At 38.0% G+C, this 248,461-nt stretch overlaps 1 protein-coding gene and 1 long non-coding RNA gene across 5 annotated transcripts; both read right to left on the bottom strand.

Annotated features, from left to right (window-relative positions):
* Nucleotides 1-40,340: 40,340 nt before the first annotated feature.
* On the bottom strand, nucleotides 40,341-207,292 carry ARL15 (ARF like GTPase 15). Of its 4 annotated transcripts, none has more exons than XM_083355549.1 (5): nucleotides 184,545-184,608; nucleotides 144,341-144,485; nucleotides 143,778-143,837; nucleotides 140,684-140,892; nucleotides 40,341-41,331 (listed from the first exon to the last, which is right to left on the bottom strand). In XM_083355549.1, the coding sequence occupies exons 1-5, from the start codon at nucleotides 184,596-184,598 to the stop codon at nucleotides 41,179-41,181; spliced, it is 621 nt and encodes a 206-aa protein (XP_083211675.1). In that variant the 5' UTR covers nucleotides 184,599-184,608; the 3' UTR covers nucleotides 40,341-41,178. The 4 variants fall into 4 exon arrangements, with proteins under 4 accessions (XP_083211675.1, XP_083211676.1, XP_083211674.1 ...); XM_083355550.1 differs by lacking the exons at nucleotides 40,341-41,331; nucleotides 184,545-184,608 and adding exons at nucleotides 115,994-116,513; nucleotides 206,889-207,292; XM_083355548.1 differs by lacking the exon at nucleotides 40,341-41,331 and adding an exon at nucleotides 115,994-116,513.
* LOC310634331 lies at nucleotides 155,393-158,504 on the bottom strand. The gene is made up of 3 exons (XR_014491204.1): nucleotides 158,460-158,504; nucleotides 158,044-158,111; nucleotides 155,393-155,430 (listed from the first exon to the last, which is right to left on the bottom strand). It is a non-coding gene; the product is annotated as an uncharacterized lncRNA (long non-coding RNA).
* Nucleotides 207,293-248,461: the final 41,169 nt, after the last annotated feature.

Genomic DNA, 248,461 nt, shown 5'->3' with positions numbered 1-248,461 from the left:
AAATTTGCTGTTGGCTAAAAATTATCAGACAACCTATTTGAAATATAAAACAAAGCACTTCTCCAAACTAAGCAGAGTAGCTTAGTTTGAAGAAACCAAGGATGATAAAGGTCTTGATTCTCATAGAGGTGTCATTAAAATTATTAACTACTAATCTTGGGATTTTTGAAATTATTTCCTTTTGAATCTCGTTTTGGAATACAATAAATGTGTGGCTCCATCTGTTGTTCCACTTCCATGTTTCAAATGTTTCTAAACTTTTGAGTCATTTAATAAATTATTTAGACTTCTTGTCACTGAAATCTAATGAAGCCAAAATCTGACATGCCTTACAGAGAACTGTCTACATTAATCTAAAGCAGTATGTTATCGCATTGTTTATTAAAATAAACTGAATTAATAGATTTACACATCCCTTCCTAATTAAAATACAGAAAAGCACTTTTAATCTAAACATCTTTAGAAATTACAACCAAATATCGATGTAAGCTTGTTAGTTTTTCAGGGAAGCCTAATGTTAGAGAAAAGGGGGGGGGATAAAATATAATGTATATTTATTTAGGTAGATTAAAATTTATGTGTGGATTGCAATGTGCGAGGTTTAAGAAACTAGAGTGCTATAGATTTAATAGTTTATTGTTGTTAGTATTGGGTTGTTTATGATTGTTTTGACCTTTATACCTTGTATTTAGCTCTGGGAAGTCGGGGAGGGGGGAGGAGGGAAGGGGTGGGGGGAGGGTTAGGGAGGGTTAGGGAGGGTTGGGTGGGGGGAGGGGGGGAGGGATTGTTAAAGATAAAATGTATTGAAAAACTTTTCAATTAAAAAAAAGAAATGCTGGAAATCAGCTAGAAGACAAGTATGAAGTGCAGTTATTAAAAACATCTCTTGTTCTCTTGCCTGCATGAATGAATGCTACAGAAAATCTAATGCACAATGTATAAATTGTATAGATTAGAAGTACAATGTTACCTTTGATAAACAGCAGAGGCAATGGTGCAACAAGTGAAGAGAAAAGCACCTTCCCTCGATAATCTTTCTTCCACCAATCATGTTATTTAACTACCACCTTCCCATCAGCTGGCAGGGATGCCAGTGAAGAAACATGGTTCACAAACTGATGTTATCCTTCAAATAACTTTGTAAAGTTCCCAAGCTAGAAAAACACTCTTCTACAGCATATTGCAAGTACAGGAGGGATTTGGATCCTAGTACTGATCCAAAACCCATCCAAAGTATTTCTGGCTTGTAAATGTTGGAGAAGTATTAACTGGGGATGAGGAAGCTCAAGAGGATAGATCCAAAAATACTTTATGCCCTTGTGATATATCCATAAGGTTGTAAGATTGTAGCCTTAGAGAAGAAAGAAAGGAATGTTGTGGATATAGGACATTCATCTATAGGTGACACTGACAAATTTGCAAAAAATTAATTTCTAGGTATTTCCTAGAAGAAGTAAAAGATTTCTATCATTTTAAGAAGAAAACAAATGTTGGATGTGGTGCTTCTAAATTTACAAATACAATATTTTAGTAATCCAAAGTTGTGTAAAGTTGTATGGTTGTTGATACCCTTAAGGCTGCACATTCCTCATTTCCTGTTACAATATTTATATGTGTAAGGCCAAATACATCTCACTGAAATTAAATACCTTCATATAAGTGAATCATAGCTACTTCTTTCAATTATTTCATTATGAAGTAAAAGAACAAGCGATAAATCCAATGTTTCGCTACAAGAATTTATAAATTATTGCAACCGGGCCTCTATTTCAGAAATTCCCAGACTGGTCAATTGTTCACTTTAAAAATAGATATAAAGAGAATATCTGAGCATTTGGTAATAGTCTAAAAGAAAAGTCAGTGTCACAAAGTCTTTTACACATACTGCACAATAAGAAACAGGATTGTTTAGATACTTTTGTACAAACTGCACAGCATCATACAAGCTTAAATTTTAGAGAATTTCTGAGTTTTAGATCCAGTTCCTAAGGAAATAATACATCTTAAGGCCAAGTCAACAAGAGGTTTCATGCCAGAAAGGTAAGAAATTCTACTTGCAGAGTAGAGGAGGCACTGCAATTCCCATGGCTTAGGTTGCTTTGGGCCATCATGCAATCTGTTCAAGCCCATCTGGAAGCAGTCACAAAAGCCTTCTTTGGCTACTGGAATTGTCAGATGAGGCTGGAAGCAAAACAACACAACCACTTCAATACTGAGAGAGTGGAGAAGGTTTTCTTCCCTTGTGAGGGGGTAACTAAATCATTTTGCGGTCAGGCTGTAACATTAAATTTCACCATTTGCATTCAGAAGATGTGGTAATGGCTAGCAGTTTTGATAGATTTAGAGGGATTAATCAAGTTTATTAAGGATAAATCCATCAGCAAAGGCTAGCCATAATAAAGATATGCAACCTCCAGGTTCACAGTTACCATTCTTTTGCAGAATATCTGCTAAGGAGCAATAGGGAGAGAAACACACAAACACCATAGATGATTCCTGATGAACGCCTCTCAGGGGCTTCTGATTTATTTATTTTGTTTATTTATTTGTTTCGATTTATATACCGCCCTTTTCCCGAGGGACTCAGGGTGGTTTACAGGACAAATTAAAACAGTGCAATGTACAAATTAAAATAAAATAAAATAAATAGCCCCAAAAGAGTTTAAAATTTAAAACCTCAAAACCCCTCAATCCAGGCCGGCTAACTCAAATAGCCAGGTTTTTAGGTCCCGGCGAAACGAGCGAAGGTCGGGGGCGATCCGGAGTTCCACAAGCAGTTGATTCCATAGGGCAGGCGCGCCCACCGAGAATGCTCTCCCCCTGGGGATCGCCCGCTGGCACTCCCTGACCGGCGGGACCCTGAGGAGGCCCTCCCTGTGAGAGCGCACAGGATGACGGGAAGTTGATGCTGGCAGCAGGTGCTCCCTAAGATAATCCGGACCCCTGCCATTTAGGGCTTTATAGGTCATCACCAGCACCTTGAATCTGGCCATTACCTTGGCCATTACTGAGAATCTGATGCAGGCTTATTACTCGGATTCAGCAGAGCTCTTATGATCAGCTATTATTTTGAATACTAAAAAAGGGTAAAAGGTGCAGGTAACTGGTTAATATATAAGAAATTTAAAGGATAACTCATTTGGGACACTGGCCACACTATGATAATAGTGATGAAGTAACAAACACACTTGTAATTTCTCTTAAGTATCTTTTGCTCTGAAAAATTAATTTAATATTCTTAAAATTGCCTCAGTTAATCTACAGGCTTCCTCCTGGTGCTTTCTGGCTGTTAAAAGTTCAGTCAATGTGAGCAATCAACCAATCTAGGAATTGAAGTCTTTCAAATATTTTCTAGATGCAAAAATAAGAGAAGAGAAGAGAAGAAAAGAGAAGAGAAGAGTTGGAAGGGACTTTGGAGTCTTCTAGTCCAACCCCCTGCTCAGGCAGGAAACCCTGGCCAATACCATTTCAGAGAAATGGTTGTCCAGTCTCTTCTTTAAAACTTCCAGTGTTGGAGCATTCACAATTTCTGGAGTCAAGTTATTCCACTGATTAATTCTTCTGTCAGGAAATTTCTTCATAATTCTTGGTTGCTTCTCTCCTTGATTAGTTTCCACCCATTTGTTTTCAAAACAGTTCCTACAACCTCTGATCAAGAGACAAAGCTCTGGTGATGGAAAATTTGAGTTATTCATGAAACCCCATCAAGTTCCCATGGAATGCTAGAGTTCCACAGAGCAGAGTTTGAAAAACCTTGGTCAAGTTCACCTGGAATGTGCCTGTTTCCTAAGGATCCAACGTTCAGGCCATTGCCATAGATGGCCATCCGGTGCCATGGAGCTGTCATCAAAGGCACATATTTGGATTATTATTATTTTTGGGGTTCTGAATGAAAAAAAATTAAGCATGGGAATGGGAATAGGATACTTCTCAGGGTACCATCTATCAGGAAAGTATGATTAATAGTACAAATGCAGAAGTAACTGCTGAATTATCTTTTACTGTTATTTTGCAATTGCAGAGCTGAAATTTCATTGTATTTATTTTTCTTAAATATTGTGCGGAATATAAGATAAGCAAATGGGTATCTGATCAAATCCACTTAGATGACCTTAGTTGATATCCAACAGCTGAGCAGATTCAGACATGGTTAGTATTAAAATGGAAAAACAAATATTGATATAGACATGTGCCCAGATTAGATTTGTTTTAGTGTTGGTACTCTTTTAAATAAATAATATGATACCATTTTGGAACTCTTCTATCAATAATATTTAGTTGTGATGAGCAAGAAACTGTAATGAAAGAACCTCTACAGGTAATTCTCAATTTATAACCACAATTGGGACTGGAATTTCCATCTAAAATTATTACCATCATAAATTGAGTTAGACCCAATTTTTCAACAATTTTTACCGCGGCCATTAAGCAATCACTTCAATGGTTAAGCAAATCATATGGTCATTAAATGAATCATGTGGTCATTAAGTGAATCCAGCTTTCCTAATGGGCATTTTTGCCAGAAATTGGCAAAAAAAGGTTTCAAATTATGATCATGTGTGATCACAGGAAGCTGCAACCAATCATAAGTGCAAAGCAATTGCCACGCACCAAATTGCGATCACATCACTGTGGGAGTGATGCAATAGTTATAAGTGCAAATACAGGTCGTAAGCAGTTGCGAACCACTTCCAAATTGTTTCAAATAAATGTTATATTCATAAAATTACAGAGAATGAAACACACACACATATATATAGGGTTTATATACCCAATGTGGAAATGTGATGGGCAGCTATCTGAACAGTCAAACTCTATTTCCACCAGGCATGCTGGGGTACTATGACTGCTATGATAGCAATTCAACATTTTTCCTGAGATCACATTTTGTCCATTCTTGCTATAGAAGGAGTAACCGTTTACCCACTTTAATTACTTCACACAACGAAGTATGGCTATCACTTGATGAAAAGCAATACAATCATGTGGGAATAGAAACAGTAAGTACAAAGGTGCTATACATTTAAATAGCAGAAAATGCAAGAATGGAGGTCATGGTAGCACTTTCACCTTTCCTGTTAAGGCAGTGTTTAATTTTGATCATAAATCTAGTTTAAATTTTCATTCTATGTTATTTGGGGTTGAGATGTGGCTTACCTATATCAGATATTTTATTGGAATAAATAAATGGACTTAAGTTGACATTTACATTTATTTATTTATTTATTATTGGGACTTATATGCCGCCCTATCTCCCGAAGGACTCAGGGCGGCTAACAACAATAAAGTACAATAATACAAAAGTTAAAAAGAAATTAAATTAATGGCCCCAGTAGAATAAATTAAATTAAAATTAAATTAAAAATTAAAAACATAATTAAAATCCGTCAGTCCAGGTCAGCCTGATGGAAAAGGAGTGTTTTCAGGCCACGCCGAAAGTACCGGAGATCCAGGGCCATCTGAAGCTCAAGGGGGAGTTGGTCCCACAGAGAAGGCCCTCCCCCCTGGGGGTCGCCAGCCGACATTGTCTAGCCAACGGCACCCTGAGGAGGCCCTCTCTGTGTGAGCGCACTGGGCGACGGGAAGTCGTTCCCGGCAGCAGATGGTCCTGCAAGTATCCCGGGCCTAAGCCATGTAGGGCTTTAAAGGTAAGTACCAGCACCTTAAATCTCACCCGGAGGACAACCAGTAACCAATGCAGCTCACGCAGGAGGGATGTAATATGGGAGTATCGGGATGCTCCCATCACTACCCATGCGGCCGCATTCTGCACCAGTTGAAGCCTCCGGGTGGTCTTCAAGGGCAGCCCCATGTAGAGAGCATTGCAATAATCTATACGGGAGGTAACAAGTGCGTGAGTGACTGTATGTAGGGCATCTCGGCCCAGATAGGGGCGCAACTGGCGCACCAGGCAAACCTGGGCAAATGCCCCCCTGGCCACGACTCCAATATGATCTTCAAAACTGAGTCGTGAATCCAGGAGGATGCCTAAATTGCATGCCCTATCAACAGGAGGTAACACCTCTCCTCCTATAACCAAAGATGGAACCTCTTGGACTAAACGAGATGCCGGTACGTAAAGCCACTCAGTCTTGGCCGGGTTGAGCCAGAGCCTGTTCTTCCCCATCCAAATCTGTACCGCTTCCAGGCAACGGGACATCACATCAAGGGCATCACTGGGTTGGTTCGAGGTGGAGATGAAAAGCTGGGTATCATCAGCATATTGATGATACCTCACCCCAAAACCACGGATGATCTCACCCAGCGGCTTCATATAGATGTTGAACAGGAGGGGCGAGAGTACTGACCCCTGAGGCTGACCTCTGCCCCCCTGCCAACACCATCTGGAAACAGCCTGAGAGGTAGGAGGAGAACCACCGTAAAACGGTGCCTCCCACTCCCAACCCCTCAAGATGTCGCAGAAAGATACCATGGTCGATGGTATCAAAAGCTGCTGAGAGATCTAATAGGACCAGGACAGAGGAATAACCCCTATCTCGGGCCCACCAGAGATCATCCACCAGCGTGACCAATGCCGTCTCCGTGCTGTACCCGGGCCTGAAACCCGATTGGTACGGATCCAGATACTCAGTTTCCTCCAGGACCAAAGGGAACTGCCGTGCCACCACACTCTCAACAACCTTCACAAGAAAGCGAAGGTTGGAGACAGGATGAAAGTTATTTAAAATAGCTGGATCCAAGGCAGGTTTCTTGAGGAGGGGCCTTACCACCGCCTCTTTCAAGGCAGCAGGGAAGCACCCCTCACTCAAGGAAGCATTGATAACTGCTAGGAGCCAGCCTCGTGTAACCTCCCAAGCTGCATAAACGAGCCAGGAGGGACACGGGTCCAACAGGCAAGTGGCGACACTTAATTTCCCCATGATCCTGTCCACTTCATCTGGAGTCACAGGGTCAAACTCTTCCCAAATGTTCTCGGCCAAACCCATCGCTTCCCCCTCGTCAGATACTGCCCAGTCAGAGTCCAGACCATCCCGAATCTGAGCGATTTTGTCCACCAGATACTCACTAAATTCCTTGGCCCGTCCCTGCAAGGGTTCCTCTCCCGTCTCTTGATTTAAAAGGGAGCGGGTCACCCTAAACAGGGCAGCCGGGCGGTTATCTGCAGACGCAATGAGGGTGGCGAAGTAAGCACGCTTCGCCAACTCCATTGCCACAAGATAAGATCTAGAAAAGGATCTTAACTGTGTTCAGTCAGACTTGGACCAACTGGATCTCCAAATGCTCTCTAGGCCCCTTCTCCGGCGCTTCATCTCCTGCAGGTCCACAGAAAACCAAGGAGCGAGCCGGGATCTGCGCCAGGTCAGAGGCCGCAAAGGCACAACGCGGTCGAGAGCCTCCGAAGCAGCCCGTTGCCAGGCATCAACTAAGGTCTCGATCGGGCTGTGGGAAAGGGAGGTAGGAATCAATCCAAGAGCCATCTGGAACCTATCTGGGTCCATCAGGTGCCTGGAGTGGAACCACGTGGTCGGTTCTGCCTCCCAGCAGCGGGGGGTGGCATGACGGAGGCTCAACCGCAGGAGGTAATGGTCTGTCCATGAAAGGGGTTGAGATGTTGGAGTAACCCCCCCCAGACCATTAAGCCACTGCCCAGAGATAAAAATAAGGTTGGGCGTGTTTCCCCCCTCATGAGTCGGACCCTGAATAATCTGGGTCATGTCCATGGCCATCATGAAAGCCATGAACTCTCGGGCCACCCCCGACGCACCTCCCAGGGAAGGCAGATTAAAATCTCCCAGAACCGTAAGTCTGGGAAACACAACCGCCAACCCCGAGAGGGCGTTGAGTAGCCTGAGCAGAGCCGTTGCTACGCAGATGGGAGAGAGGTACATAAGCAACAGGACCAACTGACCACCAGGGCCCCACCTTAAGAGGAGGGACTCACATCCGCCTATCTGAGGGGCAGTGGCCTCTCGCGGACGGAGGGCCTCCTTAATAATGACTGCCACCCCACCGCCCCTACCCTGAGCCCAAGGCTGATGCAGCACATGGAAACCTGGAGGGCATAAATCAATCAGAGGGACCCCTCCCTCCGAGCCCAACCAAGTTTCCGTAATGCATGCCAGGTCTGCATCCTCCTCCTCGATCAAATCACGGATGAGGGGAGCTTTATTCACATCCCACTAGTATTAACTATTTCTTGGGAAATGGTGAATGAAGTGAGATGTGGCATGAAAAAAGTACACAAGTTTTTCTTTCTCTCTCTCAAAACATTTGGGTTGAGGCCACCCAGTGAAGTTGATTGGAAGAAAATTTAAAACAGATGGAAAGTGGCAGGTTGTCCTAGCACATGGCATGTTAACCAGTGAAATTCATTACCAGAAGTCATGATGATGACCATTAACTTTGATGGCTTTAAAAAGAGAGGATAGGCTCATGGAGAAGAGAACTCCTCCTCTTGAAAAGTCAGTTTTACCTTAAGATTTTGTGCAACATGCTTTCAATTATCATATGCCAGAGAAAATTGTGCTTATTTACTGTATATTCTGCTGGCGGCTCTGGTGAGAATGATCTCTGATGGGCCTTATCCCAATCCAGAAGGGTTTCAATCTTTGTGTTCTAATCTTAACCACTTTTGCTAGGTGGCATCCTTTTACATTTCAGTCTTCCAACCTTAGTGATATATTTGCTATATCACACAAAATACATGTATATTTGTGCTCTTGAGCCAAGCAGCCTTACTAACCAAGGAAAAGCCTTGAAGATATTTCTTTGAATCCTCGTAAGTTTCTTTAGAAACACAGATTGGAGCAAATGGTCAAGGTAACTGCAGATCCTGCTTCTTCCCCAGTCTCCGCCCCATCTTCTGAGAATGAGAAGTACTCCTGGTGAGACCTAGGCCAGCACTGTTTACATTCCATCCAGCTGAAAGATGGTGCCAAGCATTTCAATACAGCTTGCTAATCTGACCATTATTTGTGTGTAATTACCAACCCAATGGATGAAAGAGAAAGGGAAGCAATCTGTCAGAAGCACAGGCCATAGGTGGCAGGAATATCTATCATTTGCAACTGTACAAACAAAGGAAACACAAACGGATTGTCCCTGCCTTGCCAGTTTGAAGAAGCTTGCGAATGCAAATAGGGTCTCACTCAGCAAGAGGGGGCTCCATTGAACTCCTATCGTTTTAACAGCTGACCACAAGGAAGAATAGCGGCTTCTTACCCTTCATTTGCTAGCAATACTTTCTTTAAAAAACTTATTGAAAAGTTACTCTCACCATTCAGCACATACAAGGACTTTCTAGGAAGAAATTACTTCAGATTTTGCACTTGTTGTTTCCTGTAATAGAGATGTTGAAACAAAAGCCCTATTTTTTTCTGCTATCAACAGAAAAACTGACTCTTTTTTCAGAGCCCCTTAACAATGACTGCCAAGCCTCTAAGAATTACCTAATATGTTCAGGAAATCAAGGATAAACTAAAGTACCAGTCAATACAAAGGGACAGGAGGATACACTTAATACATTATAAAAAAAGGTAAAGGTTCCCCCGCACATGCGTGCTAGTCGTTTCCAACTCTAGGGGGCGGTGCTCATCTCCGTTTCAAAGCCGAAGAGCCAGCGCTTGTCCGAGGACGTCTCCGTGGTCATGTGGCCGGCATAACTAGACGCCAAAGGCGCATGGAACTCTGTTACCTTCCCACCATAGTGGTCCCTATTTTTCTACTTGCATTTTTACGTGCTTTCGAACTGCTAGGTTGGCAGAAGCTGGGATGAGTAATAGGCGCTCACTCTGTTATGCGGCACTCGGGATTCGACCCGCTAAACTGCCGACCTTCTGATCGACAATATAATATAATACATTATATGGGCTACCAAAACAGCTGAAAATATGCTATCACCCATCATCTGGTACCAAAAAGGATTTCGATATTTTGGAATCATTTACCTCCCAGAAGCTGTTTGTTCATCCTGTTTAACCATCTTTAAATTTGTAGAACAGAGAGGAAATTTAAAAAAAAAATAATCTCAAAAGTTGACAAAGGCCTGTCACTTCTTTTCAAACTCATTGATTCTTGCAAAGACAATTTACACCTCTTCAGCAAGATCTATGGAGGAGAAAGGAATGGAGTTACAAAATTCCAACTACTAAACTATTGGCTGTTTAGGAACAACATATTATATCCTTAAATACATTACAGTGAAGACTTCTTTCTTTTCTTTCTCATGATCATCCTGTGGTCTGCTTAGCGGGTGACAATGGTAAAGCTGTCAGCTAGTTGCCTACAAAAAACTCTCTTGAAGCTTTATAGATCATGTACAATATATTTTGAACAGTTGCAAAAAACAGGTGGAGCTTTGATCATGTGGTCATGGCTGCCATTTTGATTTTGTTTTAATTCTTCCCACCATCAACAGCTGCCCTCAATGCAGACATTCCTGTATTGGGATTGTTCCTGTTTTTTTATAATGTTTGAAAGTGTCATCAAAGAAAGTGCAGTTACAACTGAGAATCATATATAAAACAAGCTACACTCTCTTTCCAGAAAAAAGAAGTACTACTTCAGAATTTTCTAAAGTTTATTCTGATTGTGGATTGAGCAATCACTTAAATGCACTTGGCAGCATCATGACTTATTTGAATGAAACAAAATACATTAAAATTAATGAAGGTGGGGCATTCTTGCAGAACTGTTTTATTTGTTAATGTAGTCTCCCACCATTGTTAAACCTTCCCTTCAAGATGAATAAACTTGCTGTTCTGCTCCACATATGTACTCTTGAAAGCCCTGTAGGCAGTTTGAATCTTCACATCTGAAACAGACCATAGTAAAATGAGGAGGGTATAAAAGCTACCAAACTCCCTTGGTTGAGCCTTGTTCTGTTGAGTTAAAAACAGCAACTAAAGGAGCTCAGGGGACAAAATGTTGTTTTTGAAGTTAACCCTTAGTATGAATGGAACGTGAAATATCAAGTGATTTGAAAGAACGTACACATTCAAATGTCTGATGTGCTATCAGAAAACATCAACTAGGGCAGGGATCGGCAACCTCGGCTCTTTTATGACTCGTGGACTTCAACTCCCAGAATTCCTGAGCCAGCTATGCTGGCTCAGGAATTCTAGGAGTTGAAGTCCACGAGTCATAAAAGAGCCGAGGTTGCAGACCCCTGAACTAGGGTATTAACATGTCAAGCTATTCCAATTTCCAATTCCAAATTACAATTCACTATCAGAAACTAACATTACCTTCTGTCACCCAACCCATTAGGTCATGGGCTTGAGAGTAGTATTTACTCACCAACTTTGTGGGTTGTCTGTTCTGCAGTCCCTATCACTTCCAATTTTTCTAAATTACAGAACCATGAAATTCGCCAATTGCCAGACACCTGGTACTAAAAATGCAACAGTTACCCATAAAATGCAATCATGTACTCTAGTAGTTCTCTTTCAGACAGAGGAGACGTCACATAGACATTTTGTTTTGGAACTGTTTTGTGAATGCTTGTTAAAAATGGATGCAAAGCAACCTTTCTTTGCCAACCATTTCAATGCTCTGAAGAAAGCACCCCATTCATTCTAGGTTTGCTTTACAGGTAGTCGTTGGGTTGCAATAGCAATTGGGACTGAAATTTCTGTTCTTATGTGATGTGGTCATAAAGCATGATATCATGTGACCACATCACTTAACCAGAACAATCCAGGCAGTCCTGATTGCTGTTGTAAGTCTAAAATGGCACAGATAACTAACCAAGGACCTCACATGAGCGCAACATGGGAAGAAGCAGGAATTTGAGGCAAGCAGGCCACTGGGTAAGAACTGTGGGTAAGAGCTGCAGAGTGAGTAGGTACCATGGGCAGGCATTATGGAGTGTAAAAAGGTGGGTGGGTGACATGGGCAGGTGCTATGGAGCATGGGCAGATGAATACCATGAGCAGGCACTACGGAATGTGGGTGCCTGAGCAGGCTTTATGGAGCATGGGCAGGCTTGAATCTCTGTATCCTATTCACCTTGTAAGAGGTTCAAACAAGACAATTCTTGTGACATTAATGAAAGTTTAGTTCTTGCAATGATATCAAGATTGGCATTGAGTAACTTCAGGTAAGTGTTGACATAAAATTTCAGCTGTGGTATTTGGAGTTCTATTTAGCAGACAGTGCTTCAGGACTGTCTAGATAACTTGAGTTCCTCTGAGTACAGAAAGCCTTGGCAACAAGCCATAGCCCACAAGTGGTAGCATATTTCCCAGTACAATCTATATTTGGTTTCAGTTTTTGTATCTAGAGAACTGTCAATATTTGTTTGTTTATATCCTGCCTTTATTATTTTTACAAATAACAAGATGGTGAACATATCCAACACACCTTTTCCCTCCTATTTTCCCCACAACAACAATCCTGTGAGGTGAATTGGACTGAGACAGTTTGACTGGCCGAAGGACAACCAGCTGTTTTTCATGACTAAGAGATGATTAGAACTCATGGTGTCTGGCTTTCCAGACTGGCATCTTAACTACTACACCAAACTGCTTCTCACTATAGAGAGAGCTTTCGATATAGAGATTTCAAACAAAGTTCAAAATCTAGGAAATTAATTGGTATTAAACATCAGTATGCAAAATGCCTTTTGAAACTCTTGATGTTATCAGGACCAATTCTACCCAGGTTCTTACAGCACTTCCTATTATGACTGAGATGTATGTATGAGAGTAAGGGTCACTATCAGATTGTCACCTAACCCTGTCATCTTTTTACCTTCATATGACCCTGTCAATTTAAGTTGGGCTGGTGGCTCTTTCAAAAGAACAGTGCTCTATTTCCTAGCTCAGAGTTTCTCAACCTTGGCAACTCTAAGATGCGTGGAGTTCAATTCCCCAGGAATTCTGGGAGGAATTCTGGGAGTCAAAGTCCACATATCTTAAAGTTACCAAGGTTGAGAAACATTGCTCTAGCTTTTCAAGCATCTGCCATATTTCCAGTTCAGAAAGTTGCCATGACTCTATATATTGCATATACTGTATACTATGAGCCTCTATATATTCCCTATATACAGGAACACAGAACTCCCAGGGCAATTATCTTTGCAATCATGCATTTTCTTTTCCTGTATCTCTAAAATTCTGTCTGGATTTGAATTTTTTTATGTTTGATGTTCATTTTCTTATATGCAATAGTAGCAGTCAGAAATGGTCCTTGACAGAAAGGCATTAATCCCATCGCTTGAGTGTGATGACCAGTCGTCTTTCTTAGAAACTAATCTTATTGCTTTCCATATGAGCTTCTTTGCCTAATGAAAGCATTGAGAGGTAGTCTATGAGAACGTGTTTAACTTGGAATTTTTCAGGAGTTCTGTACTAGGTTAGGTGACTCTTTGATCTGATCTATTAACCTGATGTTTTGTTCTTTATTGCTGGGTAAAATAACCACAGTGACAGGCTTCCTTCCATGCATGTCGAAGACACAGCAGTCCTTTCCCTTTCTGTGTCACACAATGTCAGGCTCCTCAGTCACACATCATTCATTGCCTGTGGAACATAAAATCTAATGAGAGCCAATTAGGGACAGTTTGTACTTGTAATGGGATCATGAATGGAGGTGTTTATCTTACTGGAATCTCAGTTTCCAGAAACAACATCTACAATTACTATTGCCATATATCTATAATATTCCCTTAACTATCATTAGTTTGCAATATAAATGACCTTCTTTCAAAAGACTAAAATATTTGTGCAAATGAAGCATTTCCTTCTTTTTTAAAAAAGGGAAGCTAGTATTTAAACCATTCTTTAAATGAACATCAATCTTTACTTTCTCTTTCATGCTGGTAAACCAACCATGGAACTGAGTTTTTAATCATGATAAGCCTTGGGAAAAAGAGTGGAATAGGATTATACAATTAGAAATGAAATCTAAACAATCTGAAAAACTTGGTGTAGAGACTCACATTTTGTTTCACATCTAGATATGTATGTAGCAAAGAAACAACCCCATGGAATCTCTTCTGAGGTGACTTTCTAACGCCTTAATGTTCACATTGATTATGTTCTGTCCTTCATTAATAAAGGTAATTTGGAGGCCTGGGAGCTCTAACAACAGAGGCCAGCATAAAAGGGGTTACTGGAAGAGTATGATAGGAAAAGAGAGCAAGCAGAAAGAAAACACCCCGACACTTTTTCTAGCCTGTTTGACGGAGATGAGACCCGGCAGCACTGAAAAGCTTCAAGATTAATGGAGAAAAGGGGGAATCTGACAGCTTTTCCGCTGGTTCCTCTTCTCCTGGGTGGGCTGGTTGGTCCTGAATGTCACTTGCTACTTAATCTTGTGTATTTGAGGCAGACTGATGTGTTTGGGGAGCCTCACTTGCTCTGTATAGACATCAATTGGTAAGGCAGATAAAAGGAAACAGCTCTGAATTGCCCTTGCATGCCTTTTATAGAGTAATTTCTAACAACAAAATAATTAGTAGCTCATACCAAAGAAACTATCACATCTAGAATGTGCCCCTTTGAGTAGTAGGAGGCAATGCATGTTTTCCATCCCCTTCCCAGTTTTCCAAAAAGCCTGAATCCAGAAAGTTCTAACACTTTCTTGCATAGCATAAGTATTATTTCATATCTCGGCAGCTTGGGAATATCTGTAAAACTCTGATGAATAAACTTTATAAGGATTAGCAAATAACAGTAACTCAGGTTGTCTTATAATTGATTAATTTAATTAATTTAATTAGTCCCTACTTATAAAAATAGTCCCTACTTATAAAAATGGTCTTTTTGGCAGATACTGTGAAGTTTTTTGTTTTTTGGTGGGATGTTATTAAAAAAAGACATATCAGATGACAACATCTGGGTGAATATTACATTTCCCTAATCTTTTCTTAAAAGCATCTCTCAAACATACAACCCCATTTCACTGATTATTTACTCATATATGATCTGTTTTTCCCAAACTAAAGCTGACAGATGAACTCTAAAAGTTTATGATGAAACAGGGCAAAAGACAATGAGCTAGAGAGAGAATGTTTTGTTCCCACAGTCAAAAACTACCCAAGCAAAATTCCCCATTGGCAGTCAGGGATGCAAAATCTATTTTCTCTTTCTTTCCTTTTTCTAATTCTCCCTCCCTCCGCAGTCCTTAGGTCTCCCACTCCCACTCCTACAATTGGTTTTTCAGTCACTGGAAAATTGAAAACTGCAAACTTGGCCTTTCCCCTTATTTAACCAGCAAAAAACATTTTTGGATCAAAAGTCTTCCTAGGCTAAGGGGAAAAAACTCTTTCTGTAGGAAACATATGCAAGATATAACAAAGTTAAACTTTATAATTTGTGTTATTGTGAGCCAGAATTTGCTTAGAAACTTTACAAGACAAGGGACTCTAAATCTAATGTTGTTATTTCATTTGTGCAATAACTTGCACAATTTCTTTTCTACAAGCAGAAGTCCATGAACTTTACCTAACTGACACACTGTGAACTTTTGCACAAACATGACTGAACCAGCATTAACAGCTACTTTTCTTTCTCTTTCAATTATTTGGATACAATCAGAAGATTTAACCTATAAATTACTGAATTTTGTCTCTAAAGCTCTTGGCCCATATCAGGCAGAAATGGCTTGTGCCTTTCACCAGAGAAACATCTACCAAGGTCACCCAGTGTTACTACACAGAGGATTCAGCAGTCCATCTTTGTTCCTTTCTTTTTCTAAAGAAATAGAATTTCTAAATCTATGAACACAGTATTATCTAAATAAAAAACATTAAAATTTGGATGAAACAAATGTTCTCTCTCTCACACACATACATATGTTGAACAAATTATGTCAACTTTTCTATGCAATAGTTATAGCTTCTCAGACTGTTCTCTAATACAGGGGTACCCAATCTCTGGGCCACGGCCCACTACCGGGCTGTTGCCTATTCACAACTGGGCCAGATGTACAGCGGGCTGGCACGTACTCCTATGAGCACCCAGTTCAACTTGGGCAAGTTGAACTGTGCACATACAGTATGTGCACCAGCGTGCTGCTCACACAAGTCAAGTTGCATGCATGTGCACATGTGTACCAGCTCACTGCTCATGCAGCCCAGTTCCCCTGTCACCCCCCTCCCCAGCCCAACTGCCTATATGCTATTGCTAATTGTGGATTTGAACCTGTACTTCTTCATTCCAAATCCAATATTTTAGTTATCCATGTCACCAGCAAAAAACAATGTTAATTTTTGCAGGAAAAAATAAGATAAAAAGTCAGAAAGAAACCTAAAATGAAGGCACAGAAGTGAAGCAGCTTTAATTCAATACTAAGGTTTAGGTGGTCAAACATCTCAATCAAAAAGGATCCACTAAGGAGATTTCAGCTTAGTGTACACTTTTTCTAGAAGCAAAGATTTATATATATACCTACCATTTCCATTCTTACAGTAAATACAGTATATCTTGGGTAGAAAGAGAACAGCTGTCAATTGAATGATAGATCACCTCAATGTTAGCATCACAAACCTGTTTCTTTCTTCTCTGTCTTCTGCAAGAAGTATTTCTAGACATCTTCCTAATTTTGACCAACCAGCTGTTTTTCAGCAAAGCTGCAGTCAACCCCTGATGTTTTGGGCAACTTCAAAGACTTTGGAATTTGGGGCACCTCTTTTGTTTAAAAGTATAATCCCTGAAAACAAACATTTCTGAATTTATATGCTAAGTAGGCGTTTGTAAATTGATGCAACATTGCAGACACCACATAATTACAATTTTCATTTAATTAATTAAGATGGTTATAAACAATTACATAGCTAAGCTGTAGCCTTGTCATGAAGTATATACCTCCATGTAATAAGATGGCTATCTGTAGAATTTTGCTAATGAGGCAGAGCAATAAATAAATATTACCTGGACTGTTTGGTAGAATAGGATAGTAAAGTTGTTATCTGCATAACACAGTATTTTTTTTCCTTTGAAAACTGGTTATTTTAATCCCTCCTTCTTTGGAGTTAGAAGACAACAGAAGAAAAAAGTAGCCATCTTGTTCTTGGTGCTGCAAGTGGCAGAGAACATAGTTTCAGCCAATGGTAAGCAGGATCTTGTCAATGAACAGAAAATGGCCACCACTCTGCTGTTGTTTGCAAGAGCTGTGAAGAGCTGTAGCTCTTCATTGAGGCCATCAGCAAGAGATCTATCAATTCACTGTGGTTGTGGAGAGTACACTGGACTGTTATCTTCTGTGTACGATTCTTCCAGGGCCCAAAATTTCAACAAGTTACAAGATAAAAGTTGTAAGTTGAAGACAAACAGAACAAAAAATTCAAGCCAGAAAAAACTGAAAGCAAAAAAAAAATGTTCCCAAATTCCAAACCAAGGTATCCAATTAGAAATAAAATATTGTCAGTATAAGAATAAACTGAAACAACCGAAATATGTTCTTTACAGTGACAAAAATGTCAGAGGTCAATAATAGAATTTTTCTTTTATGAGGAAATGGATTCCGTAGCAAATAATTCATGAAATGGATACCCTTTCAGCCAATTGTTTTGTAGTTGTGAATTATTATCAGTTTAACACCGGGAAAAAACAAATTAAAATAACCTATGGGAATGTTTTGCTTTCTTTTCCCCCGCTTTTTTAAAATAAACTGAAGTGGCTGACAGACCACTCAGAGACAGCAGGCTAACATTAACTGGTTTATTAGGGAATCGGACAACAGGTGTTCGGGGTTCGTACTTTTATAGCCAGCTGCCGGCCGGCTAGTCCAATCAGCGGCCGTTCTTCTCCCGCCGGGATTCCGGAGCCAATCCGCTGTCAGCTGTGTTTAACAGCTCCTTCGTCTGCGTGGCTGGGCGCTTGTGTGGTTCCGCGTTGTGTTGACAGCCAAGAGCTGTCAACTGGCTGCACCTGCGCCTTCGCTGGGGAGGTTTTGACAGCTGTCAAAACTCCTGCGTGCTCGGCTGTCATGGTGTTTACCTAACGACTAATATAACTGTTTAACTCGTAACGATAACGATCTTACATATAATACATAAACCTTCCATTGATAATGCTATTTTATTTCAATTCAGCTGAGGGGAGAGGGAAAATAATCTTGACTTAGGCTTTGTTTGCATATTATAGGTTTGGTCAGAAGAAAATATTTGTAGCTCAGGGTTGAACTGTGGGGTCCTTGGTGCTCTCTGAGCTTGGTGGTTTTCTTGCAGATGCTTCATTACCAAATTAGGTAACATCATCATTATGCAAACATGCAAGTCCTATATTATTTGAGATTTTTAGGCATGGAAAATACATGGACATATTTTTTTTAAAATCCCTCTTGACTCTTTTAAAGGGGAATGTCTGAATGCTGTAGGCAGGATTCTCCATCTAGATATCTGGAATTCCTACGGAGGTTCTCAAACATCCAGGTCAGGGTTGTCCCAAAGTGCTTTTTCTAATGGCAACTGGACTTTTCTTTGAAAATGTTTCACTTCTCACCCAAGAAGCTTCTTTAGTTGGGGAATGGAAGGATTTATGCTCTTTGCAGTCATCTGGTCATTAGCACTTTGAGGGTTGGTTTTTAGCTCTCTGAGAGTTGTTGAGACCACTTGGGCATTTATCTGTATCAAAACAAAAGACAACACGCCCAGACACAAACAGAGCAATAGGGTATATGTAGTGTAATGCAGTGAGACATGTGCAGCCCTGTTCATTGGGGAAACAAAACAACCACTTCACAAGTGCATGGCACAACACAGGAGAACATTTCATAAGGACAGGATTCAGCAGTCCATCTGCATCTGAAAGACAAAGGTCACTCTCTTGAAAGTTCACATTCTGGAAAAGGGAAGACATTCTGGTTTGAAAGAGGAGTCAAAAAAGCCATCTATGCTAAAACTGAGCAGCCCTCCCTCAACAGAGGGGGAAGGACACGATACCATCTATCTTCTGTTTATGACACAGTCCTTTCAGCAGTCCCAAGAAGGTTCCACACCCATTTATACTCTGAATCAGGCGACTCTGAAGATACAGATAAACCCCCAAGTGACCTTAGTGGTTCTCAGAGTGCTAACAATCAGAAAACTGCAAAGAATATAAATCGTTCCATTCTCCACCAGTCAGTTAAAACTGAAGAAACTTCTTGGACAAGAACTGCAATGTTTTTAACAACAAAAAAAAACCACACACACACAAGACAGTACAGTTGGAAAAAGCACCTTTAGGGCAAAAATTAATAGTACTCCTATTTATTTATTTTTTAAAAAAAATATATTTTAAAAAATATATAATGAAATCAACTGAAGCTTTCTGAGCACCAAAGATGTTATCAGAGGACACAATGGCATTCACAGAAGCCCAGTTGTAGAAATACAAGTTATAAAAAAAACATTAGTTATTCTTGATTCCAATACATAAATACAAACATACTGGATGAAATCCTGTTAAGTTACCCCATGTCTTTGGAGCTTTCCTTTTTCCACAAAATACTTACTAGCCAAGGCCTTGTCCATGGTGAATATTAATTTTATTCTGTGCAGAGACTCTATTCCAGTGACCCCCAAGACTTGTGCTTTTGTGGAGATTGTACCATTTTGTCAAATGCATAGTCGTCTGCTCCTGTACAAAGAGAGGCAGGAAAGATACTTCACATCTTTTCAATGCCTTTTTAAATACAAAAAGTAGAATAGCAGGAGTGTACACATCAGGGGAGGTTGTAAAAAAGCCCAACCACTTTATAACATCCATGGTAAACAAGCCTGCCTACTATCACTAACAACTAAGTATACTAGCTAGCTAGTATACATGTGCCCATTGAACATATTACAAAACCAGTAATGTGAATCTGACAATAGGTTACTAATATCAACACAGGATCCAGTCTGGGTCGATCAGGACCAGGAGTTTTGTCTTCCAAGCTTTCAGACTCATGTTGGAACCCATCCTCAGGGAATTTCTCTGTGTGTTCTGGGCTGTTCTATGTGTGGTACAGAACACTGTGTGGTATCACACACAGAGCAACCCAGAGCACAGAAAAGTTCCCTGAGGATGGGCTCCAACATGGATCTGAAAACTCGGAAGACAAAACCTCCGATCCCAGTAACCAACCCAGAATGGATCCTGCAACATTATCCTTCATCCTAGATTCACCTTCATTCGTGCATATTAATACAGCTTGGAAGAAAATTACCATTTTAGGGCAAACTAACCTCTTGCACCATAACAAAACTAAGAGGTTGCAAGTGGTATAAATTACTCTGTGTTATATAAACAATCTGTTTTGTTTGTCATTGGTACATTTATAAAACAATGTCAAGGAATATTGCAATATGCAATAAACAAACATTAAATGTTTTACAACTCTGCTTATGAATAGTCTCAGAATGAATGCTGTCGTTAAGATTTTAGTCTCAGATCTTAATCCTTAGATCTTCTTTTCATGGATTCAACTCCCCAAACACTTTAATTCTTATGCTTATTACAGAACTGGTGCGAAACTTCCATATTTTTTTATTTGTAAGACTTCTTATCAAAGTAGTTTTAATTCAAGACCATGAGTTTTAGCTGATCAAATGTGCATCTCAATAAGAACAATAACAGCAAAATAAGGAACATACATTATTTATTTTTACATGATATACAAATACATTTTCCTGGTTGCAAAAGAGGGGAAAATATTATAATGCTTGCTGTATGAGCATTATATGGAGCATTTTATTTGTTTTCTAAAACAAATTGGTTCAATTAATAAGTCAAGTAAAGGTTTCAGTCATGTTTAGCTATAATATTTTATTTTTCTTCCAAATTTTTCCTCTGGACCCCATTTTCAAATGCTTTTCTCTATCTACAGCCAGGTTGAGGCTTTTTCCTGTTCTAACCATCCTCCCACCCACACCCACCCCCATTAATATTATCTCCTGTTTCCTGTTTTAGATGCAAATGTTTGGCTTTCCATGCAGAAAAACAAGCAGTTAGGGCATCATAATAACCCTAGGCCAAACCTTTCTCCTTAAACTTGTGTTGAAGGAAATGTTTATTTGAAAAGTTTGATTTTAGCTCCTGACATTAGGCCTTGACATAATAGACTATATATGGTTTAAGGGACATTTAGTAAATCTGGAAATTTATCCTGGTCCTACTAACTGCAGATGCCAAAACACAGAGACACACATGTAGGTTTTTCACTGGCAGTTCAGTAGTTCTTCATAAAGTTCTTCCAAAATGATAAATGGTCAGTTTTCTTCTTATAATCAAGAGATAGCTGAAGCTCTGCAGAAGCTCTCCTAATTTATTATGTTTATTTTACAGTTTAAGATTTTTCCAAACTCCTCAAATTACATAGATTCCCTTCCCTCCCTCCCTCCTTCCCTCTTTCTTTTTTGTTGGCCTACATAATCTCTGTCTTGTCTAGCTCTGCTCCTTTGGACCACATCAGGGTGTTTTTTTTAACAGCCAGAAGTTTGAAAAATTAGCTTCAGCGAGCTTCAGTTATATCAAAAATTATACCTCTTCTACAACCATTTCACATTAGAATGAAGTTATTCCAAGTATATCATTTTTCTGCACTGTTACAAAATAAACCAATTCCTAAGGCAAACCTTTACTATGTTTAATGAAGTTTACTCCTAAGTACATTTATCTGAGTTTGAAACATATAGGAACATATATGATGCTTATTTACAGCAAGAGATTGGCTTGTTACAAGGCAGGTGGACAGATTATAGTCCAAATATACCATCAACTCATGTATACACCAAACAAACATATTTATGTTATAGTATTTCCCAATATTAAAAATAACATTTGTTGTGTGGCTGTGTGGACTTCCGCTCTCAAAATTATTCAGCTATTGCTGAGAATTGCAGAAGTTGAAGTCTACATATCTAGAACTTGCCAAGATAAAGAAACACTGGTCTACAGTATCCATGAGTAATTCAGAAGGCAAATTACATGGTAAAGGGTTTGCCTGTTATCCAACAGCAGCGAAAATTCTGTTGATCATCCCTATCTCTGCTTTAATCTCTTTTTCACACCTCTTCCATCACTTCCTTCCATGAAAATTATACTGAGGAAAAGATAATTGTATTTACTTATCCTCTGCCCTGCCACCATCTTAGTCAGGATCATTGGGGTATAAGATGGATGAAAGGTTTTTTAAAAAAAATAAAGAAAGAAAGAATTTAGCAAGTTTTATAGAAGGAAATAGAAAAATAGAAAAGAAATAGAAAAGAAATGAAAACTGAAATTAAACATCAAACAGGTAGACGGATGGATGGATAAAAGAATTTCTCCTCTTTTATAGCCATTATATTCAGACTGTTGCCCTGTAGCAACTACAAGTGGGAAAAGTGAAAGCTTAATGACAGTTTTGGAAGATAAAGAAATTTTAAACTTGCTTAATCTTCTTTCCTTTGGGATTGCTCGGGAACATGGGGGAGCTAAAGCCTCCCATCCATTGGATGTGATTGCTGAAATAAATACAATTGAAACTCATTTTATATGTGTATGTGCAGAAGGTATAAAATTACTCCCACCATCAGCTCTATCCACTTGTGCAACTTCTAAGGATTCTGCAGAGGAGCAAATGAGAAACTCAACAAAAAGTTTCCTTTTTTCCTCCATCTTGTGAATTGAAGTCTTTCCCCTACAACTGGAGACAATGGTGAATTAAACTTGAGGTGATTAAAAAAGCCATGTTCTAGACTTGAAGTATTGCTTCTACCAAGTGATGATTTTCAACAGTTTTAAAATCATAACTCACTTTTCTACAATATGTAGCTCTAAAATTTCCATCATTCAATGAGTTAAATGCATACTTAAACCACTTGAAAGATCTAGTGAGCAATGAGGTGAATTACATTTGATCAGTCTCAGCAAAATCCATTTGATTGTATAGTAGCTTGACTTTGTGGTATAAATATGTATTATGTGTCCAGACATTATTTTGATAAATTGAAGTTTATTACTTAAAATACATTTTTCTCCAGAATGAAACATCAGTCTCCAATGATACAAAATAAGACCTATTTACAGTACAGCGAAGTCATTTGTTGAATCAATGAAGGATAGTCCCAGTTTAAAATTTACACTCCATCTTGGAGCACCATACTTTAGATTAACCTGCCTTATGGTATTTTTTGTAACTAAACCATTGACTGGGAAACAGATGAATAACATTAGCAAAACATTGTTATAAATAAAGAATAGGGATATGATAACACATAGAACTATCGTGCCTCAAGAACGAATAGGCTATAACTCACAAAAGTATCCATGCTCAGATTTCAAGAAACTGAGAAAACATTTATGGGATTTCTATTTCTTGTCTATAACCAGCTACAGTGTGAAGAATTTCATTGAAATCTTCTCCAGCAGGTATAGACTTCTGATCCAAGAAACTGCCTACAGTACACTGTACAGAACATAATATCTCTTAAAGAGCCTCTTCCATAAACTCTGATGGAATATACCTCACCAGGCAAAGCAATGATCTGACTGTGATCCAGAGGAATAGTGTATTTATTTATTTATTTATTTATTTATTTATTTATTTATTTATTTATTTATTTATTTATTTATTTATTTATTTATTTATTTATTTCTTTATTTAATTTGTATACCGCCCTTCTCCCAAAGGACTCAGGGCGGTGAACAGGGCAATAAATAACAAAATACCGAAATACAAAAATTAAGAACAGATTAAACCATGGTGCCCGATACAATAAATAAATTACATTAAAACAATAATTTAAAACCCAAACCCATCAGACCAGGCCGGCTTGTTCAAACAAGTAGGTTTTTAGATCACGCCGGAAAGAGCGAAGGTCGGGAGCCATCCAGAGCTCAACCGGCAAACGGTTCCACAAGTCAGGCGCACCCACAGAGAACGCCCTTCCCCTGGGGGCCACCAGTCGACATTCTCTGACCGGTGGCAGCCTGAGGAGGCCCACTCTGTGGGAGCGCACTGGGCAGAGGGAAGTTGATGCCAGCCGCAGGTGCTCCCTAAAGTATTCCGGACCCATGCCATGTAGGGCTTTGTAGGTCATTACCAGCACTTTGAATAATTCAACATGTAGGGACCTGTATTAAGTGGTCTTTGAAGGGCTCAATGTAGCGGCCTGATGGCTTTGTCAGGTGGTCTCTATGCAAGTCTGCATGAAGAATAATTTTGTTTCACTCTGTTTATTGTTGTTTATGCAAGGATATGCTAGCATATCAAGGGAGCCATGTATAACCCTCCAAAAGACTTGGTCTCAGTCCTTTGAAGAGGGTTGCTTTCTGAAGTTTGCTTTGAGGGTTGCCTCGAATGTTTTGCAAAGTGAATCATAAATTATTTTCTCCTGTTGGTGGAGGGAGAAGGCTCTTGCCTCATCACATCCTAGGCCAAATAAATCATTGTTTCAAGGCAGCCACTAAAGACCAAAACAGCCAAGCAGCTTGGCAGTGCATGGAAATCCTTACCCAGAAGAAGAAAACATGAAAGCAATACACAAAAGCCTTTGGAATTTTGCCTTCTGGTCACTTTGCCTGAACTACCCTGTGCATAGAAAGAGTTACAAAATAACCCCAACCAACATTAGATGTTGACACTCTACTCAAAAGCTCCAAGTAATGTTTCCTAGAAATTTCACATGTATATCAAATAGAATGGGGGATAAGATAAATCTCTCAAGTATACCATAGGTCAGAGACCTAGTGTTGAGAAGAGCACTCTGTTATGCCCATAGCAGCTGCCAGTGAAGTAGATTCCCACAGAATAATCAGACTTATTGAAGAAGGAAATAAGGATTCAGTTAACATAATTTTTGACAAATGCATACATTGACTTACCAAACTATTTAACTTTAAGTTTATTGTCATGGGGATTCTTTGAGCGTCTGCTAACTGCATCAAAATGTTGATTCAATTATACATCTAACAAGAAGGACCAGAACTTCTGTAAAACAGTTCCCTTAAAGCCCAATTATTGTGAAGATGAGGCAGATAGTACATTCAAACATTTTTACATTGCTCTAGCCATAGAAATATAGCTACGCATGCTGAGCATTATCAGACTGAAGAATGTAGCTTCTGGTCAGTAAAGTGGAAATCCTATAGGATTCTGTCTAGGCTCATACATCTTGCCAAGCCATGGTCTGTTTAGCAAGCAATAATTAGCCAACTTCATACTGTGGATTAAAATGTAAATCAGGCTTTACAAACCACAATGGATAGCTCATACAAATGCTAACTAGAAATAAACAAATGTTATAATGCCTTCATTCAATGGTAAACAGCATTGTTAAATGACAAAACATTTATGACAATATTTTTATTGAAAAAAATCAGTTATGGGAGCAATTTGCTGCTGGATTCAGCAAATATAGATTATCTGATCTGATTAATTATATTATCTGAACTTTAAATAGTAATTTTAACTACAGCTAATATACAAGCCAACTCCCAAATATTATTTATAAAGCTGTTATTTCCATACATTATAGGAAAATTTAACTTGGGGTTTGAACAACACAGCATACTATATAAATTAATATAATAAAATAAGTAAATAAATAGTTTATACAAAGGAAAACCTGTTATTTCTGATACCCTTTGTGGCCATTTTGGCCTGTGTGAAGTTTGCTTCTTACTATTTTCACAAATTAATACCAATTTAAAATCAATTTTAGGTATGGTTAATTTTCAAATATATCTCCCCTTAATCTTCCAGATTATTTTATTAATAAAATCCTTCTGCCAGTCATCTGCATATACAAATTTACTTCTCAATTTGCACAACAATAATGCAATTCTCCATTGGATAAAAAAGTACATAAAACTATGGTTTTAGGTTGAAATAAAGTATGCAAAATTTGGTACATAAGCCAAAAAACCAACCACATATATTGGTGCCTAATTTATTCTGAATGCTGAAACTGAAATTTCTTGGCTCAGAACCTATGATTCCTTCAAGTTGAATTTTGGAATTTTTGGCATAAGATCTAGACTCTCTAGTTAATAACTAATGGCAAAACCAAGAAGTCTGTCTTCACATTTTCCCTTCATACACAATATTTGGGGTTGTTTAAAAGCCAGAATCAGAAACTCTTTACCATTTAGTGGTTTGCATAGCAATTTCCTAAATGGAAGTGTAGGGGGGGTGTCTATTTTTTTCCTTCAATTTGCCTTTCTAAATGTTGTTCAGCTTTCTCAAATGCATACTCACACACACAACATACCCACACATACAAGCATCTCCTGAAAAATTCCACAAGTAAATTCAATACTCTGGAAGGATTAGAATAAGAAGGGTATGTGATTGAAGAAGAAAACTGATGTGATGCTTATTATTTTACTAAGGACATTTTGAAAATCTGTCATCTGTGTCCAACAAGCATGATCTCTGTATAACTCACATATAGATGCATTGTAGGATTAGTCCCATTCTGTATTTCATGCCAAGAAAAGAAAACTCATGTTACCATCCCATCAAAGAGTTACTCTGTCAAAGGCTGGTAGGATGGGATATGGTGAGTCCAACCTTCCTTCGTGTTTCTCATTCCCTCCACAGAAAATCATTGTTATCCAATCGGTAAAACAGCCAGCAATTATGTGTGTTGTGACTCACTCACTCACTCAAAGTGAGCTGGATTCACTTAATGACCACATGCTTCACTTAACAACCATAGGAAAAACATAAAATTGAGTATGACTCATTCAACAACTACTTGCTTAGCAACAGAAGATCCTGTCCCAATTACAGTCATAAACTGAGGACTACCTCAACTAAATTTGTAGGGTTTGACTACACCATAGGTAAGCTGGCTTACAATATTTAAGCAAAGAACTAGATAGCACACATTGGGAAGTTAAACCAACAGAAGAGGCTGTAGGTCTATAAACTATTATAAAGGAATTTCTAGTTATTTTAACTAGTTCTGGGGATTCAATGTAATATTCAGTCTGTTGAAATTGCAATATTCAATCTGGAGAACGGAAGATTGAAGGAGACATATTCAAGTATGTGGAAGGATGCCATTGTGTAGATGGTGAAGAATTATTTTCCACTGCTGAAAAACTAAGAAAAACTTTTTGACAGTAAGATCCATACAACAGTGAACAAGTCTTTCTTACAAAGAATGTGGTTTCTCTGGGCACGTTTGAAGATAGTTTAATTGGTATTCTTGAGGTCCTTTAATTGATCTTGCAGAGGGTTGAACTAGAACAGGGGTCTTCAAACCTGGCCCTTTTATGACTTGTGGTCTTCAACTCCCAGAATTCCTCAGCTAGGCACACTGGTTGAGGAATTCTGAGAGTTGAAGTCCACAAGTGAAAAAAGGGCTAAGTTTGAAGACCCCCAGAACTAGAAGATTCATGTGGTGTCTTTCAAATTCACATTTCTATGATTTTATGAATCTGATGCTTGTCTATCTCTTTGTAGTCTAGATTTGGTTAGGTAGCCTTACTCCTATAATTTTTGCTAATTATTGGCACCCAGTTGAACTAAAGTAATGGAAAATAATTTTATTAAACTATTAAGGAAAAAATTAAGCAATGCAAAATATTTGTTTAACCAAATCTCATTACAGGTATTCATTTGTTTGTTTGGTATGGAATAAAATACTAAAATATCATTTATATGAATATTTAATATAATTTATATGAATCATTACCTATAAATATCATGAAATTCAGATTTGGTTCAATTTAAAGCAAAGATAAATCCTCCTTCAAGTCAAACTAAGCTCAGTTCCTAGTCATCAGCTTCATAATGACTTCATGACCATATAGGTTTTTTGGCAACACTAGGGACATTCTCTGCCATTGCAAATGTCTGAAATGTGTTTTCAACTTCTCAGTGTAGTTCAAAACCATCCTATTTAATTCTATTCTCCTATTCAACTACTAATTAGGCCTATGCTGCACAGCTTTTTGAGATCAGCCAAGACTGGTTCCATGCTGTTATTTAGCAGGTCTCTGTGAAATCCATTGCACTTCATTTTTAATGGCTTTCTTTTGGGCAGAATTATGTTTGATTCTCAAAAACAATTTGGAAGTTTTGTGTTATCTCTTTTAGAATAAAATGACAAACAAGTTCCAAAATTCAGTACTATATGGTATGGGCATGCATCTTATATTCATTCATTATATATACATCTTCTTACTCAAAGAAGAAGTAGTCCAGCACTCAAATGTTTGCTTGTTATATTTAGAATATATAAACTCTTTTTGAGTCCTTGCTAAGCACATTGGTTTGTGCTTAAATTGTAAGCCGCCCTGAGTCTTCGGAGAAGGGCGGGATATAAATGGGATTAAAAAAAAAGATTAAATCCGCAAAGCCATTATAGACTGAATACATTTCAACATCTTTTTTAAAAAAGCAGCTTAAGAAAACCTGTGAAAAAACCAATTCTATTCTTTTTAATGGAACAATTTCCAAAACATTCCTTTAAAACACTCCTTTATTTACACCTGAACTTTTTGAATATGTATGTATGCATATCTTCCATTCAAACATTATAAAATTTCTTTTGCATATACGTCAATGTGACAAATTGCATAGTTCTCACACATGCATGGACCTATTCATTATGGTATATTTTACTATTTCTTTGAGAAAAATAAAGTCTCATATGGTGTAATAGCCACTGTTGGTGATTCTCTAATAATAAATGCCATCATATCGAAATTGTTCACAGTACTCATTGCTTTATATTATGTTTTTCCTCTGGAATGAACTGGGTTTATTCATTAAGAAGAGACTGGACAGCCATTTGTCTGAAATGGTATAGGGTTTCCTGTCTGAGCAAGGGATTGGACTAGATCCAAGATCCAACTTTATTATTGTTGTTGTTTTTGTTGTTGTTGTTCTGGCCTGGTTTACTAAATAGAAATTTAGTCACCATAACAAGTACTACTAGGATTCTTAAAGTTAAGTTGCACAGCAAGGATTGTGATTCAATATAAAAGGCATAATTCAATATTCTTTGAACAGTAACATGAGTCACAGTCATCACAAACCAAACCGAAGAGAACATGATGTGGTTTTTTTTAACAGTGGTTATTTATCACCTTTCATGACAAGACAGGATGGACAAGAAAAGTCAAAGACAGCCTGGATATTTCTGTTCCTAGTGGAAGAATTACTGGGAAAATTAAACAGACTACTTGAAGGCAAAATGTTCATTTTTGTTTCAGAGTAGGACAACTCTTACCAAGCCTTACTATTTCATGTAGAAAATAGTAAGAAATAATCCTGGAAATATATACCAGAATAACTGCTTAAAATTTTTATATGTTGCTGTATTTTAGTTGCGTTGATATACAAGAAGTTGGGATGCTCCACAATTTTTCTTTAATAGACACCCTCATTGTTAGGTCTTGGTATCTCCAAAGTGGTTTCAACTGGCCATAGTTAGGTAGCAGAGGTGGTTGTACAAGCTGTTATAGCAAGATACCACTACTACGGTAAATCAGATGTGCATTTCAACTGCCCTCTGCTGGCTATGGAGGAAATGCCACAGCTCAAAGATGACACTTCTATGGATGATTTTGTGGTCATGGATTGTGGTGGGCTGCTGCTTTCCAAGAACAATTCACATTATTCACTAATATACATTCCTGTGACATGAAGCAATGGAATGAAATGGGAGATTTCCGAACCCTTCTTCATAATGTTGCTACTTTTTTAGTGAGAGAGATTGAGGCATTTCCCTGAATTGGGAGATATTGTGAGAAAGTACCCTAAGGTTCCTTCAGATGTAATAGAGGATAATTCATTCCTCATGCTAAAAGAGCCAGGTACACATTAAGTTACTTCTTAGTTAGGGCCTTTCATCTTCTGTTCTTTTCTTGAACCCAGCAAATTTCCCAAAAATTAGCTACTTCCATCCTCCCAGACTTGATATTTTGAGAATCCTATGAGCCAGTTGAATCAGGACTCCTTGTGTGTCTGATTAGCTGATTTAACAGGAGATGAAATATTCTAATTTGTTAAGTGAAAATTGTAAGTCAACTATAAATCGCGTTATATACAATAACTCAGAAAGTATTTGAGGGGCTGCCACAAAGAAGAGGGGCTCAAATTATCCTCCAAAGCACCACAGGGCAGGACAAGAAACAATGGTTGGAAACTAATAAAAGAGAAAATGCAACCTGGAATTAAGAAGAAACTTCCTAACAGTGAGGACAATTAATCAGCGGAACAGTTTGCCTTCAGAAATGATGGGCGCTCCATGTCTGGAGGTTTTTAAGAAGAGGCTAGACAGTCACTTATTTGAAATGGTATATGTTCTCCTGCTAGAGCAGGGGCTTGGACTAGACCTCCAAGGTCCCTTCCAGCTCTGCTTTATTCTACATGATAATACTATAGAGTTACTGTAATTATTCTTTCCTGGGAAAGAGAAAAAATCAAATCGAAATGCTGCTATACATGCTAGTTCCATTTGAAGATATATAGCATATCTTTTCCAATACTTAAATCCAAGTGGCATGATTCCCTAGAGAAAATGTTTGCACACAATATGGTGTGAAGGATCCCCGGGCTTCGATTTTCAATGTTCTTTACTAAAAGAATAGCATTAATCGATTTCCCCAAGAAATCTTCCCAACTTGTGGACCATAATAAACATCAACAGAGGTGTAGTTTCTAAGAAACAAAAATAGTTCTTCCACTTTATTCTGTATTTGCCATATACAAGAACTGAATCCTCAGAGAAACAGAACAGAGTCAAAGAAAGGCAGAAAGAATGATCAGAAGTCTCAAAGCTATGTTCTATATAGGGAAATTGAAAGAACTGATGTTTAACCTTGAGGGGAAAAAATAACACTGGTGGTGGGATGGGCAGGATAAAACAGCATTCTTCAGAAACGTGACCCTACACAGAAGGTCAAATTATAGGAAGGCAGATTTGATTAAAAGTTAGATGAAATGTTTTAATGCTAAAACTTTCCAGTTCAAGAGTAATTCAACCAATTATTTAGAGCAGGGCTTTTCAACCAGTGGTACGGGTACCACCTGTGGTACATTGGCACCTGGCAGGTGGTATGCGACCATCCTAGAAAAATGGTACTGGGGGAGGGGAATGAGCTGAACCGGTGGCAGCACCGCACAGGCCTGAGCAAGAGACAGCTGGAGCTGCAGGGCTGTCAGGGCTCAGCGGAAGCACCAGGATCAGCGCTTCTTTGGGGCTGTCAGGGGTCAGCAGAAGTGCCAGGATCAGTGCCAGGCTCCAGCTGGAGCTCGATGCTGGTCCTGGCACTTCTGAGCCCAGAAGAAGTGCTGATCAGCTGGAATGTTGCAGCATCTCCAGATCTTCAGATGCTTGGCAACTAATTAATATTTATGACAGTCACAGTGTCCCAGGGTAATGTGAAGTGACCAAAACCTGCTGCAACCACCCAGAGGGGATAGGAATAAAAACCAAACACCCCCCACCCCCGCTGCCAATCCTCAACAGAAATGCTGACAACAATGAAAACCTCGGACAGGAGGAAGAGCGCCGCCGGGTGGGCAGGCAGGCGTCTTGCTCGGCTGTGGCTTGGGGGGGCACTTTTTTCAGTGCCATTGTAACTTCAAACAGTAACTAAGTGAAATGTTGTAAGTGGAGGACTACCTGTACATCATCACTTTTTTCCTTTTTTTTGGTCATCAAATTTTTGACAGCTTGCTAGGCGACTGGTGGTACTCGGATGTTGCCATATCCTAAAACTGGTACAATGGGTGAAAAGGTTGAAAAGCCCTGATTTAGAGGAATGGCAACCTCACCTCCCTTCATATGTTCAGGCAAGATGATGCTTTGATTTTATTTTACAATAAATAAATGGGTGGGATAGGCCTATGGACCCTTTAAACTTTATAATTTTATGACATATACATGTATATATGTACATATATATAAGTGTGTGTATAGTGTGTGTGTATGTATATACATGTATATATGTATGTATATATAACTGTATATGTGTGTGTATATATATATGTGTGTATGTATATATAATGTATATACATATATGTATGTATGTACAGTATATGTATATATATATATATACACACACATATGTATGTATATATGTATATGTATGTATATACATGTATATATGTATGTATGTGTGTGTGTATGTATGTGTGTGTGTGTATGTATGTGTGTGTGCAATGTATGGCTGTGAAAGTTGGACCATAAGAAAGGCTGAGTGACAAAGAATTGAGGCCTTTGAACTATGGTGCTGGAGAAGACTCCTGCGAGTCCCTTGGACTGCAGGGTGATCAATCCGGTCAGCCCTAGAGGAGATCAACCCTGGCTGCTCTTTAGAAGGCCAGATCCTGAAGTTGAAACTCAAATACTTTGGCCACCTAATGAGAAGGAAGGATTCACTGGAGAAGAGCCTAATGCTGGGAAAGATTAAGGGCAAGAGAAGAAGGGGATGACAGAGAATGAGGTGGCTGGATGGAGTCACTGAAGCAGTAGGCGTGAGTTTAAATGGACTCCAGAAGATGGTAGAGGACAGGAAGGCCTGAAGGAACGTTGTCCATGGGGCCGTGATGGTAAATTTTTTTGGATTGTTAACAAAGAATTAAAGGGAAACTAATATGGCCATTTCAAACTCATTTGTTCTCATCAGTCAACCATACCCTTCTGAGAAGAACACACACTTCTCCCAGAAGAACGAAGCTGAAGTCACCAGCCTGAGGATGACGGATGAGATTTCATCGAAACGTTGCCCTGATACCTCCAATTCTACGTGGGGAAAAACCTGAATGACCAAAGATCTACATACAAACACCCGTGAAAACCTCAGAAAACATATATATATTCCTAATTATAGTCTGAGAATTTAAAAGCTAGATTGCACTGTGCAACTGTTCCATCACTATTCCACATATTATTTATTCTGATTTTATTATTCTTATAAATAACTCAAGGCAACAAACATACCTAAAGCTTCTTCTATTTTCCTCAGAGTGCCTGGCCCAAAGTCATCCAGCCAGCTTTCATGGTGAGTCTAGAACTCAGTCTCCTGGTTTCTAGGACAGCACCATAACCACTACACCAAACTGCCTATTAATCTTGATTTAATGACTTACCTGTGAAGAAAATAATAAGTTGATGCAAAGTAAAATATAAGTTTCACATTATTGCTGGCTTTTTGTGTTATTGTTTCATTACTTTTAATTGACAAGGCTAACAAATCCCATAACCATACAATTTTCCAGTTATGGATGTATTTAAAGCCCCCCCCCAATTTTGGTTTATAACATCCTCTATTTTTTCAGCATGAAGCAGAAAATAAGTGTAGAGTCCATTAATGTATTTTGCATTTGAGCTTCATAGGATATGCCCATTCATATGTGAATGAATGTCTCTGTCTCGTTTCCATTCAGGATTTTGAATATTGAGATGGCAGCTACAAAACATAACAACAGCTGTCCAGCTATATCCTAAGACAGTTCTTGCTGAAGTTTTTGTTTGATTTTAAGCTTTATAAAAAGAATTGTAAAAACAAGACGAGAAGGAAGTTTTGGTTTTCAAACCATATATTTTTAAATGTTAACAGCCAAAGTATGCATCAACATACAAAAAGAATCATGTAACATTCATTCTGAGATAAATTGTGTAGAAAGAAAATGGAAAAAGCCTATTCATCATCTATTACACCAAGTGCTCATAAATTGGTCACTTTTTACTGGAAACCACAGGGCTAGTCTTAATAGTGAGTGCAGATCCTAATCATGAAAAATTGGGAAAGTTGGAAAGGAAAAATATCAGCAAGGAGTTCATAATCCTGCTTTACAATCTATACTCCAAGAGGAAGGGGCAAATCTTATCATGGATCAAGAATGGGAATCTAGTGGGTCTGGGATTATACCCATCTCTGACTTATGCATATGAATATCTCCTAGGCATATCAGACATTTGGATAAGTTAGTGGCAAGTACCAGAAACACAAATAGGAGAGGGGGGAAAAAAGCAAACTTTTAGCAAGTCAACCTTACTGAATCTTCCAATTTTAATAACATGGGAATGAATTTGTTTTTGACTAAAAGAGCATAGATACCTTGTACTCATGGCACAACCCTACTCCTAAAATTAGCAAAACATGTCACTATGTCTTAGTACACATTTGTTTGTAGTAACTTCTATAAATATTGTTGCCACATCCATGGAGAGAAGTGTTGTCAATTTATCACTGTTGGCCAGAATTATTTTTGCAGCTGTGGAGCAGGTTAATTGTGGACACTAAAAGATAGGAATGCAGAGTAAACATTCTTTATACCATTAATGCATGTCATTAAGGTCATACTCATTACTTTTAAAGATAGGGAAGCAAGTCAGTGAAGCATTCCTAGTGAGCAAAACCATCAGGTTAAAATAGTGTGGAGGGGACCATCGACACCTTCAGCATTATATGAAATGAATTGTAAAAGAAACATCTATAAATTCTTAATATATTTATTTGCAGATGGAGTATGTTATTAGCTGATCAATGTAGATACATGTAGACTATGGCTGGGCATTTTATTGAGGAGAAAGCAATTTTCAGTGTGAGAAATATTTGCCAGATGAGGTATAAAATTCAGTCATTGGAAAGAGAACACAAAAATCTAGATACACAAAATTTTATCTCTAGAGTAAGACTCTGAAGTGCATCTATTTTGCATATAAGGATGCATTTAGAGTACTTGGGATCAGCACATATATATAGATTGTGATTTCATGTACAGAACACTTATCCCTTCTAAAACATTACTGGAATATTTAATATTAGAGAATACATTAAGATTCTGTTTTCAGGCCCCTCATTCAGAACAAAAAACCCCCTACAAAACTGAATCATAGTGAAATCTTTCTCACACCAGAACTGTATCATTTAGAATTACAATATAGACAGTATGACAAATGTCTCTTACTCCTCTCTTCTTTGGAAATATTAGTGAAATGTACTATCTTTCACTTTTGCTATATGCCCCCTTTTAAGTTCCTATATTTACTGTATATAAAACAAATATTAGCATATGGAAATAGTGAGTGATTTTGAATATATCATCGGCCAGTCTACATAGACTCCATAAGCTCATAGGTAATAACAATCTTTTCCTTATAGGGTATCTTCCTATGTTACATAGCAAATTGCTTTTTCTATGAAGGGAAATTTGAAAAAGCCTTCCTGAATGAACCTCTTTAAAATGCATCAAATATTCCAGTGGGGATATTTCAAAAGGGGAAAAAAGCTCTTTAGATTCTGGCCATTGATAACTTGTTGATGTTCCTCAGGTGGCTGTAATGCTGAAAGTTGCAATTTGGCATCTTTTGTATTTCAAAACAATTTTGAGAACACTTACTGTATATTTTGAGGAAAAAAGTCTACAAACTTTTAAGTCAGGCAACTTAAGCACTGAGACATATTTATTTTCCATGGGAGAAGAAACCATTTTATTTATTGGGGAAATACAAACAGCCAAACATGAACAGTGACAATCCATGTGGATTCTGCAAGATCAAATATAATTTCTGTTTGAGATTCTATCATTCTATAAGATTTATTGGCTGTAACAGTGTAAACAGTTTTTTATGGCTACAGATAATGGATGAGCTGGACAAATCACATAGTCCTTAATGGTACTACAACTACATGGAGGGAAGTAAGCAGTGGTGTACCACAAGGTTCTGTCTTAGGACCAGTACCCTTCAATATCTTCATAAATGACTTAGATGAGGGAACTGAAGGGGAACTCATCAAATTTGCAGATGACACTAAGCTGGAAGGAAAAGCCACACCCCAGAAGACAAGCTCAGGATCCAAAAAGATCTTGATGGACTTGAACAATGTCCTATCCAACAAAATGGTATTTAATGTGGAGAAAAGCAAGGTTTTAAACCAAAGGTACAAGTATAGATTAGGGAAAACCTGGCTCAAAACAGTAATTGTGAGAGGGACTTTGGAATCCTAGTGGACAATCACTTAAACATGAGCCAACAATGTGCGGCGGCAGCACACTCCTTGGTTGTATAAACAGAGGCATAGAATCAAAATCATTTGAGGTACCACTTTATAAAGCCTTAGTAAGGCCACACCTGGAATGCTGCATCCAGGTTTGGTCACCACAGTACAAAACAGATGTTTGAGACTTTAGAAAAAAGGGAAAAGAAGAGCGACTCAGACGATTAAAGGCCTGGAGGTTAAAACATATGAAGAAAGGTTGCAGGATTTGGGTATGGCCAGTCAAGAGAAAAGAAGGACAAGGAGGGACATGATAGCAGTATACCAGTATTTGAGAGGCTGCCACAAGGAAGAGGGGTCAATTTATTTTCCAAAGCACCTGAAGGTAAGACGAGAAACAATGGGTAGAAACTAATCAAGGAGAGAAGCAACTTGGAATTAAGGAGAAACTTCCTAACAGTGAGGACAATTAACCAGTGGAACAGCTTGCCTTCACACTAGAGATTTTTAAGAAGTTGGACAGCAACTTGTCTGAAATGTATACAGTCTCCTGCTTGAGCAGGGGGCTGGACTAGAAGACCTCCAAGGTCCTTCCAGCTCTATACTGATTCTGATCTAGAGACACTGGTTTGGGAAAGGCTAAGGTAGAGTATTTCCTTTTCTTGCTAGTGTTAAGCATTGCCTTTAATTTGATGCCTAGAGTATTCTAACTGGGTAATTATTGTATGATATCTACTTGCTTCTGTATTCTGCATTTCATGGAATGGCTGGGTGCTTTCAAAACATTTGTGGATATGGATAACGATCCCAAACACATTCTTGAGTATGAATCCCAATTTAAAACATAACATACTGTACTTAAATGTTCTACACAGCATTTATTGTCATTGTGGTTAGTGTAAACTATATAAATCACAAAACAGTTCTTTCTGCATGGCAGTTTTCTGCCTGAAATTTATTAACAATGCTGTATTTTAGTATAAAGTCAGGGATATATGGAGAGTTAGCTATCATTGTTTTTAAGTACAGTGAGATACAAATCTTTATAATATAAATTACTTGCTGTTAGAAAAAAAGGGCATCTGGGTTAACTAGATAAGTACAAAAATCTATTAGCCTCTATAAATAATGAAATGCAAGAAGCTCAGTAATACAACACATACATTGGGTTACAGTATTTGAATATGTAATTGCAGACATGTGGCAGAGGCACATTATACGGGACAGGCAAAAACACTGAACACATTAAAAGTTTAAAAATGTAAGCACTTTGGGGGAATATGAGCACATGATATAAACATCAAGCAACACTCTGAGCAGACAAAAGGAGCCACTGACCGTTGTAAAGCATTCGAACCTGGCAGAAACCTGTCCAAACAGCTGCAGTGGGATACTGATTGATCGTGTTTTCATTCTTACTGCTCAAGTGCTGCAGACAGTCATCAGTCTGAGAAAAAGCCCAACACGGGCACCGTCAACCTCACAAGCGCACCCAGAAAGTAATTTAACAGATGCCTGGAAGAGTGCAGCACCACAACTTCCTCAATTAAAGCAAAGCAGGAATATTCAGTACTGGTGAATTTTTCTCAGCAGTGTGAGCTAGAATATGGAAGGGAAAGATTATGACATTTATAATGGAGTCCCAGAAATGAAAGGGATGATCTGAAGTCACATAGCAGATTTTAAGTATCTTTTTTATCAAGTAGAACAGAAGTCAAACATTTTTGATGAAAATTCTTAAGAGAAATATTTTTTGTAAAATGTATTTTCATAAAAGCTCTGCATCTGGACTGTATATATGTTAATCATAAGAAAACTCCACAGAATACATTGCTCACTCCTAATTATAGTTAGGAATAGAATCCTAGTCTATAAATAATATTACAAAGGATCTAGATACTTTTTTTGCTCCTAAATAAGTTTCTTTTATCAGTTTTTAATTAGATCAGAGGTAAATTCATGACTAGAGGTGGCAAAGTTGTTTGACTCTCATCTCCTGGTCATGGCATTCTTTTAAAGACATAAATAGGCCCCAATTACTGTTACAGAGTTAGCCCCATTGTTTCCTCTTAAATTGTTTTAATCATATTATATAAACAGAATTTTTTTTGCCAATGTAAACGAAGAATGATTTGAGTCAATGAAAATTATCACATCCATATATACAGGTAAAACTCAAAAAATTAGAATATTGTGCAAAAGTTCATGTATTTCAGTAATGCAACTTAAAAGGGGAAACTAATATATGAGATAGACTCATTACATGCAAAACAAGATAGTTCAAGCCGTGATTTGTCATAATTGTGATGATTATGGCGTACAGCTCATGAAAACCCCAAATCTACAATCTCAGAAAATTAGAATATTACATGCAATTAATAAAACAAGGAGTGTACATAGAACAATATCGGACCTCTGAAAAGTATAAGCATGCATATGTACTGAGTACTTGGTTTGGGCCCCTTTTGCAGCAATTACTGCCTCAATGTGGCATGGCATGGAAGCTATCAGCCTGTGGCACTGCTGAGGTATTATGGAAGACCAGGATGCTTCAATAGCGGCCTTCAACTCTTCTGCATTGTTCAGTCTCATGTCTCTCATCTTTCTCTTGGCAATGCCCCATAGATTCTCAATGGGGTTCAGGTCAGGCGATTTTGCTGGCCAATCAAGCACAGTAATCCCACGGTCATTGAACCAGGTTTTGGTGCTTTTGGCAGTGTGGGCAGGTGCGAAGTCCTGCTGGAAAATGAAGTCAGCATCCCCATAAAGCTCATCTGCAGAAGGAAGCATGAAGTGCTCCAAAATCTCCTGGTAGACGGCTGCATTGACCCTGGACTTAATGAAGCACAGTGGACCAATACCAGCAGATGACATGGCTCCCTAAATCAACACAGACTGTGGAAACTTCACACTGGACTTCAAGCATCTTGCAGTATGTGCCTCTCCATTCTTCCTCCAGACTCTGGGTCCTTGGTTTCCAAATGAGATGCAAAAGTTGCTCTCATCAGAAAAGAGGACTTTGGACCACTGAGCAACAGACCAGGTCTGTTTTTCTTTAGCCCAGGTAAGACGCTTCTGACATTGTTTGTTGTTCAGGAGCAGCTTGACAAGGGGAATACGACATCTGAAGCCCATGTCCAGGATCTGTCTGTGTGTGGTGGCTCTTGATGCACTGACTCCAGCCTCAGTCCTCTCCTGTGAAAGTCCCCATCACTTTTGAATGGCCTTTTCCTGACAATCCTCTCCAGGCTGCGGTCATCTCTGCTGCTTGTGCACCTTTTTCTTCCACACTTTTCCCTTCCACATAACTTTCTCTTAATGTGCTTTGATACAGCACTTTGGGAACATCCAACTTCTTTTGCAATTACCTTTTGAGGCTTTCCCTCCTTATGGAGGGTGTCAGTGATGGTTTTCTGCACAACTGTCAGGTCAGCAGTCTTCCCCATGATTGTGATTCCTACTGAACCAGACTCAGAGACCATTTAAAGGCTCAGGAACCCTTTGTAGGTGTTATGGCCTAATTAGCTGATTAGAGTGGGACACTTTGAGCCTAGAATATTGCACCTTTTCACAATATTCTAATTTTCTGAGATTGTGGATTTGGGGTTTTCATGAGCTGTACGCCATAATCATCACAATTATGACAAATCACGGCTTGAACTATCTTGTTTTGCATGTAATGAGTCTATCTCATATATTAGTTTCCCCTTTTAAGTTGCATTACTGAAATAAATGAACTTTTGCACGATATTCTAATTTTTTGAGTTTCACCTGTCTCTGGTGATGGGTGTAAACAGTTATAAAATATGAACTGAAAGGACCTATTTATTTAATTTGTATACCGCCACATGCCTTCCAAACAAGCATTACTCTGTATAATTCAAAATGCCTATCACTATAGAAATGGCATTGCAGGATGGAAAAAGTGGTGATGTTAAAAATCAATTAGCATTACAATTCTTAGTTTTTGATCAACTTTAATTCCTACATAATCTCACCACTACTGGTATATACATATAATTATAAACATGTGGCATCAGGAATAATGAAAAGTAAAACTGGCTGTTTCCCCTATATCTAATGATTGTGTGGGGTGGGTATAAATGTTTTTAACAAGCAGATTTATAGAAGAAATCACATGCTAGAACTTTTACCTCTCAATCATGTACAGGTGTAAATTATGTAAATATGGCATTATTTGAAAGTGATTTCTTTGTTCAATTGTCTTTTCAAATTAAAGAAAAATCAAGCAAAAAATGAGGAAACAAAACCAAATCTTGCACTATCTCAAGACCTGTTCCACTCTAGTTTTGATCAAGGATTCTAATATCTAATATACAAATTCAACTTAAGAGCAATTCAGTGCTGTATTAGGAACAAGGCAGTTTTAAATTTTGAAGCATTCTTCCAAAATAAGCAAAACTGGAAGATTGATACATTCTTGGAGTGTTATCATGTATAAAAACAACAACAAAATTTTCTATTTTCAGGAAGAAAAGCTTTTTTCTACAATATTTAATCTGGAATGAAATTTAAAAGAAATCTAAGCCCCTGAAAATAGGGGTATTTAAAAAATATAGACAGTAGACTTTCGAATATAATTCAGAGACACTGAATTTTTTTAATAATTCCAAAGGCTAGGAACTCCAGCATAACACTAGTCATGAAGAATAATACATCCAGTGATTATTTAATCTTGCTTACTGTTTTTGTTTTTAACTACAAGGTAGCCGCCATTTCATCATTTTACACAATTATCAACTTAATTTTAATTTACAAAGGCAATTAGCACTTGAGGCTTCCAAATACTAACAAAATACTGATATTTTCATTGTTTGATGAATGATGTTTTTGCCATACCTCCTACTAAATTAATGGATATTTTTTTTTAAAAAAAATCAATTTGTAATTGTTAAAAAGTGGAGGTGGAATACATTTTTTGAAAAGTTTGGTGTTCTTTGCATCAAAATGAATTCCTTGGATTCAAAATGTAGTCTGGTTCTCAGTGACTACATTTTCAAAAAAAAAAACTTTGGGTTTCCATTTACAGCTGGATTTAAACTTTGCCCTTAAAACAAAATTCTCCATTATGGCTATTACAGTTCAGGAAACTCTCATACAGCGAACTGATTTGTTGGTAAATAAGAAGAATTCACGATTCAGTAGTACAGGTGCCATTAATGAAAATAATCATAAATCTGATTCACAGAATTTATAAACAGACTTTCTTGAATTAATGCAAAAATATATTTATTACAAGCTCTAACACATCCTTCTGTATACCAAACCACAGTTCACTGAAAGAGAGACAAATAGGTACAATGTTTTCTGAAAGCCATTCTTGTTTTCTTCACATCCTTGAAGGCTCAAGGTCTCTGTCTTCTAGTAAATTTATCAGGAAGCCAAAGCTGTCTTTTACTGACTCCATGTCATCCAAGGAACAGGGTTTAAGTATCCAACGTTTCCCTCGTGCAAGTGGTTCAAGTTCCAAATACTTTTTGATCTATTTAAGAAAGAGAAAAAGAAGCATTTTTTTAAAAAAAAAATAGTTCTATTTATTTGCTGGCTTACAATTTATTCTTTACAAAATAGAAATGGCTAGATGCTCATTTTGGAAGTTATTTCCTGCTGTTCTTGACACAAAATTGATGTTATGCACTGCATATGTTTATGTTATGGATAACTAGTTTGTCTAAATGCTACTTTTCTCTTATACAATACATTATACAATTCGTTTCTAAATTAGAGACACTAGAGATACTTTGGATGAATAAGTATGTTCAAATTCCCCAAGAGAAGATATATTCACAAAGCCAAAACTAATTTTAATGAAATAGACAAACATTAAATTCCACTTAAAGTTATATGACAGGAAATATTCAGAATGATTATTAGTAAATAAGACAATTTTGTAATTTATTCTTTGTAATTTGTTGCATGTCAATATCCCTCAGACAGCAGATTGGAAATTATTTAATTCACTGGATTCCACACAACCTAAAAGTTACAAATCAAGTATAAACAGCTATCAAAACCAATTCAATGTGCGTTTCTGAAAGCATATATACATTATGCAATGCCAAGGATTTCTCTGCATTTAAATGAATTGATTGGCGAGCATTTATGGGAATTGTGGGTGTGAATTTAACCTTGAGAGCACCAGACTAAGAAAGTCGTCATAAAATAAGAATCATTCAGATTTCAGTACAGGTGATGGTATGACGAAAGCTGACTTCTTTCCAAATTCTACACCCAAATATGAAATATGAAAAGTAAAGAAAGAGCCCAATACAAAGTATAAAATGGTCTTCTTCTTCCATTCCACTCACAAACTATAGAAGTTTTCTTCAACTTAAGGTTGAGTTCTGGTGACTTACTGCAGACCTTTAGGTGGTATTCTTGGCAATAATATAGAAGTGGATTGCCTTTGCCTGGGATGTTTTCCCAACTTTTTAGTAAAGTCTATAGACCTGGAATTTTGTGGAAGTCTTCCACTCACAGAGTAAACAGGTTTAAATTAGTTGAGTCTTACTACTAATAATAAAATCCAATAATAAAATAATATCCACCACATCTGAGGACAGCAAATGACTTAAGGGATTTTTATTAAGTTCCCTTCCCAGCATTTGCAGTCTAAGTTATCCCATTAACTTTGTTTAGTGGGGCAACTGATCCTGAGGCTTTATTTTCCCCTAAATGTTTAGATGAAGATAGCATATAGACTAAATTGTGAAGAAGGTGATTCAATGTATACTCTACCATCTAAAAAATACTGTACATTTTACTATATAATAGAGATATGCCCCTTTAATTCTTCTTCTTGTATACCAATAAATTGTAGAAATATATTAAGAAGAAACTTACTAATAGCTAATACTAAAGCATTAGTATTAATAGTATTTAATTGAATTCAATTAAAATACTTAATTTAATTAGTATTAAATAGTTAATACTATTAAAAAAACTAATACTAATGCAAATGTACTGAAGAAGTCAATGATGCTAGAAGTGGTTAGTGCAGGGGTGTCAAACTGATGGCCCACGGGCTGGATGTGTCACGCACAGACCACACCCACCCCGGCTCCGCAAAGGCAAAAAACATCATGACACATCACGATAAGGCATGTGACACAATAGAGTTTGACACCCATGGGTTAGTGGAACAAAAAGAAGGGACAAGCAAAGAATACACTGGCTTGATACCATCAAACGTTAGATGATAGATAACTTTTATTGTCTTTTTTTACTGTGGGCACACTGGCACACATTAAAAATGAAATTCTGTTGCCTGCTCTCAAAAGTGTACACATACACAACACACATATAAACATGCTATATACATACATATCTATACCTACACTATATAAATACATATACATAGTAATCACTGTCCATCTTGCCTGCCTTTTCTGATCTGATCTGATCCAAAGATGAAGATTAAACAACTGAAAGAAGCTGTGCTTGACAGGGAAACATGGATAGCATTTGCCTATAAAGTCACCAAGAATAGGACACAACTGAACAGTAAAACAACAATACTAGTAGCAACAACATCAGATACCATATCTTAACCAAAGTGCTATACAAACTACCACAACTGGAATCAGAATTTCCATTGCTAAGCAAAGTGATTGTTAGGTGAGTTGTACCCAAGTTCATAACCTTTTTTTGCCATGGTTGTTAAGAAAATAATTGCAGTTATTAAATGAATCATACGGCCATTAAGAACATCCAGCTTTCCACATTGACTTTGGCTGGAAAGGTCACAAATGGTGATCACCTGACGCTGGGACACTGAAACTGTTATATATAGATGCCAATTGCCAAGTGCCTGAATTTTGATCATCTGACTGAGGGGATGCTGTGATAGTTGAAAGTATGAGGACCATTTATATAAGTCACTTTTTCAGTGCCATTGTAACTTCTAATAGTCACTAAACAAATGGTTGTAAGTCAAGCATTACCTTTATTAAAAGCAGTTCATGAGATTTCTCAACAGAATGCACATATATGGTTAAGGTACCTGGAGAATTTATAGAGCAGTAAACAACACTTAAATAGAGTTCCTTAATTTTGATAATCAATGCCAACACTTTCCTTTTTATATCAGGCGCATGATGTTAAGAACAGGTCATTACATCAAACCTTTGTGATGCTACCACGTACTTCAGAAGATCCAAAGAGAACTTTATCCAAATGTAATTCCAAATGCAGGGGAGAATAAATTCATGTTTAATAGAGCTGTACAAATCCTTTGAAAGAGATGCTTTGCAACACATGGGAATGCACATGTTGCATCTCTTTCTAACTGCGGTACTTCTAAAGCTTGTACATCTGGTTTGGAAGCTATTTCCAGCTATTTTTGCATATTCAGCAAAATGGATGAACATGCACACAGATGCAAAGAAAGTCAGTAGCATCTTCTGAAATAACCGCACAAGTCTTGCCTATGATGCAGCTCTGTACATTTTCAGTTTCCATTCCAGTTGCAGAACGTTTTTTTCCCAAAGATTTACTCAGCCCTAATATCTACTCAAGATAAACTCTGTGTATGAAGTTTACCACTTGGTAAATTTAATAATATGTATTAATTGTGTTGGTTATGATTATGAATATCTGACATATATTTGAAATATCTGACAGATATTTGAAGTGAAATTCTTGCAAAATGATGAAATAAGCCATGTACTGTGATTCCCTGAGCTCGGTTCTCGGGTGCAGATGCCTTCTGGAGAAATGCAGGCCGGAGCTCCATTCTCAGCTGCAGAATGAAGCTCCTCCTTTGGCCACAGAAGAAGTGGGCCGACGAGGTAAGTCTCAATCCATGGGAGGCCTGGGTGCAATTGTAAGCTCCACCCCAACCCTAGCTTGATTTTTAGGCATGCACCTTGCCCCAAAAGTAAGGCTCATTTTCGGGGTAGGTCTTACTTTCAGGGAAACACGGTACTATACCTCATTTAATTACAGTCAGTGTGACTTACAGTAACCACAGGAGCAACACTGGGACTGGAATGTACCCCAGAAACAAAATAAAGAACCAATGGATCACTGAAAATAGTAACATTTCAGTAAGTAATGTTTAATTTGTCCCATCAAAGCTTGAGTCTGACTCCTTATTATAACTAAAATACAACCTAGTTAGGATAATGATTTCATAAAATTTGTTACCTATTCTACTTTAAGAATTTGAATTGCTCTATAATGCAATGTTCTTAATAGCATTGTGAAATATACGTCTGACATACCTGAAAATGAAGCTGGATGTGAATGTTAAAACTCTGACCATACTTTTCAGCAAAACTGATCACAGTGGCTCATTTTGGCAAATCAAACTGTGAACAATATTCAGGGTGAAAACAAAACAACAAAAAAACACCTTTAACTTAGTTGATAACAAAGCCAGTTAATACTTAGCCGACTAAAAGTAATGAACTGAGATTTTCATAACCCTAATTTTAACATTTTAACATTTTAAGTCTGACGAACATAACCTACAGCTAGAATGTTATTAACGAGATGAGATCCATATTTGCCAAATAGATAGATAGATAGATAGATAGATAGATAGATAGATAGATAGATAGATAGATAGATAGATAGATGTAGGTAGGTAGATAGATAGATAGATAGATAGATAGATAGATAGATAGATAGATAGATAGATAGATAGATAAAGGTAAAAGGTAAAGGTTCTCCCGCACATGTGTGCTAGTCGTTTCCGACTCTAGGGGCCGGTGCTCATCTCCATTTCAAAGCCGAAGAGCCAGCGCTTGTCCGAGGACATCTCCATGGTCATGTGGCCGGCATGACTAGACGCCAAAGGCGCACGGAACGCTGTTACCTTCCCACCGTAGTGGTCCCTATTTTTCTACTTGCATTTTTACGTGCTTTCGAACTGCTAGGTTGGCAGAAGCTGGGACGAGTAACAGGCGCTCACTCTGTTACGCGGCACTCGGGATTCAACCCGCCAAACTGCCGACCTTCCGATCGACAAGCTCAGCGTCTTAACCCACTGAGCCACCGCGTCCCTCAGAGATAGATAGATAGATAGATAGACAACTGTAATTGCCAGTTTTTACTGTGACTTGATATATAATTAGCTCCTTATTTCTTTTCTTGCATTCTAACTACTATATATTAAAATACTGTATAACTGCCATTAAAAATGGCACCAATACAGAACAAGTTTGCTAAGAAATATTCTGATCACTGAATGAAGTTAATGAGTTTTAATTCCCAAACTCACATATCAGAGACAACCAATTACCCTGTCTGAAACACAGACTTGTAAAACTATCAAGTAATTGTAAAATGGTCTGCTACACACGAGTAAGATGTTGTTTAAATGGCTTGTTTGACTAGATGCATTCACCATGAAATTGATTCTGTTAAAACAGTATTTTAAAACCATGTTTACGTTAACTGCATGGACAGAAAATGAGAAAAAAATCTGGCATTATAAAGGGTGGGTTAGGTATGAGTCCAATTTTATGAGGTCGAGGGTTACTTGAATGAGAAACTCATCAACTGTGGTCATGCCCCACACAGGAACTAAGGAGTCTGCATACAATTAAGTTATGCTGCTATTTCTATCTCAAGGACAATACTGTCCTTTCTAAACCATCACAAAAGCATGCATTTAAATTACATGGCAAGAGGAACTTGCACAAATCCCTTATCTTACCCCATATATATATATATATATATATATATATATATATATATGTATGTATGTATGTATGTATGTATGTATGTATGTATGTATGTAGAAGTAACTATGTAAAAATACTTATATTTCATTCTTCAAGTAAAAGCACTACTGGTAACTGTAGTTGTGTATGATTGGATAATAATAGTAACAGCAACAATAACAACAACAACAACAACAATAAGAAGGGACGTTTGAGGTCCTCTAGTCCAACCCCCTGCCCAGGCAGGAAACCCTATACCATTTCAGACAAATGGGTGACCAGTCTCTTCTTAAAAATTTCCAGTGTTGGAGCATTCACAACTTCTGGAGGCAGGTTGTTCCGCTGATTAATTGTTCTAACTATCAGGAAATTTCCCCTTAGTTCTAGGTTGCTTCTCTCCTTGACTAGTTTCCATCCATTGCTTCTTGTCCTGTCTTCAAATGCTTTGTAGAATAGCTTGACTCCCTTTTCATTGTGGCAACCCCTGAGATATTGGAACATTGTTATCATGTCACCCCTCGTCCTTCTCTTCATTAATCTAGATTCCAATTCCAGCAATTCCAATTCCTTATATGTTTTAGCCTCTAGTCCCCTAATAATCTTTTTTACTCTTCTGTGTACTCTTTCTAGAGACTCAATATCTTTTTACATCGTCGTTACCAAAACTGGATGCAGTATTCCAAGTGTGGCCTTACCAAGGCATTGTAAAGTGGTATTAACACTTCATGTGATCTTGATTCTAATCCTCTGTTAATGTAGCCTAGCACTGTGTTGGCTTTTTTGGTAGCTGCAGCACACTGCTAGCTTATATTTAAGTGATTGTCCACTAGGACTCCAAGATCCCTCTCACAGTCACTACTATTCAGCAAGGTACCACCTATACTATACCTGTTCATTTGGTTTTTCCTGCCTAAATGTAGAACCTTACTTTTTTCTCCATTGAATTTCATTTTGTTAGATAGCGCCCAATGTTCAAGTCTGTCAAGATCCTTCTGTATCTTAAGCCTATCTTCTAGAGCACGGGTGTCAAACTGCCAGCCCCTGGGCTGGATGCATCATAGCGAAACCACGCTCACCCCATTGCTGGCAATGGCAAAAAAGTCGCAATACGTCGTGACACATCATGTGGCATTGCGAGTTTGACACCCCTGTTCTAGAATGTTGGCTATTCCTGCCAGCTTGGTATCGTCTGCAAATTTGATGAGTTTCCCCATCTATCCCCTCATCCATATCATTGATAAATATGTTGAAGAGCATTGGGCCCAGAACAGAGCTCTAGGGCACCCCACTACACACTTCCCTCCATGTAGATGCAGTTCCATTGAGGACCACATGCTGAGTACAGCTGGTCAGCAAGTTACGAATCCATCTGGTGGTGATGCTGTCTAACCCACATTTTTCTATCTTATTAAGTAGGTTGTGGTCTACCTCAGGGCTTTTCAACCGCATGTAGTGTGGGGATGAGCTGAAGTGGCGACAACTCAGGACAGGCCTGTGGGAGAGCCAGCTGGAGCTGCAGTGTTGCCAGGGCTCTGCCGAGCACCCATCATCTGTGCCAGACTCCAGGTGACTGGTGCTTCTGGAAGCTGTGCACAGCCTGGGGAAAGGAGTCAGTTGCAGTTACACTGAAGACAACAGGAGGAGGAGGGGATAGACATGCCTGCAGGGTGTTTACATTTGGCCTGGCGCCACCCTGGAGACAGATGGAAAGTGGAGGGGCAACCCCATATTTTTAAGCCTAGCAGCACCTGCTGGAAAGCTTCCTGCTCCCCCCCCCCGCAGCTACCTCCTTCAGAGCCGTCCTGATTCCAATGCACCTGCTGGCATGGTAGCAGACAAGAGCACTGGGTGAGCTGCGTTTTGCAGAATGAAGCAAACAGATCTATGCCAGTAGGCCGTCAGTATTAGGAAAGCTCCAAAGGAGGTAGCTGTGGGGAGGGGGGGAGCAGGAGGCTTTCCAGCAGGTGCCGCTGGAGTAAACCTGGGCAGCATTTGAATGCCACTGACAAGCTGCAGATCTGAGGTAGCCTCGACTCCTGCCCACTTCCTTGGCAGGGCGAGCGTGGAGCGCATGGCCTTTAGTTGGGACTGCTGGCATGGCAGCAGGTGGGAGGGCTGGGGAGTGCCACTTTGCAGGATGGAGGTACTTGCAAGTTACACCCCAACTATGGTGAAGAGCAGCCACTGTGTCTATGCCCAGGGGGGGGAGGAGAAGGAAACGCAGGGCCCACTGTTATTCAGGAGTTTCCTTTGATTGGGAGAGTATGGCTTGACTCTAGCCAAAATGCAAATCCCTCTCTAAACAGGAATTTGAAGGCTCTATCTTTGTGACCATGCAGTTCTGAAATCAATGGGCTGCTGCTGGGCAGGAGAATCAAAATAGGGTGGAGTCTACCATGGTTTATTGATTGCAAAGTTTTCCTTGGGTTTTCCCATCCCTTCCGGGGCTATTAAAATCACATTGGCAAGCTCTGAACTGAACTGGCTGCAAACTACTCGACTGGATTTTAGCCTAGCCCCTTGTGCAATCCCAGGCCTCATTCTGGAGGTAAGAGGATGTAGTAACAGGATAGAGCTGCAAAATTGATTTGTGACTTATTCTTGCCTTTAGCAGCAAGTTGTTCTTTGAAGACTTTGCTAGCAATCTGCAGGCTGTGAACTTTCCTTTCCCCCTTGAGGAAAGAATTCAGGAGTGCTAGATTTATTTTTCCTGCTAATTACAGTATACTTGTGGGTTTTTTAAGGAGCTTATGAGAAAAAGATGTGAAAATTAAAGGATGTATGGATTGAGTTGTAAGACAGGGAAGGGAAGTATATGGACTTATGTACTTCCAGTTGCTGACAGGTGTGCCACTAATATTCTGACTGGACACCTGCATGCTCTCAGGGCCCAAAGATTATCTTCATTCTTCATAGGGCGGTATTGTGGATTAACTAAATTTTTCTGGGTTCTGATTTTAAGGTGAGTATCTTGAGTTATGGAGGCCTTTGATCTTCTTAAATACATAATAATAAAATAATGAGAACTAAAGGCTCAAAGGAAAGGCAGATTAGAAAGAACGAGACCTTTTGGGGTCTTCAATTCCCCTCCTGTTAAGAGTTCCTTAATAAGGTTTGCTCTTCCTTCCTAACATCAATAAAGGTGGTTTTTCCAGAAAACATGTGAAGAGCTATAATTAGTGATTTAACTATGTTTTCTTTTTGGCTGTGTTTTAATTTATATATAATGCATGTTTAATTGGGGAGGGCTTGGAGAGGAGAAGTGGCCAATATGGAGGCTGCACCTTGCCCTCCAGATCTCTGTCTCCCCTGCATATCTCTGGAGAGAAGGAGGGGGTGGCAGGGGAGCTGTGTGAACAAAGGCTGCACCAACAAGCTGGCATCCTTACCACGCATGATTGGAAATGGGAATTCCCTTTCAATAAGGACCAGTCTCCCTTGTGCAGGACCCAGGAGCGCTGCTCCCCTGCTGCCTCCTCTTGCTCTCCAGAGATCTGTCAAGACAGAAGTTGGACTTGGAGGAAACTGCTTCCTGCAAATGTCCTCCACCTCCTGCTTTGCTGGGAAGGGTCACTGGACAGGGAAACACCAATGATGCCTGGGATTGGGAAAAGAACATCTCTTTAGAGTGCTATATACACACACACACACACACACAAACACACACAAACATTCCAAGCTTGGAGACTTGTATCCACATCTGAGCTAGCAAATTGCCAATCATGCCTGGGCTTGGGGAGAAGGCCCTCTCCTTCCTTTGTGGATAAAAGTCTCCAAACCTAGAATGCTGTGTCTGTGCATGTGTGTGTGCATGCGCTTGGCTGCTAGCAGTCTGGGGAGGCGAGGAGTTTCTGGGGCACCAAGTTGTCCCTACATCAAGTTAGCCAGTGCAATGTGTTCCATTCTGACCCAGCTGTCTTGAGTCAGCTATGTCCAGCGAGTGGGGTTGAGCAGGCCACGCCCACCTGCTAGGCGACTGGTGCTACTCGAATATTGCCATATCCTAAAAGCGGTACAATCTCTGAAAAGGTTGAAAAGCCCTGGTCTACCTTATCAAATCCCTTACTGAAGTTCAAATAAATTATATCCACAGCATTCCTCTGGTCCACCAGTTTTGTCACCTGGTCAAAGAATGCAATAAAATTTGTCTGGCATGATCTGCTTTTAACAAACCCATGTTGGCGTTTGATTATGACTTTGTTTGCCTCTAGGTGTTTGCCGATTTGTTGCTTGATTATCTTTTCCAGAATTTTCCAAGGTATTGAGGTCAGACTGATAAGTCTATAGGTTCCTAGATCCACTTTCCCCCACTTTTTTGAAGATGGGGACTACATCAGCTCTTTTCCAGTCCTCTGGTAGTTCCCCAGTGCTCCAGGATCTTTGAAAGATATAGTTCAGTGATTCTGAGATCACATCTGCCAGTTCCTTCAGAACCTTGGGGTGTAATCCATCTGGTCCAGGTGATTTGAACTCATCTAGGGTGGACAGGTGCTCTCTTGCCATTTTATTGCCTATTTTAATTTGTGTTTCTAATCTGTTTTTACGGTACTGTTTTGATAGGTTGGACTGTTTTTTTCTCTTTTTGTAAAGATGGATGCAAAAACAGATTTTGTTCTTTAAACTCCTGATTGTAGCTAATGCAGCATTTGAGGGGAAAAAAACCTATATTGCAAGGAGAGTATATACCTTTAGTATATGCACTGAACATAAGAGCTCTTTCAAATTAAAATGTCTATTCTGCTACTCTATTCTTACAGTAGTTAATAAGATGCCAATGAGAACCCCAAAGAGGTTAAGAGATCACATCAGCATCACCCTGATCATGTATCCCAACAACTGGTATTACAAAACATAACTTACTGCCTTCATAACTAGACACTGATTGTCTTTGCATTAATGACAGTACTTGTTACATAGACAACCCAAGTTTACCACTCAACACATTCAGCATAAAATTGTTGCAAGTTTCACCATAGTATATTTACATGTTTTCACATGTACACCTGTATTCACATGTATCATTTTAGAAAGCAGCCCTCTACTTGTATCTACCATTCTTCCCACCCTTATCCTGGAGATGCCTCAATGGTATCTTTAAGTATTATTGCATCTAAAACATATTTTAAAATAAAAACATAAGAATGTTCACAAACAGAAGTTGTTCTTCTTCTCTGCTAATGCTACAGATATCATCGAATACTGAATGCTATGAAACAAACTTTGAACTACTTTATCACAATTGATGTCTTATTTGAACTTGGGGGGATTATACTTTCCTTCTAAAAAGTCTGAAAGAAAATAATAATCTACATAACTGGAAAACACTATGTACAACTGCTACCGATTTAGGGCACATCCATGTATAAAATACTTATGGTACTACAGTGACCTTATTATCTTAAAACGATTGCCATTCTAGAATTAGATTGGATCCAGACGTATAATGCACCCATTCAAATTGATGAGGCTTAACATAAATAATAAATAATTTGGCCAATTGACTGGATCAGGTACATATATTATATTCATCCCATTACATTTATTTATTTACTTGTGATTTAAATTTTTTTCCCCTAATCCAAACTGTAGCCTTTGGAAATTCAAGATGCTAAATTGAATAGAAAGCAATGAGGGTAACAATGAAGAATAAATATGTGTAACACAAAGATTTGTGGGACATAACGGAATAACACATTTGTTAGCTGATTTCAAAACAGAGAAGACTTGAATTCTGGATCTCCAAAAGCTTGACGTTGTGCCACATGATGTTTAGCGTCTATTCCATAAGTCTAAGCATACTCTTTTACTTTACAGCTGCAAAATTGCAGGAATGAATCTTGTCCTTTATACCATATACAGTGTGTCACCTAGGAAGACTAAAAAAAGATAGCTGTAAGAAACACAGCTTCAGAGTACGTAATGGAATAAAAAAATTCGTTGTTTGAGAAGGGTCACAGCAAAAATTGGCATTATATATAGTCCTTGCTTGCCAATTGCCTTTTTAGCGACCACTTGAAGTTAGAACAGTTGGGGAGGAAAACGGCTTTATTCCAACCTTTGTATTTATAGCTATTGCAGCATTATGCTGTCATGTGATCCTCATTTGCAAACTTCACAACCAGCTTCTGACAAGCAGAATTAATGAAAAATGTGGAGGTGAAATTGCAAGTTGTGGTTACATGATGTCTCATTTAACAATTGCAGTGTTTCACTTAACAATAGAAGAAGTGAGGATGTAAGTCCAGTGTAGTCATATGATGTTTTCCTTAGTGACCATGATGCTTAGCAATGGAGATGTCAATTGTGGCTGGTAAGCGAGGACTATCTGAATACATATGAAAAAAAATGTTGTATTCAATCAATTTTATATTCATATTCTAGCCTATAAAATTGTCACTATATTTGTAATAAAAGTATGTGGAAATTGATCAAATATGCTACTGTTAAACTGATAGTTGACAAAAAGTGTCATTCCAAGAACTGGCCATAAATTAAGGAGAACTATCAGCCTGAAAGAGAAGAACAATCACAGTTTCACAGACAGTATTACAAAAACTGAAACTATGTTGAGAGATAATAGCAATGCAGAATATTCTTTTGCATTCCACAGTACTTTATGTATGAATTTGCGCAGTTCTCTGATTGAAGAAATAAAGCTCTTGATGAAACAATAATTTCAAAAGGCAGGGGAAAAAGAATTCTAGCTGAAGGCCAAATGAATATCACCAACTGTCAATAATTCTTAAAGAATGTTCATGGCAGTTCATGTATTTCTGGAAGCTGGAGAAGAACCACGGCTATTCCAACAATTAATGATTTATAATTTAACCTAGTGTTTATGGATAAACATAGGTGACAAGAATTCTGCCTCCCATGTCGAACTAAAGATCTTAGGAAATGAAACAGTAGGAAACATCAGCCAAAAAGTCCATCAAGCACACTATCTACGGACTGTATCGAGGCAAGATAGACAAACAATTAGGCAACATTAAGAAATCCTTAAAAACTCGACTATCTGTATCATTTGAATCTTATGGAGATTCTCAAATCTGACTTACATCCTGAAGGTACTAACTTCAAAATATTATAATTTGGCTGCGACAGTTAACTTCATTGCATATACCCTGGAAAAACTACTGGGATAAAACACGAGTATGCATAGACTAATAGATAGGTACGAATCATTTATTTATGCCTAAAATTCCGATACTCAATGATATAAGGAAAAGATAAGGTGTATTAAATTTTAAAATCAACTACTGTACTTGTTGAACCTTGTTCTCCTATTTTCTATCATCTTAGGTTAGAGGAGTATAAGTCCTTATAAATCTTAACCATCAGTATTACATTTTTGAACAATGAAGATATAACCCCCTCCCAGTTTTGCAGGGTTGTTTTTTTTTTAGAAAAGTATGCAGTTCATATAAAAGCAACACAGAATTTGACTAAATCAGGCCTGGTAAAGCACAGAACTAACCTATTTTAGTGTTACAGCTGTAAACACTTGTTGAAGGAGAAAACAAATTCATTTTAATGTGTGTTAGTGCTGGGATGTATCTAAATTAAGTTGTCATAAGGTTAAAAGGAGGGGAAATGTATTCAATTACAAGGCAGAATATGACAGAGTCTGAAGCCAGGAAATACTTTTGCAATAAAGCTAAAGGATCTCAATCATAAGAACTATGTGAAGAGCACAGGGACCCTCTGAAAAGATATCTTTGATCTAAGACAAGCCAATCTGTTGCTCTCATGATGACATTCTGGCGGCTCCACCCTTGTTTCCAATATACCTCTGTGCCCTGGTTGCTGTTACCAGCAATCTGTATGTAACTGATATTGCTGTTTCCCTCCTATCAGTTACATGCAGATTGTTGGGGAAAAGGAAAACTAATCTACCAATAATTTTATGCATCTGAGGGTGATATTGAGGGAAAGCTCTAACTTCTATTCCTCAGTAATCTGGGGGTATCCCTTGGTTCATATATAAACCTTTATTGTCAAAGTACAACATGTGTACATTGAGATTAGCTAAGCCTCATCATGGTCAACCAGGAGACTGGAGAGAAAAGACCTCCCCCCAAATAAAACAAACAATAAAATATTTTTTTAATAGGGTGCCAAGGTTTTAGGATAAAGGAGAACTATCCTCTAGAAACAAAGAAACACACACAAACACACAGAGAGAGACAGACAGACAGACAGGAGATGTAGAATATTGTTGAAGTGAACAGATATGTAAGTAATTGAATTGTTAGGGATATTTTTCAGGATCTTCAAACAGTAGGAACTTTAAATATATTTGAAGAGGCGGAAATTTTCATTACTAAAATGAAGTAGAATCAAGAATTTTTAACGATGCATGATGTTGTCAGTCTTATAAACATATATAAATACATATACTTGCCTGCAAATTGCAAATACATTCAAAATCTGAACTCTGGTCCAATCAGAGTTTACAACTAAACAACAAAACTACTAAATTTTGTTGTTTTAGTTTATAATCTGCACTACACACTTGGTCTCAAACCTGATAGTAATAGTATATCAGTGTACTTTGTGAATGGACAATTACCTAAGAGAGAGAAAATGGTGATTAGTAAGCTTAGTCAGGAAAGGGTATATAGACTTACATATTTTCACAGTTACCGTATACCCTTTCTCCAAAAGCCACTCAAAGTTTTTTAAAAAACACAGAACGGTGGAAGAGCAATAAAGTAGTGGCCTTCCAAATCAGAATAGTCTAACAAATATTTCATTAAAAAACAGTACCACAACAATAATCTATTATCAGAATCAGAATAAAAGGAACATAAATACAACTCAAAAAATGATTAAAGATTAAAAAAAAGATACTGATCTTACATGGCGATTGGAACAGAATTAATAACAGGGCATCCCCTAGAAAAGAAATTACTTTGCTGCAATGAAATCATAGAGTGAATCTTCTTGCTTTCCTATATGTGCATAGATAATCTCAAACAGGTTTATGACAATAGGTAGATACTGTTGCTATTAAAACTGAAATGGATTTAGGACCAAGATGATAATTGAAGAGTTCAGGAAAATACAGATAACCAATGGATAACATGCAGAATCCATCTATGGACTGGACAGTTTCTTGTAAGGTCAGATTTGGGTAAAGTTTTTAACAGAGGAGGCTACATATAAAAGAACTCAAGTGTTTTCTCGATGAGAGCAACCTACTTAATATTAAGTACTAAAAACTATGAGGCAGGTTTGTACCATTGCTCCATATTCACAACTGTCTAAAAAATAGTTAATAGTAAATTAATAGTAAGGCTATTAATAGCCTGAACAGATGTTCAAAAAAGATAGCAGGGGACCCATGCTTGGCACAGAGCCAATGTGAGATGAAACTAAAACCTATTAACAATGGAGAAATTAAAGAATAATGTGGAACAATAAACTGTCTAGAGAGCAAATGAGAGAGATCATAAAATTTGATCACAAAGGTAATACGCTTTTATTACTGTCTCACAGCAGACTAGTAATAGAATATTCAAATTTGAACAATGATATACAAGTTCTTCCACGCAATAGGCAATTCTAGACAGATCAATATTTATAGCAAACACAAATGAGCCTGACTAGATTTTTCTATTACGTGCTGCATTTATTTATTATTTGAAATATTTTTCAACTGCCCTTCTTTTGTGCAGACATGAAAACAAAGCATGGATAAGAACATCAAAATAACAAAATTTTCATAATGAAGCAGCTGAAAAGAAAATAAGTAAACATTCTGATAAGCATAATTGTACCTGAAATGTTTGGACAAATAAAGATTAAAAAAAAAAGACTGATTTTATAAACAGTAAGCAGTCGCTGCTTTAGAATTAATATCATATACTTAATACGTAGATATAGTAATTATAAACCTGGCAGTTTCATTCTGCACTAACTTAATAACTTCTTTGTTATTGTGTAGTTCTAATCTTCCAGCAATTTCGGAAATTACCAGATTACTGGTCAGTGCCACCAGAGCATTCAGCAAGACACTTGTATGAAAGGCCACTAAGAAGTAGAAGGGTTGCAATTCTCACTTTTTTTTGTAAAAGATCATTCATTGTGGTAGTCAAGACCATTTCATGCTTCCATTCATTTAAATTTAAACCCAAATGAAGTGGTTTTTTGCTTTTTTTAAGAAAGTAGTTTAAGTCAAGTTACCACCACCTTTCCTTGCTCAAAAAGAGGATTTCTTTGGGTATACTTATTATTTGGGGTGGCAGGTAACACTACCTCAGATACGTAAATCTATTAAGAGACAATAGGAGGAAAGAAAACAGAATCCAGGAAAGAATACAGAAAATACAAAGAATCCTGAGAGCTCTATAGGAAGTTATGCATAGGTCTCGAAAAGGATGTCACAACACTGTGAAGGTCTTTAGTATCTAGAGGAAGTGGGGAGGGGCTGGATGGAAACAACACACTTCGGATCAACCCTGAATGGCTTTGGTTTTATGACCTACTAGTTCTGGAAACATTTCATCCGTTCTTTGAAAGCTTCAGCTCATGCAAAATGCAATGGTGTAAGCAATTATGGGTGCTGGTCATTCAACACATATGATGCTTCTGTTCTGTAAGCTGCATTGGCTATCAGGATGCTTCCAGGTGTCACAAAGGTCCTTCATAGCTTGGGGCCAGGTTACTTATGGAATTGTCTTTCTGCAGTGGGGTCTACTCATCCCTAGATCCAGCAAGAGAGGCATCACGTAGGTCCTGTTCACAAGAGATTGCCAACTGGCAGGGCTTAGGAAGAAAGCCTTTTCTGCTCTGGTGACCACCTTCCAGAAATTAGTGTTGCCCCAATCTTGCTGGCCTTTTGCAAGGCACTGAAAACCTTTGCCTTCACGCCTGGGGCCCTGATTATATGGGTGAGCCCACTTCTTTGTCTTCGTTGTCTTAACTGAGCATTCTCGGCTATTTTTGTTATTTTTTTATTTATTTATTTATTTATTTATTTATTATTTATTAATTTTATTTGTATACCGCCCTTCTCCTGAAGGACTCAGGGCGGTGAACAGGGCAGTACATGTTAAAAGACAAAATACAAAAATTAAAAAAAGATTAAACAAAATGCCCACAACTCTTACAATAAGTTAAAACATATAAAAAAAAGTAGGTTAAAACACATTAATAAAATTAATGTTATCTGTTATTTTTAAACTTGGTTGCTTTTTATTATTTTTTATTCTCTTTTTATATATTAGCCACCCAGAATCATGCATATGACACGAATAGCCATATACATTTATTATATAAATAAATGAAAAAGAACACGTTTCTCAAGGTTCCAATACATCTCCACTAATTTGGATTTTAATAATCTATCATGAGGATTAATTGGACAGCCTGGACCTGAAAGATACTAAATTCCAAACCAATGGATTACTTTATTTAGTAGTTTCACATACATGTTGTAAAGGAGTGGCAAGACAATGCAATCCTGCATCAGCCCACAAATATGGGGCTTAGGAGATAATCTTCCCTGCCAACCAACACTGTTTGGAACCAGACACAGAAAAATAAGAGAACCACCATAAAATGTTGCACACAACCAATAGAACCAGCTCAGAAGCATTCTGTGGTTGAGGAATCAAGGAGCACAGGAATGCATGCACTAAGGGCATCTCAACTCAGCCACAGACCATCAACAAGCATGACCAAAGCTGTCTCAGAACTAAATCCCAGCCTGAAACCTGACTGAAATGAGTCCAGAGAATCTGTTTTCTTCAGGGTTCTCAATAGCTGCAGACTGACTACCTTCTCAATAATCTTCCTCAAAAAAGGAAGGCGGGAGACTGTTGTTATCAAAGACTGTTGAGTCCAAGGATGTCCACTTGAGGAGGGGGGTGCACCACGTCACCTCTTTCAAAACTGGGAAAACTACCCCTCCATCAAAAAAAGTCAATATTATAGCATTGATCAAACTACAGTCAACTCCCTAGCCAGGACCCAGCAAACAGGTGGTCAAGCTGACAGCACAGAAAGCTCTGTCCACAACCTGAGGAGTGAGATGGGGGCTCAAATTAATCCCTTAAAAGCTTCAATTTATTGTGTTATCTATTATCATCTTACATTAACGTAAAAAAGCTATATTATAAACGATATATTTAAGGATGCTTCATTAATTGCAGTTTTTATTCAGGTTCAGATCTATGTCTACATTTAAAAATAAGAAGAAGAAAAATGCCCAAAACATACAGTTCTTTAAAACAAGTCTTACTATTTATTTTAGCTTCCTAAAATTGTTACATGGAGTTTAAATTTCTGCTAAATTCATTAGTACTACCGCATACATGTGACGCTGAAATTAAAAATAATTATTTTGGTATTTGCTAAATCATATCAGTAATACAGGTAGTCCTCAACTTACAACAGTTTATTTAGTGACCATTTGAAGTTACAACGGCACTGATAAAAGTGACTTGTGACCATTTTTCACACTTATGACCATTGCAGCATCCCCATGCTTACATGATTTACATTTGGATGTTTGACAACTGATTCATATTTATGACAGTCGCAGTGTCCCAAGGTCATGTGATCATCTTTTGCGACCTTCTTACAAGCAAACTCAATGGGGAAGCCAGATTCACTTAACCACTGTATTACTAATTTAACAACCGCAGTGATTCATTTAACAAATGTAGCAAAAAAAGTCAAAAAATGGGGCAAAACTCACTTAACAAATTTCTCAGCAACACAAATACTGGGCTCAATTGTGGTCATAAGTCAAGGACTGCCTGTAGTTTGCATATTTATTCCAACAGGGCTGCTAGCAATTTTTATTTCTTTGTGGGGGGCAGGGTTTGGGGGGGGGAAAGCCTACAATATCAAGGTCTCTATTTTCTTCCTTCTTCAGCTAATTTTTAAACAAATGATTTGGAAATTATCAGTTATGTGCAACTTGAACGATAAATAAAATGTATACCCTAGAAACTATTAAAATGTACCAGTCCTATTGACAAACCAACTGCAAAATAGACTGAAATTAGTAGTCCCTATCTGCAATAAGATTTATCTTATACTACTTTTGTATTTTAATGCCAATCTATGTCAGAATTTTTAAAAACATCAGAGTTCAGCAGCAGAACTAAATACAAAAGGTCAATGACTGTGAATGAACTCTTCCACTGTTCTTAATTGAAGATTTAAGAAACTAAGCCAAGCCAAGTAATGGGGAAGTTGTATTTGTCTGACCTTGTGACAGATCGGTTAAAGTATGAGCATCTTGACAGGTAACATCTGGGTTCACCTCTTTCTGGGAACTTGGAAGATTGCCATGCCCTTAACTCTTCTACTATAAACTAACTTGCTAATAGAGCCTTTTCCAAACTGGTGCTTCCAAATGTGTCAGGAGAGCCTATTCAATGTTGTTGGAATTTTGGGGATTACAATCCTCACACAAGGTGTCTGGATGTGTATAAGTATATATGTACACACAGGCAAACAGACACACGTTGCTGTAGTGGCTATAAAATTTATACAGTATATTTAAAAAATGGAGATTCAGACTTAAGCATCCTTATGAAAAAGGACACTTACTTTTGCTTTTGATATAGATGGAATGTTCTAGTAGATGAATGCAAAATGGCCTCTTTTGTAATCTAAAGAACTAAATAATACATTGTAAGCTCTGAATCATTTATTTACTGGAGTGCTTCTTACAGTGCTAAACTAGAAACAATGAATAAGGACTAATATCACACAAGGAAGTAGCATGAAGACCAATCTGGATTCTCTGAGAAATGAACAATTTATTCTCTTTGCAGTATAAACAATCCCTTAATACCTCTGATTTCTTACTCAAAAGATTCTTTGACACCTTTGAAATATGTACATAGGAATGTATTAAAGGTAAAGGTAAAGGGTCCCCCGCACATGCATGCTAGTTGTTGCCAACTCTAGGGGCCGCTGCTCATCTCTGTTTCAAAGCCGAAGAGCCAGCACTTGTCCTAGGACGTCTCTGTGGTCATGTGGCCAGCATGACTAGACGCCAAAGGCGCACGGAACACTGTTACCTTCCCACCGTAGTGGTCCCTATTTTTCTACTTGCATTTTTACATGCTTTTGAACTGCTAGGTTGGCAGAAGCTGGGACGAGTAACAGGTGCTCACTCTGTTACGCGGCACTCGGGATTCGACCTGCCAAACTGCTGACCTTCTGATCGACAAGTTCAGCGTCCTAACCCACTGAGCCACCGCGTCCCTTTTTTTTTTTTACCTTTCGCCTAGTCATGCAGCAGCAGCCCTGCCTGAGCTTCTCGATATCCTCTCTGGGTTGGTGATTGAGTTCCCCAAACTTATAGTTCTGGGTGACTTCAATCTACCATCCCTGGGAGGATCATCTGAGTTAGCTCGGGAGTTCATGGCTTCCATGACGGCCATGGACCTGACGCAAGTAATTTCTGGACCGACTCATGTGGGAGGCCACACCCTTGACCTGATTTTCTTATCTGGACGGTGGTTAGATGACCTTGGTGGGGGCTCCCCAACTGCTATGCCCCTGTCATGGACCGATCATCACCTCCTGCGGCTGGTCTTCCGTTTTGCCACTCCCCACCGTGGGTGTGTGGAACCAACTAGATGGTACCGCCCCAGGCGCTTAATGGACCCTGAGAGGTTCCAGGCGGCGCTGGGGTCCCCACCTGCCTCCTCTGCTCACAGCTCGGCAGATGCCTTAGTGGAAGCCTGGGGAAGGGCAGCCACGGAGGCTCTTGACCGAGTTGTACCCTTGCGGCCCCTGACCCGGTGCAGATCCCATTGAGCTCCATGGTTTTCTGCGGAGCTTCGGGAGATGAAGCGTAGGAGACAGGGCCTAGAGAGCTGTTGGAGGTCCAGCCGATCCGAATCCAACTGATTGCGACTAAGAACCTACATTAGGTCTTATCTCGCTGCGATAAGGGCGGCGAGGTCTAATCACTTCGCTACCCTTATCGCGTCCGCAGATAATCGCCCAGCCGCCCTGTTTAGGGTGACTCGCTCCCTGCTTAATCAGGAGGTGAGGGAGGAACCCTTGCAGGGTCGTGCCAAGGAGTTTAACCAACATCTGTCGAACAAAATCGCTTGGATTCGGACTGGATTGGACTCTGACTGGGCAGAGTCTGACGATCAGGACACGGGTGGTCTTGTCGATATTACCTGGGAGGAATTTGATTCTGTGACTCCGGAGGAAGTGGACAGGATTATGGGGAGGCTGAGCTCCACCACATGTTTATTGGACCCGTGCCCTTCCTGGCTGGTTTATGCGGCCCGGGAGGGGACACGAGGCTGGTTCCAGGCGGTTATATCTGCCTCTTTGAGTGAGGGTAGTTTCCCCGCCGCCTTCAAAGAGGCGGTGGTGAGACCTCTCCTCAAGAAACCTGCCTTGGACCCAGCTGTGTTGAATAATTTTTGTCCGGTCTCCAACCTTCGCTTTCTTGCGAAGGTTGTTGAGAGTGTGGTGGCGCATCAGCTCCCTCTGGTCCTGGATGAAGCGGATTATCTAGACCCGTACCAATCGGGTTTCAGGCCCGGGTACAGCACGGAGACGGCATTGGTCGCTCTGGTGAATGATCTCTGGAGGGCTCGGGACAGGGGATATTCCTCTGTCCTAGTCCTATTAGACCTCTCAGCGGCGTTCGATACCATCGACCATGGTATCCTGCTTCGGCGTCTCAGGGGATTGGGAGTGGGAGGCACGGTTTTGCAGTGGTTCTCCTCCTATCTCCTGGGACGTTCGCAGTCGGTGTTGGCAGGGGGGCAGAGGTCGACCTCGAGGTCTCTTGTTTGTGGAGTTCCTCAGGGGTCGGTCCTCTCGCCTCTCCTGTTCAACATTTATATGAAACCGCTGGGTGAGATCATTCGTGGTTTTGGAGTTGGGTATCATCAGTACGCTGATGATACCCAGCTTTTTATTTCGACCCCAAACCACCCCAGTGATGCCCTCGATGTGATGTCCCGTTGCCTGGAGGCGGATGGGGTCTGGATGGGGAGGAACAGACTTCAACTCAACCCCGACAAGACTGAGTGGCTGTATATACCGGCATCCCGGGATATTCAGAATATTCCACCTCTTTCTATGGGGGGTGAACTATTACCCCCCGCAGATAGGGCTCGCAACTTGGGAGTCCTCCTAGATTCACGGCTCACTCTGGAAGACCATATAGTAGCTGTGACTAGGGGGGCCTTCGCCCAGGTTCGCCTGGTGCGCCAGTTGCGGCACTATCTACACCGGGATGCCTTATGTACGGTCACTCATGCGCTCGTGACCTCTCGTCTGGACTACTACAACGCTCTCTATATGGGGCTGCCCTTGAGGACCACTCAGAGGCTCCAACTGGTACAGAATGCAGCCGCAAGAGTTGTGTTGGGAGTCTCCCGATACTCCCATGTTACACCTCTGCTCCGTGAGCTGCACTGGTTGCCAGTTGTCTTCCGGGTGAGATTCAAGGTACTGGTAATGGTGTTTAAGGCACTACATGGCATGGGTCCAGAGTACCTTAGGGAGCACCTGCTGCCAGCATCAACTTCCCCCCGCCCCGTGCGCTCCCACAGAGAGGGCCTCCTCAGGGTGCCACCGATCAGAGAATGTCGATTAGTGGCCCCCAGGGGGAGGTCCTTCTCTGTGGGCGCCCCGGAGCTATGGAATCGGTTGCCGGTTGAGCTCTGGATGGCGCCCAATCTTCGCTCCTTCCGTCGCGATCTGAAGACATTCTTATTTGAACAAGCCGGCCTGGCCTGATGGGGGATGGTTTGGGTTTTTTATTCTCCTTTTATTATATGTATTTATTGTTCTTAGCTGGGCACATGTTTAATTCTTTTTTAACTTTTGTATTTTTGTATTTTTATATATTTGCCCTGTTCACCGCCCTGAGTCCCTCGGGAGAAGGGCGGTATATAAATAAAATTATTATTATTATTATTATTATTATTATTATTATTATTATTATTATTATTATTATTATTATTATTATTATTATTATTATTATTTGACGAACGAACATAGTTTTTCTTTGAGGTAAAATGTGCATATACTGTAGAAGAACTATATGGATAATATTAAATTATGCAGTTTTCTCCTTAAAATGAATGTTTGACCTGATAGTAAGAATAAAGATGCACTTCACAAGGACAAAGTATTTTTGGTTTGCATCCCTTATCAACTATTCCAAGATGAATATTGTATTGATAGAAAATAAATAATTTAATGTCTGGGGAAGCATTGATGATGGGGATACAATATTGCATCACATCTAAAAATAGTGAAGTAGCTTAATGTTACAAATACAATTCATATTTCTCAAACATTTTCACTGCACTCCCCAACTTCCAGCATTCGCAGCCTAAAGCAGCCACTCCAATTTATTTAATGGCCAATCCTGAAAGAGCAATACCTTTAAGGATGAAATATATTTTACTCTGCCAGGATTGGAGTCATATCTTGTCACATAGAATGGACAGTTGGATAACACAATCACAAACCACACTAACATCCAGACCACTAAATAACTTTTAAGTTTACAAAGAATAAAAGGTAAAGGTAAAGGTTCCCCCACACATGTGTGCTAGTCGTTTCCAACTCTAGGGGCCGGTGCTCATCTCCGTTTCAAAGCCTAAGAGCCAGTGCTTGCCCGAGGACGTCTCCGTGGTCATGTGGCCAGCATGACTAGACGCCAAAGGTGCCCAGAACGCTGTTACCTTCCCACCATAGTGGTCCCTATTTTTCTACTTGCATTTTTTACGTGCTTTCGAACTGCTAGGTTGGCCGAAGCTGGGACGAGTAACAGGCGCTCACTCTGTTACGCAGCACTCAGGATTCGACCCGCCAAACTGCCGACCTTCTGATCGACAAGCTCAGCGTCCTAACCCACTGAGCCACCGCGTCCCTTTTTTTTTTTTACAAAGAATAGCATGCCCTTAATACTACTAATCTAAAGCAGAAGTTTGGAATGAACCACATGATTTAAAATGTTAGAAAATGAAGTCTCCAAATATCTGGAGGGTATCAGAATAAGAAAGCTGATTTCAATCCAAATTCATAGCATAGAAAAATGGCAAAAACATTTTCCTCATGAAGATTTCTGCTTCATTACACAAAGATCCAGATCGTGAAAGTTATCAGTTACTATATTTACAGCAGTAACAATAAAATACTGCCAACAGAACAATAAAGCAGGATAATATAGCCTTCTATAGCAGTGAGCCTCAAATACATTGTAAGAAACTAAAGCTTGAGTAAAGAATTGTATTTTATATGGGCCCTGAAAATGATTGATTGGCAATTACTGATTCATCTCTATTATATAAACATATTGTTTTGCTTTCAAATTTCTTAAGGTTCTCTTCCTCCTGCTTATAAGAGCTTCACAGCATCTCTATGTAGATTAAGCTGACAGCAAGTGACTGACCCAAAGTGTCCCATGAATATATGAATGAGAGGAAGGCATGAACTGAAGTCTCCCTGTTCTTAGATCAATATTCTAATATGTCTTCCTACGTTGGGCAACTCATTGTAAACACCACTGCTTTTATTATTTTCTTCATTTCAAATATTCTTTTACAGAATTATCAAACTGATTCACTTGGATTTCTGAATAGAAATAGAATCCAGAACTTTTTCTATTGCCATTCTTCCTTTTGAGTAAATCTCTCCATATTATTAATTAAATAATATTTCTTTTCTTTCTCATAAGCCATCTTGTTTTTTTTCCATACTTAAGAATTAGGGTATCACTAGTGAGAAGTATAAGTCAATTTGCTTTCTGATTTTCTAAAGGTTTATACACCCTATTGAATTAGTGACCCTACTTCCCTTTATATTATGTAAGTCTTTAAATTCATCTCATTTCTGCAAAACACAGACCATAATCATCAAAAACAGAAGACTTGATCAAGCAAGCAACATCCTTCATAATGAAAAACAAAACAAAACTAAATGGAAACTGTAGAAAGATTCATTCATACCATTCATTATATGAAAACTGTACCCTGGCATTCTGAAGAAAAAAAAATATATATTCAGAAGTTTAAACACAGCAGCAGAACAAATGAAAGCCAAAACTAATTTTGATCTAGGATTGTTTATGTCTTTCTTTTTTCCCTTCAAAATCAAGAGCACTTTGATGTCAGTATTAAAAGACTGTACACTCTTTTCTCCCTGCTCCTGTCTCCTATTATACAGAAAAGGATTATTTCCCCAATAATCCTGTTTCCAATAATAATAAAAATAATAATAAATCCCAGTTCTGCAACAACTCCTTTGAAGTGAGTATACATGCTAGTATTACTTACTTCCATTCTGAGATCTTGACCCAACTTTATTTCCCTATTGCTGTTTGGTTGATGATAATGCCACAGGCTCAATGCTGCCTTTGAATTTTTTTAAAAATCCACCTTGAGTCAGTTTACCACAAAGCTGAAATTTCAATATCTTCTTAATTAAACAGTTAACAACCCATCAATCATAAGGAAGCCATTTCAAAACAGGCATCAGAAAGGATATTATTCCTCCAAACGTTAGGTTTAAAAGTGGACTCAGGAACCTCACTCTAATGCCCTGGGATTACTACAGGGGGAAAAAATTCCTTCTTGTAACCACTGATTTTATCTACCTCAGCCAAGGGAAAACTGCATCACGAAAACACAGCAACAAAATATTTTATTTAGTGCAACTGCCCATTGCTTTTCATCAGAAAATGAAAGGAAGGCGGTGTGGTTAAGTGCTTCTTTAACAAGTTAAAAACACCTATTAATGACATAAATAATTACTCTCCTGCATATATATCCCTTTTATCAGGTTGGGAACATTTGTTTGAAGCTATCACTCCACTGGTGGCATAATTTCAGTACCTATAGCTCAGGGAAGATAGCTCAAAAAGAGGGGGCACTCTGGCATCCAGCACAAGTTCTGATGATGGTGCTTGTATCATGACTTCATCATGAAAGAGCCATGGCCTATGTGTCTGCTAAGACCACACAAATAATGTAATTTGCAATCAGTTGCCTGATGATATAACCTTGCAGGCACTTAAGGAGTGATACTCAATAAAGTTTGTTTTTAGAATTTCCTTGTATAGTTTTCTTGATTTTAAAAATGCAATGGGATATTAAATCTTTAATCATAGTTGCTCTTATTGAGGGTAATAATAAATAAGATGAATTTTAAGATGGGCAGCCATACAAAAGTTATAAACAAACAGACTTAGTTTACTTTGTTCATGAATCTGGACTTTGGGCATTTCTCTTTGGCATCCTACATCTCATAGTATTAAGTGCAGTTAGTTAACATATGCTAAATTCATAACACAATTACAGTTAAAGTAATTGCAATTTATACTGGTTCAGACAGAATATTTAAGCACAATTACTTTTAAAAAAATTGTCAGTTATTCATTAAAGTAAAAACTCATTACACAATGTATTATCCATTTTGCACTTCAATACAATTTCCTAGAAATAGCTCAGAACAGTAAACAACTGCAATACTAAATAACTGCAATGAAAGTGAGCTAAGCAAGCATTCTTTTTTATAGTTGTGATATTTCATTCTTTAAATGCTAAATGAAAATGAGAGGGCAAATAATAAAAAATTTCTCAAAAGCTGCAAGTTAGAATAGAAGTTAACTCTCAAAGTAAAAGCAATTCCTCAAATTCTTTACAATATGTGCAAAACACACCAAGAAAACTGGCTCTCTTTCTTTCCTTCACATTTTCAGTTATGAATATACCTGCCATTTGCACTCAGAATGTTTTTAAGGGTTTTTTGTAATAATGATGATGATGATGATGATGTTGGAAGGGACCTTGGAGGTCATCTAGTCCAACCCCCTGCTCAGGCAGGAAACCCTATACCATTTCAGACAAATGGCTGTCCAGTCTCTTCTTAAAAAATACCAGTGTTGGAGCATTCACAGATTCTGGAGGCAGGTTGTTCCACTGATTAATTGTTCTAACTATGTTTTGCTGGAAGGTCTTAGTCTCATAAGCTAGTATCAACTTACTTTTTTTTAATTTGCATTTTTAAGATTTCTTTCTTCAAATGTTTGTAGACTCTTTAACATATTTTCAACCCTTGTTGAGCATTTAAAAAGTGACACACAGTATATTCAATCAGTTTATGTGGGAGCATGATTCTATTCTTAATAAGTTGTGGGTGCTCCATCGCTGGAGGTTTTTAAGAAGAGACTGGATGGCCACTTGTCTGGAATGGTATAGGGCAGGGGTGTCAAACTCAATTTCATTGAGGGCTGCATCAGCATTGCGGTTGCCCTCAAGGGGCTGGGTGGGTGTGGCCAGGGTGGGTGTGGCCTACTGGGTGGGCATGGCCAGCTCTACATCGTTCGCATCAAGGGTGCCTATGGGGGCCTGGGCAGGAGTGGGACAGATCTGAGGGTCTCTGGCAGAAGGAAGGTCTCTGGGCCAGGGCCAAGGCAGTGGGAGCCATTCCCTCACTGTTTCCAGGATGGCTTCGCGGGCCACATGAAACCACTTTGTGGGCCAGATCTGGCCCCCGGGCCTTTTGTTTGACATGTCTGGTATAGGGTCTCCTGCTTGAGTAGGTGGTTGGACTAGATCACCAAGGTCCCTTCCAACTCTATTATTCTGCACAGAATATATTAATACCAATTACAAAATATTAGGAACAATGATGAGACAGGAAAGATCATTTCAAGACATAAATTCGTTCAAAACATTGATTTTACAATTTGAAATAAACATCTTGGTGTTAGCTTGACAACAGATGCTGCTATGTCAAATACTAAACAGTTTTTGAGGGCTTTTAAAATAACCTTTTAAACTTCATAAATAATATTCAGCCATCTTAACAGACAACTTGTAGAGTATAACAATGCTAATATTACTGAATACAATATGAATGAGGAAGGAAAAAGAGGACCAAGAGATCTTGGCTAAAGGAGTTCATGCCAGACATATTATGTGAACAGGTAAATTGCTGACATTCAGATTATAATTTTAATCCTATTATCTTTACAAAACCATATTCTAAATTGATGTACAGTGCATTCAGAAAGTATTCAGACTCTCTTCACTTTTGTCAATTTTGTTATGCTGATTCTACAGTTGTTGAAATTCATTTTTTTCTCTTTAATCTACACTCAATACCCCATAATGACAAAGTGAAAACAGAATTTTAGAAATGTCTGTAAATATATTAAAAAGAAAGAACTGAAATATTACATTGGCATCAGTATTCAGATTCAGATCCTTGGCAACCACACTTGAAATTTAGCTCCAGTGTCCCCCATTTCTCTTGATTGTTGCTGACACGTTTCTATATCTTGACTGGAGTCGATCTGCACTAAATTAAATTGGACATGATTTGGAAAGGCACATACCTCTCTATAGAAGGCCTAACAAATGACAATGCATACTGTGGCAGAGTAAAAACCATAAGGTCAAAAGAACTGTCTGCAGAGTTCAGAAACAGGATTATTGCAAGGAACAGATCTGGGGAAGGCTACATAAAAAAATTTCTGTCCTGAAGGTTCCTAAGAGCACAGTCGCCTCCATAATTCTCAAATGGAAGACGTTTAGCACAACCAGGAATCTTCCAAGAGCAGATCGCCCAATCAAACTGAGCAGTAAGGGCCTTAATAAGAGAGGTGACCAAGAACCCAATGGTCACTCTGACTGAGCTTCAGAGATCCTGTGTGGAGATGGGACAGAGTTCCAGGACAACCATCACTGCAGTCCTCCACCAATCTCAGCTTTACTACAGTCCTTATAACTGTTAGAGTTAGGATTTAATTCTTACTTATATACGTCTATGGAGATTATCAATCATCCAAGTCATGGTTGTCCCAAAGGTGCTTTTTCCAAAAGGTAACTGAAGAAGCTTCTTGAATGAGAAGTGAAATGTTTCAAAGATAAAAACCAAGAAAGTCCAGTTGCCTTTTGTAAAATCACTTTTGTGCCTTATTTATATATAATTTTTACTTGTGGTATAACAGATTTTATGTCCCTAACAAAGCAGCAGACAAATTTAATAGGCGTAAATTTGCTCAATTTTTATTATATTAATTTATTATATATAAACTTATAGAAATGCTATAGTCTCACTTTTGCAATATAAGTTAGCAAAAGAAGAGTTAACACCTTGGCAATCTCTTCAATTGTTAACACCTTGGCAAGTATTTCATAGAAGCAAATGTGGAATAGTAATAATACATAATATACTCAACAAAGGAGCCAGATCTTCAGGCAAAGATCTGAACACCTGTGAGAATGAGAGGAGAAAATAATAATAATCATTTCACCCCACATTAAAGAGGAAATTCCCTATGCAGAAAGGCAAGACAGCTGCAAATTATTCCCATCCAAACCTTGAGGAACATTTTTATGCTCTGCGTCCTGTAGACGATTCTTCTGCTCTACTTTGGGAGAGCACAATTATATTTTAATTTTGAAGAGGCATAGGAGCTCCTGGTAGTCAAAAACATTAAATGTTTTCTATCTCTGAAGCATTGGTTTCGAAGACCAGAATGGGGAAAAAATGAAACCCATCTCAATTAAACAACAAAGTAAGGAGCAAAAAAAAAAAGAGATGGATCTCAGGACTGAAGCTTATATAGACATACAGGCAACAATTCATCACTGGACAGAGATTCCTGGCTCAACTTCTAACTCTTAACACATTGTCACAAATAAAGAGGCCCACTGAAGTAAGTCAACTTATTTTAGTTCCAGCTCTACACATTATTCAGCTGCTAGGAAAAAAAAAACCTCAAGCTGGTAAACTGAGGTTTCTAATAACATTTCATTGGTTTATCTACAGTAAATCAAGATTCATAGTTAGCACAGATGTAAAAAATCTACAATTTCTTAAGTGTTTCTGTTCTGAGTTTCAAAATTTATCAACAATCAGGCTTACTTGGGGAGAAAATTAATGTAAAACCGCTGCTACTGCTGCTTTATAATCCTCTTCTTTATACCATGACAAGCTTCATTGCAAGTAACTGATGTTCCCCCAGCCCTTGTTGTAGGTAAAGTTGGAGGTCAAATCCCTTACAGCACAGGTGTCAAACTCACCATATCACATGATGTGTTGCAACGTATTACGACTTTTTTTGCATTGCCGGACCTGGGGTGGGTGCGGCCTCCATATGATGCAACCGGCCCACGGGCCAGCAGTTTGACACCCCTGCCTTAGAGGCTACTTGTATGGCAAGACAAGTCTTCAATTGGAGGGTCAAATCTCATAGTGACTACTTGTACAATTGTGCTTAAATTTACATTTACTGCCAGTCCTATTATAGTACTGCTCATTTCTGTTTGTTTACATTATATTCCAAAAACTTTCTCCCACTTGTGAAGGGAAACCTGAGGAGCTTCTGCCTTATTGAGAAAGAAAACAGCATCCAGCTCCAGACCTTAAAAATGAGTTCTTTCTTACTGCTACCAAGTTTCTTGTTTGTGAGGGAGAAATATGTGTATCATACATTTGTTGTGTATGTCTTCCAGAACAACTGTCAGTATATTATTCAACTATATAAGCACAATTAGTTGTAAAAGAGGAATTTTGTTTCATGTAAAGAGAACACTTCCCAAGCCTTACAGCCTTTACAGCATTCAATTTTTTTCCCCTCTGATGTACAAACTCAAAACAACATTAGATATTTTTCCAGGTACAATTGATGACTAGCTCCAAATTAATCTAATGACTGAAGATTGTTTCCACAGAGTCAATTAAGATTTAATAAAGAGTGTATACAAATGTTTCTAGGGAGCTTTAGATTACATGCTACACTGCTTGCCAATGTTTAAAGCTGTTACAACTAGGTATACAGGCAAGTGCCAGGGAAAATAGAAGTATTAATTGGAGTTATTGCAAATGCATTCTTCCTCATAAATTATAACCTCTTTGCTGGCCAAAACTAGATTCAAAATAGAAACTCAGGAGTTTTTAAAGAACCTTTTATGTTGTTTGGTAAAACTGATCAAAACAAGTTCAGATCTATTCACAACCATATTTCAAAGATGTTATTACATAAATAACATTCAAAATTGGCTTGGGATGAGTTTAAAAGATGTTTGTTCTAAAAAGACTGTTTAAAATGAAAACACAGATATAAGGTTTATTTGTTAATGGATATAAATCGTAAAATCTTTTTGCAGATAGATTTTATGTTCTATAAGAATGAGGAACTGTAAGGAAAAATAAAAATACATTAAGAAACACTCTGCAAATCCAAGTTTGAGCCCCAAAGAAAATTTAGAGAATAGATATGTTAAGGTTTTAGACAGACCATCCAAACAGCTGGAAAAAATGTTGTTCTCTGAGGGAAATTTATAATACATTTGACTCATGTTTTTTTGTAAGTGCCAAAAAATTACCAACTTATCTGGAAAGGGGAGTTATTTGAGTTTTCCCTAATTAAAACACAATTGAAGAAAGATTATATTTTAAAAACAAGGGGATGAACTATTGATTTAATTTTTTACATTAAGAGCTTGTTATATTATCATACTCAAGATTTCACAGATTTAGGATATCTTTTTAAAAATTAAATTCAACAGGTTCGAGCTACAAAGATATACTATTTCTAGATTACAGAAATGTATTCTATATTGGATTACTATTGCCCTTGGTCTGGAGATTTCTGAGTAGAATATTTGAACTATCACACATTACACCTCAGTTGAAGCAAACAAAAATAGGTGAATGAGATGCAATATTAATTTTTTATAATCAAGGCTCTCATAATTCAGAACCAAGATCATTGACAGACCTCCTTTCCTTACGAAACAGAGCCACAATTTTCTCTCACATTGCTATAAGCCAGTGACTAGAACAGGGGTAGGGAACCTTGGCTCTTTTATGACTTGTGGACTTCAACTCCCAGAATTCCTGAGTCAGCATGGCTGGTTCAGTAATTCTGGATATTGAAGTCCACAAGTCATAAAAGAGCCAAGGTTCCCTACCCTGGACTAGAAGATAGAACAGTAATATATATCTGTTGACTCAAGAAGCCCCATGTGACAGTGTATAGGAATGTTCAGTAATGCAACAAATAAATTGGAATCATTTTAGTCTTTAGGCTCAAAGATACAGCAAAGTTTCCTTGCATAGTGGGCCTCTGCTCATAGAAATATAAAGCAATTGTTCATTGACAGTGCAAATACATAGAAACTCAGAACAATACACTATCATACCCATCTCAGGGCCCTGATGCTGTAGACAAGGGGTCTTCAAACTTGGCCCTTTTATGACTTGTGGACTTCAACTCCCAGAATTCCTCAGCCATGGGAGTTGAAGTCCACAAGTCATAAAAGAGCCAAGTTTGAAGACCCCTCCTGTAGACCCAGTGGTAGGTACAGTCGACAATTATGGTTGAATCAACTGCCTATGATGACATGAAGCTTTACATAAATATTACAATAGCCTTAGACTTTACAAACATTACGCTAAATACTTATTTATTTATTTATTTATTTATTTTATTAGATTTCTATACCTCCCTATTCCCGAAGGACTCAGGGCAGTTTACAGGGCAGCATAAAATACAATATAAAAGATAATATAAAATTAAAATAAATTAAATTAATTAAGCCCAACAATTAAAACAATATTTAAAAAGCTAAAACCCCTTCAGTCCAGGCCTGATAAATCGAAAAGCCAGGTTTTCAGGTCCCAGCAAAATGAACGCAGATCGGGGGTGGTCCAGAGTTCCACAGGTAAATCATTCCAAAGGGCAGGCACGCCCACAGAGAATGCCCTCCCTCTGGGGATCACCCGCCGGCACTCCCTAAACGGCAGCACCCTAAGGAGGTCCTCTCTATGGGAGCGCACAGGAAAAATGTTTGGTATTTTGCATTTTTTCTACAGGTCACACCTGGCAGAACCAATTAATGACAACCACTGTAAAGGTTATATAGATTAACACAAAAATTAATTTATTATCTACTACTGATATATTTAGTTACTTTTTGTCATGTCATATGCCTAGCTACATTCAAAAATTGATGAAGACATCCCACTTCACATCTACCTCAAGAATATATGTTCATGTGAAGTCATATTCACATAAAATTACACTTTCAAACATTTTAGGAGCTGAGTTGTATTAGTTTATTTTATCCAAAACTCGAAAAGTTTTTCTCTTTTACTCAAATCATTGAAAAGGTGCTTCTTTATTTTTAGCATTCTGTTTTTGCATTTCCAGGAAAAAGTCTGCAAACTTTAGAAAAATAGTAAATATTTCAGAATAACTGCTCCATCTTGTCTGCACACTGTTCTCCAAGGCTTCATAAAAACAAGTATCAAAATTTTTATTTCAATTTTTAAAATGTGGTTTCTTACAACAATTTCATGGAACTTCTTGCTTTCTAGTGGGAAGGGAAAACAGCTTGAAACATTAAACCACCTTGAGAGAAATATGAAATTCTCCAAACGGCAATAGTAGATAGTTGTTTAATTCAGATACTTTACTGTTGACTTTGGAAAGTGATAGTATAATGCAAACAAAGTGTACACAATAATATTGGGCTGTCATGTAGGAATGTTGCTTTGTGGTGACCATACTGATCCAATATCCTCAGATAAACCTATTTTGAAAAACATTTTTAAATATTTGTGGAAAACTTAATATTTCGTAACAAAAAACTTTTTCATGGGAAGGCTACCAAGCAAAGAGTTGCACAATGGGCAAAGTAATAACAATGTTTTAAATTAATGTTTGTCCAAGTACTAAGACTTTCTTTTGAGCATTGAATTAATTCATATGTACATGCACTTGGTGTGTGTGTGTATTTTCTCCATTTAAATTGGAGGCACAACAGTACTGATCCATGAAGGCTATCACTATGTTAAAAGGTTGGACCTAGTGTATATTGCAAAAACAGGGGAAAAATCAGGAAGGATTTATGGAAATAAAATGAGATGCAGCGATCAATTATTTAACTATCTAATTATCATAATATATCACTTTTTCCAACTTATCCTCCAGATGTTTTGAGACTTCAACTCTCTAAATTGCCATGGTGGGTAAAAATGCTGAGAATTATTTTCCCCAAAATATCCAGGGGACACTGTGCCCTGCATAAAGCACAATTTTTATCAATAATTTCTTTGAAGCAAAGAGAAGATGGGTAAACTGTTAGGTATTGTTATCTCTTTTTATCAACCAAGTGGGAGCATGATGTCTTTATTTACAAAACTTTGTGTCAATGATTCAACCAATGATATTTCCTGTTGCAGCTATCATGAGATAGTTGTTTTTTCTGCTTACCTAGTCATTTTTTCTAACTTGTAACTCTATTAATTATTCATTCCAATCCGAAAATACTCCTTTTTTATAATGACTCCTTACTACAGTGATCAAACTAATAGTGCTGTAACATAGGTGATATGTTTAATTGACAATGGCTCCAAGACAGAAGTCTTAACTAGTTTGGCAACTGGCACTTACTGTGGCAATTCTTTTGAGGAATATATCATGTGCAAACCACTTGCAAACATTTCAACTATGCTTAAAGGCACAAACTGGATAGCATGTAAGTGATTCCTAGATGGAATTATCCATCTAGGAATGTTTTTATCCATCTAGGAATGTTTTTATCCTCTTCAGGGTGTTTTCAGATCTGAAATTATTATTATCTCAAGGGATCAAAGCTATTGTAGCACCTTAGGTTAATTAACTTTTTAACTGTGCAGAGTAGGCCAATCTGAATACAGCAAATTAGTGGAAATTATGGATTCACTTTAGAGCATTTCTTGAATCTGTATGGTTTATCGTGAAGCATATGAAACAACAGTATCTAAATCATGCAGCATTTATAAAGGCAGATAAATTGTGTCATGCTAAATATGGTTTGAAAGAAAATTATAAATGGAGAACAACTGACAAAGAATCTAGCCAATAGGAGAAAATCATAATTTCCTGCCCACCAACCTTTTATGAAGATCTGAATCTTCTTCAACGTTCAAGCAGGATTTGTAGATGGAAAATCTGTTTAAACAGGAAGAAAGGCTAAAAGAGAGAGAGAAAGAGAGAGAAAGAGAGATGGACTATACAGAGTTAATTTTCTACTACACCTTTAATGACATTTTCTGGTAGAGTTTACTTTGGAAGCAATTTCCGATGGCAGGAACATAGCAGCATTATAAGTACAGTTCAAACTAACTGAGAAGGAATAATATACCAGTATCAGTAGTATCAGGAGCAGATGCTTGATTAGTTCTTAAACATTTTGGACTCTTATTTATGTAGGAGTACCAGACTGTCAATACATCACTATCCAATGAGGGCTATTTTTGTGTGATGCCCAAACTATGGAAAACTCCGCAAAGGAAAGGTAACATCTCTGTAAAATTGTCTTTCACATCTGTAATATTTTAGCTGATTGAATGCTTTCAATATTACATATATTATTTCTTGAAATCGCATTATATTAAGAAGATACAATTTTGTATTTACCCAATGCCATGGAACATACTTCTAATTGTACAACATTTGAAAACAACTGAGCAATGCCTGGCAAAGTGACACAACTTAAGGAAGAATAAAATAAAAAATAGAGATATTGTGTCATTGAAATTAAGTACAAGCAGGTGCATTATGCAAAAACAATTTTGAATGTTTTTTATTAAGATATTCTGAAACTCAAGTAGGAACTAGATGTTTTCTGAAAAATCTGAGTGTCAGCTAATACAGCAGTTTTATGTAACGTTCAAAGCTCTTACTTTATGCCCTAAAACGTTCAGCCAGTCATTAACAGAGAATGGCAACCAAGAGGTAGGAGATTTAGAATGCAGAAAAGTGTCATGAAGAATTAATCTGTTTTAAGCATTTGTAGAAATACATAAAAGGATGACACACATGACTACATTGTTCTTATTGGTAGAATATTTTCCTTTATTTGTAGAATATTTCAAGTAATATGTATGGATAGTTTCAATAATATAGAAACACACCTTTAATTAAATATTTCAAAATATGTAAATTTTATAAATTATCATAAACAAACAAAAAACAATCAGGGGAACACACCCGGGATCACTATTCTCAAGACTCAGAACAGAGACTAAGACTAATGTAGCATCTAGAAACTACAGCACTCCCATCCATACAAAAATATGGATCCGGCAAATACCGATTTGGGGAATTCCTGGACACGCGATAGAGGGCGTATCTATGGGAGTGAGTATGGATATGGTTTCTTATAAGGAAATACTTAGATTGCAAGGGAATGATTGGCAACTTAAACCAGTAGAGGAGTTAAGACAAGAAAATGTAAGTTACTCTTGGTTTCAATATACCCAATTGAAAGCTAGGTGGAAGTCAGATCAAAAGGTTGGCATCACAACTACAGATCAAAATTTAGTAAAGCAAATTAGAGATTCAAATTGTGCACATATAAAGAGGATATATAATGCTTTAATTGAATTGGATTCAGAAACGGAACTGGTTAAAGACTGCATGATAAAATGGGCACAAAATATTCAGGAACCAATTTCGTTGGACACCTGGGAGATAATTTGGGTGAGAAATGTTAAATTTACCCAGGCTCAAAATCTAAGAGAAAATTTTTATAAAATGTTTTATAGATGGCATCTGGATCCCAAGAAGTTGTCCAACATGTATCCTAATTTACAATCTAAATGTTGGAGGTGTGGTAGTTTAGAAGCTACCTATTTTCACATGTGGTGGACTTGTAGAAATATAAAAGCTTTTTGGATTAAAATTTGGTGGAACATTCAAAAGATTTTTAAGAGAAAGATAAAGTTTTCCCCGCAATTGTTTTTATTGGGCATTGTTGTAGAATTTGATGTTAAAGAAACTAACTTGATGTTGAACATGATAACGGCAGCACGGTTACTGGTGGGACAATATTGGAAGAAGGATAGTTTGCCCACTGTAGAAGAATGGGTGTTTAAAGTTTCGAATCTTGCAGAAATGTCTAAGATTTCTGCTTATCTGAAGGATCATTCACAGGAAAGATATATTTCAGTTTGGAGGAGATGGATAAATTATATTCAAAACAAATATGGGACTAAAAAGTACCATTTAGCTTATGAGTAGATTTTAGTGGGATATTGTTATTGGTACGTTGTTGGTAGTTACGTTAAAAGAGAGTTAAAGCGCATTATGAATTTGGTTAACTGTATATTATGCATAATTTTTATTTAGAATATGATTATTGTAACTATAATCCTGTATTTAGCTCTGGGAAGTGGGGGGGGAAGTGGGTGGGTTTGGGGTGGGAGGGATTTGGGGATATATTGTAAAATTTTGTTTTTGTAAAACTCTTTAATAAAAAAAAAATATGGATCCGGAATGTAGATGTCATCCAGAATGTAAATGACATTTTTGTCATAATAAAGAAGGAACAACTTTAGAGAAGACACATGAAACAATCAACAACATCTTCAAAGGAATAAAATTTAAAAGGGAGGAAGAAAACAACAACACACTATCCTTCCTGGATATCCTTATCACCACAAAAGAAACAAGGGCAAATTGGAAATACAAGTCTATCAAAAAACAACCCACACTAACCAAGTGCTCTATTACCAGAGTAACAAACCAATCTTCCACAAAAGGAGGATTGTAAGAACATTATTCAGATGAGAAAAAATGTACTGCAGCAACCCAGTACACCAGAAAAGGAAAATAGATTGCCTACACATTTTTCAACAAAATGGATAGCTACACAATTTTATCAAAAGTTGCCTGACCACTCAAACCACTACAGCACAACCAACACAGTCTATTTCACAGTTGTAAGAAAGAATTTATTATCAAAAGTGTTTTAAGAAAGTAGATCAAATTATTAATTAAGTCTTAGGGATCCTGACAAATGTTATGCTTATTTTTCAGAAGTATTTATAATTGTGAGGTAGGGAATCCAAATAATAATGGTGATTAGAAAGCTAGAAAATCTCACGAGTAACACAAGTACAGAGTATTTTGCTAAACCTGCCTCAATGCTACCTATACATTTTCTAAATTAAATCAAATTATCAGATAAAAATCAAGACAAATTGTAAATATTCATCCCTCTAAAAAGTTTTGAAATGTTAAAGTTACCATCTTTTTTTAAAAAAATCTACTGTAAGATTTAGCAGACAAAAGCCTATTTTCATGGATGCATAAAGGTTAATTTCAGTTGGCACTCATGGTTATTCATTCTTAAATTTAAGAAGATTCTTTTTCATTTTGGCAAACCGTGGCAATCCTGTTAAGAGTTCATATTTCCTTATAAGTTGGATGTCACAAAAAGTAAATATAATTGTTGGACAGTTTCTCTGCTGTCTCAAAGATTCGTTACTGCATAGACAAAAATTGTGAAATATTCTTCAAGCAGCTTAGAATAAATCTGTATAATGCTTATCATTGTCAGCAGTTGTACATTTCATAATAACACAGGCAATATAAACAGTTTGCATATGTCATGAACTGCCTGGAACAATCCTCATCTAGGCATTTATCTAAGAGAAGCGGAGGGATGAGATTCTTGTTCAGTGAAATCCAATCACAGAACACCTGGCAGAACCAATTCCCACCTGTCCAACTCTGTTCTGGATTATCAGCCTGGTAAAGTTGCATGCCCTCAAGCTAATGAAAACAATGGCAGGTTGAAAGTCAAAGAATGGTGAGGCAGAGGAAGCCTTCAAGAAATGGTACCATGGGTATACTCATCTAATCAGGAGCCAGGAGATCTTCCAGAGTTGATTTGCATCCTGATTTTGACTAGGGTATGGACCATGATATTTTTTGTATGAAAAGTTATAACTCAAGTCCAAAATGTCACCCTTGTAATCAGCTGGTATAGCTTGAATACAGGACTGTTACTCAACCATGCATTTGCTTGCTGATTCTATTTCTAAAGTACAAGTGTGAATAATTCAACCCTAAATTATCTGGACCCGTACCAATCGGGTTTCAGGCCCGGGTACAGCACGGAGACGGCATTGGTCGCTCTGGTGAATGATCTCTGGAGGGCTCGGGATAGGGGATGTTCCTCTGTCCTAGTCCTATTAGACCTCTCAGCGGCTTTCGATACCATCGACCATGGTATCCTGCTGCGGCGTCTCAGGGGATTGGGAGTGGGAGGCACAGTTCTTCGGTGGTTCTCCTCCTATCTCCTGGGACGTTCGCAGTCGGTGTTGGCAGGGGGGCAGAGATCGGCCCCTAGGTCTCTCGTTTGTGGAGTTCCTCAGGGGTCGGTTCTCTCGCCTCTCCTGTTCAACATCTACATGAAACCGCTGGGTGAGATCATTCGTGGTTTTGGAGTTGGGTATCATCAATATGCTGATGATACCCAACTTTTTATTTCTACCCCAAACCACCCCAGTGATGCCCTCGCTGTGATGTCCCGTTGCCTGGAGGCGGTTCGGGTCTGGATGGGGAGGAACAGACTTCAACTCAACCCGGACAAGACTGAGTGGCTGTACATTCCGGCATCCCGGGACATTCAAAATGTTCCATCCCTTTCTATGGGGGGTGAGCTGTTGTCCCCCGTGGATAGGGCTCGCAACTTGGGAGTCCTCCTAGATTCACTACTTACCTTGGAAGATCATGTAGCAGCTGTGACTAGGGGGGCTTTCGCCCAGGTTCGCCTGGTGCGCCAGTTGCGGCCCTATCTGGACCGGGATGCCCTGTGTACGGTCACTCATGCGCTCGTGGCCTCTCGCCTTGACTACTGTAATGCTCTCTACATGGGGCTTCCCTTGAAGACCACTCGGAGGCCCCAACTGGTACAGAATGCGGCCGCGAGAGTTGTCTTGGGAGTTTCCCGGTACTCCCATGTTACACCTTTGCTCCGCGAGCTACATTGGTTACCAGTTGTCTTCCGGGTGAGGTTCAAGGTCTTAGTGATGGTTTTCAAGTCCCTACATGGCATGGGTCCGGAATACCTCGGGGACCACCTGCTGCCGGCGTCAACTCCCCTCCGCCCTGTGCGTTCCCACAGAGAGGGCCTCCTCAGGGTGCCTCCAGTCAGAGAATGCCGGCTGGTGGCCCCCAGGGGGAGGGCCTTCTCTGTGGGCGCCCCGGCTTTGTGGAATCAACTGCCGGTGGAGCTCCGGATGGCACCGGATCTCAGCTCCTTCCGGCGCGGGTTAAAGACCCACCTGTTTGAACAAGCTGGCCTGGCCTGATGGGGAGTTAATTTGGGTTTTAAATATTTGTATATTTTATTGTTTTATCTTGGGCATTAATTTAATTCTATTTTAACTTTTGTAGTTTTGTACTTTTATCATATGCCCTGTTCACCGCCCTGAGTCCCTTGGGAGAAGGGCGGTATAAAAATTTAATAAAAACTAAACTAAACTAAACTAAACTAAACTAAATTATTTTTTGCTTGAAATGTTGTTGCCAATACTTATTGCTAATTAAGACTCTATGAAGAACCGATTATCAATGAAGCTCCATTATTTGTTCTGTATTCTTTATTTTATGAATCCAGTTCAATACTATCAAACTAAGCTCATTCTTGAGCCACTTCTAGCCCATTAAAAAATCCCATTTTCTTTATGTTGAAAATGCTCCTATTCCTTGAGAAGAGCTTACATTCAACTGAATCCACTATGGATTTACAGGATGGAAAATGCATGGTAAAGATTATTTCATTATCAAATGGGGATAAGGATTTTGTGCATGTTTGAGAAACTGAAACTGTCTTCAATTTTTATTAGTATTGGTGAAAAATTAAAATACAAGTTACTTTCTCTGGAAGCTACAAAAGAATTTACTAAAGTTATCAGCCTGCCTCTGCTTTACAAAGTTGACTAGCCCAATTCTTAAAGAAGTTGCAGCTTATCTCCAAGCTTGTAGAAACCTGAAAAAAGGTAGCCTGCTTTGATTATAAGAGAGCTTTGTGCTAGCCTGAAAGTGCAATACATGCACGGCTACTGTGTAATGTGTTTAATGGCTCTTATTCAACCAAAGTAGTAGCCTCATTTTTTAAAATTCCCCTCATGAGAATCTCCTATCCCTGGAGATTCTCTAGAGTCCTGATTTGTGTCAAAGCTTTCATGCATTAATGGGGGACAGATAACATGCATAAAACTAGATTCAAAGCATTAAAACACTGTATAGATTCCTGTTCAGCATATTAATTTCTGGATGCTACAAAAACCTTCCTATTTGTTAAAAAATATTTCTTATCCATATTATAGTGAAAGTCATCAAACAATACTACATGGATTTATCCCTAAAATCATAGATCAGATACTGCAGCTGAAGCCACAAATAACAGAGTTGTCTGTTGCTGCTTCAAACCAAATGATTTATTTTGTTCTCTAATAGCAGTGAAATAAAATATTTTATCATCAATTATTTGGAAATTTTATTTGTAATATGACTCATGGTGAGATGTCAGAACAATAACATGAACATTTTATCTATACATCTCTTAATGACAAGTACTAAGGTTAATATTACTATTTAGAATCAATGCTAATTACTTCTTTTTCTATATTTTTCAGACACATTTAAGTTGCTGAAATCTATTTTTTCTAAAAAAAACTTGTACATTTTAACTGTGCTTTATAATTTGTCAGGTTTTGTATTCTTTGAGCAATGTGTCATTAAGTCTTTAATTTGGTGTATCTGCAGTAGGATATACTTTAAAATCTAAAGGATTCTAAACATAGATGGCGGGTAAAACCCATGAACCATAAGTAAAGTCTTATAAGAAGATACAAAAAGGAAAAAGAGAAAGAGACAGGGAGAGAAAGAGAGAGAGAGATTGTTCTTCAGTCAGACTTAAGCCATTACTTTCTTCAAAAGAAGAAAAGGCACAAGTTAAGAAAAAGGCACCGCCAAAGACTTTCTGCTCAAGTGTATCTCCATGAAGTTTCCTGCTGAGTGAATATGAATGCCCCAAGATCTGGGAAAAGGATCCAAATAGGATTTCAAACATCCAAAAATTTTAACTCAAACATTTAGGTATTTCACCACGCTGCTATTGATTTGATTTTTCTGTCTTAGTTTAAGGAGGTGCTAAACAAAAGCAGACAAGTCCTACATGTATTTACATTCCAAAGTTCCCTTTACTAAACCTCTCTCCAATTCCCCCAACCCTCTCATCCCTTCAGAGCTAAACAAACCGTAAAGTCTAACCTGATGTTTGTGGAGCAATGTGTAACTAACTTAAGCAAAATGTTCCTCAAAAAAGGTTAGGGGAAAAAAAAACCCTTTGGTTGTTATTACTTACACCACTGACCCAGTAGAACACATATACTAATTTAAGCCAAGGGAGACATTGCTGCCTCACCTCTTCAAAAACATTGATTTTCAGTTTATATTTGATCACATTCTCCAGAATGAGATTGAAAGATCGTCAAAATACAATGGGATTCTCTAGATAAAGTTCCAAAGGAAAGATATATGAATCCAAAATGTAAGGCAGGATTGTTACAGTGATGCACCAAAAGCTACTTAGAAGTAATATAAATAACTGGATCAACAACTTTATGGTGTATTTTTCAAGGCTCTTACTATAAAGGTAGGTAAAATATTAAAAAAATAATTTTGTATAGATTTTTCAAATGTAATTCTGTACAATTACCCGATCTTCTGCCTGCCTGAGGACATCTTTACACTTACTAATACAAAAATTCCAGCTCACAGGAATTTATACCTATGCAATAGATGTGATCTGAAAATTAGGAGTCTAGCAATTCCTTTTCTAACTATCATGCATAAACTTGGTTACCTGAAATGTAATAAATAAATAAAAGGGGACTTCCAGATTCCTCTTGATTTTTGCCATCATAGACTAAGACAGCTCTCATATCTGTCTATATATGATCTATTAAAATTAATGATTCTTTCTGTATTATGTCAAAACAGATTACTTTATTTTAGCCTGTTCCTACCATGCAATGAGAGATTCACATACAGTCCTAAAACTCAATACAAGTTTTCATAGGCTTCCTAGAAAACACAGTAGAAATCTATTATATATTGTAGAATAATGTATATCTCTCTCTACCAATTTCCTTTTAATACTTCAGTAGCACCCACATTTCCAAGCTTTTATTGATGTAGTGTATGAACAATCAACCTCTTCAATCACAAAGAGTGTGAGTTCTTTTGTAAATAACGTTCTTGATGCCTAGCAATATGTAGGCCAGTGATGGCACACCTATGATCTCCCCCCTCTGCTCCCCCCTCCGCCAATATATGCTTCAAATGATGTTTTGGGTGACATGCCAGCATTCAGCAACATTCAACACAAAACACAGGAGTTTGATTTACTCATATGTGTGTGTGTGTGTGTGTGTGTGTAGGTTTTCTGAGGTTTGAAGCTGAAGGTCTGAAGCTGAAGCCACCAGCCTGAGGATGACGGATGGGATTCCGTCGAAACGTTGCTCCTACACCTTCAATTGTACTCGGGGAAAAACCCGAATGACCAAAGATCCATATATATATATATATATATATATATATATATATATATATATATATATATATACACACACACACACACACACACACACACACACACACACATACATACATGGGACAAATCTTATTTCCTGTTTCAGCCTAACCCAAGGCCATCCACAGGCAGTAGTCACAGCAGTGACAGCTCATATTTGTGTAAAAAAATTTTTTTTGATTGCTAACAAAGAATTAATATCTGTCTCCCTTTAATTCTTTGTTAGCAATCCCCCAAAAAATTTACACACACACACACACATATAGAGACGCGGTGGCTCAGTGGGTTAGGACGCTGAGCTTGTTGATCAGAAGGTTGGCAGTTTGGCAGGTCGAATCCTGAGTGCCGCGTAACAGAGTAAGCGCCTGTTACTTGTCCCAGCTTCTGCCAACCTAGCAGTTCGAAAGCACATAAAAATGCAAGTAGAAAAGTAGGGACCGCCACGGTGGGAAGGTAACAGCGTTCCATGCACCTTTGGCGTCTAGTCATGCCAGCCACATGACCATGGAGACGTCCTCGGACAAACGCTGGCTCTTCAGCTTTGAAACGAAGATGAGCACTGGCCCCTAGAGTTGGAAATGACTAGCACACATGTGCAGGGGAACCTTTACCTTTATACACATATACACACATATACACACACACACACGTATGTATGTATGTTATTTGACATTTCTTTATATAATGCAAAGCACTACACGATTGGACATGATTTTTTAAAAAACAAATGAATATGTAAAGAATTGTTTCTCTTTTGTTTGGAGGAGGGAGTACAACACCAGCAGAGTCGAGTTAGACATTTTTCAAATATTTGACATACAGAGCCCAAAAGGTTCACCTCACTAGTGAGGCTTAGTTCTTCAGATAATCTAAGACATCTTTCTCCAATTCTTTTATTCCTACCTTAGTAACATCAGTGAGGAGTCACCTATCTTAACAGAGTTGCTAAGAAAGAGAAGAAAACAAGAATTTGTCTCCTTTATGGTGACGAGTGCAGCAATCTTGAAGACGGTTCTAGAAGAAGGAAGACGGTTTCTCTGTAACTACTCTGATGGAAAGAAAGAGGAAGTATCTATTTTCCATGACTAGCAGGGCAATGGAGAAAAGTGTTTAGAAACAGCCCACAATTTCAGTAGTAAAATCTGCATGATAAATATTTCCACTTAAAAATAATGATGCACCGAATTAAAAAAATGTGCTTTATATTTTTGCAATATGTCTTTGGAATTCTTTGCCATTTGATAAGAATAAAGCCAGTTATGCTGAATCCTATCGGATCCAGATGTATGAATAAACTTTGGAGCATATAACAATAGGAAGATAATAAAATAACTATGCCCTTGTAGATATAGCCCCTGAATTTTGTCTAACTCAGTGGTTCACAACCTTTTCTATACCCCGCACCCCTAGAACACTTGATATATTCTCGCACCGCTTACAAAAGTTTGAAATAACAGCAATGAATTATGCATATACACTATAATTTTGAAAACCCAAGTTTTCGCACCCTCTGGAATATCATCTCGCACCCCCAGGGGGTGCAAGCACCGCCAGTTAGGAACCCCTGGTCTAACTAAAACAGACTGCATTAAAAATCTGGTTGCACATTTTTAAGTTAAACTATTTGCAGCAGTGGTTTTCAGTTTGTTTATTTTATTTATTGAATTTATATAACCATCCATTTCATGTGCATCTTATTTTGTCCAGCATACACAATTAAAACACAAACTAACAATCACACAATTCAATCATTAAAACCAATTTAAAAAGTTAAAATTATAAAAATAAAAAGACGGAAGAGTAAAGTTGAAATTAGGATTTTTAAGATACAGAATATTGGGACATTTTTAGGGTACAGCAATTAGAACATTTAGGATATACAAGGTAGTTTGTCTACAAATAAAATACAATAAAATTACAAAAACTTAATAAAGAACTATAGACACCAACGCTATTTTAATATGATGACAATTAACTCTCAAAGGCCCTACTAAAAATTTCATTTTCCAAGCTTTCTAAATGATAAATATCAAAGGAGGATTTAAGGGAGAAATGGGCTGTCATATAAACACACACACACACACACACACACACACAAATGCAATAGATATATACTGTAGATATGGATAGATATCTACCCAGAATGAGTGTATAGAACTTGTTAGAAAGAAATACAATACAATCCATTACAGAACTGGATATGTATAGATACAGAATCCTATATGACAACGAAAACCATTCACTAATACTAAAATATTGAACAATTGACTTCTTCAGTTCTAATTGTTCCTTTTTGAATAAAATTTTCACCCATGTGGTTTATTAGAAGAAAAAAGTTTAGCACTTGTTTTCTTTTATTCCAAGTACTTATTACCACTGCTTAACACTACATAGAAGAAAAATAGTAATACAAAATGTCTTTATTAAAAAAAATGCATCTCACCATGTCTTAAAGCTATTCTAAAAACCAGATTCATTTAGTTATTACTTAAACTTCTCTCTTGAAATTCAGGTGTGTAATCCCTAAGGCTTTATAAACAAAATGCACTTAGCTCAACTATAGAACATCGTTATTTGTCAAGGAGTACTTAATTATATTTAGCTAAGATGATTATAAATACCATTCACTCCTCAATTGCTGTAGCACAATATGCTAGACAAAGAATTAAACCTTGAAAAGTTTTTGGCATGTACAACTAATTAATGAACTTCTATAAACCAATTACATTTTTTAGTATTTTCCTTTCATTAGCAACATTGTGTATATTATGGTAAAAAAGGTAAAAATGCTCTAAAATCACCCTGAACTCTAAATGATTACATGACAGCATCCATGAAATTAACTTGGTGACAATATAAAAGTAATTGCCATTATCTTCTCTTGGAGGCTTTGTAACATCCAATCTAACCCAAGATTGTTTTCCCCTTGAGAATTCTCATCCATAGAATTCTTTACAACTTCTCTTTATTGAAATCAGCTCCCTTAAAGTCCAAGACTCTAGTTTGAATTTGTTCTATTGTTTGTGCTTGCATAATATTGAATTCCAATACTGCATGATCACTCCCAAGGTTCCTGTAACTTCAACACCTTCTATCACTTCATCTCTGTGAAGTGAGAATTAAACCCTCTAGTTTCCTTTACCTTTTGGGAGACAAAGTTGTCTGCTAAATTTGTCAGGAATCTGTTTGATCTTCCACTAGGTGCAGAGTGATGTCAAGGTAGTTAAAATCCTCCATTATTGTGGTGTGCTTCCTATATATCTTAGTTAACTGACCAGCAAAAAGTTCATCTACTTCCACTGGTTGGGTAGCCTATAGTATACACCTATGGCAATGTCAATTCTTTTTTCCTTTCATATTGACCCAAATGCATTCAAGACAGTTTTTATCATTGTTCTGCTGTATTTCTCTAGAGATATAGTTATTTTTTATTTGGTCTGTTTCTTTTAAACAATTTAAATCCCTCTAATTATATATTCCATTCATGGGTTCCATCCCATCAAATTTCCATAATAGCAACAATATCATATCTGCCCTCATGTACTTGGATTTCTAGTTCACCCTGTTTATTCCTCATACTTTGTGCATTGGTGTACAGACATTTGAGTCCTTTTTGACTGACTCTATGTTATTTTTTCTACACAACCTGTTTTGTGTCTGAGTCCCCCTTCTTCTTTATCACCTGCTTGATTAGTGCACATAGTATGGCACACATTATCTAAAGCTTGATTTTTTTTAACAGCAACCTTAATATTCTTAACTACACATATTAATGAGATGAATATTTTTTTTCCTGATTCTCTATCAGGAAAAATTCCCAAATCTCCACATGCACTGAGTATGGATAAATATATTTTGATTGAAATAGTAAAAACTCATACAAAATAAATGCAAAGAAAATAGAGCAGAAAGAAAAAATAACTATTCAAGAAAAATAATAAAAAGAAATAAAGAAGTAACCGCCAATCTTAAATATAAGTATAGTCAAATTTAATAAATCCTAATCCCCTCTAAGGTTACAAACAGAGCTCTCTTTAACCCATAACCTATCCCTTATCTATAAGCAAATCCATAAAACATCAACTTTTCAATGCCGGGGTCAGCATAAAGTCTGTAATGGCTACCACAACTTTGCAAAAAAAAAAAGGCTTAACTTTGATCAAATAAACCAACTTTACATTTCTTTCTTATATTTTTAACAGTGTTAATATTTAGTCTATTCAAGTATTGTCATAGGATTTCATCACCCTGACTTCAGGTTTTAACAAGACATTTTTGTAGACCCAATAAGAAAACATTTTCTAGGTCAGAAGTCCCCAACTCCCAAGCTGTGGCCCACTACTAGGCCTTGAGTCATTCAGAACCAGGACACGGAAGTGGTTGGCAAGCGTGTGTGCAAATCTCCACTTATGTGAGCAGTGGGCAAGCACATGCGGGCACACTCCCTTTGCACAAGCAGTGGGCGCATGTGCCTGCTACTCCTGCAAATGGAGATGCATGCCCACCACTCATGAAGAACCATCCTGTCTCTCCCCTCCCACTAGTTCGCAAAATCAGTTGCCAAGCACCCAGATTGGAGAACTCTGTTCTAGGTTATCCTCTTGGTTAGTCACTTGAATTTCCCTTTTAATTTTAATTTCTTTTATATATCCAATAAAGCTTCCTATTTCAAATGATTGAATTGGCCTGTTATAGTTCCACTTTCTGTACTTTCTCTGTTTTGTCAAACAAAATTCAATCCACATCTGTCACTCCCTCAGTAACATTATTATCTATTAATATTTCCAATGTCATGAAGTTTTGTGTCATTTTTTAGGTCTCAGGATTAAGTCACCCCTAAAAGCAAACTTGGATTTTTTCCCCTTCTACTTGGAATCTTTATTCCCCCCTCTAGTGTGCAGTTTCTAAAATCTTAAGTCACTTGTTTTTGTTCTGATTTACAATAACCCAAGATAGCCAAAATAAATCTGGTTCCCATGAGAAGCTATTTATTTTTTATTGCTGAATCCAAATTTTTTTAGTATAAGAGTCAATATTTATTTTATTTATTCTAATAAACCAAATTTAACTGGATCCTTAATTCATTTATAAGTTTCTTATAACAAAATCTTATTTAGCTTTTTTTACTGTTTATTTCAAAATTCTAACCTTTTAAGCTTCTAAGCTTAATTTTTCTCTTGTTCATCACTGAAGTTAAAACTCACCCAGAAATTTTTTTAAACTGATGGCTAATCTCTTCATTTCCCAGCACTCAAATTGCAGAAGACTGCAATCTCCCACCTGTTTCTTGTCCGGAGAAGTTCCAAAGAACTGATCTACCCACTGGTTCATTGGTCTTTGCCACAATCATTAGCTCCACTTTTGCAGAGTGGAGGAAGTCCCCCAGAGTCTAAATACAGGTAGTTCTAAGAACTGGGACTTGAATTTCTGTTGCTGTTGAATTTCTGTTGTGTTCATAAAGTGTGGTGCAGGTGACCACATTATTTAGCAATGAAAATTCCTGCAGTCCCCATTGCTGTTGTTAAGCCAGGATTGTAGGTCATTACGTAAGCACCTCATTGTAACTTCCTGCTGACTTCCAGCAACCAAAGTCAGTGGGGAAGCCAGCAGGAAATTACAAGTTTCAGGTGGCTCACAAGGGATGCAATGTATGGTGGGGCTTGGGATAGCTGCTGTCAGGTAGGAGTACACAAGTAACTGGGGAGGCTCAATGGATGAAGATATGTTGGATTTCTGACACAGAGTGACCTCAGATGGGTTGGAGAAGGGTACACAGATGGGGACACTTACCTCAGCAACTTCCAACCTTTCTTCCTAGCTCTCCCAATGACTTTGCTTATGGGAAGCCACCAGGGAAGGTCATAAACCATGATGACTTGACACTGCAATTATCCTGAATGCAAGCCAGTTGCCAAGCACCCAGATTATGATAATGACTACCTCCATATTAAAGCTTTTATAAATTCATGCAAATGTATCATGAAATGTAACTAGGCATTCACTCCACTAAGGCAAATATTTGGTGTCTTTTTGAGGTAATACACACACAAACACACACACACATATATTCTATAATCTGTACAAACTGGCATTCTATAGACTCGCCCTATCATCTATGTAATGTAACAATTAATGTCACATCATTAATAGACACCTTTATAGTCTTTTTTTAAAAAAAATGTTTATTCTCTTGTTTCTATTGTGGTCAGTGGATTCAGAAATGCTGTGAACAAATAACAGAAATTATAATTATTGTTTTAACAACTGTCTGCTTTTGCAAGATCTCAAGATTAAGAACATTAAAAACATTTATTATATTAATGTATTAAAGTTCTATATTTAATGAAAGATCATCAAAGTACATCTGTAATTCTCCAGGCAGTCAATCACAAAATATAAGCAAAATCTTGTATTATATAATTTACAGGAGTAATTCTGTCTTTTACATATTATCCCAGCTTCTTCTGGCTGATTTTCATCAGTGATAATTGGCATGAATTCAGGTTATAACTGATTGGGAAAATTCACATTATTCCAACCACACCCATGATACCAGTGGGTTAGCTCAGGACAAGATAAAGTTTTTTACACAGTTTTGCTTTGGTCTCTTTCTACAATGACCCATATTCACGGCTCTGAACATGAAGCAGATTGCAAATCCATAGAAGGCGTATTATTTAGAAATGCCTTCTCAATTCCTGTAGGAAAAAACAAAGAAAGTATTTCTGGAATTATATCAAGTTTCAATAAATAACCAATCACCTACCAGAATGTATAATTTATTACCTATTTCGACTATTGCTAAATTTTTACTCTATTAAATTCTAATTATATTACTCAGGATTATGTTACTCAGAATATTTCGCTTCCCCAAAGCAATCCACTGAGGTTTTTAACTCTACATCGACTTATAACCCGAATAAAGACCAGAACTTCTGTTGCTAATTATTATGTTAGTTCCAACTGATTTTATGACTTTTTTGGCCACGGTCGTTAAACGAATGTGACTTCCATTGACCTTGCTTGTCAGAAACTCCTTGAGAAGGTCATAAATGGTAATAATTTGACCCTTGGGTGTTGCAACATCATAAGCACAAATTGGTTGCCATTCTGATCATATGACTGCAGAACTGTTATGGTCCTGTGAGGACTGGTTGTAAGTAGCTTTTTTCAGCACCATCATATTTTTGAATAGCCATTAAACAAATTATCATAATTGAGGACTACCTGTAGTGGAGCACCCAAAGCATCTTCCCAAAGAATGCAACAATATATATGTTTAAATATTGCAGTAATACAGAAATGAATTATGTGATTTAATTCCTCAGCCAAATACACACACAGACAAACAAACACACACAGACACACAAACACACACACAGAGAAGAGACAAAATCCAATTGAAAGCTCTAAATATAGGCATCCTCAACTGCTGAATGAATTTTCTTAGTTCAATTGATATTGACTATAACACTTTATGGACAGATATAGCCTACATTTTATCTCCTAAGGAATTATTTTATTTTGGTTGTATTAGTTTTTCATTTTTCCCAACATGTGCATTTCATCCAATTGGCACATTGTGTATTTCTGAGAAAAATCCTCAACAAACCAATTTTCAAGTAGTTTTCATTAACACAGTACATAAACGCAGTTTGTATATTTTACATTGATGTTTAGTGCATGCATTTGTATAGGGTAACTACATTGCCAAATTTGTAATAGGGTAAAGATGAAAGTCGATATGCATTTTGCATGTATGAGTGGTCTTTACATTAAAGTAATACAACTGAAGTTTAAAAGTATTCACTTGTTGTTGTTGTTAGTTGCGAAGTCGTGTCCGACCCATCGCGACCCTATGGACAATGTTCCTCCAGGCCTTCCTGTCCTCTACCATCTTCTTGGAGTCCATTTAAGCTCACGCCTACTGCTTCAGTGACTCCATCCAGCCACCTCATTCTCTGTCGTCCCCTTCTTCTATTGCCCTCAATCTTTCCCAGCATTAGGCTCTTCTCCAGTGAGTCCTTCTTTCTCATTAGATGGCCAAAGTATTTGAGTTTTAGCTTCAGGATCTGGCCTTCTAAAGAGCAGTCAGGGTTGATCTCCTCTAGGACTGACCGGTTTGATCGCCTTGCAGTCCAAGGGACTCGCAGGAGTCTTCTCCAGCACCATAGTTCAAAGGCTTCAATTCTTTGGCGCTCAGCCTTTCTTATGGTCCAGCTTTCACTGCCATACATTGCAACTGGGAAGACCATAGCCTTGACTATACGCACTTTTGTTGACAGGGTGATATCTCTGCTTTTTAGTGTGCTGTCTAGATTTGCCATGGCTTTCCTCCCCAGGAGCAAGCGTCTTTTAATTTCTTGACTACAGTCCCCATCTGCAGTGATCTTGGAGCCCAGGAAAATAAAATCTGTCACTACCTCCATTTCTTCCCCATCTATTTGCCAGAAATTGAGAGGGCCAGATGCCATGATCTTGGTTTTCTTAATGTTTAGTTTCAACCCAACATTTGCACTCTCCTTCTTCACTCGCAACAAGAGGCTCTTTAGTTCCTCTTCACTTTCTGCCATTAGAGTGGTATCATCTGCATATCTTAGGTTGTTGATGTTTCTTCCGGCAATCTTAATTCCAACTTTTGATTCATCTAGCCCTGCCTTTCTCATGATGTGCTCTGCATATAAGTTAAATAGGCAAGGCGACAGTATACAGCCTTGCCGGACTCCTTTCCCAATTTTGAACCAATCAGTGGTTCCGTGTCCAGTTCTCACTGTTGCTTCTTGGCCTGCATATAGGTTTCTCAAGAGACAAATAAGATGGTCTGGTATGCCCATCTCTTTAAGGACTTGCCAGAGTTTGTTATGATCCACACAATCAAAGGCTTTAGCATAGTCAATGAAGCAGAAGTAGATGTTTTTCTGGAACTCTCTAGCTTTCTCCATGATCCAGCGTATGTTAGCAATTTGATCTCTAGTTCCTCTGCCTCTTCGAAATCCTGCCTGTACTTCTGGTAGTTCTCGATCCACATACTGCTGGAGTCTAGCTTGTAGAATTTTAAGCATAACTTTACTAGCATGAGAAATGAGTGCAATGGTGTGATAGTTTGAACATTCTTTGGCACTGCCTTTCTTTGGAATTGGAATGTAAACTGATCTTTTCCAATCCTGTGGCCACTGTTGAGTTTTCCAAATTTGCTGGCAAATTGAGTGTAGCACTTTTACTGCATCGTCTTTTAAGATTTTGAATAGCTCAGGTGGAATACTTTTTTAGCCGAAAAGTATTCACTAGAAATTACATAAATAAATAAAATATTGATTTTGAGGGAGATGGGCCATCAAGAAATATAAAATATAATTAATAAATCAATAAGCAAGCTAGCAACAAGCATGCAAGCAAGCAATAGGGACAATGAATACTTTCCTGACTCATCCTTAATCTAGGTATGCTTTGGTTAAAGGTTAAAATACCCCAGCAAAGCTTTATGCTAGGAATTGATGATTTTCACAACTTCTGCATGGAAGTACTGGAATTGTGAATACCTTTTACTTTCTAGAGCAGACATGTCAAACACAAGGCCCGGGGGCCAGATCCGGTCCGTGAAGTGGTTTCATGTGGCCCGTGAAGCCATCCTGGAAACAGTGAGGGAACGGCCCCCACTGCCTTGGCCCTGGCCCAGAGACCCTCCTTCTGCCAGAGACCCTCAGATCTGTCCCACTCCTGCCCAGGCCCCCATAGGCACCCTTGATGCGAACGATGTAGAGCTGGCCACGCCCACCCAGTAGGCCATATGCACTATAGCCATGCCCACCCAGTAGGCCACGCCCACCCTGGCCATACCCACCCGGCCCCCTGAGGGCAACCGCAATGCTGATGTGGCCCTCAATGAAATTGAGTTTGACACCCCTGTTCTAGAGCCTATGGTAAAAGGTAAAGGTAAAGGTAAAGGTTCCCCCGCACATGCGTGCTAGTCGTTTCCGACTCTAGGGGCCGGTGCTCATCTCCGTTTCATAGCCGAAGAGCCAGCGCTTGTCCGAGGACGTCTCCGTGGTCATGTGGCCGGCATGACTAGACGCCAAAGGCGCACAGAACGCTGTTACCTTCCCACCGTAGTGGTCCCTATTTTTCTACTTGCATTTTTACGTGCTTTCGAACTGCTAGGTGGGCAGAAGCTGGGACGAGTAACAGGCGCTCACTCTGCTACGCGGCACTCGGGATTCGACCCGCCAAACTGCCGACCTTCCGATCGACAAGTTCAGCGTCCTAACCCACTGAGCCACCGCGTCCCTTTAGAGCCTATGGTACTACATTTCAAAGAATGTGATTTTTATTTTCAGCAGTGATAATGAGATTTTATTTATGGCAATTTTAATAAAAATAGCATAAATTGGTTTGTAAGTACAACATGACTATGACATGTCAGGTCAAGTCAGCCATCAAGCCCTTTTCCAAGGAAATCATGTTTACTAGTTGCACAATCACCATCTTATTCCCTATGACTGAAGCTCTACCTCCAACTTTTAATAAGTATTGCATAAAAAGGCATTATTCTGGAACCTGTTTATTCAGTTTTCATTTGCAATATAAAGGTTATTTCACTCTTATTATTTTTGAAATCTGTTCTGAGAAATACTTGCTTTTTAAATTATCTACTAAAGTTTTACCAACTATATTATACTAGAGTTCGCATAGTTGCTGCTGAAATGTATATGAAATTAAAGGTTTTACAGAGAAGAAGATGTAAGCTTTAGCCACTCAGCTTTCAATAAACAATTTCAGAGCTCTTGAGTTATATTTTGCAGGAAAAAGTCCCTAGTTACTTCTTTACAGGAGCAAAAAAAACCCTTGCATTTAAATACACATTCCAAAATACCCAGATCCTTCTTGCACACTTAATGTTCTACTAACCAGTATAATTCTTCTCACTCATGTCTTTGATTTTTTTTTCTATCCCTATGCATTCTTCCTACTCCACCAGCCTCCTGAATCTTTATACAATCCCCTAAAGAATTGTTATTCCCTCTATCTTGGGCATCTGCAAATCAAATAATCTTTTCAAAACCCAAATCCAAGTCATTGATAACTAGACATTGAACAGTACAGAACCTACAATGGAGTTCTGTGTGCTCCACTCTAAATTTCCTTCCAACTTGACACAAAACCACAGATGTACAAACATTGGGTATTGAGTTAATTCAGCTTGATTAAATATCTAATAATTCAGCCAACATATTTTTACCTTCTCTTTCTTTACTGATTTAAAGACAATGTGATAAAAAATGAAAGAAGAATATTAGAAAGGAAAAGTAAAGAAAATATGCAGTAGAGTTGAGATTATCTATGCAATCATGTAAGTGAAATGCTAAGTCTAAAACCTTCTAATGGCAAAAGCAATCGAGTAGAATTTTGCAATATTTCTGGAAAGCTTCTGTGAAAAATCTGAATCCAAGAAGTGAACAATTTCAACTTCTGGTCATCCAGTGCACATAGATCCTTGACTTACAACCATTTGTTTAACAACTGTTTGAAGTTACAATGGCAATGAAAACATTAATTTGAAATCTGGATGCTTGGCAATGTATTTACGATGGTTGCAGTGTCCCAGGAACATGTGACTGCCATTTTTGTCCTTTCCAGCTGGCTTCCAACAAACAAAGTCAATAGTGAAAGCTGGATTCACTTAACGACCATTAATTTAATGACTGCAACAAAAAGTCATAAAAGCAGATGCAACTCACTAAAGACTGCATTGCTAAGTGACAGTTCTGGTCCCAAATGTGGCTGTAAGTCAAAGACTACCTGTACATGCTAACTATCATAGAGGGGTTAATAATGTAAAATGTCAGCAATTGACTCAATTATGGACCTTGAGGAAATACAAAAATGCCTTGTCAGCATAGAGGACAAGGAATTAACCTTGCTAATTAGCCTTGCAATTGTAGTTTTCTACTAAAATATCATAAGAAAATCTTTGTAATGTTCTTTGCAGTATCTTTCCTAAGATATACCATGTTCCTTCACTATCCTTGTCAACTAAACTGGATGATATATCAAAAAAGGGAGATCAGATTAGATTGGTTTGGAATTATTTATTCTTGATAAACACAAGCAATGAATTTATGCTGCTAAGCAATTTATATTTTGAAATGTTCACAAGTCAGGCACTCTATCTGTATTCATATCACATATATATATAATGTGTTTAGAGTATGCATTTCAACTTCAGCAAATAATTCAGTACAAGCATTCTCTGACTTTAACTGTATTTATTGATTATACTTATACAAATCTTTTCAAGTAATATTTTTCAGCTGACAAACATAAAATATAGTTTAAAAATGACAGGTAGCATCATTTCTGGGCAAAATATGGCATAAAAATATACCAAACATGTATAAATGCATTACTACAGAATCAATAAAATAACTATTAATATATATTTTAATTCATTTTGAATACAATATTTAATTCATTTTATATATAGATTCTCTATTTAATCTCTAAATTAAGCACTGTAAGAAATCAGTATAATTTACTCTAAAGATCTGTACTGTTTCAGAATCTTGAAATTCCAAAGACAATAATTGACTGATTTCAAGTTACTCCACCCTTATTACTGAGGCCAAGTGAAAATAAATATATAAAAAGTTGAAAGAAGAATAATTTTCTTGTAAACTCTGATACGCCAAATTTGGTTATGCTTCCATAATATTTCACAGCATTTTAATAACATAACTTTAAAGCATACTAAAATTCTTCTGCCAACATATAAAAAATAGCTTCAGCACTATAAATATACATCAGAACAACAACTGAAATACTATCATATTGATTCTTGCGTGGCATCACAACACTTCAAAAGAGGCTAACTAGCTGGATGCAGCTAGAGCACCCTGGTTCTATGACATCAATCAAATACCTAGCCTATTTGTATCTTCTTCTACCTTTATAATTCAAAATAGCCTTAGCACTATTTTTTCCCATCTTAGGCTCCGAAACAGAGATATTCAAAGTGCAAGAGTCAAGTGTCTGCAATAACACAGAACAAAACTATATTAACAGTGGTCAATATTTAAGAAATATTTTGAGTTTAGGCACAAAGAGAGAAAGAGAAAGAGAAATGGAAAGTGTGTGCTTTGTCCTGTCCTTGCAGAGCTTCTCAAGGGCAAATTAATTTGGACATAATAAAACACACCATCCAGTAGTCACTAGATCTGTCATAGGTATTTTCATTTGCTTGTAAATAGCAAAGTCTGACACTGACAGACATATGGAGGAGGGTCATTGGGATTTTCCCTCTTTGCTCCTTGAAGCTGATGCAAGTGTGGGGAGGCCTACATACAACAGTTGCCCAGAATATTCAGAACCAATTGCCAAATAGGGTAAGCCCTTTATATATCTGCATTAGCAATGTCAATATTGCTCTGTTCAGTTATACAGTCTTCTTGCTTATACAGCAGTCCTCAACTTACCACAGTTCATTTAGTGACCATTCAAAGTTATAACATCACTGAAAAAAAGTTTTTCACACTTACAACTGTTGCAGCATCTCTGTGGTCACATGATCAAAATTCAGACATTTGGCAACTGCCCCATATTTATGCCGTTGCTGTGTCCTAGGGTCATGTGATCATGTTTTGTAACCTTCTGACAAGCTAAGTCAATAGGGAAGCTAGATTCACCAATGAAGGTGAATATACATCATCCAGTCATATATTTAGTAATGCCCCCACTACCGATACACTGAAAGTTTGCAGTTTGTTAACAATGTTTGGAGGTCATTAGGGGCCACACCAAAGGCTTTTGGGGCTCCCCTTTTATTTCCTGTTTAAATAATCATAGATATGAAAGGTAAATAATACATTATGTAAATGCAGGTGTCCTTATAAATAATGGATCAAATCCATGCATAAAGGTCAGCTTCATTGAAATCATAGGGTGTTATTAATATTTTCTCCCATCTTAGGAGCTGCTGCAGTAACCTTTCTTAAGTTTCTGTTCCCAAACTGTCACAAGCATGTATTATTGATTACAATAATAATTATAGATTATGCTTAACTCAGTGACAGATTTAAAAGCTTAGTAAAACCAGAACCCACGGTCAGAAAATCATAATCTAATAGTGATTTTACAATATATCTAGCATCAGATTTGTCAATCTTTGAATGATTTCTATATTACTGAGCAGGTTCTTCATTCTTTTCACCATCACACAGGAATATTTCAAATGAGATTTTAATTAGTGGGCTCCTGTTAATTCTGGATTATGCAAGCCAATTACAAGGGATCCAAAATTAACAAGGATGTGATCTTGGGCTTGATTCTATGATATAATACAAATATAATACTAAATTTCATTTTTAATGTGTGCCATTGTGCCCACAGTAGCAAATGACAATAAAGGTTATCTATCTATCATCTATCTATCTATCTATCTATCTATCTATCTATCTATCTATCTATCTATCTATCTATCTATCTATCTATCTATCTATCTATAGCAGGTCTTTTCAACCTTTTCACCCATTGTACCACTTATAGGTTATGGCAACATCCGAGTACCACCAGTCGCCTAGCAAGGTGTCAAAAACTTGATGACCAAAAAAAAAGGGGGGGGGGAAGTGATGAATTACAGGTAGTCCTCAACTTACAACAGTTTGCTGCTGGGTGGTTGCAGCAGGTTTTGGTCACTTCACATGACCCTGGGACACTGTGACCGTCACAAATAGGAATCAGTTGCCAAGCATCTGAATGTAAATCACAATGTTTTGTTCCAGCCTACGACTGGCCCTGTTTGTGTGTCAGGGGCAAACCCTTTTTCCTTTTTACAGTCAATATGCTGGAAAAACCCAACTCAAATTTATTACAGTTCAAACAAAAAAGCAACAGAATATTTCCTTCAATAAATGAATCAAAATATCAAACAAGAGTCAACAAACAAGAATTAAACAGAAGTAGCAAGAACAGACCAGGATTCTCTTAGAATGTCTCCAAATGGTTGCCTTCGGCAACCAGCCCTGCCCACACCTTCCCCTTTTATTATCAGTCCCAAGGCGTGGCTTCTCACTGCCTTCTCCTCCTCTCACTGAGTTGCCTCATTGATTTTCTCTGCTCTGCTCTGCTGGATTGCCTTCTGCTTCTAGCGTCTCTGAACAGATTCAGCTGTGACTCTTCTGAGTCCGACACCTCGTACTCACACAGCTGCCTGCAATTAGTGCAGGTTCGCATCCCACCAGGCTCAAGGTTGACTCAGCCTTCCATCCTTCCGAGGTAGGTAAAATGAGGACCCAGATTGTTGGGGGCAATAAGCTGACTGTTCTGTACCAGCCTGCTACCGGCCCTGCAGAAAAGGCAACCCCTTTACAAACGGCAGGAGGCTGGATTAACGTCTGCCAAATTTATTACTAAAACAAACAAGACACGAACCAAGATACAGGAGCTTTGAAACACTATCTGAGTGGTTGCTTTCAGCAAACCAGCCCTCCCCACACATTCCCTTTATAAAGAGTTCAGGGCATGGCTTCTCTCTGCCTCCTTCCGAGAAGCCCCACTGCCTTCCTCTGTTTACTCCTACTTGACTGCCTCCTGCGTCGGGCGTCCTTGAACAGGGCCAGCTGTGGGTCATCTTCATCCACACTGTCAGGCTCACACAGCTGGGTCTCCATGGTGACCAAGTGGGAGGGGCCTGCCTGAGGACTATCATCAGCAAGATCTTCAACCCCCTCAGCAAGGTCTTCAACACCCCCCTCCTCCTCTGAGTAGTCCGACCCAACTGCCGAACCCACAGGCTGACCCTGAATCACAACACTGACTTTGTAATAATGCCACTTGGGGGGGGGGCGAAAGCCCTAATAAGCAGGCATATACATAGAATTGCTAAGCACATTGATTTGTGCTTAGATTGTAAGCCGCCCTGAGTCTTCGGAGAAGGGCGGGATATAAATGGGATTAAAAAAAAATTGTGCTCCATCTTTCTTTTAAAGAAGCTAATGGATTCCCTTTTTGGGATTGCAACATTTGTGGCAAACATCTTTCTGGACATTTTCATATGCATAATGTCATTTCATCCAGTTCTACCTGTGTAGGGTGGGGGTGGGGTTGAGATTATTTTTCCCTCTTCTCTCCCTCTTTCTCTTTCTCTCTCTAAGAGAATGACTTCCTTTAATGTTTTCATTTTATTTCACTGACTACAATTACAGAGAACATGCTCAGAGATGCTTTTGGTTCACAGTTGACAGTTCATTTTGTGGGAGGGGTCCTTCGCATTTATAATGCCTATTCCATGGGGGCATTGTTATGCAAACCGGGAATGCAGGGTTACTTGTCCTGCACTGTGAATTGGCGGGGGACAAGTATCCTTTGGCAAATAGTCCAGGAGGTGGTTGCGATGGAAGAGCACCAGTGGACCATTGGCGGGGAAAGAGTTCTGGCAGAGGGCCAGCCAAGAATAAATGCCCATGATGGGGGGCCTGCGGTGGAGTAGGCATAGCCTTGTTCCCGTGGTTAATTGACTTTGGTAATGGTTTTCAAGGCCCTACATGGCATGGGTCCGGAGTACCTCGGGGATCACCTGCTGCCGGCGTCAACTTCCCTCCGCCCTGTGCGTTCCCACAGAGAGGGCCTCCTCAGGGTGCCACCGGTCAGAGAATGTTGGCTGGTGGCCCCCAGGGGGAGGGCCTTCTCTGTGGGCGCCCCGGCTTTATGGAATCAGTGCCGGTTGAGCTCCGGATGGCACCTGACCTTCGCTCCTTCCGACACGGCCTGAAGACCTACCTATTTGAGCAAGCCAGCCTGGCCTGATGGGGGATGTGCTGGGGTTTTTATTGGGGATTTTTATTACTCTACTATTTTTAGCTTGGGCTCTTATTTAATTCTTTTTTAATTTTTGTATTCTGTATTTTTTATGTGCCCTGTTCACCGCCCTGAGTCCTTCGGGAGAAGGGCGGTATACAAATATAATAAATGAAATGAAATGAAATGAATGACTTATACCTAGAATTTTGAATCCCTGAAATAGTCATATTTTTAGACCTGGCATTTGATTACCATGGCATAATTTTTTCTTCCTTTAGTAAAGTATAAAATCCTCTATAGAGCAATACATGACATACAGAAATCCAACATATACAATAAATTGTCAGAAATAATTAATTTTACCTATAAAGAAATTCTAAATAGCCAAATCATGTTATATTTATTTGTTCCTTGCTTTGGGTTACAATATTTCATGTATATTTCTTTATACATAAGAAGATTAAATATGCTTAACAAAGCCAGAATTAAACAACAGAAGATCTCTATAGTATGTGTTTTACAACAGAAGAATCCAGAATAAAAAACTTGCTTCAGAAAATCTTATGCTATTTGATTTGAATGTACTTTAAATGCTGGTAGCCTGGATTTTATAACTTTGCTTATTTCCTCAAGTGAAGCAGGAAAATATTATTTTATAGCAAATAGTGATCATTACCAATATAATAAATAAATGTTCATGGGTTATTCTGTATTTAGGAAACTCCTCCTTACAAATGTTCCTGTATTTCACATATTTTCTTTTACTTTTTCACCTGGCCTACTCTAGTGAGGAAAAGGCAAATAAATACACCCTAATAAAATGGGCATACACTATAATATGCAATGTATAATCAAAAGACAGATTCTTTTAAGCATTAAACTCAAAAGAATACACATATGGAAGGAGGCAGGGACTGAAAGTAACCACTCACATGTAGGTAATCATCTTTTGTTAGTTCTCTCTTCTTCCTCTTCTGGATCAGTTTCAACTATGTGACTACAAAGACATGAAGCACCAAAATAGCAGCAGCTACATATCCTCCTCCTGACAGTGTAATTTCTTTTGCCTTAAGGCACTGTCTAGCACTAAAATATTGTCTGTTTACTTCCAACTGATGCTGCCGTTGATATCAAAAAGATTTAACTCTTCCTGATATATGTTTGAAGAAAGACTCCTAAACTTGAACACTATGTGCAGTAACTCCTGCCAGTATATTTAAAATTTAGGTGAGAATAACAGATATTTTCAGTTCTTATAATCAATGAGGATGATCTAAAGTAGGATTTTAATTATGCCCCTCTCATCTTTCTGCTATAGCAAATTCTCCATCAATTTCATCTTTACAGAAGTATTACTTTTTGTCATTCTTATTCCTAGGCCAGTGATGGCAAACCTTTTAGAGACCGAGTGCCCAAACTGCAACCCAAAACCCACTTATGTATTGTAGGGTGCCGGTTGGGTGTGGCTGAGGTGGTAACGGCAGACTGGGTGGGACTAAAAAGTTCAATCAATCAATTCCAAGTTTGTGTGATTTTTTTTTCCCTGTGAGAAGTTGAAATTGATTGATTGATTGAACCTTTTTTTTTTGCACACAGCAGCGGAGGCCTAAAGCGAAAAGGTTTTATAAAACCCAGCTGAAGGCCTAGGACTGGGGCAATGGCGTGCGTGCCCACAGAGAGGGCTCTGTGTGCCACCTGTGGCACCTGTGCCATACGTTCGCCACCACTGTCCTAGGTCAAATGTTTGAAGAAGCTCATTGAAATATTCCTTTCGCCATTTTATATCTTTATTCCACATTCCATATTATCCCTGTTCCACTTTTAGGAACAGTAGATTCCACTTTCAGTAATAGATACAATAATTCTAGTCACCAGTCAACTTCCTAGTGCTGCCCAAATGCTTGATGACAATTCCCATCTTGCTCAGCCATGAAATGTTTTAGTACTGAACTTTAGCTTTTTCCTTCCTATAACTTATTATTGTTATCAACATCAGCAACTTTCAGTTGATACACCTTTTCTTTCTGCAGAATAAAATATGTTATCTGTAAGTTTTAACCTACACTTTATGATTTGACCAGTTTGTTCTGGGAAGCGATCCTGTAACTTTTTTTCAATGAAAGAAGAGCATATAAATTCTGTCAATAAATGAGAAAAAAGAAAAAAACTCCTTGTAAATGTAATGTGCATCAGATAATATGCCTGTCTTCTCTTTTATAAACTATTAGCAAATAATGGATAGCATGCACATTTGCTTTTACAAAGGCTCTTCATACTACTTATATATACTAAACTGATTCATAATATTACAGTTATACTAGGTAGCAAAGACATGCATGGAAACAAGAAACAGGTTTGAGCAGAAAATATGTTTATATGTCTTGATAAGTCAGCCTAGTTGCTTTTTGCCTTCTTATACATTTTCAGAAATGAACTGCTACAACTTCAAAAATAAATACATAGGTAAAACTATACAATACCCTAGTAATTACAAGACAAGGGCTAGTTTGGTGTAGTGGTGAAGGCACAGAACTAGAAACTGGGAGATCATTAATTCTAGTGCTCCCTTTTAGACAAGAAAATCAGCCAAATGACTTAGGGCCAATTACTCTCTCAGCCTAATCTATATCACAGGATTGCTATTGTGGGGGATGGTTTCTGGCATTAATTCCTAATGACCCCTTCTGAGTCTTCACTTTTACCCAGCAAAACTGTACCATATTCATATCTCAACTTGTTTATGTTTTGACCAAATTTAATTACAACTGTGATATTTTACAGTTCTGCCATTCTTATATTCACTATATATGGTAAACAAAGATAGGACAGTATTCATCCTTGTCTCATTCCTTTCCCGATTCTGACCAACACTATATTTCCAAGCTCACGGTTCCTGTAGCATTTTCTTGTTCACTGTGAGGTTCCTCAAAAATATCTTCTGATCTTCTTTTCAACTTTATTATGTTCCACATTCTGACATAATCTGCACTGTCTAGGGCTTTATTAGAATAAATGAAGCCAAAGTTAATCTGCTCATATTCTTCTACTTGCACCATGGTAGCTATCTTTGCTCATGTCTCCCTGATTTCTGGGAAACTTGCCTGTTTCTTTCATGTTTGTCTCTCCATGCCTGTATCTATTCTTCTGTATGAAAATTTAAGCTAACCTTTATTCAGTGAAGAATACAGTTATTTAGTTCTTCCCACATCCTCAGTTCTTCAATATAGATACGCAGAGTGATGTTTGACAATCTCTATGCCATACATGCCTTTCTCCTTATTTCCCCTGTTAATTTTAACTGCTGCTTCTCCTGCAGCTTTAAAGAGTTCATGAGTATTTCATCTGTACCTTCTTTCTTTTTTGTCAGCTCATCTTTTGACTGCTGTACCTCACTTTCTAGTGGAGTTGGTTTCTGGCAATTTATTCTTCTGTCATCTGTAATCCTATTTGTAAAGGCTTTCAGTACAGTCTTCCCATCTTCCTTTAGACTAATTTGCCTCTATCAGATATCTGAAGATAAACAGGCTCAGACCTGGTTAAGACATGGTTGGGAGACACAAGGGAATTCCAGGGCTGTATTTAGACTGCAAAATCAAAACATGCCCTGGAAGAAGGCAATTTTCTTACATATTATTGCAACCTCCCACCCCCACCCCACACACATGGTCACCAGGCATCTTAACCTACCAACAAATACGTCATTCTGTAGTCCCATTTGTAAGAATTTCAGAACAGAAATTCCTTATTTCTTTATCCTGGTTCACTCTGTCTGATTTGTCATTCCACTTGAATATTTCTACTTTAGCTGCAAATTTTCCTATGATTTCTCTGATCATTTTTATTTTCATTATACTCCTGTATTGGTTGATATTCTTGATTAAGGTATTTCTCTATCTTTGTCTGATGCTGGAAGTTGACCAATATTTCAACATTGTATGACTAGTATACTGCCTGGTTCTCATGGATCCTCTATTTTATTCCACTTCAGTTTTTACAATGTCTCTTATCTCTTTCTGCAGCTCCTCAAACTCCCCTGGAAATATGTTAGGCACACTGTATCTCTTCCTTATAACTGACCTTATACTCTGGTTGTTATCTTCTCTAGATCATATCTTAATATGCCTGCTCTCCTTCATTTTCTAAGTATAGTCCATGTTTTAAGGGTATGGCTCAAAGTCTTAATCATTAAGCTATTATCATGACTGAACCAAAGCCTACTGTTACAGAGAGCAGAAGAAATAAATTATCAGGCTACTAAATAGCATTTATCTCTCTATTTCTTTGATTTTTAAAGAAAAATCTGCCATGTTGCTAATCTGTGAAAAACAAAATTATAATTAATAAAAATAGTGTACAGGAGCTGGTAACAACTACTGCATTAGAATAAAGCTATTTTAATTAACGAAGTATGACTTTAACAGTATTTCAAACTTTTCAGATTGTATGTTTAAACCTGAAGGACTGCCTATACAAAGTGCTTCCAGGCTGGAAAATTCTTTCTTTACAGAATGTAACTGGAAAATAGATATAACTTACAGGTAGTTATCAACTTATAACCATTCGTTTAATAACTGTTCAAAGTTACAACTGCATTAAAAAAGTAACTTATGATCAGGTTTCATTCTGACAAGCAAAGTCAATGAAGAAGCTGGCAAGGAAGGTTTCAAGTTGCAGTTGCATGAAGTCTCACTTAATGACCAGGATGATTTAACAACCACAGCAAAAAATGTCATAAGATTGCATGTGGTCTTGTGATGCATCTCCTTCTGATTTCTTTTGTGATAGTAAGTTGAGGACTACTTGTATAGGAAGTTGTCTTAATTATGGAATGTCATTCATTTCTCCATTAAATTCTGAATTGATTTTTTTAAGGAAGCATAAATGTTTTTCCACTGATTTTACCATGATTTAATACTGTTATTACCAATGAATATACATAAAGAGAGATTGATTTTTAAAAATTTTTTTTTATTATAATTCTATTTTTTAACTCTCTACAAGATTTCAGTAAATATTAAGCAAATTATAAATATTTCTAAATAATTATATAAGAAAATAAAAATAAACAGTTTGAAAATCATGGTAAGTTAAAAATTTATATTTTTAATCAGCAAGAAGAAAGCCAATTTAAGCACAAATTTAAATAAAAAATTCTAATGTGTTCATCAAATATTACCTCAATAGTGGTGTAAATTTGATCATCAAATTATGTAAGTTCCCAGACTAACATGCCTGGAAACATGTTTAGATCTCATTTTTATTCTGCTTCATTTTTTTTCTGGGTTTCCATTCCAAATGAGTTTCAAAATATTCCCATTTAACAGCCATTGCCAAATGGATACTCTTCAGACCTAATATCATAATTCCCATCACCTTCAGTCGGCCTGGACAATGATCATTTCTTAAACGATACTGCCCCTATTAATTGGAGTTATAAATTATTTATTTGGTAGACAGAGTTTAAATAGAGACATTAAGAAATTTAAACACAGTTTATATGGTAGAGGTATTAATTTAGCTTAGAAATACATTTTAGGATTACTATGTCATTATTCAATCAGAATATAAGGTTAAACAAATGTGCTTGGAATATTTTAAAATATAAATTTAAAAATCCTATTTGAAAAAAATATCATCTCTGAGGCAGCTGTCTGAAATGCTCCTTCCTTATTCAACAAGACTTAATTAGTATCCATCTAATGGCTAAAAGATAAAAACTGTGGTTTTCAGTCTTAAAACTTTTGTTGCTGGCATGAGGATGAAACTAAGTGGACTTAAGCTAGGAAAAAACAACTTAATTAAAATGGGATTGTACATTTGTTCTGTCACTTTAACAGCTACCTATTGGTGTGAGTTTCTTCAAAACATGATTGCTCCAAAAGGGTATAGCTTGTTATGGTTACTAATGAGATAGATTTAAAGCATTTTAAAGACAGATGCTACACTGTGATTTATGGAATTTTGTTGTCACATAAGAATGACCTCTTGAACTCTGTCTTACAAATCTAACCTTGCTACTACCCATATCAAGCATTTAATGCACCTTTTAGCAGCAAATTGACAAAGCTTTATCCTGATCAAACAAAGTAGCAGAGCCTCATATATTTATACATGTAAATAAATATTGGAGCCTGAAATACTTGAGTAAGTATAATTCTAATTCTAAGCAAACGTGCAGAACAAATCATGTAACCCAGAAAAAGTTAAGCATATCTAAATCTCACAGCAATCAATGATCCTGTTTATATAATCTACACGTAAGTGTGTAGATTATGGCGACATCTCTATGTTAATGTGCCTGCAGATGGTTATCATTTAGATACAGGGAAAAAACAGTAATTAAAAAAATAATCAAAGCTCTACTGGGATTGCCTTGTTAAACTTTCCTGATTTGGGTTTATTGGTCTGTCAATACTTACAAGCCATACACCTTAACAAATTGTTCACTTTTGCCAGCATCAATTGAACACTTCAAAACTTTCTTGAGGACTGACCTCTACTGATTAACATTATTTAGATTAATATTTTTTAATGCACCAAATTTAAGGAAACTAAAATTGAGGAGCAATGTTATTCTTTTATCGGTACTCTTTTGGAATCAAGAAATTATGGATAAAAGAATGGTTAACCTTAGATATAAAAGATTACTGTATCTAGAAGGTCATGACCTACAACTTGGATGGCATGCCTTCCTATGGTATGAGAAGAATAAAATACAAAGATACTTTCAAAACCACTATATAAGAAATGCACTTCTAGAATAGGAAAAGGTAAAAGTGAAAATTTACATGAAAATACCTGGATGGCTTTCAACAATGGAAGCATTTGTTCACCCAAACCTAATTAACTATGAGCAAATTGTGATTTATAAAGACATTTTGAATATTGAAGGAAATCTAAAATCTAGACAAGAACTAGAAGAACAGGATATTGATCTATCATGGTGGCCACACCTGCAAATTCAAAAAATGAATTTGCATATTTGCATATGAAAAAGATGCTAGAACATAGGGATTCTATAATGAACAGACAGAATTTAACCAGAAAAGGATTGGTTAAGAAACTGTATAAGCACATGCTAAGTTTAAAGATGGAAGAGGAAGAGGAAGTTAAAGAAACAATGAAAACATGGGCAAAAAACTTTGGGCATTCATTACATATAGCTAGAAAACTGGCAAAGACTTTGGGAAAGAAACTCTAAAATAATAAAGATGGTGGCTTACAAAGAAAACCTACATAAAATGTTTTATAGATGACACTTACCACCTGTGAGGTTAACAAAAATGTTTAAAAATATGTCTAGCAATTATTGGAAATGTAAACAAAAACCAGGCACATATTATCATCTTTGGTGGACATGCCCTAAGGTTAAAAGATTTTGGTCAAGAATACATATATGGTTAGAGAAAATGATAAAAAACACATAGATTTTAAGCCAGAATTATTTCTGTTAGATATAATTGCAGGAAATTATGAGAAAGAATGTGTATATTTAATATTACATGTATTAATGGCAGCGAGAATTGTATTTGCTCAACATTGGAAAGATGAAGAATTATCAGCAGAAGAAGAGATAATCAGGAAAATTTTGGACTGTGCAGAAATGGACAGACTTACATTGAAAATGAAGGAGAAAGAAGATTCAGAATACTTTAGAACATGGGATACATTTTATCAATGGCTAGAAAAATGAGATAGAGAGAAAGGAGTTTAACATGTATTAGTAAGCTAAATATTGGAACCCAGACAACATGTTGCTGATAAAATATTAAGGATTGGTGATTATAAAAAATTAATAAAATATGGTTATATAAAAAAAGAAATTGTGGCCTAACTACAAAAGCAATATGAGATTTTTAAAAGTTGAATGCCTTTGACTACGTTGGCTCTTAATTCTGAGAGAAAATCTGTAGCGCATATGTAAGCAATATTAAATTTAGATTCAATCTAAAGATAATCCTTGACTTATGACCATTAGAAGTTCCAACGGACTTACCTGAATGTGAAGTCCCGATGGTTGGTCCCCCTCTGACAGTCACATGACTGCACTTCGGGCACTCAGCAACTGGACCGCATTTATGTCTGTTTTCACTGTCCCACAGGCACATGACCCTGTTTTATGACAGTTTTGAAAACTGGCATTTACTACTGCACTTCGGCAAAACTGCATCCATACCGAACCATTCCCTTTATTAACTATCCCACTAGGATTCTGACTAACCCAAAATAAAGCTTAGGGATAAATAAAAATTTTGTGCATCATTTTGATATTTATTGCCCATTCTCATCTCCCACCATAAGGATTTAGTAATTTAAACACTGTATTATGAGTTATGGGCTTCTAAAGAATAGATAAAATATACTTAGCCCATTTCATTCCAATTTTTGTTCATAACACTTTTAAGATACAATTCTTCCTAAAATAGACATATTTAGAGCCTTGCTGCTTCCTAAGATTTTATACCCAGGCTAGTTTCCTTAAAAAGAAGATTGTTAATGCTAACTTAAAACTACATTTGTGGAATCACGTCAACTAAAGCAATGTTACAATAACATGTTCTTATAGCTAAAGCCTTAATATAGGTCTTTCACGAAAAAAAATTTCTTGTCTGTTTTTCTGGGGAAGATAATTAATTCCATTAAACTCATTAACTTTCTGATAAAATCTGCTTGCAGAACATGGCATAAATGATGAAACTCTGATTTTCATCAGAAGTCATAAGACGACTGATACAAATTACACAGTCCTTTCATTTGCGTCATGATATCATGATGCCTATGACAAAGTGTTATTGGAGACACCAATCACACAGAAGCTCACTGATTTACTTTCAGAGACCATAAGCGCATTCTGCCCTCATCATTTCAGAAAGTCAGAATTGTCTAGTAAGTAATTAAAATGAAAATAAGCTACAAGGCAATAATAATATATTTTTTAAAGGGCACTGCATTTCACTAGACAATCTGAATTGTAATTTATCTCAGTTTGTTAAACTAAACTAGCAATACCCATATTAGAACCTCAACTTCTATAATACCCAAATCGCAATTAGCAAAATATCTCACTTTTTCATAACAATTACCTTTATTAATCCCCCACAACCCAATAATACTTCACAATATTTGTATATGCTACATTTACTGATTTAGATATCTGGAGCTGGTTGACAAGATTCTAATTTATTCCCAAAAGCGTTGTGCCAACATTAGATCATGGGAATAAATTCTTGAGTTTAAATATTTAATAAATGTGACACAATCAATGAAAACCAGATCGTAATTTGTTCAATACAGGTTGTCCTCAACTTACCACAATTGAGCCCAAAATTTCTGTTGTTAAGTGAGACATTTGTTAAGTGAGTTTTGCTCCATTTTATGACCTTTCTTGCCACAGTTGTTAAGTGAATCATTGCAGTTGGCAAGGTAGTAACCTGGTTGTTAAGTGAATCTGCCTTCCCCATTGACTTTACTGAAAAGAAGGTTGCAAAAGGTTAACACATGACCTTGGGACCAGTTGCCAAGCATCCAGAATTTTGATCACATGATCTTGGGGATGCTGCAAAGGTTGTAACTGTGAAAAATGGTCATGTCACGTTTTTCATCTGTTAGCCAATATTTTTATATATAGTGGAAATAAACACATTTATATTCACAGGATGTTCAAAACTAATTAGCACATATAAAACATGTGCCACATAGGAACACATAATTGCTTTGTAAGAGTTAAAACATAAAGTTCTGGCTTGCTTAGTAGTATTTAGTGTTTTTGCTTCCTGTAAATTGCTCACCAAGACATTTTTCTCCTGTTCAATTTAGAATGTCTGCCTTTTTTGCATGTTATTAAATAAAATACCTCTCCAAAGCATTTTAAAATAAACATTTAACTGTTTAACAATACTAAAACAGACACTTAATTATAAAAAAACATGTCAGTACACATATGGCAGCAAGATGAATTATGGACATCTGGATCACTTTTGGCAAGAAATAAAGTTAAGAGTCTACAGCCAAATTTAGCAATCTGTCACTAACAATATGTACGTTCATTTTTGAAGATGCTAAGGCCTCAAAGTGATTTTTAGAATATATTTATTCATCAGCTTTTCAGATCTCCTTAAAAGAACAAACAGGTGACAAAACATATTGCTCAAATTGCCCAGAGCTATATAAACAGGAAAAAATTTTGACTCTCTCTCGACAGACACAACAGCATTCATAATTTAAAAGCAGCTCTAATGCTTCACTGATGTATGCCGAAACCTAGGATCAAAATACATTTTTATGACTAACTGGTAATCCAAACAGAATCTGAGGGTTTGGTCAATTTAGAGTAGCAGCATTGCTAGTAAAATAATATAACAGTCAGCAAATATTACAATAAAAAGATTAACTTTAAGAAGACTTTATCTGATGATTTACAAGACAGCATCAGCAACTGTTCTGCTTACACTAAAAGGAAGCTGAAGACAAACAATTACACATGAACACACTAGTATCTGGGCATTCAGCTTCATGCTACTCCACACCAGCCTCCTCCCCCCCCACAAGAACATGATCCATAGTTGAAATGCACCCCAGTATGTCTCTTCCCTTGTTCAAAACAATGACTAAGATATATATTTTATATTTATATTTATTAAATTTTTATACTGCCCTTCTCCCGAAGGACTCAGGGCGGTGTACAGGGCAATAAATATCGAAATATACATACAAAAGTTAAAAAAAGATTAAATAATTATGCCCAATATAATACAATAATTAAAACAATGTTAAAATCAAATCCAAACCCCAAACCCAACAGACCAGGCCGGATTGTTCAAATAGATAGGTTTTTAGATCGCGTCGGAAGGAGCGAAGGTCGGGGGCCATCCGGAGCTCAACCGGCAAGCGGTTCCATAGGTCTGGCATGCCCACAGAGAACGCCCTCCCCCTGGGGGCCACCACTCGACATTCTCTGATCGGAGGCACCCTGAGGAGGCCCACTCTGTGGGAGCGCACTGGACGGAGGGAGGTTGACACCGGCAGCAGGTGCTGCCGTAGGTAATCCGGACCCATGCCATGTAGGGCTTTATAGGTCATTACCAGCACCTTGAATCTCACCCAGAGGGCAACTGGCAGCCAATGCAGCTCGCGGAGCAGAGGTGTAACATGGGAGTATCGGGAGACCCCCAACACTACTCGCGCGGCTGCATTCTGCACCAGCTGAAGCCTCCGAGTGGTCCTCAAGGGCAGCCCCATGTAGACAGTGTTGCAGTAGTCCAAACGAGAGGTCACGAGCCTCTCTGTTTTAAAGCATATATAGGTTAATATGCAAAGAAGCAACCCTTTAGGCAATTTGATCCTTGACGTTCAAATTACTGGAGTTAAGAAAGTATATAAATTATGATTTGGTGGACCTGGTGGTTCAGTAAGGATGCCTTCCTTTTGGAAATTTATGTATTTATTGAATCAATTTATAAAACTGCTGATCCAGCATAGTAATCAGAGAAGCAGAATGGTTATAATTTGTTAATAATATATTTACTTGTTTGGAGGCGTTTTGGACTCTATATTCCAATGAATGAAGGCCTTTTAGTTTCTCCTTCAAACCATAGAAAACTAGTTTAAACAGAAACAGAACTCATTAAGGATTGTATGATTAAATGGGCCCAAAATATCCAAGAAGTTATTACAATGGACACATGGGAAAAGATTTGGGTGAGGAACGTAAAATTCACACAAGCTCAAAATTTAAGAGAAAATTTTTATAAAATGTTTTACAGATGGCATTTAGATCCTAAAAAACTGGCAAGTATGTATCCGAACTATCAGCCTAAATGCTGGAGGTGTGGTGAAGAAGATGCAACATATTTTCATATATGGTGGACTTGTAAAAAGGTTAAGGCTTTTTGGATAAAAATTTGGTGGAATATGCAGAAGATTTTTAAGCAAAGGATAAAGTTTTGTCCGCTATTTTTTTTGTTGGGAATAATTACAGACGTTACGGTTGTGGACACTAAGCTGATGTTGAATTTAATTACGGCAGCAAGACTCTTAGTAGGTCAATATTGGAAGAAGGAGGAACTGCCGACTATAGAAGAATGGACTTTAAAGGTTTCTGACCTGGCAGAGATGGCAAAGATTTCGGCTTATTTGAAAGATCACTCGCAAGAACGTTATGTTATGGAGTGGAGAAAATGGATTGAGTATATCCAGAACAAATATGGGACTAAGAAGTTTCATGTAGCATTTGAATAAGTCTTCCTTTTTTTCTCCTCTTTTTTTCTTTTCCTTTTTTATATATTTTATATTAATAGTGTTTGTAGTTATCCTATATGAGCTAGAGAGAGATGGATCTCAGAGTTTATGGTTGTTAGCATATGAATGTTTATGATTGGTTTTTTTTTTTTGGTTTTTTATACCTTGTACTTAGCTCTGGGAAGTCGGGGGGGAGGGGGGGAGGGGTAGGGAGGGAGGGATAGGGGAGGGCTAGGGGGGATTGTTAAAGATAAAATGTATGATAAAACTTTTCAATTAAAAAAAACTAGTTTAAATTCTCAGGCTTCTTTTTTTAGTCTCTGGTAATCTGAATCCAATAATTCAGACCCTTAGCACAAGTCAAAAACTGCTCGGACAAGGAGGAACTATAATTCTGAAATTATCCTATAATGTAGCTTCCACTGTAGTATAAACTGGTATTATATAGATTTCCTGGACCATCAGGAACAGTTATACTCTTATTTAACAATCCTCTTTTATATAGCCTAAATTAGATATCAATGCCCCTAAATACTTACTTCCTTTCAAAAGTTCCCCAAAGAATTTGGAGCTAATTTTTTAAAGCAGCTGACTCAACAAAAGAGAGATAAAAGTGTACAATATAAACTAACATTTTGATGAGCTATAGTAATAACCTTTACTATGAGAATACAGCTATCAAATTGTAAAATAGCCATGGGTAACTTATGTCAGCTACAGCTTGCATCAATCTTGTTAACACCCCTTTTATTATTTCAAAAGAATGTAAAGCGATATTTCAAGTTTTGTTTGTATTACTGTGTTCCTTTGGGTAATCCCATCGTTGATCCAGCCCATGAAACAAACTCATTCTTTGCTTCAATAAAACATGTTTGCTGAAATCTGAAAGCAGTACAAAGATCTGAAAACCAATTGCTAGACAAATGTGCTTGCCAGGCACATGTACAAACCTATCTTAGCAGACAGCTACATTCTTCTAAGACCAATCATTCAAAAATAATATAAAATGGCTGATTAAAAATAAATCCTCCACAAAAATGAAGATTAAAAATAAGTAAAAACATAAATGCCATCATGTGAAATATCTTGAGAAAATGATCTTACAATTTTGGTTAAATAATTGAACTCTAATTTGTAAAATCATTATTGATAATGCATTTTATTTAGCTTTATTTAAAATTTAAAATTAAAATTCAATTGCATTTGTTGTAAGGTCAAGAAAAATTCAAGAATAAATACAAAAAACAAATCACATTTTAAAAAATTAATAATGTTCCTTCAAGATTTTAAAGCACTGAAAGCAAATTTAGATGTGTTTAAACATCTAAATCAGCAAGAATTATTTTCTCATTTTATCGAAATTTTAAGGTCTCCTGAATACAAAACAGTAGATTTGGATATGTGGGACGGGGATAGAAAATACTATATAATCAGGTGCAATCTAATGTACCATCAGTTAAGAAATTGTTTACTAATTATTATAAATGATAAACTGAGGTTATTTATTTACCCAAATACTTTTCATTATCTCAACATGTCTAATTGGAGGCTGGGGAGGGCTTTTTATTGTTGTTGACTTGGAATGAGAAAACGTTGTTGATTTAATGTAAATTATTCAGTAACTTTTCTTTCATTTGCATTCAACCCATCTCCCAAATGAAGATTCATTTAAATATGGTTTTGTACCACCTCCTATACAGAAGCATCTTATATTCAAAATACAAAACTACCAAAACACTATAAAAGCATATATAGTAAAATGGATGGAGGAAAAGAAACACAAGTAAAAATGGCTATTTATCTAATATTCATACCATAGAGAGGGATTCCACGGATATATTGATGGAATACATATAAGAGCTCTGGTGGCACAGTGGTTACAATGTGGTTACAAAACTCTGCCCACAGCCTGAAGTTCAATCCTGACAGAGCTCAAGGTTGACTCACTTTTCCATCCTTAGGTCAGTAAACGAGGACCCAGATTGTTGGGGGCAATATGCAAAGCATTGTAAACCACCCAAAGAGTCCTGTAAAGCACTATGGGGCAGTATATAAGCCTAAATGCTATTGCCAATGATTCTTGGTAACCACGCAGATTGATTTTCTCTATGATAACCATAGGTATATAAAAGATGAAATAATAGGTGCTGTGATAAATAACAGTGCCCTTGATACTTTGGGACTGAGAAAACCTGCGCTTGGAGGTGAACTATACATAGAAAACTAGGTTCCTTTGTAACTACTACCATTTTGTTATAACCAAGTTCTGCCTTCCCCACTAGCTCTCTGGAGAACTAGGAAAGGCCTGACGGGTCACCCTTTTCATAGTCTGGTTAAAAACAGAAAGAGAAATCAAGCAAAACATTGGGAATCTGTAGCTCAGCCAAGCTGACATACCTTGATTAGGGGAACCATGATGATGATGATGATGATGATGATGATGATAATGGTGATGGAAGGGACCTTGGAGGTCATCTTCCTGATCATGCAGGAAACCCTATACCATTTCAGACAAATGGCAGTCCAGTCTCTTCTCATCTTAAAAACTTCAAGTGTTGGAGCATTCACAACTTCTGGAGGCAAGTTGTTCCACTGATTAATTGTTCTAACTGTCAGTAAATCTCTCCTTAATTCTAGGTTGCTTCTCTCTTTGATTAGTTTCCATCCACTGCTTTTTGTTCTGCCTTCAGGTCCTTTGGAGAATAGCTTGACTCCCTCTTTTTTGTGGCAACCCCTGAGATATTGGAACACTGCTATCATGTCACCCCCTAGTCCTTTTCTTCATTAAACTAGACATACCCAAATCCAGCAACCATTCTTTATATGTTTTAGCCTCCAGTCCCCTAATCATCTTTGTTGCTCTTCTCTGTACTCTTTCTAGAGTCTCAACATCTTTTTACATTGTGGTGACTAAAACTGAATGCAGTATTCCAAGTGTGGCCTAACCAAGGCGTTATAAAGTGGTATTAATACTTCACGTGATCTTGATTCTATCCCACTGTTAATGCAGCCTAGCACTCTGTTGGCTTTTTTGACATCTGCAGCAACTGCTGGCTCATATTTAAGTGATTGTCCACTAGGACTCCGAGATCACAGTTTCTACTATTGAGCAAGGTACCACCTATACTATACCTGTGCATTTGTGTTCTGTTCCAGCCTACGACCAGCCCTTTTTGAATGTCAGGGACAACCCCTTTTTATAGTCAACAGGCTGGAAAAAACCCAACCAAATTTATTTACAAAGAGTTCAAACAAAAGTTAAACGAAAAGTTCCAGAGTTAAACCAAAAGTTCAAACAAGAGTTAAACAAGAATAACAGACCAGGACTCTAGCAGAAGATCTTCAAACGGTTGCCTTCAGCAACCAGCACCTCCCACACCTTCCCCTTTTATCAGCAGTCCCAAAGTGTGGCTTCTCATTGCCTTCTCCTCGAGTTGCCTCATTGCCTTCCTCTGTTCTGCTCTGCTAGATTGCCTCCTGCTCCTAGTATCCCTGAACAGAGCCAGCTGTGGATCGTCTTCTTCCAATCCCTCGTGCTCACATGGCTGAGTCTGATGAAGAACAAGACGGGAGGGGCCAGGCTGAGAGTCCTGCAGTGCATCAGAACCTTCCTCTGACACCAAAGGCTCTCCAAACCCCTCCTCCTCTTCAGAATCATCCAACTCAGCTGCCGGAACCACAGGCTGACGCTGAATCACAACAATTTGGTTTTTTTTGCCTAAATGTAGAATCTTACTTTTTTCACATAAAATACTCATACAAAACCCTCATTACAAATATGAGGCCTAGATATAGAGGATCCTAATAATAAATCTATCAGAAATGGAACAGGGTGATCCAGTGTAACTCTATTTTTTCAACAGACAGCAACAATCCAATATTATTCCATTTTAAATGTACATATATAGAGAGTAGGGGAAATAGTCATGTGGAGTATTTTTTGACATTGCCTACTGTTTAGGAGAGGCTAGAGAAACTGTGATCTTACCTATGTTGTTGAACTACAAATTTCATAATCCATGATTTCTGCCCTACTCAGAGTAAGAACTAAAAATCAGATATCAGTTTAGTAATCAGTTCTTCTACTGTAATTTCTTGATATCAGTTTTGCTACAATTTTTTTTATACTGCTTACTTTGTAGAGTATATAATGTGTATATATGAACTAAATTTGACATGTCCTTTACTTTTATTGCCAACATAACTTTGTTTAGTGGAAAAATAAATGTATTTTCTGCAGTCAGTATCCCAACAAAAGTTATTTCAGGAAAGCAGTCTTCTATAGTAAATAAAGCACATTGTAATTGCAAGGCTTCAGCATCTGAAGGACAACTCTGCTAACACTTTAAGCAATACTTAGCTTGCTTTTATTGCTTCTATGGTAGTCCTCACATTAAGTTTATATTGTTTTTTTTTATAACATGGTTGCTAATACATGCTGAACAAAAAACTGTTGCCATCTTTGTATCTTCATTTGTATGGTACTAGATTTCTGCATGCTATTAATTGTTTTCTAAAGCACTCTTTCATGGCACAATAAAACAGGTGAACCGCTAGTATTAATTGACTTTAAAACATTAAAAAAAACCATACAGTACATAGTACTGTATAAAACTTTCTACTTGGACTGCAGGTTTTATAGTTCTTACCTTTGTTTTCTTTTTTAGCAGTTCTTACTTAGCGCTGATATAAAAATATTTCTGAACAAATAAGGAAAAGTATGTAGGTCTCTAAAGTGTGCAAATACTCATAAATAATGCCTTTTTAGTTTAGTTTTAGTTTAGTTTTATTAAATTTTTATACCGCCCTTCTCCCAAGGGACTCAGGGCGGTGAACAGGGCATATGATAAAAGTACAAAACTACAAAAGTTAAAATAGAATTAAATTAATGCCCAAAATAAAACAATAAAATATACAAATATTTAAAACCCAAATTAACTCCCCATCAGGCCAGGCCAGCTTGTTCAAACAGGTGGGTCTTTAACCCGCGCCGGAAGGAGCTGAGATCCGGTGCCATCCGGAGCTCCACCGGCAGTTGATTCCACAAAGCCGGGGCGCCCACAGAGAAGGCCCTCCCCCTGGGGGCCACCAGCCGGCATTCTCTGACTGGGGGCACCCTGAGGAGGCCCTCTCTGTGGGAACGCACAGAGTAGCTTATTTTCTCAGACCAAAAGTTTTATTTTATGTTTAATTAATTTATAAATTAATAGATTAAGGCTATGAAGAATTACAAGCAGCCAAGGGCACTCCAAAAAGCAGGATCATACACCCCATATTACCATGAAGACTGAACAGAGTTACATTGACTTGACTAGCCTTATAAATTTGTGAAATAAAGTCAGTCGGTCAATCAGTCAGTCAGTTAGTTAGATAACTGGGCATTTAAACAGTTCTCCAAATGCATTTGACCAATACAGAGGTGTTAGGAAGGAGCAAATTTTCATCAAAAGAAAGTTCTCCAGAAGGCTGCTGTCCACTACTACAAGTTAAGGAATTCAGTATTGGCTCTTAGTTTCTCTACAACCAGTGAATTGATCTGGATCCAACCAACACAATGGATTAGGCTAAAACAGGACCAGATATTTTGTGGTGTAGCACAAAAACACAATTGCTCTTTTATCATGTTGTTTGAGACAGCAATGTTCAAGCATTGGACTCAGCCATCAAATCTCACTCAGTGATTTTGGGCTAATCTCGTTAACTAACCTTTCTCAGAAGGGAATGGGACAACTTGCCACAGCCAACTTATTGTGGCCACCTTGCCATGGCCAACTCACCACAACCAACTCACCATGGCCAACTTGCTGCGGGACAACTCGACACAGCCAACTAGCCATGGGACAATTTACTGTGGAACAATTTAACAGTTCTATTTAATTATTTAAAATAAATAAAGTTATTTTAATTTTTGTTGATCACATTTCATACTGTCCCTCCTTTTGCATCCTTTTTTAATGATTCTATTCCACCATTCTTTTGTTATTAGTGTAACTTTTGTCCAGCAACAACTTGTCCTATGGCGAGTTGGCTGTGGTGAGTTGTCCCACAGCAAGTTGGCCATAGTAAGTTGGCCGTGGTCAGTCGGCTATGGTGAGTTGACCATGGTGACTTGTCACAGACCTTCTCAGAGAACTTTTGTAGGGACAAAATTGGAGAGGGAAATGCTAGATATTCTATCACCTTGAGTTCTTGAGACAAAATATTGGATATAAACATCACAATAAAACTATTGTGAGACACCCAAAGTTAAAATAGGCATCCAAAATTAATCTTTCCAAATTCTGCAACAATTTTCAGTGAATGATTATAACCCCAACTCAGGAAATTTCTGTTATCCAGCTGTTCTCAAAATTTTGCTTGGATTGTCCATTTAAAGATTTAAGGTTTCCCCTGTCCAGTTGTGACCTACTCAAGGGGGCGGTGCTCATCTCCGATTCTCAGTGGAGGGATCCATGCTTCTGTCATCATGTGGCCAGCATGAAAGTACAGAACACAGTAACCTTCCTCATGAAGAGGTATATATTTACTCACTTGCATTTGCATGCTTTCAAACTGCTAGACTGGCAGAAACTAGGGTGAGTAATGGGAACTCATCCCATCACATGGCGCTCAGGTCTCAAACCCAAGCACAGCATTTTTAACCAATGAACCATTACGCTGCCCAAAATGGATTGTCTATTACTTGATCACAAAATTCATTCTCTGCTTTGGAATGCATTTAAAATACCAGTTAATGGCCACTTCTCAGGATGTGCAGTAGTTCAGTCTGCAAGCTGTCTTCTTCCATAGAAAAGACTAGAAGAGTTTGCCAAGAAGATGGGGTCTGGCAATCAAACTTAATCTAGATTTGTTCAGTGCTTAGCCTCAGCAGTGCTCAGCCTCAGGTGTGCTTCCCAAAGGACTGCTCAGAGAGAAGCAAGTGAGGGGCAGAAGGAAGCAAAGAAGCAGAACTACTTCAAGTTGGTGAAGTTTTAAAGCTCACAAAACTATAGGAAAGACAAAATAGGCAGTTAGTCAGATGTGGTACTTTACATAGACTGTCAACACAAAAGAGATCCATAGATGCTAGGCAGGGAAGACACATTCTTTGTCAAAAGACCTTAACATTTTCCCTCGAGTATTTCAGGGCTGCAGCTGCAACTAGCCTAGGAGAATTAGTGTAATCCTTATTAAAAGTCCCTTTTGGCAAACTTTTGTCTAAGCCAGCCAGCTGACAAAATTTACCATTAGCTGAAAAACTGAGTCAACAGCTGCTCCAAATAGGTTACTTGTAAAAGATTTCAAAGGATGAAGCAACCCAACCACAGAAACCCTATCACTTAACATTGAAATGACAATAGAAATAACAATAGCACTTAGACTTATATGCCACTTCATAGAGCTTTACAGCCCTCTCTAAGCAGTTTTACAGAGTCAGCATATTGTCCCCAACAATCTGGTTCTTCATTTTATCGATCTCGGAAGGATGGAAGGCTGAGTCAACCTTGTGCTGGTGAGACTCTAACTCTGGCAGTTAGCAGAATTGGACTATATTACTGCATTCTAACCACTGTGCTATCACACTGTAATATGGGACTTGTACCTGCTGGAAATGTCTTCTTTCTTGTTAAGTCCCTTCTAGAAATGCTGATTGGGAACTGACCAAAGTTTGACAAAGGTAGGTGGCTATATAAATATTTAACTAAATATATATATAAAGGCTTCCTTATTGGTAAGAATGGGATCTAGCTGGCTGCTATGAATATTTTAAATATATGCTTGGACATTCTTAGAATTAGATTCTGATTGGGCTGGTCTAAGTGCAAAGGCATGACCTTGTTTGGGTGGCTGGGAAGAATTTGATCCTGTTATTCTTCCAGAATTGGACAGGATCTTTTATTAGATTTTATCTCTCCTGCTATTGGGGGCTGCTTGGAAGTTGGTATGTGGTTGGGCCCAAGTGGGGTTGTCTATTTCCTTGAATGACGTATTTCTGCCATATCTGGAACCAAACATCCTAGACAATTTCCATCCAGTCTCCAACCTTCCTTTTTGGGGAAAGGTCCTTGAGAAGGTGGTCAGGTTGCAATTAGAGAAGATCCCATAAAAAAATAAAGAGTATCTGGAGCTTGTCAGTTGGGATTTAGGACAAATCCTGAGATGGCATGAACTTGTTGATTACCAATGGCAATGGCTAGTTGCACCCATTCCTGGACTGGACAGCCCTCCTTATAGTTACCCATGTCTTGGTTATCCTGCAAGTGTCTGTTCCATGAGCTGTTCTGCTACCAGTAAGGTACCAGGTGCAATTCAAGGTCCTAGTTATTGCTTTTAAAAGCCTACATGGCATAAGGACTACTATCTGTGGGACCCCTTGCCTATATGAAGCAATGAAGTTAGAGTTCTTCGCGATCTATTGATTAAGTGGTGTCATCCAGCAGGACTAAAGTAGCAAGCAAGATTCATATGGCCCCCACCTATGAGTCTTAAAAATAAGACTCTTATTGTGATTTGGGTCCCTTTAATTCAGGGGATGGGAAAAGTGATCTTTTTAATTTGCTTCTCTAGACAAGTGCTTTCCTTTTCTTTTAAGTTAGAGTTTCCCATTTGTTTTAACTGTTTAAAGCTGTAAAGTTGTTTTGAGATCAGAAGCCTAGACACTTGATCAATAAATCGTTCCTCCCATCAATAAATATTACATACTGGAACTTGGATTTAATAAAAGAGACAAAGTTAAAGCAGAATTAAGATCTCTGTATTATACAGAGCAGAACAGGGTGACTCTGACACAGTTTAAGTTAAGTTTAAGTTTATTGAATTTATATACCGCCCTTTTCCCGTAGGACTCAGGGCGGTTTACAAAGTATTTAAAAACATCAATACAATACAAGAGTTAAAAACAGTTAAAATAATTAAATTTGATCCCTGAGGGGAAAAAAAACTCTCAGCCTGGGCCGGAAAGCTCAAAGAGCCAGGTCCCGGTAGAATGACCGAAGGTCGGGGGCAGTCCTAAGCTCCATGGGCAGCTGGTTCCAAAGGGCAGGCGCACCCACTGAGAAGGCCCTCCCCCTGGGTGTTATCTGCCGGCAGTCTTTTACAGGCGGCACACTGAGAAGGCCCTCCAAGTGGGAGCACACAGCACGAAGGGAACTTGATGTCGGCAGTAGGTGTTCCCTCAAATATCCCGGACCCAAGCCATTTAGGGCTTTATAGGTCATCACCAGCACCTTGAATCTCACCCAGAGGGCAACTGGAAACCAATGTAGCTCACAGAGTAGAGGTGTTACATGGGAGTATTGGGAAACCCCCATCACAACTCGCGCAGCAGCATTCTGCACCAGCTGAAGCCTCCAAGTGGTCCTCAAGGGCAGCCCCATATAGAGAGTGTTGCAGTAGTCCAACCAGGAGGTCACGAGTGCATGGGTGACTGTGCATAGGGAATCTCGGTCCAGATAGGGTCGCAACTGGCGCACCAGGCGAACCTGGGCAAAAGCCCCTCTGGTCACGGATCCTATGTGATCTTCAAAATTGAGCCATGAATCCAGGAGGATGCCCAAGTACCAACTAACCAATTAAAATTAGATTTATTAATTGCTATTAACAATGTCAGTTGCCACTAAAATTAAGGCTGCAATGCTAAAAACAATTATTACAGGATTCTATAGTAACGTGGTAAATGTAATCAAAAGGGGCTGTTTCTGACATATACAGTAGTATCTAAAGAACCCTGTACAAATAGCTCTTTGTGTAATCTAAATAAATATTCCCATAAATTATTTGCAAACAAATAAAATTTATATATTCTACAGAGGGAAAATTAGCTTTGAAGGGCAGCACAAATATGTTTCTAATTAATAAAAAAGGTCTATAGTATCAAGAACCTAGAAGGAATACCTAAATAATATGAAAGGAGTTAATGTAAATTGGCATCTTTTAAAATATTTTAAATAGATTTTTAAGAAATGAAGGAACAAAACATAGAGAGTATTAAGTAGAAATTCTAATAGATATCAAATGTTGTCCTCCCTGGAAATTTAAAGAACATTCTGTACTATGGAAAACGAATTGAAGTTCTCTTAAACCTACAATACTTGGATATAAAAGCATAGACTATGAAAGGAATAAGAATGCATGGAATTTGACAACAAACTTCTTTCTCCCTCTAAAAACTACAATCAGCAAAGCTCCTTTTGCATCAGATCTGTAGCCTATTGTCTTCTCAGGGACCTTTGCAGACCTTTAGCCACCAGGGGTCAAAACCCAGATCTTTCACAATGAAAGCCCTTACTATCTCCTGGTACTTTTGTCACCTCCTGCTTTTCTTTCAACTCCTGCAAATTTCTCAAATCCTTTCCATCCCTCACCATTGCACACTTGTTCCTCACCAGTTTGAAACTCTAGCATTGCTCATTTTATCTTCTGCATCATGCACTGTACCTTTCCTCCTTCATTTCTGAAGGCTTCTCCATTAAGCAAAGTGCTCTTTTTTATACTGTTCCACACTAAGGGTAATTTCTTTAGCTCCCTTGTAGTTGTGTTGGACTACAGATAAAAATTAGGCAATTTAAAACTACCATACTTGTCAGATAAATCAGCACACCAATTCCACACACATTTATATGCGGTTCAGTTCAAACATGATGCGCTGGGTTTTAGTCTTTATTTTTAATTGATTTTATATGTTTTATTGGTTTTGTGGTTTGTTATGGTAAGCCACCCAAAACTGGGCTCTAAGATGGTCAGCCATATCAATTTTTAAACAAACCTTCATCAATATAGCAGTTAATACTTAAGACAGTAGGAGATATGGATTTGAGGTCTGTAGGAATTATCTCAACATATAGGACAGTAGAAAAACAAACTATACCTCATTTTTCAGGCACACCTATTTGTGTTGCTACCTATATCTCAACGAACTACAATAATATATCTGAAGGGACCGCATTTTAATTTCTATGTCAGTTCAGAAATAATGACCTCAGTATGTTACAAATCAAAGACTATCTGTGTAACATATTAAATTTATATTAAATATATATACATATTAGTGCATTATCTCTCCTGCCAAAGTTTTCAAGCCTACTTCCAATGTAGTCAGTAGGCAGCAATAAGGCAGCTACATTATGATAGCTCGCTATTGGTATTCTTTCTTTATATATGAAAATCAGTAACATGAGTACATGGTGATTGACCTCAAAGCAGAATAGCGTTTTAATCCTTGATTTTCCTTTTCATTCAAATGGACTTAAAATCAGTCAAGCATGAACCTAATATGCAAATGCTATTTTTGTAATTAAAATAAAACTTTCCATTAGACCCAATATTTTATAAAACTTTAAGGAACTGCAGACTCAGAACAGTTTTGGGTTTTTTTTCACAAGCAGAATTGCCAGGTTTATACTCTCAGAAATCAACATGCTTTGGACAACAGGATTTTAAACCTGGCAAACAAATTGTAGTTTGTTTCCGTCTTTCCTGACCCATTGTGAAATAAATCAGGCTATCATGATCTAACAAGTCTTTTTTCACACTGTTCAATCACTCTTCTCCTCCTCCTCCTCCTCCTCCTCCTCACAGACACATTTTCTCTCCCACTCTGTCTAGCCATCCTCCCATCAAAGCAAACAAAATGTTCACTGTAACTCCACATTATTGCTCATTAGATCACAGATTAGTGAAGTGGAACTGCCGAAGGTTCTCAAATGAGAGCTACACTTAAAAAAAAACAACACCCATGCCAAATGAAGGGGAAAAAAAGGCCTAAGCACGGGGTCATGCAGATCAATGATCAAAAGGAAGAAAGGGAAAAAGCTTTTTCTTTCAAAATTTTCTAAATCGTGAATCAAAATCAATTATAGTATATTTTTCTTATTTAATATGCAACTATACAGAACTGATGGACTTCTTCCAAATATGGAAAATGACATGTTAGCATTTTCAGACTTTTTTTTTTTTATGAAAACATATCTTGGTCTCTGGCACTGCCCTCTACTCACCAGGAATCTTAGAGGTGGTCTCACAGAAACCAAGGCCTTATAAAGTACTCCTGTTATGATTTCTTCTGTTTCAGTTGTAGAATCGCAGAGCTCAGTAATCAAACATTTCTTAAGCCCAAATTATAATGCATAATTATTAGTTACATGTGGTTTCTAGCAAGTCAAAGTTTTTCTTCAATAAAGAAATTCACCTTCTTGGAAGAATACATAACAAAATGTAAAACTTCAGCAAATGAAAGCACAGGCAATTGAGTAGCATTCTATAAAATCTGTGGAGTTTCTGAAACCTCAGACTAAGATACTGTACTTAGAGCTACTGCTACATTTAACATGGTTTCAAGAACATCAGATGGAACCTATTCCCAATATTGAACTAAATTATTTTATTTTAAATTAAGATTTGCAACTTGGTGCTTTCAGGTTTGATGATGATTCATATAATCACTAATCAGTACGACTACTGGCTAGATGGAGGGAAGGTAATGGAAATAATTGTCCAAAAACTCTAGACGTAAATTGGCTGAGTAAGAGCACGCAATGTAAAAACTTCATGGGCATCCCAGGTGAAACAAGTGACAGCAAGTATGTAATTGCCACCATTTGCAAGATGATGTTATGATCAGTGCTTTTTTTCTAAAAAAAAAAAAAAAAAAGGTGCCGGAACTCAGAGGTGCTGTCACTGGGAGCAATGCTGGTGTCTTGCGATGGCGTCGCCGCCCGTCCTTTGCACCCCTGCCCCTGCGGCTTGGAGCCATATGCCGCAGAGATTCCCCTCCTCACAGCCGTTGTGGGGATTCCCCTCCCCGCAGTTGCCACGCCACGGCCCATGCTGAGCCCCCACCCAGAGCTGCTCCGAACCCCGACCCAGACCTATGTTCCTCATGGCAGTGGTCTCCGGCGCCAAACAGCTGATGGCCTCCGGCACCGGCACTCACTCACTTACTGCCCCGTCGCTTTCAAATGCAATGAGTGAGTGAGCAAGTGGCTTATGGAAGCGTTTGGAAGCGACAGGGCAATAAGTGAGTGAGTGAACGAGGAAATGGCGTTTGGAAGCAACGGGGCAGTAAGTGAGCGAGTGAGCAAGAGGCCTTTGAAAGAGATGGAGTGAGTGGGGGAGAGACTGAACGAGGTGCCTTTGAAAGCGACTGGAGGCTTTTGTGAGCAAAGTGTGAGTGAGGGGGGGCTTTTGCTAGCAAAGGGTGAGAGAAAAAGGGAAAAGTGAGGGGGAGAAGGGAAAAAGAAAAGGCACTGACTTCTGACTTCTTCTGTTACAGGAGTAGAAGGAAGCATTAACATTGAACCTCAACTTTTTGCTTTTCTATAATATTATAAACTAGCCATTTCTATAACAATAAATGAATCTAACCAATGAAACCCAAAATACCCTCCCCTTTTTTTAGTCATCAAGTTTTTGACACCTTGTTAAGCACTGTTGGTGCTTGAATATTGTCATGTCCTAAAAATGGTACAATTTCTGAAAAGGTTGAAAAGCCCTGATGTAAATGCAGCCTAAATTCTTTATTGCCATCCTATTTGCAAATAACATCTTACTTACCTAGTTGAGATGGTGTAGTTGGGCAGCAGGGAGGGGTGCAAAGTTCCTGCCTTTGCTGCAGACAACTTGCCTGTGCAACATTGCACAGTGAAAGATTGTGACTAAACAAAATTTTAATGTACAGATAATACCACCAGAAATTATTTTAGCCTTTTTAATAAATTTTGTTACTGATGTTAAACTCACCATGGAAATCAACATATATTGTTATGTATATACTAGGTTAATTATTTAAAGACTAAAGTGCAACATAACTAGATTCTAAATAATCTATTTTTCAAAACACACAACAGTCCAAACAGTAAAAGTAAAGTCCAAATTAAGAATATTTCATCCTTAAGAATTAATTTAAAGTGGTTTAGTTGTAATAGAGTAGGTACAAAAGATACTATTTTTGCTAGCATCAGCTAAATTAGACATATTACATTGAGAAAAATGTTTCTCATTTCTTTCCTGTTACCTTTATTGATTTCATTGCAGAGATGTTAACATAGGAAATAGATTATTTTGTTATCTAATTTTACCTTCCAAAAGACAGAAGCAGATGAAAAATGTGAGGTTCCTTCCTGTTGGCTTTTTTGAATTAGCTGTTTTAGATTCTAAAAGTTTAGTTCCTAAAGAAGTAACCTTGTAAATAATTTTAATGTCCTCCTCTAGTGCAGGGTAGGCAATCTTGGCTCTTTTATGACTCAACTCCCAGAATTCCTGAGCCAGCATGGCTCAGCTTGGAAACCTCTCTCTTTCCCCTCAGCGTGGCTGGCTCAGGATTTCTGAGAGTTAAAGTCCATGAGTCATAAAAAAGAGCCAAGATTGCCTACTCCTAAAGCCAATAGAGAGAGCTCCTTTTTTTGCAAAAAAAAAAAAAGAGAAAAAAAGCCCAGGTTCATCAGGGATATCAGGCATCTGCATATTTAACAATAAAGCAAAACAAAGCTATATGCAAATTATTTCGTCTTATTGCCTTTCAACTGCAAAGCAGAAAACTATGCACAGTTACTGCTTTATTTCTGCTTTAGTATCTGTAAGTTTCCTACTGCTGAAGACACATGCCTGTATGAAAATAAAAGAGCAGATTGCTTTTATTTTGACAAAGAAATTTCTGAATCATATTTTTCAGTCAAAATGCTCAGTAAACATCTTATTCACTTCCATAAACATGCCCCAGGATTCTTTTAAAACAAATTATTATAAGAAAATTCCCACCTGCTGAAATTTAAAGATTTTCTGATATTACCACATTAACTCTTTATTTATTTCTGAATGAAAAAGGGATTCTGTACTTGTTTTATCCAGAAACAACAATCTTAAACTAAATCTTCCCACATCTAAGGAAAAAAAATAAGGAACAACCAGGCAAATGGGGAATGTTGACATTTGTGACTCAACATGTCTGAGGACCAGGATAGGAAAGGCTGCTGAAAATTAACAGTCCAAGAAATGCATTTGTTGACTGAAGAATAAGAAAAGGTTTTCCAGAAAAGCAAAATTTCAGATTATTTATTACATTCTCTCAACATGGCTAAAAATTGCAACTGAATAGAGTATTAAGGCAGTCCCACTAAATTCCTGTAAATTTCAGAGATATTGATTTAGCAGTGGGTATACATAGATGGGACGCGGTGGCTCAGTGGGTTAAGACGCTGAGCTTGTTGATCAGAAGGTCAGCAGTTTGGCGGGTCGAATCCCGAGTGCCGCGTAGCAGAGTGAGTGCCTGTTACTCGTCCCAGCTTCTGCCCACCTAGCAGTTCGAAAGCACGTAAAAATGCAAGTAGAAAAATAGGGACCACTACGGTGGGAAGGTAACAGTGTTCCGTGCGCCTTTGGCGTCTAGTCATGCCGGCCACATGACCACGGAGATGTCCTCGGACAAGCGCTGGCTCTTCGGCTTTGAAACGGAGATGAGCACCGGCCCCTAGAGTCGGAAACGACTAGCACGCATGTGCGGGGGAACCTTTACCTTTATACATAGAAAAGGGACGCGGTGGCTCAGTGGGTTAAGACGCTGAGCTTGTCGATCAGAAGGTTGGCAGTTTGGCGGGTCGAATCCCGAGTGCCGCGTAGCAGAGTGAGCGCCTGTTACTCGTCCCAGCTTCTGCCAACCTAGCAGTTTGAAAGCACGTAAAAATGCAAGTAGAAAAATTGGGACCACTACGGTGGGAAGGTAACAGTGTTCCATGCGCCTTTGGCGTCTAGTCATGCTGGCCACATGACAAGCGCTGGCTCTTCGGCTTTGAAACGGAGATGAGCACCAGCCCCTAGAGTTGGAAACGACTAGCACGCATATGCGGGGGAACCTTTACCTTTATACATAGAAAACAAACTGCAAAATTTCAAGGCATGGTAATAGATTTCTATTAGGTTCATCAATCCAACAGATTTGGGGTTCTCCAGAGTCTCATCAGTTCAAGCTCTCTGCAGCTTAGGTGCAAGTGGAAGTTTTTTCAAAGCCTAAGTGAATGAAGGGAACGATTTTGGAGAAGAAGTACAATCTTGGACTGGAGCATTAATCATGCTCACATAAAAATTCTGTCTCCCATTTATTGATTTGGCGTTGCAAAAGTTTCTGATAAAGCTTTATCACAGCATAGGATGACAAGGTGGAGTTACAACTGGAGACATAAGAGTTAACTGAATCTGCCAACCCTTACCACAAAACTAAATTTGTCATTCTCTGGGGGGGAAAAAAGATTCCTACACTTAAGAGAGAACAGAGGATTGAAAATATTGCTTGCACTGGCAAAGACCATTCAGATTATAGAGGCAAATGTACTGTTAAACAGATATGAAATCTTTTCCATATCTTTTAAATATTACATTGCTGATTTGCCTAGATTTCAAGTTTCTGATCCAATTTCTCTGCATAAAAAAATATTACCAGGAATAGATTTGTTTTCCCGGATGATGGTCCTCTTACAGAGTTAATCAATTAAAGGATTCATTACCTGTAGTCGGTAGGAAACCTTATTATCTTTTTCTAACTCTTTGGATTTTTTCCCTTTCTGACAGCATCTTCTCCTCCATTTTAGTAAGAAGCTAAACAAGGCCAAAAGATCAGTCCTGCCTCTCAGAAATCCCTTCCTCGGAGCTTTTGAAATTAGGCAAAGGGCCACATGTTGCCCAAGATTTTCTAAACATTTCAACTATGTAAAAAAAATATCTCCAACTTAATGCTGAAATAGCATTCAATACAGTATTAGCAAAACCATTTCAAGAATTTAATTATATGCATTACTACATTGTAGTATTGCAAAGATTGTTCCCAGATGGCAGATAGGAAGTACATCACATTTCTCAAAGGGTGTATGTTTGTCTGCCACTGAATCACTGAGAGAGAAGAGTGATTTGTTATTCCTCTAACAAAGTGCCATTATACACTAGACAGACTTCATTTCAGAATAATGGGACAGACATTGCCCCTAGCATTATGTTTAATTCAAAAATTCAATACTGCCCACTTGACAGTAGCACTTACCAATTAATAGAGTTTGAGAGGGGGGTTTTGCAGGTTAAAATATGGAAATAAACACATGCTCATCTTTTATGTTTTTTTAAGTAAACATAATATAGTAAATTATTTTTATACTGGGATCTAAATCAGGGCTTTTCAACCTTTTCACAAATTATACCACTTTTAACACATGACAATATTTGAATACCGCCAGTGCTTAGCGAGGTGTCAAAAAATTGATGACTAAAAAAAGGGGTGGGGGATTTTGGGTTTTACTGATTAGATTCATTTGTTGCTATAGAAATGGCTAGTTATGAAAAAGTAAATTTTGAGGTTCAATGTTAATGCTTCTTTCTACTGCTGGTTGAGGAATTCTGGGAGTTGAAGTCCACAGGTCTTAAAGTTGCTAAGTTTGTAGACCCCTGAGCTAGCTGGTCGGCCCTTCTTCCTCTCTCCCTCTCCTCTTCTTCCTCCCTGCCTTCTGAGCTCTCCTTCCACAGTGTAGTAAGAATGCACCCATCCCCCTCAGTCCCTTCACTGTACCCTTAAAGACATAGGAATCAAGCACAAAGCAAGAAAGGCTCACAAAAGCCTCCCAGAACAAAGAAACACTGACTATATTTTTTTTCTCTTTAAACTGCCTCAGGCGTGTCTCAGTTTAAACAATGTAGCAATTGCAAAAAGCGATAACTTTAAATTAAGCTTGTTTACTTACAAAGAAAACTTGCTAAAAGCCATAGACAGACTCAAGATACGGGGGTAAAACTAATTACATTTGTTTAAAGGGATTAAAAGGGATGCGGTGGCTCAGTGGGTTAGGATGCTGAGCTTGTCGATCAGAAGGTCGGCAGTTTGGCGGGTCGAATCCCAAGTGCCGCGTAACAGAGTGAGTGCCTGTTACTTGTCCCAGCTTCTGCCAACCTAGCAGTTTGAAAGCACGTAAAAATGCAAGTAGAAAAATAGGGACCACTATGGTGGGAAGGTAACAGCGTTCCAGGTGCCTTTGGCATCTAGTCACGACGGCCACATGACCACGGAGACGTCCTCGGACAAGCGCTGGCTCTTCGGCTTTGAAACGGAGATGAGCACCAGCCCCTAGAGTTGGAAATGACTAGCACGCATGTGCGGGGAAACCTTTACCTTTAGCTTTTAAAGGGATTAAACCTACAGAAGGCAACACTTCAGACTCATTGCTAGCCTTTGTGAAACAGACTAAAATATTCCAATAACCAAAGCACACAAACCGAGCCTCTAAATTACAAAACTGTATAAAAATCCTTATGGTTATCCATTCAAGCTGCCAGTTGATCAGGAACCCACTGGCTTCTGAAATAAACCCACTCCTTTCCGACATGCTCATCTCCCAGCTTTTCATCAGTGCTAATTGCATTCTCCTGGCTAGAGAAAACAAACCAGGGGACCTTTTCTTCCAGCAACAGCTGCTGCTTCTTCCCTGTCTCTTTTTCCTCCCTGCCTGCTGAGCTCTCTTTCCACAGCTTCTTCTCCGTCCCCTTCTTTCCCTGTTGTCTTTTTTCCCCTTTCCCACCAAAACCACCTCCTTTTATATACTCTCCTCTCCTCCCCCCACCTTTTTCTTCAACTCACCTCCAGCTCCGCGCTGCTTCTGGAAGTGCCAATCAGCTGGAGCCCTGCCAGAGCTCCTGGGGTTTCTGCTGAGCCCCGACAGTCCTGCAGCTCCAGCTGCCTCTCTCTCAGGCTTGGGTCGCTTTGGCTCATTTCCCTCCCCCGCTACACTTCTCTAGGACGGTCATGTACCACCTGCCATGTGCCAAAGTACCACAGGTGGTACACATACCACTGGTTGAAAAGCCCTGATCTAAATGTTTAATGTTTAAATAGGGACACAGTGGCTCAGTGGGTTAGGACGCTGAGCTTGTCGATCAGAAGGTTGGCAGTTTGGCGGGTCGAATCCCGAGTGCCGCGTAACAGAGTGAGCGCCTGTTACTCGTCCCAGCTTCTGCCAACCTAGCAGTTTGAAAGCACATAAAAATGCAAGTAGAAAAATAGGGACCACTACGGTGGGAAGGTAACAGCGTTCCGTGTGCCTTTGGCATCTAGTCATGCCAGCCACATGACCACGGAGACGTCCTTGGACAAGCGCTGGCTCTTCGGCTTTGAAACAGAGATGAGCACCGCCCCCTAGAGTCGGAAACGACTAGCACGCATGTGCGGGGGAACCTTTACCTTTACCTTAAATGTTTAATGAAGCCAAATAAGTAGCAATTCTATTGTTCTGAATTTATAAAAACACAGAATGACAGCCTTACAAATTTGAACAGAACCCTGTCATATTTCATTTTATTGTTGGACCGCCCTGTTCCACAATGAATTAGTTATAGTACATGTGCACATTGTACTATCAAAAATTGCAGGTCAAATATATGTATCAATGCTGAATTTGCACAGCTGCATTCATTCACATTTCCAGGATAAGTCAATGTCATGGAGGATCTTGAGGTGAATCTACCAATTACTTAGATTATAGAACTATGATTGTGGTACTTTTTCCACTATTTTTTTACAAGTCCTGTTTTTTATTGAAAACGTTTTAAGCAAAAGCAACCCCAGTAAATAAAAGTTCTTCATAGCTATCCAGATTCAGCACCAAAACTGAAGCTAGGTTATCAAAGCTAGATTATCAAATGTGTTCTGCAGTTCTATTAGTTTACAGCAAAATGTAATGGGTTGAAATGTAAAGCAGAATAACTCAAGATTCAAATCTCACAAGATGAATGCAAACAAAGTGCCATAACTTTACTGCCCAATTTTTAGAAGCTAAGGCAGGGGTCTTCAAACTTGGCCCATTTATGATTTGTGGACTTCATCACCCAGAATTCCTCAGCCAGCGTGCCTCCTCCTGGATGTAGATGGATGTTTCAAATGGATATCTCAAATATTTAGACACATTTGGGAGGTGTTTTCCCAATCCATTACCTTTAATTTGTTACATTTATTTTATACTATAACCATTGGTCATTCTCCATCTCAAAATTTCAGGAGACCATGCTGATTCTGTTATTTTCAATGATAGTCAAAGGGTATTCAAGGAACCAAAATAAGAGGGTTCTGGAACTGTTGATCAGCTCATGATAAGCCACACTTTTTAAAAACAAAATAAAAAAACCCAGTCAAGCTTTGCTACTTGTTAATCAATATTGTCAAATAGATAATCAAACTCTTACGGTTTCTTAAAATCATGACCCTGCTTACCATGTTGCATAATATCCTACAGGCTCTTGTGTCATAAAGAAATTGGATAACTTTACCAAACTTTCTCTTATATTCACACTAACTATGAAAGTAACCACAATTAAGACATCACTAATCTCCTGCTGGAAGTTTATCCTTTTAAATTTTATAAATGTCTATCTTGAAAGTAAATAGTAGTCTACTGTAATGAAATACAACACTGCAAAAAATACCATTAGTTATTAGTTCTCTATGGTGGCTAGTAAACAATGATAACTGATTTAGAGAATATAACATAGAGAACAGAACAAAACATTACTTAAACATAAGGATACACAAAGATAATATAAATGCTGTTTAGTTTTCAAATATTCCAATTTGTCTGCTTCTTGAAATAAAGTCCTTTGGTCCTTTACTTTCTCTTTCGGTGTCAATGGAGATAAAAAGTTCTGTTACTTGCTCTTCTGGTGGCCTCAACCATTGTCAATTGTTAATTGTTAACATGGCTGCACTACAAGGAAAGTCCAGAGTCCCTTTGTAGGGGAGGAAAATTTAATGAATTAATTAATAAGGAAAGCACCTAATGGGTTCACTAAATCATAGATTCTTCTTCAATTTCTTAAGAGATGTTTAATTATTGTGAATTCACATCATTTTAATACTTTAATTAGCTTTATTATAGTTTACTATGCCCGATAAATACACAATTTGGTATTGTGGCATAGTTTATTTCTCAACAATAAATATAAATATACTATTTTGTTAATTCTTATGTCTGTGAATGTATTTGAACATTTGATCTTTAATATAAATGCCAATATCATTTCATATCTTTCTTACATGTTTCTTTATGTGAAACAACACATAAAGATTCCAAATATCAGTGAAACCTGAAGCAGCCCCTAAAACCTCTACTTCCTATTCATATCCATTTCTCTCCTTTTACTCCATAGACTGTTACTGTTTTTTGTCTTCAAATCAGTATTGGCTCCTGGTTTGGACTAGTCCTTTTAATTTTCTTGGTAAGATTTTTTTCAGAAGTGATTTACCATTGCCTTCATCCTAAGGCAGAGAGAGAAAGAGTGAATCAAAGTCACACAGCTGACTATGTGCCTAAAGTAGGACCAATCTTACAGTCTCCTGATTTATAACCTGGTACCTTAACTATTTACATGGTTACACGCTATGTTTAGAAAAACATAAATCCACTTTTTCTGGTATCATTTATCTAGCTATATATCCCTATTATCATTTCCACAAATCTTGCCTTTACTTATTCTCAGACTCATATTAAATATATTCTATCATTTTAGGTCCAGTGATGTTGTCTCAAAACTGTTAATGTCACCATGCTGTCCACCCATTTTATTGTTTTTTTCAATTCCATAGTTTTCCTCTGCTATATTTTAGCCCAGACATCATTTCCATCACATACTGTTTCCTTAGATCCCTCTGTGTCTTTCATCACATGCTTCACAGAAGGTACATGTACTGTTGCAAGTCTTATCTACAAAAAACTGAAATATGAGCATCCTAAAATAATTGTTTTAGCAGGAGCTTATAAACTTCCCATCACCTCAACTTCTTTAAGCTGTTCAAATGAACAGGTCAAAATGTAACATGCTATAGACTAGATTCTACAAAGGTCTTTGGAGCACCTGCACCTGTCTGCAACTCTAAAGAAGCTGTGGGTTTTCCCAGGATCGTGGGGCAGCTGTAGACAGACAGATGGTCTCACACCCTAGGAGGCACCTTTTCCAAATTGCTTCTAAAAGGCTGCTCATTCCTACTATAGATCAGATTTTATTGGGTGACTCTATTCTATCAAATAGAGCATGCCAACCTTTAGATGGCCATGCAATCTAAATGAATATAAGCAAGAAAAAATGTTCAACATATATCACTCTTGATTTATTCTCCTCAGATGAATTATTTCTCAGAAGAAATAATATTGAATTCAGAATGTCCACTTCTGAATGCATCCAAAGTCTTTAAAAAAAAACTCCAGGATATGACAAATGACAACTGGCATTTACTTTGTTTTTAAAACAACCCTTATTCATTCTCAAGGTGACAGCTTCATTAATACTGTACTGAATATAGATAGCCACACAAGTCATTAGCATCTGAGGTAGCCTAGCTCAAAATGCATACCGGATACTAATATATGTCATAGAAGCTCAATGGCTTATTTAGATCAGTGGTTTGTTGATTTACATGAGCCTGACATGACTTAGTAAATAGATCAATCAAGGACTAATAATAATAAAGAAGGTAGAAGCTGCAGGGCTGGGTAAGATGTATAAATTACTATCTTGGCCAAGGAAATTGAAAACCTTGCAGCAGTGAGGAGTCCAGATAATCTTAATCAACTTAGTTCTATATAGCTTATTAGGATATTTTCATAATATCAGTTATACTTAATCAATAAGATAGTAAAACAGAAATCATTTATATTTTTAACCACAACATGCTATCAATATCTCAAAAGTTATATAATGGATAACAAAAAGGTAAATAATTAATAAACAGAATCATATCCCAGTGAATCATGTGCAATTGTACTCTGTAGACACAAAAGAAGAAGAAAAAATCAAAACCCCCAAACAAAATAAAAAATGGTTAAATACAAACTTAGTACTGATGGGAGAATGAATACCTAGATAAAAATCAAGCTACCCAGAATGGACAAGTTTGCGACATACACAAATCTGTGAACTGACAAGGGAAAAAAAACCCCTCTGAACAGGCAATTAAAAGGGGGGAGCACACAGCCCAGATGGGTTTTCAATGGAGTATATTTTCAATGGGTATCTATAAGAGCTTCCTAGACAGCATTATAGAACCATTCAGACAAAGGTTCTTGGATGCCATTCAAAACAAAGTCTGCATTATAGTAATTAGCAGAAAATGGAATGCTTAATTAACTGGGAAAAAGCCTACACTTTGCTCATCATACAGCCCCATCAATTGATCTATTTGGATGCCAAGAAAACAGCTAAAGTCTTGGCTCTAAGACTGCAAAGATTTTTCCCCCAAAATTAATAAACCAAAGCCAAATTGATTTGATCCAAAAAGTCATTGCTCCTAAGCCACCCATAATAAGGACTGGGGCTTCCAATCTAATCTAAAAATCTAGCTTCTTCCCTAATATATCACAACTGAAAATTTGGAATTTAATGTACTAAAGAAATAATATGCACAGATGAACAACATGGCATTGTGTAAACAAAGCCTTTTTTGAAGCTTAAAGTAGATTTAAGTTGCCCCCACTTGGTTTGTAACAATAAAGATATCCACATATGATAAACCTGTGTGGGGACAAATGGGAACACTAGAATAAGAAGATAATTTTTCAGAAGCATATTTCTAAAGTCTAATTTAACATCGAAGAAGTCTCATTGCAAGGAGATAATTGTGATAATTCCAGAACTTTAAACATACATATGATAACTCCTTTATTTGGATGACATTTTATAAGCACATATAGAAAATAAACTATATTTCCTGAGTATTCATTTCTTTGATGTCTGAATCATTTTGTTTAATAATTAAATATGTTAAATTTCTTCCCAAAGTAAGCTTTTCTCTTGTGAGATGTCTATAATGCAAATCAGTGTATTTCCAAAATTTAGTTTATTTAGTTACAATAAAAAAGTCAGATTTTAAAGATAAATGGAAACAACTGAATAATGCAATTATAAGCTTATTCTTAAGTACACTGTAAAACTAGTATGACTGAAAAGGAAATCAGACCATTTTTTCAGATAAGCGAACAGTGTTGTGATTTTGCGTAAGTTTCAAATAGTTACATGTAGTTCTTTTCCTGATGGCTTGGATAAATAATTTACATCATACAATTTTAACAGTGCCCCACACAGTTTGGAAACCCTGCAGATAACTCCCACAAGTGAACATCACAAACAGCTGTTTGTGGAATCTTCTTGGCTCTTACAACATTTGAGGCAAGAAATTCTATAACTATTACTCAACATTTATACAGCTTGTCAGATTGAAAATGCTTCGGTAATCATTATTTTTGAAATAAATCACAATTATGCCAATAGTAAAACCTTGAATCCATTGATGACAAGTAACTACTCAGTATTGTGCCTATATAAAATTAACAAATAAGGCTGAATTTTAAAGTACTATACCTCCTAGAAGCAAGATAAGAATGACTTCATCTAATATGAATCTGCCCAAATACTAGTATCAGCATTACCAAGGAAATACATTCAGATGCATGCAAAGACATGGCCTCTCAATGCATTGTTTGCCATTCAAACAAGTTGCTCCCTGGTTTTCAGAAAAACACGTTCAGAGTTGCTGTTACCAGGGGAAAAGACAAAGAAACAGAAGCACATCTGAAAACAGATTCAGAGGTTTTCACTCTTTTTATATACTACATTTTGTTTCACTTTTTGCTTTTCATACCATGAAAAACAAAAAAACAGAAATGTGAGTAATAAGACCAAAATCTTTGCTCAGATAGAACCCATTGTTTCAATATTATCTGGACCCTTATCTGGACCCTTACCAATCGGGTTTCAGGCCCGGGCACAGCACGGAGACGGCATTGGTCGCTCTGGTGAATGATCTCTGGAGGGCTCGGGATAGGGGGTATTCCTCTGTCCTAGTCCTATTAGACCTCTCGGCGGCTTTTGATACCATCGACCATGGTATCCTGCTGCAGCGTCTCAGGGGATTGGGAGTGGGAGGCACGGTTTTTCAGTGGTTCTCCTCCTATCTCCTGGGACGCTCGCAGTCGGTGTTGGCAGGGGGGCAGAGGTCGACCCCTAGGACTCTCGCTTGTGGAGTTCCTCAGGGGTCGGTCCTCTCGCCTCTCCTGTTCAACATCTATATGAAGCCGCTGGGTGAGATCATTCGTGGTTTTGGAGTTGGGTATCATCAATATGCTGATGATACCCAACTTTTTATTTCGACCCCAAACCACCCCAGTGATGCCCTCGCTGTGATGTCCCGTTGCCTGGAGGCGGTTCGGGTCTGGATGGGGAGGAACAGACTTCAACTCAACCCTGACAAGACTGAGTGGCTGTACATTCCGGCTTCCCGAGACACCTGGGATGTTCCACCTCTTTCTATGGGGGGTGAGCTTTTACCCCCTGTGGATAGGGCTCGCAACTTGGGAGTCCTCCTAGATTCACGACTCACTTTGGAGGATCACATAGTGGCCGTGACTAGGGGGGCTTTTGCCCAGGTTCGCCTGGTGCGCCAGTTGCGGCCCTATCTCGATCGGGAGGCCTTGTGTACGGTCACTCATGCGCTCGTGACCTCTCGCCTAGACTACTGTAACGCTCTCTACATGGGACTTCCCTTGAAGACTACTCGGAGGCTCCAACTGGTACAGAATGCGGCCGCGAGAGTTGTCTTGGGAGTTTCCCGGTACTCCCATGTTACACCTTTGCTCCGTGAGCTGCATTGGTTGCCAGTTGTCTTCCGGGTAAGGTTCAAGGTTTTGGTTATGATCTTTAAGTCCCTACATGGCATGGGTCCGCGATACCTCGAGGACCACCTGCTGCCGGCGTCGACTCCCCTCCGCCCTGTGCGCGCCCACAGAGAGGGCCTCCTCAGGGTGCCTCCTGTCAAGGAATGTCGACTGGTGGCCCCCAGGGGGAGGGCCTTCTCTGTGGGTGCTCCGGCGTTATGGAATCAACTGCCGGTCGAGCTCCGGATGGCATCAGACCTCCGATCCTTCCGTCGCGGGTTGAAGACCCATTTATTTGAACTAGCGGGTCTGGCCTGATGGGGGTACTTGGGTTTTTTATTGGTTTGTTTTAGTATTCTGGTTTTAACTTGGGCATTAATTTAATTATTTTTTAATGTTTGTATTGGTGTTTATATTTATGCCCTGTGAACCGCCCTGAGTCCCTTTGGGAGAAGGGCGGTATAAAAATCTCAATAAATTAAATTAAAATTAAATTAATAAAAGGGTTATTTTCTACCCATAATTTGCTTTGTGCATTAACCACAGAGAATACTACAACTAATTAGGAATTAATACATATCTTCATATAATCTGTATACTTAATTAAAGATACTTCTTTACCTCTTATGAGTGGAATCATTTTTGATCCTGCTGTAAAATCAGACTGAATCTATGGTTTAAATTTTTTAATGTCCTTGGATATGAAAAGCTGTCACATTTATCTAGTTGTTATATTTCTACACTTTGTACATTTGTTCAGTATATTCAACAGTGATTTATAGCAATTCTCAATAGATTCAAACAGATTTTTCCCAGTCCTATACTGGAATGTTGGTGATTGTCAACTTTTCATATGAAGTAATATCATTAAAAATTCAATGTCAGGTTTACTGAGGTTTGAATTTTCAAGAAGTGAATATTGGCTATCATTGAATGTATATAGACTGTTAAGTTAATGTAAGAGTAAATTAAAATATCATGCATTTAATATCTATAACCATTTTTTTCGGTTGCATACTGTGTGTCAAATTTTTGCATCTGGGAGACAACATGTAAAGAAATGTAAAGATGGTATGTGTCAGGTAAGTCATACCTCAGTAATACAATCTTGATCATTAAAAAAGGAAATACTTGAAGGATATAAAGCCACATTACATTTGGCAATTTTGATCCAAAAATGTCACATTTTTAACAAAGAAAATCCAGAATTTAATAAATTATTATTTAGAAAATAAAGCATCCTATTTTTAATAAGCTTAACTACAACTAATTTCCTCAATGGTAAGAAATTTCACAAAATCATAAAGTTGGAATGGGAAATTTGGGTCACTGAGTCCAACTCCCTGCTCAGTGTATGAATCCAAATAAAATCTTGCCAGCAGATGGCTGTCCAGGTTCTGCAAGAACACATAGAACTAAGAGCAAACCCTCACCTATCCTGGTAATTCATTCCACTATCAGGCTATTTTTCTGTAACTTAAATCCATTATTCTATGTCCTGCCTCTGAAATAAAAAAGAAGAGTTCTTGATCTTCTTCTGTGTGACAAGCCTTCAGGAGTTGAACTGTGTAATCATATTCCTACATTAATTGTTTTTTTCTAGGGTAAACAGTTGTTTTACTCTTTCTTCATAATTTCTATTGCCCTGATCATTTTCTTTGCCCTTCTCTGAATTTATTACAACTGCTTTTAATCCTCCTTAAATTGTTATCAAAAATGGACAGTTTGAGGTAAGAGCTAACCAAATCTAGAGATGTGCTAAATGGAAGCTTTAACAAGTAAAAATATAATACTTTTAAATAAATTTTAATAACCATCTTGTTAGAAATGTTAAGGATGTTGCAAAAGAAGGCAGTAAGATAAAAGTAGAGAAACTCCACACATATTTTTTTTTAAAAAAACCCAATACACATAGGCAATCTTTGGTGTGGATTTAAAAGTATCTTTTCTTCATTCATTAATAACTATGTTCATCCAAAATTTATAGATTCTACATATGCGTAAAATATACATACAGTCATGACTTTCCCATTATTGCATTCAAACAATTAGTAACACAAAAGTTCTTACAGTACTAAACATACCTCTTGTGCTGATCGAGCAGCTGGCTTGTCTTGATGATTGGCCAATATTAAAAATGGCAAAGTGCATAATTGTGGATGCTGCAGCGCAGAATGCAGTTCATTCCTAGCAATTTCTAAATCATCTTCTGAAGAAGCACTGTCTAATACAAATATTACTCCTTGAGATCCTTGATAGTAACGACTCCAGTATTTTCTGATATTGTCAGCCCCTTTGGCAATTACCAAACAAAAAATATTAATCAGATGACATACAGCACAGAATTACATACATCTTGTTTAAACATATCAAACTGGCTCTCCCTTACTACCCATATCTCTAAAAATATTTATTTCTGCTAATTTTTTTCAGTGATTATATTTTTCAGCTATAGCTTTTTCATCTTTGGAAAAACAAAATTAAAATTCACAATCTTGCTTTTTTTGATCTCAGTTCCTTTACTTCTCTCTGAAACTTATGCTGACTCCTCTTCTATGCGTTATTTAATCAATTTGCATTATCCAGCAAAGAAATTTTGTTTTTATGGAACTTCTCAGCACTAAATTGGGACAAAGGGAGATGTAGCCTTCCTTTAACTCATATATTATTTTTACAGCTAGAATTAGTGGACGCTGGGTGGAGTACGGAGAATGTATCTCAAGACTGTTTGTAATAAGAGAAGATAAGAATTTGGTGGGTTGTTAAACAGGAGGGAAAGTTTGCATTTTAAACTAATTGGAGAATGTGATTTATGATGTTAAATTAAGGGAGGGAATTGTGTTTGATAAGATGTGTTCAGGGGAGGAGAATTCAGATCTTGGCTTCTAATATGTACCTGCTGAAGCTATGTGAGTATAAAAGATTCTTTAAGGTAAACAATGCCTTGAAGTTCTTTGAAGTACTGCATTTGTCGGAACCATGACAGTCTTCATAAAACATAGTTGAATATCCAGAATAAAGCACTTTACAGGTAGACGTCTAGTTATGATATTTAGCATCCTTCCAAGGTTAGTAAAATGAGGACCCAGATTATTCGGGGCCAATATGCTGACTCTGTAAACTGCTTAGAGAGGGCTATAAAGTATATAAGTCTAAGTGCCATTGCTGTTTATGGCCCGTACTATTGCTGTTTATGGCCTTTGTAAAATTTTGGCCACCCTCTATAGTCATATGACCAGAGTTTGTAATTGGCAACCTGTTCACATTTATAACCAGTTCCCAAGTGCTCCATGATCATGTGAACGCTATCTGCAATATTTTCTGTTTTCTTCCCAAAAAGTCAATGGGGAAGCCTGTTGAAAGGACTCCCTCTCCTCTCTGGGGGCTGGCTGAAAGAACTGCCTCCTGAGTGAAGCTCAGACCCTCCAATGGACTGCAGAAATGGGGATTGCATCCAGGAGCTGTAAGCTTCATTTTTGCAGCACACTGGAGGTATTCTCTTCCATGCATGGAGGGAAGCTTGGCTACTCCATCAGGCTGCAGAAAATGGGGCTTGTAGCCTGAAAATCCAAGCTCTGTTTTTGCACTCTGGCCCAACTCCTCCACTCAGCTGCAGAAGTGGGGCTCACATCCTGAACCTCTAGGTTCCACTTCTGTAGCCTGCCTGAGGCATACTCTTCTACCCTTCTAGAATAATGGAGCTAGAAAAAAAGATTTCTATTCTTCAGAAGGAATGGCGATCACTAGCTTTCCAGTCCTAGGAAGGCCCTTTCTCCAAATCACATGATTTGGAAAGGAGCCTTTCAATGATTGTGAGAACAGGACCCATTTGCAGGATGGCACAAGGCAGTTTTGATAGAAAGGGTATGTCTCACATTAGAATAGAATGGAGCTGGAAGGGACCTTGGAGGTCTTCTAGTCCAGTCCCCTGCTCAAGCAGGAGGACCTATACCACCTCAGACAAGTGACTGTCTAGCCTCTTCTTAAAAATCTCCAGTGATGGAGCATCCACAATTTCTGGAGGCAAGCTGTTTCACTGGCTAATTGTCCTCACTGTCAAGAAGTTTCTCCTTAATTCTAGGTTGCTTCTCTCTTTGATCGGTTTCCAACTATTGTTTCTTGTCCTGCCCTCTGGTGCTTTGGTGAATAACATGACCCCCTCTTCTTTGTGGCAGCCCCTCAAATACTGGAATACTGCTATCATGTCTCCCCTATTTCTTCTTTTCTTTAGACTAGCCAAATCCAAGTCCCGCAGCCGTTCCTAGTATGTTTTAGTCTCCAGGCCTTTGATCATCTTGGTTGCTCTTCTCTGAATTTTTTTCAAACTCTCAACATATTTTTTTGTGATATAGTTACTGATATTAGCTGAAGTTACCTGCAGCTGCAGAAAAAGGTGAAGATAAGTGAACCTGGACATGATGGGGTAAAGAGAGGGGCCTCTCCCCAGCACTCAATATAACAAATTGCACGATCACTTAACAACCACAAGTGGCAGAGTTGGGATTGTGGTTGTTGGGTGAAGTGTTACATGGGCAACTGATTTAATGACCGCTTTGCTCAATGACAAAGATTCCAGTCCCCGTTTTGAACGTAAGCAGCTCTAAGAAGAATTTTCTCTTTCTGATAATTATGAATGAATTATCAGATAGAAGAATGTCTTGCAGTTCTCCGAGCACCTGAAGAGTTCCCCTTCTAATAGACCTTCTATTGTCTGGAATTTTTAAATGACACTTATCTAATTATTTCAAGAAATATAAATTTCATCCCATCATGTAACATAAAGCCTCCTTTTTAATGTCTTTTTTCTGTTAAGCTGTTATAGTGTCATCTCTGCCAAATCTTATACATGGCTTTGATTAAAACTATTATTTCTTGTACTTTATTTTGATAGTAATACCTCTCTTGGAAACTCACACTATTATATCTAGCCACCATCAACAACAATTCCTTATCTCTTTTTTTAAAGTCAATTTCGCTGCTTCAACTTTTCACTATTTAAACATTTTCCTCACTTTCTGCCTGAGATGAATTTACTTTAGATTGTACCAGGCAGTGACTACACCTAGTGGTGAAAAGGTATTTGATAAATATTAAAACTATTACTTCTTGTCATAAATCAAGTCACAAAGGAATCAAATGCTACCATCAGTTATGCATATTATATATACTGTTCTTTACCTCCAAGTTCTTTTACATTCAAGATTGCATTCTGGAACGGCACTGCTTTTATGCTAAAACCTGAAAATAGAAATAAATAAATAAATAACTTTTTTTCCAGTTGACAGATTATCCAAAGCAGTACATTTGTTCACTGTAACATTATTTTCCTTAGTTTAACCTATTACCATTTTGTCAGCTTAAGTTAATAAATTCAAATTGCTAATAATTGTTACCATGAGTTATATAAGTGTTAGATAAAAAAATAAAAGTACGCAAATGCATTTTGCATTATTTTAATTCAAAAGTCCTTGGTTGTTTACTTGCAGATATATCAGTACCCAAATAGTAACATCAGTGCTAGGAAGTGTGGGATTTTCTTCCTTATATATATAAACAGTTTTTGACTTGCAACTATAAATGAGACTGGAATTTTGGCTACTGAGCGAAGCAGTTACTAATCAAGACCGCATGTCATTGATTCGTTCAGTGAGTGCAATCCTGGCACTCCGGGTTGCAGTTGTTAATTGATCTCTTGCATTTAATGCCTATAATTGAAAAAGCAAAACAAAACATCAGTTCACCTGTAGTGGACACTATATTTTCTCTATTTTCACTGCAGAGCTGGGACAACAGGCTTGTCTTGCCAGAGCCACTGAGACCTATGCAAACCAAGTCATATTCTGGTCGTGGAGGTGGAGGTCCTTTGCAGCAAAGGGCTCGAAAACACTGTTGAGAAAACATCAAGAAAGATTGTTCACCTTTTTATAAGTAACAAGAAAAGGAGGAAATAATATTTGCAAGACAGTATATTTGATTACCCAGAATCAAAATGTCTATGGTTAAAGGAGAAGAGCATCCTGGTTTTGCTACACTATTAGACAGAAAGGGTAATTCAGTTCTGCAATCTCTATCCCAAATGCATTACCTTAGGATTGCTTTGTTAATGTTTCAAAAGGCTTAGTATGCCACTGTCTTGAAAGAGAAATGGATACTATTCATGGAAATGCAAAAAGTTTCCCATGGCCCAGTCTATATATTTTTTATTAAACCATGAAAGCAACTAATTCATTTCCTTCACAATCAATAGTTGTGGTACTCACTAAAAGGATTCCACTAATTCTTGAAAGATACATATGACTTTCCAATGAATCATCAATCAATGAGGAAAGCACTTCTTCTATAGGTCACACATCAGATCTGCATTGCCTAGTTCTCCCTTATTTTAATCTTTTCATGTCAAAGTTCTACATGAGAATAACTATCTACCAGCTTCCAACACAGTATGTTCAGACTCAAACCAAAGACACCAATAATAGATCTCTATACCACTGTTACATAACCAAAAGCTTGGGGGAAAGCATGAAATATTTAACAGAAATATCTTAAGGGATTATTTCAGCAAGCCTTTTAAAGGGAACAACTCAACATGTTGAATTTTGGAATAATTTCAAGTCTGCTGTTGTCACTTATTAACATATAGTTATCAGCCATTTTTGTGAAAGAAATGTTATGCAACATGAAACAATGTGCCTACAACTAAACTAGCATTCTTCTAAAATTTGAGTAGGAAACTCATTAAACCTTGGCTCGTTTAGAGCTGGGGTCCTCAACCTTGGCAACTTTAAGACTTGTGGACTTCAACTCCCAGAATTCCTCAGCCAGCTTTGCTGCATTGAAGTCCACAAGTCTTAAAGTTGCCAAGTTTGAGGATCCCTGCTTTAGAGGGCTTTGGGAGCAAATATGTTTGACTAAAGGCCTTTCATTTTTTATTTAATTGAAACACTTTTATGCCACTTTTAGTTATTAGTTTCTAAGTAATCTATCCTAAGCAGCAAAAAATATATAACAATACAATTATAAAAATATATATCAAATATAAATGCCATCAACCATGATTATATTCTTAGACATAAAATCCGTGACCCCACATATGAGAAAACATAAAAATTCATCCCATACAGAGTTACCCATATCCATGCATACTTTTCAATACATCCTGATTATTAAAAGTGAGGGCATGATCCTTATCTTCGATGGGAAGGTGTTCCATAGGAGAGGAGTTCTGTAAAGAATGCTGGCTTGTTGTAGGGAAGGGTGTTATCAGTAAGCATTTCTTTTGCGGCACACCTTAGGGAAACACAGGCCCTAAGTCATGCAGACTTTATAGGCTATCAACTGCACCCTGAAGTACAATCCGAAACAAGCCAGTCACCAGGGCACTCCTGGAATACTGATGTGACATGGAATACACTACTGGCTTGCCCTGCTTAACATTAATATTTTGCACTAATTGCAGATTGCAGGAGATTTTCAAGGGCAGCCCCATGCAGAATGTGTTGGAGTAGTCCACTTCTGAGGTGACCAGGACAATAGGGGCCTGCAGCCATCACTTCTATTCCAGAACAGCCGCAATGTGTTTCAGGTTTGTTTATTCCCCTCATGCGTATGTTTATGTTGACTGCATGGTTTTTTTTAAAAAAAATTGCTTTTTATATTTTATTTAGTCATTTGTTTTTGTCTTGTGATGCTTTTAACCTTCTTCTTGCCTGTGATAAACAACATGACTTCAAACTGTTTATAGATTACCAAACATTTCTATGATGCAAACATTATTGCAAGAATCATTGGTTTAATATTGACATGTACGTCATTCATGTCAGGCAAGCAAATGGATCTGCACTTTTCAAATGTGTACAAAAATAGTATGTCAGACTTCTTTTGCTTACTGTAGGTACCACTGAATAAATTTATGTGGTAACAAGGCAAAAATGTGTGTGGGGGGAGGTGTTTAACATAGTGAACCCATATACCATGGTTTGCTCATTTTCTCTCTCTCTCTTTGTCTACTTATTTAAACACAGAACACATAGAAATGCATACATGTAAAAATACGTCCACACATATACTTGCAGAAACATATAATTGCTAACAGTGTGATAATATTGAATTAAATAAACATGGTCTATCGATTAACATCAAAAACAATTCCCCCAAAATTGACCAAATTCCTTGGAAGTTCTCTTCCATGCCATTTTATTAAGAAAAATATTCACTTAAATCATTAAAATAATACATATCAAAAATTATTTACTGCAGATCACTGTAGATTTATCCTTCCAGTGTCATATAATAATTCTTTTGGCTATCCCCCATGCACAATAAGTTCACAATTCTTGATAACTAATAGATTTCAAATACTAAGACAAGAGCCAACAAGGACATGTGCATCTCCTTGACATTCAACAAGCAATCTAAAATCATGTTAAAAACCCAAGTGGATTTCAATCCAAAATGTGACAATAAAAGAACAGACCTAGTTTTTGCAGTTCCATTTTCTGAAATCTATCTACAAAGGAAGGCTACTGCAGCTAACTCATATTAAACATACTCTGCAATATCCAATATTTGCAGAATAAAAGTTTATGCAGCACAAACCCCATCCTAAGATCAAAAACAGATAGTATAAATTATTTTAAGCAACCTATTACCGGTATTGATTTTCCAAAAGAAGGATGTTCCAGGTTATTATTCCAAAAATTGTCTTAATAATTAATATCAATTTCATCAAATACCTTCAACTTTTACAAAAGGTTTTGCTGGCTTAGGAGCCTTAACTGTTTCCTTCAAAACCTCTACCAGATGTGGAACTTCAGAGACCACAATAGTATCAAGAATAATCCAAATAACAAATGCTAAATTGAATAAATTGCCAAAAATTCTTTTAAAATCAAACTTAAGTCTTACAAAAGATTTAAAATTGCTGCATCAGAACTAAATTGGTCAAAATAATATAATTATGAGATATCCAGTTCCACACAAAAGAGACTGTGATTAATAATTCAGGAGTTGTTGTATTGTGTATTTCAATCCTTCTCAAATTTGCTTGCAGATACTCTGTCAACCCTCTTGGCTTTATGGCTTGTCTAAGCAAACCACAGGTTAGATTTCAGGAAACATACAACTCTAAATAGAGCAATACTTTACTTTAAATATATGATTTTAAATCTTTTTTATTTTCAATATTTATTTTATTTGGTGACAAGCAACAACATCACACTGCCATTATCCCTAACTTATACTGTCAGCCAACAGGTCTTCTGCAGAGGCAATCTGCAGAACATTTTAGCATTGGTGACACAGGTAGATCCTAGAGCATTGTCAGAATACAAAACATCTTCCTTGGAAGAACAGATGATGTTCTTCTGTTCTGTATGCTGGTGGGATGTTGTCTATTTTCCCTTAAGTGTTCGGAACAAAGAGGTACAAATGGTACCTTATACATGACCAGTTTTGGTCACCACAATGTAAAAAAGATGTTGAGATTCTAGAAAGAGTACAGAGAAGAGCAACAAACATGATCAGGGGACTGGAGGTTGCTACTTTATGTCTACTTTAATGAACAGAAGGACTAGGGGTGACATGATAGCAGTGTTCCAATATCTCAGGGGTTGCCACAAAGAAGAGGGAGTCAAGCTGTTCTCCAAAGCACCTGAAGGCAGAACAAGAAACAATGGATGGAAACTAATCAAGGACAGAAGCAACCTAGAACTAAGGAGAAATTTCCTGACCGTTAGAACAATTAATCAGTGGAACAACCTGCCTCCAGAAGTTGTGAATGCTCCAACACTGGAAGTTTTTAAGAAGAGACTGGATGACCATTTGTCTGAAATGTATAGGGTTTCCTGCCTGAGCAGGGGGTTGGACTAGAAGACCTCCAGTGTCCCTTCCAACTCTATTATTATTATTATTATTATTATTATTATTATTATTATTATTATTATTATTGTTGTTGTTGTTGTTGTTGTTGTTGTTGTTGTTGTTGTTGTTCCTCTAATCAAGGCTGAGCTACACATTCCCAGTGTTTTGTTTGGTTTCTCGATGATTAGCTAGGATAGATTATAGAAAGAAGAGAGCTATTTTGAAACTTAATTTTAACCTAAAGTGGTATATTTATAACTGTATTTACAACTGCTGTAAAGATCAGAAGCTATTTTTTTGTATCTTTTTATTTCTTTTCTGATTTTCTTTTCTTTTATTTCCTTTCTTATGGTTTTAGCTTTCTGTTTGATTTCTTTTCTCTTTCTTACTTTATATTACTTTGTATTAGTTTTTAAATTCTTTTTAAAAAAAACCTTTTAATAAAAAACCTTTGTAATTTGGGCAATTCACATAAGAACAATACAGGTGGTGAATGTTGCACCAAGGGCTATTTAGTAATCCACAATATTCCTTTACTAGTTATACAAATCCTGGGCAGGGAATAAAATATATATGAGATTAACTGAACAATGACACATTTCACAGGATGTGAATTGATTGTTCAGCAAAGGCCAGAATAATGACAAAGGTACAGTCAAATCCTCTGCTCGCTATATACAACAGACATGACGTGAAGAAGATAGAAAAGAAAAGGGATCCCTAAGTCAGTATCAAGATTTATATGGTGATATTAGCATCTTTCAACCCTGCCATGAAACACAATCAAGTTTTATATATTTATACATACATACATACATACATACATACATACATACATACGATTATAAGAGACTGTTAAAATGTTGATCTCCAGGATGAAAAAATATTTTATTTAACACTGAGTTTCTGTCACCAACTGCTGACGTTTTCAAAGTATGAGCCAGCGTCTGTAGGCGTTCGTCCCCACGGCTCTCTAGATGTCAATGATCCGGCTGTTGGGCACGCGACAGATCTATCCATCCTTGCTCTCCCGTGATGGAATGTATCAATCTCGACTCAGCCTCGCTGGTCAATGTCCACTTTAGTTCCGCTATTCTCTCTGCTTGCTCCGCCTGACGATCTTCTCCATCTCGCGAAGCACGACTGTCATGCAAAGCATGGCTGTTAAGTGTTGCTGTAGGACCTTTCTTTCCATTGCCATATCTGGATATGTCATCAGTACGTGGTGTGATTATATCTGTTGGTGGTTTATCTGTCATATTTACCACTGCTCTCCCCACTTGCTCCACCAACCGATCTTCTCTGTCTTGCGAAGTGCAGCTGTTATGCAAAGTATGGTTAAGTGTTCCCGCAGGACCTCTCCTGCCATTGTCATATCTCGATATGCCGTCAGTATCTGGTGTGATTGCATCTGTTGGTGGTATATTTGTCATATTTGCCGCTGCTCCCCCAACTTGCTCTGCCTGCCTTCCACTGCCATATCCAGATATGCCGTCAGTATGTGGTGTGATTGCATCTGTTGATTGTTTATCTGTTATATTTGCTGCTGCTCTCCCCACTTGCTCTGCCTGCCCATCTTCTCTGTCTTGTGTTCTAATATCTGTAGGACTGCCACGGCAATAATTCCTGAGATGGGAGATCCCATGGGTGTGCCTTTTATTTGTTCATACATGGAGCCATCGAATGTAAAATAAATTTTTAAGCAAAAACTCAGTAATTGGATAGAGTCTTCTGAGTTGAGCAGGTTAGGGTTTTGTGGCTCCTTCTCCTGTAGCAGTTCCCTCATAAGCGATATAGCTAACCCCTGAGGGATAGAAGTAAATAATGATGTCACATCAAAGGATATCATTATTTCATCATCCTTTATCGTTAATGCTTGCAATCTTTTTAGAAAATCCTCTGAGGATTTTACTGTGGTTGGAGTATCTTCTATCAGATGTTGAAAATGTCTGCTCAGCCACTTTGCTAGCCCAAAGGTTGGGGTGCCTCTGAATGAAACAATTGGTCATAATGGGATGTCTGCTTTGTGGATCTTTGCAAGTCCATAGAATCTTGCCATGGCTGAGTCTTTAGGACGGATTGTATTTAAATCTTCCTCACGGATGTTCTTCTATCTCTAGAGTCTGTCAATCACTTTGTTAATTTGGTTTCTAAGCACTGTCATTGGATCCTTATCTAAGATTCGATATGCGTTCTTGTCTTTAAGTAGGGGTGTAGATCTTCCGGTTATATTCAAGTTTATCCATGACTACTGTTGCTTTGCCTTTATTGGCAGGTAAGATGATAATTGACCTGTCCCTGCATAGTTTTTTTAAGGGCTACCTCTTCTGATTTCAATAGGAAATGCTTTCTTCTATGGTTAGTGAGGAGCCCAGTAAGATGCCGTCTGACAGAGTTTTTGGTATCCTCATTGGTTTTAATGCGGAAAACAGTTGACTCCAGGGCTGCGGCGAAATCAATGGATTTGGCATCCATCAGATTAAAGCCAGCATCTCGTTGTAGGATAGTCATGCAGGGGACTAAAACAGATAAACCATCGACCACCTCTCTCCGAACTAAACAAAAAAATGAAAGATCTTAACCACAGAAACATACAGAAACATCTACATGGCAGGGGACCGCAAGAAATAAAAACACGGAAGTGCAAATTGAGCCCATCACAAGATCAAAGAGGAGACGGCAGACCAACACCGTCAATGCAATAAAGATGACAGATAAACCACCAACAGATGTAATCACACCACATACTGACGGCATATCCAGACATGACAATGGAATGAAAGATCCTGCGGCAACACTTAACAGCCATACTTTGCATGACAGCTGCGCATCGTGAGATGGAGAAGGTCGCCAGGTGAAACAAGCGGAGAGAACAGCGGAACTAAAGCGGACATCGATCAATGAGGCCGAATCGAGATTGATACATTTCATCACGGGAGAGCAAGGATGGATAGATCTGTCGCACGCCCAACGGCCGGATCATTGACATCTAGAGAGTTATGGAGACAAGCACCTACAGATGCTGGCTCGTAGTTTGAAAACATCAGCAGTTGCTGATGAAAGCTCAGTGTTAAATAAAAGATTTTTTTCATCCCAGAGATCAACATTTTAACAGTCTCTTATAATCTTCTAAATGAATACACCCAGGACTCGGATATTTAGAGTGATTACATATATCTATATGTACATGTGTGAACTGAAAGAAAATATGCATACAAATGCAATGTATTAAAGAAATCACTTGACCAATATTGTGAAAAAACACACAAAAATGTCTACACAATTTCATATACACCTTAAAAATACAGTGTGATGTTACAATGGAACAGAATAGACTTAAATCTCAAAAATGAAAAATTGAATAAAATATATAGATTCAATCACAGAACCTATTAATATTAACATATTTATAGCCAAGAGAAATTACAGCTGTAAATAGCATGATCAATTATTTATTTATTTATTTATTTATTTATTTATTTGATTGATTGATTGATTGATTGATTGATTGATTTATATACCGCCCTTCTCCTGGAGGACTCAGGGCGGTGTACAGGGCAATAAAATAAGAATACATTAGATAAATAATTCTAAAACCCAAATTTGCTGTTGGTCTGAGAGAGAAATATAGATGGAAGCTATACTATTAAAAGACTATTAATTAGAGTTATTTTGCATGATGTTTGGCTTTATAATACAGCAGAATATAAAGAATCAATTAATGCTAATAGAATAGTCCGAGCAGTTTATGCTGCATGTGTCAATCCAACAATACAAATGTCAGATGAGCAAACATACTCTGTGCTGTCTGTGCTACTATTACTTGCAAAATCTGGAGAACAGCTTAACAGCAAATCAAAAACTACATTATTTAGAACAAAGTGTTTTCCACATATTTTTTTTTTAAAAATGCACTAATTCTGTTAATTAGGTATCAATACATATGCTGATGTATTTTACTCTGCATTATACTTTCTTGACAAATCAACCAGTGGATGGAAATTGTTATAATTATATTGGAAACTACAAGCTCAGAAAAAGCCTATAGAGGACCTGATTGATGGACTCTTGCATTCGGAGATTCAATTCATTGCTGCTATCTGTGAAAATAAAGCTTTTCTATCATGCTTTTTTCTGATGTCCTCATGATATATTGCAAAAGTAGTAATAAGTTCTAGTGGCTTTGCCAGCTCCAAGGAAATATCATCAGCAAAAGGCAGCCCTAATCTTTAGGGAAACTAATGGAAATATTGACACAAGATAGATCCTTCATGCTTGGGAGGTTCTTTAAAGAGGTTATATACAAGTGTAGCCATTTCTGCAGATACAGGTGTAGACTTTTCCTGAATACAAAGGCAAGTTAAAAACTTTAAAAGTTTAAAATGAAAGAAAATTTTAAAAAATATAATGATACCCATTACTAATTATATCCATTATAGCTCCTTATTAAGGAGCTCTCAAGAAGAACTTGCTGATTAATAAGCTACAACACAATCTCATAGAAAGAATTATCTCAGAAAAAAGTCCTACTAGAATACTCTTTTTAAAACTTACTTTGCCAAAACCAAGGCATATGCTTGTCACATTTATAATAGCTCAAATGCCAAAACAAGCTTGGTCATGATCAACATTTACTCACAGAAGGGGGAGGTGTTTACCATAAATGCAATAAAATGTAAACATTAAAATATAATTTTTTACCTAGAAAACAGAGCCTGGTATTTTATTAATGATTTGTAGCAGTGCCTGTGCAAGAGATGTGAGCATTGGAAAATAATTTCAAATATTCTATCACCTGTAATCAAAAAATCATTTAAATTTTTTCCTACATTCCTTATGAAAGGGGCATCTAGATATTTATTCTGTCAACCTTGTACCTTCACATCAGGGTTAGGCAACCTTGGCTCTTTTATGACTCGTGGACTGGCTCAGGATTTCTGGGAGTTGAAGTCCACAAGTCACAAAAGAGCCAAGGTTGCCTACCCCTGCTTCACATTATTGGAGATGATGCTTCCATACAGAACTTTTACCCTAGACGTCTAGGGGTTTTAAAAAAAAAGTTTTAGCTTTATAGCTAATTTTATTGTTCTTAAGTATTGTTCTGAAACCAGAAATCAAGAGAGGGCAGTATATATTTTTTTTCAAAAATAAAATATATTAAAAACTGAATATACATGCTGTTACAGGAAACATAATAGCTTCCATAATTCCTCTTAGCTTTGCCAATAAATATTAGCAGCAAGGATCCTATTAATTAAGGATGTCTGAGATTAGAATTGTCAGAATTACTGTCATAAATAAGCACAGTCATATGACATCGCACCTTACAGCTGCATCATTTAGCAACAGAGTTCCTGGTCCCTATTATTGTTGGTAAGTGAGGATTACCCACATACCAGAAGCACTGTCTTCTTCAAGGACACCCCAGTTTTCTGATCTTTCATAGCTACTACCATTTCTAATGTTTTGGATTTTGGAAAACACAGTATTCACACTGTCTTGATTTCTATTTTTTTTAATATTTGCTTATTCAGATACGGTGCTGAATACTCAGATTATTCTTGTCTTGTGGGCTGACTGCTGAAAACAGCCTTTGCCGCTGGTAAGAGCTGTCCAACGGTAAAAAAAACTCCAGGATGTCTAGGAGAAGCAAATGAAAAGAGGACGTCATTTTCTAAAGGGCACAGTTCTTTCACTTGTTATCTAATACCAGATCTAACACAACTTAGCTTGTGCTATAATAGGAAACTACACAGCTTGTTCTTGGAAATATTATAAGAATATTAATATGTGTACATTTTTTCCATTCTTTTCGAATCAGTATTTTTATTTAGCTTTCTACTATTTTCTTGGCTTGAGGATGCCAATATGTAAGATTAAACACTGTGAACCAGAATTATACAGAAAGCAAAGTGAGGCAATACTGAAAATTCATCAGAAATGGAACTATTAACAGAATAAATGAAATTTGAGCGTTATAAACTCTGTAAATAAATCATTTTTTTTAAATTATCAAGCAAGATATATAATGAAATCTAGAATTGTTTGTCTAACAATGATTTCAAAATGTCATATGCAGTTTGGGATGAATTCTGTGTAAAAAACAAACAAACATTAGAACTCATTGCCTACAACTAATTTTCTGCTCTGTAGGGTACTCAGTGTTATGCTAATTGGATGGTAAAGATGAGATATTTCTTCTTTTCCTTCTGACTCAATCTTGAAGAGCTAAACCTTAAAAAAAATGTACGCTATTGATATGCTCATTTGACATTTTGTATAAATTTAAAGTCACAAAATAGGCTGGGGGAAAAATACTGAACAAATTCATTCCCAGCTAGATAAAGTTTGGAAACATTTGGTAGAAACTAGCATTTAAGTTTTTTTATGGAAACTATTTACATATAATTTCCATGTTTTATTTACAGCAGCACATAATACCCCATATTTCAAATGTTATCTAGTATAAGGTCCAAAATATTAATCCAACCACTAAATAATCTTAAATATTAATTAGATAATAAATATCATTATGCCTATCATTATGAACAGAATCTCAAGAATTACACCAAAACCAAAACCTATCCCAGAACAAGATGGTATAATATTTACAGTAGATGGAAAGAAAATGTTTTACAAAGTACAAAAGCTTTTACCAATTCCCTGCCAAAATGGCACTTGGACTTATATACTGTACCACTTCATAGTGCTTTAGAGCACTTACAGAGTCAGCATATTGCCCCAACAATCTGAGTTCTTATTTTACCAACCTTGGAAAGATGGAAGGCTGAGTCAACCATGAGCCAGTCAGAACTGAACTCCTGTAAGTGGGCAGTCAGTCTGCAATACTGCATTCTAACCACTGTGCCATCATGGCTATTAGTATTATTAGAATTAGAATATGATGTCTGTAATATTCAGGCCAAAGTTGCTTGATAGTGAGATGAGCAACATATAAATTCAATAAATAAATCTGTAAACAATTGAACATTATAAAGTTATAATTAAGTCTAAATTATAGTTAAACATTTATTCATTTAGAAAATTTATATTGCCATCTATTTGCATATGGCGACTCAATATAGAAATATGCTTATGGTTTATTTGAATTATCTTTCTGTTTCAAATACTGAATTGCTAAATGCTTTTAGGAAGCATACAAAGAATAAAGTCATGTATAAAATAATAATCTCTGATTAAAATAATAAATAATAAACTTGACGGTATTTTGTCCCCCAGCAACTTCTGTTCCATAGCTTACTGCTTGTTATGCATTATGAACAATAACTTTTGAAAATACACTCTAAATACTTTAGTTTGTGTAACTTGTGGCATTTTATATCTGTTAAATATTTCAGTTATCCCATGAAAAATACAAAGGTGTGACTTTTTCTATAGTACAAATGGCTACTATACACATTCTTCTTTTTCTATCTCCACCAACATTTCATTATTATCAGAGATCCAAATTCAGAAAAAAGTAACTGAATCACAGAACAGTAAAACAATCCTTATTATGTCTGAAATGGTATAAGGTTTCCTGCCTGAGCAGGGGGTAGGACTAGAAGATCTCCAAGGTCCCTTCCAACTCTATTATTATCGTTGTTGTTGTTGTTGTTGTTATTTACGATCAAGTCAGTGTTGATTCTTAGCAACTACAAAGACAGATTTTTTTCTCTATGACAATTTGTCCCCAACCTGATCCTTCAGGACAACTTGTTCATTCCCCCAATGCACCCATCACCAATATAACAATCCCCCCATCTTGCCACTAGTTAACTTTTTTTTTGTCTTCCACCTTTAGAATTTTCTCCAAAGAGCTAGGCCAGGGGTCGGCAACCTAAAAAAGAAAAAGAGCCACTGGGAACCGGTTCCATCACAAATTAAAAAAAGAGGGAGCCGCGTGCGTGTGTCCATGCACGCGCATGCGCAAAAAGGTTTTTTGCGCATGCGCGGACGCACGCGGCTGCCATTTTTTAAAAAATGAGATGGAACCGGTTCCCGGTTGCCCGATGGCGACGGCCCGTCTGCAAAGCTGCCGCTTTCGGCAGCTTTGCAGACGGGCCGTGGCAGCTTCCGCAAAGAGCGGCGCCCCTGCCCATTCCGAGAGGTGCGCGCGCACCTCTCCGAACGACCGGAGGTGCGCGCGTACCTCCGCGCGAATGGGCAGCGGTGCCGCTCTTTCAGGAAGCCCGCCGCGGCCCGTCTGTGAAGCTGCCGAAAGCGGCAGCTTAGCAAACGGGCTGCGGCAGCTTCCGCAAAGAGCGGCGCCCCTGCCCATTCCGAGAGGTGCGCGCGCACCTCTCCGAACGACCGGAGTTGCGCGCGCACCTCCCCAAACCTTTGGGGAGGTGCGCGCGTACCTCCGTGCGAAGGGGCAGCGGCGCCGCTCTTTCAGGAAGCTGCCGAAAGCGAAGGGGCAGCGGCGCCGCTCTTTCAGGAAGCTGCCGAAAGCGGCAGCTTCCTGAAAGAGCGGCACCGCTGCCCGTTCGCGCGGAGGTGCGCGCGCACCTCCGGTCGTTCGGAGAGGTGCGCGCGCACCTCTCGGAATGGGCAGGGGCGCCGCTCTTTGTGGAAGCTGCCGCGGCCCGTCTGCTAAGCTGCCGCTTTCGGCAGCTTCACAGACGGGCCGCGGCGGGCTTCCTGAAAGAGCGGCACCGCTGCCCATTCGCGCGGAGGTACGCGCGCACCTCTCCAAAGGTTTGGGGAGGTGCGCGCGCACCTCCGCCCATTCGGGGAGGTGCGCGTGCACCTCTCCAAACGGGCGGTGCCACTCTCCATTTGGAGAGGTGCGCGCGCACCACTGCCCGTTGGAAGAGGTGCGCGCGCACCGGGCGGCTGGGAGCCGCAAGAGACGGCTCAAAGAGCCGCATGCGGCTCCGGAGCCGCAGGTTGCCGACCTGTGAGCTAGGCCTTAACATGAAGTGTCTGAAGTAAGATAATTTGAGCCAGGTTTTTTTTTCCTAAGTTGAGTAAAAATTCTGAGTTGATTTGTTCAATGATACATCGGTTTTGTTTTCATGGTGCGCCGTGATATTCTCAGCAGTTTTCTCCAAAGCCAATTTTTAAATGCATCAATTCTCTTACTATCCTGATTCTCAAAAGTCCAACTTTCACTTCCTTAGAGTGTTACAGGGAATAGACATGCTTGCACTATTTTGATTTTTAGAGATATAATCATATTACAGCATTTGAATAATTTTTCCAAGGCCTTCATGTCAACTCTACCAAGTGCTAGTCAAAAATAATCCTTACTAACCAACGGGTTATTGCCAAAAGATCTAGATCTTTCAATGGGTTACTGCCAAAAGGTCTAGATCCTTCTTATCTAGTAAGATTAATATTAATGCTGTGTACCCTAATTACTAAAGCAAAACTTCACAATTAAATAGATAAGTCCAGAGCTTTTGTCCATTAAGAATATAACCAAGTATAAAAATCATCTATTTGGTCAGACAAAATAAAAATAAAAGATGAAGAATACAGATGTAAATAAAGTTATATTGTAAATAACATGTTCCAAACACTCAGTTCCTCCTGATGCTTATGAACATAGCCTCTGCAATAGTGGTATCTTCTTCTTTACCTCCCCTTTTATCATTTCAGGTATTGATGGAAATAGTGGTATTTTATCATATTTGTCCTGTAAGACTGCTGAAAATAAATGGAAGAGGTCCATCAGATCTCAAAGCAAATTTGTATTAATAAATTCATGCCCAATAATTTCAATCAGGATCAGGGATTATCTTTACTTTACTTTACTTTTATTAAATTTGTATACCGCCCTTCTCCCGAAGGACTCAGGGCGGTTAACAGGGCATATATAAATAACAATACAAAAATTAAAAAGGAATTAAACAAATGCCCAATTAAAAATTACAATAACAATAAAAGACCCATTAAAAACCCTAACGTTCCCCATCAGGCCAGGCCAGCTAGTTCAAATAAGTGGGTCTTCAGACCGCGCCGTGCCATCTTATTAATAGCAAGGGGGAAACTTACCCTCCTAAAAGAACATCTTGAATCCTGTTCAATGAAGCATTATATGGTTAAAATCAGAGCTGTCAAATATCCATCTCGTCAGCAAGTATCCAATGGGGTAGCAGTCAGCCTTTTGAACCCTCCTTTCTCAACTTTCAAAATTTATTTATTTATTTAGCTGCTCTTTTATCATGTACTCCTTATCCTGAATTCATGGTGCTGCACATGGAGAGTGGAAATAAAACCAATGATGATACTGAAACATAGGTATATTAATATCCACTCTTGTACAATTGATTTTTCTCAATAGACTCTGCTCACTCATGAATGTACAATAGTTTTGCAGGATCAGCAGCCACTGACAGCAGTTTATGCTAATATGGGTATATTTGTAGCAACATATGAATTGGCAGTACATGTAAATATTCAGGTGTATTACATGGAAAAATAAGGAGTCTGGCTCCGCTTTTTTCTCAGTCTCAAATCCAAAATATTCTTTCCTTTTTTCAATTTAAACTTGGGAAATGGGTAAAAATAAATTCATTACTGAAGTTGTAGCTCTCATAAGCGATAAAATATCATATGCTATTATACCTGTGCATGCGCATACATAAATACATAAATCAGAACACACACACACACACACACATAAGAAACAAATCAACCAATCTTCAGTCTCAAGAGAATATATTCTCAAATCCCAATCCAAACACTATAGCAAAGTAATCAGACATTATTTTTTATTTTTTTTATTTTAATTCCATTTATATCCCGCCCTTCTGATTTTGTTTAAATGCCCTCACAAACCAAAAGATCCCAACCCTCCAATTTATCGTTTGCTCTGAATCGTTCTTGCCTTGCATAGAAGCTCTGCCCCTTCCATTTGAGGTAGTATGATCAAAGGCACTTTGGCCAGACTTGGAAAAACATTTTCACTGAGAATGGACATAGTGCCTGTCAAAAGGTTATTCCCACTGTGTGCAGGGAGCAGCTCATGTTACTTTAGTGTAACATGAAAGTTCAAACTCTAGCCACAGTAATCCACATACATGTTTTTCTTTCTAAAAGCAGCATATGGAGCACACCGACCAGAAGAATACACCTAACATCTTATAATCTGAAGGAGGAATCCATCGTGAAGCAAGTCACTTATTTTTAATCATCTCTCAAACCTGAACCATCTATTTCAAAATTGTTTCTATTGAATTTGAGATTGAGAAGGACTGGGAGCTTTGTAAATAAATTAGGCTGCCTATATCTTGTAGAAAACAAAATAACTTGGCAGCGTAAATCTTAATGTCAGTGACAGGAAGGCTTTGCTGAACCATTACCATAAATCTGACAAACGCTAATTTGATGGGTGGCTGTATCTGTCTGCTACAAAGCCAGTCTAGACAGTCTATTGAGAAATCCTAAAACACAAGTGTTTGTTCCCCGTAACACCATCTGGATCTGGCAATAAGAGCCGACCCAGAGCCATTCACACATGGATCAAAGCGCATGCTAATGCCATCATGAAGTCATACACATAAAAAATTCAATCTGAGAACTCTAAGCAATTTTGCTAAGTCCTCAGTGGAGAAACCTCCAACTTCGCTAGACTCCAGCGAAGGGCATGAACAGGATGAGGGGGCTGTGGAGAAAAGCACAGACTATTTAATGAGCTTGGCCCTCCAGAGGAATGTTAGGCCATCTATTGTATTGGAAAAGGCTCATGTCACACTTCAGTCTGCACATCCATCAGGGTTGCCGCCTTTTCAAAACTGATCCAAGGCCTTGGTAATTACCTGTTTCAAATAGACAAGCCCAAAAGAACAGAAAGGTCTCCTAGGTATAATGCTTCAGTTTATTACAATAAGCTGTTAGGCTGTTCTGCATTAAGACAATATTCCAAATCTCCCTCATTAAAAAGTGTACTGTGGCATTAGATCAAAGAATTAAGGGCCCCCCATTGAATCACATTAAGTATTACAAATGTAAAGAGCAGTCTGGCTGAAGAGAAAATTTAGTTCTCTCTCGCAAATAAACTTGGATTTAAATCTGAAAAATTGCAATCTCTCTCTCTCTCTCTCTCTCTCTCTCTCTCTCTTTCTCTCTCTCTCTCTCTCTCTCTCTGTGTGTGTGTGTGTGTGTGTGTGTGTGTGTGTGTGTTACAAGATACTCTCCCCACCAAAAACCTTTCCCAAACACCATTAGGCAGCTTCTGCCTTGAACATTTCACATTAGCAATAAGCTTACAGGCGTACTTTTTAACATTTGTAGGCTGTTTCCTATTGCATCGAACTTGTTCTTTTTCTTGTAAAAAAGAGCAGAATGTTAGACAACTTTGATTTCTTGTACATATTAGGAAGAAGGGATGTTTCTTCAATGCTAGCAAAAATGCCAGTATTGATATTTCCCTGTGGTTGCAAATGGGCAGTTCTGCTTTTAAATACTCAGACCAAGATCTGACAACCAAGATGAGCTCATGAAATGAGCTTTCAATAATCAAGAATAATTTATGGTTTTTGTGGGTATATCTGATCCTTCCATCTCACTGGATCAAATGGGGCTTTTCAAATTCCTTTCCATCTCTTAGATACCAAATGTGCTTTTCAGGTAATATTGGATTCTCTGTATAATTTGCACTACTTTGGGTTCTGGCTTGGATTACCGAAAGTATCAAACTTATATTCCATTTTAGAACCCACAATCTTTGTGCTGTAGAATAATGTATCACTATGACTACAGGTAGAGGTTCAGTCTTAACCAAACCAGTTCTACATTGATTATTATTATTTAGACAAGAGACATAGGTTAACTTTCAAATAATATTTCAAAGCCAATTAATCATTTATCAACATGAAGGTAATAATTTCAATTACAAGTTTCACAATTTTTTACATACAATTATCAACTTTATATTGAATTAATATGTAGGCATGTTTTCCCATGGTATTTTTGAAAAGCAAAATTTATTTTATAATGAGCTAATTTAGAGTACACTCTTAAATAATTCAGAAGCAACAGATATAGTGTTAAGATATCACAATTACATACATCTGACTCACTTCAGCTGACTTTACATTGTATAATTTTATCTATGTACTGAAAAGCAAATACAGTAGTCCAGTAAAATATTACTAGTATCCGCTGTTCTGTTTTAGTTCACTGCTTTGCAAATCCCAGATAAATATTAATTGAATGAAATATCTGCAAATTTTGTCAACTATTAAAACAATAGATTCTTCTGTTTGGTGGTAATGTGTTAGCAACATAATGTATTCATAATGCATTGAGTCATTTCTGAGTACGGATAAGCATAATCAAATTGTTCATTATTTTCATACACATATACACAAACATAACACTATTCAGTTTGTCAATGGGCCTGTTCTTTTAAATATCCCATTCACTATTACCAATGATATTAAGCATAAAGATTTTCCCATGGGAAATACCAGCTACAGAAGGAAAACCATATGGACTTTATTATAATTATAAATATATATGAGACACACACACACACACACAGAGAGAGAGAGAGAGAGAGAGAGAGAGAGAGAGAGAGAGAGAGAGAGAGAGAGAGAGAGAGAGAGAGAGAGAGAGAGAGCTTTGACCAAACAGAACAATACTGCCATCTACTGTTCAGTATCATGATACTTTTTTTGGAATTAAAGAGTTATACGCTAAATCAGGGAGAATTTTTACAAATAACAAAATTGGTGAAACATTGGCAATGTAAAAGGAAACATACTACATTCCAGTCATCATTCAAGATCATTGCAACCTTTTTTGGAGCAAGGCATTCATGTCACTCCAAAATAAGCTGCTAAAATTAGCTGTATATTTCTAAGAAACTTCAAGAATGTGTCAATGTAAGTACAAGGAAGAGGATGGAATATGAGGATATTTATCTCTTTAATATTGCTGTCATGTGTCATAGGTGAAAAAGTTTTAAAGTATTCAAAACTTGTAAAGCTATTCTATACATATTACATGTTCAGCTATACACAACAATAATAAAAAAGAACTGCATCTGAAATATATTAGATAGATTCGCTGCCTTGAATTCTTTATAAAAATAATACAGGCAGGATATAAATGAAATAAATAAATAGTGCACCCTTCATAGAGAATAGTAATCTTAATGGATGCATATTCTAATAAATCCAAATCCAACAATCATATTAGTACCCAGAGGTCTGTGAGAAAGGAAACACTTGTTCACCAGTTGCCTTCAAAACAAGCATTACAAAAAGACAGCTGAGAAATTGACACATTAAGTCTTCCTTCCTACTATATAAGATTGCCGAAATCAACCATCTGATCCCAATATCCAGTAGCACATTCTCTCCCTTCTAGAAAACCAAGGACTACATGTCGTGATATGTTGCCAAGTGATTAAGCTACTTTTCAATAGAACTACTTCAACAGTAGCTGCACATTCTACTTCTAAGGAATGTATTTTAATTCCCCATTTTAATAAATAATGCACAAATGACTCAGAAAATATTTTTAACATCCAAAGAAAAAAAGGGTGAATTTCACCTGATGTTCAGAAATAGGTTTCTATTGTGCATTTTTCTACCACCAGATGTATAGTTGAACAACTGCTAGCCATCATAAAATTTGCCATTCTTTTTGTCATCATGGTATATCTTTAGGTCAACTGATGGTATGGATGGCATTTAGTTATCCTCTGCTCGTGGTGGTGCACATGTTTTTCCTCAGCCTGATTTTTAGCCTCAAAATAATAGCCTGGCACAAAGTGAACTTTGATATCAGCTTTAAAATCCTGCAATTAAAAGGGGTGAAGACAATAAAAGAGGGAAACATTTTTTCTTAATATCTGAAAATATAAATCATACTTTTGTATCAATATTAGTTATTCCATCTTTCCGCCTCCCCTTATTCCAGACCTGGGCATTTTACAGTCCCTGGGCCAATTCAGCCCTTTGGCTTGATTCTGCCTATCCCGCATAAGGTCAATCAGAAATTACAAATCAAATGTAAATAAGTGCATACCATGAACACAATACAACTGCATTGGTTTTAATTTGAAGTTGACTATTTTTCTTTTGATTTATGTATGCGCATGCATGCATGCCTATACACCTTCACACCCTTAATTGGTTCAGCCCTCCACAACAGTCCCAGTTTCCCATGTGGCCCCTTGGGAAACTCAATTGCCCACCCCTGCTTTATTCTGTGTCTATTAAAGAAAATCTGTTTAGAATATTGCACCATAGAAGAGTTTCATCTTTCTTGCACCTGCATTCTGTCTGTATTCTCAAGAGGAAATGAATTAAAGCTGATGACTTTGCTTGCCCTGAGATTCCTGTAATCTAATTTGCAAGTATTTCTCCCGCTCTTTATTTTAGCCAATATCCCTGCATAAAGGTAAAGACTCCACATCCCCCCTTCCCTATGAAAACACATGTACTAGAAGATTTAGAAAAGTTAGCTTATTTCATTCTAATGGAAAATATATTGGCCCCAGCAGATTCAGAACAGCAGAACTGGAAAAGTCACTCAATCCAATGGGCCAACCTATTGCTACTTGAAGACTTCTCATAATGAACATCTGAGCATCACTGAATGGTATGCAAACATTAGAAGGGTAAGAAATGACTATTCTAATGCTACTTCAAAAGTTCTTATTCAGTTTTATACTACTTTGAATCTCTTTTCTACTGTATTCTTTCTTCTTTCAATTCATTGTACCTTTTCCCCTCATAGGTACTTTCAAATATCTATTAAAACAAACAACAAAAGGATAGGTAAGTTAAATAAAAAATGAAATCTATAACTAGTGATTCTCCAGCTTCTGCATGAATATATTGAGGGGCAGAAAGTTTAACAACCTTCCAAGTTAGTGTTTTCACTACTGGAACACTTAACTACATTATTTTGAACATCTAGAAAAATTTCTGTTTTAGAATCATAGTTAGAAGAAGCCATTTAGACCACAGAGCACAGCTCCTTGCTCAGTGCAGGAATTCACATTAAAGCATCCCTGGCAGATGGTGGTCCAGCTTCCACTTGAACACATCCACTGAAGGGAGGTCTATGACCTCTCTGGGTCACTGGTTCCACTGTTAAATTGTTCAAACTGTTAGGAAGTTTTTCTAACGTTCAGTTGGAATTTGCCTTCATGTAACTTAAATCCATTATTTTGTGTCCTGTGTTCAGGATGACAGAGAACAGGTCTTGACCTTCTTCTATGTAACATCCTTTTGGAAATTTTAAAAATGCAATCATAGACTTCTTGAATTTTGTCTTCAAGGCTAAACATAGCAATTTCTACATTCTCTCTTTGTAGGAATTCCTGTCCTGATCATCCATTTTATTTTATTTATTTATATTCCACCTTTATTGTTTTTAAAGATAGCTCAAGGCAGAAAACATAAGCGGTATTCCTTCTGCCTCCTATTTTCTCCACAACAGTTCTGTAAGGTGGGTTGGACTGAGAGAAAGTGACTGGCCAAAGGTCATCCAGCTGGTTTCATGGCTAAGGCAGAATTTGAACTCACATGATTTCTAGGCTGGTACATTAACCACTAGGCCAAACTGGCTCTTCTCCGAACCTTTGTAGTTTATATGAATCATTCTTAGAGTGCAATATTCACAAATGGGACATAGTATTTATTTATTTATTTATTTTATTTTTATTACATTTATATCCCGCCCTTCTCCGAAGACTCAGGGCGGCTTACAAGCTTAGCAGTAGCCTTCATTCTATGTATATGCCTGCTTGTTAGGGCTTTCACACACACCCCAAGCAGCATTATTACAAAGTCAGCTTATTGCCCCCAACAATCTGGGTCCTCATTTTACCTACCTCGGAAGGATGGAAGGCTGAGTCAACCTTGAGCCTGGTGGGATGCGAACCTGCACTAATTGCAGGCAGCTGGTGTTACTTAAGGAGGCATCAGCCCACTGCTCCACCAAGGCTCAACAAGGGGACTGATCAATGAGAATAAAATGAAACTGTTACTCAAGATTTGGAAATTATTTCTATTCATAGAACCTAAAATATATTTGCATTTCAGCAAAGACATCACACTACTGACTCATATAATTCTCTTTAAAATCTTTTCACAAAAAATGTTTATGAAAAAAAATCTGAAAATATAATATCAGAAACCCAAATACCTTGGCCATTATTGAATGATAAAGAACATGGCATGATCTTTTCTAAATAATTTATGAATGCTGTTATATTGTCCTTTAATTTCTTCTCAGATAAACATATCAATTCAATATCCCTCTTAGTATTCAGATTTCTCAAACTTTCCAATGTATCTGAATCTTTTTTCAAATGTGATAAGTAAACCTCAACTCAATATATAATACTTGCAGTAGAAGAGCAGACTGGGATAAACTGGAAATTATACTTATCTTTTGGCAATCTCTCTCTTTTTTACTGTCCTCAATATTATAGGAGCTCAAGCATACACACACACACACACACACACACACACACACACACACAAACACACACACACACACACACAGAGAGAGAGAGAGAGAGAGAGATCTAACTTCTTTGAGAATTACAATTATGAAGACATCATTGAGAGTGACAAAGAAAGAAATGTTATTGATAAAGCTAATATTGTAAATAAAATAATGAAATAGATATAGCCATAGTTTATTATTCATGGTCACAGATAAAAACTTATGACTACTTGTTGTCACCCACTTACCGGTAGTCTCTTTACAAACGCAAGAATAATTCAAAATAAAAATATCAAACATGATCAATCAAATTTAAAACAGAAGTAGGTGCAAATGGGCAAGTAAGTTTTTTTTACTTGCCAACTAACAATATAAATTACTCATTTTTTCCAGTAATTGCACCCAATTATATGAAAATAAGCATCTCATCCAGAAACACTCATCACCAGCTAAATATATCTCCATTTTTTTCTCAAATAATGCTAAACTATAGGGAAAAAAGGCCAAATATGCTTCATATTCTTAGGAATGAGGGTTTTTTTTTCCTTTTAAAAAGTCACTGACCTGACAACACAGTGCACATATAGCATTTGTCAGCTAACAGCAAAGCACAATGCCTAAAGTTTAGCCTTACTTTTTAATAATGCAATTGTGTTGCCATTTTCATGTATCTCAGTTTGTCTAACCAATTACTCTCACTTTGAAAATAATTTAAAGCAAATGAAGAGATATCAAAATTAATTAGCTGGTTTTTTTAAGTGTAATTTCTTATACAATTAAAAATACAGCCAACTGACCCACCATGGAAGATTTTCCTTTTCATGGTTCTTCAGCTATCATATCTGCTGTAGAATGGCCATACTTTTTTTGCTTTACAGTTACAGTTTTGTTACCTGTTTGCAAGTTCAGATAAATAACACAGACAACAAAAATACGCTCAAACAATTAGCTAGCATTTTTAAATAACAAAATAGCTCTTGGAAGAAATCCAACTGAGCAAGCAAATCTAAAAAAAAGTATTTCTAAAAATGGGGCACATCTTGCCTTTTCTTTTCTTGTCTTTTTATCTCAAAGCCTGCTTCAGACTAAGCCTTTATTAGCAGTTTGTTTGTTTAGTGAGAGTTCAAATCTTGTTTAGTCTCTGGACAAAAGGTCAGTCTCACTGACAAACCTTGAAGAAGGAGAATATCCAGCAGGTGCTGCTTTTCTTCCGTGCAACCTGAATAGCGAGAAGCCATGTCTAATTTATTTAAATAGAGTATTTCTTACTTGCTCTTACTTAAAACTTTCCTCAGAGATTTACAACACTGTGGACAGAGCTATTAAAATCAACTTAAAATATAGAAATTAACATAAAAGAATAAAGTAATTGATAAACAAACAAAACCCACAAATGAATAAAGACAAAAAGAGCAAGATTTTTTAAAACTGCATGAGCACCATAAAGTCCTGATCTGGTGCTAAGAAAATTTTTTAGTGCTGTTATTAGCCAAATCTTTTTATGAAGACATTCAAGAGTCTGTAAGGAGAAAAAATGCCTTTGGGAAAAATACAATCTGACATATCTTGCAGAATCATATGACAAGAGATGCTTCTTGGAGGAGTTGGATTCCAATCTGCTTAGTGTTTAAAAGTACTTTAATTTCTTAAGCTGGTTTCAGTTTAGTACAAGCAGCCAATATAATTTTGTCAGAATAGATGCAAGATGAACTTTAGTTGCCCCACTCCAAACTGCCAACTAAATTGTGCAATAACAAGTTTCCAAATTGTATTTAAGTACAATTCCATGTATAATGCTCTACAACAGTGTTTCCCAACCATATCAACTGGGGAATTCAAGGACCTGGAATCCACACATTTTAAAGTTTCTGAAGTTGAGAAATACTGCTTTACATTTTAATTTGCTTATTCTTGCTTACAGAAGCATCTGTAGTTAATCACGATAATGCCAAAATGACGAAACATGCATTGTGTATGCATGGAAGAGCTGCCTTTTTATTATTTAACTCTCCATGGATGCTAAGAAACTAAAACATTCAAACTTAAAGCCAGTGCTTCTTGTAAGAGCTGGATTTTAGTGCAAAGTCTAGGATCCTGTCATCAAGGAGTCTCCAAATTATCATCCAGAAAGAATAGCTACTGTGTATTATAATACAGTTCCCAAAAATTTATTCTTTCCACTTAAAACAGTTATTAGTCAGTTGATACCTGCTTTCAGATGACTGGATAATCCCCCACTCTAAAAGAATGCATACATACACACATAGATACATACATACATTTATATGTTACCCATCACACCTAGAGGCAACTCTAGACAGCTTACAATCATGAATTCAAATTACATATGACATGAAAAGAATAGAGGATGAAAAAAAACAGAACTAAAAATATTTGGCAATGTCTCTTCATCATAACCCGTTATATCAACCTAGGATTCCCAGCCTCCAATTCTGGTGAGAGAGAAGTTCTCTGAGGATGGGCTGTAAAAGACTAAAAGCTTAGAAGACTAAACCTCTGGTCCCAGTGGCTGAGCCAGATTGGATCCTGTATACATATTAATAAGCAGCGAATATATATATTTGGTCTATAAAGTAACTATGGAATCCTTGGTACTCTTTGAGCTTGGGTTGTTTGCTTGCAAATGTTTTGTTACCAAACTAAGTGACATCTTTAGTACACATATGAAAGTAACTGTTGTTTACTGGTTAAGAAGTCCTAAACCTAAGATGAAAACTACTATGGATGCATGGAGATTTCACATTTTTCTTTGCAATAAGCCTCCTGCTCTGTATACACAAAGAAACAGAAGGGGGGGAGTAATTGCCATCACCTTTTTACTTTCAGTCTGCTTACTCCCTATTTCCATCTCTCTCTCTTATGAAGACACCTCCTTTCCAGAGCCTTATACCTGCCACATGTTCCCTTTAACAATTTTAATGAGTAATGAAGGGAAATTATTCAAACTCAATAATATGTAAGCAGTCTGTGTCTGTATTTTCACATATCACATTTTAAAGCATTTTGAACTGCCTGCATTATATTAACTCATATCCTCTGGAGATCTTCCAGCTCATGGTACTTGCTCAATTAAAAATAAATTGCACCCTCTAGTGGTCCAATAGATGATGCTGTGTAGCTGTTGTTTGTAAGCTATATGTTAAACAGTTCTTTATTTAAAATAGTATAATTTTAAGCTCCTGAGACCTTGCCAGATGAAAAAGTCAAGGGTTTTTAAAGTGCAACACGGTGAGAGTGATGAGGAAGAGATCAGAAAGATCACATAGTGTGGTGGAATAGGCATTCTAAATATAGCATCCTGAACTTTTTATTGTTCAAAACTTCCATGAAACAGCTGATATTTTAAAGAACATTTTAAGGTTTCTGGGGGGGGATAGTGGTTTCCTTTCCTTTTATCCTCAAAAGATATTTTTTCATGCTATGCTTTTATTAAAATGAAATGATAAGAATAGCAGCTTAACAGTTTAAGCTTATCTGCTCGAGGTATAGATGTTCACAAAATAATATATTATTATTAAAGGCACACTTCAACTGAGAATACACAAATATTCAAACCTTACCTGTTCCTAATTCACCAAAAAAAATATTTGACTATCAATTGGTTGTTACTGGTCAGATAGCCAGACAAACGTTTAGTCTGGATTTGGCATTTTTGTCCATGTATTGAGTCCTTTTCAAGGAACCCGCACAGGCAGATGTTGTTGTTCAATAATATTAAAGGTATGATTGCAGGATGTAAAACTTTCCAGGTAAAGCTGCCTTTTCCTATTGATTGATGGTGAGTTTGTCAAAGGTACTCAGCTGGTGCTCCAGATGTTTTCGAAGTAAGCTTTGAATATAATGTCTTTTACTACTGTACTACATTTACAGTAAGGCTAAATATTAATAATGTATTGATTTAAATGGATTTATTCTAAGTCTGTCTAAATCTGGGTCCAACATTTTGTCAAGAGTATGCAGGATATTAAATCAGGCATCATACTGTTATAAAAACAATAGCTTTACTCCCACATCTCCATTAGTTTTTTTCCTATCACTTATGATAAATAATGCTTCCCTGAATGTTTTATTTATTTTGTTTGCATTACACTTACTAGGAAACCAGATTTTTTTACAATCAAAGCCAGGTTCCTGAAGAAGTCCATAATTCTGGGAAACATGGTAGCAAGGAGAAGATTATGGGTGGACTTGACTACAGTGATGCTGGGTGCACCATTGGAAGATATAAAGGAGCAATTTGGTTTCAGAATAACCTGGAGAATAACTACCTATGTGATGTCTAAGAATAGGTAGGCAGATAGGCAGGTACATAGGTAGACAGACAGACAGACAGACAATATACCTTCTGTGCTTCCAGTACTTACATCTGCATTTAGTCCAGACTATATGCCAGACATTTTCTAAAAAGTTCATAAGCCCTTCCAATATCACAAATAAAACAATGACACATAACCCTGTACTACCATGGTCAATAAATGTCTAGTAATACTATCTAGTACAGGGCTTTTCAACCTTTTCACCCATTGTACCACTTTTAGGATATGGCAACATCCGAGTACCACCAGTCGTCTAGAAAGGTGTCAAAAACTTGATGAACAAAAAAAAAGGAAAAAAGGTAGTCCTCGACTTACAACAGTTTGCTTAGTGACTGTTTGAAGTTACAATGGCACTGAAAAAGTGCCCCAAAAACCATAGCCAAGCAAGACACCTGCCTACCCGCCCAGTGGCGTTCTTCCTCCTGTCCGAGGTTTTCATTGTTATGAGCATTTCTGTTGAGGATTGGCAGCAGGGGTGGGGTTGGAGGGCGTTTGATTTTTATTCCGCCCGTCTGCTGGGTGGTTGCAGCAGGTTTTGGTCACTTTACATGACCCTGGGACACTGTGACCGTCATAAATATGAATCAGTTGCCAAGCATCTGAATGTAAATCACAAGACCCTGGAGATGCTGCAACATACCAGCTGATTGGTGCTTCTTCTGGGCTCAGAAGCTCCAGGATCAGTACCGAGCTCCAGCTGGAGCCTGGCACTGACCCTGGCATTTCCTCTGAGCCCTGACAGCCCCAAGTAGCACTCATCAGCTGGAAAGCGGCACTGATCCTGGCGCTTCCGCTGAGCCCTGCAGCTCCAACCATCTCTCGCTCAGGCTTGTGCGGTGCTGCCATCGGTTCAGCTCATTCCCCTCCCCTGCTACCACTTTTCTAGGATGGTCGTGTACCACCTGCCAGGTGCCAATGTACCACAGGTGGTATCCATACCACTGGTTGAAAAGCCCTGATCTAGTATTATGAAAGCTTTTAACCAATTAAATAAATGGAGTCACAAATATATTAGCCTTTAAAATAACTACATACATACATACATACATACATACATACATACATACATTCTCTCTCTCTCTCTCTCTCTCACACACACACACACACACACACACACACACACACACATATTAAACTGAACAGGACACAACCCAGGAAATATCTATTTCCTTCCTTTCTTTTTTTTATAACAACTTTTAAAAAACTTATTTAATCTTTACTACATCATTGGTCAATCAGATAAGAAAATGTAAACATATTACATCTTATGTTTGCCAGGTATCTTAGGTATTCTACCTATTCTTAGACATTACTGAGACCTGTGCCATGTGCAAAGAGTTTACAAGGTTTGAATTTTTGGAAAGCAGATTGCTTTACCATTTTATATTCAGGATATGCTGAGAAAGTCTATGTCCAACTCCCAAAAATAGTTCTATTGGAATCCTGCCCTTCCTGCTGAACTAAGGCAGGAAAAAGTTATAGCCTACCGTTTTTTCCACTCTCCTCTAGAAATTTTGAGAATGGAATGGGGTGAATATTACAGCATGGTGACCTCAAGTGTTACATTTATTGGAAAAGAGAGAATAACACTATAAAGCAGCAATTGTGACCTCTCGCCTAGACTACTGTAACGCTCTCTACTTGGGGCTGCCCTTGAGATCCACTCGGAAGCTTCAACTGGTGCAAAGTGCAGCGGCACGGACACTCTTGGGAGCCTCCCGATACTCCCATATCACACCTCTCCTCCGTGCACTGCACTGGCTTCCAGTTGCCTTCCGTGTGAAGTTCAAGGTGCTAACAATGACTTACAAAGCCCTACATGGCATGGGTCCGGACTACCTACGGGAGCACCTTCTGCCAATGTCAGCACCCCACCGTCCTGTGCGCTCCCACAGAGAGGGCCTCCTCAGGGTGCCACCGCTCAAGGAATGTCGGCTGGTGGCCCCCAGGGGGAGGGCATTCGCAGTGGGTGCGCCAGCCCTCTGGAACAGCTTACCAACCGAAATCCGGATGGCCCCCGACCTCCGCACCTTCCGGCGCGAATTAAAAACTTATCTGTTCCAGCAGTCCGGCCTGGCCTGATAGCTCTAATCTGGGGTCCCAGCTTGTATTTTACTATTGTTTGTTTTCACTATTGTTCATTCTGTATGCCTACCTTATTCTGTACACCGCCCCGAGTCCCTCGGGAGAAGGGCGGTTTATAAAAACAAACAAATAAATAAATAAATAAATAAATTTTAAGACATTATTACATGTTTAAGAAAAATGCTTCATGTAGAATTATTTCTCATAAATATGCTCAATTTGTTCTGAATTACACATGAATTATAGAGCATAACTAAATCTAAGAGAAAATGGGCCTTCTGCTGGAGAATCATTATTCTGATGTATTAATAGGACTCAAGAAATGTACACTAAGGACACAAAACCTCCATCACGAGGCCTGTGTGAAATATCCCAGAGGTGCTCCAAAATAATGATTGGGATAACTGTTTGCATTCCAGTTTCCATCCTTTAGGCCAGACATGTCAAACACAAGGCCCGGGGGCCGGATCCGGCCCGCAAAGTGGTTTCATGCGGCCCGCGAAGCCATCCTGGAAACAGTGAGGGAACGGCCCCCACTGCCTTGGCCCTGCCCCAGAGACCCTCCTGCCAGAGACCCTCAGATCTGTCCCACTCCTCCCCCATAGGCACCCTTGATGCGAACGATGTAGAGCTAGCCACGCCCACCTAGTAGGCCATATGTACTTAGGCCACACCCACCTGGCCCCCTGAGGGAAACCGCAATGCTGATGCGGCCCTCAATGAAATTGAGTTTGACACCCCTGCTTTAGGCTGATTTGCATCCCATCCACCCCTTCTGCATTTCTGTGTCATAGAACCCGTTAGGTTTTTTTTTTTAATTGAGAATCCTGAGCAAGAGGCAAACTTCTAGTGATAAAAACTGGTCCTGAGCAAGAGGCAAACTTCTAGTGATAAAAACTGGCTGCATACAATGAGGGGAAAAAATTATTTGATCCCCTGCTGATTTTGTACATTTGCCCATTGACAAAGAAATGATCAGTCTATAATTCTAATGGTAGGTTTATTTTAACTCATTTCAGATATCCTCTTCTTGTTAGACTTGATCTGTAATAACAGATTATTATTTCTTTGTTTTCAATCACTGTGTATTTGTGACGGGTAAATACCTTTTCTTCCAGTAGTTCTGCAGCTGCTGGACCTGGTTGCTCAGCCAACAGTCCTGAGTCCTGTAGCCCATTTTTCACCAGCACTCCAACATCTAGCATGGACCTTGTTAACCTAGGTGACATCTGAGCCGGTATGGCTTTCTGAACTTTACGTCTCACCATATTTTTTTATGGGAGAGACAATCTTTGTCTGATTTCTCTGATGAGACCTGTCCAGTATGGTTGAACCTCTGGCATAGCTCTCGTCTTCCTCAGAGCACACAAGCCCACAACGTCAAGGTAGTGCCTCACTGGGGGCTGCTGCTGCTGCTGCTGCTGCTGCTATTATTATTATTATTTATTATTATTATTATTATTATTATTATTATTATTATTATTATTATTATTATTATTATTATTATTATTTTACTACTACTACTTTTTCAAATTCTTTCCTGAAATCAAATACATTCATCTTGATACATTCATCATGAGATTGGACAACCATTTCTCTGAAACTGTATAGGATTTCCTGCCTGAGCAGGGGATTGGATAAAAGACCTCCAAGGTCTGTTCTATCCCACCCCATCCCATCCCATCCCATCCCATCCTATCCCATCCCATCCTATCCTATCCTATCCTATCCTATCCTATTACATTTCCACAGTGTATTATAGAACTCAGTGGTTCAAAAAATTGTTAAGATTATAAGTTTATTCTGGCAAGACTTGTTCTTAAAAAATCTTTCGCAAGTTCCTGAAATAACCACATTGTTTTCAAAGTGCTTAGATACTATTCTCTCTGCAATCTGATCTACAGTCTTTTGTGTATTCTCCTCTAGTCCAGGACTTCATTTGTTGTCCACTTCTTTGCAAAAATATATAAATATGTGCCTAGCCCAGGGCTTTTTTTGTCATAGAACACCCAGAACGGAGTTCTGGCACCTTTTTTGGATGGAACCTTGTAGGGTAGGCAAGGCGGGTTGTATGACATGTGCGAGTTCCGGCACCTTTTTCTTTTACAAAAAAAGCACTGGCCTAACCTAATAAATAAAATCTGTTACTTGGAAAAGGAATTATCTGATTTTGGTCACCACAGATTAATACAGCTCTCTTTCTACATGTCTACAACAAGAAGACCAAGCTCAGCAAGATGGAACAGAAATTCCTAAAATGCATACTTTCTACATGTATATTTTTTGGTTTCCGCATCTTCATAAAACCACACTAACTTTTGTGATTTTAATATCTTACCCATTAGTTTCTACTGCCAAGAAATCCTTACTTATAACTGCTTTGAATTTAGTGAACTCTTTATTCTTTGAGCACAAGAACAGAAAATAAAATTCCTTTCATAGAAGAAAACTTCTAAGAAGTTGTGAACCAGATTTCAGCCAATATTTGTTGTTAGGTTTTGTTCAATCTTGTTCAAATACATCAGTACATTATAAGCACTCTTATCAGACAACATCAAGAAGCTATTGAAGCTGGACATCAAGGAACAGCTTACAAAAAATGTGAGAAAATTCTGTCACACTCTTGTTTGTACTGAATTATTTATATCTACATCCTGTTTAGGGAATGAATTGAACATGTGTACACTTTGTGGGAATATTTTTTTACAACAATTTCTTCTTACTGAAGGGGAGATTCCAGTCAGCACTTGCTTCCTGTCATTCATTCTACCAGACAAAAAAAGAAAAAAGAATTCAATTGTATTTCATACATTTTTAAACATTCCAAGGGGTCCTTTGCTCCTTTATCCAACATTACAATGTTATGTTTATATTGCAATTGGTAGAAGAAGAAGCAGCAGCAGCAGCCCACTTCTTTAACACAACATCTACTCCATGGCACGCAAATTGAGGATATGAGTTCAAAGTTTAAAATGTAAATTAAAGAGTCACTCAAGGTTCACAATGCTGAAATCTCTGTCACTTTTATGCCTTGCATTATGTTCCTCCATACTCAATACTCATGTAGCAAAGGTGAACTCGACAGAACAAAGTGTATCTGAGGGTAGGACTTGGAGATCTGTTAGTATGCAGTATGGATGATTGAGCTGGACAATACAGATTTAGGTCCAGACAACAATTCTTCTCAGTCTTGTGAGGTAAGTCAGGGAAAAGAACAGACATCATTAGTATTCCCAAAATGAGAGTATAATAACAGAATACTGAAAACCTCTCCATTTTTTTCTCTCCCATTTTATATTAAATAATATCATGGTGAGTTATTTTGAGTTTCTCTCTCATACTTCAATCTCTGGACTGTATTATAGGTTCTCCAAGTCCCCGCTTAATGACTCATACATTCTAAATACAATAAATAGCTATAGTGGTTGAAATTTATAGTAACTAAAATATAATACTCCTGGAAAATATATTAGGAAAGCTTATCATAGAATTCATTAGTTCTAATGAAATACAATACCGTCTAAATGAGTAAAATAACCAAAATCTAATACTTCTGGAGGATTTTAGGAAAGTTTGTAGTATTTCTAATGATATAATATATTGTCTAAATGAGTGTTCATAAACTACCTCTGTAGCAAAGTTGAATAAACAGAGTTCCTCTGTGAGGGAGATGGGTAGTTCTTAAATAAGATAAATAAATTAAACACCTTGATTTGTGATTTGCATGTCAGAATAGTCATACTGATCATTAAGCAAAAATGCATCACTCTAAATTAATGGACTGAACTTTGAAAACTTTTTTTTACAAGATAAAGGTTTCACTCACTTCTGATTTCACCCAGTATAATCCAAAGTTATAATTAAAATCAGTACTGTATACCAGCAATTCATTAAATTCATTAAAGAGCCTTGGTGGAGCAGTGGGCTAATGCCTCCTTAAGTAACACCAGCTGCCTGCAATTAGTGTAGGTTCGCGTCCCACCAGGCTCAAGGTTGACTCAGCCTTCCATCCTTCTGAGGTAGGTAAAATGAGGACCCAGATTGTTGGGGGCAATAAGCTGACTTTGTAATAATGCCGCTTGGGGGCCCCCGAAAGCCCTAATAAGCAGGCATATACATAGAAGGCTATTGCTAAGCACATTGATTTGTGCTTGGATTGTAAGCCGCCCTGAGTCTTCGGAGAAGGGCGGAATATAAATGGGAATATATATATATATATATATATATATATATATATATATATATATATATATATATATACACATATATATGTATATGTATATGTATATGTATATGTATATGTATATGTATATGTATATGTATACATATATATATGTATATATGGACCTTTGGTCATTCAGGTTTTTTCCCGCATAGAAATGAAGGTGTAGGCGCAACGTTTCGACGGAATCCCATCCGTCATCATCAGGCTGGTGGCTTCTGCTTCCTTCTTCTGGGAGAAGCACGTGGTAGTGGCTGTTTGTTCCTCTTTTTTAAACTGCCAGAGGGGGTGTGTTCTGTATATATATATAAATTTACAAGCATCATAGCTACTGGTACAAGTATATACATTAATTTTGTTTCCTAGTTTATGTAAGTTATTTATGTATAGCCAAAAGAACTATTCCAATCACAGAATTCTTAAAATATGAAAAATCAATCTCACTACTTAAGGTGATTCTGGTAGCTCCTTTCAGTCTCAAATGGAAAAGATCTCACAGTAATGTCATTATGTTCTTCCCAGACTGGGCAAAAGCAACACAAAAGGATGGAACTGAATATTAAACATACAAATTTTCTTAAAGCATATATCCCACATTTTTTTTACAGTGAGAAACTTGGGAGTAGTCAACAATTCAGAGGTAGAATATTTTATATGCAAATACTTTATCAAATTCTTGACACCTCCACCTGGAATGGGAAAACCCATAGCCTGAAGCCCTAGAGCCACTGCTTATCAGTGACAGCCAGAAACTTTCTTTCAGGCATTGACCAATAAAAGTATATTCAATAAAATTAACAAAACTATTCTCCAACAACAAGAACTATTAGCAATCATTTGTGGGTGAAACTAACACATAATGTAGCAAAATTAATTTATCTTGATTGTTTAACAGATAGTACAAGTAAAAGTTATCAGAGTGCCCTGGAAATTTAAATAAAAGAGGGGTAAGAACATGAGCTGTGGTTTCTATGGTACTCTATCACAGGGCCAGTATTGAATTTAACATGGAGTTTTCCTATATTTCCCATCCAGGACAAACTGTGGGGAAGCTGAGAATCAAGCTAAAGATAAGATGCTCCTAAATTTGGGAACTATGAGATACAATAAATATGAAGCTGGTTTAAGCATTAACATTTGATTATTTGCAATTATATTTTCAGAAAAAGCAAAAATTTCCACTAGATCTTCTATATCTAAAATGCTTTATCTTAGTATTGATGTAGCTTAACTATCAATGTAACAAATATGAAACAGATGGCTCAATATTCTTAGACAACTAACATTGCAGTCTTCTCTATTGTACTACAAAAATAATTGGGTGAAAATACTTTATGCGTATTTAGGGAACATATCAACAGTGGTAATGCAACATACTGAGGACGAATTTCATTGAAAGTCAACCATTTTTTTCTTTGGTAGCACAGAATAATATTACAACCTTAGAAAAGTCAGTTTATTTGTTTTGTCCCTTCTAAGTTAGGTAGGAGAAACAAGTTTTAGTTTCACTCATCTTTTCATAACTGTAACTTTCGTAAGAAAAAAAATGGGTCCCAGAGCAGAAGTTCAATTATAATTTGGTATTCACTAAGGATTTGCTAGAATATGAAACATCAAAGCTTCTAAGCTGAGCCTCTTATTATGTATGGTCCAGATGATGAAATATTGCATTGGGATTCTAAGAATAATGCAATTTTTGTTTTGCCATCTGTTCACCAGGTAACTTTGAGAAAATCATTCTACTTCCAAGTTTAATTCTCTACTCAAAATGAATCTGAATTATTACCAGTGTAGATGGCCCAAGGGCCCAGACATTTTTTAAAAACTCCCTAGGATACCAACTAGATGGCACATAATCAAAATCAGGACAACTAATATTGCCATTCCAAACACAGAGGTTGTTGTCTTACTTTAGAAATTGTGGTGGGACATTATTGTCTATATACTGCAGGACACTATAGCAAAAGGCAAGCTGCCCTGCATAGTATATAGGTAGTATATGTTCCATTCCCACAGTTACTCACCTGAATTTACCACTTTTATTTGGCAAAAGTATTATGTGAAGGTGATACAGGCAGCTTAAGTAAATGTTATTAAAATGTACTCATAAATTAAATAAAGAAAGAAGTTACCTGATCTGCCACATTGGCCATGCAATTTCTTTGTCCTATGATATAAGACAATGCAAACTATCTCAATATAAGCAGAATAAATCATAACTGCTTAACTGAGCAGGAACATGACTTGGCCACCCAAAAGCCAGTAATTATTTGTAAAAGAGATGACAAATCTTCAAAGCAGGAAAGTAAGTTTTCTGATTTCATTCTGTACCATCTTAATTTGAGAAGCAGAAAAGACCTTGTTTACTTAATATTCTCCCCCAGTAGATGTGAAAGAGTACATAAGAGTTATTACAACTCTAACTGCTTATGTCCCATTCTAACAGCCTATACAGAAATAATCCTGAGCAGAAAAAGTGGGAACTCAAGATAAAATCTGAACACTTATTCAACTCTAAATATTATTCTTGAAATGCTGTATAGCCTTGTTTTTCTTAATTAAAAGAGGGCCCAGAGAATATGAAGGCCACCTCCTGGGAGCTCCACAAGTGAATCAGTCAGGAGTTGCAGGACCTTGGACAGCTCTATACAAGAAACCTGCTCCTGCAGGAATAAAAGTAAAGATGCCCTGGAGTTAAGTTGGAATACTGGTGATTTCAAGAACATATTTATGAAGTGGCTCACCACTACCTTCTCCCATGAGGTATTTCAACCTCCCAGATTTACAGAGATGTCCTGGTGATCCCTTAAATATCAACCAAACCCTTCCCTGCTTATTTCAAGAAACACTAGTTCGCTAAAAATGTTTATTCCTTGTGCCAGATATCCTTCTTTACCCTTCCTCCCACCCCCTTTGAAGAACAGAGAAAATTAAAGGGACAGGTCTTTACAATGTAGTTTAGAAGTTTTGTTAAATTTTGGCTAGCTCCTATTTTTTGTGCACTAGCAGTAATAAGCAGACACTTGGAAAATAATGGAGTCTCCTAACGTAAGTAATATTCATTTACTTGTAAATCTAGCTTAAGGATTCCTGGCTCAATTGACATCACAACTGTGAGAAATGTAACAGGTAGTCCTGGACTTTAAACCATTTGTTTAGTTACCATTCAAAGTTACAACAGCATTGAAAAAAGTGACTTACAACAGTCCTTGCGCTTACAATGGTTACAGCATTCCTATACAGGCACATGTTGAAAATCGAGCATTTTACAACCAACCATCTATTTACAACAGTTGCAGAGTCCCAGAGTCATGTGATTGCCATTTGCGACCTTCTTAAGTGACTTATGACAAGCAAAGTCAATGGGCACTTATTGACCACACTTCACTTAGCAATAGAAATTATGGCCCCAATTACGATCTTAAGTTGAGAACTATTCTACTAGTTTCTTGTTCCTTCTAAAGCCTACTCTTAGAATCCTTGTTACTTCCATGAGTCATGACATACCCTCACTAAATGGCCTCAGAATTGGGATAGGCATACTCAAAGGAGAGGTAATGAAAGTATCTCTTGTTCCCACATCTTGCAGAATGCTGCTGTTTAAACCTATCCCAAATTCTCTACATACATGCTAATCCCCTTTCCCTATTTTGGGCCCATAATTCAAGCCAAATGAGTTGTTGTGTATCACTTAAATACATAACGCACATAAACAGTGCTAAAACATGGAGAGAAATGGAAATCAGATGCATTGATTTTAAATTATATTAGTAAAGGGATCTTAAGACCAATTGAAAAGAAATGAAGACATATTTCATACAGATATGTCTGTAATTATCTGTACAAACTCGGTGTTCATAGAGTTATGTAGATGACACATTCCAAACTTTTTTTCTGACATTTCATTGAATTAGAAAACAGAACAAGAAAGTTAAATGCTGACAAGACAGAGGATTTAGTTTCCATATTACAAACTGTGGTTCCTCTAAAGAAAAAACCAGATTTGTGCTTAGTGTTGCCAGAAGGAATATTTTATGTTTCCTTCCCCAGAGTCAACTCAGGAGGAGAGTATTTTGAATTAGAATACATTCATAAAATTGTCCTGTACCTCAGGGGTCCCAACCTTTTTTGGTTTTGCAGACTGCCAGCAGCAGCTTTGTTGATGGAGAGGGGAATGGTTTTGTGTATGTAACCTAAATCCTGGGCAAATGAAGCTTTGTGCGCTCACATGCCACTTCAGCCTGGGGACTGGAGACCCCTGCTGTACTGCATTAGTAAAAGAAAAGGCAAACAAAAATAATTTATAGCATTTTATGTGTAACAATTTTGGCAAATAAGGATTGCTGGCCTCATAGAAAATTTATGAAGATTTTTTTTGCCTAAATATGAAGTGTTTTCCCAGAATTTTTTTTTAAAATTCCCATTTTAATATATGGGTCTGGGGCTTGTTGGTGGTGAGAGACCAACAGTATCCCCAGTGAGGCTACCTGTTTGTTCCAGTCAGTCTTAATGGAAGGGAGGCAAGACATCTAGCCCTTGGCCCTTGCTTTGTGCCTCAAGAATTGATGCTGTCCTACATATGCTTAATACTTACAAGACATTTCTGACTGAGCTGATCCATCAGAATGGGGTTAGGTATCCCCAGCATACTAATTATATACTCAGTATGTATGTATGTATGTATGTATGAATGAATGAAAGAATGAATGAATGAATGAATGAATGAATGAATGAATGAATGAATGAATTTACCACTTTTATTACTTTTACAAAAAACTCAAGGCTGGGACACATATTCAACACACCTTCCTCCTGCCTGAAGAGCAAGTGGTAACCATGGCAAAGAGGGACTTTGCAGAAATCCACCCTGTTCGTCAATTACATCCATTCCTGGACTGGATGGTCCTATTTATAGTCATTCATGTTTCATTATCTCTTATGAATACTTAAGTCCATACATAATAATATGTATGTACAAATATATACATAATATATACATAGTAGCTAAAAGCCAGAAGAGAAAATACTACTAAGGGCAATAAAATAAAAGAAGGCACTGAATAGTATCAAGCTGGTCAGTAAATAAATGGAATTATAAGCAAGGAAGATTTTGCATCAGTTAGTGCCTCACTTTCTCTTTTAGTGCACAATATTTTACTACAATCCAAGTAGTAGAATTTGAAATATGGAAAAGTCAAATTGTCTGTTTTCCAGAGTACTGTCAAAGCAGGGATAAAATAAAGATACAGTATTACTAATGTCCCCACTGTAAAACAACACTTGTTGGACTGTTTTGATTCCCTACTTTCCTATGAACAAGTGCATTTCTCATATGATATTTTAGAATATTTTCCCTATAATAATAAAGAGCAAAATATGATACCAAGTGTATAAAAAGCTTTTTCTTAATTTGGGAAATGTGAAGTATGGAAAGGCAGCTGGCCACTTCCCAAAAGGTTTTGAATGCCTGTTTTTTAATCTCGGCACTAGGTTGCTTTGGCCTGTTTGAATTGCTTCTGGCACACTATGCTTTTTATATATTATTCTTTATTTGTTATTTTTGTTTTTAATTATGTGTGCTGACCTGAGTTGCATGTCGAGCAGATTGAGTAAATGGGGAAGATTTATGAAGAACAATGCCATATCATTCTTTACTTCATTTCCTAAATGATATCAGTGAATCTGGGGGAAGGGAATATTTGGAAGTATATTCCAAAGACTAAGGATTGCAAATAGAAATCTCAACCCTCACTTCTTAAATGGCAAGACTTTCAGCATGCCTTCCCAAGATAAGCATACAAGACAGAATGGTTCTAGTTGAAGATACCAGGAAGTAACCGACAAGGAGTTTTATAGGTTAAAAGAGCACTTTAAACTGTACTTGGAAACCTCTTGGAACTCACACAGTTCCGATAAAATTAGCATTATATGATTGCAATGGCTCTTACATTCCAGCAGGTGAGCAACTATTTTTTTTATCTAATCGCAGTTTCTAAGGCAGCCCCATGTAAAACAAATCACAGTAACCCATTGTCCAGTGGTAAGTACATGAGGTGCTGTTACCAGGACCATCCACTTTAAACAAGGTCACAACTATATTGAGCCTTGGTGGAGCAGTGGGCTAATGCCTCCTTAAGTAACACCAGCTGCCTGCAATTAGTGCAGGTTCGCATCCCACCAGGCTTAAGGTTGACTCAGCCTTCCATCCTTCCGAGGTAGGTAAAATGAGGACCCAGATTGTTGGGGGCAATTAAGATGACTTTGTAATAATGCCGCTTGGGGGGGGGGGCGAAAGCCCTAATAAGCAGGCATATACATAGAATGAAGGCTATTGCTAAGCACAGTGGTTTGTGCTTAAATTGTAAGCCGCCCTGAGTCTTCGGAGAAGGGCGGGATATAAATGGGATTAAAATAAAAAAAATAAAAAAAAAATAAAACTAGTGCACCGGCAAAGCCAGACAAACAGCACCTCTTTGAAAAGTCTTAATTTCAGGTTTTTCTTTTCTATCCAGTCATCTAGTCTCTAGGTATTATCTTTCCCAACTGTGAGTTAACCAAAGTTGGAAAGCTATACTTGATTTACCCTTAGTATATTGATACTTCATCCCCAACTAACAGATGCCTTCAGATGTTTCCTCCCAGCAGTTTTGTGTAAATGTTAAACAGCAGGGGAGACAAAGCTAAGCCTTGCATCACCATGAAAACTAGCTGCCACCAGGCTAAACTCTCTTCTGTTTTTGTAGGCAGAAATGGAACAAACCATATGCCACCAGCCCCAACTCTATCTGAATCCATAAGGCATTTGAGTTGAAATTTCTTAATTAGTTTTGCAGAAGGCAACAGGAAACAGGAAGCGATCTGATCATGGCAGAGAATAACAACATCCTCCATCCTCAGATCACAAGCTAGAATAGATTCTTAGCAATAAAAGCACCGAATGTATGAATTGGGCCAGAGATTACCAGGTGATCAGGATGCCATGAAATGCTGGGCTCTCCTAGACTCTCCCCCCTCCACATAATATAAGGATTGTAATCCCCTAGCAAAGGGCTCCCCAATCCCCAGACTGCTACCGGTCCACCGGCCGTTGAACCAGGCAGCGCAAGTGGCAGGCAAGAATGTGAAGATCCATTTGCACACACGGGATTAGGTTATGCAGGTGAAACCATCCCCTTTCCCCTGTCATTGCCACTGCCTGTCGCCACCGCTGCTATCAGTCTGCAGACCTGGAAAGGTTGGGGACCGCTGCCCTAGCATCACTTGTTCAGCAGGTTCTAACACTAGCCCCACCACAAAATCCAGGAGCATAATAATTGTCCCCATGGTAAAATATTGGTTAGTCTTATTTTTGTTACTCCCAAGGATTTAAATTCACACAGTGCACTGCTGTCCCATTCTCAGTAGTAAACAAGGCAAATCTGTGAAATATGCGGATATACCCTTGAGCTTCTATCTACGGTTACAAAACAGTCAATTCCATAAGTTGATCCCAAGATTCTAGAGAATTTCTATGAGTGTACTGTCTGGATTCATTGAATTCCACTAATTAAATAATTATGAAGAGATGCTTGAAGATCTATTCAAAGACATGGTATTGAAGCAACTGAAGCAATGAATGTAAATTCATGAAGAATATGAATGTTTAAGCAAAAATGCATTTGCTACATTTCCCAATTGGAGAATTTTGGCAGTTGAAGTCCAGAAATTTTAAAGTTGCCAAGGCTGAAAAAACAATGCATTAATATAATTGAAAATAAATATTAAAACACATTTTATTTCAATACTCTCTTTTAATATTTCTTTTGTTTTAAGAACCAAGCATGGATCTCTAAAATTTGTTTAATATTTAAGAATTGCTTTTAGTAGACATGATAAAATTTCTACTAATTTCAAAAATACAGATCTTTTCTTATGCTAAATTTCTTTCATTATTAAACACAGGGTAGCTATAACTAACATTCTAATAATTACGTTGCAAGCAAGAACTACATTGCATTAAAAATGCAGCATAATGCTTACCGTGTAAATGCCAATTCTACAAACAGCAAATGAAAGCTGGATACATTCAGACATTTTCTAAAAAAATTGAAATAAGCATTACCAAGTATTATTAATGTTGGAAAAGGGAAAGGATTCCTCAAAAAAACTCACAAATATATTTGATGGGTTCTCCCACCATCTCCAGCAGAACTGGATTCTGCTGTTCATGTTTAAACTTGAGAAATTAACAAATTTAATGATGAAATTCAAAAGACTAGCTAGAATAGAGGTTCCAGTTCTCCTTTCTGCGGCAGTATATCTTGAGGACAACATAAGTATCAAGAATCATTATTTAAAAAATCAGTGTGATGAAGAATATTACTTTTTACTTCTGGAATACTTCATTAAAATGTATTATCCATATAATTTTGGCACAATAAATTCCCAAAATAAGAACTCTTATAAAATGTTATCTCAGTCTTTTAATTTGGAAGTCTCTCATATTTATGTAACAATCTCTAGCCATCACATTGTAAAATAATATGTTATGTGAATGTATTTCACATTTAATTATTCTTTCCTACCTGTAAATATAGGTAACACCTTCCATCAAATAAGAGGCAGGAAAAAAAACAACACAATGAAGTAAGAGTTTCACTTTCCATACCTGTTATAAATCTCTTTCCAAAATCCTTATGAACTTGACCAAAAGTGCTTCTGAGGTACATGGATTAATCTATCATGTATATTATAAAATAGCAAGCCAGAATTCTTAAGATATCTGGCTTAATACATTTGAGGGACAAAATTAGTGCCATCTTTTCAGTCTCTCTTACTTGACCATTATCCTTGTCTTAGTTTAATCTCCAAATGAGCTAAAAATTTAAAGCAAGGAAACAAACCATGGCCAAATTCCAGATATTGTTAGTGCAGATACACCAGGGGTTTTGTTGGTGGATTAAGTACTTAACAAAGCAGAGAAAGGGCTTTATTGTAAATAATTCTTTTTGCTGATATATATAAATGACACTGAAAAAGTAGTAGCATGAACTAATCTCCAAACACTTCAAAAAACAGAAGATGAAAAATAGTTTTCATAATAAAGTAAACTTCCTTTTCATACCCTGGAAATTAATTCCATGACATTGCATTATGTTTCATTACATAATGGTGTGCATTATGGTTAACAGTACTAAAAAAGGTAAAGGTAAAGGTTCCCCCACACATGCATGCTAGTCGTTTCCAACTCTAGGGGCCAGTGCTCATCTCCGTTTCAAAGCCTAAGAGCCAGTGCTTGTCCAAGGACGTCTCCGTGGTCATGTGGCTGGCATGACTAGACGCCAAAGGCGCACGGAACGCTATTACCTTCCCACCATAGTGGTCCCTATTTTTCTACTTGCATTTTTACGTGCTTTCGAACTGCTAGGTTGGCAGAAGCTGGGACAAGTAACAGGCGCTCACTCTGCTATGCGGCACTCGGGATTCGACCCGCCAAACTGCCGACCTTCTGATCGACAGGCTCAGCGTTCTAACCCACTGAGCCACCGCGTCCTACTACACACTAAATACTACTACACACTAAATATCGGCAGTGTCTGTTAGAAACAATTGGAAATGTAATTTAAATTATCTTCATGCAGTAAATTAAATAAGGAATTTGTGATTCTAAATTTATAGACATATTTGTTTCTTGGATCACCATTGAGCAGAAGCCATTTCTTCTGTTCCAGAACATTGATGACTTTAAAGTTAAATAATAAAGATATTTCTCCAGAAATGCCAACAGCCTAACTTTGATTAATTTTGTCAATTAAATTAAAAATTGGCCAGGTAATAATTCTACAGCAGTGTTCTGGTTCTTTATATTTAAAAACATATTTTATATGCAAGATTTTAAAACTTATTTTTTAAAACTAAAAGCCTAATGAGCATAAAGCATTTCCTTAATTCAAACTTGATTTGCATTTTACAACTTATCTCATTTGAAAGTCCTCCATCATTTTTTAAAAATATGCATACAATGCTAAAGTATTCCCCACATTTTCCAAGTGCAGCACAACAAAATCTAGCATAAGAAGTTCAGGTTTATTATTTTAACAGGGAAGCCAACAGAAAATGATTATACAACTTTACTTTCAATTCTTATTCAATACCCAAGTGTATTCACCCTGTTGGCAGTTTCTGACCTTTGGCAATTGTTACAAGAATTATATTTTCCAACTGCAAACAGGGTGGTAACTTTATTAATGGAAAAAGTGTATACTGTACAACTTTTAAAAAGATAATAATGCATACAAATTTCCCTAATTTTCTAAGGGAAAAAATAAACAAGTAAAAGTTTTGTTTTGTTCCTCTTGCCCCTGCAAATGAAATTATTAAAGCTTTTGTGAATTAAATTCAACTTCCTAGGCATTATCTTAACTTTCGTCATACACATTCTTTCTGCTATATTAGATAAAGATGATGTAAGAGAAGGAGTGAACCTGGGGGCAGTATTAAAACAGGAATAAGCATACAGTTGACTATGGTTTGTTCTCCAAGCTTGTTTCAATATAATTTCTGAACGTTTCATTACCAAACTAGATAACATCATCAGCAGGATTTTCTTGTCTTAGTCTTCTTAGATTATAAATGTCTTGTGTGACAGTGTGGTCAGTTGGTCAGCTGCTCAGAATTCAAATGTAGCTCCAAACAAACAACCACTTGCACGACTAACTGACCACACTGGCACACAAGCTATTTATCCTGCTGATGATGTTACCTAATTTGGTAATGAAATGTTCAGAAATTATATTGAAGCAAGCTTGGAGAACAAACCACAGCCAAAATCTAAAACCCAAACTACAAGTATTTTCTAGTATTTCATAAGCATAGAGTCTCTATGTTGCCACAAAGTGACTAAGTCCAATCCCTCTTGAATTCCATTGACATTTATTTAACACCAAGAAAGTGCTAACCGTTAGTTGAATAGATTCCTGTGTATAGGCATGATTAGTAATAAATCCATTTAATTGGAACTTCATGTGTAGTCCTGATCTTGACAAATAAGGGCTAAAAACCAAATTAACAGTCATAGAGAAATTACCAAAGTATCTTCCATTTTTTTTCACATCTCAGAAAAATCAAAGGTACATCACAAACATTCAACTAAGAATTCCATTTATCAATTGTCCCTACCTGGAAAACTCTTGATGTGCCAAACTTCAACTCTCATGACTCCTAGCCAGTAATAAAGGTGAGGATCTCTATTTCTTCACACTCGCCATTCCTCTACAGCAAGAGTGATCTTGCAGGCATTCTAACTGGAACACCTCTAAGCAGTTTTCTTTGAATCATCCAAAATTATTTGAAAGAAAAGAAACTAGACATCCCCAATGCTGTATAGACTGGAGCACTTACCAGTACTGGTCTGTTCTGCCTATATAAGGCAATGGGGAAAACCTCAAGTAAAAGAGAGAAGGCAATCCATCTGGAGCACTTGCTATCACAACTGTAATTCTGCTACTCCTATCAGAGTGTCCCTGTTCCATCCTGCATTGGTCAGCTTATCTTTGTTGGAGAAGAAAAAGTAGGACCCTGGGGTAAATCCTAGAAATATATGGATGGAAAGGACCTTGAGGTCTTTAACTTTCTACTTCTTGCCTAGAATATGAACCCACGATGCCAGACTGCCATACGCCCCGGAGGGAAGGGAACTAACACACGGAGGGAGAAAAGTCAGAAAGTGAAACTACACCGAATGCTGGCAGAAAAATCAGCTGTGTGGAAATGGAATATGGAGCATCACCAAGTCCGCCAAGAAATAGGACAGTCAACAAAACAATTTGTTTGAATTATATTGGACAGTAAACAGAAAACAGGAGGGAGGGAAACTGAAAAAGGGAAAAGGAAATGGGCAGATTTCGTACACAAATCCCAGACTTGGCTTTGTAACCACTTGTTTTTAGCAAAGTTATTCCTTTCACTAATAATGCAGTCAAAGGCTCTTCTTTTCTAAATGACTGAGTTGGGATGGACCCGACACCCTTATATGACCCAGACTAATGGCTGTCCACAACTATAGGAGGCAAGATGTCTAATATGCTTACATCAAACATTTCCTTTTTATTTCAGGTTTGGATCTCCCCTCGCCCCCGAACAGCACGAAATACTTTTTTTCCGAGCAAGAAATTAAGGCTCATTGCCTCTTCTTGCCTAGAGGAATGAACGGCACCAGATCTGACCCAGCATCATGAAAATCAAAAGACTGCAGCTTACCTTGAGTAAGAGCTTTAATCTCCTCTTGGTAAAATGGATATTTCCTTATTTAGACCATATAAGTTGTTTAATGTGCTATGGTTCGGATTATTAACAGTGACCATTTTAGAAGTCTAGAACATTAGATTTGAAGTTGGTTTTCCATGTAGAGCAAAAGAAATTTAGCTAAGCTCTACTTTTCTACTTTGTTTCCTTGGACCATTCCCCCCCCCCACTTTCCCCACCCCCGTGTATTTAAACAGATGCTTGGATAAAATGGAGATCCTGTCCCTAGAGTAACCAATACCAGTGAAATCACCAATAAATTCTCTGCACCATAATGGCCCAATTTATGTTTCTGAATAGTAAAATAGTTATACTTTATGTGATCTCTGATTTGGGACACACCATTTACATTTATAGCTTTTCCTGAACCTATAAATATAAGAATCCTTCACAGCAAAAAAATTTCCATGCCTGATGCCTTTTAATGTACTGAACTGCAATTCCCATAATAACCAAGCACAGTCCTAGTCAAGTAGCACAAAACAAATAAATATCAAACCCAGGTATTATAAACAGAAACTTTAAAAAGTACTGAAACATGAGACTAAATTATAGGGTTTTGTTTGCAGATAGAGATTTTAGCTAAGATTTTGTAAGAGGAAAAAGGTCAATAACCAGCTAAGATTTTCAATGCTGGATCATTTCCAAGTTTCATTTACTTACAGTTTACTGCAGTTTTCTGCAAGGTGTTTATATGGTAAGCATGAAAGAGAAAAAAATATTTGCATTCATAAACTGATTCAAGTTAAACATTCAAGACTACCAGGCCCCAATGGCAAAACTTTCAAACAAGCAACATGGAGAGAATCATACTCTATTGTCACCCCAGGTTCTGGAATCCTGTAGTTTACAAGTGAGAGTCAATAAGCAATAAACACAGGGAGCTGGCATGTGACTATTTATTCTTGCAAGTCTGAAGTTAACACTTTATAGACCTAAAGCTAGAACATGCAACAACATTAAATGAGTAGCAGCATTATTGATTCCAAGGGGCCTCTCTTCAAGACTTCTACTGCACGCTGATGTGTTAAAAAATGATCTACAACAAATTTTCCTGCGTTAGAGGCACAGCTTTTTACAGTAATTGGACATCCAACTCACACAGGTCTTTTGGCATAAGATTCCATAACATATGCCTGAAGAAGGGCAGCTGCTGTGTGTGTTTTCTCTTTGCAAACTCCCCTTACCCTCTAGCATTTCCTGGTAATATCTTCAGAATAATGGGAAGGGATCCTCCTGAAAATATTGTCATGTTCAAAGACCCCTGAGAGGTTCCAAATGGAGGAGGTAATCTGAAACCTCCTCCATAAAATTCCACAATTGTAAAATTCCATAATTCTAGGATAATATCTATATTTTATGAGATCTTACATCAAAAGACTACCAAAAAAGCCTCAAATGTCATCACATTTTGAAAATATAGATGAAAGCCTACTTTATTTATTACTAAAAGAGTATCAATCAATTTTGCCAGGCGTAATTTGCTTATACACCTTCGGCATTTTTTTTTAATGGAAATCTGCTATCCCACAGGCGTGCCTGGCTGAGGAATTCTGGGAGTTGAAGTCCACAAGTCATAAAAGGGCCAAGTTTGAAGACCCCTGGTCTAGAACTACTGGAACTTTGCTTTTCCTTTACTAAAGGAAAAGAAGAAAGTACAGAAGCCTGGCATAGAAACACTCCAAATTTATTAAATTACATGTAGGTAACTATTATAATTAATTACATTTAATTAATTTAATTGACTAATTAAACATCAACATCCATTAATCAGCTAATCAACATTAAATTAATTAACATAAGCATTAATGAATTAAAATTTATACTCCATTCCAAAGAGATAAGAAAACTAAGAAGGAAACAAAAAGACCAGAATACTTCTCTCCAGCAGCCTACACCCAGATAAGGAGAGATTAACACTACACAATCAAGCAGAAAACAATGCCCTAATCAAGAACTACTAAGGAGAAAAATCACACTCCATGGGCAAGATATTGTATTTAAACAGGGAACAAGCCCCACACTCCTTAGCACTGATGTCGTTACATAGGTGGGTAATGAAATATCTGCAATCAAATAACAAAGCTCAGAGAGCATCAAGGACTCAGTTAATTTGCAGAAACATTTTTTAATATGTAAACTGGAATCTTGGGGACATCAGAAGAAACTCAAAGGGACAGTCCTTTTCCTGTCGCCACTGTTTTAAAGAAAAAGGTTTTAGATGATCAAATGGATAATGAACATGCCTACAGGAAATACTGTAACTGTTATTGGATGCTCATTGCCAAACTTCACTATTTAGCTAATATCATGTAGGATCAGGAGAAAAAAAATACTTTAATCAATTTCTCCAAGACAAAGGTCATTATTTCTACAGTGTACTCTAAAAAGGAAGTGGACATGATATTGCAGAAATACTGTACTACCATTGACATATGACAGAAAACTCTTTCACAGTCTTACCTGGTTGTAGACATTTTTGGTCTGGCTTTTCATTCTCTTCAATTGGATTTCTGCAACTGACACAGGTAATAATATGACGGGGGTCAAAGTATCTGACCATGCTTTTCTATTTTATCTAAGTATGGAAAATTGCAGAACAGATTCCACCCACCCATGCAAAATCCACAAGTGATTTTGAGTCAATCACTATCTCTGAATCTAATAGGTACTTTACAAACTGGCTGCTTGGAGGAGATACATTCCCAAATAAGAAAAGGATTTGAAAATAATAATCATAATCCTAATGTGGTGGTCCTAATTACATTGAGTACTGATTTGTGACTAAATTGTTTTATAAGAAAGGTCTAAAACCAATATTTCTCATTCATGGATGAATATTTCTATACACAATTTAAGCATCTCTTGCATGCCAATGATTAGTGAATTATCAAGAAGCTCAGACACCAAAGTTTCAAATCTCATTCTTCCCAGGGAGAAAACAGCATGCCTGTCTCAGTTATTCTGAGTTACTGGGTGTATATCTGGACTAAACAATATATATACCCATCTCTCTACAGATGGTTATGACCATTCATTCAGTGACCTTTCGAAACAGTGTGGAAAAAAATGGACTAAGGACCCTTGCCCAAAATTATGATGTTGCAATGGTCCTGCAGTCATATGATCAAAATTCAGGCCCTTGGCAGGCTGTCCACACTTACGACTGCTTCAATCTCCCCACCTGCCTATCTTCCCCAACTCTGCCCTGCACTCACCCTGATGGGGTGGCAATCAGCGCCACCTTCTCTTTTAATTTCCCACACCAACCTTTTGTGTTTTGCACCCAGCCATCTTGGGCAAAGGAGAGTTGCCTTTGCTCCTCCTTTTCAGATATCTTTTACTGCTTCATTTTCAGACCCAGCTTCTTCCGTGAACATTAGCTCCATGTGCTAAAACTGCACTGACTTTGAGAAGCTTTCCAAAGATAGCACAGCTTTAGCCATGTTTAGGAAACATTTGAGGGGGAGCTGGGTCCAAAAAGGAAATGCAAAGACAGCAAGGCGCTTCTCTCTCAACCACAGCCGCCAACCACAAAGGACGAAGGTTTGGTGTGAGAAACTGGAAAAGGCAGCTCTGGGGAATGAATGTTTGCTGGCACTTTCTGGGGCAGGCTGAGAATTCCCAAGGCATGACAAGCTGCCCCAGAGCCACATGGACAGCTTAGACTGAGAAGATGCAGAAGACCATCAGCTGGAAGAGTTGCCTAGCAACCAGGAGAGGCAGTCATTACTGGCCTCAGAAGACAAAGAGCAGGAGCTAACACCTCCTCCCCATGCAAGGGCACACCCTGAGAGGAGGGCTGAACAAAGGTGCTTAGCAAGACTATTGGCCAGAAAGAACCCTGACCTTTCAATGGAATAAATTCCGGTCTCACTACTCCTATATAAGGAGAGCCATGGACCTCACAGATGGTGGTGACAACTCTCATTTTACCTCACTGTAGTTGCTGTCTTGTTTGTTCAAACATTTTGTATTAGTTCTGTTTGAAAACCTTCTTAGTAAAGATATAAGGATTGCAGGATCCAATCCTGTCAGACACTGGAACCAAAGGTTTTACCTTTGTGGCTGGGGCAGGACAAGACAGCAACACAGTTCTGGGGTTGCTTGCCACACCACAATGCAAGATGCAGGGCGACAAAATGGGCATAGGTGGTGGGGGCAGATAGGCAGGTGAGGAAGTTGGAGGCAGTTGCTTACCTAACTGAGGCTCGGGGTAGGTGGGACCAACCCTAGAATGGCTTGGACTGGGGTGGGTACAAGTTAAGACAACAACAGGGAACACCAGGAATGCCATTGTAGGTCAGTAGTCATATGACATCTCATTTTATGACTGTACTAACTTATGACAGAAATTCTAGTCCCAAATATGATCATAAATTAAGGACTACCTATTATATCCTCTAATGATAAGCAATATTAGGAAAAGTACAAAAGAAATCAGTAAGAAATAGAGAGTCAAAGAAATTAAAAAGATGACAAGACAGGGGTGTCCGCTGTCACCTTTATTGTTTGTTTTAACATTGGAAATATTACTGATTAAAATACGAGATTCAAATAAAATTAGGGGAGTTCAAATAAGAGATCAGGATTACAGATTGAGGGCGTTTGCGGACGACCTGGTTATTACAGTAACTCAGCCGGATTACTCAGTTGTAGAACTGATGGAGATAATAATGTTACATGGGAAATTTTCTGGATTTAAGATAAACACACAAAAAACTAAAATATTGTCTAAGAATATGACTGTACCACAAAAGGCTGCTTTAGAAGAGCTAACGGGATTTGAAATAGTTAAAAAGATTAAATATTTGGGGATATATCTGTCAGCCTCAAATGTGAAGTTATATAAAAATAATTATGAAATGTTATGGGGAAAAATACAAAAAGAATTAGATAGTTGGAAAAAATTACAATTGTTTTTATTGGGAAGAATTGCAGCAGTGAAGATGAATGTTTTGCTAAAATTTTTGTTTTTGTTTCAAATGATACCTATACTTTAAAAGGATTTAAATCTGGAGGAATGGCAAAAAGGAATTAATAAATTTGTTTGGGCAGGAAAAAAGCCACGAGTTAAATTTAAGATAATGCAAGATACGCGTGAAAGTGGTGGTCTTAAAATGCCTAATTTTAAATTATATTATGAGGCTGCTGCTTTGTCATCGATAAGTGACTGGTTTAATTTAACACAAGGGAGATTATTAAATCTTGAGGGTCATGATTTGTTATTTGGTTGGCATGCATATTTATTGTATGATAAGAAGGTGGATAATGTGTTTAAGATACATATTTTAAGGTATGCTCTGTTGCAAGTTTGGAAAAAGTATAGACATAAGTTAAATTATAAGATACCAATTTGGGCAATACCTAAACATTCAATGAAGCTATGAGCTATGCCGTGCAGGGCCACCCAAGACGGACAGGTCATAGCAGAGAGTTCTGACAAAACGTGATCCACTGGAGAAGAAAATGGCAACCCACTCCAGTATCTTTGCCATGAAAACCCTATGGACAGTACCAAAAGGCAAAACGATATGACGCTGGAAGATGAGCCCCTCAGGTCGGAAGGCGTCCAATATGCTACTGGGGAAGAGCAGAGGGCTAGTACTAGTAGCGCCAGAAAGAATGAAGCGACTGGGCCAAAGCCGAAAGGACGCTCAGCTGTGGATATGTCTGGTGGTGAAAGGAAAGTCCGATGCTGTAAAGATTTTTTCTCCATAGGAACCTGGAATGTAAGATCCATGAATCAAGGAAAGCTGGACGTGGTCAAACAAGAGATGACAAGACTAAACATTGACATCTTAGGTATCAGCGAACTAAAATGGAAAGGAATGGGTGAATTTAATTCAGATGACCATCAGGTATACTACTGCGGGCAAGAATCCCTCAGAAGAAATGGAGTAGCCTTCATAGTCAATAAAAAATAGGAAAAGCAATACTGGGATACAATCCTCAAAATGACAGAATGATCTCAGTTCGAATCCAAGGCAAACCATTCAATATCACAGTAGTCCAAGTCTATGCCCCAACCACCGGTGCTGAAGAGGATGAAATTGACCGGTTCTGTGAAGCCCTACAGCACCTTATAGAACTAACACCCAGAAATGATGTCCTTATCATCATGGGGGATTGGAATGCTAAAGTAGGAAGCCAAAAGATAACTGGAATAACAGGCAAGTTTGGCCTTGGAGTACAAAATGAAGCAGGGCACAGGCTGATAGAATTTTGTCAAGAGAATACAATCTGTGGCTCAGACCATGAGCTTCTTGTTGCAAAATTTAGGCTTAAACTGAAGAAAGTAGGAAAAAGCACTAGGCCACTCAGGTATGAATTAAATCATATCCCTGACGAATATACAGTAGAGGTGACAAATAGATTTAAGGAATTAGATCTGATAGACAGAGTGCCTGAGGAACTATGGACAGAGGTTCGCAACATTGTACAACAGGTAGCAACCAAAACCATCCCAAAGAAAAAGAAATGCAAGAAAGCAAAATGGCTGTCTGAGGAAGCTTTGCAAATAGCTGAGGAAAGGAGGGAAGCGAAAGGCAAGGGAGAAAAAGAAAGATATGCCCAATTAAATGCAGAATTCCAAAGAATAGCTAGAAGAGATAAGAATGCCTTCTTAAATGAACAATGCAAAGAAATAGAAGAAAACAATAGACTAGGGAGGACCAGAGATCTTTTCAAGAAAATTGGAGAGATGAAAGGAACGTTTAATGCAAAAATGGGCATGATAAAGGACCAAAATGGCAGGGACCTAACAGAGGCAGAAGAGATTAAGAAGAGGTGGCAAAATTACACAGAAGAACTATACAAGAATGAGCTTAACGTCCCTGATAATCACAATGAGGTGGTCACTGACCTCGAGCCAGACATCCTAGAATGTGAAGTGAAGTGGGCCTTAGAAAAGCTGAGCAAGAACAAAGCTAGTGGAGGTGACAGTATTCCAGCTGAGCTATTCAAAATCTTAAAAGACGATGCAGTAAAAGTGCTACACTCAATTTGCCAGCAAATTTGGAAAACTCAACAGTGGCCACAGGATTGGAAAAGATCAGTTTACATTCCAATTCCAAAGAAAGGCAGTGCCAAAGAATGTTCAAACTATCGCACCATTGCACTCATTTCTCATGCTAGTAAAGTTATGCTTAAAATTCTACAAGCTAGACTCCAGCAGTATGTGGATCGAGAACTACCAGAAGTACAGGCAGGATTTCGAAGAGGCAGAGGAACTAGAGATCAAATTGCTAACATACGCTGGATCATGGAGAAAGCTAGAGAGTTCCAGAAAAACATCTACTTCTGCTTCTTTGAGTATGCTAAAGCCTTTGATTGTGTGGATCATAACAAACTGTGGCAAGTCCTTAAAGAGATGGGCATACCAGACCATCTTATTTGTCTCTTGAGAAATCTATATGCGGGCCAAGAAGCAACAGTGAGAACTGGACACGGAACCACTGATTGGTTCAAAATTGGGAAAGGAGTCCGGCAAGGCTGTATACTGTCGCCTTGCCTATTTAACTTATATGCAGAGCACATCATGAGAAAGGCAGGGCTAGATGAATCAAAAGTTGGAATTAAGATTGCCGGAAGAAACATCAACAACCTAAGATATGCAGATGATACCACTCTAATGGCAGAAAGTGAAGAAGAACTAAAGAGCCTCTTGTTGCGGGTGAAGAAGGAGAGTGCAAAACTTGGGTTGAAATTAAACATTAAGAAAACCAAGATCATGGCATCCGGCCCTCTCAATTCCTGGCAAATAGATGGGGAAGAAATGGAGGTAGTGACAGATTTTATTTTCCTGGGCTCCAAGATCACTGCAGATGGGGACTGTAGCCAAGAAATTAAAAGACGCTTGCTCCTTGGGAGGAAAGCCATGGCAAATCTAGACAGCACACTAAAAAGCAGAGACATCACCCTGTCAACAAAAGTGCGTATAGTCAAGGCTATGGTCTTCCCAGTTGCAATCTATGGCAGTGAAAGCTGGACCATAAGAAAGGCTGAGCGCCAAAGAATTGAAGCCTTTGAACTATGGTGCTGGAGAAGACTCCTGCGAGTTCCTTGGACTGCAAGGCGATCAAACCGGTCAGTCCTAGAGGAGATCAACCCTGACTGCTCTTTAGAAGGCCAGATCCTGAAGCTAAAACTCAAATACTTTGGCCACCTAATGAGAAGGAAGGACTCACTGGAGAAGAGCCTAATGCTGGGAAAGATTGAGGGCAATAGAAGAAGGGGACGACAGAGAATGAGGTGGCTGGATGGAGTCATTGAAGCAGTAGGCGTGAGCTTAGATGGACTCCAGAAGATGGTAGAGGACAGGAAGGCCTGGAGGAACATTGTCCATAGGGTCGCGATGGGTCGGACACGACTTCGCAACTAACAACAACAACAAACATGCAATAGAAAATATAAATGTGGGATTCAAACAGGATGAGACTACATATAAGGAAATATTAAGCCTAGAAAGGAATGTATAGCAATTAAAGCCATATAATATTTTAAAAGAAGAAAAGATTGTACAAACTTGGTTTCAGTATTGGGGAGAGGGCAGGGGGAGGCGGGAGTTTTTTGTATTTAAAAATGTATTGTAAAACTTTTCAATAAAAAAAAGAAATTAAAAAGATGGGAAATAAGAAAAAAAGGAAATACAGTTAACTCTAGTTTTCACAAGCACCAAGTCTTCTCCATACATTTTCTCCTTGCAAACCATGTTTGTTTCCATACCAATGTATCTTTTGTTCTTCAAACGTCTGTAACTTTGTGATTGGGATTCTCACAACTCTTCTCAATCACAATTTTCATGTCTTCTTCCTCTCAACCCATTCATACTTGTTTAGCAATTTGATTTTTATTCATTCTCTCTAGGACCAAAGAACCTCTCCCTATTCATTTTTGTATTCAATCATCATTTCCTTTTAATCTTGTCTTAAGGACATGCTTCTTAAGGGACCATCTTGTTGTCACTGCATTCAACTGTTTTTTTATATTTCTCCTGATATCCCAACTTTCCATTTTATAACAAAGGAAGGAAAAACATACTTGAACTACCAACTACCTTTCTTTTTATGTGAGTCAGAAGACTTGCTAGCAAGCACATAGACTGCTGTATTTTTAACCAGCTTCAGTTTCCAGGTGGTCTTCAAGGACAGACATTTTAAGTGCAAAGCAGTAACCCAAGTGTGAGATGACAGACATGATTGTTCTCCATCCAACTTGTTCATGGTAAAGCCACATTGGTTCTCCAAGCTAGAGTCAGGTAAAACTCTCCTGGTCTTAGGTTCCACCTATTTTTCTAGAAGTCATGAGTCCAGAAGAATTTAGATTATGAACCTGCTCTTCCTTTGGAAGCACAAAATTGCTATTGTCCTGTTGATATTGTCCTGAAATTAATAGGTTTCTGAATTAACAGCTACTCTGTCTTTTTTGGAATGAGAATGAGCCTGTTTTTTTCCCATTCTTGAGAAACCAGGGCAGAATATTTACTATAAGAGAGTTAAAGATTTATTTATAAGATTAAACTAATAGCAAACTGCCCCTAAGTTAAAAACACACAGGCAGGCTTTATGATGGCATTTAAAGGTATCTTTTCTCCCTTTAGAAAGATGCAATCAAGAATTTGTTCACCTAACCTTCATAGATCCTGCATACTACAAATATACCTATATCACCAATGCTAATTTTTCCCATCATTGCACGTAATTAGAAACACACATGCTCTTGGTGTACTAAGCATTTGTACTGAACAAGCAACTGTCTTGATGGCTGATCCATGTTAAAAATAGTGAAATGTTTATCTCTGGATTTTGAAGCATATAATGCAGTTCGTTCTTATCATCATCTTCTGACTTATCTAATACAAATAATATTACATTTTTCAGGGACAAAAGTGTCAACCCTTCAGACCTCAGAGTTTTTCAGAGGTCAGGAAGGCTTCATCAGAATTACACACCAAAGTACCAGAAAATCATTCAAATCCATTGGATTAAAATGAAAAGTTTTTCTATACTATACTCCCGATTACTTCATCCAACCATCAGAAACTAGTATCGTTAAGCTAAATGAATGGAGCTAGATACCAATTGGACAAAGCAATGATTGCTATGTAAGCTATGAAATCAGGTAGCCTCTTTCTGAAATCTCTCAGAACAGCAATTCATTTTTCAAATATATTGTACGTTTTGGGGGAATTTCTCACAGTGTGGTTCTCTGTCTGCTTAGGTTTCAGTTGTGACTTTAAAAATACTTGCATGAATATGAAATGTGTACTGTCTGTGAACTTATGTTTAAAAAAGAGCAATGTGTATATTTTAAAAAAAAATAGAGAGAGAGAAATAGGATTTTGTTTCAAGGCATTTTATTTCTAATGAAAAATACACACACATGAGAAAACAAATTAAAGTGAAAAAACTGTGATTGCTCCTCCTAAAAGCTCCTTTAGGAGCTCTACAATTCTTCCTTTTTTTACTTTCTCCACCCTGTTAATTCCTGGCCTTCCTATCTCTGTGTCTGCTTCCCTTCTCACAAGGACATCTCTTGTGAGAAGTACTGATGTCGGCATAAAGGAGCTATGTTTTTTTCATGTAGTACCTGCCAACAAGCACAGTAGGGATGATCCATCACTTGCCTGCAGAACGAAGCCAATGCCTTCCATATCTCCTACGATTCTCCTACTAGCAATCCACTAAAAATCCACGTCTTTCAGGCGGTGTACCCCACTCTAAAACGAGCAATCATTTTAAATTCTTGGCCCTAGTTATAGTTTATCTTAAACCGAAGTACAAAATATATTCAAGGTTTTCCAACTGGGCTTTTCAAGAGAAAATTAGCAGCAAACAAAAAGCATCTCTCAGGGAAACTTGGCTCCCTGCAGTGGCTCCTTTTTGTTTCAATTGAGGAATACCTGATATGTTTCTAAGGAAACCCAAAATGCATTTGGAACTGCTGCTTGATCTCCTTGATCCTAATATAACTACATATGGTTTCATAGGCAAACTTATGGCAAGAGCTGTGAATCATTGAAGCACATATCATAATTCTTTTAACTTAATCTTTTTCCAGATTAAGAAGACTTCGCCAAGAGTTACAAAAGAGATTTTGAAACAGCTTTTGGACAATTGAACACAGTCTAGGCAACCAATACTTAAAATAGATTGTATTTCATTGCTAGCTGTTTTATTAACATGAGCGGAACTCAGTTCTCTGAGGCCACTATTCCTGATTCCACTATTTAGAAGAGGAGCAAAAGAACATCACTAACATGCAATGCTAAGTATTAATGATCACGATGGCTGTACCATTTTTACTGCAATGGAGAAGCTGATTTTGCAGGAAAAGAGGTCTACCAGAATGCATTCAGACAATGTTTTAACATCACAACATCTAAATCTGGAGCTTTATTGAAAATATTGGTTAAGCTGCCAACATTACCCATTGTACTTTAGCCTACCTCAAGAAAAGTTTGGTGTGTCTGAACCTAGATTCACAATTAATTTGGGTTTAAGTATCCATTGGTTCCCCAGAAAAAATGAGGAAATATGCAAGACTGATCAATAAAGAAGTTGCTCCTGCAACAGCTTCTTTTTTTATACACATACCCATAGACTTCTTTTTAGAAACAAATATTAGAAGGATCAAACTATACTTGGCATTAACCACAGTTAATCTATGGTTGCCAGTGGATCTCTAAAAAGGTAAAGGTAAAGGTTCCCCCGCACATGCGTGCTAGTCGTTTCCGACTCTAGGGGCCGGTGCTCATCTCCGTTTCAAAGCCGAAGAGCCAGCGCTTGTCCGAGGACATCTCCGTGGTCATGTGGCCGGCATGACTAGACGCCAAAGGCGCATGGAACGCTGTTACCTTCCCACCGGAGTGGTCGCTATTTTTCTACTTGCATTTTTACGTGCTTTCGAACTGCTAGGTTGGCAGAAGCTGGGACGAGTAACAGGCACTCACTCTGTTACGCGGCACTCGGGATTCGACCCGCCAAACTGCCGACCTTCAGATCGACAAGCTCTAAACAAGGTAACTATTTTGGCAAGAGCAAATGTTAATGAACATGAAGATTAGGATTTCAACTAGGCAAATGATTGGTTTGGATGCCTGGTGTATTTGATATTGTTTCTTTTCTTGGTTTTAAACATCTGTGCATTACCCAGAGTCACTGATGGGAGATGGGTGGCTATATATACAGGTAGCCCTTGACTTACAGCAGTTCATTTAGTGACCATTTGAAGTTACAATGGCACTGAAAAAAATAACTTATGACCATTTTTCACATTTATGACTGTTGAAGCATCCCTATGGTCACATGATTTGCATTCAGATGCTTGACAACTGACTCACATTTAAGATATTTGTAGTGTCCCGGGGTCATGTGATCACCTTTTGCAACATTGTGACAAGCAAAATCAATGGGGAAACCAAATTCACTTAACAACAGGGTTACTAATTTAACAACTGCAGTGATTCACTTAACAAATGTGGCAAGAAAAATTGTAAAATGGGGCAAAACTCACTTAACAAATTTCTCACTTAACAACATAAAGATTGGGCTCAATTGTGGTCATAAGTTGATGACTACCTGTATTGTTAAAATAAACCAATAAATATGATCCTCCTTTTTGGCCTTAAACTAAATAAAAAACCTAAAGTATCAACCAGTGAATGATTTTGAGGAACAGAGAAGCAGAGGTTCTTGCTAAAATATTTATATTGATAATTTAAAGATCAACTGTCAAATTAACCCTAAATTAACTATGGTTAAAGCCAAGTATAATTTAGTGTGTTGCATGAATGCAGTCTCAATCAAAGTCAGCACCAGGATCTATAAAGTTATTGGTAGTATTTGCTTCCAAATCAGCCATAAAACAGGTAAGTTAACATCAAATCATTATCTACACAATACTGTCTTGAGTTGAATTGAGCTCATCTTTCAAGACATTATGGATATATCCATATAGTTTTCAAAGCTACAACATAGAAGTGATTTGCCAGTGCCTTTTTCCAGGATTTTTCTGATTTTTATTCACAGTCTATATACTACAAACTTGGTATTCCCTCAAAGTCTCCCATTCAAGTATTAAGCCAAGTCAAGGTTATCAGGTACTGCCACCTACTAAGACTATCTTAGCACTACTGCGGAAGAAATAATGGAAGGGATGCAAGTTTGTAAGACATGTTGGCTTGTGGATGCATAATTGCTGACTGGAAAACAGCCAAGATATCTTTAATTTTGTACCTTTAGAAGTTTTTAGCTGAAAAATGGAAGAACAAATGTGGTTTGTATTAAACTCTATCCCCATGAAAATGCTGATGGGAGTCACAGCACTAATGGTGGAATACAGGAAAAACTGCATTTTCGTTAATGGAAGAAAAAAGGAATTCTGATGCAAAACAAATTAATTAAAATGCTACAAGAAATGAACTGACCGAGTCCATTAAGAGAAATGATTGCAAAGTGCAAGGAAAGTTATCTGTATGGATATTAGTCTTTAAAATGAACATATTTCCACTACACAAGGGAAAAATGGTAAACATGTTTTAAAAGATTGTGAAAAAAGCCTGTAAAATCAGAAGTGTATGGCAAGACCTAACTTCATTTTGATTTGCCCCAAAGTATTCCAAAGGTAGATACATGTTCTACTAACTTAGCCACCAATGAATAGACTTTCCAAAGGTAATGAAGACTGAGCTATTCTGCCTAGCCTTCACTACTTGCCTGCAATCTTGTTGTGCTAAAGTGGACAGAGATTTTCCAAAGAAAATCCTTAGGACTAGAGTTTGCTATAGCAGTCCCTGACTTGCAACCGTTTAGTGACCATTCAGAGTTACAAAGGCCCTGAAAAAACTGACTTATGGCTTTCACTCTTACAACTGTTGCAGCATCCCAGCAATCATGCAATCAAATTTCAAATACTTGGCAATTGGCATGTATTTATGATGGTTGCAGTGTCCTGGATTATGCAATCACTCTTTGTGACCTTCTGACAAGCAAATATAATGGGAAGGCAGATTCATTTAACAACCATATTAGTAACAACTGCAATGATTCATTTCACAACTGTGGCAAGAAAGGTCGTAACATGGGACAAAACTCTCTTAACAACTCTCTTGCTTAGCAACAGAAATTTTGGACTCAATTGTGGCCATAAATCAAGGACTATCTGTATTAAGGTTTCTGTTAGTTAGGTTGAATTTAAATGGTTTCCAAGAACCAGTGGAGCCAGATCCACAAGAGAAGAAAATTTTACAAAGGACTTGAAAATGCAAGGAATCATTTTAAACAATGTTATCTGGGTATTGATATTCAATCAGCATCATCAATCACTGCTTTCATCACCTTCCACTTTAACACAGATGGCTACCGCCTGCATGGAAGGCCAAAGCAAATATGGCAAGACACAATAAATACAGACATAAAAATTGCCCAGTTGGACCCTTATGTTGTGTTTGACCATACAAGATGGTGTTTGTCAGTCCCAAAAGCGGGCCCTGTATCTGCAGGAAAAACACTAGGAAGATGAGGATGATGAGGATGATGACGATGTGGGATATTGATCTTCAAGTAGTTTAAGCAGTTGATATTTAGCATTTACAGTTTATGGATTCTTCTCCATGGCATGTGCCATCATCTTATCTGTCTCAAATTCTAATTCTGAAATTTCATCGGCCTTTCACCTTAGCAACTTGGATGCACTACCCTCTGCAGTTCTGTGGGGACAGTATAAAAACACCCCTTTTCAGCAGTGGAGATGCCTCTGGAATCCCTGAGCCACATTCTTCTTTGTTTCTCTCCCTATAAGGAACCAAGGAAGATATATATTTATCCTATTTTAAAGAATTACCCTGGTAGAGAACACAGTGTCTGCCTGTCACTGCTTCTACCTGACCAGAACCCTCACATATATTTCCAAGTTGCCCAACTTTGTGCTGTCATTTGCTGTATCCAACAATGCAAGCTATGGCTGAAGTTTAGCACAGGTTTGGGTGATTGTCATTGGTATCTGTCCTACAGTTACTATAATAAAAATGTAAATAGTTACCCACATCTATACATATATACCAAGAAGCAGGAAGGAGTGATGGGCAATTGGAACAGAGAAAAAATGCCCTTAGCATTTGTGTGAGTTGTAACCCAGGTCCTTTTATGAACTTGTCTGACTGCTTAAGATCTGCAAAAGGAGGCCTGTAGGAACTATCCAAGGCCTTTTTTCGTGGTTCACCAGATAGGTTCTTGTATTCCATTGCTCTTTCACTATGGAATGAACCTTCATGAGATCTGCACTGGCTCTCATTTGGCTCTCCCAATGTGTAAAAAATAAACATGTTCTTTTGCCAGGATTTTAATATTACTGGAATTTAATATTAATTCTAGCATGTTGTTTTGTTTTTTTTAAAGTAATTTCCTTGACTATGTATTAGAAGGGTGCTATACAAACAAATACGCTTCTAATCTTTTATGTTGTTCCTTGGTCTTATAAGCATAAACATACGGAACTCTGCATGGGCATGAGATTGTTACAATCATCAATGCATCATATAAATTACACAGACTTCTTGACTCCTAAATGGTGCAAATACTGAAAATAAGAATGTCAATTACATTATTTTCCAAGTGTTGTTTTTGGCTGAATATTAACAATATATCCAGCATCTGCCTTAATGTTATTGCCCTTTAGCTCTTGTCTGTTATGTAATGATACAAGTAGAACGTATTCAGTAAATTCTGAGAGGTCCTATTAGAGAAAGCACTGCCAATATCGTCAACAAGAGTTCAGAATATAAATTTATCTTTTTCTTAGCCTAAAGCCATTTGCTAGGGGAAACACAACAAAAATTCATAATGAAGTTCTAAACTCTGTTCTTCTATAACTTGGCTTGCTTGTAAATATCCAGGCCCTTCAAAGAACAGACTTCATATTCCAATCTCTCCTTTATTGCTACAAATGTAATAAATAGTTAATTGCATAAAAATCAGGAATAGAGGATAATATGAAAGCAGCTACAACTGAAATACTTTTTCATGAAACAAGCAACCCTGCATTAATGTCAAAAGTGCATACAATTTGCTTCAAGTTGCATGCAACAAAGAACAAAAATAAGGACAACAGGTCAAGCTAGACTTAGCAAAGGGTGTTTTGTAAATTTGTCATGTACAAGAACATATTTCAAAGTCAATTAAACACATTCTGCATACTAGAATACCTTTCCATTACGTTCTGCAGCAGTTAAAAGGTTTAATATTTGCTCCAAGTACATAAAAGGCTACCTTCACCCAGATACAAATTTCAAAAATATTACTTTAGAAACCTCCAGGCTCCCATGTAGTTATAGTAATACCTGTTCTCAGAATATTCCAGTTACCGGTAATTACTAGCTGTCCTTTAAGCTATTAAAAAGAAAAGCGTCACACAGTCTTAACACAGCAAACATTTCCCCCATCAACACACAGGCTAAATACAATTTACCCCATAAACATTTGAAACAAAATAAAAACATAATCTGTGCTTTTCTAAAAGTGTTGTGCTTTTTTGTAAAAGCAGTCTTGCTTTTTAAAGTAATTTAGTTAGAAATAAATATTTTAGGTTTTTACTGTTCCCAGTGTTAATGCCACATTTATTCTAAAAAGCATCTTTACTGATAGATCAATGAAACACTTTCTTCCTGCTAATAAGTGCATATTTCATCTCAACAGAACTGCAGGAAAATGTAATTTGACACATTCATTCACATTAAATCATTCTACATAAGATTCAGACAATCTAAGAAATGAAACCATGAATTAACTAATTACCATACTGAGTTTAATACATGTAGGCTACACATGTGTATGTCATATTAAAAGATTTTTTTATAAACTACATTTCATATTTTATCATTATATATATATATATATATATATATATATATATATATATATATATATATACACACACACACACACACACACACACACACACACACACACAGAGCTCTTGAGAATGCCACAAATCAATGCATTATTTTAGACCCAGCTTGACCATTTTCTATATTAAGAAAAAAGGGGGGGAAATCTCAGGAAGATTATGAATGAATTGGTACATTTACAGCCCTCTAAAACCCGTGAAGAAGACAAGCTAATTGCACAATGAAAGCCTCATCTGAAAGCATCTTTAGTCTGTATCTCTTCCTGTACTGTGTGTGCATCAAAAGATTTTATGATTTTTCATGGTATGACTGTACAAACAACCCCCAAGCATTAGAGTGTACATTTTGAAAGGCAAAAAGGAGAGTGAGTTAAAAAGCAAGGGAAAAAGCTAATATGAAGCACAGTGCTTCTCTTAACACTAATCAGGTAGATTGTGCTTTGTTTTATGTGTTTAAATTGTTAATTAAGGAATAGATTAGCGTCAAGATCTCGCTCCATCCATGAAGGCAATTGAGATTAGTAGCTGCCAGGCCTTTCACAAAGTCCTCTAACCTTGAAGCAAACAACTGTGATACAATCTCTCTCTTTTAACAAATAAGCCAACACTCATTAAATGCTGCTAAATGTTCTCTGCTAAACACCCAATTATTTAAGTACAGAATTGTTCACACTCATTTCAGTGTAATGCATTCAAGCATCCTCTCAATGTAAGCATTCAGAACCAAGCTAGGTGACCTGGCTCAGGACTTTAGAAGCCTAATCACCCAATGAGTGAGATTGTATAGTCCATTTAAGGTTTTAATTGTTCTGAAAGTCTCCAGATTCAGAGCCTGGCCCATTCCATTTCTAGCCAGGAGTTTACTACATAAGCACAACTGGGAAACTTTCTTCTCCATTACCCTTGTCAGCATCACAGAGGGGAAAAAAGATGATTTCCGACTTCTAAAAATCAACAACCAAGTTCTATCTCGTCTGAAAGAACAAGCAAGCGAGCCTACCGTATATATTAGGGAACCTGAGGATTTCTGAACGGACAGACGGACAGACACACAAACAAGCAGAAAATCGATAGGGGTAAACAATGGGATTTGGGAGCATGCAGGGTTGAAAACGGGTTCGCCCTAAATTGGGAGCAGAAGGAAGATTTTGCATTCATTTTTCACCGGGCACTTACCAGATAATCCATGAACCGGGGTAACTAGATTTGGGCACCGGAGGTTGACAAGAGCAGCCTGCTTCACACACCCGTCTGTAGACCGGCCCACGGCCCACGGCCCCCGGGTTAGCGAGCCCTGCCGTCTCACCGCCTGCAAGGACGGTAGGAATCGCAAATCCCCGAGCGCTTCCGAGCTAGGCAGCTGGTCTCTGCTGGGTTGCTGGCTAGCCTCGGGCGTCAGGCTCTACCTGGCTGGCTGGACGCGCGAAGGGTTAGCGGGGTTGTCGCCTCGCGCCGCCTCTGCCCGCCGGAGCTGCCACCGCCGCCAAGCGCTCTCCCGCAGCCAGACGGAAGAGGCGGCTAAGCGGCAGGGACAGAGACGCTCGCCACCCGCTGCAGCGCCCCAGCTTTCAGGAACAGGGATCTTTCCCCCCCCCCCCCGAACGTCACTGTCAGCTGATCGCCCACGTGAGAGGGGGAGCGAAGGCTCTTAAAGGGACAAGGCGCACTTTCTCTTTCCCCGCGCGTTACGTTACGGGCGAAAGCTCGGGAGGCCGGGCGGTGTGTGTGTGTGTGTGTGTGTGTGTGTGTGTTGTGTGTGTGTGTGTGGTGGGGGAATCGAGGCACGGAGGCGTAAGCCGGGGCTCGCGCCAGCAGGCGAAACTTTGCAAGATGCAGCGCGGGAGGAGGAAATGAATGAAGGGACGCTTAAGGCAGGGGTGTCAAACTCAATTTCATTGAGGGTCGCATCAGCATTGCGGTTGCCCTTAAGGGGCCGGGTGGGTATGGCCTGGGTAGGCGTGGCCTATTGGGTGGGCGTGGCTAGAGTGCATATGGCCTACTGGGTGGGTGTGGCCAGCTCTACATCGTTTGCATCAAGGGTGCCTATGGGGGACTGGGCAGGAGTGGGACAGATCTGAGGGTCTTTGGTGGAAGGAGGGTCTCTGGGCCAGGGCCAAGGCAGTGGGGGCCGTTCCCTCACTGTTTCCAGGTTGGCTTTGCGGGCCACATGAAACCACTTCGCGAGCCTGATCCGGCCCCGGGGCCTTGTGTTTGACATGTCTGTCTTAAGGAGACGGGAGCGGCGTCAGGGCAGAGGCATCTGTCGCCAAGTCAGGATGTCCTTTGGCAGTCGGCGGACCTGCAAGGCGATCCATACATAAGTGTGGGCTCCTCCATGGCCTGGCGGGGCTCAGCTTTTCGGAAAGTGACGCTTTCGATCTGCGCTTGACTCCGGTTCCCAGGATGAGCATCTTTGAAGCACGGACGAGGGCCTTCCGGGCGCTTCCGTGCAGCGCTACGTTCTCCAAGGGGGTTGGAAAACGACCGGGAGACCCTCTTCTAGTCAGAAAGCGGAGAGTAGGCAGAAAAGGCACTAATCGAGGCTCCTTCAAACTAATCAGAGTGAACTATGAACTATAGCAATGCCCTCATCCTGATCCATACAAGGAGGAGGAGGAGGATAATAATAATAATTATAATTAGGGACTCAGGGCGGTGAACAGGGCAAACATATAAAAATACAAAAATACAAAAGTTAAAAGGAATTAAACACAATGTCCAGCTAAAACAATAAATAGATATATTAAGAACAACAGTAAAATCCCAACCCATCCCCCATCAGGCCAGGCCAGCTTGTTCAAATAAGTCAGTCTTCAGATCGCGTCGGAAGGAGCGAAGGTCGGGCGCCATCCGGAGCTTGACCGGCAACCGATTCCATAAATCCGGGGCGCCCACAGAGAAGGACCTCCCCCTGGGGGCCACCAGACGACATTCTCTGACCAGTGGCACCCTGAGGAGACCCTCTCTGTGGGAACGCACAGGGCGGAGGGAAGTTGATGCTGGCAGCAGGTGATCCCTGAGGTACTCCGGGCCCATGCCATGTAGGGCCTTGAACACCATTACCAGTACCTTGAATCTCACCCAGAAGACAACTGGGAGCCAATGCAGCTCACGGAGCAGAGGTGTAACATGGGAGTATCAGGAGACTCCCAACACAACTCTCGCGGCTGCATTCTGTACCAGTTGGAGCCTCCGAGTGGTCCTCAAGGGCAGCCCCATGTAGAGAGCATTGCAGTAGTCTAAACGAGAGGTCACGAGCGCATGAGTGACCGTACACAGGGCATCCCGGTCTAGATAGGGCCGCAACTGGCGCACCAGGCAAACCTGGGCGAAGGCCCCCTTAGTCACAGCCACTATGTGATCTTCCAAAGTAAGCCGTGAATCTAGGAGGACTCCCAAGTTGCGAGCCCTATCTATCCCCCCATAGAAAGAGATGGAATATTCTGAATATCCCGGGATGCTGGTATGCACAGCCACTCAGTCTTGTCGGGGTTGAGTTGAAGTCTGTTCCTCCCCATCCAGACCCGAACCGCTTCCAGGCAACAGGACATCACGTCAAGGGCATCACTGGGGTGGTTTGGGGTCGAAATAAAAAGCTGGGTATCATCAGCGTACTGATGATACCCAACTCCAAAACCACGAATGATCTCACCCAGCGGTTTCATGTAGATGTTGAACAGGAGAGGCAAGAGGACCGACCCCTGAGGAACTCCACAAGCGAGAGGCCTCGAGGTCGACCTCTGCCCCCTTGCCAACACTGACTGCGAATGTCCCAGGAGATAGGAGGAGAACCACTGAAAAACTGTGCCTCCCACTCCCAATCACCTGAGATGCCGCAGCAGGATACCATGGTCGATGGTATCGAATGCCGCTGAGAGGTCTAATAGGACTAGGACAGAGGAATATCCCTCGTCCCGGGCCCTCCAGAGATCATTCACCAGAGTGACCGATGCCGTCTCCGTGCTGTACCCGGGCCTGAAACCCGATTGGAACGGGTCTAGATAATCCGCTTCATCCAGGACCAGGGGAAGCTGATGCGCCACCACACTCTCAACAACCTTCGCAAGAAAGCGAAGGTTGGAGACCAGATGAAAGTTGTTCAAAACAGCTGGGTCCAGAGCAGGCTTCTTGAGGAGAGGTCTCACCACCGCCTCCTTCAAGACGGCGGGGAAACTGCCCTCACTCAAAGAGGCAGATATAACCGCCTGGAACCAGCCTCCCGGAACCAGTGTCCCCTCCCGAGCCGCATAAACCAGCCAGGAAGGGCACGGGTCCAATAAACATGTGGTGGAGCTCAACCTCCCCATAATCCTGTCCATTTCCTCTGGAGTCACAGAATCAAACTCCTCCCAGATCATAAAGTGGTAGGACCTTCCCTCAGTATTTGCAAGATCTGCCTTTATGAGATGAAATGTTTTCGGCCATCATGATATCTTCCTGCATATAAATACTTGTGTAAAGTTTTCAGGATGGGATTAACCCGTGTTTAAAATACTTATAGCTGCTAATTAAGCAAAAGATCTCACTGTCAGCCCCATAATGTAGACAAGAGCAAGGAATAAACTCCATGGAAGACTAGAACTACTTTTATTAAAATGAGCTATGTGTTAGAATCTTGCAAGTCTGATTATGCTTTACCTCCTTCTCTTACCCATATGAATTAGGGTTTCACTTACATTCTTCTTGGGCTTCAGCCACCTTTGCTTCCTTCTTGCTTTGGTAACATACTTCTTCTTTCTGTCAAGATCATTTTCCTTACTGTCTACACTGATAGTGGGTTGCCAGCCATAAAAAGCAATCATACAAATAATTTGAAACCCATCCGAAGTCAGACATTTTCCCCAAAACAATTGCCATGGTCAAGTTCGCTTGTAAGGCTGCCTATGCAATTGCCTATATACAAAGTCAAAAACAAGGTAAGAGAAGAGAGTGAGTGCTTCTTGTGGAACTTCAGTTTTGTAGCAAAACAGGAGAAAATCATTTTGCATGCTTAAAGAGAACAACATGAGAGCACAGCATTGATGCCAAGTTGGTATCAACACTAGTATTGATATTAACTTGGCACCAATGCTGTATGCTCTTGATGTTATCCTCTTTAAGCATGCAAGCTAATTTTCTCCTTGTACTCCTATAGAAGGGATATATGAATTTGGTCTGAAATAAGACCCATGAATACAGATTGGGATTATTAGGCTATACTGCTTTAGTGTCCAGATGTAGAAGAAAGAACCTAGATTAGAACATAAATAAATATAAATAATATAAATATAAATAAATATAAACATAAATATATATATTTATTTGGTATGTCTGTTCAATTAGCTCTGTTGCCTTCTAATGATAATGTAGTCCAGCAAATAATAGAATTTTGTAGAAGAATGTTTGGCTGAAATCAATGTGTATCAAGATTAAGTTGAACAGTCTATCAAAAAGAAGATCAGATTGGTTTGACCTGACTTATTCAAGCCATACGTTCATTTCTACATGCTTACAAACCAACTTCTTAATAATCTGCTCCAGAACTTTGTCTTGTATCTGTATGATGTTTACCACAGTGTAGTTACCCAGGTTCTCTCTCCCTTCCCACATTTTTGAAAATAGAAACATATTTGCCCTTTTCCAATTCTCCAGCACTATGCCCCTCCTCCACAATTTCTCAAACATCATGGAAAGAATATAATGCTAAAAATAATGGAAAATATATATCCTGGACAATGGCATTTCCTTTACTCAAGCTTTGACTAGTAGATCAACATGTAATGTGCAGGTTCTGGGTTGTTGCAGATAGACATCCAATCTAAAACAGCTATTTCTTATCCATAGCAATTCTATTATTAATGTACAAGATATAGTAACAAAACCCTGAAATGGGCATATTTAACCTAGCTTACTTATGAACTAAGCACTGTGTGATCAGTTTATGGCTCAACAATATATCATTGCAAGTCCAAATAAATTGATTAAATAAATAATGATTTAATTTTTAAAAAAAATGATGTGTACTCACAGCAAATGTTATCTGCTATTGCAGAAATTCCTGTATGGACTCATTTTGTAATTTGATATATCCTACCATTTGTGAACAATAGCTTACTATATTTTGAGACTTGGTTTGCAATGACATAATTATCCATGGTTAATTGAAAGAGTTCATGGTGAAATAACTGAACTACAATTTATAAAAAGTTCTACATTCTTAAATTTCAGTAAGCCCAAAGACTTTTCATTTCATGGTTAATGCCTCATTGATGCAAATAGCTTTTTAGCACACCCAGTAATTATTCTTGTCTTTACTTATGGTACCCCTTCATTTAGGACCCCATTTCTTCCTGATTTATTACATAGATATCTTAAATCTCCCATTCCCATTGTTTTCTACCTACTTTTTTGTTTCTTCTAGAAGACCCAATTCTTATTTTCATTTAACAGCTGTTTTTTTCATATTCAACAAATGTTCCTTGCAACAGAGTATATTTTGTACCCTATCTTTCTACCAACATTTGTACATCTTTTCAACTATTTCTCTGTTTTTAGGCACACAAATCTATTAACTTGCTCTTCTTTTGCCATGTATGACAAAACTTATTGGTTCCATTTTCTCTCTCCAATCCAACTACCTTGGTCTTTAATTAATTTTGAAATTCATATTGTAGAATATCCCCTTCATGGATTACTGCCTTGTCGTGGCGAAGGGGCTTGCGTAATTCAATGAAGCTATGAGCTATGCTGTGCAGGGCCACCCAAGACGGACAGGTCATAGGAGAGAGTTCTGACAAAACGTGATCCACTGGAGAAGGAAATGGCAATTCACTCCAGTATCTTTGCCATGAAAACCCCATGGACAGTACCAAAAGGAAAAAAGATATAACGCTGGAAGATGAGCCCCTCAGGTCGGAAGGTGTCCCATATGCTACTGGGGAAGAGCAGAGGGCTAGTACTAGTAGCGCCAGAAAGAATGAAGCAACTGGGCCAAAGCCGAAAGGACGCTCAGCTGTGGATGTATCTGATGGTGAAAGGAAAGTTCGATGCTGTAAAAAAATTTTCTCCATAGGAACCTGGAATGTAAGATCCATGAATCAAGGCAAGCTGGACGTGGTCAAACAAGAGATGGCAAGACTGAACATCGACATCTTAGGAATCAGTGAACTATAATGGACAGGAATGGGTGAATTTAATTCAGATGCCCATCAGGTATACTGCTGCAGGCAAGAATCCCTCAAAAGAAATGGAGTAGCCTTCATAGACAATAAAAGAGTAGGAAAATCAATACTGGGATACAATCCCCAAAATGACAGAATGATCTCGAATCCAAGGCAAACCATTCAATATCACAGTAGTCCAAGTCTATGCCCCAACCACTGGTGCTGAAGAGAATGAAATTGACCAGTTCTATGAAGACCTACAGCACCTTATAGAATTAACACCAAAAAATGATGTCCTTATCATCATGGGTGTTTGGAATGCTAAAGTAGAAAGCCAAAAGATAACTGGAATAACAGGCAAATTTGACCTTGGAGTACAAAATGAAGCAGGGCACAGGCTGATAGAATTTTGTCAAGAGAATACGATGGTCATAGCAAGCACTCTTTTCCAACAATCCAAGAGACGGCTCTACACATGGACATCACCAGATGGTCAACACAGAAATCAGACTGGCTATGTGCTCTGCAGCCAAAGATGGAGAAGCTCTATACAGTCAGTAAAAACAAGACCAGGAGCTGACTGTGGCTCAGACCATGAGCTTCTTGTTGCAAAATTTAGGCTTAAACTGAAGAAAGTAGGAAAAAGCACTAGGCCACTCAGGTATGAACTAAATCATATTCCTGACGAATATACAGTAGAGGTGACAAATAGATTTAAGGAATTAGATCTGATAGACAGAGTGCCTGAAGAACTACAGACGGAGGTTCGTAACATTGTACAAGAAGTAGCAACTAAAACCATCCCAAAGAAAAAGAAATGCAAGAAAGCAAAATGGCTGTCTGAGGAAGCTTTGCAAATACCTGAGGACAGGAGGGAAGTGAAAGGCAAAGGAGAAAAAGAAAGATACACCCAACTGAATGCAGAATTCCAGAGAATAGCTAGAAGAGATAAGAATGCCTTATTAAATGAACAGTGCAAAGATATAGAAGAAAACAATAGGGAGGACTAGAGATCTCTTCAAGAAAATTGGAGAGATGAAGGAAACTTTTCATGCAAAAATGGGCATGATAAAGGACCAAATTGGCAGGGAACTAACAGAGGCAGAAGAGATTAAGAAGAGGTGGCAAAATTACACAGAAGAACTATAGTGACAGATTTTATTTTCCTGAGCTCCAAGATCACTGCAGATGGGGACTGCAGCCAAGAAATTAAAAGACGCTTGTTCCTGGGGAGGAAAGCCATGGCAAATCTAGACAGCACACTGAAAAGCAGAGACATCACCCTGTCAACAAAAGTGCGTATAGTCAAGGCTGTGGTCTTCCCAGTTGCAATGTATGGCTGTGAAAGTTGGACCATAAGAAAGGCTGAGTGCCAAAGAATTGAAGCCTTTGAACTATGGTGCTGGAGAAGACTCCTGTGAGTCCCTTGGACTGCAAGGTGATCAAACCAGTCAGTCCTAGAGGAGATCAACCCTGACTGCTCTTTAGAAGGCCAGATCCTGAAGTTGAAACTCCAATACTTTGGCCACCTAATGAGAAGGATAGACTCACTGGAGAAGAGCCCAATGCTGGGAAAGATTGAGGGCAAGAGAAGAAGGGGAAGACAGAGAATGAGGTGGCTGGATGGAGTCACTGAAGCAGTAGGTATGAGCCTAAATGGACTCCAGAAGATGGTAGAGGACAGGAAGGCCTGGAGGAACGTTGTCCATGGGGTCACGATGGGTCGGATATGACTTCACAACTAACAACAACAACAAAAATTGTAGAATATAACATTGGCTCAAATGATTTCAATTCTTGGCCAAAAGGGTTGCATGAATTGTGTACGAATGAATCTATACTTTCACGTTCCCAAACAATATTCTTCTTAAATCTCCATAAAAATTTCTTATACACTTTATCTATAAATACATGAAGCAACCAAGGAGACATTAAACATCCTTGTCGTACTCTGCTTATTATTGAATCATTTCCTAAGCATACCCCTTCTTTTCACATCTGTTTTACACTCATCACTTATCACTCTTATTGTGTTCAACAATCAAACCAAATGTTTGATGTGAATTGCATACTATTAAAATTATAACATATTCGTCATACCATTAGCCATGTGTCCTTCAAATACTCCTAATGTTGCATGAATTATACTGAAATCCACATCCCCCTCCAAATTTTGTATTCTAACATTATTTTTGTTTGCAGTTCATAACAGAAACCTATTTACTAATTTTCTGCATTTTGTTTCAGAAATTTAAAAATAATCTCTGAACATACAGTATTTAGATACATATTTATTACATTTGTATATTCTCTTGCTAGCCAAAGTGCTCAAAAGGGCATCCACTGCTGTTCACTTACACAAAACAACTCTAGATTTGGAAAAACATTCCATAACTCAAATCCATATAAGATTTCTATGAGGGGATGGGCAATTTAAAAATGTGGTAGACAGACAGATCTTCTTTGCCTTTACTTCCTCTTTTACTGCTTCCGGTGTCGAGGGAAATACAAGGTTCTGGCTCTTGCTCTTCTGTTTCCCTCAACCATTGTTAATTGATGTTGTTGCATTGTGTCTTTGATGTTGTCTCTCCATCTTCTTCTGGGTCTGTCTCATGTTCTTTGACCTCCTTTTTTTCTATATGCCTTATGTGGTATGGAATCTCACGACAGATAGCTAGATAGGTAGATAGATAAAATTTGACATAAATAAACATATATTTCTTTGTGACTTGCTGAAGTAGAAAATCTGGTCTTCCTACCTTTGCGTTATATAAAGTTTTACTACACTTCCCATGTTTTTTTTTCCTCACCTCTTTTGTCCTTTCAATAATAATTGTTCCCCAAAGCTTTTCAGGCACACTTAACAAATTTATCTCCCTCTAGTGTGGTATTCATCAATGCTACCTTTCCCCTTTGTGTAGGGGAATAGTAACAACACTATTTCAGCCCTCAAGCAGAGATACACATACAGTGTAGACATTTCCGTGCACTGTGACTCAATAGACAATCACAGCCATATTTTTTTGGTTCTACCACCTGCACCTGTAGCTTTACAATTTTTCAACATTCACTTTATAATTTATTTTTTCATCTTTTTTTCTAGGTAGTGGAACAATTAACATTTACAGAATTCATTTTAGTTCCAATCTTCAGCACACTACTATCATTCCCATACATTTCTCTAAAATACTCCTTCCAGCAGATTATTTCTTGGATTTTTGTGGGAATTCTACCCATTTTTTAAAATTTAATTCCATCCACCTTTCATTTCTCTCCTGCTCAGTTTAGGCATCCATATCCACACTTCAGTCAACTCCTATCTACTGCGTAGCCCAGATGTGAAAATGTTTTTTTCACTTAGGGCCTCATTCTCTGGCAGATTACCAATAATGGATCTGAGCAATTGTTAAAACCTGGTAGATTTTACAGGAGCTGTCTAATCAAAGGGGGCATTTGCCATGCATATAGGAAAGAATTTTCTTTTGTACCAATCTTATAGAATGCTCTCAATATAAATACACATTTTTCTTGGCTTTTTAATTTGGCCTATTATGTAATTGCAGCTCAAATGTTTTAATATTTTATTGAGATTTTATGGTTTTTATTTGCTATCATTGAGTTTCTGCAAGTTACATAAATATCATTAATAATGCTTTTGCTTTGGTAAGCAGACTTGGGAACTTGATTGAAGGATAAAAATAGAAAATAATACAGTGGCACAGTAATATATGAGTATTACTAGATTTGCAACAACTTGCTGCATTATAATATGTCAGAGTTTGAAGGAAAATGTAAAAATGTCAAATTACGGTAATAGTCTCATTATCAATGAAACTTGCTATAGCATTGTACTTAAATCTTTAATGTATCTACAGAAGCTATTTGACAGGTATACAACTCTTACTTAAAGGAATTGAAATCTGTTAGAAATACATGTAAATAACTAACACTGATCTTTCAATATATAAAAATACTGGGAGCAGATTATCCCACAAGTCATTTCAATTTTCACTGGTTTTCAGTGGGAGTGCTTTGTTCTAAATTAGGAGTCATGACTGGAATGAATTTGTTTTAATTGCTTGGGGAATCTTTAACCCAGATAGATAGGACTCAATGGTGGGTACAAATTCAAAGCAGCATGTCCATTCCGGTACTGAGTATTTAAATTGAGTAGCATACCTGGGAGATATACTTCATGGATGCTGCCTCAATTTTAAAAACCCCTTCCAAAAATTAAATTGGCTGAATTTGTACACCATCCTTTGGTGAAAGGGTGGGATGGGTGTGTCAAAATACAGAAAACAGTGGAAAAGAGGAAGCTGGAAAACATTTTATTTTCCAACCATTCTCCTCCCTGTTCCCATTTCCTGAAGTGATTGTTTGACCTTTACCAACAGGATAACAGCAGGAAATATAAAAACAAAACAGGGTTCAGTGAGCAGATACCAAAATGTAACAAGGGCCCAGTTCAAGTAAACAGAAAGTCGGTTATAACCCGTTGTGCCATGGGAGAATCATTGCTTAGAAGAATCTTATTTTCATCTTGGTCTTAAGAAAGAGTAAGGGATGTTTGTAGTCTTTACCGTTGCCATTTTTGCACTTCAGGGAGGGGGGGGAAGCCTCCTCATGAATGCAAAATGCATCCAAGACTTTACCACACCTCCTTTGTACTTCTTAACATGAACATCTTCAGAAGATGATGATCAGAAATCATATCCTATATATAATACTCAAGTTAACCAACTTAACCTCAAGGATCTGGAGATATGCACATAGTAAAGAGCTATAATTTCTAACCTGTTTACTGTACTCAAAAAATATACAGCTTGAACTATGGATTTGTTTTTCTAGAGCAAGAGGCTTGAAACTGGCTTACAGGAGACAGAATATGTCAAAGCTGCTAAAATGGCTTCTTTATTGTGCATGTAAAAGAAGGAGCAGCACATGCATTAAAAGGTAGCAGTTTTCTGTTTATTATTTGCATAGTATTTGAAGGGGATTTGCCCTTTTGCTTTGTCTGAATAGCACAAAAACACAAAAAGCTTAGAGGAAATGGTTGGCATAGGTCGATACCTGTATCTTTTCCTGCATTGTACACTGTAGAGGAGAATATCATGCTTAGCAGAATGTTTCTGCTATAATAGATAACGTACTCCTAAAATATACTGAATAAAATTCAAGGCTAGGAGACTCCCAGAGATGTTGGTTATTTGGTTTGCCTCTTATTTCCACAGTCTTTCTAAGTGTAAGAAATAAATTCCCACAGCTATTTATTGGAATAAGAATTATTTCTTACGCTGTGCAGCATTTTACCTCATTTATTTTATATTGGGTCTTCTTGATAAAAGTTAGAAAATGGAATGTGTACTATAAATCATCATTTCAATTTTATGCTCCAGCAAATATAGATTAGCTGTGGTTTTTTCCTCATATAAAAACAAATCATGATGCATTACATAAAGTGAATATCTTACTGACTAAACCAGCCTTGGTGAAGAACATATGGCTCTAAAGAAAATGCCATTTTAGTATGTATTCACCCAGTTTAATCATGCCATTATTTTTCAATAATCAAAATATACAAAAGGATAGTTTATAATGTTCTAACAATATAAGAATCCATATTCTTCCTGTCCTCCTGCTTCAAAAGTCTAACTTTTGCTTACATAGAATGAAAATATAGTGCAGGTTATTGATGTTCCTCTGATTTTAAAACCATGCTCATCTTTTTTCCAATCCTGCTTCCATTAATGTATATTTGGTATATAGGTTGAATAAATACAGGAAGAATAAACATCCTTGTCATGCTCCTTTGCCAACTTCAAATCAGTTTGTTTCTCCCTATCCTGCTCATACCGTAGCTTCTTGATTGTATATAAGTTTGCCATGAGGACAATGGGATTCCCATTTTTCTGAGGACTTTGCACAGGTTGACATAGTCAACATAATCAGAGTATTTTCTATCAATAAAGCACACAGTGACTTTTTGGTATTCCATAGTTTTCTCAATTATCCGATGGCTATCAGAAATAATGTCTCATATTCCTTGGCCTTTTGTAAAGTCAGCTTGAATATCTAGCACAGACATGTCAAACTTGCGACGTCATGTGACGTCGCACAACCTATTGGGACGGTTTTGCCATTGCCGGCAATGGGGTGGCACGGCTTCCATGTGACGCATCCGGCCTGTGGGCCGGCAGTTTGACAACCCTGATCTAGCATCATTTTTTACACATAAGACTCTAATTTGAGTTGGATGATCCCAAGCATTATTTTTCTAGTACATGAAACTTAGGATATATATAATAGTTTCTGCACTCTCAACATTATATTACAGATTTCAAATCTGTAAATGCTTTAGGATTATTTTAGCATAAGTCCATTTGGATGAGCATTTATGAACATGTTAGTTTGTAAACCAGGATTCTAAGTTTTAAATAAAATAAATTAATAATTTCCAGTCTTATCTGGATTATTAATCAAGTTGTAGCTCAATCACAATTTAATCTTGAAAAGTAACATTTATTCAAAGAAAATGGTATGAATATAATGTGAAATAAATAATTCATGAATAGTTGAAAAATAGGAGTAAAATAATGGATATGCAAAGATAATAAAGAGCTATAAATACGATATGGTTTGTCTTATAGTAGAATATTACAGCAAGAGAATAAATACACAATTTTCACATGTTTTTTCATTACATATACATTTTTTTCAAAAAAATAAAACAAAATAAATATTTTTTAAAAAAACAATGAAATAAATCTTGTGGTGCCCAACCTTCTCTCCTTCCGACGCGATCTGAAGACTCACTTGTTCGAACAAGCCGGCCTGGCCTGATGGGGGATGGGTTGGGATTTTACTGTTGTTTTTAATATATCTATTTATTCTTTTAGCTTGGGCATTGTGTTTAATTCTTTTTTAACTTTTGTATCTTTGTATTTTTATATGTTTGCCCTGTTCACCGCCCTGAGTCCTTCGGGAGAAGGGCGGTATATAAATAAAATTATTATTATTATTATTATTATTATTATTATTATTATTATTATTATTATTATTATTATTAATATTATTATTATTATTATTCATTATTCATTCACATTTTGGATATCCTAGAAGTACATGATCCCATGTTTATGACTTAGTGTTATATATATGAACTAGTTACTATGACTTTTGTCAATTTTTAGAGAAATCTACAAATACAATGAAATTTACAAGCATGAACTGTCTAAAATCAGTCCTTCTCCTTGAACAGGTCGGCTTTCAACCATACCTCATTGGTATGGTTGGAGTCCTTGGTGTTCTCTAAACCTGGTTTTCTTTCAGACTTTTCATTACCAAATTAGGTAAAATCTTCAGTACTAGTAGGGAGTAGGTTTGTTCTCATTTTATATTCTAGTGTCTTGTCTTCAAGATAAGCATCACTCCTAGTGATTTCATGGATATAGCCACATGCTGGAGATGCTTTTTCAATTTTTCAAGATAGGCTATAATTCTGATGTTTCCTTGTAGAATTCCACCCAGGTATGAAGCATTCTGAACACAATTTTACTTGGAGCTCAGACAAAATTAGCAGGTACCAGAAACCAAAACCAAACACACTATGCTTAACACAATTTATAACCCCAGTTAATGTTTTTGCATATATTCACTGAGATATCCATGAAAGTGGTCTATCAGGATTTCCATTTTACAAATGGCACTTATACAGAAATTTGAATATAAACCAAAGCTTTTCTCTAAATCAAGAGAACTATACAGATCATTTCAGAATAAGGAATGAGGAATATTTTTTAGAGAAAAGTCAAAGATCCCAGAAGAAAAGTTAATGCTTCTGGACTAAAATAGACAGTTGGATTTTCTGGAAGCAGTAATATGATCATGAGACAAAGATTAATATTTGCAAGTTTCATAATTGTGTTACATTTACCTGAAAATAAAATTACTTAATTATGCAGTATTGGAAAGTGTTTCTACATCAACAGTACCTCCTATATACATTTCAAGCCTGTACAAAAAAAAAAGTAACCATCTCAGGAAAAGAATCTTGTTAGTCAGGTTATTTGACTTCATATTTTACTTTATGCATTAGTAATTTTTTTAAAAAAAGAATGCACCAAGAAAAAATACTTTAATTTAGATTCTGTACTGCAGTACAAAAAGTACTACAAGGTCGCCAGCAGTTATTCCTTAATGCCTTACTTTTAAAAGATCTTTTACCTGATCTTATCTTTGATTTTAACTTGTCAAAGAAATAACTCTTCACTTATTTTTCTATCTTAAATTGGATGCTGAGAGTATTTGATCCCTTGCTTAGAACATAGCTTGAACTACAGATAGTAGTAGAATTTACATTTTTTTCCAAGAACAATGTGAATTGCACTCTAGAGCACTACTGAATTATAACACACTCATTATACCAACAGCTATATGTCCTTTCAGTGCCTAATTTTAATGTTGTGTAAGTTATATTGGAATCCATACATTCTTCTGAATTTTGTGTGCCTGGCTTGAGACACCCTTTCAAAAGATTTCAAGATTTAGCTTTTGTTCACAGTTTATTTTATTTATTTATTTAATTAGATTTGTATACCAGCCTTTCCCGAAGGACTCAGAGCGGTTTACAGGGTAATTAAAACAAGAAATAAAAAAGTTAAAAACGATTAAAAAAATACAACAGTCCCTGAAAAAGTAAAAGCCCCCAATTAAAATTAAAATTAAAATTCTCAGCCTGGGCCAGAGAGCTCGAAGAGCCAGGTCTTCAGGTCCTGGCGGAATGAACGGAGGTCGGGGGCAGTCCTCAGCTCCACAGGCAGCTGGTTCCAGAGGGCAGGCACACCCACTGAGAAGGCCCTCCCCCTGGGTGTTACCCGCCGGCAATCTTTTACCGGCGGCACCCTGAGAAGACCCTCCCTGTGGGAGTGCACTGGACGAAGGGAGCTTGATGCTGGCAGCAGGTGTTCCCTCAGATATCCCGGACCCAAGCCATTTAGGGCTTTATAGGTCATTACCAGCACCTTGAATCTCACCCGGAGGGCAACCGGAAGCCAATGCAGCTCGCGGAGTAGAGGTGTTACATGGGAGTATCAGGAAACCCCCATCACAACTCATGCGGCTACATTCTGCACCAGCTGAAGCCTCCGAGTGGTCCTCAAGGGCAGCCCCATGTAGAGAGCATTGCAGTAGTCTAAACGGGAGGTCATGAGCGCATGAGTGACTGTGCGTAGGGCATCTCGGTCCAGGTAGGGTCGCAACTGGCGCACCAGGCGAACCTGGGCAAAAGCCCCCCTGGTCACGGCTCCTATATGGTCTTCAAAATTGAGCCAGGAGTCAAGGAGGACGCCCAAGTTGCGAGCCCTATCAACAGGGGGTAACACCTCACCCCCCATCGTTAAAGATGGAATGGTCTGGTTAACCCGAGATGCCGATATGCACAGCCACTCAGTCTTGGCAGGATTGAGATGAAGCCTGTTTCTCCCCATCCAGACCTGGACCGCCTCCAGGCAACAGGACATCACGGCGAGGGCATAACAGAAAGCTGTGTGCTAATTTTCAACATTTCTGTTTACATTTTTGTTTTCAGAGATTTACAAACATTTTTTGAATATATTTAGTAATTTATTTAGTAACTTTTTTCCTATCTTACCAAAGTGCTAAAAGGCCATCTATTATTTTCTTCACATATGCAGAAATGATTTCATTTTATTCTTGCTATAATCCAGTGAAGGTTGTTCATTTCTTTATAAATCATATTTATAAAACCACCCATTTCATAATCAAGTGACTTTTTAGGCCAAAAGAGCTCAAGAAAGATTTATTTCAGACTTTCTGAAATTACTCCAAGAAATTCACAGCTGAAAACTGTAGTAACAGTACCTTCTGTTTAAGTGACATATTTCAATCAATTAAGTAAAAATGAAGTCTCTGGATCTTACATAATTTACCTTAGTTTTTATGCTATTCATTTAAGAGGATGCAATAACACAATGGGTAAACTTGAGTTTATTAGGTCAGCTTACATTCAGCTCTGACCTGGAACAGAAAGGAGGTTAACATATTATAAGGAAGATGCCATTACTTCCATAACATGGGTAGAGTCAACCTTTGGTAAATACTAATTTGCTTGCATTTTGTTTTTTACATAAACTAATGTAATCATATGATACTCAACAGTGTTGAATGCTCTGTTCCACTTCTTGATTATACATCTGTTCCATGTAATTTGCACAGTAGCATTTGTAGAAACTGTTTCTTTTAAGTTCTTAAAACTAAAAAACGTGCTATGTTTAGAGTATTATTTATGTAATTTAGGTCCTTGTCATATGCTATATTCCAGAATTTTTTTCAGAGTTGTAGTGCAGATAGCAAAGCTAGGAATGAATTCTGAGACATAATTTATCATTTCTATGATACTCTGAATCTCTTTCTGACTTATTTTGTCTTTACTTTGGTATCTTGCATAAATATGTAATTCTCCCATATATGAGACTCATCTGAAAATTAATTTTAAAAATGACAGACTACAAGAATGATATGGAAAAAGATGCTATACTGGTTGTACAAACGAAATTGACTGATGGCTTAATAATTTAAAATGGATAGTATACCAATAATAAAACAAAAAAGTGATCTAGATCAGGGCTTTTCAACCAGTGGTACAGGTACCACCTGTGGTACATTGGCACCTGGCAGGTGGTACGCGACCATCCTAGAAAAGTGGTAGTGGGGGAGGGGAATGAGCTGAACCAGTGGCAGCACCACACAAGCCTGAGCGAGAGATGGCTGGAGCTGCAAGGCTGTCAGGGCTCTGTTGTGATTCAGGGTCAGCCTGTGGGTTTGGCAGTTGGGTCAGATGATTCAGAGGAGGAGGAGGAGGAGGAGGAGGGGTTTGGAGAGCCTGCAGAGGACAGTTCTGAGGCTTCGCAGAGCTCTCAGCCACGCCCCTCCCATCTGGTTACTACTCAGACCCAGCTGTGTGAGCCTGACAGCGGGGATGAAGATGACCCACAGCTGGCCCTGTTCAAGGACGCCCAACGCAGGAGGCAGTCAATCAGGAGTAAACAGAGGAAGGCAATGGGGCACCTCGGAAGGAGGCAGAGAGAAGCCACGCCTTGAACTGTTTAAAAGGGGGATGTGTGGGAGGGCTGGTTGCTGAAGGCAACCATTTGAGCAGCTTCTGTTTTAGTGGTTTGTATTTTGTTTTGCTCAGTTTGCTCTGTTTTGGATCTGTGTAAATAAATTTGGTGGGCGTACTTCCAGCCTGTTGCCTTTTGTAAAGGGGTTGTCCCTGGCTTTTCTGCAGGGCCGGTAGTAGGCTGGAACAGAACAGGCTCAGCGGAAGCACCAGGATCAGCGCCAGGCTCCAGCTGGAGCTCAGCGCTGATCCTGGCACTTCTGAGCCCAGAAGAAACACCGATCAGCTGGAATGTTGCAGCATCTCCAGGGTCTTGTGATTTACATTCAGATGCTTGGCAACTGATTCATATTTATGACGGTCACAGTGTCCCAGGGTCATGTGAAGTGACCAAAACCTGCTGCAATCACCCAGCAGATGGGGGGAATAAAAACCAAACACTCCCCCCACCCCACCCCCGCTGCCAAACCTCAACAGAAATGCCCACAACAATGAAAACCTCGGACAGGAGGAAGAGCGCCGCCAGGCGGGCAGGCAGGTGTTTTGCTCGGCTGTGGTTTGGGGGACACTTTTTTCAGTGCCGTTGTAACTTCGAACAGTCACTAAGCGAACTGTTGTAAGTCGAAGACTGCCTGTACTTTATCACTTTTTTCCTTTTTTGGGGGGGTCATCAAGTTTTTGACACCTTGTTAGGCGACTGGTGGTACTCGGATGTTGCCATATCCTAAAAGTGGTACAGTGGGTGAAAAGGTTGAAAAGCCCTGATCTAGATAACTATATTGGATTTACAAAAGAGACATGTTAAAGTTTTGCAGAATTTTGTGAAATGGAACAAACAGTGAAATCAAGTTCTAGATTCTTATTTGAAGGGATTAAAGATCAAGATAGTTAAAAGTAAAAGGAAGGAATAAAAGTGAGTTTATTTGATTAAAATAGATATTTTGTTATCTCTGGCAACCCTTATTGGACTTTTGCTGATCAAGCTTGAGGGTTAAAAATTTTTGTATAGAAAAGAAATGAGACATGGGAAGAACAGATCATTTGTTGTATTTTAAAAGGTGATTGGTACTCCAATTATTTATATTTGTTTCTGATGAAGGTGAAAGTCAATACTTTATATGCTGTATTTCTTCTTTTCGCTTATTATGTTATTATTTTTTCTTTTCTATTTGTCATTTTTCTTTTTTCTGCACTTTCTATTTTTTCTTTTTTTTGCATTAGTTTTTCTTTTTAATTGCAATGTTTAATAAAATTACATACTCCTGTAGCTTCTTGTTGCTTGCTTATAAATACACCCTGTTATCTTGTATCACTGTCTTGTCTGTGGAATGTTGCTGAACATGTTCATGTGTATTTCACCTGGCTTTGCAAACCCATAATAAAATATTTGGATACTTAAGAAAAAACGAAGCAGCAAGGTCACTGGCATGACAATTGCACCAGTCTAGAATAACAGCTTTTTAAAACTGACAGCATTGGTTACCTGTAGACTTCCAGAGCCAATCAAAATTATGCTCATTGTGTTTCAAGCCCATACAATGCAATAATGGGCTACATTAAGCAATGTCCTGTCAGAATAGAATCTGTCCTCCCCTCCCCATCTAGTCATCTATGGAGGGCTTTCTGAGAGTTCATCCTCCTTGCAAGATCCAAGCCCACAATTATATTCACTTTCTCCACGGGTACATGTAGCCCCTATCTTCCTTGCATTTTCAAGCAAGGAAGACTTTGCCCCTAGACCAGGGGTAGGCAACCTTGGCTCTTTTATGACTCATGGACTTCCACTCCCAGAATTCCTGAGTCAGCATAGCTAGTCAGATAGTCAGCATGAAGTCCATGAGTCATAAAAGAGCCGAGGTTGCCTACCCCTGCCCTAGACTGAAGATACCATGACAGTTTTTATAATTTTTAAAATTTTTATGTTTTAGTGCTACATCATATTTATTTATTGCTTTTTTAGACTGAGTTTTAAGTCTTTTGGAATTAATTAAATAGACTGAACTAGGTATTACCAATCGTAAGCCTAAAATGATGTTTTGGCACAACCATTATTCTTACTCGGTTGCTGATTTTGCAGAATTCTGATGAAGATTGGCCCAGCACTTTTTTCTTCCCAACTGAGTTTGAATAAAATCATTAATGAATAGGGCAGCTGGATTCTGCAATAATTCAGTGGCTGAATCTCTCTCCATCTTGTGAAATAATCAGAGAATTTGTTTTAGATCGCATAACCTTTAAAATATGCATCATCTCAGTCCTCAGTAAATATACATATACATGTAGTCATCACTTAATGATCAGTCAGTTAGCAACTATTCGAAGTTACAATGTACCCCCAAAAGCTACTTACCTGTTTCTAAAGTTCCAATGGTTCTAACAGCCCTCCAATCACATGACTGCATATTTGGCACCTGATAACTGGCTCACCTTTACAGTCTGTTGTAATGTTCTGCAGTCACATGACCACAATTTACTATGTATTTTGTTTGTTTCTGGCCTTTGGGGGCTGGTTTCTGGCAAAAAACCCACCTACCCATAGGAATACATGGATTGACTTAACAACTGCTGCTGCAAAAAAAGTTGTACAATCTCATCCAGTCACATGGATGCCTCAACTTATGGCCATCATCACTTACAAAGACAGGACAAAGACACAACACAACTTATCTTTCTGTGTCATTGTGTACTTAGCCCTGTGAACTGGCCTGAGGAACAGGGAACTTGCAAATTTGAGTTAGAGAAAGAAAGGCTGGTCAGCCTGTTTTTGGAGAAGACTGGTTATCTTGCTAAGGGCATTTACATTCACCAAGGGGCAGCTAGGTGAGTTCAAGTCCCACCTTAGCCACAAAAGTCAGTTGGGTGACATATTTGCTGCCTCGAGTTATTTGGAAAAATATTAAAAGGAAAGAAACAAACACTAAGGCATTTAAAAAAAACTTGGAAAATATGAGAATAAACCCCTTTTCTACTTTTCTGCTGCTTTTAAAATTTTGTATATAAATTTATTTTAGTATTTTCTTTTAGCTAACATGTATTTTTTAAATCCACTTTTGTCAGTTCCATCAGAACGAATGGTATAAACCAAAACTGAGAGATCTAGGTATAGTGTGGGTAAATGATGGCAGAAATGAGATGCACAAACATTTCAGTCTAAATATGTGGTGTGGAGAGACTGAGAAATATTTCTACAAAGCCTTCAGTAAGTTAAAGGATTTATTTCCATATCTTTATCCTAGCACATTCATACAGTAATAAATTCCTGGAAGTTCATTTCAAACAATAGGAATAAATTAAAATTACTACAAATGCAAATTTCCTGGAATGGCAATGAACCCTTGGGTTCCATCTGAACAAGCTTTTACAGTGGACCATAGTTTTGATCTATTCACCCAGTGCAAAATTGAAAACGTGTGCTTCATTGTCAAACTCACAATTTTGCTTTCAATTTTATTCTGCTTTTCCTTCATTTCCCCAAATGAACTAGATGATCTAATTCTAAAGATAGGACTGTCTGTCTTTAAAAAATAATATAGCCACACATTGTTACCAAATGCTGACAATGCAATTCTTTAATAGTTTACACAGCAAAAAAAGGGATGATATCCCAAAATCTCCCTACAGTCAGCTGCACAGTGAACAGATAAAACTGACTACAGAAAAAAGAAAACTATGGTGGAGACTGAAATGAAAAAAATATATATACTGAGAATGGATAATAGACAAAAAGTGAAGACAGAGAGATTCACAACTGGTTTTTTCCAGATTGTGTAATAGAGAAAAAATGAAAATCATGCTTTCATGTATCACTTCATAGCCAGGTTCATATTATGTTAATGGGTTTTAGGCAGCTGTCAAAATACACTGCTTTTCAAAAATAGCTTATAATAATCAATATGTAATTGACACTACTCAGGTGAGCAATACCTAAAAATAGATGTTCCTCCAAAAGAGGAACAGACTAAATTTAACAACTAAATAAACATAACAGTCACAAAATGATCCCCATTTTTTTTAAAAAAGATCACTGCTGTCAAAAAGAGTAATTAGAACACCCAAATTAAACTTTAGGGAATTAAACTAATCCTGCCAGTTTTACAGTCTTCCATTTTTAATTTGGGTTGCTTTTTAAAAAAAAATGCTTAGAGTTTGTCTGCTTGAAAATTTACACACACACACACACACACACACACACACACACACACACACATTCCCCTGATGGTGAAGATGATATTACTGCTCCAGTAATACATGTGTGTGCAATCATTTCTCCCCCACTGGCCATACTAACTGCAAAGTGAAAACCTCCTTGGGTTACTTAGGCTCTGTAATGATATGTGAGGAAGATCTTGGAGACGGGCAAAGAGATGATCATAGGGAACTGTAAGATAGGAGACAGATGGATGCTGCAGATGGATAGTGGGCTGGACAAAAGTTCTGAAGGGTCTCCCCCTGGCTTCTGTAAAGGGAATGGGGAGTGGGGGGAAAGAGTATTTTCAGACTTGCAGACTTGTAGTTTGCAATAAAGTAGAATTAATTTATCTGGTTGTATTTTCTGCTAGGTAAAACCGAGGAACTCTTTTTTGCTATCTTTTTACAGGGAAATAGGCTTCTCTGTTACAGAATCTACAAAATTAGAATTAACATGTCCAAACGGAGCTTGCTTGATATATTCTATTATTTCTTTTCACACCACAAGATGTCAGTAGAGTACATTTTCTTCAGAATGAAATTGAATTCCTGAGGGATGCGTTAAACCCATGTAGGAGAAGAACTTACATGCATTCAGTGATTTAAAGGTGGAATGCACAGTTTTCAAGCAACACAAATTGGTCCTCGTATTGGAAATTCAAGACAATCCGTGGGAAACATGATATTCTTATACAACTGGCTAACTACTTAAAAATACTTTCTGTACTTTGCCAATGAAAGGTTAGAGCATGTGTTTCCATCACCATAAAAATGTGGCTGAAAATATCTTCCCCAGTGGATGTAACATTATGAGTTATGCTACTAGATCTTTTTGCCCAGGTCATTGACTGCTGAAATTGTGATGCAGAGAAATGAAGACATTGATAATGATAGTTCATTCAAGAAAGTTCAATTACATCTGAGGCAGGAATCACTTAACATTTGGGTTAACATGAAATGGGTTAATTCATGTGGCTGGTGAGCATAAGCAAAGCTTCTGTCCTCCAAGGGTTAAAATAGCCTGATTCTCTAGAATGCTTTCTCAGCTGCTTCACAGCTGTCTGTGCATACATGAGCATGCACAAACAACTCTTCTGCCAGGATCATCAATGAAGTGAAGGGGCTGAATGCTTACACACAGAAGAGACAGCTGAGGGCAGCTTTCTAAAGAGTGGTAGGAGTCTTCCAAATGTACAGTTCTTTAAACTGGAAGAAGAGGTGCTAGCTAGCATGATTTACAAAGCCTGCCTTTCCAAAGGTCCTGTACAGACACTGTTACATTTTATTTCGCTTAGTCTGTACCTGGTATCTAGTATTGTCAGTATTTTGCACAAATAATTACAATTAAATATACAATGACTTACGGTATGTATTGTAAAGAAAGCAAAAGCAAATTAACACCTGGTCATTTTTTTCAGGATTTAGTGCCTCACTTCCCATTCTATGCAAGCTAAATTTTACTGCTATGTCAACTGCTCTCCAGGGTTTCTGAAAAATGATATCATTAGAGCCGTTATTTTCATTTTCAAACTAAAATAAAATATGTTGACAACCATGAAACTCCAAAAAGAAAAATCCTATGGGGCATACCCAGTGCTAGTAATATAGAGAGTAAAAGCTAATTATTTGTATATTTTTATGTTTAGGAGACTATTTCTTCTGTCCTATATTCAGAAAAAGTTTACCACTTCGACTGCAATCAGTTGCAATCCTGGTGTGTTGCACAAGGAAGGTCTATTGTATTTCCAGTGATAGGGAGGAATAAATGTGACTTACCTATAAGGAATAGAATATTTATAACCATGTTACCAAAACCAAGTATTTTCATCAAGGATGCAGAAATTTTCAACTCTCTTACCAGGAAGTAGCCCTTGCGGAACACAGCAAGATTCTTGAATACAATACTCAAACAAAAAAATTGTTGACATCAACAATTTATGAATGGAATTAGAATAGGTAACATTTATTATTCCTTCAAAAAATTATTGCCATCTTAAACTCCCCTTTCTCTAAAACAAGGTAGAAGTATTAACTATTCTACATTAGAGAATGTTGTATAAACAGAGCTGGATAACAGACATGGAATGGAGCCCAGCTCAGCAGCCCTGTTATAAGGAATGAAGCTGACAAGGCAATTCTGTTCCGAGCTACAGACAACTGTTCTCTAATGTCAACAAAAACCAGGTGGTTTTCAAGATTCTCAAGAAAATGGCAAGAATTTGTTGATTCAGAAAAAAGGGAGAAAAAAGCCTAGACTGTAAGATCGTGTGTGTGTGTGTGTGTGTGTGTGTGTGTGTGTGTGTGTGTGTCTGTGTGTTTTAATTTCTGCATACCGCTGTAGGTATGGTAGATTTTTTGGGTGTATATGGCTTCATTCTTGTTGGCAGTAAATAATCTAATCTTATCCAGTTGTGCCTGAGAGCCTTCTCCTGAATAAGCCAATTTCTGAAAAAAGGATTATGTTTGGAAAATTGAGATAAATAATAATAATAATAATAATAATAATAATAATAATAATAATATAAAGTTGGAAGGGACCTTGGAGGTCATCTAGTCCAACCCCCTGCTCAGGCAGGAAACCCTATACCATTTCAGGCAAATGGCTGTCCAGTCTCTTCTTAAAAACCTCCAGTGTTGGAGCATTCACCACCTCTGGAGGCAGGTTGTTCCACTGGTTAATTGTTCTAACTGTCAGGAAGTTTCTCCTTAGTTCTAGGTTGCTTCTCTCCTTGACTAGTTTCCATCCGTTGCTTCTTGTCCTGCTTTCAGGTGCTTTGGAGAATAGATTAAGAGCTGAGCTTCTTGCGAAGCCTGATATATGCAGTACATCCTAATGTATACATTGTAAATTCAAATAAATATCCCAAACATTCTTTGTTATGGTTGTGGAGATTTCAGAAATGACTTAGAAGTGCTACATACCTCACACAAGAGCAGCAGGTCTCTGCTATGCATTAACCTAGCTTTTGATAGGCTTCCATACAGTAATTATCTGGGAGAATGGTACCAATGCTTTAACAGTAGCATTCATAGGTTCTGTAAAGCCTAAGCACATTTCTTTCGGGTTCTCATACAAGCCACCAAGAAATGAAGCTACGTGAACAAGTAGCAGAGTAGTACTGCATTTTTATTTGCATAATGCCTGAAGTGTTTCTTATGAATAATACAAAATACAAGGATACTTGAGGAATTGGAAGAGAGGAACAGAGAAGAGCAGCAAAGATGATGAGAGGCTTGGAAGCTAAATTTTATGAAGAGTAGTTAAAAGGATCATTATGTATGTTTAGCCAAAGAAGACAAAGGGAAACATCATCGTTATCTTCTAATACTTGAGGAGTTGTCGCAGAGAGGAGTATGGATTTATTCACCGTGCCTCGGGTAGTCTAAGAATTAATAGGGTGAAGCTTTACAGAGAGAGATCCAAATTCAAAATGAGTGCTTTTTTTTTACCATGAAGAGTGGAACAGCCCACCTCCTAGAGCAGGGGTAGGCAACCTCGGCTCTTTTATGACTCATGGACTTCAACTCCCAGAATTAGGGAACGGTTGCTGGAATTGGGTATGTGTAGTTTAATGAAGAGAAGGGTGAGGGGTGACATGATAGCAGTGTTCCAATATCTCAGGGGCTGCCACAAAGAAGAGGGAGTCAAGCTATTCTCCAAAGCACCTGAAAGCAGGACAAGAAGCACTGCCTCCAGAAGTGGTGAATGCTCCAACACTGGAAGTTTTTAAGAAGAGACTGGCCAGCCATTTGTCTGAAATGGTATAGGGTTTCCTGCCTGAGCAGGGGGTTGGACTAGATGACCTCCAAGGTCCCTTCCAACTTCTTCTTCTTCTTCTTCTTCTTCTTCTTCTTCTTCTTCTTCTTCTTCTTCTTCTTCTTCTTCTTCTTCTTCTTCTTCTTCATCATCATCATCATCATCATCATCATCATCATCATTATTATTATTATTATTATTATTATTATTATTATTATTATTATTATTATTATGAGAGTTGAAGTCCATGAGTCATAAAAGAGCCGAGGTTGCCTACCCCTGTCCTAGAGTCTTGAGTGTTTCATCATTGGAGATTTTTAAACAAAGGTTGGACAGCTATTTGTCTGGGTTGAACTGGAGATTCCTTTTTTGAATAAGAAGTTGAACAAGAAACCTCCAAGGTGCTTTCAACCCTATGATTTTATGAATATGTTTTTTAAAGTCTGCTCAACTTCATTATATTATTCTTTACAAGTTACTTCGCCGTCTTTCAGAGGCTCTATCAAGTTCAGCTACACTAAGCAATAATTTTATCATGACCACTCAACAAAATTTTCTTTTTGAATTTACTATATTATGCAACATACCAGAAGCAGTAAAAATCTTATATTATATCTGAGCAGAAACAACCTCAAGTCAATACAAAATTGTAAAAGTTTCTGGTTGATTTTTGGCCAGTCATTATCCCTAAGTCCAAACTACCCACAAAAAGGAATTAGGGGGGGGAGGAAATTTTTAAAAGATTTTTTTCATCCTGTCTTTATTAGTTTTATAAATAAATCAAGACAGCAAATAGCTAATACTCCTTCTTCCTACCATTTCCCCTAAAACAATAAACTTATGATATGGGTTGGGCTGAGAGACAGTGGCCCAAAATCATCCAGTCAGCTTTCATGTCTAAGGTGGAACTAGAACTCCCAGTCTCCTGGTTTCTACCTGCTGCCTTAACCACTAGACCAAATTGGCTCTATTTACATGGAATGTCTAGAAAAAAAAGGTAGTATAAGTATAATTATGTATCTCTGTAACAACAGTAATTTAACATGAATGATATCAACAGAAAATAAAAACCTCTGCAACAGCTACAGCTTCTATAATTAGCACTCAATTGTCAACATTTCCAAAGATGTAGTGTATGGCAGGGTTTTTAGTCACACCCAGCAAATGATAAGCTCTGACAGAGCTAAAAATATGAAGCTGCTTCAGCTGACCAACTAGTAGGCAAGAGGAGAAACAGCTAGAAAGAAGGTATTATCTCAGGATTCTGTTGTGTTCAAAGAGATTATCAGCACTATCTCATCAATGGAAAAAGTCGTTATACGTCATCGGGTGGAAACTCCAATACGCTATCAGGGGCACTTTCCTGATCAAGATTTGGAAGCCTGGAAATTAAACCACTCCTTGTTTGCATTGCCAAGTCCAGCAGGGCCCGCACAGATAAGGAACATACAAGCATCCAAGAGTGCGGCTGAAACGGAGCAGAAAAGCACAGATGAAGCAACCCCCAATTTTCAAGTCTTACTAGATGTAGTGCAGTTTCGTCCTGAAGATGTCATAATACAAATCTTCGAAGGGTGGCTCCTAATCAAAGCTCAGCATGGACCCAGGATGGATGAACAGGGCTTTATAGCAAGAAGCTTCACTAGGCAATATAAATTGCCAGATGGCGTTGAAATGAAAGATCTGAATGCTCTCTTCTGTCACGATGGCATTTTAGTCATTGAAACTAAGACATTTGGCAGTAAATAAATTCTTGACCGTTTTGTTACTGGTGAGACAATCTTATTCCTCCTTCTGATGTTGAGCATGCATATTTGGACTTAAAGCAAGCTTTCACATACTTTTATTCAGTTTGTTGAAAAAAACCCATTTGATGAGCTTGTTTGCATGACGTGAGAGACAATATTTTTCTCCTTACAACTGCATGGAGACATTCTTAACAATTTGACAGAATAGAGCTTAAAAGGAAACACGGCAGATATAAAATAATATATAGGATCTACAACAGAGAATGAAAATGGAAGGCTACATTTAAGGCCTCAACGCTTTATATTGAAGGAAAAAGTTACAAAGGCTTTAATTAAATGATCTGCTGTATAAGTTTTACTGCAAAGCAGTTCATATTACTGATGAGACAGGGCTACCAATCTAAATAATGTTAAATAGTCCAAATATATGCAAATACATTATATATTGCATGTAACAATTCAACTTCAAAGAATTATTGTTTCCCCAAAATATTTTTTGTATGTGTTTCTTTGAATACTTGACTATTCTGATTTTGGTAGATAATAGCTGTTTAAATCTGACTGCCTTTTTTCAAGCATAGTTATGATAAGTACCAGTATGATTGCCATTCGAAGTATAGTCAAAGAATTCAGAAAAAGATCCAAGCTAAATACAGGCTTTTATTAGAGGCATATTTGGAGACTCTGAAAGAAAGAACAAAGTCGCTGTTGATTTATCTATGTTTTAAAATATTTTTAAAAGACCAGATCTAGTATCAGTATCTAGAAATACTGATCAGAGTTCCACTAACACCGACTATAGTTTCTGTTAGATGATCTCTTGGGAGAGTGAAAAGGAAAAAAAAAACTTGAGTCATGAAATCCACAGTTCCTTCTCTTAGGGATGATCAGTATGGATAAGGGGCTGGCTGATTCTTCATTAAAGGCCTCCCACAGTTTCTATTAGGTACTTCCATGGTTTATATTTCAATGGAAAGATGTTCAAGTAGGTATATCTTTTACCAGATGAGTATCATTGGTTGGGCTTGGCCAAAAGAAAGTAGAATTTCATTTTGCTTAAGAACCATTTTGTATACCTTCTCCACTTTACTGACACATTTACAGATGATGTTCTAGATGTGCACTTAGGATGACAGCTATGTATTTAGATTGTAGGATTCCACATAAGAAAAAAAATCACACTGGTAGGTTGAACAAAACCACCAAGACAAAGTGGAAAATAGCTCATCACCATCACCTCCCGTATATTAATAGCATTTTTAAATGCCTTGTTTCTAAAACTGCTTTTAAAAATAATATGTGCCTCCTTGGACACACATAGACATATAATCTACTAATAAATATTATTTATTATAACAGATATAATATTGTTGGGAAAATGATGCAGAATTTATGTTTAGAAATATTAGGCTTATATTTCTGAATTCTGTCAAGGGCAAAACTGCTACATAGTCAGCAATGTTTTTGTAATTAAATGATGTATTTGTTTACAAGGATGTCCAGCTTCTAAGATTCTGAGTGGTAACAAGATATTGACAAAACAAGAAACATATTGTATTATTTATAGTTAAGTTTTTCTTCTGCTTTTATTATGTCTAAAGTTTTGCTGATATTTCTGTATTCTGTTTGCTATACATTGTGATTATTTCTATAATTTGTTACAACCTCATAAAATAACTATTATAGGACTACTAATACTGTTTATGAACAGAAGTGAGATCATGTTATAGTACCATGTCACTGCATGATATGCATTTCTTTACCAAATTTATAAAGATCCCCTTCTCCACAGTGGTGCATGGTACTTCGGAAACCAGAGACCTCAGAGTAATAATCAGTACCCTGATTTGCATTCAGAAGCAGCAGAACACAAATGTTATGATGGTTTGCCCATAATTGCCCATTTTGAACTAGCTGCAGCTTCCGTTTAGTTTTCAGGGACAGCCCCAAGTAAATTGCATTCCAATAGTCCATACAAGAAGTAACCAAAGCATGAGTAACTGCCCGGAGTCCTTCTAGATCAGAAACATCACAGCTGCCGTATGGTATAATGTGACACAGAAATATACTTTTGAAACCCCATGTTAAATTTCTTCAACTGCTTTGGGCATAAATAAAATCCACATTTCATTAAATAAATTAAAAGCAGATTTGTTAAAGAATTCACAAAAACCACTCTACAAATACAAGATTATTTCTTGATCTGAAATGTTAATATTCTCTTTTGGGAAAGCTCACTTTGCATCTATTATTACCTTCGTTAAAAATGCAAACTTTATGTACAGTGAAATACCAGTTCAAACCATCCAGCAAAAAACATGTTTATTATGAATAAGGAAATCGGCTCCAATCATATTCAAATACAGTAGGTATTTTTATATATATTATCACTTCAAAAAATTATTTCTATATCAGCTGTCAGTTCAGTTCTATTCAACCACTTATCTCAGTTCAGAAAATTAAATAGTCTACAAATTGATTCAGAAGGTCAATTTGATTCAAAAATTTGATCAAACTGACTTTGAATGTAGTCTCCAAAACAATGATATGCACTATTTTCATCCTATTTATCTGTAAGTTATTTTAATTATGACAGACAGTTTGATGTAGTAGTTAAGGCATCAGCCTAGAAACCAGGATACTGTGACATTTCTCTCTCTCCCCCCCCCCCCCAGATACAAATCCATATGGGTGATCTTGGGCCAGTCACTTTCTCTCTGATCTAGGAAGAAGGCAATATCAAACCATTTCTGAAATCTTGCCAAGAAAACTGCACAGACTTGTGCAAGGAATCTCGAAGATTCAGACAGGATTGAACAGCAGGGTTACTTTAATTAAATCACTACTCATTTGTTACATGGCAGTAATTTTACAGAATTGTATTTAACTCTTCTGCAGATGTGTACCATTACTGCTTTTAGCTTTTTTATTATTGTTGTTGTTGTTTTGAAGTCTTTTCAATTTTGGTGACCCGAGCCTGGAGCCAGCCCAGAGCCAACCCTGTGGTGAGATAAGCTAAAGATTGCAAGTTGTATCACAAAAGTTTTTATTCCATTTTGCCTAGTTATGAGGCATGCTTGGTGAAACTTTCGCATTTTTATAACCCTGAGGACAAATCTGGAAATAGGTTAAGATTTGCCTCATATGCCAAATAAAAATTTGCATTCCTCTTGTAATGCTGTGTCATGATCAGACTTGCAAAAAGAAATTAAACAAGAGATTTGGAAAACTTTTAAGATTTCTGTCTTGAAGCATCTCATAGACTACATCATTCCAGTGTATACTGTTTAATTGAAACAATCCCTGAAAGCATTTTTCTATGACATCTGCTAAAGCTTGTTTATATTCCAAAATTGTCAATGTAAGTTCTCTTCCCCCACATACATGATTTGAATTTGGTCCAGAGCATCTTGGCAGGCACCAACTCTTCCTATCTTGTTTAGTCTTGAGCGATTCACAAAACTTTTATTTGCCCCATTCTTAGCTTCTTTCTCTTTCAATTTTTCTTAATGTTATATTTCCTTTTTTCCCCCCTCCCAATCTACACAGGGGTCGGCAAACATTTTCTATGAAAAGCCCTCTTCCTTTTCTCTGAGTGCCTCTGGCACGTATGCAGGTTGGTGATACGTGACAGCTGCTTGTCCCACCACCACCATCCCTGCCTCTTACCCTGAGCTTGACTGAGGTTCAGACATGGTGATTTGCCATCAGTGGCGTAGCGTGGGTTGTCAGCACCCGGGGCAAGGCAAGTAATTTGCGCCCCCTAACCCGTGGATTTTAGCACTCGAGTCTGCCGCAGGGAGCCCCGCATCCTGGGCGTCCGCCGCACCCCCCCACCCGCGCCTCCCCCGGGAAAAGGGGGAAGGTCCGGCATCCCCACCCTCACGTGCAGCAGAAGCGCCGGGACCCGAGGCCGTGCCAGGAGGCGGGCGGCGCAGCGGAGCCTCCGCTTCGGAGCCGGCGGGGGGGGCGGCTGGGGGCGCCGCTGTCCCTTTCTTACCTCTGATGCCTGGAAGAGCGGGACCCACCAGCGCAGCTGCCCGTTTCGCTCAGGCATGCACCGCGGCTGGCCGGGGCTTCCGCCGGGGGCGCATCCGGGCGCAGGGAGCGAGGGAGGGGGTCGGCACGACGCCCCGTGAGCTTGGCAGCCCTTGGCCGGAGCTGCGGCTGAGCCTGGAGCCGCACCAGCCCGCACCTGCTGCCCCGGGAGAGCTCGGCTCGCTCCTCTGACCCCCCTCCCGCCACCGCCGCCCCCTCAGCCACATGCGCCGGGCCGCCACCGCGGGGGCCGCTCTAGCGCGGAGAGGGGGAGGCCAGTCCCCGTTTGGCCCGCCAGCCCTGGGAGAGCCCCGCGCAAGCGCCTCGCCAGCCGCTGAACTCTGGCTTTTGAGCAGGAGCGACCTTGCCCTGCTTGCCCTTGCCCGGTGCCGGGAGCAGCTGCCGCCGACCGCCCCGCTTTTCGCAAGCCCCGCTACACCGCCGCCACCTGCCGCGGGGTGAGGGAGTCAGGGCCGCACTGGCGGGCGCTTCTCTGGCAGTGGGGCATGCTGGTGCCCTGCACTGCGCTCCGTCTGCGGGGGCCGCCCTGGTAAAGGTGGAAGAGCAGCTGTGGTCTGGGATGGCTCCGAGCCCTGTCTGGCCGGCTTTGTGCCTCCGTCCCCCAAGAGTAGCTGGTTGTGAGTTGCTGCTTCCCCGAGTGCGCCTCAACCCCGGATCCCCCCCGCGGGACTCCAGCCGCGCGAAGGGCGCTTCAGCGCGTCTTCCATCCCTCCCAAGTGCAAGCGCGCCCCCCCAGATGTTGCGCCCGGTGCGGCTGGCCCCCCCTGCACCCCCCACGCTACGCCACTGTTTGCCATCTATCTGCCCAGCCATTCTTGCTTTCAGACTGTACAAAATAAAGCAGCAGCACAGATTTGGCCCATAGACCAAGGTTCTCTTTGGCCCTGATCTACATGGTCAATAAACCCTGAGAAGTGGTGACTTATTGCTTGTAACTTCACCACCATCTCAGAATTGGTTATGTCTTAAACAAAAAACATTCAGTGGGATTTAGGAGATTTCTATATACTCTGTTGGAGTTTAAACCAGAGTCCAGACCTGAGAAGAGAGAGTGGAGAATGTTGTCCCTTGTTGTTCTGTACCAGCCTACTACCGGCCCTGCAGAAAAGGCAGGGACAACCCCTTTACAAAAAGGCAAGAGGCTGGAACTAAGCCTGCCAAATTTATTGACACAAAACAGAGCAAACAGAGCAAAACCAAAACACGAACCATGAAACAGGAGCTATTCAAATGGTTGCCTTCAGCAAACCAGCCCTCCCACACATTCCCCTTTTAAACAGTTCAAGGCGTGGCTTCTCTCTGCCTCCTTCCGAGGTGCCCCATTGCCTTCCTCTGAGCACAGAGCTAGTTCACTCCTGTGGTGCCCTTCCGGATAGAGCATGAGTGTGAACTGAACAGACTAGCAGTCTTAGGCAGTCAAACAACTACTCTGTATTCACTGTAGTCTGAGCAGAGGGAAGTCCCGAGCAAGTGATGAAATGTGCCTAGTACTTTTTTCTTAAAAAAAGGTGCCGGAACTCTCATCTTGGCGGGCGCAGGAGGCGGGGGGGCAGTGCTGCTGCAGTCACAGGTGTGAGGGTTGGTGGCGGGCTGCCCCCTGGGGCCAGAGCCGGCACTGGTGGTGTTGTGGCAGCAGCGGGGCCTGCTCTATATGGCGGGGCTGCGCGGTGTGGGCGGCGGAGGCAGTGCGAGCCAGGCAATGCAGGGTGGCCACTTAGGCATGCAGGGCGAGGCGACAGTGGCACAGGTCCACCACTGGGTAGGCCACCAGCCTGGCTGACACGGGTGAGCACAAGGAAGGAGTGCACATGGACTCCGCAGAACTCACCTCCCACTCCTTGTCCTCTCTTACTTACCTAGTTGAGATGGTGTAATTGGGCAGCAGGGAGGGATGCAAAGTTCCTGCCAACTCGCCTTTGCTGCAGACATCTTGCCGGTGCAACATTTGCCGGCCAGGTCTTTTGGCATGCTCAGCAGCAATTCCTATTGGCTTTCGAAAGCCAATAGAGGGAGTAGCATAGCTTGTGCAAAAGCTTTTTTTGTGTGTGTGCAAAAAAGGGTGCCGGAATGCCATTCTGAGTGTTCTATGATAAAAAAGCCCTGCTTTTATGTTTTAATCTTATGATTTTAAAAATATTGTAAGTTGCCCCAAACCTTGCCATGTGGATTGCATACAAATATTATATAACTGGTAAATAAAGGTAGAACATATGTTAAATATACATCAAATGATAATATGCTTCCCTACAAAGTCAATTCTTGCTCAATGACAGACCAAGGAGTTAACTCGGAAAGACAAGAGGAAAATTAGAAGAGGTCTGTGCAACTTGTAGAAGGGAAAGGCCCACACTGATAAATTAAAAATCTTTGTGGCCTGCAAATCAATGATTTGGTGACTAGAGGAGCATCTACAGTGTTGGAGTTCGTGGTCATGGTAAGCCATGGAGGCACTAGGCATCATGACTTTCAGGGCAGTGGTGGTGATTTTATTACTATTTTTTTAAATGTGTGCTCTATCCAAGGGTGCTTGGTAGGCTGCATGTACAGGCCTGGTCTAGAATTTATTTTGGAGCATTCAACTATCTAGAGCAGGCATGTCAAACTCATTTTGTTTGAGGCAACTTCTTATAAAAGAATTGCCATTAATTTGTTTTAATAAAATAATTTAAAACAATTTTTCACTTGATTTCAAATTAAATGAATTATATTGGTTGACAATGAGATTTTTTTAATACAATTGCCAAATGCAATAAACTGGTTTTAGGTATATGTGTGCACTAATTATTTCAACACCAATACATTTTAACAACATATTCTATTTCTAAATGAATGCAAATTATACACTTTTTTGTGCAAAAACAAAACTAAATAACAGATTTAAGAGCTGTTATCATTAGTTATCCTTAGATAAAAAATAATTCCATCATCCAAAACTTTGTTATACTGTATTTAACGAACAGATGATTTGGGATTAAAAAAAAGACTGACTACATTTGATTGTGTATTACCATGGCATTAAAACAAAATTCGAACAGTGTATGAAAAATAAAGGTTCCCTAAACTTCTGCTGGCTATATCTATACATTTTCCTTGATAGCACTCTATTGCCTTCTTTTTAGCCTTTTTTTCAACTTCCCAGCTTAAAAAATGGAAGGCACTGGGAGCTGAAAGTTACAGAGACTGTTTAAGCAGGTTGCTAAGCAACCTGTTCACACTCGGCCCTTCTTAACCTCCCACTTTTAAATTAGCCTATATGGATCGCATTTCCTTCAATTTGATCCATTTGAAGGCCTGTCGCTGCGATGCATTCTGCTGCTCTGCAACCTGGCTGCCTGAGGAGAATTTGGCTCTCCAGAACAGTTTCCTTCAGCTTTTTTTTTTTTTTGGTGCCAGTGCATGTCCAAGGACATCTCCGTGGTCATGTGGCCGGCATGAGGAGACGCCAAAGGCACACGGAACGCTGTTACCTTCCCACCGTAGTGATCCCTATTTTTCTACTTGCATTTTTACGTGCTCTCGAACTGCTAGGTTGGCAGAAGCTGGGACAAGTAACAGGCACTCACTCTGCTATGTGGCACTCGGGATGCGACCCGCCAAACTACCGACCTTCTGATCGACAAGCTCAGTGTCCTAACCCACTGAGCCATCGTGTCCCTTCATATGCTAAATAAATAAAGCCTAATATGCTTGCTTACTTGGCTGTCTCTTTCTCTCTCTTTCAACTGGTATGGCCGTTCAGTTCAAATATAATTATGGTTTCTTCAGAACCACAGGAGGAGAAGGAGCTGCCCCGGGGGTCTCTTTGCCATGGATGAAGAAACAGAAAGGGAAGAAGAAAGAGACTGCTTCTAAAGTTTTCAGACATCTCCCCAAAATATCAGAATCAACAGAGAACAATATAATTAGTATTTCTACTTACTAGCATTCTTCAAAAACAGCCCGCAAGTATTGTTTTCACAGCTGAAAATGCTGAGGGAAATAAACTGCATTTTGGCACGTCACCCTTGTTAAAAGTTGGCAAGATTGATTCTGGACCCTTCTGAATAGTTATCAAAGCTCTCTTTTTAGACTTGTGCAGATCTATCAGCAGTTAAATATTCTGGCCATACAATAATTTGGAATAACTTCTCAGATCTTGCCAACCGAGAACAGATTTTCCTTGAAATTGAGTAAACATGGGATTTCTTCAGATTTTATTAAATGTGTATTTAGGGATAATTACTCTTACAAGGATAATTTTCTTTACATTTTGAATATTGCAAATTGTACAACCCTGCTTAATGGTGAAATAATTAAATTCTAAACTTCTTTCTTTCAAAGTAACCAACTTCTACATGAAAATGCAGGCTTTAATTTTATTGATTTTAAATTATATTATTCGGAATATATTTCTGGTCCTTTTTTGTATTGGAAAAGAAAATATAGTTATTATACACTGTCATAGATCCAATTAGACAAGCTTTTATTTGACCCTTTTGAAATCTTGGAAAGTACTTGTAGTCAGAACCCTATTGTATTTATAACACTGCAGCTGGTTAGGCATATTTGATGATATCAGATAAGATACAATTAAAATCTGATTCCTTTCACAAAATACTAACCCTTATTTAAAAATGGAAACCTTAAAAAAAAAGCAAAGGAGGAAGGGTAAAAATGGGATAATAAACTCTAAAAAGCTGATTGGTGATACATTTAAAACTTTTTTATTTATTTTTTATTTTTATTACATTTATATCCCGCCCTTCTCCGAAGACTCAGGGCGGCTTACAAGCTTAGCAATAGCAATTTTGAAAGGATATACATATAATTTGCCAGGAATTGCTACAATTCATTTAAATGATAATTCAGTTTTATTCACAATTTCAATATATATATATATATATATATATATATATATATATATATATATATATATATATATATATATATATACACATATACACATATACATATATACATATATACATATATATATATATATATATATATATATATATATATATATATATATATATATATATATATATATATATATATGTTTTCTGAGGTTTTCGCGGGTGCCTGTATGTGGATCCTTGGTTTTTCGGGTTTTTCCCCGCGTAGAACTAAAGGTGTAGGCGCAACGTTTCGACGAAATCCCATCCGTCATCATCAGGCTAGTGGTTTCTGCTTCCTTCTTCTGGGAGAAGTATGTGGCCACATACTTCTCCCAGAAGAAGGAAGCAGAAACCACTAGCCTGATGATGACGGATGGGATTTCGTCGAAACGTTGCGCCTACACCTTTAGTTCTACGCGGGGAAAAACCCGAAAAACCAAGGATCCATATATATATATATATATATATATATATGGATAATACTGCATGCAACAAAAACTGAACACTGAATTGCAATCCCTTATTTTACAAATGCAATGGTCTGAAGATTCAAAAAAAGATAAATGCATCTTACCATATTAGAATGAATTCACCCAAAATGTTCAGTTCTAAGGAATTCAGCAGTTTGTTAAAACATTGATTGCCCATCTTCTTATGCTGGAGATGCAATAGATTTTTGCATTAATATTCATACTTTTGATAGTTATTTTTCAGCTGAATATTCCTACTATTGTAAATTAGGTACTTGGTAGGAAGTTCTGATTTAAAGATGTTGAAATGTTAGTAAATTATATTCCACAAATTTGTAATTTGTCTATCTGAACTTTCTATTTAATGTGCTTAGACTATTCCCAAAACGGTCATCATGTGTTCTTAAAAAATGGTAGCATACTAGATGTCAAACATTGGCTTAAAAATGTGCCAACTCTCAGCCTTTGAACTGGTTCTTGAACAGTGTTACAAAAGATTGGACAATATAATTCCTGTGGTCAATGTCCATTACATTGTTCAAAAACTGTATTGTAGAAATGTTTATATAACTATACTAATATTGTTGTATCTGATTTCTTAAATTCCTGTTTGTTCCTTGTTATCTTATTCAAACCATTCAATTAAGGAGAATTAAAATTAGATGATCATGTAACGTATACTCAGTGTTCTGATATGCTTTTATGGTTTTTATTAATTGGAATAGAGCTGCCTCTAATCTCTTAAACAGGCAACATACAATACATATAAATAAAAGAGAAACTTTATAAACTTTATGAGAAAGTTTAACTTCATCCTACATAATCAAGTCTTCCATGTTTCCCTGATCCCCAAGCTGGTTTTGATTTGAAAACATACCATTTATTAACTTCTTGAGCAACAAATTTTATTTCCCCTTGGTTGTTGATTCTGCTTCCAATGCAGTATAATGTCACAGGTAGTCCTTGACTTACAAACATTCGTTTAGTGACTGTTTGAAGGTATAACAGTATTGAAAAAAAGTGGCTTATGAATGTTTTTCACACTTATGACCATTGCAGCATATGGTGCTTGGCAACTGGCATGTATTTATGATGGTTGCAGTGTCCTGGGGTCATGTGATTACCTCTTGCAACCTGGCAAGCAAAGTCAACGGGGAAGCCAGATTTATTTAACAACCATTTACTAACTTAACAACTTTTTAACAACATTTACTAACTTAACAGTGATTCATTTAACAACTATGACAAAAAAGGTCATAAAATGGGGCAAAACCTACTTAAAAACTGTCTTATGTAGCAAGATTTTCTACGGATTTAACTTTATGCTGTATCCTGATTTCCTGATTTTATGAAACCTTTTGACGCCGCCTAGTGGCATTACATGAGTTGCTAAAGTGACAAGGCACACTGATAGGTAGGAACTAGATAAAAAGTAATTTAAAAATAAATGAAAAGTTTTTGCAGCATAGTGACAAAAACATTAAAAATAATTACCAAAGGAACTATAAGTGGTAAAAGCAAGGGATTGAACAAAACTGGCAACAGTTCTGAAGAAAAGAGAATTACTGCAAAGCAGAGTAAAAACAAATATTTTTGCAAAGGTCCAGAAACTCTCCAGCCAAGCTACAAACTTCCATTACCTTGAGGGAAAAATTGTGCTAAAATTAGACAATCAATTAATCAAATCTTTACTACAACTATCAGGCCGTAAGTCAGTCAAATAAGGTTGTTTTTTTTAAAATTCCATTTATATCCCACCCTTCTCCGAAGACTCAGGGCGGCTTACAAGCTTAGCAGTAGCCTTCATTCTATGTATATGCCTGCTTATTAGGGCTTTCACACACACCCCAAGCGGCATTATTACAAAGTCAGCTTAATTGCCCCCAACAATCTGGGTCCTCATTTTACCTACCTCGGAAGGATGGAAAGCTGAGTCAACCCTGAGCCTGGTGGGATGCAAACCTGCACTAATTGCAGGCAGCTGGTGTTACTTAAGGAGGCATTAGCCCACTGCGCCACCAAGGCTAAAAGATATTAATTCAATACTGCAAATCATACATGTGTACATTTATTGCTAAATTAGAAACAAAATTGTTTGCATTTCTCAAAGCAATATTTGAGTCAAAACAAGTTTTCCTTTCTTCGAGCTCTCGGGCCCAGGCTGAGGAGAAATTTATTTTAATCGGGGGGGTTTTTTAATTGCACAGGGTTAGTTTAATCTTTTTAAATTGGTTTTAAATTTTTGTATTACTGGTTTTTAACTCCCTGTAAACCGCCCTGAGTCCTCAGGGAAAGGGCAGTATATAAATGTAATAAAATAAATAAATAAATAAATTACTTTTTTCAAATTCTGTAAAGTCTTTGAAATCTGTGTAAAAATCTTATATTCAAGAAAATGACTTAATTTAGTGAATCTTAGAAATGTGTGTAAAAGATACATATTGATAGGAAGGGGCATATATAATCCATGCTCAAATTAAGGATGTATTTCTTATTGCGTGATAATGAGGCAGAGGATACTTGAGGCCAAACAAAGGCCAAGATCCAGTCAATAAAGGAGATATAAAGACAAGATGGCATGGATGGGAGAACTATACAAAAAGGACCCTTGCATCATTTCTACATGCAGAGATAGAATCAGCAAGCTGGAACATGGCATTTCTTGGAAAATTAAATTTAACGGGCCCTAAAATTTTGCTAATAACAATGCTGCAGGCATTGGTACCATAGCAGAACTGTTGGAAACCATACTACATGATGCTGTTGACATGCCACTCACAGTTTTTAAGCAGGCACAGAAAATACATCAGTGGCTAAATAACTGGAAAAGAGAAGGCTATATTCCAATACAAAAAAGACAGTACTAAACATTGCTCAAACTACTGAACAGTTGTGCTTATCTCATGTTAGTAAGAACTTGGTTAAGATTTTCCAATCCAGATTTCAAGAACAAATGGAATGAGAAACTAGCACAAGTTTAAGCTGATTTCAGAAGCAGCAGAGGCACAAAACATCTGGTGGATAATGGAAAATGTAAGTTCCAGAAATAAATTTGTTTTTGCATTATTGAACATATTAAGGATGTTGGTGAGAGAGAAATAAATCAAATTGTGGCCCCCTCATCTGCATCCTAAGGAATCTATATTAAGTAGGAAGCAATAGTCAGAACAGCATATGGAGTGACTCATTGGTTCAAAAATAGGAAGAATGCCAAAGTTATATACAGTATGGTTACCCTTTCTGTTTAGTCTATATGCAGAACATATCTTGAGAAATGCTGGACTAAAATAAACAGAAATAAGAATTACAAATCCTGGAAAAATATTAATCTCAGGTTAATAAAACCATAATGAAGGAAGATTAAAGAATCTTGATGATTGGTCTGATGTTTAACATTAAAAGAAACTAAAATTATGTCAATTGTAATGCAACCTGATGCAAATAGATGAAGAAATAATGGAAGTAATAATTGATCTTTATCTTCCTGGGCTGAAAAAGGCAGATATGTGACTAAAACTGTGAAATAGGGAAATATCTACTTCTTGGGATAAATAGTATGACAAAGCCAGGCAAAATCTTAATAGATAGAGAGATTATGCTGACAACAAATTATTAACACTGTAATTCTTCTAATTGTAATACATAGCTAAGGAAGATGAACCCCCATAAAGGCTGAATGGAGAAAAATCAATGGTCGTAAATTATGGTGTTGAAGAAAATCATTACATAATATTTTGGAATGCTATCTTTATATAATTTAGGATGGGCTGGCCAATAGTGGGAATGTTGGATAAGGAGGAGATGCAATGTTCATGGATAGTGAGAATGTTTATGAGCATTATATCTTCCTTGGTATAGATCCTGCATGGTGTGGTAATTTAAATAGTTTGGTTTTCGTGGATCTGGTTTGAGAGAGATGGGGGACATTCTTTCACTCTATGAGTATGAGTAGCCTCTACATGGCTGAGTAGAGACAGAAGCTTGGCGCAGGGAAGTCATGGGTCTCCACTACCCACATTAGGTGGGGTTGGGTTCAGGAGTGGATTGGAGAGGAACACAGCTGCAATATCCTTGTTTTATTGAGCCAAGGAAGCGGCTATTCTAAGAGAAAGAGAAGATTCCAATTGGTTGTGACTCATTTTTCTGACCCAATCCAGACCACTGGGGTGTTGCCCCTCAATTAAAGCTACTTAATACCTGTCTGGCTGTCTATAATAAGACTATGTCCATCTGTTTAAGGCAGGGGTGTCAAACTCAATTTCATTGAGGGCCGCATCAGCATTGCGGTTGCCCTCAAGGGGCCGGGTGAGTATGGCCAGGGTGGGCATGGCCTACTGGGTGGGCGTGGCTAGAGTACGTATGGCCTACTGGGTGGGCATGGCCAGCTCTACAACGTTCGCATGAAGGGGGCCTATGGGGGCCTGGGCAGGAGTGGGACAAATCTGGGGGGTCTCTGGCAGAAGGAGGGTCTCTGGGCCAGGGCCAAGGCAGTGGGGGCCGTTCCCTCACTGTTTCCAGGATGGCTTCGCGGGCCACATGAAACCACTTTGCGGGCCGGATCCGGCCCCTGGGCCTTGTGTTTGACATGTCTGGTTTAAGGTGTGTATCCTGAGACCCAGTTGAAGGAAAGTTGCCCTCTCAGAAATTTGCCCAACCAGGTTTCAGGTCCTACACCAACCTTATACAAGGGCCAGAAAAAATGTGATGGTGATTTGTCATCATATCTTACCTGAAACTAGGATAGTGTTACCTAAAACTAGGTAGCTGATTATGAGTACTTGTGTATTATGTTAGGTCAATCCTAAAAGAGCAACTTTCAACTGTAGAATTAAATGTGAATGCCTCATATTGATTTCTGTCTAAGGACAGAAGGAAATTAATTCAATTCACCACTTATCTAATCTATACCTTCTAAAATATAAAATATATTTAAAGTTGATCATCAGTATTTCCATGTATACTTATACGTTGGGCAAAAGGCAAAAGGGAATTAATGTTAAAAAACCATTCCATTAAAAGCATTTCACCCAAATCAAATTGAAGGGAGGGTATATCCATAAATTATTAAAATATATGTCAATTTAAATTAATGTACAATTTAAGCTAACTTTTAAATGTTTTATAGTTTAAATCATAAATCTTGATTTAAATCATTATATGTTGAAGTATATGATGGGTTTAATTTCTTTCTTTATCCCAGCTAACTTTTAAATGTTTTATAGTTTAAATCATAAATCTTGATTTAAATCATTATATGTTGAAGTATATGATGGGTTTAATTTCTTTCTTTATCCCAGCTAACTTTTAAATGTTTTATAGTTTAAATCATAAATCTTGATTTAAATCATTATATGTTGAAGTATATGAT

The sequence above is a fragment of the Vipera ursinii genome (assembly GCF_947247035.1).
Source record: "Vipera ursinii genome assembly, chromosome: 2".
In the NCBI taxonomy this organism is placed as follows: Eukaryota; Metazoa; Chordata; class Lepidosauria; order Squamata; family Viperidae; genus Vipera; species Vipera ursinii.
This window is presented reverse-complemented; position numbering and strand designations above follow the sequence as displayed.

What these genes read in the sequence shown, in the direction of transcription:
- ARL15 (XM_083355548.1), bottom strand. Translation starts at nt 184,598, where the DNA reads ATGTCTGAATGTATCCAGCTTTCATTTGCTGTTTGTAGAATTGGCATT. An exon ending in GTAGAATTGGCATTTACACG is followed by an intron (nt 144,486 to 184,544) that starts GTAAGCATTATG and finishes TTTTCTCAACAG; the next exon opens with TGTTTTCGAGCCCTTTGCTG. An exon ending in GAATGTAAAAGAACTTGGAG is followed by an intron (nt 140,893 to 143,777) that starts GTAAAGAACAGT and finishes TAATTGCCAAAG; the next exon opens with GGGCTGACAATATCAGAAAA.